This window comes from Fringilla coelebs (assembly GCF_963513975.1).
Source record: "Fringilla coelebs genome assembly, chromosome: 12".
In the NCBI taxonomy this organism is placed as follows: domain Eukaryota; kingdom Metazoa; phylum Chordata; class Aves; order Passeriformes; family Fringillidae; genus Fringilla; species Fringilla coelebs.
The window spans coordinates 13039383-13278928 of NC_140038.1; the positions used below are offsets into that span (position 1 = coordinate 13039383).

Sequence of the window (239546 nt, forward strand, 5' to 3'; positions counted from 1 at the left end):
TCAGAATTAAAGAGCTGCATACACAAAAAAAGGAGGTAGTTGAGTTTTTAAAATTAGAGTATCTACTTATAGTACAGACTGTACAGATATGTGACTTTAAAAAAATACTCTATCTAGATTTTGAACTCACCTGAATCGTTTATATGTCTTTTTAAAAGAAACACATAATTAGAACCATCTTTATTATTTAATGACAGAAGACCTAACAAACTTTTGCTTTGTTATTGACACTTGCAGAACAACAGCCAGAGACTTAGCAAAGTGAGGACAGAAGGTATGTGCAGTATCATGGAGAAGCATGTGGAATACAAACACAGGAAGGAGACAAGAAAAGCAAAGATCTGCATAATGGCAAAGCAACACATATGGAAAGTCAGCTTGAGAAGAACAGTCACATATGCCAAAGATAATTCACTAGCTACATTTAGTTAGAAGATCTGGGGAGCAAACATAAGCATCCTAAACAACTGCAGTAGGTTAGCCAGAGTGTCTGCTGGCCCCAGGGTCACATATTCCTGCTCTAACTGCCAGCAGTGTCCCTTTGGAATGAGGAGCTTTCCAAGTGCTGGCCAGTGCTGGCTGTGGAGGGAAAACTGTCTATTCTTTTCCGTTTCTCATGATTTCTTATGAAATGTATACTGCAATGTAAAGCTCTTTCAGAAATACCTGAGCCAGTTGATCTGTGCAGAATGTGCTGAGCTGCAGAATTGCTTGGTTGTGTTCTAGAAACAAAAATGTAGTGTTGGCCTGCTCCTGCACATGAACACATCCTTGTGTGACCAATTCTTTTTGTTTAATTATAAATAAGTATTTCATTTAATGTATAGAAAGGCTGCTAAAACAGCGACTTGAAATATCCTTACCATCCTGGGCATATATTGCAGAAGGATTTTCTTCTGTTCTTGTTATTTACTATCATTTGCTGTTGGCATTGCTTTCACAGTGTCAGCTCCCAACTTTGTTGTGTGACATCTGTAAAATAATGAAATGGATGACATTTCACCAAGTGTTCTAGTCCTTTGGATTTCACTCTGGAACACTGTGTTTTATATTACTTCATTTGCTTAGGTCAAAACTTAAGAATCAGTGTCAATTGAGTTTAGTAATCCCCTCTTTTTCTAGAATTGTCAAACTAGATGAATCTGAACCTGCTTTACTTTGAAGGCTTTCTACAAGTTTGTTGTAGAGTGGGTTATTGGCCAAGGGTTCTTTCAAATGGCATCATTTTCCTAGGAACCATCTTTTCCAAATGCTTGTTTTCTAAACAATAATTTTCAAGTATGCCCTCTTCCTGTGACCAAAACCACAGCCTATTGCCACAATTTTGATGACTAGCATGAAAACTAACTCGGTAATCTGCACTGTCATTACATACAGATAGCCCTTACAGACCATTAATGGATACCACACCATGTCTGAGAGTCTTGCTCACTGTTGTTTGTAGTTGCTCTTGTCCTGGATCAGGTGAGTACATCCACAGTCTCCTTCTAATGCCTTGTGTTGAAATGTATTGCATCATAAGCTGATGAACAGTAATTTATCTTTTCCTTAAGGCCTAAATATTAAAAAAAAAAAAAAAGCTTCAATAACGTAGTCAGAGTGGCCCAGAATCAAATAAAATAGAATTTCATTGCAAATTCATCTTTCCTCCTTTTCTTGATGTTTTCTTTTATGGCAGTAACCACCAAAGACCCAGACTGTATTTCAATGACAGTTTTCATTATTTTTAAGAGACATTCAAATGAATGTGAATGTAGTTGGCTTCAAATTCCAAGTAAATTTAAATACTAAGATGCCTCTAGATAATTTAAAAAATACTTCTAGTTTTCATTTTGCTGGAAACCTAATACTTTGTGTTGCTGCTACTGCAATTTCAGCTGTTACAAGTAAGATGATTTGTTCATTGAAAACCAAACACCTATAAGATTGTTTATCATATCTTTAGATTGAGTTTCTGATGACAGTGTTTTCCCCATAGTATTAACCACACTGAAATGCAAGTGAATTATAAATTTAACCTTTTATTCAAAACTCTATCTTGTTTGAATTTCTCAGGACCAATTTTCAAGCACGGTTCTCCCATGTGAGCAGGCAGTGCATATTTTCTAGTCACTACCTTGATTTGAGCCCAGTTAGGAGTTCTCAGTTTGTGCAAATTCCATTGTCCATTTTAGCGCACCTGATTCAGTAACGTGCTGGAGCCATTATGAATTCCTCTCATGCACTTTAACGTTTCCTGAGTAGTGGAAGTGTAATTGTTGTTTGAATAGCCAGACATCTAGAACTTTTGCCCTGAAGGCCCCCTCTGTGAAGCATTTTTCACTCTACCCTTGTATTGCTATGCCTTCACCTGTCTTCTACTTCCAACAACTTTAATAGAAGCTTTTTTTTGCAATATCAGCATTTATCTGAACCACTCCCCAATTTTTTGTAGTACTTCTCATTTCTCTAATTTTATAGACTAAATCATGAACTTTGCATAAAACTTAAGGATTATGACCCAGCAAATTACAATCCCTTTTTTTCCATGAGATATAACTATGTGATTATAAAGCCTTCTAGACATTCCTTAGCCACTGTGTCTTGCTGGCTACAAGCTGTAACTTTTACTTGTATCTGAACTGAATACCAGTGTCTTTCAGGGTGCCTCCACCAAGTCATCAGTACCTGGACTACACAAGTTGGCTCATTAATTAGGTTTTCATCTTGTCTGTATCACTGAGCAATTAGGCTATGAAGTGAAATTCCCACAGAGCGTTTCCCACTTGCGAATTCTTGTACCTCTTCAGCAGAGACAACATGGCTGCTATCCTTGGGCTACAAGCAGTATTCTTTTAAAAAAAAGAATTTATAGTATACAGCCTTACTAAAGTTCTTTATCTAATCCAATTTTACAGCTAACACCCACAACAGCTCCGTAATCCATTCATTCCCCTCCACAGTGATTTATTTCAAACTCCCTTCTTTGCTCTGGTCCAGCCGTTCCTAAAGCCGAAGATTAACCAAAGCTGCCTTGTCTCCCTAATTCCATAGTACAGTAGGAGCTTGCTTTAATTCCTTTTATGGAGCTCACATATCCTAGTTTAGGCCTTATTTCCTCACCTGAGGTGTTTACAAACGTGTCACTAATTTAAGCCATAACTAATTTGGCCCTGACAGTTAACATCTTGCTGCCAGTTGCAGTTAGGGAGGAGAAACAACTGCTGAAATCAGGTGTCTGTGGTGGAATCATGTTTACTTGTAAGGAGGCCAAAAATGCTCTTTCCCTAGACACAGGTGGCACCAGATAACATGGGGATGGCAGGCTTCTTTCAAACATTACCAATCCCTTAAGGACTTCACCTAACAGTTTGTCTTCCAGAGCAAATGTTCACTGGTGCTCTCGTCTTTGCTTTCTCTTCTGCCTCTCCTCTACAGAGAGTCCTTTGTCAAGTAACAGCCAGATCCTTAACTCATTAATGTGTTTGTCTTTATACTTAGTTTCTTAGTTATATAATAATTTTTCCTAAGAAGTGAGAACAGTGATTCCATTCTCCCAAATTACGGTGTGACAACCAGTATGAAAGCTCTTGTAATTTTTCTTCTTTGCTGTTCTAAAGAAGTAACTCTAACACACTCTGAATGTTTTTCTCTCCCAACCCAATCCAAATGCAGTGAGCATGACAGTGAGTAACAGAGAGCCCTGCTGCAGCCAGCAAAGCTTATCTCTGAACTGCTCCCCGGGTCCCTGCCTAAGTTCCAGCTGAATCATAACTCCCAAGCATCCTTACAGCCAGGATCAAGCAGCATTATCACTGAGCATATCTTCCCCAGAATCTGAGCATCGCTTGGAATTGCTCTACCATGAAGGCAGAACCACATCTCTAATTTATATCAGCACATTCCTGATACACCGTCATATTTCAGTATATAATCAGTAAATCCCTCATATAACAGCAAACCAAACAACTAAAACATCTTTTCAGCAGAGTTTTTTCTAGTCTATCTGCTCTTCTGAAGGAGAGACTGTGCCCTTTGGAACCCTGAGCAGCATCACTGCAGGTATGGAGCCACACTACCAAGTGGATTTATTTCAGGTGCACAGCACCAGCCAGATGTCTTCAGGGCTGCTGCAAGAGCTTTCATGTTTCGAGAGCTATAATTAAATTACCACCTACAATAATGGACCTGAGGTTAATGAGCTCAGACAGAGATGCTACGTTGAACCACAAGAAATGAGACAGACCCATAATGAGACATTTTCAGCCTTATTAGAAATAAGACAGATGAAACCAGGCAGCTGATCGGCCTTTTGGTGCCAGGGCTGTGCACCCCACCGGCAGGTGCTCTGCGGGTGTCTGGGCGGTGCTCCCCGCGGGAGGGATGCCCTGTGGATGTCCTGTGGGTGCCCGGACGGTGCCCCCCGCGGGAGGGATGCCCTGTGGATGCTCGGGCAGTGCTCCCCACAGGAGGGATGCCCTGTGGATGCCCTGTGGGTGCCCGGGCAGTGCTCCCCACCGGAGGGATGCCCTGTGGATGTCCTGTGGGTGCTCGGGCAGTGCTCCCCGCGGGAGGGATACCCTGTGGGTGCCCGGGCAGTGCTCCCCATGGGAGGGATGCCCTGTGGATGTCCTGTGGGTGCTCGGGCAGTGCTCCCCACGGGAGGGATGCCCTGTGGATGCCCTGTGTGTGCTCGGGCAGTGCTCCCTGCCGCCGCCGTGCCCTCGCCGGGCCAGCGCAGCCCCGCCCGGCTCCCGCCGCTGTCTCCATGCGACAGCGCAGCGTGGGCGTCTCCCAGCGCTTCATTTGCATAGCCCGGCGAGCGGCCAATAGGAGGGCGGTATTGCCACCACATTTGCATGTGGCCGGGCGGCGGCCAATGGGGCGGCGGCGGCCGGGCGCGCGGAGGGCGATGCTCCCGGCGGCGCGCGGGCGGCGCAGCGCGAGGCCGGGCCGGGCGCGGGGACCTGCCGGGCGCGGGCGGCCCTGGGCCCGGGCGGCCGCGGGGCAGCGGCGGCGGGACCATGTCGGTGGCGGGGCTCAAGAAGCAGTTCCACAAAGCCAGCCAGGTAGGGGGGCCGCGGCGGGGCCGGCCGGGCTTTGCTGTTGATGGGCGGCTCGCCCAGCGCCCGCTCCCGCACGGGCGGCGGGTCCCCCCTCCGTCTGTGGCGGCATCACCGCATCACCGTGGCACCCCCGGGGAGTGTTTCCTTCAGCGTTACCTCCGCGCCCTGCGCTTGTGGTTTTGCCTGTCAGCTTCCTGTGCTGTTCTCATAGCAGAAGGTTGCCCCTTCCATTCTTTTGCTTGGGGCTTCAGGTCTTTCCTTTAGTTAATAACATTTGTTATTTAGTGGTGGGTTCGTGGTCGTGTTTTGAGGCCTCAGTTAAAGCTACAGCCTGTTTGGGAGCAGCTTTCCCCTAAAGAGTTCGTTGTTTTGATCTGCCACGAATTGCTGGTTTGTTATCCTACCTGGAACGCCATGTATTTGTCCTGTAGAGGGTATCAGATGTTTCTAGAGTTTTCCCTCCTTTTCTAGGTCTTGTACTCTTTATCTTCTCTAGAGTGAACCTTCGTTTTCTGACCCCTTTATCTCTTTTCTCTTTTATATGTGCTTTGCTTTAATAGTTTAGCTGGTTTCTTTTAAGAGAGAAGCACCTTTCTGCCAAGCAGGAGGAGTGGTTGAATTCCATGGCAGGATGGTGCCAGTGCCAAACCCTGCATTGATGCGGGGGCCTCAGGATGTGGCTGCAGTGGGATTCTTCCACTGAAGGTTTTTGGAAGTCTCAGCTGCTTTGCTTGCTCATTCCAAGTCAAAGAAACCTGTATTTCTGCTGTCTGTCATTAATGATAATGGTAATATCGAAATTAGTGTCTGTGACCTGTCAGTAAAATTTGACAGCTGCTCTTGTCGTGGTGAGAGTGAGGAAAATAAAGGTTCTTTGAGTGCTTGGCTGTTGTCTTTCTAGGTCTTCCTTCAGCTATGTAGCTTGTCAGCAGCCCAAGTGCAGAATCTGCACTTTGTTTGGATACAGAGATGCTAAATATTTGTATCTAATGTTTCAGCAGTGTGCTCTTTTTCATGGAATGTACTGATCCTGAAAAATGTTGTGAATTGGTATCTTTTAGTTAACTTTCACTGTTCCTATGAGAAAATGCTGAATCTGTAGGGTAAACAAATCCAAGGACAATTTATTAAAGATTTTGGCTTGTTTTGCATCTGATATGCTGGTAAGTGATGCAGCCTTTGCTGTAATGAGTTTGTAGATCAGGAAGCAGATGATACTTAACTGAGGAAGTTTGAGAGGTAACCACAGCAAGAGCCCTCTTGTCTAGCAACTGGTAACAGTGCTGGTTACTTAATCCTTCTCAGATGTCAGGTAAACAAACAAACAAAAGGATGGATGTGATCTGATAATGGTAGTAATAATGGCAGAAAGGAGCTGGGAGCTGTAGAATAAATTGAATTTGACTGCATTTATTGGAAAATTGTGGTAAGACTTCCAATATTCCATACAGTAAGGAACTTCAATGCATAACTCATAAGAATATTCTTCTTGTCAGGGTGGGTCAAAGGTAAAATTTCAACTTTTTTTCAAATGCAAGAAATTTTAAATCAGTTGATTGAAAAAGTCTGTCATTACTAGGAAATTAAAGTTCAGGAATAAGATACTGGTTGTTGGTTTCTTGGCTTTTTTTTTGGTATATAAGGTAACAGAAGACACTTCTTAAAAGCTCATTCTGTAAGAATTCAGATAAGATGTTGGGCAAAATAGTAGTGTGAAAATAACAGAAGAAATAGCATATATATGTAGTGGATCAAAACTGCCATGCCTAAACAAACAATGAAACTGCTTATCTCTGGCACACAGAGGCACAGTCATGCCTAGATGTATAAAGTTGTTGAACTACCAAAAATAAGGTGGGGCATGAAAAATGGGAATATTGGGGTTCCATCGTTTAGAAGAATTCTTTTACAAAATGCTAAAGCAAGAAAATGCAGAGTATGACAGGTATTTCTCTACAGAAGATTTGTTAAATTTCCAAGTACTGTGGGATCACTTAAGGAGACAGAGACCTTTGTTTATTGAGTGGATGAAAGATGCCAGTGGTAACTGTTAACAGCAGAGACAGGCATTGCTTGGGGAAAGAATGAAATTAATTCCTTCAGTGTTCCCAAAGGAGAATGGGGGCAGATGACAAAAACTGGCAAATGTCCCAGAGGACATTGAGGAATACTGGAGGGAATGAGACTACTGTCAGGACATGTGATTAAGGAATAAGAATAATATTTGACAGCTAACAGAACCAAAGGACAAAAAATCTGAAGGCTGAAGCAAGTGTATTAAGACAGTCTGTATTTAACAATTCATTCAGAAATGTGAATAAATATAAAAAAATATGACGAGATACACATATACTATTTCCACGCTAAAATAGACTTCTGTTAAAGGGAAATAAATTGCAATTCTAAATGAAATATAGAGTAGTATAGACTCGTAGTTATAAAAAGATTAAGTGAAATAAATGGAATTATTCTAAACTCTGCTTACTCTTACTGAACCACTGAACTTTTTTGCAAAAAACTGCATTTCAGTTTTGTGCTTGTAAAAAGCCTGTGTGTCTTTATGTACATACTTTTGTTGACTAGTGGTGATCACCTTTGTATGTAGGCTTAAATTCTAAGTGCAGGAGTCCAGGAAAACAAAAATTACTTATGATTTGGTACATGCAGTTGAGGTTTCTGGGATGTTTGATGCTTGTCAGCTTGGTTTTCGGAAGTTACACTTAAGTAAATGAGTGTTTGCTTTATGAAAGGTCAGCAGCTAACTTTTTATGGTTACTAATGCCCTTGCCAAAATCAGGCATGACAAACTATTGCAAACTTGGCTGGTGCAGTAAAAATCACCATGGGTCTGTCTGTCTGTAATCCAGTAATTCACAGGAAGTGTTTGGATGGTTTTCCCCTAGAATTTTTTACCCAATTGATTTTATTTTCCACTGAAAATTTCATGTTTGATTTTCACTGAAGTGTCAGGCAGTGAGATCTAGAAGACAGCTCTTGTGTTAAACATCTAGCACAAGATGGGTAGAGTTTGAGCTGTTTTTCTGTATGTTCAATGTATAAAGCTGCAGTGCTACTCCATTATCTGTCCCCTAATGATTGTTACCCCTGGTGTCATGGCAGGATAGACCCGAAGCTGGGATGTATCTCAAAGTTTCTGCGTCTGTTATGAAGTGATAACACCCTTCATGTTATTAGAATTCTCTTTACTATGCTTTCTACTTGGGTTATAAGTTTAAATTGAAGTTCTTTATTGAAAGTGTACTGCAATGTGGATCTCTTCCATTCTCTCCATTAAATATCAGTGATGATTCCTTGAGTTTAACTCATTTAACACATGAAATACCAAGCAGAACCTGTGAAGTGTCTTACCACCTCTCACTGGCTGATAAGCAAGGGCAGGCTGTTTCTCAGGGCTGATTAATTCATGTGCAACTCCCATGAAATTCAACTTTTTTTAATGATATTTTTTTTAAATTAAGTTTTGTGGAGTTGTGTTTGCAGTGAGAGTTTGTGTCCTGTTGCTTTCAGCTCCTGCCAGATCAGATCTGTTTTCCTGTTTTGTTTGAAAGCTTTTGATGTAGGTGTGTGTATCTGCCTGCTGCTTCTGCAGGCCTGGCTCTCGTGCTGCTTGTGCATGTGGGATAACCCAGGTGGTGGGAGGACTGCATCTTCTGGTGTGGGCTGGGAGTATTTTTAGAGCTTAGAAAAGCAGGAAGCACGAAGAGTGAATAAGAAAGCCTTAACAGGTGTCAGATGCATTTCTAATTTCTGCTGTGCTCTGAAACCACAGCCAGGCTAGGATCCCTGTGTAAAGATGTGTGATTTTTCCAAGTGCTTGGAGGCTGGTGAGCTCAGAACCTCCCTCCCTCAGGATGTTTTGAAAGCTCAGTCATGATACTGCCATAGGAAATCTGTTGATTTTGAATTCACGCTTTCTTAAAAATATTTTTTACATTAATTGCAGCTGAAGGCTGTGTATAGAAGCACTTTCACTTTCAACAGCTTATTCATGTTGTATTTCTTAGGCTTAGGTTCTTGGAGGTAGTGGAAAGTAATGCTTTTCTGAGGAAACACATCTGCCAATATTCACAATTATTGTCTTATTTGTAATGTGGTCATTAACAGCTACTGTAGCCTCTGCAGACTGGGTTCTTAAACCTTCTCCCATTGTCAGTGAAGGAAGAGAGGCTCCAAGAGAGGGTGAGGCAGGAGCTGGTTCTGTTGTCTATGGACAGAGCCAAAGGGGAAGCAGGTTTTCTAACCAAAACAACCAAAAACTGTTACTACTTTTTTGTTTTCTAAACATGATTTAACCTAGTGTAATAAATATATAAATAATATACTTTGTGTTTAAATTTCTTATGTGTCCTGAATGGCATTTGTCTTTTCAAGTGCTACAATTTTTTTAGCAATTTTCAAATGGCCTTTTTCTGTTTTTTAACATTTTTTAAGCTTTCAGCTGTCACCAGCAGTTGCAGGGATACTGCTTCATATATCCCAGATTTCTGCTTTTTCTCCATTGATTTTTGTGGCATTTTGATCCCATCTGTTGGAGTGAAAACCAGATCAGAATCAAGACCACCTTGTTCCTCAGACAGAATATGTTGTGTGATTGGATTTTGTTGTTAGATTACTAGAAGTGGTGGTGGTGTTTCTTGGTGATTTTTTTCCTTGTTCTCTTGATATTTTTCTTTTCTGTTGTGCTGTAGATACTAGCCTAGACATAATATTTAAGCCTCCTTTAATGTCCATGTTGACATTGAGTTAATACACAAAAAACTTCAATTACACAAGGGCTTGATAGCAAAGGAAGTACTTTGGTAAACTTTATACAAGGAGAACCTGAACTTGACAGTGAGACATGAAAGGAAGCTTTATTGCCTACATCTAGTTCTATTTATTTCCTAGGACTATAAGCTGTTATCATACAGTGTGTTAGAGATACTGTCCTTTCACAGCCAGTGTGAATTGGGCATGATAAATCCATGACAGTAGCGCAGAGAAAGCTTCTGTCCTGTTTCTAGTTTTTATGAAGAGTAGGATTTACTTCACATCTTACAGAATTGTGGAAGGAGGACAGTGATGAAAAGGCCAATAGAATTTAGTTTCTTGTCTGATACATTTTAAAATGAATAACTGTACTTCTACAGTTGTATTTATCAGCTGCTTAGGTGTCCTGGCAGTAAGGCAGAAGTGTAGCAAAAAGAAGCTGAGTGCTCAGTTAGCATGGTACAATTTAGCAGAAGGTAGAGGTCATGTGCTCTGCAGCCTCTAACAATGCAGCTCCCACAGCCTGCAAGAGGGGATCATAATGCAGTAACTCAGAAACGTAGCAGAGATGCAGCTGCTATTTGGAAGGAGGTTATTTATATTTTACACATAAATTATTTCTATATTAAAGTCTGAATGGCATTGAAAAAGAATAGAGAGTGGCATAATAGAGGGGCAGCTGAACTTTCTCCTTGAGTTCATCTCCTTTTATAGCTTGGCTTTGCTGTAGAGTTTTGCACAGGCATCCTGAAAGTTGGAGTGAGAGCTGGCACTCCATCCCAGGCTCCTGCTGCTGCCTGAGTCACTGCGGCACATGCTGGGTAATACATTGCAGTGCAGGCTCCTGAGAATCCTGCAATGCTGAAAAACAAACAGCCAAGGGAAGGCCAGCAGCAGCCCTGCATTGGGATTTTCTTTAGCAGCACTTGGAGTTACTTGGAGTTGCAGTGCACCTGCAGTTTCTGTAAACACACATGTAAATAAAATATAAAATGCCTCCCATTCTTCCTAGCTTCTGTAAAAAGCATTTAAAACCCAGACTTGCTCTTATAATGATAATGTTAAGGACAAAGTGTTTCTGTTAGTGTTAATGCCACTTTCACCCCAGTTTATTGCCATAGTCTAATTCTATATTGTGCTGAGTTCTCAGTGTTGGTCTCTTTTCTGTTCATGGAGAGGAAGGCCCTACTGGAGTTTTATGACTAGTTGAGAATTGAGCCTGTAGGTTTTAACAATGCTTTTCAGAAGTCCACTTAGAAAAGAGCCATTCAAATATCAGGTTACACCTTCTATTCGATTTTCTAGAGCCCTAGTGTCCTTTCACTGTGCACATGTTTCTGTTATCAAAGTTACTAAGAGTTTTATGCATTGATGGAAGAATATACCAGTTAATTTCCTGCAACATCTCAGATAGCAGCAGCTGTGCACGTGAAACACAAAAATAACTTTGCCTTACATACTTGCTATTCAAAGGACAATGCCAAGCCTCTGAGGAGAATCAATTCTGTTTCCTTACCACCCTAATTAAGGTGCATTTTTGATACTGTACTTGTGTTTAATGAACTGTAATGACTACAGTGAAATTAGTCTGGTTAACAACTGAACATGACTTAAGAAATCCCAGACTCAGGAAATCAAGGGGCTCTAAAATTCTGTTTTCTATGATTGCAGTCAGGTTACAGATCTAAGGTGAAAAAGTAGAGAAGATATTTTAAAATTTTTTTCTTAACCAAGCAAAAACGAAATAAAATATAAAAAACCAGTGGTAATGGTCCTGGGTAGTAACAGCCCCTTTATTCCCTTGTGAGTGTTTTGCAAGTGCCGGTAGATCTTATTGTTCTCATTCTTTTCCTTGCAGTTGCCAGTTAATATGGTACTAGAAAGTGACATGAGTTCAAGGATAAGGAGCTGGTCAGTGGTAGAACCAAAAGTAGGTTTTGTACTTCTAGACTATAGATGCAATGTCCAGTCTCTGTGTTTAAAAAAAATAAAATATTGTTTTTAAAATTAATTTTGCATATATATTGATAAATGCAAAATGTAGATATGGGTTTGGCTTAATGTTTCCATATAAATGTGATGTTATTTCACTGACTGAAAGTTTGGCAAGGCTAAACATGGTATTTTCAATTACTTCTACTATGTTTAATACCCCTCTGGAATGGGCAAGCAATCTTTTATAAACTGGGATTTTTAGGTAATGGTATCTCCTCAGCAGAGAATGAGAGTGTGTGTGTGAAATGTGCTTAGTGCCATAAATAAAATGTTGGATTGGGAGTCACAAAGTCAACGTTTTGATTCAAAATTATGATTCTGCCTTTTGCCATCCTGTTTATAGAGGTAGAAATAGTGAATTTTGGTGCCTGTGCCATCTGTATGGTCTGAGAACACACAAACACGGGAATGCTTTGTCTTTCTTTCCTGCAGAGCATGTAGCACCTGCCAGCTTGGCATCTGGGTCACAAGAGATGTGTGCAGGGGGAGGGGGAAAGGAGACCCATTCAATGAGGAAATTGGTAATCAAAAACCTTTCATCAATTCAGAACTAGCAGTTCCAGTCTGCTCTTCTGGAATTTCTTCCAAAGAAAATAATGTTTTTAAAGATGTTAGGATGAATTCTGTGTTTGGTGTGATCTGCTTGGATGACTGGCTGCCTGAGGCACTGAAACATAGCAACTGTTACTTACTTTTAAGATTAAGTGTTTATCATTTTATGGATTTAGCTTCTGAATAATCCCTACTTGCTCTTATCCCCCTGTATGTTGCAGTAACTTCCTAGGATCCAAAGGGCCATATCTACTGCTTTGTTTTGTCTGGAGAATGCAAGAATCATGGCATTTTCATTGTGAGTTTGGTGATTAAGAGTTTCCCTTCAGTGATCTCTTCAGCTGTGGTTAAAGGTTTCTGTTTCACAGCACTTGGCTTGTTTTGCTATTGATGGATATGCTGCCCTTTCTGTAGGAATTTCTTGCTGCAAAGCCATGTGCCCCCCCAGAGGAGGACAGAGACTTTTGACCTCATTTGCACTGGGGCTTTATGGCTCATTGGGGAATTCTGCTGGGGTCTGTATTCTGTGTGTAAATTATACTTGGAAGTTATTTCAGTTTTCTCTGTAATTTGTTTAATTTGGTAACAGTGGAAGTCAGTTCTGTGTGAGTGCTGAGGGAAACTCTTTAGTGTCCCATGGATGAAGTCAGTGGTGCATTTCTGCAGTGCTGCTCTTACTACTAGAAAGAGCTGTGCCTTGAGGAGATTCAGGACAGCATGTGTCTTTCTTAGAAAACTTTCTTAGAACTGAGGAGCCCTGTTATCCCCAATTACATTCAAGTTTGTGGTGTTGTGTGTACCAATGTCTTGCTGCCTAAAACCACTGGCAGGTTTTGAAATAGAGTTACGAAAATAAGGCAAAAATGTACAGTGACTTCCTTTCCAAACTAGTCATGGTAAACAAACTGATGAAATAATGGTTGTAGGGTTTTTTTCTTCACTTTTCACTGTGATACATGGAGGTTTTCTGTTAAGTGAATGAAAGGAGCATGGGTTATTGCAAACTTTCTGATACAAGAAAGTGTGTGTTCCATTTAGGTTTCCCTACTCATGATGAACACAGGTTGCATTAGCAAAGAGTAAGATAATCTTAAGTTCTTTCTTTTTTCCCATGGGTAGTGTTTCTAAAGGCCTCCATGGATCCTAGCTAAGTCAGCAGTGCTGCTAGGAGCACATTGATGGATTTTTCAAAATATTTGAGGAATGAGACTTTTAAGACCATTAAAAATTCAGTTGCATTTGTAGCAGACTTAGGAACTGGAAGTACATTGCTTCATAGTGCTCTGATACTGGATGTGAACTTAGGCTTGGGAAAACTGTGAACTAAAATGCCTTAAAAAAAAAAAGAATCAAACAAACAAGAAACCTCTCAAGCAGCACAGACAATATGCTTGCTGATTCAAAGGGAAAGTGTGCAATCCTTGTACAGCAGAACCAGGTAGACTGCCTTGAGTATCAAGTAATGGGGGCTGACTGTGTGGCAGAAGAATGTGGGTGTTTCACACTGTACCAAAAGCACAGGAAGCTACAGGACTAGCAGCTCAGATAAGTAGGAATGATGCCATTTAAATCAAAATAATGTGCAGTAAAAAGTAAGGGTATGAGAAGGAGTTCTCAGTCCATTTTATAGTGATTTAAAACCACACATCTTGTCTTAAGTGCTAAAACATGTAAGCAGCAGTTTAATAACATTGAAGGACAAATTTCTTACTTGATTATGTGGAATGGGATTCTGTAAGAATTACAGTCTGGGAAGTAGTTTCTGAAAGAGCAATAAACAGATTATTTGTCACTTTTCATGCATAAAATGTAGACTTGCTGATAAACATGCAGATGTGGTGATGAGAAATAACATGCTAATGTGAGGAGAAATTAATTCTAAAGCAAATCAACTTAAAATTACCATTTTTGACTGTTGGTGTATCTGGCTGTGTACAGCTTCTGTTGACAGTCTTGTTCTGCTTCCTCTGCACAGCTCCCCTGCGGCTCTGTAGGGAATGATCTTGACCACATTTTTGCTGGTAATGGATTCACTAAAACTGTCACTTTAAGCTATGGCACTGCCAAGGAAGTTCTTACTTTAGATAAAAATGTAGTCATATAGTAACTTTTAAAAGTAATACTCCTATCATATCTTTTAGTGCTAGCAGCTCTTGAGCTTTGACAAATTTAAAAATATTTGGCCCAAATACATAAGCTTTGAGCTTAAAGCAGTAAGTCACTATTAAAAATGCCCACATCTTGTTTGTGTTTTTTCTTCTGTAGTTAGTTTGCGCTGGTGCTTAAAACTATTTGTCAAGAAATTACTAAAACTCAAACAAGCTGCTTTGGTGTTGAATGTGAATGAATAGGTGTGACTTCAGCAAAGGTGATGTGAATATATTCTGGCTTTACAGAAACTGAATTAGGTTATCCATGAAACTGAATTAGGTTATTCATGACTTTCCTGCTCTTTGACAGGGCTCTCTGACATCAGTTGTGTCTAGGTGATCTTTCTAATTGTGCATGTGGGCATTGAAGATGTGTAAGTGCTTGGTGTCCTAATAAGGTGCCCCAATGTATTCAGCCTTAAAAAAACCCAACAAACTTTTAGATCAGCTGATTTGTCTTTAAATGGATTTTCAGTAAAGCTGTTGAATAAGCAGAAGTCTCTGGTGGTGGAAATGCAGGAGGGCAATTGGGTAGTCATGAATTATGCAGTGCAGTTACATGTTTTAAGAAGAAAAAATATTTACATGTTTTAAGGATTTTAATTTCTTGTTCCGCATATGCAGGCTATGCTCTTTGTGTTGCTTGATCTCTCCTATTTGACAAACTAGGACTTTTTTTTTTTGTTTCAAATGGTGTGAAAGAAATACCAACAACAACATATTACTCTCACAGAAAAATAGTGCAATTGGCTATTCTATAGCAACTCTGACCTAGTCAGACTTCATGCAGGACCTTGTCACAGGGTGCCACACTGGGTTATGGTTACAGTAAGGTGTGAAGTACTTGTACAGCTTTACATCTGTGGGTAGATCTGTGACTCCTGAAGTGCTGAAAGCTGACTAGACCCTCCTGCGTTCAGGCATGTGCTACAATCAGTGATGTATTTAGTGGGAGCCATCTTCCTGAATGAGCTAGGTAGTTTAACCTGAGAAAAGAGTGAAGGATTCACTTTTGGGTTTGATTCCAGGGCATTGTGCTGGAACTGGTCACATAATGTTCTGGGAACATGAAGTGTACTCAATTCTTCTTAGGAGCTATGAATCAGAGTAGTGCTCTCTTCCAGAACTATGACTGACAATATGCCAACATTCCCTAGAACAAGGCAGAGCATAGATTTTCACTAGACTGGTGGCAATTGCAGCTGTCATAGGAAGTGAGCAGAAATGAAGAGGTATTGAATGGTAATGTAAAGTGTACTGATTTAGGGCAGAGAGGTTATTAAAGAGGTCAGACCCCCCTCACTGTACACACAGCGCAGGAACACAGTTTGTGCAGTCAGCTTTAACTGCTGGATGCTGTCAGATGCAGCACAAAATTCCATTGCAACTTGCATCACCCTAAATCTAGGCTGTGGTTGCTTTGCTCTACCTTCAGGATAAGGTGCTGTCCACCTCCCTGAATCAGCTCTGTGTGCTTGTGTGATCACACACACTAAGCTGTTAGAGGCAGCTTATCCATCTCAAAATCAACCCAGCTCCAGTGTGTGAGCAGCTTTCAGGTGGATTAACCCACTGAAGAGCTCACAGCACACAAGACTTGCTACTACCAGTGCCAGGGAAATAGAGGCAATGTCTCGACAGGGATGAAAAGGATTTAGAGAAGGCTAAGTAGCTGTGGGAAAGTACCTTAATGATTATTAGAATGTTTTGTTCGGAGAGTAGAATAGATTTCTGCTTTGTAAGGTATTTGTATCTCACTGAAGTTCTGAATGATGAGCCCACAAGGAATCTCTGCTACCAGCTCGCCCTGGGTTAATGGTGAACGTTGTGATTATGATAATATATCATGTGAAGGCAAAAAGATCCATCCCTAATCCAGCAAGCCTGGAATCCAAACAGGACAATTGAGTGGTGTAAGTGAAATGGTGATCAGCCTGAATGTAGGTAAAAGCAATGTTCCTAATGGAAGCAGCACCTCAAGCTATGTGAGATCTGAGAGGCTTCAGCCAGACTTCAGTAAAAGACTGAGAATGCTGTTGAAGGAGAGAGGGAAGACATTTCTTAAGTGGAGGAAGGAGTGCCTTTATTTCAACTGAGAAGAGAGTCTGGGGAGGGAAGTTCTGTTCAGTCAAAGTACTACTGGGACAAATGATGTACAACAGAGATACAAATTAGAATGATGTTGTTAAAGGTAGCAAGTAAAAATGTGGTGTAACTTCTCCTGTTCTCTCAGTACTCTGAGCAAAACAGAATGTTTTAAAGGGACGTTTTTCACAATTACTTTTTGTCATCTGTAAAAGCAATTTTTAAATACAGTCGTGAGAGACATCCAGTATAGAAACATCGTAAATCACACAGGAGTGAGGAGGAAGAAGATTACATGAAAGGTTCTCATATTACTTGGAAAGAAAGTGTGTAAAGGGGTTATTTAAATCTCTGTTTTTAAGAATTTTGTTTTATGGTACAATCACCCTTTCTCATCTTTGCAATGGATATATATGAGTAGGTCAAAAGGAAGCCACACCTTCCTTACAAGCACAGGGAACAACTTCAGAAAGGGGGATTGTTTTAAGGCCAAATCAGAATGTTATTGCTGCCAAGTGAAATTTTGCACTTGGAACCTGTAGAGGGAGGAAGAAGTGTTAATGTGGTAACAGCCAGTGGAATGCACGTAGTGTGTAACTTGTCATTCACAGCTCCAACTCCTCTCCATGCAGAGGAAACAGAATGAAATATTGCCCAGTTGTACCTGAAACAAGATGCTGAAAGAGAGGCTGAAAATGGTTCTGACAGGCACTGAGGTGCTGCTTGTCCTGGTCACCCTGAGGAGGATAGGCTGTCTCTAACTAACTCAGTCTAACTTGTCTGCAGTGCTCCTGCATGTTCTGTGTCATTATATTGGCTGGACAAGCAACTGCCAACACAATGAGATGGAAGACCATAGTTTAGAATAAAAAACCCCAACATTTACTTTTCAAAGAAATTCAGAATGTTTTTTTAAGCATGAGTTTGGAACTGAGTGAGAAGTCAGTGAAATTAAAAAGTGAGGAAGGATAGTCATTGTGGGTGACTATCTTTTTATGGCCCTTTGATGGCTTTACAGTTCGCTTTTTGGGGTATGCTCACTTTCACAAACAAGATTTCAAACAGATTAGGGAACAGTATTTTAGATATGTGTAATGAAATATGGAAGTAAAAGTGTGGAGCATGGAGATTTGTGGTTTCCGGTTCGTCATTGTTCTTGGCTATTTAAAGTCTTACATCAATAATTTAAATTACTGTCAGAGACTTCACTGTAATCAGGTTTTCTCATTAAAAGCACCTGCACTTTTTCTTGTGAAAATTGGCAGTCTTGAGTCTGACACTGTTACATTTTTTCAAGTAAGCTTGCAGAGCAAATAATCTGTCTGTGTCCAAAGACTTAGATTGGTTAGTTTATTACATTTGAATTCTTACAAAGATGTTTTCCCTTAGAGATGTGTACAATAATGATGACTTTGAATTTCTAGATGTAGAAATGCATGTGTAAGCATCACTATTGAGTTCTTTAGGAAACAGTGGAGGTTTGTCAGGAAGAGTTCAAGGTTTTGCAGTACAAAGTAGTTTTTGTTGTACAATGCATGTGCTGAAAAATAGCTGTAGCAGACAAGTTGGACTAAAGTGCTCAGTAATAGTGTGACGTGTCACTGCCTGGTGCGAAATGAGTCACTCTCTATAGAAATGCAAAATCACATTATAGAGTCTAGAGTCTTGTACTTTATTCATATATGAACAAGACTGTCCTTTGTCCATGATAATGGTTTTCTTCAATATCTGTGTGCATCTAATTTAAGCACATAGGCAGCATTGCATTGGTGCAATGCATTGGTGCATCTCACACTAATGACCTGTTTGAATGGTGCCTCCATTTTCTCAGGGTTCAGTATCTTACTCTCCTTTTTTGATACTTTTAAAGATTTGATTAAAGGCTAAGTACAGTTGTCCAACTGAAGTGGCTGTTTTGTCATATGTAGAAATACTGGCCTCAGAGCTGTATTCATTTGGGCTTGCTTCAGAGCAACTGTTTATGTTCTGACTGAACAGTTGCAGTAAGTAGGAAAGATCATTTAGTGCTGCTTGGAAGGACACCACGTTTGAAGTCATCAAAGGGCAGTGGGAAATCTTTCTGTGCAGAGAATTGGAACAAGTCTGGAGAAAGCATGAGAGAGAGTTACTGGAGCTCCATGGTTTATGCAATGGCATAAAGATGAAGGCTTTGTTTAGGAATATGATTTTTATTGTTGAAACGTGTCTGGATTTTGCCACAAATTGGATTTATAGGCAATGAGGAGTAGGTGGCATGTAGGTAACTTGAAAAACTGAGTTTGCCGTGAGATGGACGCAGTTTCTGGAAGGTACTTCTCGGTGGTTTTGCTGCCTCCAAAGTTCAGTAGCTACCAAAGGCATCAAGTGTAAAAGCACTGTGGTTTGGAAGTGCCTTTGTGAAGCCTGTGTTTCTTACTTTTTCATCCCACTGCTGTGGTCAAACAGTTAAAGTGAAAATTGTAGGTAGTGGGTGCACTCAGAAAGGCAGTGTAGTTACCTGGGAAGGATGCCAAGTCTGATAGGGATTTCAAGTCTAAAGCATTTAAGACTAGACAATTACTGTCTCAAAATTACAGACCTAGAAGCAGGGGCTGTGCCCAGTTCAGCTGGTTTAAGAGCCTGTAGGACTCAGAGGTAAAAGTCCAATTTCAGGATAATGATATTGCTGCAGCAGATTGTCTGGCTAAGTTAATAACAAGTTCCATTAATCACTGGGTGGTCCAGCTCATTTGTGAAGACACCATGGGGGAGCAGAGGGATTGAATTGTTCTTTACTGGAGCAAGTGCTGGGCCACTGCCATTGAGGTGTTCTAGGTCTCCGTGGCTGGAATCAAGTGTCTGCTTTGTGACAGCTGCTCTTTTTTCCTTTAAATGGACAGCACATTTCCTTTCACACTGTTCAGTGGCTAATGTTTAAACTTTGTGCTAGTGGTTAAAAGGAACAAGGAATGCGTGTAATTAGGAAGTGGAGAAAGCTGCTCTGTTATGGGAAAGAAATAAAAAACATTTTTTACAACTACACTTGAGGGTCCTGCCATAATTATCTGCATGTGGTCACTGATTGCTTAATATTTTTCTGTCAAAAACCTTTGTAAAGAAAATTATCGCAAAACAAATACTATATGCAATATAAGAGAAAGCACTTAGCCTTTAAGGTTTATTAAGTGGTAGAATATATTCCTTCAAACATTTTCTGCTTCAATTACATTAAACATTCTGTAGGCTTCTAGCTCATGTATTTAACATTACCTGGTAGAGCTGTAGGTCTCACCTGAAGCTTAAATCAAAAAGTGTTTTGCTGCTGACAGATGTGAAGGCAGGAGGAGACTCAAGTTCCATTTAAAAAATGAAGGGTTAAAAACATGCTGATGATATTTTGTCTAAGTGACAGATTTCTAATCAAAAGCCTTTACTCTTGCAGGTGATTTAGAACCAAGGTGTATTGCATTTTCTGAGCCTGGCACTCAGTACTTTATAAGCCATTTGGCAAGTGTTCCCAGTCAGTGCAAGTGCTGATGCTTATCTGTTGTGTTCTGAAGTTCAGGTGTCAGGGCATCTGAGGGGAAAGTGCTTTTGCAACTTCAAGGCAGAAGGTCAAATTTAATGAAATGTGGAGTCATAAAGGGTGCTCATCTATGTGATAGGAAGCAAAGCTGATAAAAGGTGGGTTTTCAAGCAAAGGTTTATTGCAACCCTCCTTGAAAGCAAAGGTAGTTTTTATCTCTTTCTGGCTGTTTTCTCCCTGCTCCTTTTGTTATTTTCTGTTTCTCAAAATAACAGCAAGTACATGATCTTCTCTGGGCAGTTCTCTATGGTATTTCTGTCCTAGGACTCTTTATTCTTTTAACCTTGAGTTGAAATTATAAGTTACCAGGATAAACCAGTCTTGTACTTTGATAAAAGAACATGACAGTGTACCAATAAATGACTCCTGAACAGAACACTGAGAACAAAAGTATATGCATCTCTTGATGGGAACAGAAGAGAGACACTAGCAGGAAAAAGGGAAGGAGGAGCTGGCTTGTGTGAGAGAATATTTACGATGGAAAATTGAATGAATTTTTATCATCCATAGATGAACAAAGTAACTGGTCATTCTAAAATGTTTCATTTCCTGCCTAAGTATCATTTCTCTGAACAATTTATCCAGGCATTGCTCCTAGCTGTGGGAACATGTTTTTTGAGACTTATGCAACAAAAATTGGAACAACAGCTGAACAATTCTTTGTACCTCTGAGTTTGGCTGAGCATTGGAATGAACATCATGATTAGACCTTCTGCAAAAAGTGTGTGTATGTGTGAGATTTGCTCAGGTTTTGAGCAGGCCATACATCCAGCAGAGGTGAAGTGTTAGAACAAAATGGAAACTGAAAGAAACCTAAGGCAAAGAGGTAAGTGATAATGAGGGGTGAGGCAACAGAGAAAACAAACTAAATGGAAGCAGGGCTAGTGAAAAGAGACTGAAAGGAAAAGAGAAAGGTGCTAAGGTACCAGTGATGAGTAAATCAGGAGAAAACAACATTTCTCAGGATGCACGGCTAGCTTAAGATCTCTGTGAGAGAGAAAACGTACAGATCTTAGGAGAAAGAAATATTCAAGAGATGTGTGAGAGTGACAGCTCTGTGCTCCTGTGCTGCAAGGTGAGGTGAGCACACCCAGAGCACTGCTAGGAGAACCCAGTGCAGGAGGTGAGTGCCTGAACAGAGCTGGGGCTAGTGCCATCAGTGTCAGTGGCAAAGTGATTTCCTTGCTCTACCCTTCCCTCCTTCTTGCTTCAGTTTTTGAGCGCCCAGCCAAACTCTTTCTCAATCTCAGAGATGATGATACCCTAACAAAGAGCAGGCTTTGTCCTGGTATTTGAACCAGTGGCATTGATTTAACCTTGATAGGACAGAGGAGCATCACTTTTGCTGTCTCTCTCCCAGGGAGGCAAGCAGTGTTTGTACTTCAGCCTTGCACAGGAGCTTCAGCAGTCTCAATTGTCACTGGGACCCTGGGAACTCAGCTGGTAGTAGCTGCTTAGGGAATGCTCTGAATTGCTACATCCCTTCTTGCCAGGGACATGTTCCATTCCTGCAGTTCTTCTCCAGTGTCTGAACTGTGGTGGTTGGAACGGCTTCAGGCCACCTCTCACCGCAGGCTCTGAAACTGGGATCCTCAGGCTAAAAGAAGAAATTGTAGAAAACCTCTTTATAGAAATTTAAAGTGCTAATGTTTTAAATAGGACTTGGAATTAAATTATTATGGAGCATTAAATATGCTACCCTAATAAAAGCAGTAGTATCTGCCATGGTTTTCTTTAAAGCTTCACTTTTGCAAACTGGCAGTGGTCATTCTGGTGAGAGAAGTGCCAGCTTGAGCTAATTTTGCAAGTGTAGAAAACTGGGATTTGAGAAGTAAGAAAAGGAGGCATATAGTGGACTCCTGGAAGAAATCAGTGCATTCATTGCAGAAAAAGAATGCTGTAAAAATGGGACTTGTGTGTAATAATTTAATATTATTACATGTGCCTTTTGGGTAGGTAGGATTGCCATTGCTTTGCAAATAATCATGCAGTGTTTCTTTGCAGAAGTTACCTTTTCATTTGCACCAGCAGAGTGCTGCCAAGCCAGGAGCCATCAATCTGAGCTTTGTTGTGCAAGTCTGCCTTCTTTCTAGAATATTCAACTTCTTGTGTACTTTTTAAGCATCTAGATTATTTCTAGGAAAAAGGTATTTGCTGATTGTCAGAATTCTTAATCCTGTTTGAAATGTCTTAGGCCACAGTGCTGTGGATCTTGCCATACGTACACATTATAGTTTGGGAGGAAGTGATGGGTCCAAACATGTACAGGCAACTCCATAGCCAAGCAATAGTTTAGATATTGGCAATTCCTGTAGTGATAACTGCAGACCATACAGAGGCTGCCCCAAACTGCATGTGCCCTATGGCATACTGATGGCTCTATGATTTGGATGTATAGATTGATTAAGAAAATACCCACAACCTATCCAGCCTATCCTTTTGAATGTAAATAACAGAAGTCTTTGCTCTGCTCTGCCAGATGAAACTCAAGGACAAAATATTTCTTCAAAGAAGATATTAAGTAATCGTAATGCAGTAGTAGTAGTTTAGCTGCTCTCAGCTGTTTGTGACTAGAATCTGAAATGAAACAGAGCTCATATCTTGGCAGTGTTGAGTCCTATGTGCTTCTCTGATGAGTCTCTTGGGTTAGACTCTTAAGAAGTATTTACATGCCTAGAGATTTAGATAAGCACTTGGTGGGGTGTTCAAAAGCATCCAGGTCTCTAATACCTCTTGGCTTACTTAAGGGAATGTGGGAGTGTGTATATGCACATGTGCGTGTGTGTAAAAGCTGTTGATTAATTCTCTTATTTTAAAGAAAAATCATATAAAATTCAATGGAAAATAGCATTCCAGCTACTAAGTTATTTCACAAATAGTGCTATGCTTGTATCTTCTTTTTCTGTAATTTTTTTGTTTTATTCTTGTTTTTCATTACTTGCCTGTATGTTGAAGCAAAAGAAAAAGTTGTTAATTCCTTGGACCTTCTGACCTGCATGGAAAAGAATATCCTTTGACACATCATTTTGCAGAATTTAATGACACATCATTTTGCAGAATTTAAGTGGTACCACTCAAAATCTGAAAACTTGAAATGATTTATCATACCTATTTTGGCATGGAAACTAGATATAAACACTTTTCTACATACTGTGTACGGTAAAATCTCTCTTGCCTAGATTGTACATTACCTCTCTTAATTTTTGCAACAAAATCTGGAATTCCATTCTCACAATAAATAAATAAATAAATAAATGGTATTCCCATATAAATAAATTGTGCAACTCACAATTTGTGTCCCATAAACATAACTTCCCCTTGGTTTGCCTGCTCAGAAATACAGATAGAATATTTTATTTAAGACTGCATTCCTCAGGGCAGATAGGGAAGATCTGGGACTCTGGCATTCTCATTTCGGAGTTAGCAGTTGTTTACTGTGTGGCCAAGGACAAGTCAGTTTAACCCAAATTCAAGCATTTAGTCTTGTAGCTCCTCCCCGACATTAATGTTGTATTAGGAGCTTGGATGTGTGGTTTCAGCCTGCAGGAATTTGTTCCCCATGTTTCCGAAGGGCTAAGGAGTAGCTCTTGCTGAGAGCAGAAAGTCTGGAATCCAGACATATGGAAAAGCAGCACAAGTAGCAGGGGCTTGCTTTTAATGAGACACTTGAGACCTTTGGAGTGTCACAGAAAGGGTAAAGCTGTCCATTACACGGTGAGGATAAAATATTCTGAAATATGCTAAGACCTTTCAAAGGACATGCTTGCTTAGAGCAAGAGACAGCACCCTTCTCAATGTGCAGACTTCTTTGTAAGTCTAGATTACACAGTCTATATTTACACATACTTTGGCTGGATTTGGTTAATAAGGTTAATTTAAAAGGCTGCATGGTTGTGTGCAGACTAGATCAGCTGGGTACAGGATTTTGAGTGTTGACTAAGGAACATCAAGTGCTCAGCATTCCTGACCCTACTTAAAATTCTCTTTCTGGCATAGGCTTACTTGTAGAACAACTTCAAGCGATATCAGAGCTAGAATTCAATGTCTGATGTTTCTGTTTCTAAATTAATTTTTAAAAAAACCTCCTTTTGAAACTTTGGGTCATGCTCAGCTCTTAAAAGTTTGCTCCATGTTAGGAAGTAAATGGAATAATGCTTGGCATAGATCTGCACGGGACCCTTCAACAGTGATGTGCTCAATGCTGAGCTCATGTTCCCCTGGCAGCTCCCAGAAATCTCCCGGTGGGAAAGGGGTGTTTGGGGGCACCCTTGGATCCCCCTTCCCAGGCAAGCTGCTTCACAAACACATTCTCTTCTATTCCTCTCTAGGGGGCATATCCTTTTGTAACTCAGTTCACCTGTCTTCCTAAAAATAATCTTCTTGTTGCTTCTGTTTGCCTGAACAAGAGAAGTTACAAGTAATGAAGTAGTGGGTTCATAAATATTAGTGAGACAGGAATGTTCTTTGTGAATATAAACACTGTGGCAGTACTCTCATGCATTTTTTTAACTTTGTTTGTATGATTCAGAGATCTCTTGGTAGAAAAATTATGTTTTCCTTCTTGGGAAACAGACCCTTGAGATTGATATTTTTGGTATTTTAATTTTGTTGGCTGCAGGGACGAGATTTGCTATTGGGTCTGTCAGAAATCCCTAAGGAGGTTGATAGTATGAGCATAGTCATGAGGTGTCTGAAGTACAAGCATGTCCTACATGTTCTTTATGTTTCTACTTTAAATATCTGAGAATAGACATCTTCAGTGAAACATCAGGATGTGAATTCCTCTGGCCATGGATGTAGTTTTCTGGAGTTCTGGTTCAGCTGCTTGTTGTAGGTAATGAATTCTGGGTGAATCATCCAATTTTATGCAGTACTTCTTTGTTTCCATGAATTTCTATAGAAATCTACTCTGCCATGGGTACTGACAGAATGCTGCTTGAATTTTGTATCCTCTGTGTGATTATAATTTTTAATGTGTTCATGTCTCACATAAATTCCAAAATATTATTATGTTTTATAATTATGTATGAACCATTACCAAAAGAGAAAGCTGAACTTTCTTAAATACCTGTGTACACGCATTGTAAAATTCAGAGATATTTTATAGCACTTGTGCTGCCATGGGAGCAATAACAAGTATTTGACTTCTAGGGCACAGCTTCTTGCACACCATAATTTTGATTAAATAGCAGTAGAACCCAATTCAGCCGCTTGATTAATTTTTCAAAAAAAACCCAGTTCCCGCTGCTTCTGTCAGAAATCTTTTCTACCATTTTACCAAATGCTTTGGGGAAATATGTGCCACTGTTAGCTGAAAGTTTAGTAGAAGAAAAAGTTACAAAATGCTTAATGTGAAGGCGATGACCCTCTGAGCTTGACACTGTGAGGTGCTGAACACTCAGGCTCCATCCAGAAAAGCACTTCAGCACCTACTGAGGATGAACTGAAATTATTTGCTGGAGGTGAGCCAGAGTGCTCTGTATTTGTGTGACAGAAACATCTGCACTTTGTAGTAGACCCTCTTATTTATTTTGGAGGGTAGAATAAATCTTTTTTCTTTAAAGTACATCAGAGCAGGAAAATTTTTGTTTCCTTTGAAGACACCACGTACTGAGGTGACTCCAGAGTTCCTGCCATCGTTGAGTGCTTAACCTCTAAAATGAGGGATTTGTATTTTCTCCAAAGCATTAGGACAGTGAGCTATGTCAGTTTGATTAAGAGGTCCAAGCACCGGTGCACTTTCATAGTTTGGTTTTTTCTTTCTTGTTGTAGAGATATTTTAGGGGACCATATCTATTTAGGTATGTATTGCCATTTTCATTTGCAGATGATTTTGTACCCACGAGACAAGTACTGTGTTTCTTTAGTCTTTTGTTCAGATCTGGATTTGAAAATGTGCATCTTAGTTTTATTCCTCAGCATGGGGCACTGCTTTTTCTTCTGAGCATCCAGACCTTTAGAAAATCTCTAGGAATCAATCACAGCGATGCCTAATAGCTGTCCATTCACCTAGTTAGTAAAGAAGAATTTTTATTATTTTTTATAAGGAATATTTTTCTATCATGGTGGCAAGCTTTGTGCAGCTGGCTCTGCCAGTGTGGATTCCTTTAAATGTTTACTAGGATGCAAGACATTAAGCTGTGTTGTAGGACAAGATCTTGGTGGTCTGCAATGCATGAACTTATGGTAACCTTATCTTTTTTTTTTTTTGAGTGTGGGACTTAGCAATTTATATGAAATGCAATAATCAGGAAAGAAGGAAAACAAGTAATATGCATAACATTGTAGTAGAACTTGGAAGCACAAAACAGGGAATTACAGATATTTGAGGTTAAACTACTTTTGATCTAGAAAAGAGGCTGAAATCTTGGTCTCTAATCTGATGGAGCATTCTGGAAGAGGACAAAGAAGAAAATCTCTCCTTCCCCTCAGGATTTGAATACTGCAAAGAGATTTGACTTTGTCCTGCCAGCCACCTTATTCTTCCCTTTGTTTATTACAGGCTTAAATAAGATCCTTGAGAAAGCTGTTAGTATTGTCACATTGCATTAAACCAAATCAAACACTTACATGGCTGCAGGGAAATTGCTGGAACTTTTAATGATTTATGAAGAGAAGCGTAACTATTGTGTGTTAACCAGACTGGAATGTAGTATTTTGTACTAAGTACTGTATTTAAGATGCATTTAATGCATTTTTGCAGTTTGGCCCAGTTCTGTTTCTATGGGAAATGTAGCCATACAGTTACATTATTTCCTGGCTCTCCCTGTGTTAACTTTGGGATGAATCTATTCATTTTCCCAGTTGATTGCTTGCTTCCTTTTTAGAGAGAGAGGGAAATAAATTTAAAATCTTTTCATAGCCTTGGCTGTTTTGTCAGAATAAAAAAATCTAGGTTTTGCCTCATGGGTTGGACAGCATGCATATTTCTGACAAATGTAGGAATTTTCTATCCCATTAAAGTTTCAACAGATAATTTCAGCAGCTAGTCCTTCAGAACAAAATAAATGCTGTAGCTTTGTAAAGAGTCATTAAAAGCTCTTAGGCCTTTAATAGAATCTGATACCTTTGGTTCAGCCTTTAAATAGCATGGGCTGATTTCCTGGCCAGGTATGTACAGGAGAGTTTTGCTGGCAAGCCACTTCTTTCAGCAGTAGCTGAATAACAGCAAAAGAATGGTTCAATCCTGGTTGGCGTGTTGCAAAAGAAGGGCAAAACAAGTGAAACAGAAGGTCAGAGCATGTGTGCAAGTATTGGCTGGCAAGAATCCCATTGACTTGTATTATAAAATACCCAGTGGATATATTAAAAAAAAAATAGGGTAATTGTTTTGAGAGTTTTATCAGCTCTCTGTTGATCTGGGATATTTTTGGCAGCTTCTTATATTCAGTAACCTTCTATAGTGAAATATGAAAAACTAGTGTAATTCAGTGGATATGATGTATAAAAAAATCATTAAAATATGGCATTTTTCTGAAGCTTGTTTGCTATAATCCATATAACAATGGGAAAATTTACTATTCCTGTGCAATGGAGATAAATCTTAATATTTTTTACATAATTTTTCAGTATTTTTATTTTAAATCTTTTTAGTTTAGAGTTTTGGTGAGCTGTAGATTCTACTTTAAAGTATGGAAAGCTCATGTGCTGTGTTCATGAAATCACATTGTGGTAAGGGGCTGGAATGGACCTTAAAGATCATCTAGTCCCAAAAACCCCTGCCATGGACTGGGATACCTTCCCCTAGAGCAGATTACTCAAGGCCTTCTCCAGGATTTAAACACTGTCAGGGTTGAAGCAATGCTTCATCATAATAAGACACATCAAAGGAAAATTATATTATCTGAAAAAAAAATTGAATAACAAAGAACTATCATGAGAAAAAAATCCAATATTAGATTTATAGAAAAATCTTTTTCTCAGAGAATTTTTTGGAATATAAATGCTTTAGCAGGTAAATATTTAGTCTTTTAAGACTGTAACAAAGTCGCAGGTTGCATTTTGAATTGTAGCTGGATATACAGAACTAAAATAGAAATCATAATGTCTGGAGGGGTTTCTTTCAAAGCCTGTTTGTTTTATTACACTTTTTTTTTTTCATGTTAAATCCTACATAAGCCCAACAGAGACTTTGAGATTGTTTATAATACATCATATTTAATTTTTCAGTTTTGAAAAGAACAGTAGGATCTAGCAAGAGGTAACAAGCAAGGAGCGTTTGTGTACAAACTGCAATGTTTCTTCAGGCAAAAAGGTTTTATATAGAGCATGCAAGTTTTACCATTGAAGGTAGTTTGCTATCATGTGTAACTTCAAATGAGTGGTGATAATACAAATGGCTGATTGAAAATCTTTTCATATTCATAATTAAGCTTTGTTGCTTTTTTCTTTCTCTCACTAACTCTAATATAAGTGTGATGGAGAGAGTTGAACAGACACCTGAGAGAAAGAAATCTTTCCTGTTGCAGAGCTGTTCTCTGAATGTGGCTTTTGATCCAGAGGGAGGCTGGTTATCTTCACCAGAAACAGGACTAATGAAAGGCTTTGGCTTCTGACCTGCAGTGGAACAGTAAAGGGCTACTGGCCCCCTGCTGGGAACTGTTTTTTTCACAGACACAAATTGTGGCCCTGTCTAGTCAAATAGTGCTGAATCCATGTTGGCCAGGTTCTGAATTTGGAGGTGAAGGATTCTTCCTGTAAAAGAAATTCCAAGCTCCCTCAGAGCAGTTGTGTCTTTGGTGAGGTTGCTCATAAAGCTGAGAGATACTGCCACATAACTACACAGCCCCTCAGCTGGCCATCCTCTATGTGCAAAGCATTTTGCAGCTTGATATAAAGCATGTAAATGATGCTCAGCAAATAGTCAGGGAACTAAAGCTCAGCAGCTGTCTCCTTTGTGTATCCATTTTCAATAATTAATTGGATATCCTCTGACTTTTAGTTGTGAGAAGGGTGATGCTGGTTTTACAACTCCTAAATTCTGTATGATCAGAACAAAAGCTTTTTTGTTCCCAAATGCGAGACTAGTACAGCTATTCCAAATTATACCAATATGAAATAAACTGTAGAGATGTAAAATTTAATTATAACCATTAGAAATTTATATCAGTTTTTACTGTTGGTATCTCAGATGGCTTACAGACTTTAAGTAATCTTTTTTTATGGGGCATCATTTTTCAAAGGCTATTAGAGCTCAGGGTAAATAGTATTGAAGTGTGTCCTTGGGCTACAAATTGCAGTATCATTAATGTTGCCATAGAACTGGGAAAACTTTTTAACAAAATTGTTTTTCTTATGATCAGTACTTTTTTCCCCAGGTGTAGGTGTGTGTTAGGTTGTCTTCAGAGAAACAGTGTCTGCAGATCCCTTGGCTGGCTCTGAGGAGTTGTATCCACAAGTCACTGTAAAGTAGATTTAGAATTTTATTATCGATTACACTTTCCCAGTCAAACAATCATGTTACTTTATTAGGTTTATTTTTCACCATCCTATAAATGGATTATCTGTAATGGGACAGCTATGGGCTGCTACTGAATGTGAGTTTTGCAACTTTGCCTGAGAAAGGTAATTTCCCCACTGCACCCAGCCTTTGAAAAGGGTTTTGGGAAACCACAGATCTCTTCCTTGCCTGCTGGAGAAAGAAGACATGTGTGAGGCTGTGGAAAATGGCATTGATTATTTTTGGAATTAACAGTGCACAGACAGGAGACAGAAACTGTTATTGTGGAGGAGCTGTAGAACTCCTGATAGGAATTCCTGCTTTTCATGCAGCCTTGTCATGTACCTTTCTCTGTCTGCTCAAGGACTCCTCAGACATTCCTGCAGAGACCAGAGCAGTGTCCTGCTCCCCGTGTGACCTCAGGTCACTTCTCTGCTGTCATGTCTTACAGCAGCAAGATGATGACCCACAGGAGCTCACTGGTATTTGGGCTTTTCCATCTGTTTTATCTGCTTTTGTGCTTGTTCTGTCAGTGCTCTGGAAGAGAAATGATCCTGACAAGTGTGTGTGCTGCCTGGCATATTAAGCGTGAAGATTGCGAGTGCTGCTGTAAAGGCAATAGAAATAATTAGCTGTACGTCTCTCTTTGAACTCACATTTTCCCTTAAGCAGGACTGGTCTCTGTGTGGTAGCAGTGATATTGATGCAAGGTCAGCCACTGCTGAGCTCCCAGCTCTGCTTCATCAGCTCCTTGCTGGTTTTTGGCAGGGCACTGTCCTCCCCCCACACCTGTGCCGTGCAGGCAGTGGCCGAGAACAGGGAACCATTGCACTGCTGAGAGCCTTGACCCATTTTCAGGTTATGCAAGTCCCCAAGGCCCTTCTAATTCAGTGAGATGAATTCCCTTTTAGAAGGTGCTGAGGACAAGCAAAACACTTTATTGGGGACAGGTTGGGGACAGCAGCAGTCAGTGAGCTAGGCCTGGATTTCACATTACGCTGTTACAGTTTCAGTGATTAAAGCCAGTTAAAACAGAGAACTGTTAGGTATTTTTGAAGGAATTTAATGTTGAGTATGTGTTAAATCACTGTCTAGTGGAGGGATGCTTTCAAAGGCTGTTTCACACTGGGTGAGGATCTGGCTTTCTTTTCATGTTATCACAGTGCAGGTACCATGCGCTGCAAGAAGCAGATGGCTGAGTTCTGCTCAGTGGCTTATTCCTGGCCATGATTTACTCAGTGAGGACCACAGTCAGCCTGGAGCTCTCACACCAAAGGTGGTTAACTTTTAGCCTTTTCAGAAGGTTTACTGAAATCGATCTGAAACTGGTGCTTTGAGTTTTTGAAGAACACCTGGCATTTTTATTTTGGTCATAAAGGTGCTCAGTCTCACAGTGAAGCATTTTCACAAGTCTGTTCCTTCCACAGAATTGCACACAACTCCAGCAGCAGGAATGGGAGTTACATCCCTGAACCTGCTGGCACACAGAAGGCACTCAGAAGTACAAAGCTGCAGAGACACACTTGAAAAGGTTACTGTGGATTTACCTGCAGTCAGACTCTGGTACCTGTGCTGAAATCTGCAGTGTAGGTCATGCCTGTAGAGTACAGGCTCTTCAAGCATGAGAAAGCATTTTTTTTTTTGCTTGTTCTAAATTGGTATGAGGTACAGATTCAGATCAGGTTGTCTCTCTTGAAGGGAGGGCTTCATTTCCAAGACTGTTTACTTTTGTCCTCAAATGGATGCTTGCTATTTTCTAATCTTGAGTCAATTCCTGTAACTCTGAGATGTTTATCCTGTAATTAAATAGCAATATCTTTTTTGTGTCTTAAATTTATCTTTTTACAGCTATTCAGTGAAAAAATAAGTGGAGCAGAAGGAACAAAGTTAGATGAGGAATTTCAAGAGATGGAAAGGGTAAGAAAATTCACATTATGTTTTTCAATATTAAGCTATTGCAGAATCAAAAATATTTAATGTTTCAAGTGATTGAATGGTATTGTAGATTTACCTGGGGGAGGAAATCCTATAATGTGCTTCCAAACAGAAAGATAAAAGGATAAGTGCAAATTTTCCTTGAGCCTTGTCAGCTCAGCCAGGGAGAAGAGGCACCCACAAAGGCTGTTTGAACAGAGGATCAGGTTCCACTGACGCCTCTTGACAGTGAAGAGAAATTCCTCCAAGAAGGGGGAGAACATCAGGGAGGAGCCTTCCCCTGGCTGTGTGGGAGTTTAGAGAAGTCTGGGTGTTAGTGAGGCTTTGTAAATATCACAAAGCCTTTGCATTTGATAAAATTATTGATAAAAATCTGACTACTTGGGCCAGATTTTCTCCTGGTAAAAGATTATATCTTTTAGTTTAAATCCATGTTCAGAAGTTTACATGAAATTGACATGTTTGCTATTCACGCATGAGTTGTGTTGTAAATTAAACAATGTTAGTGCCAGTTTCTGCTTTTACAATTGTTCTGTGTCTTGTTCTTTTTTAATTGCCCTTATCTTTCTATGTATTTTTTAATGTTCATAGTAGACTTACATTTCTTTTTCAGAAAATTGATATTACTAATAAAGCTGTAACAGAGCTTCTGTCCAAATCCACGGAGTACCTTCAGCCAAATCCAGGTAGGGTAGGAATGATAGGTGTTGGATTGTGTTGAACATTGTTTTATTACTTGGAAATTAATAAATAAATAAAAGCTAATTAGGTCATCATTGTGAGGTTTCTCTGTGGAGTTCTGCGAAGTTCTTCTAAGCAAGAGGGAGAGGAAGTTGGCTTTGGCTGGGATTGTATCCTGCATATGCTGTCTGCAGTATTTCTAATCAAGGAGCTCACAACCAGGACTGTTCAAAGGAACGTGAGTGAATATTTGCCTGGAGAAATGGTGCTTTTTTAGTTGGGAATAAAAACTAGTTTCGTATGACCCATATTGTTGAACGGAATCTTTTTTCAACTTTGGACTATGAGGTACTGACAACAAAAAAATCACCAGTCTGAGATGAGCTTCGTGGCTTTGCTTGTGAAATAATTTATTGCTTTAAATAGATTTGTTTTAAAACTAGTTTTATCACTTTTAATTTTTTTTTTCTTTTTCTATGTCCCTCTTAGCATACAGGGCCAAGCTGGGAATGCTGAACACTATGTCAAAGATCAGAGGACAAGTTAAAGCCACAGGCTACCCCCAGACAGAGGGACTCCTGGGAGACTGCATGATACGGTATGGCAGAGAGCTGGGCGATGAGTCAATGTTTGGTGAGTTGTGCATCTCCTCTGCCAAGATTTCAGATAAAGTCCTTTGCAAAGTGTTACTCACTGACATAACCTTGTAGTTGGCCGCTGCAGGTAAGAGGGAAAGTTAAGTGCAGGGGTCAGGGGATGGTTGATACAGCTCAGAAGCAGAATGCTCCTGCACATTTGTCTGCCTGTGTTGCCAGTGGGTTTGATAACACTGTTCCTGGTGCTGGCTGATCATCCCTATTTTTAAGCATTTTAGTTTCTAAGTCACCAAACTTAAATAATTTAGGGTGATTCTTAAATGCAGTTTATTTCTTTTAGCTTTTATATAAAATGGCTCCACTCAATTTGAGAAGTAAACTAAAGGAAAAATTCTTGTAGAAAGAAATAAACAGTAACACTGGATTATTGTTTTTTTTAGTAATGACCTGTGTACAGTAGGGACAAAAGTTTTTTTTTCCTCTGATATCTGTTGGGGAAAAAAACCCCAAAATGTAATTCAGAACAATCTAGTTCCAGTTTTGTATAGAGAACAAGCATGACTTGCATTATTTTCTTTTTTACTCTTCAAGGGACTGCAGCAGATACAAAGATACCTATTTGAAATGGCTGTTTTAAAAGACAAATTTTCTGCTTTTACATATCTTGAGATATAAGAGCCTATTCTTTACCACAGGCCTTGCACTACTGGATGCTGGTGAGAGCATGAAGCAAATGGCAGAAGTGAAGGACTCTCTTGATATTAATGTCAAACAAAATTTTATTGATCCTCTACAGTTATTGCAGGACAAAGATTTAAAAGAGATTGGGGTAAGTTTTCCAGGGCAGAGCTTCACTTAGTAATAATCAGAGTCAGATCAACCCTACTTCCCTGAGATATTTTTCTTGAAAGCAATAAAGTAAATAAATTTTATTGTAATAGATTTTCTGTCTAGCAAATTAGTGACAAAATCTGCTTCAGATGAATGCTGGACTATTTCTCCCTTGTCTAACTTACTCAATTTCTATATTGCTTGTACAGTCAGTACAAGCATAGTGAAGAGAATGATATTCTTTATTTTTCTTCTGTTTTATTTTAATGAACATTTTTATTAATGCTTATGAACATGTGAGTGGGCTGTGATTTACTGCTAGTGATTATCCTATCTTACCATCTCTGTCAGCCTAAAGCTGTTTATAGTGGAGAATAAATGTAACTGTTAAAAGAGGCTTTTCAGGGCAAATACAGAATGATCTGAATAGTGTCATAAAATGTTGAAGTGCCATATGCCACTATAGGAAGAAATACAGGATACTAGGGAACACATTTTTAACCTTTAGAGTTAAGTTTTTCAGTGTTTTTATTTGGAATGTGAGAATTCAAAGAAATCCAGGCAGTCTTTGTCTGAGTCTGTTGATTCCAATGGATTTGGGTAATAAGCAAGTTAAAACCCTGATGAAATGCAGAAATGGAAGTTATTTTATTTGTTTACACATAAATGAATGTGGAAAGCATAGCAAAAAGATAGCAGTAATGTCTGTAGCTGTCTCCTTTGAAGCATAGCTGTTTTCAGTTGTGTTCTTCTGAGCTGATGAAAAGAAATTGTTTGATGTTAGCTTTAATGAGCATTTTGTACTGTCACTTTGAGTCCATTCTGTAAGTCTGTCAGTCCCAGGATTTTTGGCAACAGAAAAGCTTGTGTAGTTTTATCAGATAGAAGTGTCAAGTTGATACATAACAAGGACAGGAAGAATACAAGATTTTTGGGAGCACTGCTTTATGAGGGGAATATAACCCCTTTACTTTTAGTTGTCGTATTGCAAATAATTCAAGATGTAAAACTGAATTACATGTAGAATATGGTGATGCACAAATATTTAAGTTGGATCCTGCATCTCTCCACAGCTCAGAGAATCTGTACTGTGGCACATTTTGTGAAGTCCATGAGGTGGATGTCTAAAATAGGCAAATCAAGGCTGCCAGTACCCCAAGTGCTGCCAAAGGGCTCTTTATTTAAAATTTCTTTCGTTTTTGTGGCCCTACACTTACCTGGTGCTGCCTTGGGTCATAGGGAGGGACTGTACAAGTTTCTGAGCCTTGTATTTTTTTAAGTCTGCATATATTTGCATCCATCACTGATATTTCCTGAGATCACAATGTGTTTGTTTGGGCATGTCCCATTTGGTCCTTCTCATAGATGTTGTGTCTCTTTTAGCATCACTTGAAGAAACTGGAAGGGCGCCGCTTGGATTATGATTATAAAAAGAAGCGTTTTGGAAAGATACCGGATGAAGAAGTTAAACAAGCAGTAGAAAAATTTGAAGAGTCAAAGGAACTGGCTGAAAGAAGCATGTTCAATTTCTTAGAAAATGATGTAAGTCTGTGCTGCATCTTAGTTTGCTGCAGTACGTCCTGGAGGGGCAAATGTGTGGGATTGGTTAAAGCCAGTCCCATCCTTCACAGGAGGTAAGGTCTGAAAGCAGAAACTCTGCCTCTTCCCAATTTTAAATCCCCTCTCAGAGAAGAACATAATGCACAGCAGAGAATGGGAGAACTCAAGAATTTCTTCTGGAGATACAGTGACTCAGACAAGGTGGCCACAGAGTAGCCAAGTGGGACTAGCTGAAAGTAAAATGCAGTTCGGTCAGTGAGAGGGTGAAGGTTGGGAAATTGGTGTAGTCAAGACCTGCTGCTGAAAATCTAAGCAAGGGCATGTACCCTCTGAGGTTTCTGAATTCTAGCTCACTTACAATCAAAACTTCCCTGCTGATGTGGAGTCTCTGAATGATTTTACCTCGGAAAATCATTACTATTACTCTTTGGCTCCGCAAAGTCCATAGAATGAGTCTGTGGCTTGGGCTCAGATATGTGGACTTTGGCTCAGAGTCCAAGTCCATCATGAAATTGTGTCTAAATAAGGAGCAGCTGTGGCCATTCAGGATAATCCTGTCTTCTGTCCACACACAGAGGAATAGTGGGATGTGCTTTCTCCTGCATAAACATGAAATTGTAGGAAAAGAGAGCTGGACCTACTTGGGCCTATTCCACAGTTTTGTCTTCTCCTGTAGATGCAGCATCACAGAAAACACACAAAGTAAAAAGTGTGCTGTCTTCTGTGAACAAACTGCAACAGTGAGGAGCTGTAAAGTGGGAAGATTTAACTGCAAGCAACTTCTCTCTCTATGCATACCCAGTTATAAAGCAGCCTGTAGCTGCTGAGCTGTTTGTAAGTGGGGCACATTTGTTACAGCAGTGTTTAGTGAAAGGCAGTTAAGCCTCTTGCTGTTTTACCAGTGTAAGTTAATGAGGGCAGCAAAAGCTGGAACATGCTCTTATCAACAATTTCAGTACTGTTCCACTGTAGGCTCTACCAGTTGCCTGGTTGCAATGGCTGTGTGTTTAGCAATTCTGTCTTGCATGGGCAGCTGAGAAATGTTTCAGGTACTGTTTATCATTAGTCAGAGCACCAAACTAAGGATAAAAGAGTGCAGGAATTCAACTGGTTTAGCTCAGCCACTAGAAAACAGATGAGTTACACATTCTAGTGTAAGTAATTCTGCCTTTGGGAGGGGGTGAACTGTATATCCCTCTGAAGTTTTTTCTGTACCCATTTCCTATTGTTTCTGTTTAAAGAAAACTCTGTGCTCTTCCATTTTTGTGGTGACCCAGTCTATCTGTCTGTCCGCCCAAAACTTCTCATTATAGCCTTGTTGTCCAACCCCAAATGGTCTCGCTGTGTTTGTGGAGATCTTAACTGCAATCACCTCCTTCTGATCCTTTCCAGTTCCCCAAGTGTCTCCCTCCCTTGGTCTCCTTGCCCTGAAGTCTGTTCTCTGAGCTCTGATTCCCAGCCATCTTGCCAGGTGCCTTTCCCAGGCTCAATCCTGATCCCCACCTTTCTCAGGTTTTTGCACAGCCAGCTCCAGACCTCCCACATTGACACTGTTGCATTCACTTCTTATCAGATCCATCTTCCTGCCATTCCCACACAGCCAGTCCCAGGTTCATCTTCCTAAGTAGTTTTTAGTCCCTCAAGTTTCTCTGACTCTTTCCCAGTCTCTCTTTCTCTCTTCTCCTAATCCACAGCTCCATATTTATCCTAGCTCTTAATTGTCTTGTTTGGACAGTCCTTTATCCATTTTTTCTGACCACACATCCAAACCCCAGGCACTTTGTGTTTTGTCCTCAGCTGTTTATATTGCTCTCTTCTGACTGTGATGGGATTGTCTCAGCTGTTGGTTTCATTCTGTGCATTTCATTTCTTTGTGCTATGTGACAGTGTTTGGCTCTCTTGTAGTGCTGGCAGAATTTTTAATGATCTTTTTAACTGAGTAAAAGCAGACAAAGTATAACACAAAACTGCCATGGGTCCATAAAACATTTGTAGAAAGTTTGCTCAGATATTTTCTTATGATCCAATGTCTGAAGACATCATGATGGAATGGAAAGATGTCAGACTTCTAGGGGTTTGTCTTCTTAATGTTGCCTTGAAGAAGACAAATATCTGTTACTGCTCCATACCCCATACAGCTTGAACTTTTCAGCTTGAGTTAGGGGAATGAGATTATTTGTTACTCCATGAATAATAATATTTTGTTTTTTCTTTCTCCTTCACATTCTCCCTTTCCTCATCATTCATATTTTTGAATGATTAGCTAATATGTTTTAAATCCAAGCAGATAAATCATGTTTCATTTATCAGTTTATAAATGCTGCCATCTAGTGAGGTAAGTCCAGATCATTTCAGAACTGCACTTTGTAAACATTGATAATAAACACTAATGGGTCTGAGTCATAAGAGCTGTCACAGTGTAATTTCTTCCAGCATTGATCAGAAAAGCTCCACTTTCACCTGCTGAGGGGTCATGTCCTCTTTAATGTTTTGGGCTTGGGTGTTGACAGACAGCTGGCTTGGAAGTTGAAAGCAGAAGGGATTTGCACATTGTGAAAGGAAATGACTCAAGGACCCAGCCCTGAGTTAGTGAACTAGAAGTTACACCTCAGTTTTGTTTCGTTTCCAACTGGCAGTTTCTTTGATAGAATCACATGTGCTCTTTTCCAGTAACCTCTACAAGGTACTGTGGTCTTTTGAGATACCAGGTCTGTTTTAAATGATCTGTTTGTTTATCCTTCTGCTGAATGCATTGCAGAGCCCTTACAACTATTTTCCTGTGTCTTTCAGGTAGAGCAAGTCAGCCAGTTGGCTGTGTTTGTAGAAGCAGCACTAGATTACCATAAACAATCCACAGAAATTTTGGAGGACCTGCAGAGCAAGCTGCAAAACCGGTAAGACAGAACCCCTCAGAAAATGCTGAACCTCTTCTGCAGCTGAGGTTCACAACGTTGGAAAGTCACTGAAGCAACAGATCTTGTAGCACCACCTCCCAGATGCACATTTGCTGTGCTTTGTGCCAGACTGAGCTCCATGGCTTTAAACCCCTGCCACCTGGCAGCTCCTAGCTGTGCTGGGAGACTTTAATGGAACACAGGATCTGCCCAGGGAGCTCTGAGTGTGTGCAGAGTCTCTCCCATCTGTGGTGGTTAATGGGGACAGCCTCCCTTTGTTTAGAGGTTTATTTCAACTTACATACTTTGAGTTGTGTTTTGGAAGATTTGCTTCAAAGTTGGCCTGTTTTAATTGAGATTAAGGGGTATAACAAAATTCTACAGCACAGTAAGGAACCAGCCAGCTGGCCAGGAACACAGCTGTGCTTAACACATGTATGAAAGGCCCAGGAAAGGAAAGGGAGAAATGCTGCTGCCACTGGTGTGTCACTCAGGTCACCAGAGACCTGAGTGTCACTGTGGTATGGGCAGGGTCAGGAGAACTGCTTGGGGCTTTCAGCTCAGGGTGGCTGTTGGGGGCTGTGAGTACTGCCATGAGGGCAGCTCTGTCTGCAGACACCCAGTGCCATCCCAGCTGGGGGGGCCAGGGGCACAAGGAGCTCTCAGCTGGGGCACACACAGCAAGAGGTACTAGACAGTTTTGCTGGCTAAATGTTTTTTTCCTGTATTCCCTAATAAAAAGGCCATGTGTGAGATGCAGTCCCCGGGCCTCTGTCCTGGATGTATGTCTCCATATGTCATTTGCATTGAGCTTTCCAGGGAGCTCATTCCTGCAACTTGTGCTGAACTCAGTGGCAGCTGTGGGTGCTCATCACTTCTCACACTCAGGCTGTTAAGCTTTATGCCTTTGTCAGCAGGACCAAAGTATTAAATATATTAGGGACTTGTTGAAATTCAATTATTGCATGAGAATTGAGCAGTTTTTAGTAAAAACACGCACTCCCCCCCAAAACAAACCAACCAACCAAAAACCAAACCCATTGCCATAAAACCAAAACACAAACCAACCAAAAGAAGCCTAAAACCAGAACCAGCAGATTTTCTTACTTCACTTTTCAAACAAGTTCCTTCTTTCTTCCTAAGTAAATCTCTTGCTGCTCTTCTCTGTGTTACAGGATAAATGTAGCATCTAGTCGGCCTAAGCGGGAATTTAAGCCAAAGCCTGTAATAACTACAGCTCTGGAAATTGGTGATAATCAGCAGCACAATGGGATTGCCTATAGTTCTTCCATAAAATCATCAGGTGAGTCTGTCACCACAGAATTAATGTGTCTCCAGATGTTTTGCCAGATTGTTGCTTGAGGTATTTCTTATACCATGAGAACAATGGATCCATCAGGCATCAGTATCTGCATCTGACTCCAGACTGTTTCCCAGATTTCAAAACAGAGCTGTGAATCAGGGTTCCTCTTAACAGACTCTCACCATCTGAAATTTAGGTGTGGCATTCTCCTTGGTCTTTTAGGTCTCTGAATTGCCACTGAGGGTGGGAGGAGAGGGAGGGAGAGGCACTTGCAGAAAACAGTTCATTTCTTGCAAAGACAGATCCCTACAGTGGGTGTGTTTGATCACAGTCTGGAGTATCTCCAGATGCTTATTTTTCTCCACAGTCTCAGAGCATAAACGATCTGTATGGGATCTCAAATATCAGCTATGTAAAATTCAGAGATGACTTGCACCCTTACTGTTTTTAACATCTTATAACTTTACTATCCCCTAAATTATGCACCAAAGTATGAACTGAAGTACTTTTAGTACCTCTTGGTGGGGGCTTAGGACCCTTACCTTTGATAAAGCCCTGATTTCATAAAAAAAGGCAACTTTTGAAAGTTGTGTTAGTAACACATCAAAACAGCTTTTCCTCATCTCATGAATAAAATTATTTTGCTCTTTCTCCTTCATAACTATCATATTATGAGATCAGTCTAGTTAAAAAACAAAACAAGTAAAATCCCCAAACAAACAAAACACCCCAAACAAAACCCCAATGGCAATACGCAGAGGAAAGAGAATGAAAAAGACAAAGTTTTTTCTATAAACATTATTTGAAAGGTAAATAGAGGAGGAGTAGCAAGCCAAAGGTTCCCTTCTGTACTTAGCATGGCATCTAGGATCTTTTCCTGAAGGTTTGTTAGTTTGGGTTTTTTTCCTAACTCTCAGATTTCTTCTTCCCTCCAGTCTTGTCCCTTTTTTAAGGTTGTTGGGAGAGAAATGAGATAACTAAAAGGGAAAGAATAAAGCTTGGAGCTGTAACTTCATGCTCCTTCCAATGTCTCTTGAATTTTCTTGCACTGTGCTACAAGAGGAAACCATTATGCGGTGCATACTGAAGGGGATTTGCAGCAGTTTGGCAGCATAAATCCACCCAGTGAGATCTGATTCCTCAATTTGCTTGAAGCTCCTTGTGCTGCCTGAATGCTGAGTTTTTGTGTTGCTATAAATTGTGGGATGTAAGGAGACAACCCCCTCTGTGCATTATCTCAGGTTCCTAAGACCTCTGACACAAGGACACATTTCATACAAAGCACTGGAGGTGTTTACAGGGATCAGTAACTTCCTTGGTATTTTCACAGCACATCTGGATGAAAGTAGCAAAAACATAGCAACTTCATTAAAAATCACCATAAAATTTTTTGGCCCTATCAACTACTTACCAAGTTATATAGGAATTTTTTTTTGCCTGTCTTGCATGTGTAGGGGAGAAAGGAGATTCAGATTCGGCATTTGTATATAAACTAGTGTGTCAAACTGCATTACAGTGGTTTATCATTGCCATCCAGCAGTTGTTCCAAGATGTCCTTCAAGGATAATCAATCCTGCCTTTGGAGAAAGTCAGATGATGACTTCTCCAGGTTGCTTCCAGCCCGCTTAGTTAAAGAAAAAAATCTTAGTTTTAATGAGCTGAAATTCAGTGAAAACTCGAAAATAAATGACCACTGATCACTAAGGTAGGGAAGGAGTGAGGCACCTCCATTCACTGGCTCCATCCAGGGACTGTTTCACCAACTGTTTGCATCTCACTGAATGAGGGGCTGTCACTGCTTCAGTTGCTTTGTGCTGTCAGAATGGAAACAAAATAAAACCACCATAGAAGAGATGAAAAGGAGAAATAGGATATATGAGGTAATTGTTGCTATACTTAGATGCTAATAGCATTAGGAAAAACCATGTATGCTGGTCTTTTCCTCCTAAAGCTGTGGATGCTGCACTTACCTCCCCAGCAGGTACAAATCATCACTGAAATCTCTGTTCATTCTCTTTTGTTTTCCTCTTCATACTCAAACATTGTCTAAATGGATTTCTGTGAACTGCAGTAGGCTCAATCTGCCCTACTTGTAAATGGGAAAACCTTTTTGTCCCTTTTTAAAATTAGAATCATGAAACAGATAAGATTTTTTTTTTTTATGATCTGTGATTTAGAAATGCAAACCAGGCAGTTCTAAGCAAAACTGCTAAATGTCTTAAAGTCTCCATGAGATGGGGAGATCACATTGTAATCACCTTCTTTTTGTTTAGGAAACTGACCTCCCCATCCTACTCAAACAAGTACTTCCATGATTCATTTTCCCTGCTTCCATATTGACCCTATCAAAATGCAGATTTTTAATTTCTCTGGTACTGTCCCTCAGGGCAAGTAATGTCTTGGTACTCAGCAAAGCCATGGAGATCTGTAGGACTCTTCAAAGCAAGGTGTGACACATTCAGCACAACTGCCATGGTACAGTTCTGAGCATGGAAATTACTTTTCCCATGTTCCACAATATTTTTTCAACTATCAGCTTCTTGGAGCAGAAACACTGTTTTCCTTTGTATAGTCTCTAACGTGTGAGGAATATTTACTACTTATGACTTGCACACATTTTTCAGGGCTAGATTCACATAAACTTAATTTTTATGTTGTTGCGAGTTATTTGGCTGCTTTGAGTAAATGCAGATAAAAAATTCTCTATTTCTAATTCATTGTTATCCTCATTAATGAGCTGCAGCTGTGAGCATCATCTGGCTCGTTTTAGAACTCTTTAATTGCTGTGTTACATCATGCCTTTCACTCAGTTTGTTTGTCAGGTTTAACTATGATATGAAATATATGGATCTGGTTGCCACATGCTGGAATTTAACATAAGCATCTAAGTGTTTATTCACTTCAGCTATGAGGGAGACTGGGATTAATTATTTTAGCAAGCTTCCAGTTTGTGATTATTAAAGTACAGTCTTGCTACCTGATGTATACAGCATGGTATAGAAGATAGAAGGCAGAGTAGATGCAGGTACAGGCAGTAACACCCTCCCTTTAGGGAAAACAAACAAAAAACCCAAACCATCACTGAATGGCATTTTGGTTTCATCCTGTAACACTCCAGGAATCACAGACAGCTTTTTGCTTACCCTGATTTTGTGCTGTCCAGATCTGAGTGGTCTGGAAATTAATGACAGTTCTTTTTTGACTGTGACAGGGACGTAAATTAGAGAAATAAAGGAGGTGCATATGGAGTCACAAATCAACATAAACCCTGTTGGCAGAAATTGCAGAGTGCAATTTATTTAGCTAAAACCTCTGCAACATTTGTGCAAGTAGACAGCAAAAGGCTGGAGTGGTGCCAGCAGTTCTGTGATGGTAAGCAGTGTGTGTTGCAGAGTGTCAGGCAGTGCTGCCCCCTTACCTTTGTCAGGGAAGCTTTGTCTCACTGGATTAGACAGTAGCAGCAGCTGCCTGACTCTAATGAAGACTTTGACTGATCCTACAGCCTAGAGTGAAACTGGTTGTGCTGGCTGTGGCCATTATTTTAAAAACTTTCCAGGCTGCCAGACGTCTCTTTGCAGTCCTTTGGAGCTTAAAATGAAGCAAATGTGATCCATCTCTGATCAGGTAGCTCACTGTCAGAAATTAAGTTGCCTGCAGTAACAAATGAGCCCCATCAGAGCAGCTGGTGAAGGCGAGCAACTCTCAATTACCGCGATCGCCGCCCTCTGCTGCTGACAGCTCTGGAGAGCTGGTACCACTCCTACCTTGGCACAGGCTGAAAATAACTCTGCTATTTTTAAACACAAGCAGTCCATTTTTTGCTGGGCAACTGGCTTATCATCTCTTTTTCTGCATGGAGTCCTTCAGCAAATGGATGACAGCCAAGCTTTCACCTGTACCAGTGTATTGGAGTAGCTCTAATTTAGCTGGTTCTTGTAGCACTTTGTCACTACCCTGAGCCTTCCAGAGGATGAGCCTGGCACTGTGAGAGTGCTGCTCTGGGAAGGTTTACTTAGTCTCTGTTGGCACTTCTCTTCCATTGTTATAAATAAAAGCTCTCTTCTGTTGCTATCAAGGGTAAAATATACCCACAAAAGAGAAAAGCAATTCCTACTTTCCAGTTTCAACACCAGATATTGCCCCCAGCTGTATTATTGTCAATTAAAAAGATGCTTTCACCTGTCTGTTTTCTCTGAGTGATCACCGCTGGTTCTTAGCTGGTTTTCTTTAGAGACTTCTCCTAATTCTTTTATCTAGAAGATGCCCAAGCAGTTACTCTTTAATAGTTTCCTGTGTGTTACCATGAGTAACAGGTTAAAATGCATTTTTGCCATTTTAGCTGTTATATCTGTATTGCATTACCAGTTGCATGCAGGTTTGCTCAGTAAAAAAGGATAGCTGGGAGACTCAAGGACTGGAATATTTGAGTATTACTGCAATGTTCCCAATAAGACAACCTGAATAATTTAAATAAAAGTACTTGTGTTCTAGAGGTGTCATGCTATAAGGTGTGGTACTCTTCTTTACAAGGCAGCAGCATTAAGTCTTTTCTCCTATTCTTCATTTATAAATGTATTTCAAATAACCAGACTTTTACTTGGATACATTACAGATGTTGTTAAAAAATCTGTAATGGCTGAACTACAGTTGAACCATGGACTAGCCCTTGACCACAGAGTTGAGCTTTACAATTTGAAACTAATTATTCTAATAAAAAGTACTCTAATTAGTCATAAATATTAATGTTACATTATATTGGTACCACCAACCCAAGCTAATTAACACTCCTCCATAAGAATATCTTTAAAAAAGGTATTTACTGCATTAACAAGTTAAGAAGGTTAAGTATTTTTTTTTAATGTTTAAGGGTGATTTTTAGGGTAAACATTGCAAATCACGAGAACAGCCAGATCTGTATCAGAAAACTGTTTTCATCCCTAAAGTAATTTGACAGATGAGGTGCCTTTGTCCCTACCACAGCCTTTGCCTTGGTTGAGATGGAGGATGTGTAAAATAAAGCAGTGGAGCACACAAGCTCAGGGAGCAGTAACCCAGAACTGTCGCTGCTCAGGTGAGGGTGGAACCTCACTCCTGCCACAACACATGTGGTGTGAAAATCCAGGGGTCTGCCTCAGGCTGCAGGGCTGTGTTTGTAGGACAGACCAGGAGCCCCTGCCCCTGGTAGGTGTTCCCACAGAACCAATGTGCTGCAGTGCCATTTCTTTAAAGGGTTCCTTGTCATTTCCCCTGTTGACTTTTCTGCTTCCTCGACTCCTGCCCTTCCGATTCCTCTGGCAGCTGCTCCACAGAGAGCACATGGGGTTTGACAACTGATTACTCAAACCCTCAGCTGGAGATAAACATCCTTTTGAGAGGGAAGGCAGCTAGGAATGAAAGAGGAGTAGCATCTGAACTTAAGGATCAATTATGTGTTAAACTTAGTATCACTAATCTTGTATTTTATATGTAGAAGCACCAGATGTTAATGAATAAAAGCAGTGGAAAAGCTGTTGCTGTTGACATGACAGCAGGGCTACATTTGTGACCCCTTGTTTTGTGCTGAGTGACTGGTGGGATGCTGTGAAGCTCAACTAATGTGGTTGTTTTTTCTGTCACTGGGACAGGTTCTTCAGTGCACATGGATCAGCCTTGCTGCCAAGCTCTCTATGACTTTGAGCCAGAAAATGAAGGCGAGCTTGGATTTAAGGAAGGGGACATCATAACTTTGACCAATCAGATTGATGAGAATTGGTATGAGGGGATGCTAAATGGAGAGTCTGGCTTCTTCCCCATTAATTATGTTGAAGTGATAGTTCCCTTGCCTCAGTGATCGTGTCATTCGAGCTGTGAACATGATTTCATGACTGAAATGGATTCACAAATGTTCTGTCAGTGTGGCATTCTGTGAAAGCCTTGCTATTTGACTGACTTACTGACTTTTGTATGCGTCTTTTTAAAATGTATTTATTTTATATTCAAAAAAATTTCACCTTCCCTGATTTGTCAACCTGCAAAAAAACCCATACCCAGTTTTTTTGCTTTGTGCCTTGAAGATCACTGTATGAAGTGTTTACTGGTAGCTCACTGTTGCTCCAAAAATGCATTTCCTTGCTATTATTGTATGTGGGTTTTTTTTATCTTTGGCTGCAATGATTTTACTATTGAAAACCATTTAAAAAAATACTGTTAGTGAAGCTAACTGTAACCAGTTCCTCAGTTACTGATGTCCTTGAACTGTTTTCATCTATCACACCATAATTTATTGTGAACAAGTTAATTCATCTTTGGCATTGTATGTTGACAAAAGGCAAAGTGGTTGTTGTCAATATTAAGATGATGTTGTACTAAGTACAAGTTCTCAGCATTGAAAATTGGTATAGTTTACTGACCAAACTGAATAAATATTTCTGTGGGATAAGAAAAGTGGTTGCTGCTTCTGTACTGATAGTTCTGGCACTTGTTTGAGCAGGAGGCCACTGTTGCTGAATAGATCAACTTTCAGTGACAAAAACAATGCATGAATAAATAAAGCATTAGTTTTATGACACCTCTGCACTGCAGTTTTAATAATCTTGCTGCTTCTCTATTGATTGTTTAGCATTTATGTCTTTTAACATCTTTTTCTAGCAGATGGAAAAGAGAGAAGTTCCTTGGAACTAAGTACAAACTGCTCCTAGTTCCATAGGGTTTGTAGAAAACTCCAGTGAGAGAAAGGGGTGAGTAGCACTGGTGCCTACTGCACACAAATGAGAAGTCAATACATTTCTATTTCTTATATTTAGTTGAAAGGGAGGGAAAGGAGGAGAAAGAAGAATAGGCAGTGATGGAAAGACATGTAATAACTAAAAACATAACAGAAAAGCCTCAGAATTAAGGATGAAGTCTGGCATCAGAAGTACTTATCCAAATGCAGATAGAATCACTTTGTTTTTGTTTACCATCTCCTGCTTTGCTTAGTAATGTAGTAGTGACCAAAGAAAGTGAGCAGCCCTGGAGGAAGATGTAGTCTTTTTCCAGTTGCTCTCCATACAAGACAAATTTATGAAAAGAGAGCTGGATTCTTTACAGGGAAGCTGTCTACTGAAGATTCCTCTTAAGCTCATTAGCAGTTTAGCTCTAGTTGAAATAAGTGATTAACAGGAGAGCAGAGTGTATTGCTGAAGGTTTCTTCTCTCTGCAGTCCTTAAAATCGCCAGGCTTGTTACTTCAGTCTTTTGGACCACTCAACAGAAATCACTGAACAGACAGACCTTTATTATTTAATCTGCAAATATTTAAATCCAAGATTGCTTTTATATACATGAAAAATATCTTTAGTAGTTACAAAAGTTTTAAGAAATAAAGATAAATACAGCAAAGTTAGAGCAGCAACTATTTCTATTGTTTGAGATGGAACAAGAATTTGGATCTGCTAAAATCCAAGTCTTAAACCAGCATCTAACTCTTGATGTCTCAAAATTAGAATTTTTAAATAATATAAGAGTTTAAGCTAGCATAGGAAAACCTCACCTTAGCACCTGCATCCTCACACAAAGCAGTTCTTGAATTTGGAACTGAACACTTTGGCAAGGTCAAAGACAGTCAAAACACTACTCCAACATTGAGAGAAATCTGCAGGCTCAGCTGCTCCCCTCCCCTCCTGCTCTCAGGTGGAAGTGTACTTCATGTGGCTCAAAGCCCTTCCTTTCCCCTGGGGCCAGCAGGGGAGCAGTTTGGAGGACAGACAGAGTGACAGCAGGGCCCCCAGGGCTGACTGTCCCCTCCTGAGGGTTACAGGAGAGCATTCCAGGGAGCACAGAGCTACCAGAGTGACAGGGAGCTGCACAGTGGCCCGTAACCAGTTTTCCCCCAGCTGTCCCATAGACACACACACAGCTGCAGCCTGCATGGAGATTTAGCACATAAGGGCTCCAAGAGCAGTGAGCTTGATGTGTTTGTCACTACAGTTGGGGCTTTCTAGCTTTGATTTTTGACTTGGCATATATTTCTCTCTAGCTCCTTAGAAAGCTGTTGGGACCAATCAAACAGTGACAGCAGCACGGGTCACAGTACTTGCTCTGTCAGAATGAGATGCTTTTTCACATTTTCAGGATACATTTGTCTAAGTTAAGGCTGGCACAGCTCAGCTGTGATACATTGTACCTAGGAATATACAATACTGAAACAGGGACTTCAGGTGCTAGACTATAGAAACAGTACATTTAATAACAGGCAGGAATATTTTTGACAACTTGCTTTTAATTCTAAAATATTTCACTCTAGGAAGTGATCCAGACCAGTTTTATGTATCTCTGCATCAGGATCTGAGCAGGAAACATTTCAGACCACTCATCACTCTTTAGGACAGTGTTTTACTTCAGACTTGCTCAAGGTGCAAGGGTGTGATTGGTCCCATGTTTCCCACTCAGGCTGAAAAGAGAAATTACCTTTGGAGAACTCCATGTCAGAGTATTGAGAAAGCTGAGACAGCCTCATGTTCATTGTCAAGTATTTAACATCCTTCTAGGGCATGTGTTTAGAAGCTTTGTAAACTCTATACCCTTCTCTGTTTCAGCAGGTCACAGAAACCAGATCCTTGTGTAGAAGTAAAAACAACTTCACATGGAGCTTGTACTCTACTGCTCTTTGTATCAGTGAATCCAAGGCCAGGGTCCAGTATCAGAAGGCAGGAGATTCCATCATGTTATGGACAATGCTTCTCACAAAGACATCAGATGGAATATGTGAGTTCCAAATTCCAGATATGACAGAAGATATCAATACACATACAGTCTGTCACCTGGGACTGAGATGTGTTTTCAGATTATTGTCCACATTACATGACAGAACAGCTGGGATCTTCATTTTGCTGCAGAGAGAAAACATTAGGCTAATTAGCATGTGTACAAGCTTAATATTTCTTGCTGGTTACCTACTTGATCCTCATATAGGCAGGTAGGGTTTTAGCACTTTGTAGATTTAGTTACTTATTAATAAAGCAAAGTGTATGTTCAAGAGGCAGTGCATGAACTGTACTACACAAGTCTTTAAGTCCATGCAATACATGAGCCTGTGCCTTCCTAAATGAAAGGCTGTCAAACTGCCCATCACTTCTCTCTTCCCAAGCAGCAGAACCTAAGTGGCATGCAGATATGTGCTGCCCTTGTTAGGATGGTAAAAGCAGAAGCAAAACATGGAAACACTGCCTTCCTTTAAAGCACAGCATGCATTCTTCCCATTATTTTACTGCACACAACAAGTTAACTTTTGTTTACTAAGCAGCCATTTCAGTACTACCAGGCAGAAGCAGCATATAGGTACTAATATCAAACTTCTGACAGGAGTTCAGCAAACAGGAATGACATTAAAATTTGGAAGTATTAGAATTGATTCTTACCATAAATGGCACACAACTGTATTGTAAAGTTGCTGATAAAACAGATTAGAAGTGTAAGGAAAAAAGTTACTTTTGCTTTCTATCACTGATTATTAAACATGTCATATAAGTAAATTCAAAAAATGCCTTTTAAAATAAAAAGAAGCCATCCTTGAGGAAAGGCCCTACTCTGAGTATGAAAAGAAGCTTGTATCACTAAGAGCCCAAAGGGCAGAACAGCCTTTTAGACCTTCTCAATAGCCTATTTAATGGGGTCTCATCATCCTTCAGTGAGACTGTAAGTATTACAAGAATGTGCATGCAAGTCAGGAGACTAACAAACATCCTTTGAGCCACATGGTATTATAGTAAGAAATATTTACCCAGATTCTCTTTTTGAAAGGACAAAAAAAAAAACCAAAATAAAAAACCCGCAGGCAATAACTGCCTGTTAAGGTACATTTTTTGCAGAAAGACAGTACTAAGGTAGTTTTAAGTTAGTTTTCAGAAAGATACATTATGAAAATATCTAGGAAATGGTAGTGGGAGCTTTAAACTAGTGCAGTAAGATGTGACCCTCCTTGTAACTGTGTAGGATCAGTTTTAGGAAGAGCTGCAGTAGCTGAACATTTGTCAGCAGGAAGGAGAGAGTTTTTAGCTAAGCATCCCCTTGCTCTCAGGCTTTGGAGTTTGTACCATAGTACTGTTTCAGATCAAGACACAAACCAACTTGAATCAAGTACAGTCTATAATTGTTTGGTTAGGACCAACTTAAAGCCCTCATATTAGTTGGCTTAGACCATTTCAGCAATTAAAGATAGCTCAAAGTATATCAAAGCACAGTATAAGCATCCAAAATGCATCAGTTCAGACTTGCATTATGGTCAGTCAAAAGGCATTTGAGGGGGCTGGATAGTCTTGCACAGGATATTACACCATGCAACTTTTGGTAGCCAAAAGTTTATAAGTATATTGACATTAAGTTCACACTGAAATTGTCTTAAAAGCAATTTAGGGACACTGGAGTGTCAAATCACTTCATTCCACAGGAGTAGTTAGTGTCTGCATTCTGTTCTTGGGATAACAGCTTTAATTCACAGTCAGATATGTAGATGATATGGACAGTGAATTTTCAGTGTATCAGTAATAAGATAGCAAACAATTAATGCTACTGTTTGATCATACTCAGAGAATAAGCAAAACTTCAGTTGCATTTCTGATGCAAAGCCATGCAAGCTACATCCTATGTGGGACAAGAGACTGCAGCACTACTGATGAAGCAAGTTTTCTATGAGGTGACAAACATGATTCTCACCATCTCACCTGCTTAAGGATGCTCACAGGGACCACTATCATGAAACCAAACAACATTTCTTTTTTCTTCTTCTTTTGGTCTGACATCAAGAAAAACATTAAGAGTTGTGGGATATGAAGAGTACTTGGAGAGGTATTTTCATTTAGTAAGGAAAAGAAATGGCCATTGAATGACTCTGCTGACAGCATGTATTTAACCTTCAGGCAGCTTACCTGAGATGCAAACTCAGCTTCACTTCCAGTTATTTCTTCATAATCATCATCTTGCTCACTTTCTTCTTCTCTTGGTACAAGCAGTATCTTCCTCTCTGCAAGTTCCTAGAATACAATTGAATTGCCACCAAGACCCCACAGGAATTAAGCACAAACAAGTTTAGCATCAGGACAGAAGCATTTTATTATTTCACTTACCTCACCATCATCTGTGATGAGTGTAACACCAATATTATCTCCAGTTCCCCAAGATTTCTGAGACCTCCAGACCAGATCACTAGGACCTGGGCTAACACCAGCAGCTGCACCCCAGACCTGTAACAGATTTACAGTGAGCTTCTGAAGAATCTTCTTCTATAGTTAGATTACAATTCAGTTTAACATATATAATTATTAAGTATTAAAATACCACAGACATCCAGTAGGAGAAACTGAGCCACTGTAATCCCTGGCACGTTAGTTCTTTTCAGGACTACCAAGAATGGCTGGTAAAGTTTTTCTAGCTGAAGATTGTAAAACAGTGCAGAAAAGGCTGTTAACAGCTTCTATCCAATGTAGAGGTAGCCCTGCTTGGCCACTCAGAACATTTGAGTCACAGAGCCAGGCCATAGTCACAGACATGCTCAGGGCAGCAACTTGTGTGTGCAAGAGCCTCTCCCCTAGAGTCACTCGCTGATACGTTGAACAAACTCCTCCACAGTTTGGAGTAGCAAGTGTAGAGTTCAGGTCTTTGATCACCATACACATGTACTTAAGAGTATGATTTTAGAGCTAGTATTTTTCTTAGTACTACAGATCATGACCTCAGCATTGCTGACCTGGAGGAGGCTAAAGATTTTAGCAAGAGTCTGAGTCTCCACACAACTTTTATCAAGTCAAAGGAATATGGGAAAACGTAAAAAACCCCTAGCATACAATTAGAGCACACTCCAGTCTGGGATGATCCAAGTTCAGTCCAAGCTTTAAAGGCAACATAATTAGCATTTCAGATCAAGTTGCTTCAAGGATTTTCCCCCATCTATCAACACATAAAATAAGAGCTTTAGCTCTTCAGGATCTTGGAGTATCTATTTGGTTTTCCATATAACAGGAATCTCTACTGACATCTAACATAACAGAGCTCTGAGGAAGTTTTACAAACCCAATACCTACTGTAACTTCTTGGCCTGCCTGAAGAGTGAACCTTGAAGGAAACTTGTAATTAACATCTGCCACACTTCCAATACGTCGTCTCAACACCCAGCCATGTAGAGATTGATCCTGTGGGACAAGAAATTTCATTACAGACCAACACCAGATAATTGAAACACAAGGTTCTTTCCAGACTCATGTAGCATACAACTATCTAACAATTTTGAGGAAGCAGCCACATTTCCATTAAAGCTTCCCTGTGTTTTCTCCCTATACTTTAGGATAAATCTTCATCAAGTTAAGCCACACCTATTCTTACCTTCCATTAATGGGAGGGCCATGATACTCTTTACCAGGGAGATTCGGATAAATGAAGTTTGCCATGGCCAAATATATATATACACACACACATATATATGCACACACACACATATATATATGTATATGTATATACATATGTATATATATATATACACACATATACATATATATGTGTGTATACATATATATATATACACACACACACATATATATATATACATATATATATACACACACACCAACTACATATACATGAACACCTTAAAACTTCATTTGCCATTCTGTATGTCAGGCTGAAATGGCTCAACTACAAGCCATATGTTTGAAATCCTGATGATGAACTCTAATAGTTCTGGATTTTCAAACTAAACTAGTGGAAGAATTAGCTAATTGGCCATATAAATCCTCTACATAGTTTAGATATCACCAACTCCATTCAACCTTTTAGCTCTTTTAAGTATTTTCAACTAATGTGAAGCCATCTTTATCCAAAGAGGGTGCTTTACTAGAGCACCCTCTTTAGTTCATCAAGAGTGAGTAGTACTCCTGGTAGTGCTAGCCTGAATCTGATGACAAACAGCTGAAGGTGTTCAATTTCTGTATAATAGAAGGCCCTGCACCTCCACCCAAAAGCACCTCCCAGACAGCCCTGGGAACAGAGCACCTGCAGTAGCAAAAGGTCAGTCTCTAGTCTGTCACTAAGCCAAAGCCATCCCTGAGCAGTCATACATTGCAATGCAGGCTTGAAAATAGAAGTACCTCATCAGAGTGGTTTTTAAGCCTGACAAATCTCCCATCTGCATCGATCTCTTCAATAGATATATTTCCAGTAGCTGAAACATGCTGAATAGTCTTAAGTGCAGCACTATGCCCCCTCTTTTTTGTTTCTTTGATTTTCCTTTTCTTCCCATACAGGTATCGTCGCCCCTGACTTGCTGCTTGAGTCGGTGTGCTGCGTGAAGATGGACTGGGCGACAGCTTTAGCCTAGAAGAGAGTCAGATAACATTCACCTGAGTATCTGATGTGCTTTGCTTCTTCTCATGCCTACCCTCCCACTACATCCAAGCCTAACAGCTTCCTATATCCAAGCTTTCCATGGAGTCTTGAATACAAAATTTTACTTTTATTGGCAAGAGTAGCTAAATGGTTTGTTTAGTTTGGAAGACAGCCCCAGAGTCCAAAGCAGGCTTATATTGATAAGAGAAGATTCACAACTGCACTAAATATTTCTTTAAAGTCTCAACAGACACAACCTTTAGTGAAAGTAATTTCAAGTTTTTGACCCTTCCTAGCATGTATTAAGAGTTCATGTTTTCACCATGCATGCAAGATACCATGTCTACATAGACAGGAGTTGATTCAAGTTCCCAGCTTCATTCATGGAACTTGGCTGCTCTTTATGTCTAATATGTAGCACAAAACTTTGAGAGAGTTGAGGAATGTTTAATGGACCTTTGAATTTTATCAGCTGGATTTATGATGTTACTTCATCTTGCTATACCATCTGGTAGATGTGGGATATAAATGCCATTTACAGAAGATGGTGCTTCAGTAACTGAATTGCTATATTAATGACATGATTAAGGCTTGTTTCTTGTCCCCCCCCCACATTCTGGAGGATAAAGAGTTAGTGTAGAGGTCTTGAATAACGCATGTTCTCATAATGAAGATCATGTCATAGCCTACCTCTGTTCCTCTCCTTCCAACATCTTTCTGTATGCATTTATTTCCAAGTCTAGAGCCAGTTTCACATCTAAGAGATTTTGATACTCTTCCAGCTGTTCTTCTGCCTGCCTCTGAGCTTGTGCCATTTCTTCCTCCTTTTCAGCCATACGCCTTCGATGGAGATCACGATCGTAATCCAGCAAATTCTGTAGCTCCTTTACTCTGCTCTCCAAAGCAACATTCTAAAATGAAGGGGAGGAGGAAAAAAATCAAACCGTAAGTGAAGATTAGAGAGAAGAGGCCAGTATTTTGAATTAAAAGTAAATGGAAATAATTATAAGGTTATACAAATAAAGACAGAACCTGGCTTTGATATTGAGTAACTTGAGAAGTCAGAGTATCAGCTCTCTTCTGTGTTTCTATCAGCTCCTCCTGAGCAGCATTAGCAAGCTCACTCTTCCTTGCTGCAGCTACCTGGGCATTCTCCACCTGTGGATAAGTCACTGTTAGTCCTGAGTTGCACATTATCATGTATTATAAACAAGGAAGGAACACCAAATAATTTTCACCTGTTACACCTGGAAATAGTTATCCTTTAGTGAAGTGTGCAGATACCAATAAAGTCCAGGTCAGAAAGTTCTGTATTGCTTTCCATGGAGGTTTACACAAGTTTGACACTTATGTCAGAAAAAGTCAGCAATAATCAGGTAAGGAAAATTTCTGGATTAGGATATTTCAGTTAGTAATGTATGAGGACTTTGTATGGATATTAAGTAAATTGATTCTCCAGAAGACCAATGGAGAATATGTTTAGAAGCTGCTTGTCAAAGCATAGATCTGCAGGATATTGGGTGTACAAATCAAACTATTATCACTCTTCCTCAAAATGTCTATTATTAAAGAGTTCCTGCATCTTTACAAGCAGCATTGAATACCTACAAATACCTCAATCTTGAGATATCCCAAGAAAGGATAAAGTGCTCCTTCAAGAGGCACTTGGGGAATTTTCAGTGGAAACACAAACACAGGCATCCAAAGGAATTCCCCAAGTTGGCATATAAGTTGGTGTGTAGGAAAAATTAGATTTTATTGCAGACTGAAATTGCTTAATACAAACATAACACACCTTGGTCCTGAATCAGTCAGAAGTCTGAAATATGATCAACTTCTAATCCCTCCCTGTATTTATGCCTGAACCAGTTTTGTTTGGGATCAAATGATTGCAAAAGTCCTACTGTCAAATTTGACGGTGCTTTGAAATTCCATAACAACTAAGGCCAAGAAGCTGTGCAGTCAATGCAGGGGCTCCATCTATCAGCTGTCTTTGCCAGTGTGACCTTAATTATGTCAAGGTGCAGAGAATTTTACTGTCATCTTTTCCAAACTCACCTTGGCACTGAATGTTCGCTCCATCTCCTCTTTGTAGCCTTGAATTTGTTCTTCATGCTGTTTTCTGAGCCCCTGCAGAGCATCTGAGAGCTTGCTCTCAAATTCTCTTTGACGACCAGATTCTACTTCTGCTATCCTGATCTCATGGACTCTTTTTGCCTCCTTGAGCTCCTAGAAGAAATTTCTCAGAGAATAAATAAGCCAATACAGTTTGAAACTGGATTTAGTGTACCAGCTTCACAAATCCATTGCTGTTGAAGCAGATTTATCGTTGACTACACAGTAATTCATCTTTATGCATATCTTATTCATCCATTAAGACTGGTACATCCACCTTGCTGTCTCACAATTGTTTTTCCACCTCACTGTCAACATTGCTTAAACTAAAATGTAGTAAATATTTAATTTGCAAGATGAATTCTTTGAACTAGATAGACTCTGGTTGTTTTTTTAACTTAGAACACATGCATATACCATTCAGTTTTTTTAAGCACTGTTACTTCACCTATTCTTGTTTTATTCAAAAAGTAATAGCAGTTACTTCGAAAAATTAGAATTCTCTACCAAACTGTACACTTTGAGATTCCTACCAGTAAGGAGGAAGCTGGTTTACATTCATATATCAATTATTCCTTTAGTTGGATGTACTGACTTCTCTCACAAAGGTTACCAGACACCTCTGAGAAGTGCTAAGAAAGTTGGGAACACAAGTTGTTTAAAGGAAATTTAACTTCTTCTCTTATTTTAGGCTTCAAGTAAACATCTGGAATCATTTAACAGTGACTAATATATGCACTATCACCTACACAAAGTAATACATTGGGATTTCAGTTCTCTTTAGAAGAGCAGCCTAACAAATTTCTCATATCCCAGATACCTATTGGTACTGGCCCAGTTAACACGAGGTTAAGTACTTTCTTGAGCCTTCCTATTTACATGGATGTTATGAGCTGATTGGCAGCCACACGTTGCTAGTTACCTTTTTAGAAAAAAAAAAAGCAATGTTAAGAAGGCTTTAAGTGCATCCAAAGATCATGGACACCTAAAAAGATGTTTTGTTAATAAGCTAACACGTACATCTTCATGAAGGCGCTTCTGGAACGTCATTTCTTCCTGCAAGGTTTTCATATGGTTTTCTAGGTCCACCCTCCTCAACATTTCACTGTGGAGATGCTTTTTAGTATCCTCCAGTGACAGATTCAGCTAGAAAAGGCAGACAACAGGGTTATCAAAATTAAGAGGTATTTTTTCAAATTAGGCAGCCAAGTTTTTTCAGGTCATTCAACTTAATTACTCCAGTAATCAAAACACACTGGTTGAGTGAATTGGGTTACTCTGTACAAGTTCTTATGTCAGTGGGATCCAAATATCAGCAACAGATAGAATCCTATTTAGTTGTTATGTAGACTAGATTTCCCTCAAGGCAAATATAGAACAGCCCTTAATCCCACCAGCTAAATTTGACTCCTCAAAGTAGACTTCTGATGAATCAATTGTACTATCCATATATATTCCTCCCCTTTAAAACGGTAATTATTCCAAACTTCTTCCTACTAATATAATTCGACAATCCTCCAAATACAGCCTATGTTGACAAATTAATATACACTTTCAGTATTATACACTTCTCTGATGTGTTAGAGAATGCTACAGGGATTATAGCAGAACATTTCATCTTGCGTTGTCTTTGGAACAAGAAACATTACATCCTATGGTCATAGAATTAAAGGTACCTACAACAGGTGGAAGTTTTAAGGAAACGACCATCAGTAGCATTTGCTGTCCACCTGTCACTGTCATAGTTACCAGACCTTGTCTACTTGAGGAAATAACTGACTGAGGAAATAACTAACTGAGGAAAATAAAGCAAAAACTGCAGGAGGAAAAGCAGATTCCAACAGCAAGCCTTACACTGAGTACTTGATCCTTTAATTCACGGAGCTCGTTCTCCAAAGTCCGGTTCTCATTCAAGGCTGTTGCTAAATCAGCTTCCTTTGCATTTAGCAAAGCATCGAGGTCTCTCACACGAGCCTGGGCCACGTTTAAATCACTTTCCTTTTTGGAATTCCTACAGGAGAGAGTTTTACACTGTTAAGTGCAGCTAGCGTGGGAGAATTTGTCCTCAATGTGTTTCCCTTCAGAGGGGTCCGTGGTTAAACCCAGGAGAGGTTTGTCAGGCTCATGGCGAGAGCAGAAAACAAACCAGACAGGGCCCTCCGACAAGCATCATTTGTTATACGGGAGAGATTCCTGACCCATTTTCCAGCCCGTTCAGTGCGAAGCCCAAGCGGAAGCCAGCTATTTTCCACGGCATTCCCAACGGGACAGGGAAGGGACGGCACAGGCCCCGGCTGTACGGGGAGGGCTCAGCGGCCGCGGCCGGACAATCCTTCGCGGACACTCCCGCAGCAGAGGCGGCCCCAGCCCCGCAGGGAGCGCCTCAGGGCCCCGCTCGCCCCCGCCGGGCCGGGCCGGGCCGTGAGGGCAGCTCGGGGCCGGCGGCGCTGGTCCCTCACGGGGCGGAGCGCGGCTGCGGCTGCCGGCGGTGCCGCTCCTCCTCCTCGCAGCACACAGAGAGCTTTGTCCCCCGGAGGCCACCGGCCGGCCCCGGGAGCTGCCCCGCCGGGAATCTGCTCCTGCAGCCCCTCAGCCACCGCCGCGAGCGTGTCCCTCCCCTCCCTCACACCGCAGAGCAGGTACAGGGTGAGGGGAGCTTTGCTTTCAGAGCAAATATCCATCATCAAATATCCATATCCTCTCCAGACCAATACCCAGGCAGTGGAAGCGCAGGCACCACCTGGCTGGCCAACACCCTTCAGTGGCCATCGGCACCACAGTGGAGAAGTGAGAGAAGGGCCCACAATGAGCTCCTGTCAGGGAAGAACACTGCCATCATTCCCCAGACTGCTCCAACTTTTAAAATCCTTCCAGTTGCCTGCCCACTATCCAGAGTCAGAGTCCCTGCTCAAAACTCATATTTGAGATTACAAAGAGTAAAGGAAGTGCTCAATTTATTTTGGCAAAACCAGTTCTGCCAAGTGGCAAAGTTGTGTCAACTCATACAATGAGTTTTCCAGCGGATAACTGAGACCACTTGGCAAGAGTCCAAAGTAATTCTGCAGGATTGATCAGCTTTAGAAAGTTTGAACTGCAAAGAAAGATTGGAAAATACTAAAGGTTGTTTAGTCTAGAGAAGGGAATAGTGACAAGAGACAGAACAATTTTTAAATACATGAAGGACCGCTGCATAGAGTTAGGGAATCTGTTTTCCATGTCTATTGCAGAAAAGACAGGAAGCTCCAGGCTTAAATTGCAGGGAGGAATATGTGGGTTAGATGTTAGGGAGAGGAAACTGGCAGTTCACCACTGAAGCACACTGCCGGGGGGGGGTATATTCTGGAATCTCCATTATCTGGAATTTAAAATAAGGGTTACACAGAATCTGCTGGAAGGGATGCAGGTATGGCTGGTTCCAGCACAGGCCTGGGGCATGTGGCTACACCAGATGCTTGCTCAAGGCCTTTTCCAGCCCTGCTCTTCAGAGGCATTTGTTGACTATGTTGTGCTAGAAGTTATTTACTCTTTATTCAGACTCTAGGAGAAACAAAGCTCTACTAACAGTGAAAAACAAGATAACATGCTGTAGTTTAAGGTTTCTTTCTTTTCTTTTCTATTCACCTTCCTTTTGATGTCTCTGCTACCACTACCTCTTAATGTATTACATATGATATTAAGTATGTCAATATCACTATGTAATACTGACTGTTTTGTCCTACAATAATATAAATTTCATTCTGCAATCAAAGCATGTGCAAAACTGAAATTTCATTAGTATCTGTTTTAACAGTTCACTTTCCAATGTAAGCATCTGACAGCCAGGCTCAGGTTTCCTGGATTCTTTCCTGAAAAATATTATTTTCAGAGAACCCTGGAGTAAGAGATTTCATCTTTAAGAACAACAAATTAACAAATCTGACTTGGACAAGCACATTTACTACCATTTTAATCCAAGTTTGGGGTTCAGAACACCACTTTACACCCCTATGCAGCAAGCAGTGACAGTTACAGTACTCTGCCACATTCCATATACCAACCATTCCAAAGCTAAGTGTGGCCTTACAGACTATCAATTACAAACAAAAACTTTAAGGCACTGCCAATCACATTCCTTGTAAATCAGGATGTCACATAGGCTTGATCTGGAAAATTTAAATAATTTTATCAAAAGATTTCAGGTGTGTTTGAAACAGACTTCAGTTTGTCAAGACCAGAGGATGTCAGCAGCAGGTACAGAATTCATTCTTACAACCTCAGCTGCTACACTGTGTTTGTTCAGCAGCAAAATGCACATCCACACTCTCTGGTGCAGAAAGGAACTGGTCTTCTCTTTCTTTGCTGTGTTCCTGCAGTTGCTTTGACCTTCCTGAGGCTCTGAATTCAACCAATATACTTATCTACAACTCCTCCTCCCCAAACATCTTTGGCCTGCTTCCAGTCACCATTGTTTAAGTAGTAAGAACAAAACAAATGCAATCAGTTTATTGTTGTCAAAAACCTTGAGTCTCTTAATCAGTGAATAATAAGGGCCAAGAGTTAACGCTGTTGGGAAATTATCTGGTGACATTTCATTCTATAAGAGTTAAGCAGCCACCAGGTTATTTAAAGGGTGTATATATCTAAGGACACGATACCCTCAAAGTTTGTTCCAAGTCATCCGAGACATTTGCAGTTATGCAGCCCAGATACAACACACATTAATATTAGGACTTCAGTCTAGTCCCTTCAGAAACCAATATGTACTATGTATCATTTCCCATGGGCTGTAAATTTAACCACTTCTAAGACCTGGTTACTGTAAAGGGAAAAAACCCAACCCAACAGTCTAAAAAATTGCATATCTGCCAAGTCTAAAGCTTTACAAACAAAGCCAGAGTTCTACAAACACAAAGAGCAGCAGAAAAGTCTTAGAAAAGGCATTACCCCTCTTCTCACTGTCCACTCAAGTGGCTGGTTAGATTTATGAAACAGATCTGTGAGCCAAAACCCAGCAGGACAGAGACAAGCCCAACAACTATGCAACTGAAAACAGAAGCTTACAGTAAAAACGTGTTTTATTCCCAACCAGAACAGCTACTTGAATCCTATTGAGTCTCTCAGGACGCAATACTTCCTCCAGGCATTAAAAGAAGCTGGTGCCTAAATTTGATATAAGTTTATAACAAGAGGTAAGGGGACTGTGGACATCCAAATTATTACAAGTCTATAACTGATATGGGGGTACAATAGGGTATTACAGTAACTAGCAGTGCTAGCAGGCTGTATATTTCTATAGAGAAAGCTTGTTGGGATTGGACACTTGTTCACACACCTCTTCCTCCTTCTGGAGGATGGGACAGCACTTATATTGCCATTGTTCAGGCTTGGTGAGCTTAGTCAAGATGATTATTCCAGCCTCAGGCCACACAGCTTACAAGAAAGTCAAGCTCAAATAGCAGGCAGCTCATCTCAGACTTAAGAGCAACTAGGAAAACTTCTGAGCAGAATCAACCTGGACCAGGTAAGCCATACTGCTCCCAGAACTATCTTCTATCTGTATTCTCCTTTGGGCAAAGTCTGAGCTAAACAGCCCAAAAAAAGATGCACTCTGACTCCATACAAACACTCCTTCCACTGCTCCATAACTTTCTACATACTTGCCATGATCCTCAGTGTTTGTAAACACAGGTGTGGTGCCAAACCCATGCAGCTATGCATTCATAGCCCAGAAGGGCACCCAGCACCCCAGGTTCTGCAGGAGTCCCATGTCCATCTCAGGCAAGTGCTGATTTGACCCCATAGCATCGGAGGTACTCAGCAGCATCAACCCAGCACACCTTTGGAACAGGCATCCAGACTTCTCCTAACCCCAGAGAGCAACACCTTCGGGATTATCACGCTGCACGACCTGGACCTGAAACATCACCGCGCACTCCTCCCACAACCCCCGGGCTCCTGCCAGAAGCATCCCCTTCCCCTCACCCTGCAGGAGCCCCGAAGAGGCGGCTCCCCGGGGTATCCCCGGCCGGGGAGGCCTGCTCGGGGCCGGAGCACCGACCTGACGTGCAGTTGCCGGTGCTCCTCGACAATCTTGCCCAGCTCCACCTGCAGCGTGGCCCGCTCAATGGCAATCTCGTCCAGCACCCGGCGGGCGTCGGCCAACTCCGCCTCGTAGCGGAGCCGCAGGCAGCCCATCTCCCGGTCGCTGCTCTCCTGGTGCTCGCTCAGCTGCTGCTGCAGCACCGACTTGTCGGCCTCCAGCGCCCGCACCCGCTCGATGTAGACGGCCAGGCGGTCATTGAGCTGCTGCAGCTCCTCCTTCTCCTGCAGCCGGCTCAGCCGCGCCGGGCTCAGCGGGGACTCGGCGGTGCGGCTGACGGAGCGGCTCCCGCTGGCCGGCGTGGGGGGCAGCGCCGTGGCCATGGCAGCCTCCGCTCCGGGCCCCGCCGCCGCCGGGACCGCCCCGCGCAGGACACCCAGCGCCCGCCGCCGCCCCGGTATAAATAGCCTCCAGCTGCCGCCGGCCCGCGCCGACGGTGGGCAGCTTAAAGGGCTCGGGCTGCGCCCTGCGGCCGTCCCAGCCCGGCCGAGCCCTGTAGAAAGCCACTCTTTTTTTTTTTCTCTCCCTCCCACCCCGCTTTATCTTTCACATGTGCCTTGCTGCATCTTATCAGTCCAATGGTGCTGCCCGGAGAAGCCGGGGAAGGAAAAACCTACCGCAGCCCTGCATTCTCCCAGGCCGGTGCAAGGGGTCGGGGCGAAACCAAAATCCGAGCTCTAGGAAGATGCATGACAGCTGCAGTGATGCTCATACTCCAGCATGCTGCTGCGTCAGTGCTCTGTTGTGTCTGGGATTTTTTTTTTTTTTTTGCAAATTGTTCAGCTGATGAACATAACCGTTCTGCTCTTTGTGGGTGTTTTAGCTTTCCTGTCAGCCATCCCACTTATATGATCTTCTTAAAAGCTGATGCGTGAGCAAAAGGAAGAATGGATGTAGAAAGAGAATCTGCGAGAAGACAAATGTGTGAAGCAGTCTGTAAAGCCTTACACTAATTATATTTAATAAAAATCAGTGTTTAGTAAGAATGTTGCTTCAGCAACCTTTAATAGTGATGTGAACAGTGATAATTATAATTTTCTCCACCAGCTACATATTCTACCCTTTTTTACTTCCATTTTTTGAGAGCAGGTGCTGTAGGAAAGTCATTAAGTATGAGCATAAAAATCTCTGAACGTTACTATAACTGTAAATTACAGTGTTTGTTGTAGCAGTTACAAGAAATGTCAATTAAGATCTTAGCTTAAGCTGTTATTTGCTACACAGAAAAATAATCTTAGCATCCTCTTAGAGTTCTTTAAGTGTAAAGATAGATTTTTAAGAAGACTGTAGGCATAAATTCAAGCTCCTCTTTATAGGTCGACAGGCAGGTAAAAATAGGAGAACAACATCATTTGCCACAAAAGTGTAGCTGGGGAGTTTAGAATTAAGTCACTTATACCTCTGGATACAAAATTACAGCATAGATAAGCATAGAAGGTGTGAATCCACAACAAGAATTTTTTTTTTTCTGAACATCTTTACACATTTTTATAAAAACCCAAACCACAGTGTCATGATTCTAAACCTATGTACAGCATGGGAGTCACATAGAGCCAGATTAAGCTCCTCTGGTTCTCGTCCGAGCAACACCACCAGGAAATTCTTTCCTGCAGAGCTGTTCCAGCATTTTATTTTGATATAATGAGTACTTGTTTGTCCTTCATTGCCAATACAAAGCTCAATTCAAGAAAAATAAAAAGCATGGTTTAAATCTGAACATGCACCTCTAAGACCAAAATGTGTACATCTGAGGGTTTATTTCAGCTTTGAAACCTCAGTCCTCTACAAAGAACACTGTGATCATGTGTCATTGCCATGCTTGATCATTGCATGTTACTGACCAGCTGTTCAAATACATTGTTCAGTTTTGGAACAGACGCAGGACGAAGCAAGAAATCTGCTATTCTAGGAATATTTATCCTTCTCTGCCAAGGCTTTGTAATAATGCAAACAAAAACAGCTGAAAGAAATAGTTCAAAAATAGTCCGAACTAGTTTTATCTTTTGTATTCTTTACCTACTCTCCCTGTGTGTGAACAGAAGGAGGCAACTTAAAAAAAGCATAATGAAAATCTGTTGCTGATTCTTTTCTTTGTGACACTTTTTTCTGACTTCTTTGATAGTCTGTATTGCTTATACCACAAATATAGCTGAGAAATTCCTGCAGAGATAAACCTGTGCCATCCTTTCCTACTGTTTCAAGTTTAAAGATATATAGGAATGTTCCAAGATTGAGAGATTGAGAGGGGGGAGGGGAAGGGGAGGAGGAAATGTGGGAAAAGGTACACAACCTGGACTAATTCACAGTAAAAATATTATACAAATAGTCCTCTTACAGTAAAATACAGATACAGGAGATTTAAATGGTATTAGGAGGTGCCATGAAGTTGGAATAAAAAACATAGTGGATTTTTTTCAAGTATCTTAATAAGCCCTTGATCATGAGTTGGTGAAATTAGGTGAAAAAAAACAACAATGAAGTAATACAATAAAAAGCAGGGGGGGAAAGAAATCAAGTAAACTTTTTGTTATCCTTTTCTATAGGTATCTTCTAACTAACTCCAGCCAGGTGTAAGCAATGTGTATGTGCTTTTCCCAAAATGTTGTCAGGGCTCCTGATGCACTAACGGCCATCATTACCTTGACCAGCCTTAGCTGAGGCCTCTGCCCACACTGTGCCCAGGGCTGCTGGAGCTCCATTTAAGCTCTGCCTGGTTTTAAACCCCACCCTTTATTCTCCCTTGTGGTTCTGCTGAGCTGTGGGCTCTGCTGGCCCATGGACCAATTTTCTGGCTTGGTTTGTACCTGCCTGGTTATTGTAACTTTGCCCCTCCTTGGATGATAGTTTGTTAGAGCCATGGCTGCTGCATACTATGGTAAGGAGAAGTTTCTCGATAGTAATATCTTTTTTTAGAATTCATTTTTTTGTGACCCAATACAAAATGCTTGAATTTCTATCTACTTTTCAAGGGTTAAATGCAGTTGTGGCTGTACATAGTAAGCAGTCAGGCTTGACTATTGTGATAATACTGTACTGACAAATGTAGGCATAAATGCAGAATCAACATGAGCAATGGAAAACTATGTAGCATTTTGGTATTTTTCTCTGGATAGTATTCTTCTCTGTAAGTCAGGAGGGTCTTTTCCTAAACACCCCCTGGAAACAAATCAAGGTATCACTGGACAGTATAACACCCTAAGGAGCTACTATGTATAGCAGTACTACTGTTTCAAGTGATATTACTCTGAGGTGTTGGACTGTAGCAATAAATACCTTCCTAAGCAGTCTGTTTACAGGGAGCTGTTAGTGACTCCCATGGGACCCGAGCTAATGAGGACAAATTGAGTTCTGTTGGCCTGATAATGGTTGCTACAGTACCAGAGTAGGTACTTTTCCCTGAGAAAAGTAGAGATCACCCACCAGAAAGGTTAAAGGGCAGTTTCTGTGTCATTGGTGGTAGCACACAGAGATGGGAAAGGACTTTGAAGAACACACCACTGTGTAAGTGATCCTCCTCTGCAGGCTCCAGCCTGAGTCTCTATTTGCCTGGTTAAATTAAGCAGTACCAGCTAGTTGGCTCATAGTGGCTTTTGTCTGCTATGGAACAAGCAGCCTTCTATAAGATGGTAATGGGGAAAAAGTAAATTTTTTTGTGGCCTTACCAGATACAGAAGTAAACAATAGGTTTTGTTTGGTAGAATATGAAATGTAGAAAATACACCAGCAAATAGCCTTTTGTAGGTGATGCTGGGCAAATTCCTTGCTTAGGCCGTCCTGGTTCCTAGCTGCCACTGTCCAAACTGCTCTCAGCTATACACACAGAAGGTGTTGCCATGTGTGGTGTGTATTGGTACTGCTGTGCCCAGTGCCTGACTCTCTGTGTGAAGGTGCACAGTGAAGTGTGTGTTCATCTTCTCTTTTCATAGCCTCACTCTGTGTTGCTAGTATTCATCCCCATGATGCATCATGCATTTCTTCCAACCTTAATTTTTTTATTCCTTCTCCCTGTTTGCTCCTTATATTCTCTTCCATTTCCATGTTGGTGGGCATTGTGGGGGATGCTGATGTAGTGACATGGATAAGTCTCCTGTGGCACTCAGGCCACCTGCTTTGCTCTTGCTCTTCCCCAGTAAGCCATTACAGCAAGGGCAGGTCCTGCTGACCTTTGTCTGTTGCTCATGACTTGTAATAGAATTGATTTCCTCAGAGCCCCTGTTTATTCACCAAATATTCACCGCCTCTTCCGCATAGCTCTCATTAACATCTTGTTTTGCACAATCACAGAAGTGAGGGCTATCACAGAATGAGGAGAACAGATCACTGTTGCATGAAAAAAAGTGGTAGGCAATTTCAGGAATTCAGTATGCCATATCCATAGTCTCACTGGGGATATGTTATTTTGCAAGTTAGAAAGAATACCTGTTAACACATAGCTATGTGTAGATGAACTGAAACTATTTTACCTCTGCAATGAATTTTTCATTTTGCTTTATCTGCATTCAACCTTTAGCAATACAAATTCATATTTTTTTAATTATGCCCAACATAATCACCTAAATCCTTTCTAAAATATATTTTGCAAACCCACAAAATTATCATGTAAGTGTATTATAAGTTTATCTCAGAATGCTTATTCTAATGTTTTAGTTAAGACTGTGAACTGTGAGCTAAGATTAAAAGTAAGCTTGTGGCTTACTTATTTGAAGGTGTGTTTGTTTTGCTCTTACAGTATAGGACCATAAATATGAAAATGAACCACAAGTTGTTTTGCTTAGGCACCAAAAGGACTTCAAAAGACAAGAAAGGACAAATATTTATTCAAATACTTGAAATAGTGACAGTTTGAATATATTGTTTAGGCAATTCTAGAGTCGTTTGAACACAAACTGAGAAGAAGACAGTAGTTTTCTTCTGCAATGTTTAGATCTATACATAAGCAGTTTTTCCCTTCTGAAGGCCTCAATTTTTTTTTCTACTTACTCTTGTAGTGGAGCTGTTTCCAAAGCCCAGGGCAAGGATCTACATGGAAGGCAATGGGTTCTATAACACCATGAAATGAAAGACAAGGTGCTATGGCTGAACTTTGTACCTTTTTACTAATAGAGGCTTTACTCTTGATAGGGTATAACATACCTGTGAAGGGTGACAGTGTGTGACTGTTCTCTGCCCTGGCGGGCTTGTTATTTCAGAGTAAACAAGAACCCTGTGCACATAAAATGCAGGGCCAAAAAACTGATTAGACTGTGTCAGGGTTCTCATTACTCTAGCTACAGGAAATTTAACATTTTGCTTTCATTATTCAATCAGGTGCAGCTCTGTTACTGATAACTTTGAGATGTTGAACCAAAATGCAGTTTTTGCATGGGGCCTCTGCAGGATATTTCCAATTTTGCTATACGTTATTCAGAATGCTGATTTATGAGCCAAGTGTTGTTCTGCACTGTTTCAATGGATTTAAAATTTGTAGTTTAGCCAAACATATTTTCTCTTGAAAAGACTTTTGTTGTGATGAAAGAATGGCCTCCATGATCATCAGATTTGTGTAGTTGAACTTGGTTTGGGGAAAAATTATATATAAGTAGAATCTGTTGAAGAGGTACGTCTACCTGCATTTCAGGACAAAGATAGAGAAGTGTTTAGTTTCTCTTTAAAATATGAATGTTTTCTATTAATGCTCAAAGAGTGAAATTTGGTGGTTTTCATGTGATTTAACAGAGGTTTTCTGTTTGCCAGACTAGAGATTTATTTTTTTTTTCAGTTTGGCCCTTTGGCAGCTATATCTTGCAGAATCTTTTTTCTCTGCCACTTCTCCCTGCACTGTTAAGTGTAAGTTGAAATTTTCTGTTGCAATTGACCGTAAATCAAGAAATTACAAACTATTTCATAGTTATGTTTGATAGTGAAGACACATGGTCTTAAGTCTGTGTAAAATGAAGAATAAGATCATCATATTTCCAACCCTCATCCTCATTAGAGCCCATGCCAGCTGTAGAGATGGATGACATTACTGTTATGTGCTCAACGGAATAATAAGTGCAAACATCCATATTTCACAATTTTATGAACAGTAAAGGCTTTAGAGTTTTCTTTTTCCATGTAATTTAAATTATATATATTTTAGAGACCAGCAAAACCAAAGCACATGTGGAATAAAAAAAAATGCTAAAAGCAAGAGACAAATACATCTGAACTGAGTATTAAAATCATTGCTATGGTTTGTTACTCAAAAATCTTATACTGGCTCTGCTGGGCTAATGTGGCATGAGTGGGAATTAAAAGACTGTGTGGTGAAAACTGCTAGGAAGATAATACCTAAAGCACTTGACACTGGACCAGGGACGTGCAAACATAATGTAATAAGAAAAGAGCAGAAGTTTTCCCTTGAAGAGTTTGTAATCTGTACAAGACAGGGTAAGCAAAAGGGAAGTCAAGCATTTCCTTAGAGAATGATGTTTTATTTTAAACTCAAGTGGTTAATTAGTTTTTGCAGAATTGCTGACAAACTTCTCTAGGTATGAAAATTAGGTGACCAGAGCCTTTAATTTGTGGCCCTTTTAACTTTAGGGTGGGTGTTAAGGAGTTTGCTATGGAGCTGGAGGTGCTGTGAATTTTGAAGTGCTTGTTTTCAACCACATCTTGCCTGGACACCTGCGTTTCATTCAGTTTTTGTTTGGCTCAACAGAAGAGGTTATGAAGGCCTCCAACAGGAGTCAAAGCATCCAGATTCACTGGAAGCTTAGAGAGAAAAGAGTAAAGTGGCAGAAGTGTGTAGTGAGGCTGAGTGAAGACATTAAATTGGATAAATGAGAACACAAATCAGCATTCAATGTGAATGACATTCCCATAGGAAAATGCCCTGTTTTCACATAGGAAAGTGCTTTCGAAACCCCTGTGTAGTTTCTAGTAGTAGGCTAAGGCTATTTTTATGCTCCAAATACTGTGATTTTTCTGGGTGCTCATCTTCCTTGCAAAAAGGATGCTTTCAATGTAATGTAACCAAACCTATGGATTATGGGAGAGAATGGAATTAACAACACTTAAAACACTTGAGTCATTTCAGCAGCTGGGGTAGGACCTTCCTGGTCTTTACTTTCCAAGGCAGGTTGACTGTAATGCTGCTTTCTGAAATCTCCTTGGGGGAGGATGCTTGTAGGTGCTTACCGCCCGGGCGTGCGGCTCTCCTGCCGGTCCCGGGCTCTGCAGGCTGGTTTCAGCAGAGGGCACTCTGTTCCTAACGATAGAGGAGGCGCCTTCCCGTGCTGGTGAGAAACCCAAACAGATTGGAAAAGTTTCCAGTGCAACATATTTGAACAAACTCTTCATCGGTTATGTTTAGTTCACTGGAGCATATTTTTAACTTCAGTGGCAGGGATCAGAGCCCTTTCTCTACGTGCTGCTCTTAGCGGACTCGACGAAAGCTTGGAACATCAGTGGAAGCCGTAGTGCAGAGGTAGAGGATTTGGCGTTCCTGTTTAGCCGCTCGAAGCTCAGAGGGAGAACGAGAGCAAAGCTGTCGTACGAGACATATTCGCCAGATTTACAGTAGGAAACCTAAAATTATTGTAGAGGGCAGCATGATTAAAGACCGACTCGGTGTGCGAGCAGATTTGTAGCTGTACAGTGAGAGTTACTTGCAGATGAGACACAGGATGGTTGCGGTTTTGGAAGCTGCTTTGCATCAGATTCGGGGGCTGACTTCACGGTAGCTTTTGCCCCTCGGGGGAAGACGAACCACTTGGTCCCGGGCTGCCGGGGTCTCGGCCCCCGACATCGGAGCGTCGCCAGTGCCTCCGGGGGGGGAGCGGGGGGGAACGGGCTCGCTTGGCCGCCCGCCCGCTCTCGCTGGCCGGGGAGGCAGAGGCTGCGCGGGGGGTGCCGAGCGAGCCGCGGAGCGGGAACCGGGCCGGGCCGGGCCCCGCGCCGCAGGTGGAGGCGCCCGGGCGCCTCCGGCCGGGGCCGGGCTGCGGCGGGCGGGCGGGGGCGGCCCGCTGCCAGCAGCCTGTAGGACCTTGGCTGAGGCGCGGCGGTGGGCTGGAGCCTGGCGTGAGGGAGGGGCCGCCGCTCGCGGGGCAGGATGCTGCATCCCCGGTGCCGTGACAGGCGAGGCTCTCCCGTGCCCGGCCCGCTCCCCGCCGCCCTCCAGCCCCGCTGCGCGCTCCCCGGAGCGCCTCGCCAGGTGGGTGAGCTCGGCGGCCGCCCGGGGCAGGGCAGGGCAGCCCTGACCCTCTGCCTCGAGCGGGATCCCTCGGCGACGGGAGGGGGGCGGCCGCGGTGCTGGGCGAGGGTCGCTCTGGAGGATCTCCGTGAGGGCACGGCGGAGCGGGCGCTCCGGGAGCGCAGCACCAGCACCTGGGAAACACCGGAGCCTGGCGTGCTCGGCCGCTTGGGGCTCTCGGCAATGCCTGGACAAGGGGGAAAAATAATGTGTCTTCTTCTTTATTGTCATAGTTGATACTTTTGAACGACAAAAGCATCCTGGAGTGGTAGTGATTTTGGGAGGAAGGGGAACTTTACGATGTTTTTTGAGGGAGGGAATAAAACGCTTCTTTCTGTAAGGAATCTTAATTATGTTCGGTTGAACAGGTGCAAGAGCTGTTTGGATTGATGATTTTCCTTTGGGATGCCTGCTTTTTTAGAAAGGAATACTTTATTTGAGGAGAAGCTTGTATTCACTGTGCGACTTGGCAAACTCGTGGGGTGGTGGCTGAGGGGAAGGAGGGCTGTTTGGTGTGTGTGTATTGGGGGTGCATAAAACTTGCACTGTTTTTAGATCACTCTGGTAGTGTATAGTCTGGAGCAATAAGGTGCATTGGCACAACAAATTAACAGAATTATTAATATTACTTGATGGTGGCTTTGGAAATTTTAAATTGACAAGCCCATGCTGGCCTTGTAATTGTGATGATCACTAAATTGATCGATTTTTTTTTTTCTGTAATATTATTAAGCCCTGATTGTTTAGTCTCTGAGTTTTCAAAGGCAATGCAAATGACTGCTGAAATCCCAGGGCTGGGCTTTCATCTTTGAATGGTGAAAGTGCTGGAAAGTACATCAGGAGTTCTATGCTCCTTGGATTTTACATTCAAGAGATCAAGGTGGGAGGGATTCCCAATTTAATCAATTTTCCTACATTCAGAAGATACTCAAACCTGTCCGCTGTTGCCAGCTTCCCCGACCCCTCATTGTGGTCCTTTTCTGTGCCCTATTCGGAGCTGCCTCACCCTGCAGGCTGTGCTCATGGCATGCGCTGCGCCTGCCGCTCTGGCCAGCGCAGCGCTGCGGTGTTTGCATTGCACTGCTTCCAGCGGCCGGCCCAGTTTGCTTTAGTCATTGAAATTCTGGCGGAGCCCACTTGATTTTGTTTGTAACTTGAAACAATTTCTCTCAGCAGAGCCCCAAGGCGTGAGGATGGCCAGCCCTAAAGCCTCTGGGCTGTCCTGGGAGATCACTTGGCTTGCTTTTGCTCTCTATGCTCACCTACAGGTAGGTAATGAACTTGTTGTCATTTCTGGTCCTGTATCAGGTGATCTTGCTGCACACTTTGCATTACTATTTTAAACCAGAAAACTGCTGAAGGAGCTGCTTTGTAATTAAAAGTCTCCCAATGAGAACATTTTCTTTTCACCAAACTTACAAAGACATTCATCTGGGAAATGAATACTCTCTCTTCTGCTTAATACACTGTAGCTGATTTTACCAAAGGGTGAGCAAAGGGACATCTTGCCAGATGTGTAATGCCATGGGTCTTTCTAGGCAGCACAGCTGTTCTTTACCCCCAGGAGTTTAAGCACTTGACAAATGTTAAGGTGCTGTAAGTGACAAGTGTTATAGAAATACCTTGGTATAAACATCTAAAGCATTTGGAAGTAGGAAAGCAGGGAAGGTGGCCCAAAAAGGTCTTTGCTCCAAGTGTTCAATGAGTACAGGAACCATGGAGGAAAAACCATAGCTGCCATCTATCTATTGCCTGACACCAGAGCCTAGTCAGTTCCAAGAGGTGAGTATTTCAAGAAATATGGTGTGCTGGTGTGCTGCAGAGATGTGTTATAGTATGTCATTCTCTATACTAATAGTTCCCACAGCACAACATGTTTCAAGGATTCTTCAGTCTTAAGTATACATAAATCCAATAAATCCTTAGAAAAAGATAAATAAACTGAGAATTATTTTTTTTATAATAAGTAGGAACCTTTTTTTTAAGCATTGTAGTAGTTTTCAACAAAAAAGTGAATTCTTTAAATGAGATCAGTGTTGTTGTGTACTGTTTGTACTATTGCAATGCTGAGAAGTGGAGCCTGATGTGCTGGGCAGGATGTAAACATACATCCTGGAGACTTTTGAATTGAAGAACAATACAGCAGGCAGAAGAGTATGATGAAACTGAGGAGACTGTATTAGACAGCTGAGTAAGCTGTGATCAGTTTATGGTGGATTTTGAGGCTCAAGGCAGTGGGAATGGGGCTCCAATGCATCCTCAGTAGCACTGCTGAGCGCTGTGAGTGATTTGGCAGGTGATGAACACCTCCTCTCTGTGGATATGGTTGCAGCTAACCAGTGGACTGGTTACTTGAGTAAAGAACATGCCATTAAAGTAAAAATTTACATCGGTATTAATTGCACAGTAAAACACGGTGTATTCAACACATGTCTGAGCAGATAGGGCCACAGTGGGATCTGCTTTTTGCCTAAATGTTTCTTATGCAAGGACAAAAATGCTACAGATTTGCTGTGCCTGTTCAGCTTGTATTTTTGTGTGCAAGCAGTTGAGTGATTCTGCAATAACCAGCCCTATAAAATGCTCAGGGAATAGTTCATGGAGTTCAGTTAATAGTTCTGTTCAAGATAAGAATAGAAGCTCAGAGAAATGACATGTTAATTTTGGTTTTGTGCCTTTTGGTTATGAAGGGACCATTTTTTGCTTTTAAAGTATTTTTCTTGTGTTTTTCCTTTCATATTTTTCTTATTGCAGAGCTGGAACCAGTAGTGGCATAGTTTCCTCTTCTCCACAAATGGTTTGGCATAGCTTCACTTGTCTCTTTATAATAAAAACAACCCAAACACATTGTAGTAATCAATTGGCTATTGTGAGTAGCTTTATGAACACTTCAATCCAGGTCAAATTTTATGGTCTTGATTGTCCTTTAAAATACTGTAATCTGTTTGGCATATTTGAGTTATTAGCACTTAACCCCAATCTTGTAGGAGGCCTTTTTGCTCCTAAGTTTTAGGTGTTTTATCACAATTTTAGGCACATTAAAGATATTTTATATTATTTAACATAACATTTTTGGTATCCAATAACCATTAATTCTTTAATTGGTTGCTTGGGGCCATACTAAATGGACCACACACAGTCATTTTACCCTAATATTGTACCATAACTTCCACTTCTGTTGTTTTTGGCTATTAAAGTGCTTATGTCTAGAGCTAATCAATTAGAAACAATTGGATGCTGGGCAAGGTCACAAGTCTATGTCATATCACTTATGTGCAATTGATTAATTTCATCCTGCTTGAGGCAGGTACAGGGTAAAAAAAATGACCATTTAAAAAGAATGTGGTGGAAATGTGGTATGAATGTAATGCAAAGAAAATTTTAACATGAGAAGTTGTGAAAAAGAGGTAGCTGTTCCTGAGTAGCAATGGAACTTTGGTTATTGGAGTCCTTTCTGATTCTTCACAGCATGGTAATAAGCAGTGAGGTGTTTAGCTGGGCTCCAAAATTATCTCTGCTCTTGCAGATGCGCTGTGTCTCAAATTTAACACAATGATTTTGTCAATGGCCAATTAGTTGCTACACTAGTATGTAAATTAGGTTTCCTAGGATAACCCAGGGAATAGTTTACCCCTGAGCATTGAGCTGGCTGATAGTTAAATCTGCTCTGTGACCAGGAGCAGTGACATAAATCACTCAGGAAGAGATCCCTTGTGGGTAAGGCTTGGCCATGTTCTTTTGCAAGTACAGAGCTGACCTTTTCTTGTATGATGTGCCAATATAAATGAAATTAATGGAACTGCATTAGTCTAAAGCCAGTGGTAGTACAAGCAGATTACGTATGTATGTTTTTCTTGAAAACAAACAAGATCCTCGTCTATCAAATGGTAGCAGCAACATGGAATAACTCATTGTTCCTAAAGATTTAAATGATGGTTCTATCCAAAGAAGTTACTCTGTTCTACTGATTATGTGTATTTGGGAATGTTAACATCCCTAGCATTGAATTTATTGCTAAATATTGTTTAAAAGGCTCCTCATTTTCCTCACATTGTAGCAGGAGAGCTATTAATTCTAGAGATTTTAGGAGAAGGTTAAGCTAACAAAGTAGAAGTGTCCAAGCCCAGTTCTGCTGTTTTGAGGTGATCTCTTGAGTACACATTGCTTCATATTTGTAATTGAAAAGGCAGGATGTTCAGCCTGGTAACCAACTCTTTCTTAACCTTGTGATGATATTTTATTACGCCATTCAACTAGATGCTGTTATATTTGTTATGAAATGTATGTAGGACTGTATATCTTTATAGTCTCACTAATGGATTACTGGCAGGAAGAAATGATGGCTATCAGATTTGTATGGGCAAGTATATATCAAGAATTTTACACATGGATTCATTTTAGATTTATTCTCTGGTATGTTGTTTTCAAATCAGGAATAAGCTGATATTTTCTAAGGTTCCTATAGTCCAAATTAAACCGTCTACAAGTCAGTACATTTTGCCTCCAAAGACTGTGGGGTGGGTAATGTGTGCAGAGGGAGTAACAGCAAAGACACCATGTCTGGGTATTTAAGAAGCATTAAGTCTTGGTTTCTATGGAAGGGAAAGTTTCATAGGTCATAAATTCATTCAATAAACTGTTGGTTGCTTCCATGATTTATGTTCCTGCAATCCCTGCCTGCATTATGGTCTTTTCTAACTATCTGTGATATTTTGGAAATGAAGGATATACATACTGAAAACATTATTGTCTTCAAAATGATTCTGCCATAACCAATCTGCCAAAAACTACCAACATAGTAAATGTCTTTAAGGCTGAGCTTTGCAAGGCCAAAAATCTGATGTCCATTATATGACATAGTGGACTTGGAGACCATCTTCATGGAAAACCTTTGGATTGTTTTACAGTCACTGAATATACTGCACACTGATGTCCAGAAAATAGATTATGAGATATATGCCATACTGCATTCTTAAATCTCCAGTAACCCTGATCAGAAATATCAGGGTGAGATTGGCCTGTCCTGAGTTAAACCTGAAGCAGTTTTCTGTTTCTGTAGGCAGGTGGCAATTCTGCACCCATCTGGAATTTTGCCATCAGCCTCAAAAGGCCTGTGGTTTTATTTTTAGTGTGAAGATTGAGTTGCTGCTTCTAAAGACAAATAACATATCTGAGACTCTGTACAAGTATTTTGACTTAAAATATTCATTGCTATTGACAAGGTTGCAACTCAGTGGCTGCATTACCAGAAAACTTATGCTTAAGTTTCTGAACATGCTTTAAATTTATGACTGAGAATGATTGCTCAGCCAGTGCTCATAGAATCTGAACTGCTGTTACCCCTAGTTTACAATCCAATAGTGGAGTTGCCTGAAAAGTTGATGTTTCTTGTGACTTGAGGCACAAACTATGTATGAATATGGGAGAGGACCAAGAGTACAGATGTCATCAATGAAAGCACCCCTTTACTATCTAAGTTATTTGTTATATGATGATAATTTCTCATGATGTTACACTGAAAGTTGGACAGAAATTCTCAGATGAGTTGTGTGTAGAGCTGCATGTTTTTGATTCCAAAACCAGATATCCAAGATTCTGGTATACTTAGAGAAGCCTCAAGGATAGGAATAATTTCTAACAACTGCTAGTGGCTTCTAATTTCTCTTGAAAGAGTAGTCAAGAATGAAGGAATGGCTCAAGGATGATCTTTGGTTTAGAAGACACTTGAATGCTTAGTCACTGATAATTACTCATTCAGGTCTGCTTGGTGCAGCTGCATCCCTCATATTCCTTACCAAATTTGGGCATAAACAGCACTGAAGTGGCAGTTTTGCACGGAGCACCAAATTCCATTCCTGCCTTTGCATCACAGAAAATGTACATGATTGATTGTACTGATATTAAAGCTCTTACTCTTCATCCAGAATTCAAGATTTAGCCATCCAATAGAATGCATTTTGCTTCTCGAGAGCATACATTTTAAAATCGGAGTCCTTTTTATTTGCTGTTACTTCTGTGACCTGTAGGTTCACATATTTGTCCTTATGTTCAGTTTTTGTGCTTGAAGCTTTTCTTTAAACATTTCTCCATGCTCGCCGGAATCCCCAGGAGCTCCAATATGGCTTGCAATCAAGTAGTAAAGTGAATTCAGTGATAGTGGAAGCACATTCATAATCATGCCTCTATAGTTGTTGGCATTGTAAGTCTATGCAAGAAATCTCAGGTATAACTTATATTGTGCAAATGTTGTACTTTAGTCAAATCTATGTGTCAGTATGGTTTTATACTGTAAACAATACTGTACTGATAATTCTGTGGCTGTGCACAGTCCAACAGAATCACACTTGAGCAATTCCACTCTAAATCTTATTAGGTAAAATCTCTGCAAAACAGGGACAGTTTGTTCATGGTGAAAGAATGGGTTTGTTTTTGAAGTACAGTTTGATAGTGAGCATAACATTCCAGAAGGGACATTGGATACAACAATGGCAGCTCCAGAGAGAGTACTGAGACCCACGGAGGAACTGTACAGCGCTGCACTTCTGATGTGCTCCATGCACTCACTTTGTCAGTGATAGACAATAATTCCTTTAGGTTTTGAAGTCATGCACATAACTTCCTTTCTTGTAAGGGGAGAACTTGATATTAGCTGAAGACTATAGACTGTCAAGTGCCCTTGTATTTACGGGTCAGTTTTCAAAATTTCCTCACTTCCCCTTGTAGGAGGAAGGACAGTTCTGTGAACTCCTTTTTGGATGGTGACAGCCATAGAAGTGCTAAATTAATGCAGATAGAGCAGTATTTTCACAAGAGTTTGTGGAATCTTTGTTTTGATGTCTTTCAGTGAGATGTTAAACACAAACACTGTTAAGTACTCAATTGCATTGGTAAATGCTTAGCTGGATTTTTCAAAACAAGGTAAATTTCAATTACCCTAATGGGAGCCAGGCATTAGGTGCCTTAGGCACTTCTGAAAAGTCTGGCTTAGTATTTTTCATCATATTTAGCTGATTAAACCAAAATTTTCACCCTAAAAATTCTTTTGAAATAATAGGTTTCTGGTGTGTGAATTCTAGTACTCAAGTGCATATTTGATAATATTTGAGAAGGGCAAGTACAAGTGTCATGTGTTTATAAAGAAAGGGCAGTTTTTGAGAACTTGGCCTAATAAATCCCTTCCAGAGAGCATATTACATAAAGTGTTTAGAAACAATGTTATTTCTGTTTCTAATTTTGTATTTATTAGATTTAACATCATTATGGAGGGAAAATGAGAACAATATTTTCAGACTGTTTTGAGAAATGTGGTTTCCAAGAATTGTCAGTTTGTCATGCTTCTGGATGCACTGGAAACAGTGAATGCAAGTTAGCTCCACAAAATTGTGAAGCAATGTTAAAACTGCATTTATGATTGCAGTTACTAGATTGTTACTGTATGCTAGTGCTTGTCATTGGTGTCCTGGTGGGAGGTCCCAACTGCTTAATGAGACTGATTTGTAGCATTAAATAAGTGGAATGTTTGTTTATATGTAGAAGCATGTTATTTCTGTGTTTATGTAATGGTGGTTTTTTCTGTCATCAGGTGCTTTGCCAAAAAATTGAAGCTGCTTAAAATTTATAGGACGCAGTCTCCTGTTAGTGCATGCAAGCAAAACAGGGCAATATTGACAGTGCATATTTGTGAAGGACCTGTAGGGGCTCACTGCATGGTAAATCAAGGTGTAGAGGAGAGTTTTAGTTGCCTGATCTCCTGCCTTTCAGAACCAGTGAAGTAAGGTGACATGGACACACCTGCACCGCTGCAGAATGTGAAGAGTGAGGGATTGTGTTTCCTCAGTCTCTGGCAATAAGTGTTTCCTGGCATGCACCTTGCTGAAGCTCTTGCTGAAGATTGCAGGAACTGGCTTTATTCCCAGCTGGCTGATTCAGCAAGAAATTAACTTAACTCCAAACCCGCTGTTTTTGTTGCAATTTCCCTGCTTATATACGTGGCTTTTCCAGGCTATCTACTGGGATGGAGAAATGCGAAGGGATTCTGATAAATTCAGATTTGCCTCTTCAGAGGGACATTTAATTTTCTTTCTGACTACTGCAGCTTCTTGTGGTGTAGCAGTGGTGTGGAAGCAGAAGGCTGAACAAGTTCAGTGCTCTCTGTGGATGTATAACAAAAGAAATATGCTAATATATAATTTGTCTTCCTCTCCTGAGAGTCTTCTCTTATTAGATGTTTTCAAGGTCACATTACTCATTTAGTGTTTTGTTTTCTTGAGTCTTCAAATACTTTAAAACCATTCCCTGGTTGAGTAACATGGATGTTGGCTGAAAAACCCAATAGCACAGTAGTGCCTTGAGTATTGTCTGCTTGCTAGGCAATATCCTAGCTGTAAACTGCCAGGTACATGTGGCATGTTATGGATTCTTTCAGCTGATCTCATCAGCACTTCTGTTGAAAGCAGGACAGAGAATACATCTGTTCCTGGAGAGATGGGCCGTATGTGCTGTATGCTATGTAGGGGATTTTGCTAAAGCCACTAACTGATAAGACTGCTTGAACAGGCTCTGGTTTTGTCCCCTGATTTTATAACTTTATTTATATGAATATAAGGTGCTTTATGGGACTAAAAAATTACATGTTTCCTCTAGACTGGTGATTCTCACATAAGTCTTTTCATAGAACAGCAGTTAATTGGATGTTAGGAAATGATGTGAAAGGGCGGTGTAAGACAAAGAGTATCATCTTTTCACTGTAGGAATTCCTGGTTTGCCTGTGCTGGTGCACTGTATACAGCTCAAATCCCTTTATAAATGAGGTGGCAAGGTTAGGCAGGAATCAGCTGGAAACTTTTTCTTTCAGTGTAAGAACTGAGGGCCTTTAAATAAAAGTACTAGGTGGGAGACTGAAAAAAAATGAAGTGTGGGTTTCTTCCATGTCATGATAATGGTATTTGGAACACCTTGCCATACTTTTTGAGTAGGTTACTTAGATGTCAGGGGAGACAGGATGAGTACTGGGAAGGTCCATTTCACAGTACTATACAGATGAACCCCAGCAGGCTGGGAAGGTGAGTCCAGGGAAGTATTGCAGCATTCTTGCTCTGGACAGTGTTGGAAGCTGATAGACTGGATGGTTCCTTGGTCTGAATCAGTTCAGCTGTTCTTAGGTCATTTTGGTGTTCCTCGGGGCAATACTTGAGCATCATTGAATTAGAACCAGTTCTAATTCTAAATTTATGTCACTTATGGATCATAATTTAAAAATTAAAAAAGAAATAAATCTTCCAAACTCCAGGAATATCTGGAAAATTGTCCTGGACATGAGAACTTGCTCTAAACCTAAATAGTTGCCTACATTCTGAGCTTCTTTGTGTCTGCTGGGAATATTTATTTATTTTTATATTGTTATTAATTTTTTTAATGCAAACATTTTTATGATGTTTCTAATATATTTTCAAATGTTAGAATTTTAGAGTGATTTTTCAATACTTCAAGGAATTTCAGGCTTAATTGCTGGAATAGCTTCTTGTTTTTAAGCAAACACTAGTATTTTCTTGAGGAAGATAAATAGAGAAACAGCTTCTGATGGCTTAGCTTAAGTTCCACTTCTATTATGTGATCAGTCCTTCTGTAAAACACAAATATTCCAGACAGTTTCCCTGCAGGAGAGAGCACTTGCCTTCCCCTCAGTGTGAAACTGCACACCCAAATGCTTTTCCCGTTTCCTTTTCCTCCCTTTTCCAGTTAAATTTGGAATGCAATAGGTTGGTTAAAACTATAAGGAAAACCTCCAGAATGCTGTTTAACATATGGGGTTTTACCATGCAGCTGTTTATCTTCTGCTAGGAGGGAACTATAAATGTATTTTTAATGCCAGGATCTGGGCTTAAAATGCCATTAGTTATCTGGTGGGAATAGATTTGAAAATTAGTAAGCAGTTAGATCAGTGGGCAAATACATTTTACTTAATGTTGTAAGTCTCATGGGCCTTTCCAATATCCTGTTAGCATCACCTGTTCTTAACACCCAACCTTTTAAAGCTTTTCCCTTATGCAGTGTGACAATAAAAGGGAATTTTTTGTTTAACTCATAAATAAAAATTAACAATTTAGTTTTAGTTTAAAAATCCCCAACTTGCATGGTTTCTCCAAGGGAACCAGAGATGTTCTTGGAACACTAAGCTTTTCTTGGAGAAAATTTCTTCCTGTAGATAACCATCTTGAGAAGGACCTTAGTTGGGATAACAAAACATGTGGGTTTTGTTCTGATCTTTTGGACTTGCTTGAATTATGTCCTTAGCAGGCATCAGCGATGCATTTGCTTATAATTGCTTATTTTTATTGCTGAATTTAGACCTCTGTGAGCCATCTGTAATGTGTCACATAGATGCCACTATTTAGAAATGGGGGAAATGTAGGAATTATAAACTTTCTTTTTACTGTTTCAAATGTTAAGGCCAATCTTTGAGGATACTGAGGAAAAGACCTAATCCTCTTGTCCTCTACTGAGTGTCTCATCATTCCTTGTCTGCCAAAAGCTCACTTTAAATCAGTGATAGTATGAAGGCTCTTGTACTCCAAGCTCTACAAGATTTCAGTTCTGAAAAAAACTCTTCATGAGGTTGCTGTGCCACAAGTGAGACCTTATTTTGTAAAATTCAGGCTTTCTACTTCAACAGTACAGCATTCTGCACTTGAGTAACAGGTGAAGTCTTCAGGCACTTCTACTGAGACATCAGTGGGAGTTCTTCTGGAGAAAGACCTGCCCATAGGAAGCAAGCTGAGGCTGAATTTTGGTAGTGATAACTACTTGGCTGTCATGTTTCCTGTTGTGTAATGTGAATCAGTTCATCTCTTCATCATATAAATGCTGAGGACAGATGGCATTTAAAGTGTTGCCTGCAGCTGTTTTCTTGAAAAATGGCTGTATTTGTCTCTCTGGAAAAAAAAGGCAAAAATAATATAGATAATTTTCCTGTTGCTTATAAGCCTTGTAAGAATTGAAATGGTTTCCATTTTTTTACTAGTCACTTTTTTATTTTGTGTCACTGAAGACCATTTTATCAGGTGTTATGGTCCTTCCCTGTTGGCAGGAGCTCCTCTGAGCTGCTGTAGAGGCGAACATCAAAACTGGTCCTTAGAGCATGTGCATTGTTTTTCAGGAGAACTGAAGCTGAATGTGGAAACTCTTTTTTTTTAAAAATTAATGTGACTTTTTGTTTGAATTATTATCTTCAGGAGGTGTCTCTGAACCTTTTAAGGGGTTGCAGTCTCCTCTGCAAGGTGCAGTTCTGAGAGTGAAAGGAGGGAGACACGAGTACACCACCAGTGAGGAAGACAGGGCTGATTTCTACATGTAGCAGCATTTTGTCTGTGCAGATGAAAATTGACATCATGGTGTAGGAATGTTGACAGTGTTTTTGCATTTTGCTAGCTGCACTTACTGTAAAGCATGTGTTTCAAAGGGAGTTTTCAATTTTTATTAGTCTTTGCTTCCATATTAGCCCAGTCTTATTTTGAATATAGACTTGAACTATGAATAAAATTTAACTCATGGAGTAAGATTCCTCTGGCACAAAATGTGGATGAATAATGCAAACATTAACTAGTAATGTGCATGTCTGGGTCAGAATAGTCAAAGCCAACCTTTAGGTTCTGCTGTTACCACTCAACATTGTCTTATTCTGTTCAAGAATGCCTTATTCTGAGAGTAAGGTTGCTGAGTTTGGATGATCTTCTCTCAAGAAAAGCTGCACTAAGTGCAGAGAAAGCTTGCTGGCTGCACAAAACCAACCCTTTAGTTGTGGGAAATTTCCACTGATGTGAGTTCCTAGTTCCAGATGGGTCTGTGAAAGAAGTGAGCCTAGAAGTGAAGAAGAAAGACTAGCAGCAATGAAAAAGTGACACTAGTTCTTCATCTGGAGAGCAATCATTCAGATAAAATTGGCAAAATTCAATTTGATTATCTTTCAATAATGGGCTGGCCTCTCCCTTTGACCTTCATAATCCAATTAATCTTCCCAGAGTTATATACTTGTAGAAAGTTGGCAATCCAAGTTTCCCATGTCATCAACTCTATCCAGTCTCCTGAGAAAAAGTTTAAGTGCAATATCCTTGCACCTGCTAGTTCTTCCTCAGCTCTTCCCAAAATCAGACTGCTTTGAACACCTTCATGAATTTATTTTGTTATCAAAGCAGTTTACTGACTTCAGTAGTGAGATTCCCCAGCTGATAGGAGAGAGGTCCAGTTCCATTATCCGGTCTTGTAGTGAAGGACACAATTCTTTTTGGAAGAGTTAGACATTTGTATTCTGAGAAATTACATCTGCATCTTTAGGTGAAATCAAAAGCGCTGAGTCTGTTCCTTTGCCTGCAGAGAAAAGTTAGCATGTTTTTTCATGAGGAGCATTTAACAGCCCTAGAAAATTGAGGCATTGCCCAGGTGGGCAATGCCTCAATTCACTGCTGAAATTTTAAACTTTGTTCTTATGTGTGTGCTATATGGAAATACACGCATGTGTAGCATATGTGATTGCACTAACAAAGTCTCAGGCAAACTGAGATTGTCTTAAGCTGAATTTTAGTCTGAATTAAGTGTTAGAAAGCTGCAGGCTCCTGATGGACTCTTCCCTACATATAAGTTACAGTGCTGCTGCATAAAGCAAAGATTTACCCCAGCATTATTTTTCGTTGAGAAATTAGACACAGTCAGAACTTTTTGCACAGCTGAATAAGAATATGGGATGAGAAAAATGAGGTGCTTCATGTTGAAGGGTGTTGCATTTTCCTAGGCTGAATACCTGCTCTGGGACTTGCAGTGGCATGATATGTTTTGTAAAATAGAGACCCACTTGCATGATTTTGTGTTGAAATTAACTCTTTTAATAAATTAACTTAGGGAAAAAATCCTGTTCAGAGCTGCATAATTAACACCAGATAGGTCAGAAATAATGCATGAAGCACCTGAGTAGGAATAAAATTTAGATTTCTGGGGACATTCTTGATTCCAGTGGGTCTTGTTTTCAGCAACTCCTTACTCTGTGCAGGTATTTGTGTTGAAATTTGTCCAGTTCTCTTCATTGATGCTTGTTCTGTTCAGCTTTTAAGACGCTGGTGTAGCTCACCTGTGTCTGTTGCTCTTTTTGGAGAGCTGCCTTAGCAGTGCAGTTTCCCTGGGCTGTCAGTACCTGAGGATCTCTGCTGCAGAATGGAATGTCCCCTCTGGGTTTTGTGAGGGTTGGTGAGGTGCTCAGCTGCTCCCCAAGGCTCTGGAGCTGCAGGGGGCTCTCAGTGGGCTCAGTCCTGCCTGGTTTTCAGAGAAATGTAAGCTGAGTCGCAAGGCTCTCACCCAGCTGATGTTTTCCTACATCTGGATAATGTTTACTCTGTTTTTCATTTGTCAACTGCAAGAAATTTAATGATTAGTCTTTATATTTCATCAGAACATTTCCACATAACCAACTGTATTTCAAATTTATCTCAAATGTTCAATTATTAATTGTCATGATACCTACCTATGACTCTTATTGTTTATTTCTAGAATCTGATTTCAAGTACAGCAAGAACTGTACAAGCTTTATTGTTGGGGTGAAATTTAAACTTTATTGGGATTAAGTGTTTAATAATATAATTTGCTGCATATGTTGCAAAGACAAGCTGCTATGAATAGATCCTCTGTAAAAAAAAAAATTGATATGTTATGTATGGACTTAAATCCAATATGTTGTTATCTTTAACTGAGGGAAATTATAAGAAGAGATTTACAGAGGAGGGTTTATTCTATTAACTTTAATTTCTTTAAAACTTTTCTCAGCTGAAGTTGAATTTGATTTCTGTATTTTGACTTTGTTTAAAATGTGCTGTACATAACTTCCTCTGTTCCTTGAATATTCTGAAAATAGTACAAATTGGTTGTTTTTCATCTACATGAGAAGACAAAAATATAATTAGCAGCAATAGGTGGATTATTTATTTTAGCGGGGTGCCCTGATTTTGTATTTGTCCACTCACAGTAGACTTGAGGATTTAAGCACAAGGTTTCCTGTTACATTACTAGATTTTTAAGATGTAATTTCTATACCTTGTAGAGAACTGGGGGGGACACCCTCCCTTTCCTACATATCTTTGGCCCCCAGCCTCCCAGGAAGGGGCAGTACAGAACTACACTGATTTAGAATAGGTATTGGTTTGTATTCTTATGACTTTTAGGTAATTTGGAATGACTCCACGTTTGTAAAAGGCAGAAATGAAGAGTTTTGGACTATTTTGAGATTTAGAGACCATATTAAATCTTCTTGGCCTAGAACTTTTGAACTGGAGATTTAATTATTGTCCCACACTTTTAAAGTGTGTAGCTGCTTCTTTGAGGGTTTTATATAAGTAGGTAATCAGGTGTTTTTTTTTTAATTGGTTGTATTTTTTTATAGAAAAATTTGCAGCCAGTACCTTTGTTATTAAAGCTGGAACAACACAAAGTGTGAGTAAACACTGGACTCATTAGCTTAACTCAAAGAATGAAAAATCATATGGGGAAGGGATACGTCTCATTCAGATGTTTTTGAATGGTTTTCTGCAAGAGGGCAAAAAATTTTAGACCTTCTGCAATGTGTAGGATTTCCTTCAGCCTTTCCACCAGGAACTATAAAAAGGTTGTATAAAGACACAGAATAATTACAGCCTGAGTCAGGCCAGCAAGTTGGCTTTTTTCACTATAATCACGATAAAAGAACATCTATCTTGGCCAAAAAACTGGGCTCTGAAATAGAGATGTTCTGGACTGATAATTCCAAGTGCAGCCAATCTTGCAGAGAAATACACAGGTCAAGATTTATATTTGGATCTTGTTATTTAAAATGGTTGTTGTTTAGGCTTCTTATAATAACATTTTACTCTGTGTAGGGTGCAGAGGAAACCAGGACTGTAAAATGTGCAAATGAAAATACGAATACTGCCACAGATAACTCCAGCATGGCTTAACAGGGAGACTCTTATTGTTTTCAATTTGCACAGCAGTGAAGAAAAGAATGTGAAGAAACGTATAATTATGCAGGATAAGAATAGATCAACTGAATCAGGAAGATCACAGTATTTCACACCACTGCAAGTTCACCAGATTGTGAAGGTTCCAGCTTCAGTAGTTTCTGGTGTTGTGGTTGTCTTTAGTCTGAGAAGTTATGGATGTATAGGGCAAAAGGAGTCTTCTGCAATTAAATGAAAGGGCAGATGAATTTATTTCCCTCCCTTTGCACAGTCCATTGTTCTTGGATTCTGTCTGTATTTTGAAAAGTCTTAGAATGCTAAAGACAAACATATGAGAATCTGGAACCATGCTAAAGCTTTAGATACTGAGCTGTTAGGGTTGGCCTCCGAGCTCACATTAGCTTGTACTGGCAAACTAAGAGCTGACTGTGGATAAGAAAATTCAGGGGAGGTTATTGCCACAGATCCTTCCAAAAGTGCTCAGGAATAGTTGAAAATATTCTGTAGGAATAGTGCCCCTCTGTAAGTCTTTAAAATTAAACTATTCTGTCAAGAATTCTGTCTAACCTTAAGCGCAAATGGTCGTGGTAAAAGAGCAGCTGCTAGGTATACAAGAGTAGATGATCTTGCACCACTGTTTAGACATGAGGCATGACTTGGGGACTCCACATTTCCCCTGACCCTTGCTGCTTTTAAAAGTAGTGAGCAGAGTATCCCATGTCCTACAAGAGGCATGACAGTTTTTCAAAACTGTTCATGGGCAAAATCCAAGATTATGTGTACTCTTTTAGAATTCTGAGCAAAATAGGGGTGTTTTCCTCTTGGAGCAGGAGAGGCCGAATGAGTGGCCTCTAAAGGATGCCCATGGCACTTAGAGCTGACTCCTCATTTTGTGTGCAAGGTAAATGTTTTAAGAGATTTGATTGTACCAGCAGCAACAATAAGAGTTGCTGCTCCACAGCCTTTACTGTTCAGTCAGGAGGGTTTTTCAGTAGCTTAACTACGGTCTGTGCTTTGTATCCAGTTGTGGGTCTCTAAGTTGAGCTGCTGGTAGGTTCAGTGAAATGCTAGTAACTTGGTACCTGCTGAAAAGTTATCACTTCCTCCAGTTACCTTCAAACTGCTGGTAAGAAGGAAATGACCATTTATCCTACTGTCCATCTGCTATGCCATCATAAACTCCAGAGCGATATTCCGGAGTAAAATTATTCTGTTAAATTTCCTGTAGAAAGACAATCATAATTGGAAAGCAGTGCATGACTTATGACCTGTCTCAGTTCATCTGTCCTGGGAACTATCCATTGTGCATCCACATCTGCTCCTGTACACCCACACAGGATGGAAGATATTCCTCCACAGGAAGGTCTTCCGTTCCCTCAGAATGCAGGTGGTATGTATTGGCAAACCCCGTCTCGTGGACGTGGGGGCCAAGTTCCCAGAGCAGTGCACACAGAGAGAAGGAATTCACTCAGCTGCTGGAATGAGAATACAAGATGAGTGAGCAGGAATACAATAACAGGGCCCATCTTTCTGTGCTCCTTCTGTGATAACTCTTTTACTCACTTCTACTTGCTACTTGTTGCACCATTAGAAGACTAAAATTACTATATTATGGGATCAGTCACAAGGAAGACGCTTGGTGCTTAAAATAGTTAAAGAAAACGCAGAGCATTTAATAGGGCATCATACATTTTAAATTCCAAAACTCTACACAATGGCTTGCTTTTGAATTACAGATGTTCCTAAGTGCTGTCCGTTTTTATCCTTTATTTGTTCATTGAATGCCTTTCTGTAATCACCTGGATCATTTTAAAATTGCTTAACGAAATTTCTTTGCTGGACATGGAAGATGGGTGATAAAGTTGTAGTGTTGAAACTATCCTGATTAGAGCAGGCACCCTGTTCTGAATTAGCAGTTTCTATTTTCATTTTATGTCTGACTTGCTCAGCTGTGTCTTTTAACATTTCAGCAATTCTGCTTCATTCAGAGGATTTATTTCATTCTTTCCAGCAGCAGGGCCTGTGTTTATCTTTTCTCACCTCGGTAAGAGCCCTTTCCCCTTCACCGTATCAGTCCTCCAGCATTACTGTACACATTGTAGAGAAGAATAAAAATGAGTCATTAAACTAATGACCATTAGTCTTAACAGTTGTCAGTGAACAGATGCCTGCAGTGCCTGTCATGTGAGCTTTTAATTGCTCTGGGGTTTGCTGCTAAAGCAGAGTAATCTAAGTAGTGGCTTATTAGTGAGCATGCACGTGAAAAGCTGTCAGTTAGTGCTGGTAAATGAGTTGTGACCAGGGAGGGAACAATCTTCAGACTAATGGTTTGTCCTCTTACACAGGACATTATTTGGGTTTTGTTCTGCTATTGAACCTTTTTCTAGTTAAAATTTAATTTTCAATGCTGCATAGTGTGCCTGGCTCAGTACAACACACAGTTAAAACTTTGCTCTGCTTGAGATGCTTTCACTGGCAAGAGAGAAAGATGAAATATACTTGAACAACCACCCTTTCTCCCTTGCAAAAAGTGAGAGGAAGCTGAAAAATGGATGGATCATAAATATCAAGACTGGCATCACTGGACTGAAGGAATAGTTAAGCTGAGATTTAAATGTAGCTAAATTAGAGTGCTTGGAGAAGTGAGTTGCAGTGTTTGAACAGTGGGCCTCAGTCTGGGAAACCATTTCAGCAGTAGCACATCAGGTGGGAATGATGATGCTGGAAGTCACTGTCAATAATATCAAAGTGGCAGACAAATGGTAAGAAAAAAGTAATTTCTTAAGGACAAATGATTTAAATTAGCATGCTTTGCCTCCTGGTTGGTGTATCAGAATTCCTGATACCAGTAAAGCACAAAAAGCTTAAAGCCTTTAGAGGATTTGCAGAAATGTGTTTGAGACTTAGAAACTGCGTGCTATGAACAGTTTCTTTTGGGAATTTCTTTTTAAAATCGTGCCGAAGCAGGTGTGCACACGTGGAGGGCGCTTGGCTGAAAGGCATTCACCTCATGTGCCTTATTAATAGCCTTAAACCAACATTCCTACAGCAGAACCATGACCATTTAACTGCTTCCTTATTGTGAAAATGTGCCTGACCAACTCAATGTGCAAGGCTGCTCAGTCCATAAACCCTGCAAAGGGGCTCATTGCACTGGAGAAAGAAGAGTAGACAAAGAACGGGGTTAATATCTCTGAAATTATCAGAAGTAGTGGAAAACTAGCAGTGGAAAAAATCACATTTTCCTCACCATATGTTAAATGCATTCGTGTGCTGAGCTGTTGGAAATCCTAAGTGAGCCTGGGACTGAACATCTGGCTGGGGCATTTCTCTGCAGTCTGGTTTCTTCCAGGTGAGAGAGGATTCATCAGCTAGAGGTAACAGGCAGGAGAACCACTTTGAATATTTACACTCCTACTCAGGGTGGTCTGTCTTTGTCAGTAGAATTTTGGGATATGCCCCCTCTGCAGCCCCTCTTTAAAGAAATGTTGATAAGATGGTAGCAGGTGCTCCTGGTGCTCTGCTAGAAAGGTGGATGAAGAGCAGTGTTAGCCCAAGCTCTCCTGTGGCACCCACAGGACTATTCAGTCATTGAGAAGCTTTTTGATGGTAGATATTGATTATCAGAAGCTTTCTCTCTTCCTGATCTGTCCAAGTTGATTAGTTGCATGCCCTTTGGCTTCTTCTACTTGATTTTTGGGCTATTTGATTTTAGAGTTGTGCAAAAGATGTATTTTTGTGCTGAGAAATTATTCCAGTTCTTGGTGGCTGAGATTTTGCCAGTTTCCAGGTCAATTTCTATTATGAGAATTTGTAGTCATTTACAGTAGCAGAACAATTCCATCCATTTCATCTACCTGTTTAGTTCATGATAAACATCACACTGTTGCAGATGACAACATTGTATAACCAGCATCCAATGAAGAAAAATTATTAATGCTAGGGCAGCCTTTTCTGGGGGCTGAATATTTGCCAATTTCCCTACCACCTGAATCAGAAGCAGATGTACAGAGACTGAGGGTAGGGAGAAAACTCCTTCATGAGCAGTGAAAGGCATGGCAGTGCCCTGCAATATATGACAGAGTCACTGATCAGGTTTCCTCACATGACAAAAGTCTCTGGTTTAATTGTACCCATGAACAGCTTTAATGCCAAAATATTTAGCATTTAGCTCTGAAGTGTATAGTGGCTTAGGATTATTTTTTTCCCCCTAAGTGCCGTGGTTTTAATACCATTCCATCACCCCACACATTTCCCTTCTTTGTGTTTTCATTATGCAACAGGAATTCTCTTAAAAATCTGGATCTGCCACTAGCTCTAGCAGGTGTTTGGCTTCTGAGTGCCAGAGTTTTTTTCTTCACATGGCTTATGGATGAGAATTTCACTGCCCTCAGGCACAATTTCAACTGAAGTATATGAAAAGTGTGTTACTGTGTCAGTTCAAATTATATCACTATTAAAGAAAAAACTCAAAAGGAAATTAAATATAAATAATCATACTAACATAACATAACATTAATAACATTAAGGTTATAATTTAAATTAAAAAGAATTGGGAAAATCTGAGTCAGAAGTCCCAGACTCTCCTGAGAGTGGCCATTGTAAATGAGGATACTGACAACTTTGAGTCACACAATATGTCTTGATGAATAGTACAATAATACTGGAGTATATAAGAATTAAGTGTATTTTTTAGTTGTGTATAATATGTTGTGTGGGAGCTAAGTATTGTGTGAAGTCTTGCATTCCCTCACCCTTATCCTGTTTATCTGAGGGTGCTAAGACTCTTGCTGTGCCCCACAGTGTCCTAGGTCCCATTTTGCTCACATATAAATACACAAATTGCTACCACCGGTATTGCCTCCCTTGGGAAGTCAGTCATATGTAGTGGAAGGTATTTTTCCTTAAATCCTGAATCCTGCTGTCACACCAGTGTGGGCATGTCACTGTGGCCAGGTGAAAACAAAGAGGCATTTCACAAGTGCTGTGCAGAATTGTTAACAAAATGGTGCCATGAAGTTTCACCCACCCAGAATTTTTGCTTTGCATTAGTTTTTAGGAGGGTTTTTGTTGAACTCCAACTTTTGGTTACCTGGGAACATTCACACCTTTCTGGTAACCTTTCCTCAGTAGTTATCCAGTCTGGATACTGGGAAAGGCAATGAGGAGGGAGGAATTAGGGTGATGTTGTTCTTGCAAGCCAACTGGGTGCTGTTTATCTCACTAGGAAAGGATTAGGCTTCTGCAGCTTCTTGCTCTTCTTATGAGGCCTCTATTCATCAATGTTTTGTGTAATGGAGTAATCCTGAGGTCTGTGTTAGTGCATAGGGTGCCTTGGCCCTTCATGGTGGAGGCTTTTTCAATGCATTAAGGGAATGACCTTCTATCCTTTCTCATTTCTGTTGTTCTTTCCTTTGCTCCTTAAGCAATGTGAATCTTCATTCAGTGCATGTGTTGATTTGTCGAGCTTTATAATCCAGCTGCTTCTGACAGCAATCCTACATAGCCTTAAACTATTCTTCTTCCTTGCCTTTTGTAAAGAAACCTGCAGTTCCTCAAAGATTATGCTCCCAGTCTCCTCCAGTTTGTAACTGGACCTGTAATTGGGATCACAGCAAAGCATGGTTGTCAGTTTCCTGCAAAGGAGTGCAGTTGTCAGCAGCTTGACTGTTTAACAACAAATAAATCCTTCACATGTGGTGTTCATGATAAAGGACACTTACAAAATGTCCTGGGTTTGGCTGCATGGAGTTAATTTTCCACCTGGTAGCTGGTGTGGTGCTGTATTATGGATTTAGGATGAGAATGATGGTTATTTGGTTGCTGCTGAGCAGTGCTTTCACTTAGCTGAGGACTTCCCATCTTACACTGTCCTGCCAGCCAGGAGGATGCACAAGGAATTGGGAGGGGGCACAGCCAGGGCAGGTGAGTCCAAGTGGCCACTGGGATGTCCCATGCTGGCTGGGAACAAACTGAACAATAAAACTGTGGAAAATGGGCCAGGGGCAGGTGGCTGATACTCAGGCACTGGCTGGGCATCAATCAGCAAATACAGAGCAGTTGCACTGGGCATCCCTTGTTTTGTACATTTTTAAAATAATTTTTTTTTTCTTTTTTTCTCCTATTAAACTGTCTTTATCTCAGGCCAGGAGTTTTGCCTTTTTCCTGATTCTTTCCCCCATCCTGCTGTGAGGGGTGAGGGTCTGTGTGGTGTTTAGCTGCCTGTCAGGTTGAACTGCAACACAAAACTTTAAAATAATATTACAGATTATCCCTCCTTCTTTGCTAAAAATGCTCATAGTACTTTTGTAATGTATTTTTTCTGTGAGGTCCATGAGAAGCTTTAGAAACTGTCAGTGAATAAAAGGTAGAGTTTTCCAATATTCTCCAATAATCCTGAAAGGACTTTCTTTATGACAAGAATTTTACCAATTATTAGGTTACTAAATAAGGAATAAAAATGAGGTTTTGTCTGGAATAATGGAGCACATGGTGAAAGAGGTGATAAAAAATATCTTTTTAGACTTCAGTCACTTATGTGTGTCTTGCAAGATTTTTAAAAGGGGTTAAAGTGAAATAGTATTTTCTGTCTCATGTCCAGATAGTCCTTTCTTTCACTGTTCATCACAGAGGAGAATTGATAAAGGAGATTCAATCTTAAACAAAAAAGGCTGAAAACATCCCCCAACCATTTCCATGCACTCCAACCACAAGCTTTGGGGACCATGCAGGCAGAATCTTCACTCACCAGTGCAGATTGTTTTATCTGGATGCTATAAAATTTATTTTCTCTTGGATCTAAACATAGCTGTGCCCCTTCCCCATTCCCGAAGGCTAAGCTAAAGACTTGGGGCAATAACTGGGTATTGCATATTTTGAAAGCAGGATCTGATCCACAGTCACTAACTTTCTGACAGTAATTGGAAGTGAACTGCTCTGGGGTTATCTTGTCTAGATGCTGAATTTCACCCCTTGGCTCTTATTTATACAAAACTAGAGAGACCTGAGCAAGCAGTGCTGCTCACAGACCTACAAATGTTATGTTGCAAGGGATGCTGTCCTGCTGCAGCTGGATTTGGGCCCTGGTTCTGTGAGAGGGTCCCTGGGAACTTTGCCACCGATATCACTGGGAGCAGCATCAGTCTGCTGGTGCTGCTCTTTTTAGAGCAAATTTTAGGCACATGCAATCAGTTCTTTGGAAAGAAGACACAGTCTGCCTAGCACAGAGTTTAGAAGAAGCTTCACTGGAAGTAGAAAAATTTCAGGGTTCATATTTCTTTTAGAAATATGAGGCAAAGTCGATATTTAAGCTGGGTTTTGAAAGTAAATGAAATTTTGGCTAAATACTGCTGCAGCCTTTCAGTGAAATGTTTAATCTTTTAGCCAGACAATAACAAGAGAAAACATAAGTAATTGTTGATAAATATCCAAAAGCTTAATCACTAGTATAAATTTTAGAGGGTGCAAAAAAAGATTTTGAAATGTGTTGATCTCAGTCTGCAGCCCAAGCTATGCCAAAGAAAATGTATTTACATTTAATCAAGAAAAATGGTGGTAGAAATGTCCTTTTGAAAAGACTGAAAGATGGGATCTTAATTAAAAAACTAAATGCTCTCCACTGTTCTTCCTGTTCCAGTGTTGGCTTAAAGTTGTACAAACTGAGAGCCTGAAGAGAAGTTTAGGCTGAGCACTTTTGCTCTGGTGACGTGATCTTAAACACATTCCAGCCCCTGGAACGGCTCCGAGCGCTCCAACGGGCGCAGGATGGCTTGAGCAGCAGAGGTGATGTAGGCAGTTGCTTTCTTGCAGCTGTGAATATGATTATAGCTACAGCTTAGGTTCAGTTTTCAGTGATAAACACTTCAAACAATAGCTGAACTATCAGTTTCTAAGTTGCTTGCTGGCGGTGTTTTACTGTGTTGGAAAAATGGTGGCTTATCCAAAATATTTAAGAATTGTCTCTTGCTTATCTTTGTAGGTATCTTCAACTCAGAGGCACATTTTTCCAAGCTTGTTTTATTTCTTCATGTTCAAGCAGGCCTAGAATGAGAGATGAGAGGAAAAATCATTAGATTTGGGCTTAAATCAGACATGTCTTAAGTCTGCTTTTAGCTAATACAGAGCTTGAAGCATGGAAGAACAGTCCTTGAGTCTCCCACTCTAGTTCAGTCCCCAGCAGAGTTTTTGACTCAGTGTTTCAGATTGTCTCAGTTGTGACTTCCCTGATGAAATCTGACAGCCAAATTGTCTTTCAGGATTCTTCAATGAAGAAGTGCTTGACTTGAGTTCAGCCAAGTCCTCTTTCATTTTTCTAGGAGAAATGACATTTATACTTTAAATGTCATTTAAGTAAAACTATAAACTTGAAAACTATATAATTTAATTCTGATTTGAAATGCTGGTCTCCTAGTTTAATATTAATAATTAAATAATTGGCCTGGTCTGCAGAAATGTTGAGCTGCTGGCAGCTTCTGTGGAAACTCAGTTCCCTTGCAGGGTCTTTAAATGTTTCAGAGTGTCTAGCATTAGGAAGCTGTTTCTGTAGATCTTGGCCATGACAAAAGCTAATCTGACTCTTACTAGATATTTTTTCATCAGGATTGCTTGCTCTGAAGATAGCTGAGGTTCTGAACTGTTAGTGTGACATTGTTTATCTGGAAATACACTTTTTCATGTTGTGATGAAGCTGGAGTGCTGTGCTCTATCTGACATTTTTGTATTGGAGTCCTTGAAAATCCATTAAACTAAACTGCTACTTAGCTGGTATATTACTTCCCTGGGGCGTAAATCAAATGCTGCAGCAGCTCAGGAGACACATATTTAACTTGAATTAAATGGGAATACACACATTTTGGTATATGATTGGACTTGCTGTGCATATTAATCTGACAAACATGTAATTACAAGTCATTAAGAATGCAGATAGTTTTTCTCCTTTTGCTTTTCTCATATTTTTTTTTTCTTCCCCCTAAAACAATGATTTTGGAAATGAATGCTGCCCATTTTCCACTTCCAACAAGAACTAATAAAAGAGCCACAAAACTATGGAAAGCAAACTGTCTTCACTGTATTTCTCTTTTCTTTACAGAGTTTACTTTGGGCAGGGTAGTGCACTTGTGCATAACTGTAAAGCTTTTGTTGATTGGACCTTTTATCTTTTGTCTGTGTTTCTTTCAAAAAGTAAGATATTGAGGCAGTTTCAGGAATAACATGGTATTTGTCATTTTCAGCTTTTGAAATAGATAATTTTGAAGCTTTCCTCTGTATTGCTTCAGTTTGCTCTCATTCAGCTCCCAATTTTAGCAAGGACGCAGGCCCAATTAGGGAATGACTAATTTAAATCTAGGTAATGTTTATATGTATTAAGTGTACATAACAGGAAGAGTTCTTACTTTTCTCTGTATGTGGTACTTGGTGCCAAGAAACTCTAAAATCAAAAATTCTTCTGTATCTGAAATATTAATGTTTTATTTCTAATTATGATCAAGTAATTTCTTTGAGATATTATACCTCTGTTTTCTCATTTTTTGACCTTCACAGCTCAGATTTAATAGAAAGCTCTCTTTCTAAAGCTGCTGCTGTCTACATGTAAATATGGAACAATTACTTTCAAGTCTCCTTGTGGCTGTGCTTAAGTAGAACAGTAGAACCACTGTTATGAGGTTTGGTTGAGCTTTGTCTTGGCCTTAGTATCAAATTATCTCCAAGAACAGTAGACTAAACCAGATTTTTAAATTTATCCGAAGTTCCAATAGCAGGTTAAATCCTTGGATGGAATTGTTACTCTCTAACGTGAAAGGAATGACCAGTGATTAATATTTATAATTTTTAGTAATGGAAAACTCTACAGTTTAGTGATTTGATTACTTTAAGTAAGCTGGATGAAAATAGCTAACATGAATCCTGGGTATTAGGGAAATAAAGAGCAGTTGAAGTCTTTTGCGTTGTGTGGTGGTTTCAGAACGTGCCAGAGGGATTCATTTTGGGTGAAACAAACCAGAAATTGTGCCCCAGCAGCACCTCCTGCTCAGTGACTGGGAGAGGCTCAGTTCTTCCCAGCCTTGCTGGGAAGCACTCAGTGACCATTCCTCTTACTCTCAATAATAAAACCCTCAAATCCTCAGCTCCAGCAGCTTCTAGTCAGTGTTCTACAGAGCAATTAAACTGTGCAGCAGTAGAGACAACATGCAGCTCTTGGTGGTAGGAGATCTAAAAACCAGAGCTTGGATACAGGCAGTTCTTTGTGTCTTGTGCAATTGAAAGTGGAAGAGTAATTTGGTCTTTCAGCACTCAGGTGGGGAGTGGCGAGTGAGGAAGCAATCACAGCCTGACATCAAAGCTATGCTCCAACATAATAAAGGCCTGAATAAACCCAGTGCCTTTCACACTTCCCCCTTCTGCTGATCAGGATAGTTCTCCTTGATCACATAGCTAGAAAGATGTGGAAGCCTTATTTTTTCAGTTTCTGACTAATAAGTTACATGTCCTAATCGACGAGAAAGATTTTCAAACACTGATCTGTTTCCAATTTTTTTTTTTTTTTTTGTCAGTAAGTAATATATACTTCCTTGCTACATGTTATATTAATGTCAGTGAATTTTATGTAGTGATTAGTACTATATCTGCTTTGGCTATGTTATCACCTTCTACTGTCTTCATATGCTTAAGATCATAAAAGCTGGTTTAAAATGCCTGCTTTAAATCTTAAGTGTACTTGTAACTTGACACATTTAATTTAAAGCTATTGAGATTAAACTGGCCATTAAACAGACCTAAAACACTAGCATGAAATGTAATTGTTTTCTGAAACTTGCACTTATAGTCTTTACTTTAAAACATGAATTTATATCAGATTAGCTAAGTCATTCAGAGATGATCTCAAATATACTATAAACCCACAGACTGTTGAAATTTGAATTATGTTTAAGCCAAAGTGCCCATAGAAATATAAAAGCCTCATAAGGAGCATTGGTGGATTCCTCAGTGGGGAATAAAACGGACTAAGTGGAAACATTCTCTTTTGTGTTCAGTACAATGTATGAATGAAAGTGCATTGGGAACTTGCAGCTTATTTGGAGGTGCATGCATCTAGGTGGTAAAAATGTTTTTCTGCTGCTTTGGTGAGTGGATGCAAAATAGTTCTTTGAACATTTGAAGATTTGATTTTTTTAAAAATTATCTTTTCAGTTTGGGTTATCTATCAGATGCAAGTCATTAGTTTCAGCATCAGTTTGCCATGACAACTGATAGTGTACTCTTAGGGTTTGTTTGTTTTTTTTTTTTTTTTTTTTTAATTAATTGCTTGGCTGTATTCTTTCTTACTTGACTTATACCAGACAGGTAGCAGCTGACAATCAGTTTCCATTGTAACCTCCTGTGTAACCTTATAAAATATCTGCGTTTTACACTGAATTTTTTCCACTCTTGGAAGCCAGATTTTGCTTGCCTGAATCTAGCAAGCATTCCTCTGCTCCTCAAGTGCATAGCTGCTCATGAGCTTTTCACAAGAAAATGGAATGTGTTTTAGAAATCCCTAGTTTTTATGTTTTTCAAATTGCTATTTCAGCTTCAAATATTGGCATGTTTTATATTCAAAACATGAAACTGACTAATGTCCAAAGACTTTATATTTTAAATGTTTAAACTACAAAGATGAGAAATGCAAACAAGTTTACTGCTATGTATCCTACTGACAAATTTGTTTATGAGAGATTAAGCAACAGTGTGATATATACAATTAGCTAAGTAGTATGGTGGGGTAATTTTGATTATCTTCTGCCTGTAAATTAGGCAAATCTTCCAAAAATATTGTTATTAATCCACTTAACAGGATTCTTTCCCAAAGTATTCTACAAATATAAACTAAACTTAATGCACCATTAAGAGAGGTCAGTAGGTGTTGTAATTGTTTTACACCTGGCAAAACCGAGGTAGAAATGATAAGAGCTTTAACCCAGGCCCCTTGAGGTTTAGAATGCATATCTCTCATCCATTAGCCCTGTGCTGAAATCACAGGATGACATCACTGCCATATTCCCTCGCAGAGGATCTCTGGATAGCCCAGGGAAAGCAGGGGGGAAGGATGCCAGATTATGTCAGCCCCTCTCGTGTCTGGGCTGTGCCTCACATGTCAGGGCTTGCATCAGCTGCAGCCAGCTCGGGTTCAGCAGGAAGCAGCACTGCAGACCTCTTTTGGTGGCCTGATGGGGAAACTGCTGTTACCAAATGTAGATTTGTTCTCCATATTTTATTTCTTAGTTATGCATAAATAAGGGCAGTTGGCTAAAGTGTAGCAGGGAGATCTCTGCAATAAGCTTTATAGAAATGTAAGGATCATATGGTGTGAATATGAGTTACTCTTATGCTTGATGAAAAAATTCTCTTTACAATCTTGTTCAGTCTTACATGCTGAAATATGACCTTTACCCTAGTCTAGACATGTCCTTTGCAAGCTATTTCTAGTTTATTATGAAGGCTGCTTGATTTAAACCAAGTATGTTAATCTGATGCTGTCATGACTGATGGGGTTTGCAGTCTGAGATGCTGACAGCTCTCAACAGAGTAAGCAAAAGCCCTGTAAGCTTCTCCAGACCATCCTGCAAATGACATGCCATCTGCTTTTTATGAGATAACTTGTGAGCTTCAGAAGGTGAACTTACTGCAAGAGAGAAAGTACAGTAGGTCTTACCTTCCTTTTCCACTACAAACTGCTTTAAATTATGTTGATTGCTTTAGGAATCTCTAGTTAGCTAGCACCTATATTTGGTACAGGTCTAGCCAAGAGTCTAGAAACTCTTGGCTAGAAAGATGGCACCTGCCAGCTTTCATGTGAAATTGCTGTGTAAATGTCAAAATATACAGTTTAATTACACCCCTATTTATTAAGTTTATTCATTGGTAGATGTCCAGCTGTTACCTGCAGTAGCCACTTCTCTAGTGAAGTGTATGAGGAAAAAGAAAGTGTAACATTGCTTTTTGAATGTCTTTGAGCAGTGATGTTTGATAAGCCAGAGATGATCTCCTTTGGTTTAGCAGATTATTCTGCAGTTGAGGCATCGTGGTTTAAACCTCTGTCGGTATTTAGCATGTCTCCATCACAGCAAAATATCCACCCAGAAATACCATGCCTTAAAACACAACACATTTTTTTTCCCCTCCAGCAGTTCATGTCTAGATTTTGTAATTATATGCATACTTTAAAAAAAAAAAAATTACTTGTGTTTGCAGTAGGTGTAACGTGACCTCTCTGATTTCCTTACAGACAAGAGCAGAGCAGCCCCAAGGTGCATACTTCCTGCCTGAGTTTGCACTTTCTCCACAGGGGAGTTTCCTTGAGGATACCACGGGGGAGCAGTTCCTCACCTACCGTTATGATGACCAGGTCAGTGTGCCATGGGTGAGTTACAGAGGCTGAATGGCTCGTGGAACTCTGAGGCAGAGATTGCTGTGGAACGGAGTGAGATGGAGAGCATGTCTTATCTTTTGAGGGTGCATCAAATTTATAGCAAGTTGAATGATAACACACTATACAAAATCCAAATTAAGGCACTTTGTTGCATAAATAATAAGTGAAAGCACTTTTGGAAAATATTAATAGGATGTAATGGAGACAAAAGCAGTGATATTTTAGTGAGGTGTTGATAGATGTTTACATCTGCAGAATGTGTAGAATTAGAAGTGATTGTCCTTTCTGTGAATTGTTGGACTCAATTTATTCTATTTAATGGAAAAAATTTGCGTTTTCCAGCTTGTGAAAATTCAGAATATTGTATTAGTTCATGAAGTTTTTGTGAGGGAAGGTTGGGTGAATTACAAAGAAACAAATGGGAAAAATGGATGGAACAGTGTTTAGAAAGAAACAAATTATTTTTTTTTAAGTGAAAAATTTTTAATGCTTTCTCCAGACCCATACAAACATTATGTTAAACATGGAATATAGATATAAATGTAAAGAAAGCAACATGAAAGAAATGCTGTTAATCTTGGCAAAAGATCTGAAATAAACCTAGGAAATGTGTGGCGTGCTGTGGAAATTTACTCATAACACAATGTGTTCCAGGAGTCAGTTGAATTTCACATCAAAACTGTCTGAATTACATTCATAGACACTTACAGGACGTTTCTTGATGTAAGAGGAGGGAGTTTGTTAGGATACATTCCCTGTAGATGTGAGAGAAGAGCCAGACTTCCCCTGCATCCCAAGGTGTGGTTCTGTCAGTGATGGGCAGATTTATTTTGAAAGATGGGCTCCTTGCAGATGCTACTTGAAGAAAACAGTTTGCTCATCACTATCCTAAAAGAGAGAACCGAGGTGAGTTTGTTTAAGCTTTAAACTGACAATGTTTTTAGATAGACAAAAGGAAGCAGAAAAGCTACCACAGAAAGCATGCTGAGCCACTGTGAAATATTTGAATTTAGTTTAAATGTTTACAATAATTCATACTTTTGCTTCCCTTGAGGGTCCTGATTATCAACAGAAAAGGTTCTTGGATAAGACCTTCCTTGGACTAAACACCTGGGAAAGCAATAACTTACAGGACAGTAAAATGCAGCTGCAACTCAGGCTGCATTTAATGACAGTAGTTGAAAAACACTATAAAGGTTATACACTTTGATCAGAATAGTTTCCATTTAATGGAGCACATTTTCGAGAAGATGATAAATCAAATATAACAGAGGCTTAGTCTGAGTCTTTGACTAGACTGTTTGGACTATGTGAATAATATAGCTGATTAAAAAACAAACAAAATGAATCCCCTTGAAAAAGCCTCAAATACCAGCATAGCTCTATGCAGAAGCCAGTTCAAAGCCCAATTCCATTTGATGGAAAGAATTCCATTTGCTGGAAAGTTTTCCATTTATTCCATTGAGATCTGAATTGGATCTAGGATATGGCCAGCTTCTGTTCTTTCATAAATGTGATTTAGTTTTGAAGCCTGCTCTTCCCAGACACTTAGCAGTATGAAATTTAGTTTGAATTCCTGGAACTGAAAGTGGTGCTGAAACATTAAAAGTAAAAGCAACTGTATTAGCAGTATTTTCTTTTGAAAGAAAATTCAGTCCTCAGCATTAGTTATTGAAAGTTATAAATACACTGAATGCAGATGGGAACTGATCTGTATCTCTAGCTTTACCTTCCTGCAAGTAAACAAGGATTTCTTTGGTGAATAAAAAGATTTTCCTTGATTTTCTAGGAAATTAATCATAGGCTTTTGCTGAAATGTTAATACAAAACTCAATTGTATCATGGTCAAACTGGGTAAGAAAACTAGATCTCTTTGTGTTCTGTGCTTCATTCAACTCTTTCTTATGATATTTACTGGTATGAATGGATGGAAGTCTTAAAACCAGAGGGTGAAAATCCCTCATTGGGTAATCTATTGAATTTTTATAAGCTGGAATGGATATTTTTGATACATGATAAATGTGATAAGAATACACAGGTGAATAAAAAGACAAATATATATATATTGAAAGCCCATTTTAACTTATCCAATACAGAAATGGAATCAGTACTGGAAAGTTACCGCTTAAATAAAGAATATAGCAGCATCTTCACACACCTTAATTCCTTAATTTAGTTTTAACAATTCATTTTCAATCTTGTCCTACTGTGAAGGGCTGCTGGCCTTTGAGAAATACATCCCTTCCTTTTCCCTGATGTCCAGAATTGTCCTCTGGGCATCCCCACAGAGTCCTGGTGTTCCTGTGCTTCCCAAGTTAAACCTGAAAATTAGAAAATTGAAATAACCTTGTGCACTTGATTCCAGTAAAACACAAGACCAATCTAATCTGGTCTGCTGTGGGGGTGATCCCTCCTCCAGTGTCCATGGAAGGGAACAGAATGGATAAAAGGGGGGAGAGAGGATCCTGAGACTGGTATGGAGGTGGAGAAGAGGGTGGCTCACAACCTCTATTCCTTTGGCTAGCCAGTCTTGAGACACTTGCAGGAAAACCATCTATCCCTGTCTTCCCAAGTGTGCCCTTTTCCCCCTTTTGCTGTTCCTTTTTTCCAGGCCAGTTAAATTTCCAGGGAGAGATGGATAATATTTTTACATAGCAGCATCATCATCGTCATGATCCAAGATTAGTTTCCTTACATCCTCCAAACACAGGAATGTTTCAAAGGGGTTTTCTTTGGCTGTTGTGTGTGATATTTTTCAAGAAGGGAGCCAGTTTAATCAGAATCACTCATTCCTTTGTTAGTAAGTAATCTCAGTAAAATAGAACTAGCTGTTACTTAAATATTCAAAAGTATTTGCTATCTGAAATGACAAGCTTACAGTTTGAAATGAAAGATGAGTAAATATTAATAGGAACACACTGTACTCTGCTCTAGCCCAGCAGAATTACACATGGATTCATGTTGTACATGCAAGATAGTACATTTTGTTCTGGTTTAATCTGGCAGGACTGTGCTCTCATTTTTGTACAGGACTGCACTAACCTCTTTGCATATTTTGTTGCTCTATGTGTATTTAAGAATTACATGCAGATGAAATTCTTTGGCTAGATATTTTCAAAATTCAGTGAATATCTTTCTTACCGCTTGTATGACTATAGAGGAAAATACCTTGAAAGATCTGATTAAATACTGACACTCTGATTCACTGGGGTGACATCTGATTAGAGTGGGACATTACAGTTTTGACACATTTATTGCTGTATCTTCAGGGAAAAACAGTGATTCAAAGCAAACACTTGAGGGATCCCAAGGGACAGAAATGTAGAAATGTTTAAATTGAGCATTTTCTAAAGGCTTCTGCATTGTTCACCACGGGCTGTCTTGTATCAGTGCATTGCATCCTTCATTTGTGAGATTCTATTGAGTCAATGCAATTTAAACCTAACTTGCTACTAAGTATCTTTGAAGTCTTTGATGCATAGCCAAAGACTTCAACTGCTGTTAGAAATTTGAGATTAAAAAAAATATGGCCCCCCTTACCATTCATGAAAATAGTTAAATAACTGAATAAACGTCTGAAAATAAATTATGAAATGAATATACAAGTAATAGCCCTTTCTCCAGCTTTGAGATGCATGTTGAACCTTGCCATAAGGAACAGTTTCCTAGTATTCTTTTTGATTTCTTTTGGCTTTTCACCTTTTCATCTACTACAAGGAATTTTTTTCTTTTCCAAAATACTAGTAGTACTGGAAAGCTTTCTTGCAGAAATAAAATGTTCTTGTTTTCTGACACTTAAGGTATTGCTTCCAAGTATTAAAACCATTCCATATGACGGACCACCAAGAAGGACAGCAGTGAAAACTTGGTTGGGCTGAATGTGTTTGAAGTGCATTTCCACTTTGATTAGCTGGCTGGCTGAGAGTTCTCTTGGGGGTGTGGGTTAAAAAAGGGAAGGCAAAAAGAAAATAAGTTTATCTTTAAAGAGAGAAAATGTTTGCTTGACCAGTTAGCTTTCTAGTTGACCTTGCTTCTTCTAAATCGTTTACCAGCTTAAACACACAACAAGGATAGCCTGATTCTGGAATTAGATTTATGGCTCTAAGTACCCCAAATCTTGGCAAAGAAATCTAGTGTTTCTAAACAAATATTAATGAAAATCTGTACTGTCAGGCTTGTGTTTAGCTATACAAGGTAAGGTAGAAACTGGTCAATCTGTTTTCAACTAGATGTGCAAGTTGTAATATCCAGGCTGCAGCTGCTACAGTTCTTTTAATAACTAATCTTTCTTTGGTTTGCTAGAAAAGTGCCTTGTTATAAAGTGAATGCAAAAGTCAGGAAAATATTCTCATTAAAACCTTGTCTTTCACAAATAGAAATAGTCTGTCTTGGCTTCTGCTTTTTCACAGGGAAAAGGAGCATGACATTTGAAGTATTAATTTGAAAAAAATGCAGTGGAAACCAGGATCTGAATTACTTCAAAAATTAATATTGAAGTAAACTGATAGAAACTATTACTCACCTTTTTATTTGTAGTCCAGCAGCAATGCCTGTTTGTGTTTGTTCTGTAAATTTTTCATATTACACCAAGGAAACTCTTGTGTGAGCAGAAGTTGTCTTATGGGTCCCACTGGGCTGACAGCTGTTTTTCCACAATTTCCTTCATCTCTTTCCCTGTTCCACCTGCTGCTGATGCTCACCCTCCCTGCTCTGCCTCTGGAAGGGTACCCGAGTCACAGCCTGGCTTTGAGTGTCAGCTGCTTGCTGGCTTCTGCTTCCATTCTGAGCCTTTTTATTCCCTTCCCGGGTAGTTTGCATCTAAATCACCAGAGAAATGGAGCCACGCGCCTTCAGGCTCGGGGATGAGTCATGTAAGGGACATTACTGCAAATTAACACATCAGCGAAGACAAGCTCTAATCCCGGGAAGGGAGGAAGATTTGTAGTTAGTGGCTCACTTGCTACCCATGCACATAAAGCTTCAGTGCTCTGGATTGGAGAAGGAGAAACTTGTGTGTTTCTCTGGTAAGCTGTTTTTGTTGACACCCTAAAAAAAAAGCATTCAGAACTATTAAAAGATTTAATGTCTTGAATCTCAATGTCTAGCTCTTCATTTAGAGATTTTTTTAAAAAATAAACAAACTGTTTTCAAGTGGCCACAAACTATTTCAGGAATTCTTCTATAATGAAAACATTCCACTATGGAACACTTGGTGGTTTCATTTGTATATTTGGAGAATGAACTGATAAACTTAATTTTATCCGAGCACCAGAATTGCAACCACTAATATGTGGCTGTGGGAGTTTCAGCACTGTGTTAGAAATCCTCATTTTCTGCCATGCAGAGGACAGGCCTTGCAGTCCTCACTCAGGCAGTCTGCTGGTATTAGAATAACATTGATTGCACTGACTAGAGTCCTGCAAGTCTTTCCATTCTCTTAGCTAGGACATCTTGTGTAAGTAATAAATTGCTGGGTCAGGTTTGTGGTATTCCATACTAATCCTACAGATGTCTGTAACGAGTTTATAATCATATTTAAGGAGTTTACAGCTATGTGTCTGTGTGAAGATAAAAAGCATCATTTGGTGTTTCTCTGAAAATTTAACTGAAGGTGATGTTAGGTACTCCCTAATATTTTTAATTCTATTCCTTTTTTTATATATACCTTTTTTTTTTTGTTCACAGGTTTTATTTTGGCCTCTATTTTTAAGGATATGTTTTTTGGTTGTTTTTTTTTTGCGGGGGGGGCGGGTAAGGAAGTTAGCTCTGTAATCAAGTGAAATGTGTTTCTGATTTGGAGTGGAAAGGAGGGAAAGGAGGCAAGGATTAAGAGAAAATGAAAACCACTTACAATTTCAGGCAAAACTACTCTTAGAGAGACTGGTACTGCATAAGTCAGGCATGATCCTATTCAAACAAAACTTTTGTTTAGGCTAATTGCTGGCTGGAAGTGTGTGAGCAGCATATGCACAAGTAATTATATCATTACTTGTGTGTGATAGGTTGCTTAGTGAACTGAAAAGTGTTTTAAAATACTTCTGTTTATTGGCAAACTGAATGGGGAACTGGCACTTCTTAAAAGCCCCAACTACCATTTTTAGTTCAGGGTTTTGTTGTTCAGAGAAAATAGTGGAACTGCTGTTTGCAGTCCATGTTTCTTTGTGCACTAAGAATTACAGACTTCCTTGTTTTCTATTACAGCCTCAGTCCCAGCCCTGCCAAAGGTCTCTGTGTGTAAATCATACTTACAGAAGCCAGTAGGTCTTCACCTTGTGCAGTATAACAGCCTTCACAGGGAATCTGTAATAGTACAGTTTCTGCAGAAAACACATTTTATATCATTTCAATTTGGACCAAATACATTCCAAGAGGCTGTAATCCTATTCCACCAAGTTCTGTGGTGAAACTCACTGGCCTGGGTCTGTGCTCCTCCTGTGGCTGTGATGATCCTGACCTCAGCAGCTGCCAGAGCATTCCCAGGTAGCAGAAGTGGCCACTCATTTGCAAGGTCATCCCCCAGAATGATTTATCAAGGAAGAAAGGAGAATGGACCAAAACTTTTTGTTGTTTCTCTTCTTCTTGCTCCCCTGGATGCTGCACAGATCTTGGGGCTGGTCTGGTGGATGATTAAGGCTATGCAGGGGGTACTGATTTTCTTCCTTTTTTCTTAGACATACTCTTGGGGCCACAAATAGATGTTTATTCAGTTTGAGGTTGAGCTACATAGAAAAACCCACATTAAATGCTAAGTACCTTGCTTTTCTAGCATCTCTACTGTGAACAGCTTTCATAAAAGACTGAAGTGTTAAACTCACATTCAGTGTTTCATGTTGTAATGTTTGCAATTCTAAATTTTTTCAAATATGCTTTTAATTTCTAGCAATAGATTAAAAGTATTTTTTAAAATATTAATATTATTTTTTTTACATTTCATTCCATAAGGAGTGGAAAGAAGGATGTGTACTTGTGCAAATATTCTACTCTGAAGTCTTTAACTGAATTCTGCTACACTGGGCTAGTAACAGGACACCTGATGAATTAACATTTTACAGATAGGTGCTCATCTGACATTCTTTAGAGGAGCCCAATGATTAAATCATGAGAGACTGATACAATGCAATGTGAATTTCCCACTGACCTCCTCATGCCCCTAGTGAACCTCCAGAAGTTGGTACACGTTCTTATCCAAGAATTTTGACATTGATAAAGGCTTAGGTTCAGCCTTCTAAATTAAGACTGAAAGGTCTGGAGGTAACAGAAATAATCCCATGCTTACACAGTAGTGCTGCTATCATCTATCAATAAGAGTTCATTGAGATACAGTGGAGAAGTGCTTCTAAATCAAAAAGAAATATTTCAAGTACTGTGGGAAATGCAGTGCTTGGAACTGGAAAGTTTTTCTTCAGATATACATGGCGAGAGGATGTTTTAGGCTGATAAAGCCTGATGGTGCATTAATCACTTTGCTTGTACAGCACAAACATTTTGAAACTATGTTTTTTCCTCTGGTGTTAAAAAAGGAAAGAGCAGATTGTATTTCATTTTTTGATAATTCAGCTAAATCTATTGAACTTCTTCAGCTGCTTAAGGTCCTGTTAAATTTTGCACAAATGAGAAGATAAAAGTGTTTTCCTGAATTTTCCATGAAGGATGAATGTGATCAATACGGATTTTATATTCTTTCTGTGTCATTTCTGCCAGAGATAACATTTAAAGCCCTGTGAGAGTTTATAGCAGCTTCTTCCTTTTAACATGGAAAGCCTTAGTAAAAAATTGAAAGAAAATTCAGTTTATGCTGTCCCTAGAATAATGATTAGGAAAATTCTTGCTTGATAAAAGGATTCATCCCATGCTAAGGTGTTTCTGATAGAATTACATTGTTTTGCAAGGCAGTGGGTAATTTAAACAGGATTTATATTGTTGAACATGTGGGTAATATCCCTCATAGCATTAACAGTCATCCTTTCAGGCCTGTCCAGCATGGGAAAATTATTTATAGGAGAGACTGAATGTCTCCATGACCCTTTTAGCAGAGATATACCTGAACCTAAATTTCTTCCAGTTTGTATGCCAATAATGTAGAAGATGAAGTGAAAAATCTTTTTTAAATCTGCATCTTTTGGCTTTGTTTCTAGATTGGCTTTGTTTCTAGAAACAGTTAAAATGCTTCTTGATGTCATTAATGCTTGCATAATGAACCAGGCTTGGGACAGCTAAAGAACAATCTCTTTACCAATTCCAACAGTAATTTTGCCCTTTACTGTTTCAAAAATAACTGTCAGTATTGCCAATTAAACCTAATTTATTTCTACTATTAGACTTCAAATGCTGTTTTCTTACACAGAAGAAAATGACTTACATTAATTATCAATTTTGGCAATAACAGGAAATATGGTAAATGTAGGTTCATTGAGAGGATCACTCCTGACAACTGTATTTTTCATTTTCAGAGCTTGGAATGTGTTGCAGGCTGTGGTACTGTAGGATCTGAGGCATTTTAATTCTCCTGATGTGCAACACCCTGGTGCTGCATGTGTGCCAGGTGTAGGTGTAGCTTCCCACCAGCATTTCTGCTGAGCCTTGGCTTGGAGACTTAGGGTACAGAATGTGTCCATGACTTTCAGAAACAGAACTGGGAGAGTTTGAATTTAAAAAAAAAAGTATATGGAATTTGTGACTCATTTTTCCATGTTATGGAAGCTCTGATTTTTTTTCTTCATTCTTCTTCTGTTTTATGTAAAGCAGTTGCTTGCTTATTGCTTGGACCATAAGCTCTTGCTATTTACTAATCCCTTTATACTATTTCCTCCAAGAAAACACTGAAACTTTGGGTGCTACTTCCAGCATGCAGGATGTCCTGTGAATGTCAATGGGATTTCTTTGCATGTCTGAAACTGTTTACAGAAATAAATCCTTGAATGGGATTTGAGGCAGTAGTTGAAGGTGCTCAGTGCTTGGTTGAGTGTTTAGCATGGTCTTTGGTAAAGAGTAATGCTGGATTTGAACATGAGCCTTAAGTGCTGTAATGTATTAGACACAAATTGTGGGTCCCACATTTTGTGTAATGATTGGCAAATCAAACATTGCCTTTTATTCTCTGTGTTTTTCCCCCTACTTTCCCATAGACAGTCAACTATTGTGCTGATTCTTGGTCTGGAAGGAAAGGCAGTCAGACCTCTGAGAACTGGAAACAATCTGGACTTTTTTTAATACTCTGAAGACTGTAAAACCTGACCTCTTTCCAGCAGAGCCTATGTAATCTAGCTTTATAAAATTATCTCATTGGTAGTAATTTTTTTTGTTTGTTTGTGTTGTAATGCTATAAGATATTTTTGTGCTTTGATGGTATAAGTTTTTATTCATTTAACATTTTTATGTTGCATAAGAGAAAAAGGAGTTTTAAAATGGCATCAAACCCTTTAACTGATTTACAGGTTCATGAAGCAGACTAGGGTATTTGCACATGGGTGAGAAAAATTAGTAGTAATAGGCTGCTGTGTGATGTGGGATGTTTTTGTAATTTTTTAAATAGCCCTTGGGAGATGGTTGCAATTGTAAATACAAGATATGTTCTCCTTTACCTGATTATTTAGGCTTTAGTCCAAAAATCATAGTAATTTCAATAGACTTTGGATCAGCCCTTCAATTTTTGCTGCAAAAAGAGATTTGCCATTGATTTTAGGCAGATGGCATTCAGGCACCCCCACAGAAGTACTATAGACTGTTTGATCAGGGAACTACTGGAAAATGGGGTAGATGCTTCAAAGCCCCAGCAGCATTGCAGCCTCAGTTCTCTGCAAACAGTCAATTTCACTGGTGTGTGTTTGTTTGTTTCTGTCAAATCTGGTGTCCAAATGACATGTGAAGATTTGTGCAGAGAACTTTATTTTCTCCAGCTTCTGGATTTGGTGAGGATCACAGAATTTTCTGTGATTTATGCAAGCAAACCTATTTACACACCATGAATGCTGAAGTGAATCCTGTATTCAAAATATTTGATCTGTTTCAGTAATTATGTTGTACTCAAATCACCTGAAAAAATGCTGACAAAATGTAGTTTACTACTCCATTCTTAGGCAAAATCTTTGCTAAAAATACACATATCTGCTGATATATGTAGGGTATAGGTCAGTGACCTTTCTTTGTCTGGTAATATGGTTGTATAAGGTATAAATCTGAAGAAACAAGCTGTGGTTTTTCAGGCAGCTCACATAATGTCTCATAACATCAACACAACATATGGCAAAATACCTTTTTTTTACTGTTTATAAAAAAAAGACTTGGAATGCATCACCTTTACTTAAAAGAAATGTAGTCCATTGGCTTGAATGCTTTTTGATATTATTAATAGATGACATAAAATGTGTTCAAATATCAGACTATAAACCATGAAATTTTACCACCTTAGAGTGCTGGCTCCAGTGGTAACTATTCAGGGCAATATTGCATTCTAATGTATGAATCAGAATTATATCCTAAGTCTACTATTAAAATACTAGGGCTAAATTTTAAACTTGTCCTGCCCTTTTTATTCCATTTGAAAAAGATTTTGTTCCTTTTTTTTTTTTTGCAGGTATTTTTATACTTTACAGTGAACTTGCCAGTTAATGTTCATTCTTCTCCTGCTTCTTCAATACTGAGGCTATAGGATAGTCTGTTTTTCTCATACTTTCAGCTCTGCATTCTAATGAATGCGAGGCAAGGAAAAGGAGGGTGAAAATATTTCTTAAGAGAAGTCCTTTTTCAATACAGTTAAGTGACTTTCAATGGAGACTATTGCCCCAAAACTAATTTTAAAAGGGATATCTTTGGGGACAAAAGAGATGATCATCCTTGTAAGGTGTAATTATAATGGAAATGATCTCCTGTACTTTGCTGTACCAGAGACCAAGGTCTTGCATGCTGAGGGGGGCTCTGTGGGCAGCACCACGGGGGCTTTGAGAATTGGTTCTGCCTGTGTTTGTTAATATTCTGGTGTGTGTGGAGAGAAGATCTGGAGCCCTGTCTGGAGCAGATAAAATAGATTACCTCTTGCACACACTTTGGAGTCTACAGCCCAGACACTTCTGCACGTGCATAACTCAATTCTTGTGAGGACTCCACGTACGTCAGAGCCACCCCGTGAGTGAAGGGGCACACGTTCCAAAGTGTCAGCAGGATCAGGACCTCCTCTCCAGCCCTGATCTTTCAAATTCCATGCTTAAACTCCTGTGAGGACCCCAAAGAGAGACAGCATCTCTTGGGAAGACCTGAACATCTCCTGCTCATATTGCACTGAGTGGAAGCTGAAATAATTTGTTGTAATATGATGGGGCCAACAGGTCTTCCCCTTTCACAGCTCAGATGTGTACTGATTCAATAACTCCCATTATTCCAGCCTTGTCGTGAAGCTGACCATGAATTGCAATCAATCTAGTTTACATTTTAACCATTATTTTCCTTAAATGAGGGACTCAAAACCATTTTTGCAGGTTGACGACGTCAGAAGATTTTCCAACTTAATGAAAAAATGACCACATAATATTTTCAAAGAACAGACTGATGGAGGCTGGCCTGTTGTCAGAAAAATAGTGTAAAAATTAACTCTTCTACATTGTGATTTAATTTAAAATTAACTTATGGCTCTTTGACACCATTCATATTTCATAGAATAGGTGTAGGGCGCAAGTTTCCTGTATTTCCTACCATGAAGAAAAAAAAAAGAAAAAACATTAACTCCGACATCTGTTTTTAGCACTTTCCTTCATATTTTTGGATGAATGCCTGGCAAAAGCTGGAAAGCGACTAAGAGATCAACCAAAGATGGCCTAAGGGCCTGTTCCCAGCTGGTACGACATCTGGAATGTTATATAGAGTGGATAAATTCAGAGTTGTAGTTTAATAAGATTGGTATTCAAGCATTCGGCCTACAGCAAAGGAAAGGACAGTGAAGCTGACAGCATGTATGGTGCATAATATGTTAAGGTGTCTGAAATATAATTTGCTGGGTTTTCACTTTCTTTTTGGCAGATCCCTTATGCTTACATATAAACTTTTATCCAGTATTGTTTCTGACCCTTAAAAAATAAAAGGTGAAGTCATATTGGTATTATATCCAGAGTCTTATCTTTTCACAAAGCTTAGAGTATGTCTGGGTTTCTTTCTTTCTTCTTAGGAAAAAAGTGCTAAAGACAGATTTTTATGAGCTGACTAGAAATAACTTAAGCTGCTACCTTTGCAAATTTCAAGTATATGCAGTCTTTTACAGTGAAGATTTTACAGAATAATAAACTATTCAGGAATCTGGACTTGTGTTCTATGGAACCATATTTGCAAGATTTATGTCTCAGAAAGCCTGGCTTTTTTTCTATTCAGTGTTTAGTTAATCTTTGGCCATCTAATCTCCAAACTGTAATTGAATGTGTTGCTAGACAGGCCCAGCAAAGTTGCAGGCAGGGATCAGGACGGAGGCACCTGCTTAGAGCAGCCCAGAGCATGGTGTAAGGTCTGAAAATGAGCTGGAGGCGAGTTCTGCTCGCAGCCCTGCGGCTGCACCAGTCCCACAGAGTGCTGGCCAGTCCCTCTGCCTTTGTGTGTCCCAAAGCAAGGTCCAACCCTGTGTGTTTTGCAGGGCAGCCCAGCCCAGGAGAGGACAGAGGCTCTGTGCCCTGTCCTGCAGCCCAGGGGGCTGGGACAGCCACGGGGGGAGGCTGCAGCTGGGAGGCAGCTGGCTGAAACCTCTCTGTGCGGGGCTCTGCTGTTCTGCACATGTTCCCTTTCTGCTCTGGGACACTCTGGGCTTCTCTCTCTGATCTGCCTCTGTCTGTGGGGTGCTGGAGCAGGGGGAGGCTGAGAAGCTGCACTTCTCATTGGGACTGACAGCGTGGGCAAGGGAGTGTGCAGGGGAGGAGGATGCAGGGTGTGAATGGGACTGGGCTGTAATTGATGGAGAGGGGTGTAATCAAAGGTCTTATTCCTTCATTTGTGTTTTAGAAAGGACTTGGTAATTCCTCAGCACATTGTGGTCATTTCTATATTATTTATTGCTATGCAAGATCTTGTAGGTGAAGACAAGCAACTTGAATATGAGTTGGCAGGAGGCCAACAGAATCTAGGAGAAGATGGACCTAGAGAGGGAGGAGAAGATGACTTTTGCAGCTGCACTTTGGCAGCAGTTTGGATTTGGAGGTGGGAAGGCGAGATCGGAAATGGCTGTGGCTGACAAGGAGGGAGCTTGTTGGTCTGCAAGGTGGTGTCACTAAGTGGTGTAATTGGTTATAGGATATTAACAGTTAACTCAAAATCATTCAGACTGAATTTCTTGAATGCTGCTTTGCCTATGGAGTTGCTGCCATTGTCGGCTTTGATCTTAGTTCTTCCCTGACTCTTCTGCCCAGCCCGTGCCAGGTGTGTCACAGGCAGGTCCCCAAACACTCCAGTAGCCTGATGGGTCTCCCCAGGCACAGATAGCTGAGTTCCCACTAGAATGATTTTAACTTTTTCCAGACTATAAGTAATGCAACAAAGTGCCCACCTAAAGCAACCATTATATTAAGGTGAAACAAGATGCTAGAACCACATTTTCAGGTGATGCTGCCCCATTGCTGTGAATTTAAAACTGGAATAGGATGGAAACAAGCAAACAAAAATATAATGGTATTTAAAAAGGGAAAGGGGGATCTAACTTGACAGATCTTTAGGTGTCTGCATATTGCTTATTTGGGGTCTGATCCTGTGCTTGTACTGCAGACCAAACTTGCTTTGTCCCTGTTATCTATACAGTTGGAGATTGGGATTTCAGTTAAACCATGTGGAGTATTTACTCTTTCATGTGTACTGTTGTCTTTGGGAGTTGGTTATTTTTAAAAAAAGAGAAATGTGATGCTGTCACAAGTCTGTATTTGGAGTCTCAGGAGCTCCATTATTGAACTTCATTTATTAAAGTATCAGTTGTGAGGAAACACATGCCATGCTGGTCAAGCACACATATTTGAGTTCAACACACTGGCAGTCAGAAATGGTATCACCAATGTTTAATTAGTTTTTGCATGTTAATTTTTGTGCTTTAATAAATTTTTATTAAAGTAATATATGAAATTATAGTGGATTCAGTGACATCCCTAACCTGTATTACTTGCTGAAGTACTTGTGCATTGCTCATTTGCCTTTTATTTTCCTTGCTAAAATAATTTTTCTTAGCCATTCTTACAGTTGTTAACCTATTTGTTTGAAATAAAATTCCTTCCATTAACCCAGCATTTCATGGATGACATGCATAGATGAAGAAAATTTCCAGCCATTTTTTGCCAGTGAGCTGGAATGCAAATGCATCCATATACTGTTCAAGTTGGTTTGGCAATAGCTCTGTAACTTTATAGGTTTATATGCTTACACTAGGATGGTTCCTGCTGTTTTAAGTATTGTCCAGAGGATATAATTTCTTAAATGAAAATTGCTTGAAGCCATTCATTTTTTTTGCATGAAGAGTGAAAGTATCAATTACTTTCTCTTATTCCCTGTACAGAATAGGAAATGTTAATAAAACTCAACTTCTGAACCTCCTGATTGGTAAATTTTTGACAGCCATGTTGAAAGATCATTGTGGATCAAGAAAATGCTTATTTCACTCTTTAAAGGTTACACACAGGACACAAAAATGGGTGAGCAATAAAAAGGAGGAGATACTGAGAATACATACAATTTTTTTTAAAATTTAATTCCAGTTTTCATTAAGCATGGTATTTTGCAGATCTACCCACTCCCTCCTTTTGTCCATATCCATTGTTTTGTTTGGCCTTATGTTTGCTGTCAAACTACTGAAAGCAAAGCATTGGGATGTCACTGTGGAAATTGTTCTGCTGACTTCAATGAGTCTCATTTAAACCATGAAGCAGTTTACTCTTTCTTGGCATAAAGGTGTGGTGTTTTATAGCTCACAATTTGAAGGCTGTTGCACTGCAGCTTCAGATTGTGCAGTGATTACAGGATTGTGCCCTTAGGAAAAGCAGAGGGTTGAGTTGACCCAATTCTGCCTCTCAGACTGGATGCTGAAGAGTGGGGCACTGCTGATTTGCAGTTCAATTAGATTCTGTTTTACACATTAAACTTTTTGGAAGGATCTGCTTGGTGCCATGAAAGGTTTATATCAGGTATAAGCTGCATACATTAAATCTTCTGTCCCCCTGTATGTTTGAATTTCATATTTCCCTATGGGTCTAGGGTTTTTATCCAGAGGATGTCCAGGCTTGTTTTGTCTTTGAGGTGCAGTTAAGCACCAGGTTTCAGGCAGGAGGGTGACAGTTCCTAGCCATGAGACATTAAAGCTTAGCTGTGCGTCAGCTGAATCTGACTTTTTGTGAAGTGTTAAAAGTGTTCAAATATTTTTGCTGAGTTGAACTTGCTGGAGCATGGGCAATAGCTTTTTCTCCTAGAAAAAGCCTTTTTGTTCTTATTTTGGAGACAAATTTTGAACAGATTTTCAGAGGTGGAGGAGGTCCTTGATAACACTGCAGGAAGACAGCATTAGGCATTCATTCAGAATTACCAGACAGGTATGTCCTGTGCCTGAGTTGTTCCCTCTCCTTTACCTGGCAGTATTTTGGCCTAAAGTCATAACTGAGATAAAAGGTAGCATGGAAGCAAAAGAGTTTTGTTTATCTTAGATGTATTGCCAGTGCGTTGCTCTCTTATAATTCTGACTAGTTTTAGGAGTGATTTTGGTATTCTACATTTCTGCCAAGTAGAGAATCATATGACAATAAACAATTTTTTACTATTCTTAATGCTTTAATATAACTTTATAGTTGCTAATACTTGTATTTTTTAAACTGGAAATACTTGTGTTTTTGTATCATTTATTAACTAACTCAAACTTACTGACGTGTGCAACATTCATCTTCAGAAGAAAAAGGGATGATCCACTTGGCACAAGTAGCAGAACTCCTCTGCTTAGAAATCTTCACTTTGTAGATAAGTTCATTTGAGGATACTCTGTGGTTGCTCATGTTTGAGCAGAAATCACTATTAAGACAGAACTGAGATAAGAGTTTGCCAGCCATAAAATGGATGGCTTAAAAACTGGCCAGCAATTATGACTATGTTTTTTTATCTGTGGCCTGGAGAAGGAGTAGGTTTAAGACATCCTCTGTGTGTTTTCACATAAATGCCCAGGACTTTCACAGGTGGTGGCTCTGAATGAGCCAATTAGATGGTGCCCCTTTGCTGTTGGGGTCTGGGTGACTTCTCTGGCTCTCAGTGTCTCACTGCTGAGATCCTTTTGCAGTCTGGACTCTTGCTAAGGTTTAATTTTCCCTCGTGTATTCAGCATGACCCATCTCATGCACTGATGCAGAGCTTTGAGGGTTGGATCCTATGCTATGTGATAAATGCTTTTTAAAGTTCTAAGCTTTCCAAATTTAGACCCAGACAATTGTAAACTGTTCTCTGCATGCTTTAGCCCTGCAGGACTTCAGGGTAGGGGGGATTTGTTAATCCCTATCTCCTCTGTGTAATTAGATAGTGCTTTGTAAAGTGCTGTGGGATCCTGGGCTGGGTGGAGCATCACAAAGTTAATAGATCTCTTTTATCACAGAATATGTAAGCCATTCTCTGAACACTGCCCTTTGAAGACTTCCAGAGGTGTATGCCCCATTAAACAAAAATAAAGACAATGGAACTGGATTCTGTATATTTGTCATTTTGGCATTATTTTAAGATTTTTAGTGGGTTATATCATGAGAGTAAAAACATCAGTGTGTATTGTTTATTATAAATCTGGAAGTGCTGTGGTTTCTGAATGGCAGGGTAATGGTCTTGGGAGGTCTTTAACTTTTCTGAAACTGATATTTTAAAAGCTTCATATGTATTTGTTGGAAATTTTAATGAAATATATCAGATTGGTACTAGATGCCAGTTAGAAACAGATGAGGCATTAAACACACCCTCCTCTGCCAAGGTATGGTCTGATAACCAAAGAGTTCAGGTAAAACTGAAAAGAATTGATGTCAATCTACTTGGGTGCTAAATTAATTTCAGGCTTGTGTTAGGAGTCCTTGATGCAAGCCCAGAGGCAGTGCATATGTGCATGTGTGTTTTTAGGGATTTGCAGCAGTTCCAATGACAAGTGTTTTTGTGCTGCTTTTTGAAATGACCTCTTCTTATGGCACATCTAGAAGTGTAACCCATTGACTGATCTGTAGGTAGCTTTTTATAGCTACCTTCCTTTCTTGCCAGGTTAACAATTCATGGCAAAATTAAATGGGGGTATTTTTTGTTGCTGCTATGTTTCCACAAGTAGCAAGCCTTTGTTGCATACATGGGATTATTGGGTAAGCTTTTGGGCTTTAATGCAGTGTTATGAAGAGGAGAGTATATAATTGTTTATGATTCCTTTTTAAACAACACATTTCTCTTATCTCCGTATTTTATTTTTAAAACTATCACCTGGAGATAGTCTGGCTTCACTGGGAAATAAGAATTGACTTCAAGGCAATAGTTGTTCATATATTTGTTCAGAGCCACTCACTAATGGGCTTCAGTTTGATTTATAAACCAGCTCTCTCTTATCGTACAAACTGTAATAGTTAGCTTTTGTTCATGGAGAACTGAGCGAGTGAAGTCAGTTTTCACTGGGACAACACTACTGAAATAACAAAATGAACAAGCTATGACTGAAAAGAGCCTTAAATATAAATGTTGTGATTGTGACAGGGCTAATGTTTGAATTTATAAAGGAATTTAGATAAGCAATATGATGTAATGCTTTCAGAATTTAAAAGAAAATAATTTTCCTTTTAGTCCAAAGGATTCTGAGTAATTGGTTTGAATATGTGAATAGGAACATACAAAGTTCGTGTGAAAGAGCTGCAGAACCCCAATGTGGCAGTTTTAAGTGATTGGGGAAGTAGTATGTACAGGCTCAGGAATTCCATAGTTAAAGAATTTTGCAGCCTTTGGGTCTTTGATGATCGTTGTGCATTTCTGGTTGTTATTTTCCTGCTTGGTCTTCACTTACCAGTGAGATTGCAGTGGTTTTCAGGTGCACATGTCCCTGTGCATGGCTGTACTGTTTGTTGAGTTCTAAAGTCCATGGTCAAAGGTTTGGAGCTTAGAGATTATCTCCATATTACTGGCTTGAGTAGCTTTCACTGGATGATCCTATCAGCTTGAGTAGATGCATAAAATTTGCATATGTACATGGCATATATGGGAATAAAACTCCCACAAATAACATCTAAGAGAGTTGCTATTTTTCTGCCTTCATAAGGAACAGCTGAACAATGAAGTCCTTGGTAGTAACCTTTAGAAAATTGCCTTTGGTTGGTTGTGAAAGTATTTTAAACTGCAACGTTGACACAATAATAGTAAGTGTTGTCAAATCGGTCCTGGTATTTCCAGAGATAGCAAAGTATTTCTGAAAATTTCTAATTGAGTCCTAATTCCTCTGTATAGCACAAGACGTTACCAAAGACTCTGGAGTGAAAGGAAGGCATGCATCTTGGAGGACTGGGGACTCTGTTTTTGGATTAAAATTGTATGCAGATACCCCCACTTGGTCCAAGAAGAGGTTGGGTCCTTGCCCCTTGCAAATGCAATGCTTTTATCTGCATTTCTGCTTAAGTAGGTGCTGAAATAAAGATTAATACAAGCAGGGTGGAAATGTACTGTATGTGGCACCTCTTCCTGTAGGACAGGAACAGTGCTCCAGCAGAACAACTAGGGACTGATAGCAGGGTTTTCAGCCTAAAGGCTCGGTGCTGCTGCTTCTGAGAGAACAAAAATAGCCATTGAAATTAGTGAGAGCTCATATTAAAGATTGAAGGATACAGATCTATATTTTTTGATTCAGAAGGGTGATAGGTTTCCTGTAATACAAGAAGAAAGACAAAACTGTTTCTCTTCCAAAGTCCATTGACTATGGAGCTTGGAGAACTGTGGCTCTAGTACATATAAAAATATATTGCAGGGAAATGAATCAAGATGTAATCTTTAAAAAATGAGTAGGGTTTGTGGTACCTTTCAAAGGGACGGTGGAACAGACTGACAGGGAAAAATTCCAAACCATGTATTGCACCTAACTGCTGAAAAATTTGGGGTGGGATGACTCATAGTGATAGTGATTGGAGTTTTTTATTCCAGAATTATTGGTACAAAGTGAGTAGAGACACTGTACTTCCCTGAAAGAATTGGAGGAGAATGAGACAGTGATTTCTATCCCCTTAGATGCTAGAAAGAAGAATCAATACTAAATGTTTTATGTCACCTTAGAGTTTGAAGACTTCAAAGTTAAAAGAAATATATTTAAATAAGTATTCTGTTTGAAACTTGAATTTGCCAAGATTCTTTAAGACCCTTTTCTCTTTTTATGTTTTCCTTGTTTATGGTGAAGGATGAGGTAACATAATTGACTTCAGTTTATGGCATCAAAATTTTCTCATCTTGTCTTTCCCTTTGGAGAAGAGTTTACAGTTTGTGTCTTGGACTCACAGACATATAAAAATGTAGTAATGCTTTTGGTTCACAGAGCATATGCACTAATAGGCACACCCTCACTCTGACAGATATCTATATCAGATTCCCACTCTGGCTGCTGGTTGCCGCAAGGCATCAGTGTACCCACAGTGGGTACAGAAAGAAGGCAAAAGAGCTTCTCCCATCAGGTGATTCTGTGCATAGTGTGGAAAATTCTTGAGTATTTTTACTGCATGGAGTAAGGGTCCTTCACTGCTATTCTGTCCTGGCTTACTGGAGTATCTGTTAGGAGGCCTGGCATTAGGCAGGGCTGAATGCCTTCTCTAAATTCAGAGATGAAATGCACTCATGTTTCACTCCTGTTTTATTTTTATGTATGATGTTATGTGGCTTCATAGGAGAAAACAAAGCAGGAACCACCCCTGAAAACTTTTTTTTTTTTTTTTAATAAGCTTCATACACGACATCATAATTTACTTCTTGGGGGGAATTTAAAAATAAGACTACCCTCAAAATTCCTTTCCTCATGTGTGAGCAGTGATGTAACGAGCGCATAGGGTTTTTAAAATAATTTATCATGCTGTAATTGTCATCATTCCCATGCTTCATTTTTCTCTAGAAGATTAGGAAGCAATGGCATTCTTTATGCTTAATGGCACAAACAATTATAGTACTGACTTGGCACTGGTTTGCTGCTTTGGCTGGCCCTGATGCTGCTGGTTTTTAAATTGGCTGCAAAGCAGCCTGTGGGACCGATGTATAATCGGTCGTCTGTTGGCGCGTGGTTCTGGACAGAGTTTTTCCTTTGACTCATCTCTGATTGCAGAGAATCTGCTATTGGCTGCAGCGTGCTGGGGAGCATGGCTGTGTGCAAGTTCCTCATGAGCTATATGCAAAGTCCCTTTTATGGCAAAAGCAAATAGTTTCACATATAACAGGAAAATATGCACCATCCCAATTTACTTTTTCATTGCTCCTTGGGCATTCTTTCTGAATTTAATATTATAAACTCTTTCTAATGTTCCAAGTTCCAAATCTGTGTGACTGGGTTTTGCCAAATAGTGCTTGTACTGTGCTTAGACATTATGCTGCAGAAGTTGAGGCTGAACCAAGCTGAGCATCCTTGCAGTATTCTTCTGTGGCTGAAATGACTTCAACCTCTGTAAGTGTTTCTTGGGGAACATAGTAAGAGCCCAGGCAAGGAAATAGGAGGAGACAGGCCAGATCATTAATATTGTAGTGCCTTCCTTTGAAGTATATTTATGGCTCCCCTAAGGCAGAGGCCTTTGGGAGTTGGAGAGTCCATCAGTTTTGGCAGCCATGTTGACTTGAAAATGGAGATAGTTGCTGAAGGATTTATAGAGAAATTCAGTGTTCCTATTTGACCATCTCAGAACGTCAGTGCTGCTCCCTGAAGTGGGCATGGCTTTGTAAACTTCTGCTATACCAACATTTATACCCTTGAACTGTCTGTGTGTGATTACAAGACACATCTGGCTGCCACATCTGTGCAAAGCATAGTGGAAATAATTACGTGCAATAATTCTTAAAGCACAGTGAAAAATGCTATTTATTTCTGTGCTGGAGGTATGGAGGGCTTACCTGTAAGCTGTAGGGAGGAAATCTGGGAATACTGCACCATGGCTTGAAGAGCAGCATTCCCATAGTGTTTTCTGAGGGAAAACTCACAAATGAAGAGGCTAGTAGAGGCACAAAGCTATCTGTGCAGCCAGCAGTCATATCTTCTCACTTATCATTTTTTTACTGTGTGCTTTGACTCCTGTGCCTTGATATCTCCTGCCTGAACATGTGTGGAACTGTCTGACTTCATCTGAGAGGCGAAACCTGTGCACACCTAATGATGTACCAGGAAAAAAAACACCTCCTCTTCTGTTTCTGTGATCATCAACTTCAGTCCAGTTTTTAGAACCTTTGAAGAGCTGTTAATATGGGAAAGATGGCCTTTTAGTTCTCACTAACTTATCAGCTTCTCCAAATACATACCCACTTTTCCCTTTCTGAATTTTTGTTTGCCCTGATAACAGTGCTCTGCATTGATGCTGGGCTTACCAATGAGGCTGCTTGCATTTTTTCTCTTGCTCTCTGACTTCTGCTGTATTTAAAAATGTCTTTTCACCAGTCTTAGGTGTTAATTTCTGTCAAATTAACTTTAATGAGCTTTGTGTCAATATATTGTGTCATTTTTTGAAACTTGTACAGGTTTTTGTAATGAACGTTTACCACAGATACAATTAATCCCAAGCCAGCAAAAACCTTTCAAATTTGAAGGATTATATACTATTAATTGTTTTCCAAGTTAATAACACTAGATATTGCTTTATGTTTGGAATAGCCTGATTGGTATTACAGAGCAAAAATGGTTGAATTACTGGTATATTGCAGTGTGTTTATGCAACCATACAATGGCTGGGGTGTGCTGCATCCAGAAGTGTTTAGGGTCTTTGCACAGGGATGATTATATTGAGCCATAATAATTCCAAAGCTGCAATTACTGCACAATGAAAACATAGCCCTTTAAAGTTATTTGGGTGGTAGATTAGAAAGTTACTTGTGGTAGATGCTCTGTGAGCTGTTACAACAGCCTGGAAGTTCTAAATGCGCAGTGTTTAAACCATGCTGTGTTTAACCAGCTTATTGTACCCATTTTCTCTCAAGTGCAAGAGAAGCCAAAAAAACTTTCATTAAAGAAATGATCCTGCTAATTTAAGGTGGAATGAAGCAGTGAGAAGTAATAATTTGGCTTTGGTTTGCTTTACACTAGTACCTCCTGGAACGACCTGCTGTCAGGTTGTGCAGGAGCTGGAGCTACCACTGGACATGTGAGAAGCCCTTTTGCATAACTGAGTGGTAATGACAGAAGGATCAGTGTTGTTAATGCACACATATTAGTTTAACTCTCCAAGTGCCTCCCAGCACATGGACTGTTTCTGGTGCAGCCACTCTGCCCATTAGAGCAGCAGTTCTTTAATAGTCTGAGCAGAAATCACTCTGCCTGCTTGGTGCCAGAGGAGATCCTGTTCAGTGCTGTCTTATCACTCTGTGATGTGGTGGAACAATACTTCACCCCAGTCAGGGATGTTTAAGATTTGAATAAGGTCAGGAAATTCTTGAAAGTGAAATGCAGGAAACCTTAATTTTTGCTTTTGAGACCAGAGATCAGATTTCAGGTTTTTCTTCTAAAATGAATGTGCCTGAAGCATGTTGTTGTAGTTGCTTTCATGTTAGTAAACGATGGTATTTTCAGAAGACCACAAAATACTGAGGATACTGGAGGGGGGAGCCCTAGTTCACATAAAATTTATTCCCAGTTAAGTGCCTCTTCCTGCTAGCTTCCCCTAGCTCTGTCCCCAGGCTGGGGCACACAATGTGAGTGAGTGGCATAGCTGTGCACCACATCTTTTCTGCAAACACCTCCTGTAACCCACTGGTAACTGCTGAAACAGCTGGAGTAAAAGCTGCATCACTGCTGTGCTCAGGAAACCCTTGTTCCTTCTAGTGACCCCCATATTGCTCTCATTGTAGAATTGAGCCTATATTTCTGTTTTTCCTTTCATCTGAACTGTTTTCATCCTCTATTGATGAAATGGGCTATAGCTGAAACTGTATTTCTGGCTGGAATGCTGTTTAATTAGAATAAATGATCCAGTGTGTACATAAGGTTATTTTTCTTTAATAAATCTTTTCTCCATGTGTATATTCAATGACAAAACTAATTAGGAATGACAAACATGTAATTCAATAGGTTAGAGGGAAAGATTTGTAATGCCTCTTGTACTGCTTTTCATAGCCAAATTGTGGACACTGTGGGTTCTTTGTTTGCTCTGTCACCTTGAAGTTCAGCTTACCAAATTTAGCTCAGCATTCTTGTGTTTTTCTAATTTGTGCTGTTGGCCATCTCAGGGTTCTTATTTCAATTACATTTTTATCTCACTGGTTCTTTTTTTATGAAGTTACCCTTCTTATAAAAGTTAATTTTAATTAACTCAAGTAATAAAGAAGTTATGGAAACTGTAACTGAGATATGGTAACATAAATTTTCACTAAAAAGTGCATTAAAAGAAGAATGGAAAGTTTATTTCTTTTGCTATTTAATTAAAAGTTAAGAATCAGATGTGCAAGCTGAAGGGAAAAAATATAACATGTTTAATAGCATTGAAATGAAATATTCTGTACTCTCTTCATAGTTTTTTGGTTGATGTGGTTTTTTTGTTGGATTTTTTTTTGTTTTCTTCAAGTTATGTAACTTTCCCCATCAGGTTTTTCTTTCTTTTCTGTCTGAAGTGATGCATCACACCTGCTTCTGATGCCCAGGGACAGCTGTTTCTCATTTTCTTCCATTTAAGAAACAAATGCTGGCATTGGAGTCAGTTGTGAAACTTGTAGGGACCTTCTTGTATAGGTTTAGGCTTTTGGGAGTCTCAGCCTGGCAGTGCTATCATTTTCCTGGGCCCTTCTTTATTCCTGCAAGCTGTAACACTCACTGCCCTGCTGGGACATACTTTGACCCAGACACTTCTCTGTCTCTTCTGTACAGAGTAAAGAGCTGTTCTTGTTTACTGTTCTAAACATCTGTGTTCCTTTCCATCTTCTCACCACTCACAATGGAAGACAGTTCAGCTTTTTATACAATATCCCAATTTCCTTCTCTGTTCCCCCATATCAGACACAGCTAATGATGAGGATGACACTGGTGGTGTCACTTCTGACCCTCATTTTCCAGCAGACAGCTATGGTCTAGTGCTGAATGAGCAGGAGGAGCCTGGTGCTGTACAAGATGCTCTTTCTGCTCTGAAAGCAGCATTGGGCCAGAAGAGTTGCTTTGTCCTGGTGCCAGGGCTGACAGCTTTCCCTACCCTGGAGTTTCTTCAGCCCTTTCTCCCCTGTGCCAAGAGCACCTCAGTACATTCCCCTGCAAGCACAGCTCTCATGATGAGACCAAGATACCTTTCATGTTTGTCTCTAAGTTGGGCCTACCTTAAAATCTCCTGCAGGTAGTAAATCAGTTCAGCTACCCCAGTAAATTTCTCTGGAAAGAAGCCAAGGGAAGGAATCAACATGGTTTATAAACTTTCAAAATACATAGTAAGTATTTTTTCCCTTAACTTGGTGATTTACTTCTATTCATTGTTAATAAGTTAATGTGGAGAAACATTGGGTTTGGTGCCAAAAATCATCAGGAACATAACCCAGAGCAATTTTTAAGGGCACAGCTTTTAAACAAGCTTCTGGAAGAAGCATTATTTGACAGTACAAAAGTGAAATAACCCAGTTTGTTATTTTAATCTCGTATCTCCACTTCTGGTGTTCTGTCTTGTGGATGATTTGCATTCAGCTGAGGCTTTGGCTGATGGGTTACCATAAATGGCTCAAAAACAGATTGTTCCACTTATATACAGCAATTTTTGTGTGTAATTAGAATAAAGCCAGGCAACTTTCTGAAATACCTCTTTTCACCTGATTAAACTTGGAGTCATTGTTCCTGAAATAAAACAGTTGGCTTTTTAGAAGTCCATGGGCTCTTCCCCTTCATGAAACATAGGAGTCACTGTCACTATTCTTTGAAGAAGGCATTTCTTGAATAAGAAGACTTTTTAAAAATTTAGATGAACTCTTATAGGTGGGAATCTGAAATTACCTGGTTTTGTATATATTTAAAAAATATTCAATCCCAAAGAACGCTTTGAAGAGCAGTGATGGTCTTGGTAAAAAAGTAAAAAAAAAGATTAGATTTTGCTCTCGCTTACTTTGATGACTAAGGAGAGACATGGTAGGCAATTGTACTACTGATTTTTCATGGAAAACTGAATACCATTCTTATACAATTTATCCTCTGAATGAAGATTAGTAGCCACCTTGGTAATTGACTCAGAAGTTCAGCTGAAGTTTGGGAATACTAAGCCAATACATTCTGGGTGTATGCAGAGCAAGAAAGCAAACAGCTTTTTGGAGTAGTTTATTTACCCTTGTCAGATGACAAGAATATGCAGTAAATAACTCAACAGTGCAGTCCCTGATGTGTGGCTCACAGCACAAGCTCAGGAAGGATTATTGGAGGCTTTCCTCACTGAGCCTTTCCCAGGCTGAGTGTCACTTGGGTATTACAGCCCCACCTCACACAGGGAGAGAACTCTTGTTGTTTTCACCATCTTGCCAGACAGTCGTGGTGCTTTATTCTTCACCAGTTTGCCCCAAGATGTGCTGCTTGCTGGAGGCCTCCAGGGGGGTTAAGGACCAGGGTCTGAGAGGCTGCAAATCTCTCTCACCTCATTACTATTGCAGGGAAGATGTGGATGATGGAGAGCAGACATAGCTAACCTTTGAGTATGTCGTTGGAGAAATCTCCTTTTTTGGGCTAGGATAGGGTCTTCTCCTGACCCAGCAGCATGAGTTGGTTAAGACTGAAAACCAGAACAGACATGACTTGTAAAAGGGTTTCTGTCTCTTTGTTTTCCTACCATTCTGGCGAGGCCTCACAGCAAAGTTAGTGACAGCTGCTTGTGTGCCAGCCCTCATTTATGGCTAAACTGGTGTTATATCACTGTGTAAACTCCTGGAAGAGTCTTCACAGCCCAACAGCTCTGCTCTGGGGCTGAGTGAGCTTGCTCCTGGTGGCTGCAGGGTAGCAGCCCACGATTAGAGGGCTGAAAAACGAATGTCAGAATAATTAATTTTTCAGTAATTCAGAAAATGCAAATTAATCCAAAGTAAATCAAGTTAATGGAACAGAAGTCTAGGTAGCAGATAACTGAGAGAAATTTCCTGTGGGGTTCCCGTCTCTGTGGGAGGCTGCTGTACATTATAGAAATAGAAATGTTGGGTTTTTTTCAAAAAAGCACATAAAAAAGAAGGTTGAAAACAGTTTCAAGAAAATAAGAAACATCTGTCTTTCTCCTCACCCTTTTTTGTGTAGCTTATTAGCCACTTCCCTGCTAAAACAGGTTGTCATATTTTACTCTTTTGTGTGTGAGTGTGTGGGGGGGTGGTTTAATATGGAAAAGCATTGGCTGGCTGCAAGCTGTTATTGCATTTTGATTTTTCTGTGTGACAGCATTTGGACAGAAAAAAGGAAGACAAGAAGCTTACTCTTTAAAGTTTATAACCAAACTCTGAATCTCCAACTTGGTTACTTATGGCAGCTTTCTTCAGATTTCTTCTCCAGCTACATTCTTACTGACCATTTCAGCTGCAGTTAAATATTTCCCTTTAGCTGATGGTCATCATGGATCAGGCAGAGGATGTTGCTGGGGCAGGTCTGAAGGCAAAAGAGAAGAGCAATGAGGCCATTCTACCCTGGGAAACCCTCCAAAGGAAGTATTACACACTTGGCTTTCATGCCCTGAGATGTGAGACCTTGTGATTTGACTACTTGAAGTGGTAAAACTCCAAGTATGGTTTGAAGTACAGTTGGTTTTGCATTGGGCAGCACTGGACTGTCTGTGTTAGCTGTAAAGGGTATATTGCAGTGGTATTATTAGTGTCTAATTAGCATTTTCTCTCAAAGGTTATTAGCTGGACTATTCCCAGCTGTCTCTTAGGTGAGTGTTACATCCACATCACCTTTTGAAACACAAACCTGCCTTGTGTGGGGTCAGGATTAGTTGCACATAATCTCACTTATTGTTTGGGAAACTGAGTCAGGAAGTGTATCCAGACACTTGTAGCTGCTCCTCATCAGGCATGAGAGTAGGTGCCTGCACCCCAGATCTTCTGTCCTAAAACTTGTCCATGCTGCTCGTGTGCTGTCACCTAAAGGCAGCTTCCCTTCACCGGGATGTTTGAGCTTTACTATGCTTCGATGCCCTCTGCTGCTCTGTTAAAATACTGCTGTCTCCTTGCTGTCAGTGGAACGTGGATCATTTTGTCCTACACTTTTTTTTCCCCCCCCTATAAATTAATTGGCCTGGTAGTTCCCCTGGTGAGAAGTTGCTAGTAACAAGGATTAGACTAAGGGACATAGACTGTACTGAAAATTATTTTCTTTGAAGACATTTTTTCACTTCTGAAATTCTGACATGGTTCAGACTAAGATAATGGGGTTTCCTTGATTTATGGCAAAGGTAGATCATATATATCTACATAAAAGTAATTTTTATTGCTGTTTTCTTAAGTTTCTGCCTATACAACATATAGGATCTGATATTCAAAAGTCGAGAGATTTCAGATTCCTGAAATTAGGATAAATAAATAAATAAATAAATTTTGACTTGGGAGCTTGAAGTCATCTATGAATTGCATTGTAGATGTTTATTCTTGTCCCGTGGTTTTGTTGGTTTTGGTTTTGATTTTTTTGATATTCCCCTCCTTTTCTCTAAAACTTTTTATATATAATTTTATACCAGTTAGTTTGATAGATCCACCCTCTGGTTACTCCTGTTCTCTAGAAAGAAGCCTTAAGGCTGTAATCCATTAACCTGCACATTTTGCTGTGTTGGGGGCCTGTTGTTGCTGTATGGTTCCAGCTGCAGTGATCTTTGTGTTAAAAATTTGTGGGTTAAGATTCCTTCCTGCAGTTCCATTTTCTTCAGTGGTTCTTTCTAGCTGTAAGGAACACCCATAATAAAATGCTACATTAGACTTGGTCTTCCATATTATTAAGGTAGTCACAGAAGTTGAAAGGAAAAGTGCTATTAGGTGGTGTTTGTGACCTTATGTATATTCAATTAATCCCATTTTGCCTCAAGCCAAGCAGTTCTTTGTGCTTTGTGTGAGAATTGTGTGCCCATTCTCATTTGAATTTGCCCAATTTCAGCTTCCAATGGCTGGTTTGTTATACTGTCCTACAATTCATAGATATTAATAAACTTCTAGTACCTGTGATTTGCTATGAGAAGATATTTGCAATACTGTAATTCTGTGTTCTCTCTGTTTGTGAAGGCCCATAGGTAAGACATTGCCTCGGCCCTTAGGCCATTTTTATTATTACTTTTTGGACCTTCAGCTTTTCAAAAACTTATAAAAATATAACAACCAAAATTGTGGAGGGCTTTTAAAAATCAGCTTTTTAAAATCACCATGTGTAAGTGCAGTTGTAATTATTTTCTTATTCTTTCTGACTACTGAGTGCTCACCTTAGCTGTTTTTATTTATTAGTTAATAATTGTACCTAATTCCTAATCCCCTTTGTTGATTCCTCAATGAGAGTTACTTGAAACCTGCCACTCATTTACATTCATATGAACTATTGATTTTGTAAATCCTGGTTTTAAAGCTATGCCTACCAGATCAAATGCTCTCCAAAAGCTAAGCAGATTTATAATTACCACTAAGCCTCCCAGCCACACCTGATATCAGAGTGGGGCATCAGCTTTATTTGACAGGATTGCTTCTGTGTTGATGTGCACAGCAAAGTTTTCTTGGTTCTCTGCTTATGCTCTTCTGTTTGTGAGAAGCTCATGATTTCCCTTATCTGTATGGAGCCATTACCTTGGCACAGAAAGTGAAGGCAATTTATAATTCTGTTTTTAAGATAGGCTGTCAGCAAATCCTGTCCTGACCACTCTTGAGAGTATCTTATACAAAAAAAAATTGTTCCTAGATTGGTGATTGATGTAGCAGAACTGATAAAAGTTACATTGTTTAAAAATGTTTATAAATCACCCTGTCCATATGTTCATTTCCTGTAATCTGTCATTATGGTTTCAAACATAATTGTGAGAGACACAAAACTGGCTTCGTAGCACTCAGGAATGAGCTTTGCTTCCATTTGGTCTACGTTGAAAGGTGGCTCAAAGCAAAAATTATAATCCTGGAATACCATGTATGTTACAACAGGATATCTTTGCTCTGTGGTTTTGAATTACTGAAGGGCGTAGTCCGTCTTCAGAGTTTTTTTCCCTAGCATTGCTGGGATTTATGCAAAGTAACTGGGCCAGTTCAAGGGATTGCTTGGCAGAGAGGACCATGTTTTTTTAAATACAATTCTTTTTCTCACTCGGGAGGTTAACATTATGACAAGCTGGGTTTACAGTCAGTGTTGAGTGGGGATTTTGGCTCTGTCTGACACAGATGGACTACTAGAGCACTGTGTGGTATGATCACAGCACAGAGCTCTCTGCTCTGTTCCTGAAGATGCTTCCCAATTTCTCAGCTAGACCCAGAAGCTGAATGAGGGCGCAGTTATTGCAGCAAGAGTGAAATCTGAAACACTCTCTTCATGCACAGGTTTTTGCACTGTGAGGGATGGAAAAATGGTTTTGGAGAAGCAGTCTTACTTTTACTGTCTTTTAGTTCTTGTCAAACTCAGCCAGGAGCATGATGGAGGCAGAGGTTTACGCTGTTGCAAAGGGCTCCTACTTCAGGGTCTTGCTAAAAGAGGAGAATAGGTAGAGCATAAATGTTTTGTAAACTCTGTTTGTTCTTGGGTACCCAATCATGACTGGCAGTGAGGTTACTGACCTTCAAACTGTGTAGCTTTTCTCACAGTTAAAGATTATTCCTTTAAAGAGGCAAAATAATGCACACAACATTGTCCTCTAAAGCTGCCACACATTCCTCCAGAAGTATTATGAACTGTCTCCACATCCTATCCAATTTTCCTTAATCATGAGTCTTGTTAAGGAATCTGTCCTTTGCCAGACTCCATCAAACTACAGGAGCCTCCTATTCTGCATAGTGGACAAGGATAACATTTGAATTAAGTATGGGAAAATCAGGAAAGTATTTTTTTTCCTTTCTGCCTTTTTTTTCCTTAGTACTTCTCTGTTGTCTGGGTAAATTTTCAGCTCTCTCACTTTGTATAAAGGGTTTGTACTGACAGACTGAGATCTTTTACTGACATCTGTGTCAGTTAAGTAAAAACACTTCCTTATTGCAAACTTGTTTGGAAGGAGCAGATTTGAACGAGTTCATAAATGCAAAAAATGTGTCATATAAGAGACACATGCAAATTGTCTGTACTGGGAGATTTGATTTTATGAGCTTAAGAACTAAGGAATTGCTTGGGCTCTGAATTAGGATTTGGGGATATAACAAAAATTGTTAGCTATGCAATTGAAAAGTATCCCTTAAGTCCAGCTCAGGATGTGCTTCTTTTTCTCCGTTTGAAAAATTGGAAAGAAAGGACATATTTGAGTTGTGTTGCTCAGTAAAGCAGGAAGAGGAAATTCTATTGCTGGTGTTATAAGAGGTCAGAGTATATGATCAGCACATCTTTCTTCTCAAGCAGCAAATCAGGGCTTTATTCCTGTTTTCCAACAGAGAATTTATTAGCTGCTTCAGGTTTTATGTTCATGCATTGTATCAAAATTGATGTGATGGTACACTTCAGTGCTCCTTGATTTGTCAATCCCTTTATGAGCATTTTAAAGTTATAATTTTAGAAGAGATTTCCTTTAAAAACATGATCAGTTTTACTGTTAACTGAGGAACTTTCTCTTACTTGGGAAAATTGTTGGTAGTGTCTAAACAGCTACATGCCAGCAAAATTGGATTTTAGTATCTTCTCTCAATGCATCTCTAACTTAGATTTGTATTCACTTTGTATGTGTGCAGACACACTTGAGATCTGCTTTTAATTACTGGATAGGATTTTCAAATCAGAAATGCAAACACAAGCACACAGCTTTTTAATCATATATAAGTCACCTTTCAAAAACTGTCAAGGAATCGTATTTTTAGAAGCCTATTATTTGTATAGACACAAGTAATGCAATAGCTCAGTCTTTGAGATTATGAACATGGTTATGATGAGAATATTCTTGGCATAAGTCAGGAGTATTATATAATAAGGAAACAATGTCTTTTTATACTTTTCTTCCAAAATATTCCCTAGTGAGAACTAGGCGAAAAAACCCCCATAGGGTTGCCTATGAATAGATCCCCTTGCAACATGATAACTTCAGCCAAATTACACAAAGTAGATTTAAAATCCTTCTCATGTTTTCATAGTTGTGTTTTAAAACCCTCTGTTGGCATCTAATATGAATTCTGATTGTGTAACTGTAAGACCCAGACAAACAATGTATAGATGGTATTTAACTGTCCCTCTAGCAGTATGGATGCCTAAAAGGCAGGAGACCCTGTTGTCAAAAGCAATAAACTTTGAGTGAGGTAAAATAAAAGCAGTAGGTTTAATCTGGATTTACCTGGTGCCCCAGAATGTTCAGAAAAGCAGTGCTGAGGCTGAGGAAAATGTCTTTGGCTCAGTAGTGCTATAGGTTTATGATTGTGTACACCACAAATGTAAAGCCTAACTTAAGGTCAGATGCTCTGTAAGGCAGCCTGCAGACAGGTCAGTGACCTGCTCTAACAGGAGGTGTCAGAAGGACTGGGCAGGGACTGGCCCCTACAACAGCTCGGATTCAGAACACAGATGAGGGGTGGGTGGTTACCCCTCTTCCCTCCCTTTGCATCCCCTGGGACTTGTGCAGCTCTCCAGGATCACACAGAACACAGCCCAGTGTGTTCCACGTGGCCATGTGCAAATGCTGAGAGCTGAGGTGAAGCAGAGTGAAGATGGATGTGGCTAGAGCAGCTGCTGTCTGTGTTTATGATGTTTCCTAGTGTTTCATGAGTAGTTTCTAAAGAAAGCTGTTAATCCATGGTCGCCGAGAGAATGAGAAAATATATTGGTACAATAGGTGGTATTTATAGTGCAAATGAGGATTTGGGAGTTCAGTTAATGATCTAAATTGGGCAGGAACTGTTCATCAGCAAGCTTAAAAGCCCCAAAAGAGAAGTAGCTTTTGGGTGTGCAATATATCTGTTTCCAGACAGACCATCTGGGAATAGGTATGTATAGCCAGCCTCCAGAAGACAGAAGACTTGATTCATCCAGGCTGCTTTTACATTAAATAAGAAACACAAAGCTGATTTGTGATAAAAGAGTAGAGCAAAACAGTAGTTAGATGATTTGAAGGATGGTGCTTAAAGTGGGAAATACATTGTGAGATAACGTGTTTTGGAAGAGGCCTCCCCCTGGCAGGCCTGAACCAGGACACACATCTTGGAAAGAGCAGACAGCTGAGTGATGGACCTTGTCTCTGAGCCAAATATGAGACATTGCAAGGCCTGTGGATTAAAACAGGGAGGCCTTTTGTTACTTTTGTATTCTGAATCCGGATTGCTTCTTTAGAGTAGCTGTACCTTAGCCCTTCTCCCCCACCGCAGTACAGATCAGAGGGAGAATGGCTCTGGAAGACACCCTGCTCAATACCTGGCTTCCAGCCAGGATCAAATCCAAGTGAGCTGTTCCTGTGGATATCAGCCTAGCTTGTTTTTAAATCTATTTGTTGACCAGGATTGCAAAGCCTTCCAAGCCCAGCATTTCCCTATTGTTGTAGCTAGCTTCCCTTACTGTTTGTTGTTCTTATCTAGCTGCTGCTGTGGCTTTGAGCATACAAAGGGGAAAGAAGAATGAGGTCACAAGCCAAATTTATACTTTTACCATTATCTCTACAAAGAGATCTCTTTTGTGGAGATAAAGAGATGTGGAGATAATGAGATCTGTTTGTCATCGCTACAAAGGCTAAGAAGCTTGTTCTTTATTTTTCAGCCCATGAGTTGATACTCAGATAGTTTTTAATAGAGTTGAATGATGTGCATGGAAAAACAATGGAATTTATAGATGGTAGTGCATGAGTGAGGAAAAACATGGGTGCTTATCTGCCTTTGTGCTCAGCAAGATAAATATGATAAGCTAATTATGTTGTGGTCTTTGAGTTGACTGATAAATGGTGAACAAGACCTTTTCTTGAGGAAAAAAAGGCCTCTTTTGAGGATCTATTTTAAGAAGAGCAATAAGTAATGCCATAAAATGTGGAACATTTAAAAGTGTTTGAAATTTGACAGTGGATAAACTCGCATAAAATCTGTTAACTGTGTGTTGTGGACTGCACAGCTCATTGATCTCCTAGCTCTCTGGAAAGCTTCACTTAATTAATTCAGCTTTATATATTTCAGTGGAAAAAATGTGTGCAACCAAGCAGGAAGTTGTTTCAGGCTTTCAAAATCAATTTGTATATGGAATATGGGAAAAGACATAAAAGATATCTCCCTCTTTCATGCCAAAAAAAGGAACTTTGCTATGCTAAAGATGTTGGAAAAAACACCATTTAAATCTATGTGTCTGTGTGTAAAAATGTATTCTTAAGTGGATCTTTCTAAGGGTATTTGAAGAAGCATAATTCTAGAGTCTAAACAAATACTTTATAGCCAGGGGAGACTGGTAAAAGAAATGAAGTTGAGAAAAGTATGTAGGAGATTTTTCCCCTCTTCTTTGATCTTTATCTGCCCATATGTGTAAGAAATCACATCCCCGTCTGTAGTTTGGCTGTATCTCACATGGAATTCAGGGGTTCTTGTAGGTCCTATACAAAACCCAACCAAGTGAGTGAGATACTTTCCATCAGATTCAATGGCTTTTATATCAAGCTTTATTCTCTAAGTGCCCTGACAGTGATAGTTTGGTTATCTTTCATTTACCAGAGTATATAGCAGTATTAAAAACAAAAAGGGAATTTATTGGTTAATTTATTTACACAAATTTTCCTTAAGTCCAAATGCTAATAATAAAACCCAGAAACCACAAAATCCTCCCAAACTCCTCCCTTCTCCAAACCCTTCAAATACAAGCAACCAGGGAATTTTATAAATAGATATTCTTACCTTTACTACAAAAAATTCATGCGGAAGTCCTATCTTGGAATAAGCTATTCATTAGTTGGCTTGGCAGAAGGAACATAATCCAAATGAATGAGCTGCCAAGAGTATTTTTAGTGGTTTTATATGTTGCCCATTCAAATCTTGGAAAATTTCTTCAGAAAATTGGACAAAGTGACCACTCATTTTTATGGGCTTTCACAAGATCTAAAAGTGAAAAACAACTATTGTATTTAGCATCTGTTAATGGAGGTTTCAGGCTACAGAACTTGAGAAGGTACTGCTGGGAAGCTAATACAATAACCATAAAATATTGGACTGATAATAGGAAACACTGGCACTGAACAGATATGGAAAGAGTCATGCTAATATTCCATATCCAGGCCTTCTGCCCTGTGCCGAGTGCTGAAGATACTGTGGTGAAACACACACAGTAGTAGAGATCTGGAACTAAATCAGAGTCAACTCAAGATAGATGAAATTGTCTTTTTCTCCCATGAATGCTATTCATTGGATAATTCTGTCTTTGGAGAATTAAAAGCCAGGAACTTGGACACAGAAGAAAAAGCAAGTTGTGCTAACATTTTTCCAAATGGGGAAATAGATGTCTTTACCCCACATGTGTAATTAAGCCCTCATCTTCCTTTATTTGAAGTCAGTGGCTTTTTCTCTTGCTTCTTTGGGAATTGGATCTAGACCTGTGCTGCCATTGTAACTGTTCCCTAGACACGTTTTTTTTCTCCCCAAGCTGGAAGCTGGACAATCAATAAAAGGAAAACTATTCACCAGATATCAAATGAGTTTCAGTGGATTATATTTTATTTGACTTAAAGTGGAAAGGAATGACAAGAGAATATTACATTTTTAATCCCACATAAAATACATTTCTGGGAAACTGTTCTCTGCACATGGACACTTTTTTTTTTTCTCAGCAACAGTCTTTTTTTAACCTGTACATAAATTATATCCAAAAGTTGCCCTCAGGACTTCTGAATATTGAGGTCTTCTGCAAGATGAGATTTAGGCAGAAGATTTTTATTTTTGGGTGTTTTTTTTTGGTTGGTTGGTTGTTTGGATTTTTTTTTTTTTTTAATTATCTAAAAACCCCACAAACCTTTCCTGACAAATTTAAGTGTTTTGGCGCTTGTGAGGCAACATAGCTGGAGGAAGCTTGAGATGTCAGAATTGGTACAAACTTTTGACTCTGTATAAGCAGAGATCAAATGAAAGTTGCACCTTTGGTAGAGCAGAAATAGCCTAAGGATCTGTTTGACTGGTGCAGGTGCCCACCAAGGAAGGTTCCCAACATCTTCAAGACAGGCTGCCCTGTGTGCAAGCAACCCCTTCCAAACAATGAAGGAAACTGTTCTTCAAGGGCAGGAAACCAGCTGGAGCCAGTGGAGCTGAGCAAACTTTAAAATTAAATTTGTCTCTAAGTTAAGATGAATAATATAAGAAATACTGAAATTTTGATTTTTGGATCATTTATGCCATTGCTTAATATCACCCAAAGATCAGCTCATGGTTAAAGGGGCAAGAACTGCTTTCTCTGAGAAGAAAACTCATCTGGCTAAATTTGATTTATGGCACAGTTGAGAGGCACCATGATCAGGCTGACAAGTTTTAGAGTTACTTTGGGCAGAATTTCAGTCGGACTGCTTTTCAGTTATAGGCTTAGTAAATCTTCTCCTTCAGTATATTAATTTAAAATGGCTCTTCAAAAAGTGATATCTACCTTAAAAATCAGGGGTAAATAATACATTAACATAAAATAATTCCTTTGAAATTCAAAAGTTATGAATTTGTCTCCATTTATAGAAATAGAAATCAGGATTCATATAATTGCTGTCATCTAAGAATATGGATTTAATATTTTTCCTTTTGACATTTGTTCTGTTGCCTGCTGTATCTGCTCATGGTCTGTGATCTGGTTTGCATTAGGTTCATAGAAATATTACCATTCAAAGTGCTACATGTAGTATTGAATAGCAGGGTGAGGCAGGAGACATGAGTAGAATCACTTGTTCACAAATGAGGAGTTTGGATGCCTTGTCTAAGTGATAGGGTATAAATACCTATAATCAAATTATTGGTCTGGCACTATGGATAATCCTGGTATGAAACTGAGGCAGGCAGGAGTGCAATATCCCAATATCCAGGGTTATGAATATTGCAGATTATGGATAGACAAAATGCTCAAGAAAGCCTTTCCTACACTGGCTGCTCTTGCTGCAGTTTATTCTTCTGTCAGTATTTCCCCTATAAACTCCTTTTATTCATAGGCTTGGCATTTAGCCATAAAATTTTGCTCCTAGCAGGAACTTGGCAGACAGTGTCCCAAGTTAGGAAAATTATTTTAAACAAATTTTTAAAATGTATGTATTGGGGCTCTTTAAAAAGCTAGAGGTGCAGTAATTTTTTTCTGAGAAAAAGGAATGGTTTCAGTGGGTTTTTTCATTGTAAATTCTCTAAACATTTTCCTAAAAAACAAATTTTAAAAAATTGCAACCAAATAGTGAAAACATAACTTTTCTTTCAAAAGCATGTGTATGAAGGTACTGTACATAAGTGTCAATGACTTGTGTATTTTTAAGTGATGTTTTTTATGGTATTGCTTGAAGTCAAATACCTCATGTGTCACTGTGATGGAATAAAGCTTGTTTATGATGTTATAAACTGTTAGGGAAATAGCATGCACAATATGTAATTTTAAATGCCTACACTCCCTCTTGATTTACTTTTCCATAACCTGCCTGTAAGCTTTGTGCACAGAGTCTTGGAAAATCAGTTCTTCAACAAGTTCAGCACAGCACAATAATTAATAGGGTTGTGTGGGCAAGTGGTGCCATTATGTCAGTCTGCTGTAGGGTGGGAGTGCACTCGGGTTGTGTGAGCTTCATGGGAGCAGAACAGCCTTTCCCATACCTCAGTTTGCTGTGGTAATCTGGGCAAAGGCCACCTGGACCACCACAAATCATCAGGAGGGGTTTTGAGGTTTTTGTAGCTCTTACAGCTCACCTGTAGGCTGACAAACAAGTCCCCCCCAGGCTCCCCCTGTCACTTTTCTCCTAGTGAGCTGTAAGTTTGCTGCCTGACTGATTTTAGTCTAGAGGTTCAGTCATTGACAGCATTCCTGCCATAGCTCTCCTTAGCCTGGAATGACTTCCTCAAATACTGCCAAGTGGGTCTCCATCAAATGAGCACATCAAGAAGGACATGAGGAGTCCTAAACCAGCACAAGAATTTTATCTAAGGGAGAGGGGTCTATGATAGCTGCCTGACCCTCAGGAGAAATGCACAGGGTTTCTTTTTGTTTGCACTGTTTTTTTACATGGAAAGCTTTATTTAACAGCATTGGAAATATATAACCACAAAAGTAGGATTGCAATTTCATATGACATGAGAATGTGGGGGAAAAAACCCTGAAAAATCTTTCCTCAACAGGAAAGATTTTGCATATTTGACAGTGGCACCAGTGTGCCCCGGTGTGATTTTTGAAAGCTGTTGGTCCTCTCCTTTGGCAGACATAATGTCCACATTTTCATCTGTGTTTCTCTTATTTTTCCACTTCATGCACTGAAGTGAGACCAGTTTTAAAAATTGCATGGTAAAGCATTTAAAAGAACCTTCATTTGGATGTTTGCAAATACATTTAATAAGTTAATTCAAAAAAATAATGCCAGATATACTTCCCAGAAATTGGAATCTCTTTTTCTATTATGCACCTGAGGCATTCTGCATGTTGGACTCTGGCTGACCTGTCACACTGTTTGTGCTGGATGGGGAACATGTGGTGTGCTGTGTGAAGGTGGAAAAACCCACTGTATCCAGGTGCAAATTTTGAATATGCATTCAGTAAATCTTTCGTGCATTATTACTGTTTTATGAACTCCAGGAAATATATGGGCTGGTGGGAATGCAAATTTTTAAGTAGGCCCAGAGATAATTGACATACCCAAATGTCTTGAAGATTGTCTTCCCCCTCACACTTTGTGCCTACTATACATACCCATTTGGAAAGGGCAATGTTTAGAGTTGCAAAACAGGAGGTGGAAGAGCTCTACAAGGTGCGTGAAAATCTGCCTTTGGGCGCTGAGATAAAATTCTCAGCTGTGCTACTCTCACAAAGCACTTCATCCTTCTTCCTGAGGTCAGATTTTCATCTGTAAAATGGACATAATGCATAACCTTTAAAAGCTCTCGTTGTGTCTGTGCCAGGTTTTCTTTGCACAACTACATGCAAGGGCTGAGTATTTAAATACCATTTTGTGGAGAATGTTTTCTAATTGATGATAATGTATAATTTTATTTTTTTTTACATTCTAGGATAGAACTTCTAAGCTCTTCATGGGGAATGTTAATATAATCAATGGTTTTTTAAAAAATAATATAATGTTTGTAACAAACATTATAAAGCATTCCATTCTGTCTTTTTTCCCATTTTAAAATTCTGCCTTTATCTCTCTTCCAAGCTCTGCCAAGTGTTTGCCTCAGGCTGGCTACTGAGAAAGTGGGCAAAGTGTGCTAAAATTTATATTAGTTTATTGGTTATGTGTCCTTTGAGAACCTCTGTGTGCTCTCCAGGGTCTGTGACTTTGGAGCTGTTTGCCAGCTACACATGCAAATCTTCAAGTTGTAATTCTTAGAAAAGGAGGGAATTGGAGTGATGCTGAACATTTCTCAGTGTAGTTTATCTTTCAGATGGGTCAGATTCAGAGGAATTAATCTGTATTGAGAGTTCAGATTTATACATTTCCATCTATGAAGTCACATGTACTTTTTAATCTTGGAAGAAAATTAAATACTGGAAACTCAGGGACAAGTTTTTAATATTTTTCATCCTGGGCAGCTGTCCTGGATAGTTGGACCTAAAAGCTGATTAGAGACTTGGTCTGTCTCCCTGACTATCACCAAGGGTAGTGAATAGCCTTCTTCCCTGTTCTCAGGAGAGTATCTTCTCTATGTTCTAGTGCTGGTGAATGGGGGACAATATTTACCACTGCAGATAAGCAGATCCAGGGCTTATATGGCTCTGGGAGGGCAAGCATGAATGTAAACCTGGGCAACTAAGTCTAGATTTTCAGGTGCATTGCCAGTGATGTAATATACCATTATCTGCAGGATGTGCTTATCAGGGTTTTAAAAAGGGTTTCTCTCTTTTCTAGAGGTTTTTACGTCAAAATAGTAATTTATGGAATACCATCCAAGAAAATAAACCAGTTTGCTGTTGTTCAGAGAGGCCAGAGGCAAGTCTTTCTCTTGTCAAAGTCAGAAATGGAATGAAGGGATACCCTGGGACTCTAATTTAGGTCACTGAATCTGTCAATAAAATAGAGTAAAATAGAATTTGTGTAATTCTATTTGGAGCTTTTGTAAACCCATCTGAACAATGTAATTAACTCAGAAATTGAAAAACAGCAACTTTAATTAAGCTTTAAGTACTTCAATACTGATTCTTTTAGCAGGAACATGTAGATGCTGGCTCAGCAGCTAGATGCAGAAAGAGCTGTAGGTGTCAGGTATTGTAGTGCAGTTGCTTTCTGCTTGGGCTGGTTAGAGAGGGATCCATGATTTCTTCTCTGTGCCCACAAATTCCATGTTCCCTCTGTTACTGCTCACAAAGAAGGAAGGAGGGGATACAGACTCTTTTCAGTGCCAAAAGCCTCAACTAGCTCATAGGTGCCAAACAGCCAAGCAACATTTCATCCCTTCCTGGATGCCAAAAGCCTCAAGTATCCCTGCTCCACCTGCCAAAACCTCCAACTCTGTCCTGACAACTCCTGCAGACCAGGCCTGTGCTGTCAATGTGAAATTTTGCAACACTCTGACAACGGAAAAAATCTGGATGCAGTATAACACTGAAAACCACGCTGAGATTCGCCTTCGGTTCAGTATGAAAATGAATTGTGCTGTAAATATTTCCTGTGTGTGACACTTGTGCATGCTTTATTCTCCGAAATTTGAATTTATTCAAAACTTCTGTAGAATGAAGATAAGTTGCAGAATTCAACACTGAGAGGTCTAAAGTTCATCTGAGCCCCCAGATGATTTTTCATGAAGCTCACTAAGTCCATCATTTGCCTTTTGGCCTCTTCCTTGCATTCACCTTGTGTTTACCAGCTTGTGTTTCTGAAATGCTCTTGTTATTATGGGGCACAGGTTCCATTTCCCAGCGAGTTTGCAGCGCTGAGGCCAAGTGCAAGGAATAGGTAATGTAACAATTTAAATGTTAACAATGTTAACAATTTAAAAACGAAATAATTCTAAACATCTGCTTAAAATAGCTGCATTTACTCCCAGGTGTTTTTTATCAATCTAAAATAATGATGCATTGTTTTTTCTCCAGGATTTAAAAATTCCAGATAGGTTCTTTTTAACATACAGAGTAATATATAATTTACTTTTGTATATTGAAGTAAAAGATTTATTAAACTCAATGACATATACAGTGCACAATTAGGTATTATATAATGCACTCAGCAATAGTAGAATTATACCAGGAAATGTCCTGAAACCTGTTTTAAGGAAACAGGAGGAGTTTTTAGGCTAAAACCAGGTAATGCAAGATCTTTTATTAATAATTCTTATTTGTCTGGAAATATGTTTTGACTGTTCTATTTAGTCGCTGCCACAAGTGAAATAACTTTTCCTAGATCTGTAATCTGCATTCTACACCTCACTTAGAATACAAAATAGAGGTGTAGATCATTTTTGTATGTGACCTCAGCAGTGAAAGAGATTTCTAGTGAAGTTTGTTTCAAAGCTCTAGACATAACAGTCAGAGTTAGAAGTGAAGGATACAGTTCTGAGGCTGAATAGCACATGCAGTGATTATTGCAGGTAAATACTTGTTCTTTCCTGCTCAGGGATACAGTCATCACTGCAATTTGATACCTCTTCCAGCAAGTGTGGTGTCTGGAAACAAGGATCTGGGAAATGCATCACAGAGCTACTCAGGCAGGATGTGTTCCCTTCAGTGCCATAATTCCTTGTGCTACCTCTCTTTGGAGCTGTTGCAGGTATGAGGAGAAGCAAATGGCACAGTGCAGTGCTGCACATGGAGATTAGTGAAGAGCAGAATAACCTTGTGCATTGGAGAACTCTGAAAGTCAGGACAGTGTTAATGGTATTTATGGGTTGTGAGAGTGGGAAGAAGCAATGAAAAGGAAATGCTTCATCTCTTTTCAAAACACCATCAAGGATGAAATTCACTCCTGGGAGAAGGGCCAGCACTGAGCTTTGGGTATTGCTTAATTTAGGCCTTCAGTGGTACAGAACTGGTGTTTATACTCTTCAACAGTTTATGCTCTTCCCTTGGATGAGTTTAATCTGAAGAACCTAAGTTCTGTATTTAATTATAAGAAATACGTTATTAAATAGTAATATGCTATAACTGTGCCAGTGTAACTCCTTTTGGTGATTTTCTTCTAGAATTTGGCAAGCCTTAGTGAATTAATACAAACCAGTTTAGTAAGCAGCTGTGAGAAAAACAAAAGCACAGCCACCCAGAGAGCTGCAGTGACATTGACATAATAGCAGGTGTATTGGTAAATATTCCTCCATATCCAAGCCCTTACTTGAAATGACCAACACTTATTTTCTGGGCCACATCACTTAAAGCTGTTTGAATTTCTGTGTATCCATCCAGCCCCAGGGGTGTTCTGTGTACCACTGCTGCATCTGCTGCCCAGAGCTTGCTCTGAATCTCTTCTAGAACCTGACAGAGCTGGCACCTTGCCCTGGGGAGGCACTTAGGGGCTGTCACAGGGCAGGATTTGTTGATGGCACAGGGACTGTCACCTGGGGACTCTGATGGGAGGAATCTGTGTGCCAGGTCTGTGCATTTCTTTCACTGCACATACTGCTGCTGTAGCTCTTATGTCAAATGCTATGGACTTGCCTTGTGTTTGTGTTTAAAGAAAAATTGTATGCTAAAAACTCTGAAAAAACAAACATTTGAGGTATCAGGGCATTTCTGTTGAAAAGCTGAATCTTTGTTATACTGAATGCTAAACATTTACATATCCAAGCCTTATGTAATAGTTGTCTGAATAATAATAAAACTGCATAAACTGACCTTGGTTCTCTGGCACCGCTCCTCCTTTGAAGTCTGCATGACCAAATACAAGACAATTATGTCATCCTTCATAACAGCCAAACAAAGGTTTGGCCAAATAATCTTTTTTTCTTCATCTGAAAGCGCTGTGTTTGATTTTTGTAATGTGTGTCAATGTAGCTGTTGTTATTTACTGGGTGCTAGAAGTGACAGTAAAAATCCCCTTCTTCTGGAGCAGTGATTAGCCCTGTTAACATCTGGATTTCATTTATTTTACCTCAGTGCCCACTTCTGTTGTACTGGGTTACTTTGGGTAGTAGGTTGCAAGGGGAACATGGCCTGAGAAGTCATGCACTCCAATAATTTGCAGAACATGGTGGTAGAGTATGTGTTCATATGTGACAGTTTATTTGCCCTTTCCCCCTGATTCAAATAATCATTGTCTAGGTCCATGTTCAGTGTTGTGACTTTTTGCTTTCAAAATGAGTTAGATGGGGATGAAATATTTTGAGTCTACCTTTATCATATACACTGGATTTCTGCAGAAACTCTGTATAGGTTCTGAGCTGTTGCTCTGACTGCAGTGTTTGCATCTAACCCTGTGTTCACATGTGGTACAACTCTTCCAGTGACACGTTTTCCCATGCAGCTCTAGGTAAAGAGCAGCAAACAATCTAGGTTGTGTTTATAGCTGGTTTAAGTTATTTTATCTGGATTCACTACAGCAGTTGTGGCTTCGTGTAACAACATGGGTGCACATGTGCATGTCCATGCACACGTTTACATTTGTGCTGGTACATAAGTATTTCCACAATAAATATGCAAAATATATGTGTTGCACTTCATCTGTTGCAAAATTAAGGCAAAACTGTTCTAATATGGTTCAATTTTTCACTGCTGAACCATGTTAGAATTATGACTAAAGACAATAGAGACATGAAAAACTGAAGTCAAGCAAGCTGGGAATGCAGTCCTGACGTACAATAATATCCTTCTGTGTCCAATTGCAATTAGCTTTCAATTTAATTCCTAAATGAGTTTCCAAGGCTTTGTTGGTGTAAATCATGATGTTGGTGATCTTTTCTTTATTTTACTTCAATGTAGTACCATGGTGAAGACAAATGTAATGTGTAGAGTTTATGAAACCAGACAGCTAGTAAATCAATATTATTTTGGTAGTAAATTACTAAGTCAGTGCAAGCTGCTTTTAACTCTTTCCCATGAGACTAATAGCTTGAACTAGCTGGAGCTTAAATCAACACTGTGGGCACTGAATTAGTCAATGATTCTAAAGAAGGCTTTGTTGGCATAAAATTCTGCTTTGATCGCCATAGTATTTACAGCTTTTTAATTAGATACAGTTCAGAACAATGGCTTTTATCAAAGCAGTTTGGGAAGTGAACAACTGGACTTTGTTTAGAGCTTTGGATGACATTCTGTCTGTTAATATCATGTGGCTGGTTTTAATACAATGATGAAGTTAGGATTATTTTAGGCATTGTCACTGCTTTGTCAAAAGAAACTAGCTATTCTAAAAAAGAGTGGCATGTGTTGCTTTTTTAATATCACAAGTTTAGTCATTCCTCAACATGCTAAAACCCAATCTCATTTGCTTTGGACTTGCGGAGAAGAAACTAATTTTGCACCTATAAATTTCAAAGTGACTCTCTTGTTCATCTTGATTTGTTTTCATGTGTCGAGTGACTTGTTGGGAAGTGCTGAGCTTTTTTTGTCAAGACTGAAGGCAGTTGGTTCCATTTTCAGTGTCAGACATTTCAGACTTGGCTTCTGATATAAAGTAAACCTAACATCAGTGTGAAAATTCCTCAGGGATCTTGGCAGAGCTGGGCTCTATCGTTTTTTGGAATGGTAGATTGGCCTAAGAGTGCTTTTAAAGCTTTACTGTAAGCAATTGTAAAATTTGTAAATTTATAAGAGCAAGCAAGTTAAAAAGCCACTGATGTTTGTAGGCCAACTTCTGCAATTCAGTGTTCAAATAGAGATGCTTATCCTCTAATAAGCAATTTGTTGTTGCTTTTTTTTTTTTTTTGGACAAGCTGAGCACTGAAGTCAATGAGAATAAAAATTTGGCTGGAAATAGTTGTTTTCTTAAAGCTTGAATTAAATTGTCATGTTCTCTCAGTAGTGAATCTTTTGGGGCAGAGTAAATATTGGTCAATATTCTCTGCCACCTGAGAAAAATTACGCACTGCCTCACTCTTATGCACAATCTGACTTTCTTAATGATGCCAAAAGCTCTTACTTTATGCTAGTGGTATTTTTATGTGCAAACTATCACCGTGGTGGTTTGAGAAATTGGTGTTTTAATCTTAAGCTGGGTGTAATACAGGATTCTAAAAATCTTAGTTCTATTGTAACAGGGCCATCATATGTTTGAACACGATGCCTTGTCTGTGTGCTTTAGACTTTTTGGTTCCTACACAGCAAATTGGACATAGAGGAGTTGGGAACAGCAGCATGTTTGGGCACAGCAGTGCTTTGGCAGGAGGTAACACATCATCTACACTGGATCTTCAAAGGCTCTGCTTTTCCACCATATAATTATTATGCATTAAAATAGTAAATTTGAAATATGGTAAATAAGCAGCAAAGTAACATAATTGTACTATTAATGCCAAGCAGTAAAACATACTCAAAACAATTTTTTTTCTCTCTTTTCTGTCTTTTCTTTTCCTTCAGAACTCCAGAACCACCCGCTCAGATGAAGACAAGGATGATTCCTGGGATGCCTGGGGGGCCTGGAGTGATTGCTCACGGACCTGTGGAGGGGGAGCCTCCTACTCTCTGAGGAGATGCTTAAATGGCAGGTGAGCCACATGCTGGTGTTGGGGGGTTTTTCTACAGCTCTGGCACATTTCCAGTCCTCTCCTGGGTGCTTCTGTTTGTGAGACTGAGGGCTGTGTAAGGTAGATCAAGTGTTGTAAAATACTGCTTTTAATGCATGTTTGTAATAGACAAATAACTTAGGCTTTAACTCTGACCCTTAATGTCTTATGAAATACAATTGTGGAATAGCACAATTATTTATTTGGTGTGGTCAGAAAGAGAGGGGAGTCCCTTTCACTGTAATACAGATCAAAGGGTGAGTCACCTGTGTACAAATGAGCCTGCACCTGGACATGACTTGACATCATGTGCTGCTCATATGGGTCTGTCAAATGCTGCTTTCTGTTAGGGAAGGAAGGACAAGAAGCCATAGTCTCAAATTGCACCAAGGGAGATTCAGGTCAGATGTTAGGAGGAATTTCTTCACAGAAAGGTGATAAGGCACTGGCATGGGCCCTCCAGGAAGGCAGTGCAGTCACTGTCCCTGGGAGTGTTCAAGGAAGGACTGAAGCTGGCACTCAGTGCCATGGCCTAAAGGGACACAGTGGTGTTGGGTCACAGGCTGGGATCAATGATCCCAGAGATCTTTTCCAACCAAATTGATTCTCTGATTCTTCCCTGCCAGTTCTTCCCATGCAGTGCTCCTGGTAGCTGTATGTTTTCATGTGTAAGCCTTAGTGTGACTTTAAGAGAATAGCACAGGCAGGGAAAGCCCTTTACCTCGGTGGTAAAACTGGACTGATGTAGGACCTGGTGCAATCCTTAAAGTAGGAGTAATGCACTAGGCCTGTAGTCAGGCAAGAAAAGATCCCAGCCAGCTTTGAGGCATCTGTGCTGGCATCCATAACTGCCTGTTTCACTTGAATTATTCCTAAGCATTTTTAAAACTGATGATTGTGTTTACATTTTTATTTAGTTGAATGCAGTATCAGCCAGGAAGTCACTTTTTCTTAAAGAAGGCTTGGAGTGTGATGTGATACTTAAGGGCAAGCTGTATGAAATACAGAGCTAAAGATGACTGATATAAGCACTGACTGCTTCTTTTAGTGAAAAATTGCACAAAGATCTTGGAGAAAAGTAATAGTTCCAGCAAAAAGCCTTGATATTCTACCAATGTGTTAGGGACTGTGAAACAAGCTCAATAAATTGCAGCAGTATAAATTCCACTGTGGTTTTATTAATATTTTTAATGTGCTCCCCTGTGAAAAACATGTGTTTTCCATACCTTGACAAATGCATAGTTTAAAAGGTTTTTTCTAGGTTTGATTTTTGTAGTAATGTCCGGGAAACGCACAACTGTGAAACAAAGTTTTCACTTTTGTGTGTATCATAAACATTTTTTATTTGCATGTTGTGATGCAGTAGGTCTTGCAAAAGATTGGAAGTTTGAGACTTGAAATACCTTGAGCTTTAGCAGTTCTACCTTCAGCTGAGTTGAGCTCTTTCTTCAGGCATTCATTTTTTTTTTCCTTTTCAAATGCTATTTTTCAGTCTCTCTCAGACATTAAAAAAAATTGTTATTTTCATGCAAGAAGAAGAAAAATTTAATCAAAGAGATGTAAATTATCAGTTATATGTTCACACACTCTTTAGTGTAAGGTACATCTTTTTGATATGAAGGAATTATTCCAAAACACTGTTCCTGATTTTAGAGAAAAAAAAATCACTAAATATAATTTCTTATCCAGTCATTTGAAATATGTTTTAAGTTCTTTAAAAGCCTTGATATTGCCATATTTAACATAGATGAATATCTTACACTGTGCAGAAGTGCTGGTTTGTTAGTGAGAATTTTGGCAGAGTGTATCTTTAAAAAAAGTGTGAAACCCAACCTCCCCAGGTTTATGAGACCACAATAAATAACCATGACTCTATTACATGCCTTTTATTTCAGCTACTAACAACAGACTGAGGATCTGAATTGCCTGGATGTCAGGATTGTGCACATGCATTGGGCACATTTGCATGCAGCCCATGAGAATTCTGTTTAATTTAAAATTATGAATCAGATATTCTGATCTTCTCCTCTAGGTCACATCATGTTTATTAGAAATAACTTGGTTGCAATCAGCATAGAGCAGGCTTAGAAATGTCTTTTTCACAAAATAAATGTGGTTTTCATAAGGTTTGCAGTAAATTGGGCTTACAGGGAAAGTCACACTTTCTTTGCTGAGGAGAGACAGCAGTGTAAAGCTGAATACCCAGATCCCCTTTGTATTTAAACCTTGTATTTTGAGTCCAGATTATGGTAGGGCAGTAGCAATAAAAGTCTAATATTTGAGAAAATAGCCAGCTGTAAAATAGGCAAGGTTGTGTTTTGGTATTACACAGTGTAACCATTTTTACTCTTTTTTTTAGGAACTGTGAAGGTCGGAATATTCGATACAAAACCTGCAGTAGTAATGTGAGTCTGGCCTTTAATCCTGTTTTACTCATTCAAAAAACGTGTTAAAGTTTAAGAAATGCTGCTTCTTATTTAAAACCTTATGGTGCATAATTTTCTTTCCATCATTATTACCATTTTTAAACGTTTCAGTCTGCATGACACCATGAGGTCTCAAATTTAGACTTCCCAAATGGACATTTTCTTTTGAAATTATAGTGCCAATTGTGATTCAGAATGTTTTATATCGCTTATTAGGAGAGTTACACATTTTGGAGGATTAACAGATCAATTCTCATCTTAAACTAGCAAGTGGTTTTCCTGGGGGTGCTGTCTTGTAGATGAAGCATTAAACTGAGCTCTGGATCATTTGTGATTGTTGGTGATATGGTAACTCCTTGTGTGAACAAAGAGTGCCTGGTCTCTTTCAGATCTTTAATAGGATAATTACTCCTTGTATTCCCTCTGTTTGCCTAAACCCAGATCTTTATATGTCTGTGTGCAAGAACATGCACGTTCAGGTGCACTGGCACAGACAATGCCCATGAGTGAGTGTGAAGCTGGAGGTTTGACCATGCTGTTGCTGTGATGCAATCACATTTTATTTTTATAGGCATCTTTTATGAAAGCCATTCACGTACAGCCAACCTCATGACTCCTGTTCCACTGACAGTTGTGCTATGTGCAGTTTAAACAACTGCTGCCCTTCAGCCTGGGTCCAGGCTGCCCAAGGTGAGCAGCTCAGCAGGACTTTGTGGTACCACAGGTCTGCATCTGTGTGTGCAAGCGCAGTCATGCAGGGTGGGTTATGGTCTGCACTCTGCCCATGCTTGGCTGACCTCACAGTGCAGTGTCACAGCCACATGTCCTGTTCCAGGAAAGACAGCAGTCAGATGAACAATTAATAATAATACCAAAAGGTGAGGCCTGAAGTTTCTATGGGTTGAGTTGTGCCCAAAGGAGTGTAAGCTCAAGCGATACTCAGCCACTACCAATCCCATAATTTTTGCCAGCAGCAGGCAGCTGTGGAGTGGGACATGTTCTCCTTAAGAGGCTTGACCCTGGAAGTTGCCCAGTAAATATTGAATCAGTGCATCTCCTAGGAGAGCTGCCCATTCCTGCTTTTCAGCTGGCCACACCTACAGAGCCTGCTGTGCCAGTTGGCTCCTGCTGCCCTTGAGAGCAAGGCTTGCTCACACCTTGAGCTGCTCCACACTCCCCTGCTCGGTGCTGGACGGATTTCCCACCACAGCAGCCGAAGTTCCTGCTGGCAGAAGCAAGTGGAAGTGATAAATGAATTAGTCCCAGTGCAAGCAGAAATCAGATTCTGGAGACAAACCCTGCCCCTTGCCCCTTCAGAAGAAAAGGCCCAGCAGCTTGGTGCATGAGCTCATAAATAAAAATGCTACCTGCAAAAATACCCTGATGTTTAAAGCCTGTGTGATAAATTAGTAACTTGCAGCCATTCAGGGTGTAAGCAATGAACAAAATTATCTACTTATCCACTGCCTATCTAAATCCCTGTTTGTATGCACTGTACACAGTAACACACCTCCTGTGCACTGCAGCTTCCTGCAGGAATACAGGGAGGTCACCCCAGTGCACCTTGTTCCTCCAGCACCAGGCCTGGGGAGCTGCCCAGGGCATGGAGAAGGGAGCACAGTGAGGTCAATCTGGGCATGTTTCCTGCTGCCATGCACAGGTCTCTATGCTTTTAGGATATCTGTTGTATTTTATAATAGCTGTGGATGCTGTTCATTTTCAGATTTATGCAGGAGAAATCTAATGGAAATGACGGCGCTTTGTGCTTCATCATAGAGAAAATTAAGATGATTCTCATATCCTCTCTGAACTCCCAGAGAATTTATCTGAAGTCACTGGAGCCTGTTTTTTAACTTGAGGACTTATTTTAAAGTGATAAGTGGCAGGCGCCTTGTATGTGAATCTGTTTGAATTTATGACGATTCAAATGTTAATTTCCAGACAGGAAACTGCCTTTACAGTTCTGCTTTTGGGGCATGTCTGAAAGGGATCAGGTTCCCATTTCAGTTTAGATACAGTCAGAATTTCTCAGGAATGGTTTTTCCTAGATTATGGGTTAGATAATGAAGAACTCCTGAGAAAAATATATATAATGAGATTTCCACTGTTAATACAGTTGATTTCTGAAATTGGCATCCCTGAATTCAAACCCCATGTTAGATCTGAGTTAACCTTGAAACAGGACCTTACACCTAATGTAAATCTGAGACTACTAGCCAGTTTAGTTTCAAATGATATAATTTTCCCAAAAGCATTATTTCTAATCAAGGCTTCTCACTTTAGGAGCGAAATTGTAGTTTGAAAATTAAGAGTTTATACTAGCTTCTTTCCATATTAATAGGTATTACTGGTAACCACATGAGACATTTGGTATAAATACACAGTGTAAAGCTGTCTGCAAATGTAATTTTGCTACATGATACATTACACCACTAACATCTATATTGGGGAGTACAAATGAAGCACAACTTAATATGTGTGTCATTCTAATGAAAAGAACAAGAATCATTTTACCAGAAAATTGGTTTCATGTGGATTTGTAATGGAATAGTAGTAAGTTCATTGAACTCAAGCATGGTTCCACAATAATATTAGTGATATTTCAATCAAAAAATTAATTCAAGGTCTTAACAACAAAATAATTGCTAAGATTAAGGTGTATGTATAACCTGCTTATCTTTCTATCATAACTGAGATGCCAGGTGCATGATTTCCTAAAACTGCCTGTGTGCTTTCAGCCTTCCATATAGAGACTTTAGAGAAATAAACTATCCATTGTATGTTGTTCAATGAGATTTTCAGTCTTTCTTGCACCCCTTTTTTAAGTTTCAGTTTTTGTATATAGTGTTACATTCTAATGCTATGATGTGCACTATGTGGAAGTGTTTAAGTTAATCCTTTAGGGTCCTATTCAGAGAACAAGTTATTTGGGCCATTTCCCCATAAATTTCACATTCTTGTGTGCCAAAAAGTCACTTATATTTTTGCCAGAGTGATTCTTCTACAGTCAGAAAAACACTATTTTTAAAAGGTAGCCCCATGTTTAATTCCACTGTAAAATTTTATTATATGCAAATAATGCTCACACTTGTTCAACACATTTATCTATAACTGTCCCAGCATCCACTTAACCAGCTAATTTACCCCATTCAGAAAATCTTGGCTGTACTGTTTCTACTTTAGACTATAACATTTCACCTTGAGTTACATAGTTTCTCTCTAATCTGTTCATTTATTTAGTTTATATTTACAATGCTGATGCACCATAAGGCTCCCTTGGTTGGGGTGGTTTCTAGCTCAGGTATCTTGATTCTGCTTAGAAGTGGCCTGAAAATTGTGTAGGAAAAACATGGAACCTGAAGCTAATTTCAAAGAGAAAACAAAACAATGACTTCATCAGTTTTGGCTGGGTTTCAACAAAATGAGATTCAAAGAATAAAACTAGACAAAGGGCTAGACTTTGTTTGGTGTCATCATTTTTACTGGGAATTTTCTTGCCTTGTCTTTTGTGCTTTTTTCAGTAGAGTAATTGTTGGCAAGAGTCACAGGGTCTGATGCAACCTTCATATTTTGTACATGAACATTGCCTACAAAGATACAGATTTCCCAGGTCAGCTTTGTTTTCAAAGGCTGAGGGTGCTCATTGCCAAAGCTCAAAGATACATTTCATAAGAAGCCAGCCCTTGGATGCAGTAGTTTTTAATTGTGTGTCACAAAAAAAAAAAAAAAAAAGGAATATGTGTGTGTATGTGTTTTTAATCTTCATGGTAGTCATGTCTAAAGCATCTTTTTCAGATCTTACATGTTCATAAGTCATGTCATAAATACATTTCATTCCACAGCAAGGTCTGGGTGTGATTGTTTTTGCCAAAATTTTCATGTATCAGACCTCATAGATGTGTCTTCAGATCCTAATGCAGTGTATGAACCTACCAATGGCCTGGCCATGGTTCAGTGGATTGAGTGTGATAGAGAAGCTATTGCTGAAATTAGGCAATCCCAGAAATCCTGAAATTAGTAGCAAAAAAATTTAACAAGTAAGAAAAATGAAATATTGAGAGGGAAGAGAGAATGGTGGAATGAAGTGATGTCTGAAATAGATTAAAACCAGAGACACACAAACAGGATGAGGGCTGGGTCCCCTATATCATTGTCTGATATTATGACCCTGCCCACTTCCTGAACATGGCTCACCCTTGCCTACCATTCACATCTTTGCCCTGCCTTTCCATTTGTTAAATCCCCTTTCACTTTTCCAAACCACTCTAATGGAATTAATCTGATGTTTACAAGTCCTCTTGTTTTCCTGATTGCATTCATTCTCTGCTTAGTTGTGTTTCTCTTTAAGCTCCTTTCTTTACACAAATATTTATTGTTCCCTGGAAGACTGGGATCTGGACTTGGTTGCCATCCAAACTCTGATATAGTGCAAATGATAATTTCAGCTCTTTGATACCCCTCTGTGATGCTCCTTTTATTCTCCTGCTTTTGCACAGAGCTCAAACATAAAGCAGGTGGAGCTGGCATGTGAATCGAGCTGCCAGAATCACTTTGGGTTCTTTGAAGATGCCAAAAGAGAATAGGGAGATGAGGATTCCCTTGCTCTGAAGCAGCCAGGAGGGAGTGGAAGGAAGGAGCTGCATTGTGTTGAATCAATGAGAAACATGCAGTCACCATGAGCTTGACATCCTGACTTTGTGGTGTTTGTGTCTTGGCATCGCCTCAACACCCAGGGATAATGGACTGTAGCAGCAGCCTGTCAGAGCCCAGCTGAAGGCCATCACTCTGCCTGCTGCACAGATTACTCTTGCATTCTTTGTGATGAAAATGTAGCTGTGCATGGCTGAGTGACACTGCTCCCAAATACTGCTTCTAACTTTACCTGAATTTAACACCCACTTTTTATTTTTTGATCCTTAGTTGCTCCTCTGTTCGCATTGGTGGGAGGGAACCATATGGGATCCATATGAACTCTGAAGTCCTCTCTGCTTTTTAGACTTGCTATTGTGGAAAATGAGAGGTGACAGATAAGTCAGAGCCAAAATTCTGCTCTCATTTACACCAGTGCAAACTTGGGGAATTTCTGGGGAGTGACACTGCAGTAAATATGTGTGGCCTTTCACAGTATTAACTTGATGTTCCTAGAAGCTCTCACTGGAGGGATTTTGTAGAGGTAAAATACTCCCTGTGTCTTATTCCATCATTGTACAGTTTCATAAAATATGGCTCAAACTAGCATTATCCCAGATTAAAAATAATACAAAATGTGTTAGTATCATTTTAATTTTTCTCTTTATAAGGTGCAGCATTGGACAGAGCTGAAAAGTTTTGCTGAGAAAGTTCAGTAACTTGCTCAATGCTCAGCTGCAAAAACTCCATGTGTTGATCATTAGATTGAATACTGATTTTTAGAAGGTATTTTATGTAGATTACAACCAATTCAGAGACAGTTCTAGGCTACTGTTTGCCACGGTGAAATAAAACCCAGACTGAGAGCAATATTGTTGGGGGCATTGGACTGAAATTCAGAACTTTTTCCTGTATGCTTTACTCTCCAGTGCTGTATCATGCACTCACTATTTTCTCAGCTTTATTCAGGGAAGGTTCAGCTCACTGATAAGGTTGAAGCTGTGCTTGGGATCAGTATTTTTAACTAATACTTACTAATAAGTTCCATGAGTTCGCCTGACACATCACAATCTTTCAGTCTTCCATCCAATGAAAACAAAACTTTACTAAAATCAGCCCCACATCTGGCTTATATGTACAATTGGAATTCTTGGAAGAATATCCTTTCAGTCTGGCATATGGACTCTTTGACACTGGACATACTTTTAAATGAAGTCTGCAGTGAGGAATTGTTTGACACAGTAACTCCTTTGCCAGTACTTTACCAAAGTTATTTTCAAATCAATCAGTATTCATCTCCATTCCTGTCGCTATAGTTTAATACTAACATCATTGTTTGGGTGCATTGCTTTATGTAGAAAAAAATATTTTAGAATGTTTTATTTCAAGCAGTTCTCATATTTGGTCTTTCTGCTGTGTATGCTGAGGCACTGTGTTGGAGAGGGTAGGGAACTGTCTCGTTAAAACTGGAAATACAGGATCAATTGTTACCAATTTGAAGTTTATTCCAACAAAATAAGCCTTACTGCTTCCATGAGGTGAAGGTGCTTTGGAATTAGACTAAAGGACTGAGCACTGAAAGTTCTGGTGTTTCCTCCTAAATCTTGTGCTTTTTTCAAGCAGTATAAAACAATTAATTAGACAATTAGAGCCATAATACCTCTTTCATTACTCTGACATATGACTTGATGAATGAGCATAGAGGCCTCAGAAATCCTTTAGTGGGAAAAGCTACTGAAAAGAGAAATATTAGACATCACCTTGTAGTTACTTGAAATATATAGATTCCTTTAGAAGCCAATTCTTACTATAGAACCAGACTTTAACTGTACTACCTGGTGTTATAAAAATTAGCATTTTTAATTATCCTCTCCTATCAGTTATGTTGTTATTGCTGCAATATACATGATATTCTGTACTTGTACTCCAAGCAATGGATTAAGCAACATAAATTATTTTAATACACACAGTGAAACTTTGTAGTGTGGTGTATTTGTCAAAGCAGATCAGCTCTTGAACCAAGCCTGCCTGAGGAGCTTCTGTGTTATTCATCAGATAACTTTACTGCAAATGCAAAGTATTCCCTAGTTTTAAAAAGAATTTTTTTTTTTTTGTGTTTGTTTTCAGGACTGCCCTTCAGATGTTGGTGACTTTAGAGCCCAGCAGTGTTCTGCCTACAACGATGTCAAATACCAGGGACACTTTTACGAGTGGATCCCTGTGTATAATGACCCTGCTGCACCTTGTGCCCTGAAATGCCAGGCTCTGGGGAAGAACTTGGTTGTGGAGCTTGCCCCAAAAGTGCTAGATGGCACTCGTTGCAACACTGAATCCTTGGATATGTGCATCAGTGGAATTTGCCAGGTATGTTCATGGTGTGAATCTAAATGGGGTCATTGTTGAGAGGCACTTTGCCCTTTGGTTGGTGTTTTGGGATTGTTTTTCATTCTATTTATCAGTTAGATGTATCTGCAAGTGCTGTTGAATGGATTGTGGGTAACTTAACTTTTCAGGAAGACACAGAACGTTCTGACTGTCTTAGCCATGGATATTTATCTATATAGATAAAAGGTCAATAAAATTCATTCACTCTTCTATTTATGCATGTAAACATTAATGAATCTAGTTATTGTAGCTATAGCATTCCAAAATTTAGTATATCTGTGAGGACGTGATGAAATTGCAGAGCCTTCCATTTCATTTTATTCCTTTTCTGAGTCTCATATAATCTCTGTTAAGGAGAAAATGGGACATTTTATGGGATCCAGCCCATAATGGCAGGTGTGAGTATGTAGGTCTGTCTTGTATGGATGAGTGACTGTATGTTGTGGTTGCATGAACTGATTGTTTGAGTCTTTAAATGGCAATATAAATTTCTAGATATATTTATTATTTATTAGTTATGCTATTGACTTTAGTGTAGGAGCAGAGAGTTACACTATTTGAGGCTTGCTAGCCTTGCCCATGTCTCACTCACAAAGCAATATTGCAAACCTGTTTTATGAACAGAGCAGTTTATAGAGAATGGACATGTTATTGCAATTAGTTTTCTTTCTCTGCAAGTGGTTGTTGCTCTGTTAAATGTCTAAAATGTGTGTGACTCAAAAATGCAGGATATGGCCCAGTGAGAAAAATAGCTCTATTATAGAGGAAAATTTGACACATTTGGCAGAAGACTGGTGCATGGATTATAGCAGCATTAATATATGATCTGGACCTTGCTGTGGGTTTTATGTGACTTCTGTGTACGCTGCAGTTCCGATGCCAGTCCTGTCAACACAGGGTGCATCTGCTGCCTCTGGAGCGCAAGAATTTCTCACAGGGAGACTCCATTTGTCAATGGTGCTTGGCTCTGGGCTCCAGCAGTGTTTGTTACCCTCTATTGGAAATAGGATATACCTCCAGAAACTCTGGAGGTATAATAATGTATTTACTGGAGGCCGAATAATGTATTTCTTGTGCCGTGTTCTTCGTGATGCTTCCTACCCCAATAAAAGGCTTTAACCCAGGAGGGTTGCCCAGCCTTTTCTAGGAGGTGAATTTACAGCAGCCTGTGCTGTCTGTGCCCTCTGCAGCCTGGGGTCAGGCTGGACCTAAGGCAGCTCTGGGCTCTTCAGGGGCTGTGGGGGTGTCAGTGTCTCCCACAGCAATGTCAAACACCTTCTTCCATCCTTCATGCATGGCATAAAATTCTCTTTGCTCAGAGTGGATCCAATTTTCTGAAGAAGAGTTGGGAGGTATATTTAAAAGGGCTGCTTTCAATGTTCCTTCTTAGCATTTTGTAGTATTTGTGTGTATATATGATTTTAAATGCTTGGAAAGGTAAATAATCAGTTTTTAGAATAAATGAAGTGGTGGAGAAGAAATTAATCATTCCAGAAGCAGGAACTGGAACTTTTACACTGTTGAGGAAAATAAATTTCTTTTCTCTGACTCCTATTTTTTTTTCATTATTTCTTCCAGTTTCACAAGAATATTTTTCAGTTTGAGGTAACATCTTCAGGAAAAAAAGCCTGGAACAAACATGTTTAGAATGTGTCCTGTGCTGTAACTTATTCAAGTTTTGAAATTTATTGCTGATACTCATAAACAATTAAGTGTTTTAACTTTGTTTTCTTGAAGTCATTGGCTATTCCTGAGACATTTTTGCACAAATTGAAAATTTTTGCTTTTTAAAGTACATATTTGATAATTTAGCATTGGATAATTTTATTGAGGCAAAAACCAAGTAGAATTCAATTCAATTAAATGAAGATTCATTTAAATAACCTTTTCCTCTTTTGAGGGAAGAGTGAAAGGTTTCTCACTTGTGAAAGGGGCTGTGGGAGGTGGGGTCTTCCTCAGAAAACAACACAAAGCTTTGTGCTACTCCTGTTTGAGCAGGAAAAGAAAACAAATTGATGCCTAATCTTTCCCAGAAAAACATGGTTATTTAGTTAACTGCTCTTGAGAGAGACAGCACAGCCGTGATTCTCCACAATTGTTGCTGCAAGATCTGTCTGGTGGGCTCTGACATGGAATTGGCACAACCAGCAAATTGCTTGGCAAGTGTTTTTACAGCTAACTCATCCAAATGAGCACATCACTCTGCTGATGTGGGGATCTTCACTTCTGTGCCTGGGAGCACCAAAGACTTTCTGTAAAGGAGACTGGTGCTGGTTTTGATCATTTATTGTCTCAACTTCCCCTGCTCCCCAGCGTGATTTCACTTTAGTCTGGGTTCTGGCTCCTGCTAAGGTGGGCTGCATCACTAATTCTGCCTCTTGTTCAAGCTCTCACCCTGGCAGCATATGAATTTAAAAAGAAGGTGAATTCTTGTTCTCCAGCTTCAGTTCTGATCCTTTGTACTTCCCTAATCAAGTTAATTAAGCTCTATCAAAGAAAATCGTGAGATGACCAAGCTGCACTCTGAAAATGGGACATGTGAGGCTTTACAGGAGGTGAAATCTAAAGATGGTGGAGCAGGGAAAGTTTTATTGGGAAAATTAGTAAGATATTTTGGGGTTGCCTGAAGCTTATCTCAGTCAAACCATTTGATCATGTTTTAGTTTGCTACTGCCCTGCTTCTGTTATCAACCTGTTGTGTTAAATGGGGACAGGTCAAAACTTCACTGCCAGGATTTTCACACTTCTGATATTTTTTCTAGTCTCTGCATAACTCCCAAAACATTTTTTTCATATAATGTGTTCCTGCTGTGCCCATCTGGCTGTGGGTGGAGACATTTAAAAACATCTGCATGTCAGACACATATGTGGGCAACATTTACCCAGTTACTCCTCCTGCTTTGGGGCCCTGCCTCTACTTGGGTTTTGTTTTTAATTTGTGCAGACCTGCTTTTTTTCTACCAGAATGCAGAATGGGGTGTTACTTGTGCCAGCACCTGAAATGGTTACAGTGATCATTTTCCTAATATGGAGTAATATGTTTGGACAACAAATACACGCATCACCCAAAAAATCTGGAGTCCTGAGGAGCAGCCTGAGTAGTTCTGTCCTAGGCTGTCACAATTAGGTCAAGGATGATGTAAATCCTGCAGTGAACTTTCCATTTAGTGTCAGCAAGTTGTTTGTGTTCCAAAAAAGGCAGACACTACACTGTGCCTCGTAGCATATGGCATAAATTTAGCTGACATCAGAACACATCCCACATGTCAAGGGGAGCACCATCCCCTTCTGCCATGCTAGCTCTCTTCTGTCACATGTGTAGGTATCACTCACCACCAAAGCACTTCTATGCTGGATGTAAATATCTGTCAGAGTTTTCATTGAAAACAGTTTCTGTAAGCTCTTGGAAGGCTCTTGCACTTCTTTTTTTTGTATAAGCTTTGTTTGTGTTTTAAACTTAAAATTATAGCAGGTTATTAATTTCTTTGAATCTTGGCTCCTTTTCTCCTGAGAGTTGCTTTCTCAAACTGTTTGTTTTGTGTACTTTCTCTTGGTTCCTGCAGATTCATTTTTTTGCCTGTAAATATGTTTAAGAACTGCCCAGGATGCATGGGAGGTTTGGTGTGCAGAGACTCAGAAAGGAAGGTTTCCTTTCCATCCTGTGTTACTGCAGACATCTTTCTAACACATGTTAGTCTGAGTAGTTAATTCCTGAATAGCTGTTAAAAAAGCACCTTTTTCCCCCAAATTAATACTTATTCTTAATCTTTTTTTAATATTTAAAAGTTAGCAAAAAAAAAATGTCTGTGTTGCCTTTTTCTTCTTTTTAGCCTTGGAGTGATTCATAGGAAGAATGGATTTTGAGGTAGCTCTGTGTCAGGCCAGCTGTTATACTAAACCTGGAATTCTTTCCTGGGTACCACTAATTAGCAAATGCACAGACTAAAGTGCATTTTGGAGCATGAAGGAACCCTGTCTGCCTGCACTCTGTGTGTTACTGCACCAGAGCTGGCAGGCTGGACCCTGCCCAGAAAGACTGGCAGGAACTCAGGGAGATCCAACAAAACTTTCTGGCTCTCAGAGCTGCATATGAAAAACTTCATGTGACTGCAGACGTGTGACAGGGTCATAAAAATGGGCGTGGGGAGCTCCAGCTGCAGCTCAGCTGGGAGATGTTGGTGGCTCTCCTGAAGTCCCACGGGAGGATGGGGCTGAGCTAAGCAGGGGCTGCCACATCCTAGTGACCTGTCAGTGTCACCCTCCCTAGCCTCAGGGGTTGGTTTCTCATCTGTGGAAGCTCTTGGCACTGCCAAGGCCAGCAGATCATGGAGCCACCCTTCAAGGGCTGCTCTTGCCCCTTTGAATGTCACTGCCCACCTTGGTGTAGTGGTTCCCTTGAGATGACACTGTTGGCAACTCAGTGGGCTTTTGTAAATAAATAATAATGCCAAAATGCTCTCAGACACTGCAGGTAATAATGGGATACTCTCAGACACTGAAGAGGTTTTTGGGATCGCTTGTTTTTCTTTTGCAATTTCCCACTTCTGCTAGAAACTGGTGTTTCTTTTCAGGTCTTATCTTATTCTCTCTCCTACTGTTTCTTATGGAGAATGCTCTCCATAGGGATTTCTTTCTGTGGAAGTTTATCTTCTCTTGTCAGATGAGTAGTGGATTTTTTCTGATCTCCAGTGTCTTATCTATACCACTTTGGTCATAAGTGATTCACTGCCAAGTTTTGTTTTGTTTTAGTGCAAATGTGACTTTACTTCCCAGCCTAGCAAGGACCTAAATCATGTGAGCAGCGATAGCAGAAAAACTCATGATTTGGGTGTCATCTTGAAGTAGAGCCTTAGTAACCTTCAAATCCCCCAGTGCTAACTTCACCAAGCAAGGCAGATTTGGCTGAACCCAGCCTGAAAAGGAGCAAAGTAATTTGATTTCATATACTGATTTCTTTTTTGAAAGCGTTCTCACAAACAAGAAGCTCACTGGGAGTTTGTGTCCTATCCTCTGGCTGTGTGTATGTGTGTTTTTTTATATGGAGACCATGTGGGAAAGGGTACTTGCTCCTGCTGGGTGGTCCTATAATCTCTCAGCTCCTCTAGCATGTGACAGATCCTGTAGTAAGAGTTAAAGGTTTTGGAAGCACTTTGTTTTATTTGATGGAAGTGGATTTACAGAGTTGTGGAACACTCTTTAGCCTCTTGCCTTCAGATATAAAATGTCAGCAGAAATATGTGGAAAGTCTTTTTAGGAGCCCTTTAGTATGCAGTGAATTTTATGCACTGTATTTTTTTATTTTCTGGGGGGTTTTTTATTGCTTTACATTCTTTTCCTGGATGGATGGTTCAGGAATTTGAACATCATGGAGCGTCTCCTTGTGCCCATCATTCTGACTTATTTCGCACCTCCATTCTGAGGTTTGCATTTTGACACACTCTGCCTTTGCTGCCTGATTTCTTACCTGTGAGGAACTGAAAATCCTCAATCAGAGGAAGTTTTTCCCCTCCCAGCACGGCTGCTGCCCATTCACCTTGGCAGCTGGGACTGCAGCTTGGTGGGCTGGGGAGTTCCCTGTTGTCCTGAGCCTGGAGGGGCTTTATTCTGGTAATTAGCACATGCTGAAGCCTGTGTCAGCTTGTCTGGGCTGCTACTGTCCTGGGCTGGTTTGGTTCCAGAGATGTGAGAGCCCGTGCCACAATCAGGCCTTTGTTAGCTCAGACATAACTGAAGAGTTGTGAGACAGGACCATGTGAGACGAAAATCATGACTCAGATAAAGTCATCAGACTTTAGCCCATGATAAATCCTCAGTGAGGATAAACTAGGGTTTGGAAGTGCTGTTTGAAAGCTAAGATTCCACAATACTGCTAAAGTAAATTAAAAAAAAAAAAAAAAGTAAGTTGCTTAATTGGAGGGATGTACTGGTATCTCCCCCTCTGCTTGTCAGAATCAATTACTTGTGGGTGATGAGCATGGGAAAGAGACAGTGGGAGCTTTTTTCTTTATGTTCTCTCTGGGGACACATTTTATCTTTGTAGGAATAAAGTGCAAGCTGAAGCTATCACAAAGTGAAGGATGTGAGCAGAGATTGCAAAGTCCATGAATAGATGGGCTTTGAATGACAGCAAGGTTTTACAGCAGGGCAAAGAGACATGGAAAATATTGACCAAGGCAGAGCAGGATTTTCACATGACAGTTTTTTCATTAATTTTTATTGCAATGAATTCCCATAGCCATATTTAGTTATTTGTTGTGTGGATACAGTCAGTCCCGACATCTGCTGGATTCTGTGCTCAGACAAGTAGAGCAGGGGAAAATGCAGCAAACAGCTGACATTGATGCAGTGAGATCTCTGTACTGTCACAGCACATGCAACTGTGCCATGAAACACAGCCTTAATTTCTCTGAGTGTTGGATTTTGTGAGTGTTTTTAGAAATAGAAATCCCTTTTCTCTGAGCAAGACCCAAAGGACTTTAATTTTCCCTATTGAGTGACATAAGGGTCTTTCACTGTTTTCTTCCTTTACTAGTAAATGCTGAAATAAAATATGTCCTTTCTTAGTCCAGTCAAAAACTTGGAAAAGGCATCTTTTGCAGAAGTAATTTAGAGGTTATCTTGTATTTTGGGCAATGCTGTTAACCTTTAGAAGTATGTAGATGTTCTTATTCCATTTTTATCTTAGTTCTAATCTCTTGTAAGCCTCAAATAAATAATTTGGTTTCTAGAAGTCCAAATACTGCTATCCTGATGGCTGGGCAGTCAGATCACTAAGTTGGATATGCTTGGTTTAATAGTTTATTTTCACAGTATATTTTGCAAATCCAGCAAATTTGAAAGGCAGTGGAAGGCACTCACACCTGGGACACAAAGCCTTTGCCACCCTTCAGATCTGCTGCTGGCCAGTTTTAAAATAAGAACCACTGGACAACATGTACTGAGATAATCACAGACTGTTCAGCCCTTGAAGGGAAGGGTCTCCTGTGCAGTAACTCTATCACATTCTTGTGAGAAGTACAATTATCATCTCCACTTGTGCATTCTGCAGTGCAGTTCCTTGCTCAGCAGAAGTACAGCACCTCTTTGACATTTTAAGCACATTGGGCACTTCCCCATAAATTATTTGCTGGGATTTCTGCTTCAGCTGAATTTCAGTTAATGCCATCTGTATGTTTAAGTGGCAATTCCACTTGTAGGGTGTTCCTGGAGTAGCCTTTGAAAGAGCCAGGCCAGTGGAAGCAATGAATAGAAATGCACCCAGAGTAGCCTTCAGCTGGGCTTTACTGACAGCTGGGAGGTTTGCTCAGTACCTGTAGAGGGATGGTAATTATGTCATATTGAGATATAGTTGAATTGATCTTCTGTTTTCATTTTGTTAAACCAAATCACATTAATAAAGGGCATTACTCCCTGACACCGAGCTGCCAGTCCCTCAAGGAAACATAGAACACTGCAAAACAGAACCTTGCCTAATAATTTTAATGGGATCACTGATAAATGAGAGTCTGTATCAATAATAAATTTCTTAGTTGAAGTAGGAAATTATTTAGTATTTAACAAATAGATTGCTGAATATTTAAATGGCATGTCTGCTAAAGAGCTTAGTCTAAGTCATGGTAGATAGAAAAATAATGGCACTAGTGCAGCTTCAGTTTTAATGTTTCGTAGAATTTATGTACCTGTCACAAATAAAAATTGCAGTGATTTATTCTTTTGTGGCTGCTTCTATTAGGAGAACTCAGAATATTTGTTTTTTCTGGCTATACCTGGATCTTTGGCTCCAGAGGACCCTAGAAGAGGGAAAGCTCACTTTGAAAGAGAAATATTATTTATAATTATCTATACTGCTGGATATGATTTCATGCTTTTGACAGTAATATTGACACTTAACACTTACATGATGCTCGTTATACAGAGATGTCTGGTTTTACTCACCTCTGAAATAAATATTTTTATCTTAAAAAGTGTAGGTCTATCTTCAACTTATTTGTTTGAAGTTTGTAATTTTGAGTCATTGGCATTCCAGAAACCTTTCTGAATAATTGAAATGCAATATTTTTTATAACTGACAACTCACTGCTGTAGAATGAGTTCTACAAAGAAGTGGTGCTGTGCCTGTTTTGGGGGTGCCTGCAGCTGGAGGGGACTCCAGCTGAGGCAATGCCACAGTTCAGGGGGGCTAAAGCAATGGTCTCACAAGCAAATGTAGAAACTTTAAAACTTATTCTGTATCCGACTCTGCACTATCAATTCTAGTCCATGTTTATATTTATTAAGAGAAGTCTTTGAAAGGAGGGAGGGAGGGTGTGGGTGGGGTTTGCCTTGTTTTTCACTGTGGTGCTTTTTTACCATAATGGAATTTGTTAAAATTCTGTCACCTTGCAGTCCTGTCAATTTTCTTATCATACTTAATTTTAAAGATCTTAACAAAGGAAGCCTTTTGAGCGTAACAGATTATTCTTGGACCTTCACAAATCAAAATTAACATGCTACATTAATTTCTTTGTTTAAGTCCACTTCCTCAGCTGAAACACTACTAATTGAATATGACCTAAAGAAACAGCTTTACATGAGCTTCTGAGTGATTTTTGGATTCATATTTGCAAAAATATTTTTAATGTTCCATAGCCACGTTTAACATATCAGCAGTGATTTCATTCTTCTCTTTCATCTATATTGCTGTATTTTATACCCTGACCTTTTGCTCTTCCTTTGCCTTTCTGAACCTACATGAACTATTCTAAGCATGCTCCAAAATATTTAACACCCTTCAGGATTGTCTTTCACAACAGCACTGCCATGCTAAGGTTTGTTGAAGCAGATGAGGTTTTGTTCACTGCTTAACCAGATGCTTTCTATCTGAGCTGCTTGTGAGAAAAGTATATATCATTCTTTTTCATATTTCTTTTTTTCCCCCCCTTTGTGAGAACAGGCAAGTAACTTAATCAGGTTCTGTCCAAAAATATTAATGGATTGGAGACCCGTTTCTGAAAATAATCCTGCCATATCCAAATTCATTTGTACTCCACGATGAACAATTTTATAAATTCAGAAACTGCTTATTTCCTCACTACTCTTCTTATATTAAATTTTTACTTGCTGTTTGTTTTGTTACATATTGGTGAATACTCTCCCTGCTGTCTGAGGAGCTCAATTACAACCTGGTCATTAAAATACCTGTATCGTTTTTTGGGATGATGATATTTATGATTACAAATTTCTTAAATTCACTGGGTCCCAACCCTTCCATTACAGTTTGTGTTATCACTTGTTTCATTTATTCAGCCTATGTTAAAATCACCTAATATTATTTCTGACTATGCCCTAAAAGCCTGCAGATGTTTTCCCAGTCTGCCTGTAATATTTACAGCTGATCCCTTTGCTCTGTAAACAGCAAGCAATGTGGGGTAAATTAATCCCACAAAATGCCTTAATTGTGGAAATCATCAGCCCTTTGGCTGGCTGAGGTGGAGGAAGGCTGCTGCCATTTATCATTTTCTTGTCCTTGTTGCAGCTTTATTTGCAAATAACCAAATTTACTGTCTTCAAAATGTTTCATCAAACACTTTTTTTTCTGTCCAGTAGTTATTGGCTAAAATATTAATATCTTAAATTCATAATATTTGTGTCACAATGCCACAAGCTTTTGAGACCCTGTTTTTGAGGCTATACCTTACAGCTTCCTCTTCTGGTGAGATCTGTGGCTGTTCAGCCCACCTGAGACACACCTGATCAAGGGTTTACAAACAGATAAAAAAGGCTACCTGTAGACTCTGAGGTTTGAAATATGTCCCATCCCAGTGTTCACTTATTGAGATTCCTTCTTGAATTAGCTCTAAATTTGTGGCTTGTCACTTAAAAGCCTGTGAAATTTTTGGGTCCTTCATGTTAAACAAAATCTGGGATTCTATGCTCACTTCAAGTCAAAACTGTGATTATAATTTGAGTTTTCGAAATTGTGTTCCCAGATATCATTGCTTGATATTCATATTTGTAACAGCTGATGCAAACATAATCTGGGAAGGAAATCTGCAGAGGGTGAATGCATCTAGCTGAACACACCACCTTTGCTGTCAGGGGAGCTGTAAACCTTTTCCCACATCCAAGTCCCTTGCAGCTAGCACTCCTGTTTTATTTCTGTGGCATTTCTGTATTATTAAAAAATAAGCAATAATGCTGTATGAAACAGTCCTCTAAAGCATTCTGCTGTGCTGATTACCTTTTTGTACAAAATATCTGTGTAGGACACAGTAATGCCTTGTGTTTGCACAGTTGTGTGATTTGTGTTACACCCAGTGGGAGTTTGTTTTCACAGGGGCTGTGTGCAAGAGCCCAGTCTGGATGTTTGTTATTGTCATGTTGGGCCCTGATGGGCTGGTCCTGCTCTGCTTGCTCAGTGCCCTCCTCCCACTGAAGACCTGCAGCATCTGTAGCCTGCAAATATGCAAGGGCTTGAACTAAGGAAAAGGGCATTTTTCCACACAGGGTATCACAGTGTGCAGCTTATTTTTAACTTTGAAATGAATTGATGAGTGATTAAACAGTTTTTTAATATATAGAAAAGGAGATTTCAGTATGAAACAGAGATGTATTAGAGATATTTGTGGAGGTATTACACTTGCAGTGATACAATTTAGCTCCATGTTCTAGTAGTGTCTTTATGTGAATAAGGGCAAGAAAATCAGTGGAGAGCAGTAACAATTTAAAAAGTCTTCCAAGGAGAAATATAGACTCTTTCAACCACTGGTATGGTCTCCATCACTGCACCATCTGCATGCTTCACAGACTTCAGGAGATTAATCCATGCAACAGCTCTGCCAGCTGGGGGTCTGCAGTTAGACCCCTTCCATGGATTGGAATGGAAAAGCACGGGAACTTTCAAGGGTCAGAAAAAAAATTCTGATGTGGAGCTGGGAGCTCAAAGAGTTGTTAATGCTGAGGCAAATGTGTCTGTCGAGCACATTATTATTATATCCCATGAAATTTCATCTGCTTTCTGACTCACAGAGTGGCCCAGTCAGTTTCTCTTTCTTAAATGGTGTTTTCATTCATTTCTCAATGTTGATTGTTTATAAAGTGGGAAGGTAGACTTGTTTATAGTCATTTGTTCGAAGCCTTTTTCTTTTTATGTTTTTCTGGCTGTCAATAATGAGCCCAGACCTAATGCTAAAGACAACTTCAAGTGCAAATACTTTAATCTATAATCCATGCCTAAATTACAGTGCAGTGTTCCCACATGCCTCCTGTGTGGTAAATAAGCACCTGTTCTGAGATGGTCTGAGTTCACACGTGTGCACATTTGCTTTTTTTTTTACAACTAAGTTTTTGTTAAAACCCAAATGATTTACTGTTAGTGTTAAGTGGCTTATTTATTTTTAAAATTAATTCCTTGCTGGGCTAGAATTAAGGTCTCCTTCAATTGCAGGAATAAAATAATTTCCTGCCGCTAATGTAGGTTTCTCTGGAAAATCTGAAGCCCTTAGGGAGGAGATGCCTTCCCTGCAGGTCTCTCAAGTGAAGGACTGTAAACTGTCCCCATTAATGCCCTCCTCTAAAGGGAGTTCAGGCCGTAAGGAATCGGGAAAATAAGGGAAAGGGGCTGAAGGGGGAGGTGGGGCTGCTTTGTTTTCTTTTCCACAGACATCTGAAACTTTGAGATTGCATTTCTCCGTGTTTGGCAGTGGATGTGTGTGATTTGTGTGTCTGTGTGTGTGTGTTGACTCAGACTGGAAGACCCAGCCCTGCCTCTTACGTGTGGACTGGATCCTCACCTCTCCAAGGGGATCGTGTGTCAGTTCTGGCACAGCACAGATGCAGGATCTTGGCAGCTGAGACTGCCCCTTCCAAGCATTTTTATATAGGAAGAGGCGTGTGCTGGCCAGTTTCACAATTCTAGCACTGCTTTTAACTCTGAGTTTCCAGAGGGTTTTCTATCCATGTGTCAGTTTGGAGTTTTGTTAAATATATACACCCATGACAAATTAGCTGCCCTTCTCAGGCATATGTGAATGTAAGAGCCAGGTAGGCTGACTTGAGACAACTTGAAGCTGGAGATCAGCTTTTCACCACATTGTTCAGGGCTTGGTACTCCCTGAAAGATTCTTCTATGAAATGGTAAAGAGTAAGATAGGTGAGGCCCAATATTTATCTTCCATCCATCAGAAAGCTGCTTTTAGTCAATTTTTGTCTATTCTTTGTCTTTCCATTCTCACTCCCATCTTTCTTGTGGAGTTGACTGATATGCAGAAAAAGAAAAGCCTGGAAAAATGTTTTCATTATAATTTGGAGGGTTTTCAGTTGACAGGGTTTTTTTAAAATTGCTTTTTGAATTTTTGGCAGTGTTTAAGTTTGGGTGTTTTTATAATAATCTTTGGAAAGTTTTATAGAATGGGTCTTATATTCATAAACCAGAAAAATCCAAAGGTGAGAAGTGACTCGTCCAAGTTTTTAAAAGCTGGTTAGCAAATGTGTATGTAATTGACATTGATGTAAATGGCAATTAGTTGTACACAAGTGCCAGTTAAATTCTGAATGGCCAAGACTGTTAGCACTGCCCTCAACTGCCTGTCTGTGAAGCTGAGGGCTGAGTGCCCTTTAAATTTTTAACTCAGGACAAATGCAATTAAATAATCTTTCTCAGACATAATTAAACAGGTGATGAAAACCAAATTGTAAATAACATAGTTCTGCCTTGTCTTGGAAAGAATAATGCTCAATGGTATTCATTCAAATAAGTAGTGGGAAATGGATTCATGTATTTCCTATGCTTGAATAGCTTCATATATCAGTTGTTGTGGTTCATCATTAAAATCATGGAAATGACAGCATGCTTTTAAAATCCTAAATGGCAAGATATGCTTTGATAGAATGAGGCCAACTCATAAAATCAAAAGGATAACATAATAAATAAAATTCCAGAAACCTGAGCATGTCTACTACAGCTTTGCCCTCCTTCTGACTGTGGTGTTGATGTTGGCAGGCAGTAGGCTGTGATCGACAACTTGGGAGCAATGCCAAGGAAGACAACTGTGGAATCTGTGCAGGAGATGGCTCAACGTGCAGGCTTGTGAGGGGACAAGCTAAGGCACATGTCTCACCAGAAAAAAGTAGGTTGCAAATTGATCCTGTGGTGATTTATCCAAGACTGTGTTTTCTGCTTGTATATCAGCATGCATATTGCAGTGACCTTTTAGCCAGATACTTGTTTGCACTTTTACAAAGCTACTTATTCTAAAGTCTGTGCTAGATTAGTCTGCTGAAATTCCATGAGGGATACCACACATTAGGGTATAGCTAGGAAAGAATTTGAGATATGCTTTTTTTTTAATAGAGCTACTCAATTCATTCTATCAGGAATAACCATCAAGATGTACATCTTATTTTAGAGGGTATCCTCATGTTGCAGTATATGTGATGCTGAAGCAATGCTATTAATCCATGGAAACATCTTATAGATGGTTTTATGGAAATAGTGGCCTGTGCTTGTAACTACCTGGTTTTCAAATTAACTTTAATTTTTTTTTTTTCATTGTGGCTTTTTTTTTGTTTTGTTTTTTGTTTTTTCTGTGGTGTCCAATGACAGTTGAACTTCAGGGGCAAGTACCTACTTGTATAGTACAAAAAGCACAAAGTGAAAGGGACTAATACTTCCATCTCTTTTTCATGTGTTTGGCTCAAATTCCACCATTCTTTCTCAAAATAATTAACACCTTACTGGGAGTAAGTCTGCAGGTCTCAGTAATATCAAAAATATAAAATATAGAAGGGGAGGGGCATTGGCATTAGACCCTTTATGGAGTCTGAAGAGTCTGGCTATTTGGATATGCAGGCAAAGTTTTCCAAACAGAGACTCCCCTCTGACACTGGTGTTCTCCACCCTCACAGATGATGCTCCCTGGAATCTCACAGCACATGTCCCATGTGTTTATCATATGAATAGTTGCCTCACATCATTTTTTCTTTTTCTGAACTCACATTGTGTATTTGTCACATGGAGATGGGGCCTTTGGGGTTAAACACCTTCCTGCAATGTTACTAGATAAAAGAGTGCTCTTAAAGTCAGTGCTCAAAGTTCAAATGCAACCAGCTTTTCTTTTTAATGGATGAAGCCCCTGCCTCTGACAGCTGCCTATATTTTAATATTGTATTTCAGCCTGCAAAGATTTCACTCGTGCGCTGATTTTGAAAGAGCTTTGTATATTGAATCATGCTAAAATCTTATTGCAGCACATATAACTATTCCCATGGGGTTTTTGATGCCCCTGTTTGCAGTATGCTTCAGTTTGGATGTAACTTGGAGTAGTTTATTTGTTATCTCAATGCTCATTGCTTTGCAGTGTGGTGGCTTGTACTGCCCTGCAAGGGTGTTTGGTACCACTGTGCAGGAGCATAATTTCTGTAATTCAATGCATGTGTATAGCAAAGACAATCTAAATTAAAAAGTGGCTGGTTGTGTGGCAGTGACTTTTAAAGTCATGGGATAATTTTCCACAAGCCAAAGAGCCTTTTTTACATATTAGACAGTCTATCAGTGTTAGCCTTTGCCTTGCTTTGACTAAAGGTGTTTCTTATTGATGGGAGAGTGTAGTTCAGTAATTTATAAAATTTTTCATCATGAAAGAGTGAGAAAATGTCTTGAATGCTTACAATGAGCTGAAAAAGAATTTTCATGGGGGGCCACTTTTTATTCATTTGCCATATCAAAGACTCAGAACTTCTGAGCAGCATAGATCAAGCACTTGTACAGCAAATATTTTTGTAGTGTCTCCAAGTTGTATTTGTTTTGTGTCTATAGATAGACACAGATATATAGGGATGTGCAAAAAATAGCTCTTTCCCTTTCTGATGTGAAGGTCAGCTGGAATTGAAGGGATTTTTGTTGTCTATTCCAGCTTTACAGCACCAGGGATTCTCCTGGAGAAGGATGATTCCTGGGGATACCGTAGCTGGCTCTAAGGCAGCCCAAATAAACTTTTTGGATTGGTGGCTCTGATTGGATAGTTCATGATAAGTGAAATAGAAAGTTTCACATTTAATTGCTACTTAGGATGTAACTACTACAGTAAAGACAAAGTGGTAGACAGGATCTGGTTTTGAAACTGTCATTTTATGACAAAAAAATATTAATTTTATTGTGGTGTTCTGGCTCAGGTAAGAGCTGACATCACTTGGTGGAAGGTCTCCCATTGCTTTGAAGAATGCCCATGGTTCAGTTTCCTCTGTCATAACTCAGTGTCTCCTTAAGAGTCCTTTAAAATTAAAGACCAAGAAAGACTATTCTGAGGAAAGATGTCAGTTTTGCCAAGTTTTGGGTTTATCTTGCACTGCAGTAGGCTGGATGATATGAATGAATTACCACTGGCATAAGCAAAACAATCCACATGATACTAAATTCAGAACTTGATGTTTTTCTTGGTTATTGTGATGGTGCCAAGATATATTTTGGTTCAAGTTGTTCAGCACTATGCAATGAGTTCCATATAATCATCCTGTGTGTGAATGAAATGTGGAAATAAAGCCATCCTTTCTTTGTGGTAAAATGTCAGTGAGGGGAGGCACATTATCTTCCAAAGAGTCATTTGGAAGCTTTCAGAACTAGTGTTGAGAAAATATCGACACATGACAGAAATGTATTTAAGAGGGAGCTTAAGGCTGTGGCAGGATGTAAATTTTACTGTTCAATGAAGCAAATTAAAAAACTGGAAGGAAAGCAAAAGCCAAAGATTTTAACATAAAAAAGAGGCATAAGTGAAAATAAAGCGCTTGGTTATCTTAGCCCTTATTTTAAAAGAAAGAAATGTAGGCATTGATAGCAAATGATTTCTCATGAAGGAGTAATTTTGTTTTATTATCTTTTTTATATGTTTTTACATTAAATTAATGTCTTTGATCAGAAAGTTAAACAGCAGTGAAAGGGAGCTTACTGTTTTGAAAAAATGAAAGGAACAATTATTTCAAAAGTTTATTTTTTCCACTAACACTTAATTGCCTTTGAAAGACAAAGTAAGTTAAACTTCTGTCAGCAAGCCAGATTCTAACATTCTGGTAAAATGATTAAAGGTTTGACTAACGATATTCAAACAAAAAGTGTAATAGGTTGTAAAATGTACCATCCCACTGGGAAATGAGATATCATGGGCCTGAAGTTTCTAGTACTAAATGCATGGAACTCCCATTAACTCAACTGCACTTTGTACACATGGAAAAATTGTTGGATTGGGCCCTCATATCTCCTTTCTGCTCCACTGTTGGCCAGAAATGTTCTGGTTCTGACACCAAGACAGACAACAAGATGCTGGTTCAGTGGGGGGTGAAGTCGAGGGCATGGACTGATCCCAGTCTGGTTTTATTTGATTCCCAAACTGCAAGATACTTGCAAGTTTTGCCTTTCTTGATGTTTTGCTGAAGATCTTCTCATAAAAGCTTTCACTGGTGATAGCTTTGTAACTGTTTGAATTTCCTTTTGCCATGTGCTTTATTTCCTGTGGCACTTGTGTAATATACCATTGGTCGCTTCTTCTCACGTGATGCCATCATCCCCAAGCATAACCAAAAACCTAATTTCACTTTGGTCATTTATCTAAACAGAGGCCTTTGGCACAGCTCCCTCTTCTGTGTCATCAGCCAGCTCAACTTTGTGACAACTTCCTACCTCACATTTTTTTCCTTCTTTGAAATAAATATACATGGAGCTAGCAACCCCAATTGTCAAAGACGCCTGATACTTCATTTTATATGAAGGATTATTTTCCAAAATTAGACAGTTGTGTCAGTAACTTCTCATGCCAGGTGCTATGTGTTTTGGAGAAAATTCAGCCAAAACAACTCAGCATATTCCAAGGACAGAGAGGAGAAAAACATGTTGTTTCCCACTGTCAAAACATTCTTGAAACCTTTTATTTAATATGCCTTAAAATCCCCCCATTGTTGGACTTGATCACAGATCAGGGATTTGAAATTTGGCAGGCAATGATCTTCTGGTCATGGATAAGTCTTTTGCAATGTCTGTGAACATCAACACATATTTTACTACAACCTTTACAAAAATCCCAACCTTTTCCTTCAGTTTCAGTGGAATCTTCTTGGATGTTAACGGCTAAAATTTCTGAAAACTTATCCTTTTAAGTGTTTTCTAGCTTGTTACAAGTCCTGACTGCAAACAGATTGCATGTGTGTAGCCTCCTTAGAACACATTGTGTTGCTCTTGCTTTCTGCTTTACTGCAGCGTGGACCAGGTGCCACGGGATGAACTCTGTGATGCCTCCTACCCCACATTCAGGCATTCAGAAGAGATTTTGGGGAGAGCTTCCAGTGTCCTGAGCTTCAGACTTATGACAGGGAGTGATGAGATCACATGAGGAGAGGGAAAGATGAGATGAGCTGAACAGGAAAATTTGCCATTAGTTGATGCAGTGAAGGAAAGACAGATGTGGGAAGGTGGGTGGAGGTTGTGGGACTGCCTGTACAGACACGCTGAGTCAAGGAAAGAGGAAGAGAAGACTGAGATTAGATAAGGAATCTGGGTGGGAGATGGAGTCAAAAACACTTGGAGAGGAAGGGGAAAATCAACTATCTGTAGAGCCAGAAGAGGGAATTGGGACTGGTTTGGCAGGGAAACTGTGTGTGGGGAGGGATAGAATGCCAATGCATTCGTGTTCCAGTATGGATAAGGAGCATGTTTTTGAGGCAAATTTCACCATGGCCCTAACATACTGTTCATCAGTTCACATCTCAGAGTGGTCTTGCAGAGCATAAATTGGAATTTTTTGGATGAAGCTAAACCAGAAGATGTGTCCCAGAAAAGCAGCCAATGTTCTCCAGCAGCTCTAGGACATCCAGTCCATGGAATCAGACTAGAATTAGTCCCAACGAGGCACCTGCAGTTCTGTAGTGTGGATGCTGGGTCTCCAGCACCAGCTGTTTCAGTCTAGACATCCCTTTACTTTGGTGGGTTTACTTGAGGCTGGTACAGATAGTATAAAGCCTCCTTCTGTACTTTCATGGATCCTTTTGTCTTGAAGAGATTTCTTAGTAAGAATGTTGGCTATTTCATGACTTGTTTTGTACTGCATTTCCTTAAGATCCATTCTCTTGGTGGGCTGTTTACTGCATGTCTTTTATGTTTTCTCCAGTGCATGCATTTGGGTTTGCTTTCATTAGGCAGGTCAGCACAAAGCCCAGCAGCAGTGCCTTCTGGAATTATGCCTGATGCCAGAGTGGATGAGGGAAGCCACTGCAATAAGGTTCCAAATATTTTGAGATTTTTAGTTCCTGTGTGCTGTAGTTGTCCCTGGATTACTCTTTGTTTTTTGAGAGCACAAAGGTCTTCCATCAGAACCAGGGAGCCAGCAAATAAGTTCTGAGCAAATACATAGAAAGAAACACATTTTATAGACCTGAAATAAACCTCTGGCCTGCTATAAGAGGAGAGAGGGAAAAATCCCAACTGGCCCATATGTGAAACAGTAAATGGGTCCACCATGGCCCACATGGAAAAATAAATAAAACCTGCTGAATTGGATTGAGTTTAGGAATGTGGCTCCTTTATTTTGATCCTGGGGATTAGCTCCCAGTCTTACCATAGCAGGGAGTCTGATCTTGCTCTCATTGAGATCCAAAATCTAAATCCACATTAACACCATAGAAACAGGATCAAACCTTGACATCTAAAGTAAAAGTAATCCAGGAGCTTAATCAGCAAGTGCTGTGTTGTGTGCACACTTTTGCTGAGAGTCTCTGGGTGAGAGTGGAGGGAGATGACTCCACAGGCTGCTGGGAATCCCTGTCCTGAAAGCAGTGTTAGAAAAGAGAGACAATATCTCACCTCCTTCTCAGTTTTTAAGGTGAACCTTAATCTGACCTCATATGTTAGAGTCTGGTGTTTCTGCATGATCCAGATGATTTTGGGGTAATTTGTTTTCATCTTTAGACAAAGGTCAGCAATTAACTTTCAATGAAATACTGTAGGGGGAAAAAAATTTAATCAAAAATTCTCGGTATGGATTTCAGGGTAGCAATTTCCCCTTATGTTTTTGTAGGAGTTCACTGCTTTTAGCAGTGTGGACCCTACTGATTTAATGGGAAATGTACAGCATAACCATTTTAAATGGCTTTACAGAGCCTTGTGTTTCTTTAAGAATATGAATTACATTCAACTGAGAACCAGAGACCTTTGGAATATATAATTTTTTAGGAGCCAGACCTGGACAACCTTAACTATTGTTTCAAAACCATCCCTAGGAAAAGGAGGAGTCCCTTGAGTCAGTTCTGTCCCATTTCTTCCAAACCCTCATCTCTGTTCAGAAGTCCAAAAATCTCACACTTATTTTTTCCTGTAATTTACTTCATCTCAAGGAAAGACTGCCCTAGGTCATAATTATCTCAGTCAGGTTACAAAATCTGCTGTCAGACTTCTTGACAGGTCTGTGGGCTGCAGAGGTTGCCTGCTGCTGCGGCGGTGAGCTCAGTCATCCCTAATGCAAATAAAACGCTTGCCGGTAATATTGTCTCTGCCGCAGAGAAACACCAAATTTAGCACCCCCATGAGACTTTTGGACCATATCAGAGAGTGCTTGGGTGAGGGTGGAATGTCTGTAGTACTGCTAAAGGAATGTGAGGCATCCTGGAAAGGGATCTGCAGGGTCTGCTGGGGCCAGCCGAGCTGCCTGTGGGGAGGTGCAGGAAGCTCAGCAGATGGACGCTGTTGTTCTGCAGAGGAGCAGTGCTGCACATGTGTGCACATCTGCAAACCCAGGCCGTGTCCCTGCAGCACGGGCTGCCCTCGGCTCCCCTTCAGAGCAGCAGGTCATGTATTCTGAGCTGGCCATCATCTGACTTTATTGGGGGTTTTGTGCTGTGACTGACCCTTGGTTGTTATCAGGATGGGATGCAATTCCCCACCAAGTAAGCACAGATGGGCCCCTCAAACCTGCTTTCTCTCAAATACTGTTGAGCACATGTGAATTCAGTAGTTATTTCCTTACTTTAAAGATATACACACCCACTACCTCCTGGCTATCTTTAGCAATTCCTCTGATGAAAAACCAAGATGCAAAAAGATATTAAGTGGTTCAGTAGTTAATGTTTTTTCCAGGAGTCCTTAGTTGTATTATTGTTTTACTGTAGTATTTTTCACTCTGGTGGAGTACACAAGAATGAAATTAATAAAGCTCATATTTTATTACATCCAAAATAAATTGTTATATTTCAATGTCCTTCCTAGAAATTGACGATATAAAAACTGTAACATAAGAAGGTGTTTATTTCAGAAAAAATAATTGCAGTATTTGCTTGAAGTATTCTGAACATTTGGCAGGAAATCATACTTATGCTAAGGAGATGTAAACCAGAAGCTGATAATTTAGCATCTACTATAAAGGGGTCCAGTTTAAAGTGGAAAGAAACCTTTTTAAACTATTTTTTTAGTTAAAACTAAACTCAACTGTTCTTCCTCTAAATATTTTATGAGTAATTCTGGAGCCAGTGTATCACTGACTTTCAACACACATTGCATTTTGAATCTGCAAAAAGGAACTTCCTCTGCACCAGCCACTGAATGTGCATTAGTTTCATCACCAAACAGAGCATCTCGTGTTGCAGCTGCAGAGGGCACGTGTGGCAGCGCCTGCCTTGCAGAAGAGATGCACTTGGGCCATGATGGAAATGGGTGACAGCTCCTTGGATGCTTCTCTCTTCCTTTTGTGGCTATCCCTGTGGATACCCTTTTCTGAGAGCACTGCTTTTGTTGGCATGAGGGTCTCTAGCCTGTTGGTTTGACTGGTGAATCAGTTTGCTCAGGCAAATCACAGATTTCCTACATTTGAAATGAGAAGTAATAACTTTCTGCCTTTGTAAAATGCACTGAAGTAAGTGTGTTGCACATTTATATATGAAGAGGCCTTTCAGGCAGCCAAGAGCTGTTTTGTATTGATATGTCCTGTTGGGGGCTGGTTTGGTTTATAGTTCATTTTAAATTGTGCCTCTTACTGGAAGAAATGATCTTATATGGTAAGTTAGATGCAGACACCGTTATAACATGTACCTTATAGCTATTATATATTTGCTCTTAACTGGTCTGTAATTGGTTAAGGGTTAGTGTTAAGTAGATGATTTATTTCCTGTAAGTCCTGCCACTTATTAAAGTTGTGACCTGCAGCAGGAAATGAGGTGTGGGCAAAATGAGACTGAACAGCTGCAGATTTTTGTAAGGGGGAAGGACTACTTAGCAGATTCCTTATGTCAATTCAGTGATTAGAAAATAAAACTGGGACAACAGAGTGTAAATATGTTCCTAATACACTACTGACATTTCAGTTGTTATTGTTATAAGCAAATTATTTTTCAAGAGAAAGCAAGATTTACAAGTCCATTTGTAGGTCTTAATAGTTGCATGACATATTGAACAGACTCAGTACACTGTACTTAATAAAATAGCAACTTATTTTTAATAGAAAAATTGTGAAAGCTGTGAAATATTTTCTTAGACACATTTGAGGGTTTTCAGTCTAATTATGTGATGTACAAATTCCCCGATGAAAGATAATTTCTAAACCAGTTCTTTAATATTTGTAGGGGAAGAAACTGTGATTGCTGTACCACATGGGAGTCGCAGTGTGAGAATTACCCTGAAAGGACCAGCACACCTCGGTATGACTGAGCTGTTTTATGTATTTATACATAGGCAGAGGATGAAAACAGAACCTTGTATCTGAACTCATCCAAACTTTGGAAAATATGGGTAAGACCATGACCTCAATACCTTGATTCCTCTTCCCATCTTTAAAATCCAGCCTGGAGATAATCCGTTTACTTGGTAAAAGGAAATAGAGTACATGGAGGTGGTTTCTATTCCTTCCATTTAAACCAATATGAGGCATCTCAAATACAGTACACTCTTAAACAACACAAAAGAAAAACACTTCCAGAGGATTATGTGAGGAACCAACAACCCTTGAGTAACTCAGCACCAGATTTCTGCTGAAGCCTCTGACAAGTGATCTAGTTCCAAATGAAGTAGGGAGAACGACTACAGAAGTCCTGTTTCCATGTAATTCTTTTAGTCATTACATACCACCTAAGATAAACAGTTTATTATTTTGTAAGACAGTTGTTTTCCAATATTTTCTTATAAGAATGATGGCAATATTTATGGCAGTTTCCTTATCCATAGGCCTAGTTTGCCTAGAGAATTGATGCTTTCAATGGTAAGAGGTACTGCTATACCAAGCAATGAGATAAGCTATTCATTTAACTTTGAACAATTTTTTTAAACAGATGTAGTCTGGATCATAGAAATAAAAAGAACTTAAGCTCTGAGTTATGTAAACAGAAGTAAAAAATGCATTTTATTTGAAAATTGCTCATCAGTTTGTTTGCTTTCAAAAATATATTGTCACATCCTTTCAAAGAAAAAAACTGAAATAAAACTCCCTCTTCAGAACAGCTCCAGAGTGACAATAACTTCTGGATATACTACTTATATAAAAAAAATTACAAAGCTGAATTTATATAGAAATAAATAATATTCTTTTAAAACTGTTGAGGGGATGTATGAAGGAGTGATTCTGACCAGTTCAGGTCAGGACTCTTGGACTTTCTTAAGTAGTTCTGCAGAAGGAAGTTGTTGTTTCAGCTTTGTATGAGGAAAAAGTACTAGATTGAGTGGCTCTTGGGGGATTTCTGGAAAGCTCCTGAGGAATGCAGCAGCAACTCAGTAACTGAGTACAGAGTGCTCCTGGCTTCCTACCCAGGGTGGTTCTGTGGCTTGGCATCACCTTTGTTAGTTCACTCTCTAGCTGGACAGGAATTGTGAAATGTTCCTTTAACCACTTCCACCAGCACATCTGTTTGCAAATCTGCAAGGATTTAGACATTTTTTACCTAAAATTAAAATTGCAGAGGTAAAAAACAACTGAGAGCTGTTGTGGGGAGGGAGGTGAGAATTGCTTCTGGTTTCCTAGCCAGGTCTCCAAGAGCTGATGCTCCAGAGGTGCTTCTCCACCTTCCCACTGTCCGTGTTCCTGGGTGTTTGTCACTTAACAGAAGATGCCAAATGATCCTTTGCTGCAACTTCATCAACATTTGTGTGGGTGTGCTGCTTTAATTAAAGCCAGAATTAAAAAAAAAAAAAATCACCTATTATTACAGGTTCCATTTGTCAGAGATGTTTTTCCTGGCTTGCAAGGAGTTGAATTTAACAGGTGAAGCAGGGACTACTTACTGTTAAAATTTTATACTGCCTCCTGTTGCCAGTATATATTTGTCCTTCAAGTAGAGTCAGCAGCAATAGCAAAAGCTTGAAAAGAACTATGGAGTGTCTGGCACTATTCCCTTTATCTTGTGTTCAGTGGGGCTTCATCCTGGGTTTATGATCTGGTCTTGTTCCAGGAAAGCACAGCTGCTGGACTAATCAAAAATGGAAATGTGGTTGGAGATGTAGCACATAACAGATTTGGAACAAATGCTCTGAGCATTGTTTTGCAACCTGTAGTTAGTGTTTGAGCAAGGACTGCATTTCTTTGTAGCTGGTTAGAATATGTACTTTGTTTGTGCCTCTGGGCACTTAAAGACAGGCAGCAGATTCATCAGGATGTTACTTTGGGGTTTTAACAAATATGCCCCCCCTGTACTTCTGCCTGCTAGGGTTTGGTGAAAGGTTTGGTGGAAAATAAGCAAGTAATTAGCACAAAAACGGGTCTGAATAAAATGTTTCATTGTGTTGGCTTTGTTTTTGATTTGGACTGTATCATGGCTTTTCTAGTAGTTGTTTTAAGAGCATTAGAATCAAAAGTAAGACTAAAGTTCCCTGAAATTAATCCTCCAGCAGAAGAAACAGGAAAACCAGAAGCTAATATTTTTACAAGTGGCTAATGCTAGATAACTGAGTTCGTGAACTTAGGGAGGTTAAACGTTACTGAAAGGAACTGAAATGTTTTTCTTTTTGTCAAATTTTTCTCTGCTCACAGAGATTTGCATCATGTGACAGCCTTTAGCAGTGGGTTTGTGCACTGCTCTTTGACAGATGCTCAGAGGAGCAGGGTGCTGCTTTTGCTTGCATTTTGAGAAGAATGCTTTGTTTTTGTGCTACCTACATATGAATCACAAAGAAGCAGCTTTTGGGCAGCACCATACTTGCTGTTCATTGCACTGATAGCAGGAGCTGTTTCCCTGGGAACTCCTTCATGCACAGGGAGGTTCCTGCAGTGGGTTTCCTGTGCCTCACTGCCCTGCTCCTTCCTGCCACCAAGAGAATGGGGGCTTCAGCCTTGGAGCTTCTGCCCACAGCTGGGCAAGGCATTTGCCATTTTTGTCAAGGGAGGGAAAGTAACTAAACACAGATGGTTATAGGTCTTTGGCACTGGTGACTGTCCTAGGCACAGAAACAGGTGAGCACTCAAGAGAATTCCCTGTCCATGTGACTCTTCACATCTGGAGTCTCAGGGAATTGGTTTAGGATGGGGAAGCTTACTCCCTCCTGATGTCAAACTTTCCAGGTATTTAGTGTAACAGGACTCTGCAGAACAAAGAAACATTTGGTGAATTCTTTTCTTGTCATGAAACCAGCTGATCAAACCTGTGTTATCAGTTATTCTCTGAAATCAAGAAATGAACAGTTCTTGAAGATGGAATTGCTCCCAATAAGCATCATTATGTTATGTCACTATATAAACATTTTCATCATCTTTTTGCACCAGCTGGCTTGTAATGCCTTAAATGCTAGTTTCAAAAGGGTCCTGTACTCCTGAGGATCTTACTGAATTTATTTTGAGTTGGAAGTACTTAGGATTTGATTTTACACTTATTTTAAAAAATGAGAAAATAACACGCACCATGCATTATTATTTACTTTTAAGCAGTGTTTGTGATCTAGCAGTAAGTTTGTAATTTAAGCATGAAGTTTGGGATCAATGCTTGCAGAAGCTTAATCCAAGAATGCTGAGTTTCATATATTTTAAAGGAATTTTGTAATGATAATCAGGAAAGGACACTTCCATAAAACTGACAAACAGAAATATGTAGTAATCATCTAAATACTTGTTTTTTTCTAGGATTGGTTTATATCTGTTAGCTCCTAATGGGAATGTGTTGGACAGTGGGACACACTGATTCCCAGAGATTTATGTTTTCTCTTTGACAAAGTTTTATTCACCACTAGATTCATACCCTGTGATTAACATAGAGTCATTTCCTAGAAAAAAATCCTTCCTGAGACTTCCTTCCAGCCATGTGTGTGATCTTTGTTATACCTATGAGCACAGTGGAACCTAATGCTTAGAAACTTGGGATAATGGTGGTATGTTTTCAAGAAATATAATTCATTCTATAATTTCTTTATTCTCTTTGTTGGGGTGCTCCAGAATGCATATTTGTTTAAAAATATGGAGGAAGAAAACAGTTAATGATGGATTGCAGCATTCAGAGTATGTTTTCAGTGCAGGTAAAACCACATGCTTTTAACCTAAATGGTCTAGCCTGACTTAGGTAACTTTGTTTAAAGTACCAAAAAAGGCAAGGTAGTAGGAGAAATAGGGTATTTATAGCTCATCAAAAGATTCCTTTTAGCTTGCCCTGAGCTCATCTGAGATTCATGCTTTTCTCATAGAGTGCTCTGGTAGATTGTAACCAGACCAGGGTATTTCAAGTCATGCATCTTGCTGTGCCTCTATGCTGTACTACACAGAGCCCAAAATTCTACCTTCGTTATGAATATCTTCCTTTAGCTTTGTCCACTTACAGTTCAGTCAGTTTTCTGGAAGTGATTTAATCTTAAAATGCTTCATCTGTCTTCTGGAGGCTGTGGGCTGTTAGTTCAATCTGTTTCCAAGGAGCAGAGAACAATTCAGAAAGGGTTTTCATCACCAGCTGTTCTGGGAAAGGGCCGTACCCTGCAGCTGCCCACCTCCTGGCCCTGCTTTTTCCTCACATGGGGAATACTCAAAGCTGACTTAAGGATCTTGGTGCAGTGATTCAGGTATTGAGGTGAGTGTCAGGTGGGTTTGGCACTGTTCAGGCTTCTCTGGAGACTGATTGCTCAGATTGCTTGGCTTTTGAGTTGCATGAAAGTATGAGGTATTTTTCTCTGTATTGATTCTATCAATTTTGAGTTTCTCTCAGCTTTTCCTGCTCAAGCTATTGCTTATATCAAGTGTTACAGAGCACTTGGTGTAGGAAAAACTGTCTTAGAAGTGCTTCTGGTATGAAAGAATAGTGTGTTCAGACAGATATTCCTGTGTTGACTTGTCTTGCAATTATCTATCAGCCTATAATCTGAAGCAGTTAATATTCTCACAGATTCTCTGGGTGTGTTTTTACTGTGTGTATGCAGCTGGTACTTGCAAGGCAAAGTTGTAAACATTACTTTCTGACTTTCTTGAAAACAAAAACCTGTGTAAGTTTACTAATTGCCTGTTTCTTCTTTAGTTATAGAGTCAAAAACACTACAAGGAGAAAAGGGAGAGCACAGTTTCAATGCTCCTGGAACATTTGTCATTGAAAATACAACTGTTGAATTTCAGAAGAGTACAGACAGGGAAATCATAAAGATCCAGGGGCCTCTTGGAGCAGATTTCATTATCAAGGTGGGGTGTGTGAATGTACAAAATCTACAAAGTTATTGCAAGTATGTGCAACACAGTGATGGCTGTCCATCAGCTTGTAGCAATACAACAAAATCTTCTAGCTAGCAAGTAAGAAATCCTAATTACAGTCCAGAGATCATTTATGCCAAGAAAATCCAAGCAAATTAAAATGTTATGTGATTCATGTCTTTCCTTTGGTGGAAAGTACCACAGGATCTTTAATGGTAAAAATGGCAGGATTTTTGTTTTCAATACTGCTGGAAGTGTAACAGTGTGACCTTGTGCAGTGCTAATCCAATTGCAGACTGCCACCTACTGAACCTGAGCACTGCTTCCAGCAGCACCCTACAATCCCCCTCAGACATTGCTAATCCAGCCACTGACAATTTCCAATCCTTTTAAATTGCTTTTCTGTCCAGAACACAAACCAGTGGCTTGCATCACACATAGGGGTATTTATAAGTAGGAGCATATCGGTATTTGACTGCCAAAGGAAGGCACTCATACAGTTTGCCATTGGAAGTGGCAGAAGTTTCAGTATTATCAGACTGCCTGTCTTTACCTGTCACATTTTAGAAATAGAATTCCAGTTGTTTTCCTTTTGCATCTCCAGTATCATGTGCAGCTAGACTTGTCTGACAGTGTGCTTGGATCACTTTTAGCCTTCTTTCTGCAGTGGATTTTAAAATTGTTGCTAACAAAGAGATAAACTAAAATAATTCAGTTAAGAACTTTGCTATTTGAGGATAGATAATCAAATGGTCACATTAATGCCTCAAATAATTTGAAAAACAAAGCACATTCAAATGTTTGACTATTGGGAGCCTAAATTTAATGGCTGCTCTAGACTTTCTAGAAGTTTTATGTCTGTCATCATCTTACTTTGCACTGCTATTATGCATGAACTCTGTTTTGAAATGGCATGAGCAGTGTACATGTGTGTTGTAATGGAAATTTCTTCAGACCAGGTACTCTGGATCAAAAGAGAGTGTGGTTCAGTTCTTCTTCTATCAACCCATCAGCCATCAGTGGAGACAGACAGAGTTCTTCCCCTGCACAGTGACGTGTGGAGGAGGTAAGTAATGTCAATTCTTCAGCAGTGATAACAGCTCAAGATTAAAAGGAGATGATTTCCAACCTTTGTTCTGCATTTTTAGTGATTGGATGTTTGTGTTTCTCTGCACACTGGTGATTCCTCAGCAAAATAAACGACAGAGCAGCAGCTAAGCTGGTTGGTTAAGCTGGTATCAGCACAGGGGTTTTTACACGTTGTCACTGGAAATCATGTTTTTCCATAGCTGATGTTCACTTGAGTAAGAAATAAAAATACAACATTCAAAATGGAAAATTGCAACTCATAGTAGATATTTGGGGAAAGTGAGAGACATGATGAGATTTTAAAATAAGAACAATCAAGAGGTGAAGTAGTATTTCTGGCCTCAGTAGTATACATGAGGATGAGTTTTAGAACCTTAAGTTGAGGAGTTAGTTATACAGAAAGCAGAATAAATAAATAGAATTTAAAGAGCATCTGCTATCAGTACCTTTGGCTGTCTGATTTTAGACAATTAGTCACAATGGTGGCTAGAGCAGCACATGTGGTATTGTAGCATCTACTCCTGGTTTAAGCACTGCAGCTTAGATGAAGTGTAGCTTCCCTCTGCACCTCCAGCCCGGTCCACAGCCTGTCATGTCTGGTTCTGCAAAAAAAGTGTGAGCTCATGGTAGGAGGGGTGTTTGACACTGCAGATAGCAGTTTCCCTTCAGCTAGCATTTCCCAGGTCACCTGGAAAACAGAGCAGGATGCTGGTGATACCGATACAGGGATTTTCTGGAGAGTGCAAATGTGGTTTAAATAGTTACTTGGGGCATGAATAAAGAGAGTGAGAGATGTTTAAAGTACAAGCAGAGTCTGGGATCTTTTGAAGGACCATCCATTTTGGTATTTGCACCTCCCTGTGATCTGAAATGCAGACAATATATGTGTCTGATATGCAGTCCCACAGGAAACTACTGTATCTTATGAGATACTTGGCCTCATGAAGTGTGATCCTTGCTGGAGCTCTGAGTGGCAATGCATATCCTCCCATGATTCCATCACACTGTGTTTATAATTTTTTTTCCTTAACTTGTCTGACAAGGGAAGAAGTATAAAGCATCACAGTTACTTTTGAGGACTGCATGTAAACACTGGATAGCTCAAGGGACATATTTACCTTCAAAGGTATTGGCTCAAATCCAGCCTTATTCAGACTGCTGTTATGGCTTGAAAATTATAGCTACATGTCAATCTCTTTGAAACCATCCAGGGTGTTCAAAGCCCTGCTTTGTGGCTGCTTGCCTCTAATATAAAACTGGTACCTTTATCAGAGGGGCTTGACAATCCTCAGGGAGGACAGGAACTGAAGGAGCACAAAAACTGAGCTGCTCAGTCATGACAGTAGTAGTATTAAGAATGGCATGCAGGGAAGTTTGTATTGCAGCTGCCTGGCTTTAACCTATTATCTTAGATTTATCTGGATTTAGTGTCCAGATTGTCAGTTTGGCATCTGGTACTGGCAGTAAAAGAAAAGGTTCCTCACAACACAGATTTGGATTGAGTGCATTGCCATTCCTCACTTGGATGCTGTTTCTATCTTTAATTCTACGTGTTGGACGGGGCATCTCAGAAAGCACAGTCAAGCTTGAATGACCAAGAGTGTTTAAAAATTGTTTCTCTTGTTTGCAAATGACATTTCTTCTGGGTCCTTTCAGTACTTACAAGAACTGAAGCATAGATGCTGTGAGCACTGGAATGGCTTAGTTCTTTATGGTTATCACTCTCATGCATGATGACACTTTGGATCAGCCAAGAGACACACAAATGAAGCCACTGATACATGATACTTGGCATTGTCAGTAGGCGCAGGGACTTGTGCTGTTAGTTTGTTGACTTGGTTTGATTTTAATTCTTGTGGTCTAAAACTTTTTTTTCTTTGCACATACCAGAACATCCTCCACTCCTCAGTTTAAGTCCAAGTGAGCTTTTTTGAATGAGTCTTTTTTTCTTAGCCAAAAATTAACCTAGTGGTTTATAAAACTCAGATCCCTTCTTGCAACCAGTCTCCACACATATTTTATTATTTGTTTTTTACCGAGTAGTTAGTTCAAGTCTTCTTTTGTTGGCTCTTCAACTCGGAATGTTCTTGAATCTATTTCTTGGTTTTCTACAGTTCCTTAGCAATGTTTTTGGATCCCATCTTCAATTCCTCTGGCTTTCTGTCTCAAGTATTTATTTCTTTTAGCATGAATGACTGTTTATTATAGCTCTCCAACATACTGGTCACTCCTCCTTGGAGGAGGGCAGTTATACATTGTGGAACATGTACTAGAGCCACATGGCTTCATAGGTTTGCTTTCTGACAGGTGAGTTGGTACAGTACAAGTATTCCTGCATCAGAAGGAAGTGTGTGCACCTCTACTCTTAGAATATTAGTAGAATAAAGAGCTGGAAGCTTATTTAGTGTTAAGACAGGTTAATATAACTGCTGTGCTGAATTGCCTTAAATGAAGGTCTGGTTGTGCATTTCCTATTTCCTTGTTTAAAAGCAAACCAAAAAAGAGTAAGACAGAAAGTTGATTCCATGGGGAGAAAAGGCTGTTTTACTTTATCTCCATTAACAACATTTAACTTTGCTTCTGCCCTAGGTTATCAGCTCAATTCAGCTGAGTGCGTGGACATTCGTCTGAAGCGTGTTGTTCCTGACCACTACTGCCATTATCATCCAGAAAACAAGAAACCAAAGCCCAAGCTGAAAGAGTGCAACATGGATCCCTGCCCTTCCAGGTCTGTATAGCAAATAAATTTGTGCGTGACACAGGCAGTTACTAAGGAAGCAGGAATTATATTTATTTAATTTCAATTCTTTTTATCTTTAAGACTACTTAATCTTGGTTGGTAATTGCGTGTGTTATAGGCTGCTACCTCTGCCAGGAGATGAGTGGCACTTCTTCAGTGTTGGAGAATAGATGATTTTGCTTACACAGAGATATTGTAAATATCAGTTTGCTAAAGGGCTAATTCTGCTTTGTCTGTTGCTGAGTAGTGCAGGACTAGTGTGAAGATCTTGTGAGGCTGTGTGAGGAGGACAGAGGGTTTGCCTACTTTTGGATTTATTGATGCTGCCATTCAGGACATCTCAACAGCCAGACAGAAGCTTCAGTCAGTGCAAGTTTTGCATATGGTTTAACTTGGTTTATTCATTTGCCTACCATAAAAGTTTGGTTCTTCATGGGTACTGTGGTGTGACAATTTAATAATCGAAGCTTTGTTTGGGTTTTTTAAAACTAGGCATTAAAAAAAATCATTCCAAGTAAATATCCTTTGGTACAAACGCCACAGGATATTAGTGCCAAATTTTAAAGGCTACAGTACACATAAATTGTATTGAATTGCACTACAGTATTTCAAACTAACTTTTGGATTGTCTGGTGAGGTTTCCTGGCTGTGCTAAAGAATCTTAAAATAACATCACAGTATCAAGTCACAGAACCTCACATTAATATGCCAGCTGGCTGAGCTAGAGTTATATGCAAGAAAAGGAAACACTCTCAATGGATTTCATTTCCTATAGCTAAACTGTCCATTTCCTTTCATTCCTGTTGAACATAATCATTGATAGTGACCTCTAACAGTTAGAGATGTGCAGACTTTCAAGAGTTTTTCCTGGAGAGTTGATCACTGTATGAAGCAGAAAGACTTCGATAATGCTTGATGGCAATGGGTGCCAAATGTTCCAAAGCTGGAATGGGAAAATTAGGGGAAAGAAATGGTGTAATTATATTTTACCTTGCAAATTTAGCTTATACAGTCAGGAAAAGGAAAGTACTACTGGTTATAATACCATATTTCCTAGCATGGGAAGTAAGGCTTTATGCTGCTCTATGCTATGCAGTTCAAATAAGCAGCTCTAGAAGCAGCATTCAGAACCTATCTAGGAGTAATCTTGTGATGTATTTATTTCACTGACACTCATGTCCCTCAGTAGTCGTTGTTACAGATAGAAGTGTGTGAATATTTTTTTGTTAATGAAGTAACACAGACCTAAAGGGTCACTGATGATAAATTTCTTTGCTGGAGGCTTGCTCGTTTAATATTTTATGGTGGTATGAAATAGAGAAGCTGTATGGTGAATTGTTCTTTATCCATGCAGAAAAGGTAAGATTATACAAGTCATAAGGTTCACTATAAGGCTCATGTGTAATGAAGTAAGATTCCTGCATTTCACATTGGGAATTGCTTACTTCAAGCATGATCACATAAAAGTATGTACTTGATATACAGTCTTGGGTATGAGAAATAATGATGCAATATTTATTTTTTTTTGACAGTGATGGATTTAAAGAAATCATGCCGTATGATCACTTCCAGCCACTTCCCCGGTACGTATAACCAGGATAGCATATGTGTCAGCTTTAGCACAATTCCACTGCAAATATACTACTTTAGTACTTAGATAATAGGACATATTTTGATTTTTTTTTTTTTATACAGGAGGGTAAGTTTATTAGAGTCCTGTAAACATCTCTGAATCTTGTGATTTATTTTAGTGTGCTCTGGATGATTAGCTGAACAGTCAGAGGTTAATATGCTCTTCTTGAAAATACCAATGTGAAGTCTTTAAAATAAACAGTTGTCCCCCTCAGCCTTCTCTGGCTGTAGTGCTGAGAACATCATCATCATTAAACTAAATGTATGAATTCTTGTCTTGAAAGGTTTTTCTTTTGACAGTGCATGAGATTTTATAAAACAGACCTTGCTATGTACAGGGTTCTGGAAATTCTTTTTCTCTTGAGAGGACTGATCCTTCTCCTCTTTAGATCTACAGACTATTGACATCAAAGATGACACATCACTTTCAAGACACAAAATTGTTGAAATATCTGTTTCCTTAAATTAGGGCATCAGAGAACAGTTTGTTACTTCTTTTTCTTTTTAACACCTGAATCAATTACAAGGATTTAAAACTTCTCAGGAACCCTTAGATGTTTTATAAAGAATGTTAGGATTAAACAGTATTGAGTCACATTTGCTTTTAATGTAAAGAATTATAGTCGATGAGTTAGTTGCATATTTATGTGAGTTGAACCTCTGCTTTATTATGTCATGTAATGAATAATGTGTATTTTTCTAAAGAAGTAAAGATATGAAGTAATAAGAATGAAATCATAGACTTGCACAGCTTAGTGGAGCTACTGATTACAGCCGATATAAATGTCATAGTTTATTTGTGTAGCAATTTGTCCTTGTGGATCTGCTGTCCTGTGATGTACTTTGGCTTTCATGCATAGATGGGGATTTTTTTCCTCTATAGCTTTATCCTGTAGAGTCCTCTAATTATATTCTGTGTCTCTCCCTTTCCATTTCTTCTGCCTATGCCTTTGTACTTCAGATCTCTCCTGGAATTCCGCTTAATGTATTTACAGGAGTATTTCATCTTTTGAACCACTTAGGGCTAGGAGACCGCTTGGAAGAGAAATTTAATCTCCCTTTCTGTGCTTTACTGTGCTCAGCACGTTTGCATGACACTGTGGTGAGGTAGATTATGTCTGTGATAAAGCTGTGGGCAGGATCTCTTATTTCAAACACTAAGAACTACAGGCAGAGTCCCACCTCATTTCAGCACCTCGGTGTGCTCTGTCAGAAAGCATCATGGTCTTCCTGGGTGATGCTTCAGAGGAAGGACTGTAAAACAGCTGGCAGCCAAGCAGGGCTCAGAGCTGGTGCCAGCAGGAAGGAGAGAGGAAATGGGCTGTATTTTACTGGGAGGGCTCATAAGGGAACACCACAAAGATGTAGAAACACCTATTCTTGCAGGAATTGCTGAAAGAAAACAGCAGCTGGAAGTTTGTTTACCTGCATGAGGAGATGACTCTGGTCCAGTGTGGATGCAAGTCTTGCTTCAGTGCAGCAGGATTTGTCCGTGCTGTTGCCTGGCAAGGAGCTGGAATGCATTACCCTGTGCTGGCTCTGCTTTCTTCTCTTCTCTTACCTGTTCCTTGCATGCTGCCCCAGGATTGTTCTTGCAAAGCAGGCAGAAAACCAAATTCCTGGATGCAGACTGGAGCAAAGCTGTGCAGACTGCTTCACCTCCAGCAGCAGTCCTTCATCTCACCTCCTCCAAAACACCAGGGCCATGTGGAGGCTGCCTGGCAGTCCTGTGGAGAGCACCACTGCTTTCCCATTCACACGAGGAAGTTGTGGGAAAGTCGTGGTGCGCACCACAAGATCTTGAAAGGGTTCTCCTGTGGCTAGAGTTGTAAATGCCCCACTGAAATATTTTTACAGATGGAGAATTCTTTTGAAATAAATAGAAAAATTTCCCAGGATGAAAATTTTCTTTTAAAGCTTTTGGAATGCCTCCATTTATTTCAGACTTGTTGGACTATTGAGGATCCCTTGACAGCTGTGGGTTCTGGAAAGTATCTCCTTGACTGCTTGCCCAAGACCCCCCCTTTTTCCCAGTAGCCATGGACCTCACTCCATCTTGAAAATTCTTGTGGGAGTATGGGATCTGGAGTGTGTTTGAAACTGATGAGATAAAGAAAAACAACTATAAAACTTCACACTATAAACACTTGCAAGCCTTATATTACATACAGCACAGTGAGCCTTACATATATAAATCCATGAGCTGCTAATTCATTAAATAGTTAATTTCTCTTTAGTTCCTGATTTTTAAAAAGAAAATTAGTTAACACTGGCCATTCCTTTAAGTCAAAGAAGAGTGTAACTCTTGCTCTTCAAATGCATTTTGTTATTGTGATTTGACATCAGTATCTTAGCACATAGCTTTTTTCAGAATGCTTTTGAGTGTATACTCCATGGTTGGTGTCCCATGGCTTGCTCTGTGTTTCATATTCATTCTTCTGTTGAGCTTAAGCATGATTAATATGTTTTTGTAGGCAGCTTAACGAATTGCCTAAAACAGGAAGTGTCCTTGATTTGCCTGCTGCATCATAAAAAGTAGATTGCCTAAATTTACCTTTGATTTATCAGCCTTTGCTTCATTGAGTCTGATATTATAACTTCCTTTATGATAGCCAAGTTGATTACTTTTGATTAATTGATTTTGGGATATCATAGTCCTTGCTGAGTCCATTGTTCAGAACAGATATAATTATTTTAATGATCCTTTCTAAGCCTCTGCAGTAATAGAGATAAGGTTTAACTAATGACATTGATGAACCTTAAGATGTGCTGCAGGACTCATCATTTCCAAGGGCTTGGCTTTGATTCAGGAGGGTGATGGAAAGAAAGGAAGAGATAGAAGGTAAAGGGTGAGAAGATACTGTGTGGAGGTCATTGGAACCTACAGACAAATACTTCAATAGAAGCTATGTCTAAATTTGAGAGGAGCGGGATATCATTGAAGTTAGGCTTTTTTGAGAGGTAATTGCTTAAATGTGCATTCATGCTAAGAGGTGAATGAAGCTGAGTTTGTAGCCTAAAAACTTCTCACTTCAGATGGTGCAACATTTTCCATCTTTATTGTAGTTAGGTCTAAGATTGTGTCTAGATGTTCATTTTGAAGATTTTTCTTCCCAGCAGATTGTTTATCATCTCTCTGTTGGAGGCTAGTGCCCCAGAGCTCTGCTGATTCACAGGCTTTTCTAAACCTAAATTTTCCTTAATTTGTGCATTGCCCTGCTGCAGGAGCCATCAGCTGAGTTAGCCAAAGCAGCTGAGATGGATGAGCAGCTGCCTTTTGCTTGAAGCAAGCTGGAAAGTGTGAATATAAGGTCATTCAATGGAATTTTAATGAGGGTGGGAAACTCTTGCAGAATTGCAGTCATGACCAGCCAAATGGTACCTGCCACAATTTAATTTCATCACAGTCCTTATGGATGAAGGCAGCTTGGTATGAAATGGTTGGCTTGACCCAAAATATTAGAAATCCCATAAAAATTACTTCAGGAACAGATTTTTAAGGGTAGTCTGAATGATGTGAGCAGCAATGAGCCTGTAAGTAATAACACCCTCATTCAGGGCATCCAGATTTGTCTTTGTCTTCAGACTTCATAGAATCTTAAATACAGGGGCTTCTTGGTCTCTGACAATGGTAATAAGTGTCTGTGTGATCATGCAAATTAATTGTCAAAAAATTATTCAATTTTGATGATTTAGACTATTTGAAAGTAAATTCATTCCAGTAATCAAACTCAGTATATTCACAGTTTCTAACTTATGTATGAGAGTAAAAGTTTCAGTTATGTTTTGAATATACTTACATTTGCAGTTCTACTTCTGATTTTGCATATGAATTTAAGCCTTGAATAATACAAGGTAGGTCTGAGAGTCAATGTGTTTGTGTGTGGTAAGAATCCAGCAACCAAACTACCAATAAGCTTTAATTGACAGTAAGGTTGGACTCAATATTTTTCATTTTTAATAGAGGTTAGTGAAATAAAGAAAGAGCCTTATGAGGTTTTTTTTCCAGGTGGGAACATAACCCGTGGACTGCATGTTCAGTTTCCTGTGGAGGTGGTATTCAGAGGAGAAGTTTTGTGTGTGTAGAGGAGACCATCCATGGAGAGATACTGCAAGTGGAGGAATGGAAATGCATGTATGCCCCAAAGCCCAAAGTCATTCAGACCTGCAATCTGTTTGATTGTCCAAAATGGGTGGCAATGGAGTGGTCTCAAGTAAGTAGAGAAGTAATTTGGACCTTCAGTCTTGTTTTCTAAAGAAAGCCTCTGGTCTTGTGTTACCATGTGTTTATTAGCACAGGACTATTAGAAAAGTACAGCCCTGAAAGATAATCAATAGTACTGGGAAAAGTTTGCTCTAAGCAGTTCTGCCTGATAATCAAAACAATTGTGTCTGTGTGGAGCAAAATGCAAGTGTAGAATTCCTTGTGCCTGTAGAATTCCTGCTTTGCATGCAGGAGAAGTTGGAGACAGAGGTCAGGCCCCTTTGCAGTCAGGTCATTTATGTCTCAGTTCTTGAAAAATGTAGTATTTCACTGGCTGTAATAGTTAAAGGCATGTCTGTCTCAGGGGCTGGCAAGTCTTCAAGGGTGATTTTCCAGCATTCTTACCTTTCATTACAGTAACAATAGCCTAAGCCAGCTTGTCCTGGCCGTGGATATCTGATACAGTCAGATAGGCCAGCACTCCTGTAATTCCTTAGTTCATCCAGATGACATCAGTGACACCAGAGTGTAGAAAATGCAGCTCCCCTGACCCAGCCTTGACTGAAAACCACCACTGTGAGAGAGTGCATTCTCAGTGCACAGCCACTTCTATTTCAGCCCGCTGCCAACCAGACAAGCCTCCCAGAACCCCAAAAACCACTCGCATCCCCAAAACTCCGACCTTTTTTCCCCAGCATCAACTTTTTCCTTATTCACCCAGCAACGCGGGGACAAATTCTTACGTCTCTGTGGGAAACCTTTCCCAAACGCCTCCCTGCTGCCTGTGCCATGCCCCTGAGCAGTGCTGGCAGTGGGAGCAGAGGCTGAGCCGCTCTGCTGTCTCCCCAGTGCACGGTGACCTGCGGCCGGGGGCTGCGCTACCGCGTGGTGCTGTGCATCGACCACCGCGGGCAGCACGTCGGGGGCTGCAACCCGCAGCTCAAGCTGCACATCAAGGAGGAGTGCATCGTGCCAGTGCCCTGCTACAAGCCAAAAGGTAACTGCAATTTCGTCTGGGTCTGTTATTGTTTCACATTTTTGTCCAGAGAATTAAAAGCCCCTGGTAACCTTTTTCAGAAATGCCAGAAGCTGGAATTTACTAGGATTTTTTTTTTTTCCCCTAGTTTTGGCAGAAACAAGCACTTTAATTATTGGTGCTAGTAAAAGTGCCCTGCTGATATTTTTTGCTGATAATGTGGCCAGACTGTCATGAAGTTAACGTGCCAGCTAAATCTATACAGTCTGGTCAAACTGGGAAAACCAGAATTAATGAGCTTAACACAGGGAGGAGGAGTTGTTCAATAATACTTGAAATGGGAATGAAACTCCATATGTATCACCTGGGATGTTCTTGTTTGTTTTAAATTAAATGTGCTGTCCTGGTGTCAACATTCTCAGCGTGACTCAGCAGCTCATTAAGTTATACTCGAACTATTTTCCTTTTTTCTTCTCCATTTCTGCAAATTTAAAACAAAGAATGGAACTCAAACAGCAAGATGAAATTTTCTAGCAAATGTTGTGTTATTATCCTGTATATCTACAAAAGTCTATCTACAAAAACATTAGATCAATAAGCAATTTCAGCTGTGAAATTCTGAGGCGATTAATGCTGACATCTACATATTGCTTTGATTTTGGAGAAATTACTGAATGTTTTGAGTTTTTGTTCTCTACCAGAAAAAAGTCCTGTGGAAGCAAAATTGCCATGGTTTAAACAGGCCCATGAAATGGAAGAGACCATCACAGTCTCAGAAGAGCCAACGTAAGTACATCGCCTTTTACAGTGAAAAAACATTTCCAGTGTGTTTTGCAGATCTCTGCAATGATTGTTGCTATGCAGTTTGCTTTGACAGTTGGCCCTCCATGGGAGATGAGTCCTGTGGTGAGCTGTTCCTCATTTTACATCTCAGTAACTTTGCTTCTGGAACTCCTGTTCTGGATGATACGCAGCTGCATTGTTACAGTGCCCCTATATCATTCGGGAATTCAAAGGGATCTTGATTTAGCCTAATTAAGCCCTAATTAATGCATGTAGAGATGCTTCAGCAGAAATAAATTAAATAACTTTAGTTTTATCCCGGTCATGGCTGTTACCTCAAGAATGTAGTGGTGGTATTAAAACTTGAGAGGTACTTTGTAGGGTTGCCAGGATTTCCTTGGGGGGTGAGACCAATGCATAAAGTGAGAAAAACCTGCTGATCTCTGTGCTTAGCTGCATCTATGGGGGTAAGTTGTGCTATTTTACATGTGTATATGTGTGAAATAACATCTGGAATTTGTGAGTCCTCTTAAAAACTGATGAGGTTAAGCCTTGCAAGTCCTGGGGATGAAAGCACAATTTAAATCCAGCTACACTTGTTCCTGACCCTTGTATGTTAGGGCATCCACACAATTCCTTGTATCCCCTGTGTACATTTCATACACACACACACACATTTATTTATATGTATAATATATTCAATATATAGGCATTAAAGTATTTAAATTTCTAAAAAGTATTAGCTTTGTATATAGTGAGATTTTGAACAGTATTTTATTGTGCTGTGTTGAATTCTGCACTTTTTTCTAGTAATGTCAGTTTGAAATAATTTAGATGAGCTTAATGAGGTTGCTGTGGATTTATATTGCTCTGATAGCAGAGTGTACCTTATGCTTATTTTTCTTCTTCCATCAAGCTATTCCTGATTTTTGGCATACATGCAGCAACAGGTGTGACCATGAGTAATAAAATCTTTACACCTGCAATGACTCACAGAAGAAACCTCTTGCCAAACAGGTGTTTATATAGTTATGGTGACTGTAGTTTAAACTTTTCACTGCTCTAGCCTCTCAAGTCAAGTGTCAACCTACTGTGAGTGGTTATTTCACTCTCCAAATCAGTGGCCCTGAATTCAGGCAGGGTAGTAGCAAAGATATAAAAATAAAGTGTGATTGTCAGAGGGGGATGATGCAATCAAATGTGCCTTTAAGTGTCAGGATAGCAGAATGAAGGTATATGAGGTCACTGCTAGAGAGGATTCAGCATGAAGCTATAAAGAAAATTATCTCTAGCATTACCAAGTCCTGCTGTGGCAACCATGAGCTAATGCACTTTCTGGGTTTTTAGGATCCTTCAGCATCAGTCTGACAGATCAGGGAGGACTGGCAGGGACACAGCACTGCTGGTTCAGAGGAGATGTCGAATGTAACAGAGCTGAGCTGGAAACTTTGGGCTGCCTTGTGCCTTGCTCTGACAATGACAGCAGTAATTCTTCCTTCCTAGCTGTGACCCATATATTCCACTGTGGCCTTTTTCTTCTCCACTCACTCTGGAGACTTAGATGTTTTCCATCTTTCATTCATGAGCCTCATCCTGTCCTTAGACTGTCCTTCACAATTTCCAGAAGCATCTTCACCCAAGTGGTTTCTCCAGGCACCTCTTGCTGGCTGCTCTCCCCACCCTCTCTGTGCTGAGGTGCTCCGAGGTGCTGTGCACCCCACTCTGGGCACTCTGGGCCCTCCTGGCACCCAGCTCTAGAGCCAGATTCCCCATGAGTTTCATTTTACTGTCTTCTGCAGCCTGCTGCTTCCTCTTTAGTCCTCTAAGGAAGCTGGCAGGTAAGGAGAGATGAGAAGCAGCTGATGCCTGACTTCATTCCTTTTTGCAGATTGTCTGTGGGTCATGTGGACAATAATGGTTTGCAACCAGAGAATTTCTCCATCAGTGCTTTAAACATCATGCCCAAACTGCTCTGGTCCTTTCTAGACAGAGTCAGATTTTTGGGGCAGGGATTAAGATTTAAAGAGAAACTGTGACAATAAATTGCTCCTTCTCCCAGGATAAATTATAACAAGATTTCCCTCTGGTTCAGATCTGTTTAACTTTGTTTTCTGTAATTTAGACGTGGCACAGTGATAACTCACAGCCCACCTCTGCCTAGCAGGAGACTCATGATTTCCTTGGTAAAATGCAATCACTTTTAATTTTAGTTGTTCTCTTGTCATCCAAATTTAAACCACAATATGAAGTCTCAACTTCTAGTCCATCCTTTTATGACAACTTTCTCTCTATGCTTTTGTGTGATGTTTTAGTTGATAATGAATAAGAGAATAAATGCAGCTGTGTTTTAGAACCCACAAGTGATGGATATGCCAAAAGTAGCTTGTGGAAGATAAATACTTCTGCCGCTGTGGTCTACCACGGCTGGTGTCCTGAATTTACATAGAGGGGGAATGTTCAAAAGCTTCTTTTTTTTATTATTAGCAAAATAAAAAATGACTGTCCTTAAAGTGAGGCCAAGAAAAATGTAGGTCTGACCTTTTTAGTTTTCAGTTGTGGAATGTGATGACAGTTGATACCAATCATTATTTTAAATGTTCTTCCCTTGAGCCTTCTTAGTTACAGTGGGATTCGCAGAGAAGCTCCAGCAAGTTCTTGCATCCTTTTTATAGCTTGTAAGTTAAAGAAATAGACACCTCAGCTGCCTTTCTCTGTCATTGCTTAGGGAAAAACTAAAATGCTTTCAAAAGCTGATAAATTTTTTCAGCAATATGAGCTAAAAAGTGATGTGAAACGCAGTGTTTCTCATAAATGTTCCCACTTACTGCATTGGAGTCATTTTCACAGACATGTCCCCACTGTGCCTTTGGTGATGGAGAATTACCCATTTCTCTCAGCTCCTTCTCTGAACATGGGCTGGTGATTTTGTCCAAGTGTTACCCTTGAGGCTGATATAACCAGCAGTGTGACTCTGTTCAGAGCAGGCAAGGGTGGTGCTGCAGGGAGGGGTAGGTGCCAGCACCATGGAAGTTCTGCTCAGTAAGAGCCCACGTTGTAGATGCTTCTTTAGACTTTTATCCGGGACTCTTGGTGCATTAGGGCTGGACTGGACTGGAAATAATGCTAGAGCTGTCTTTTTTTTCTCATTATTTAGACATTTCCTGTCTTAACTGAAAGCAAGAACTATGGTCATGAGGAAAATTAAAAATTAAGAGACACCATGTTTTCCAACTCTTCAGTAAGCTGCAGAGGACTGCACTGAGTTCAGTTTTCAGCTCAGATTTGATTTGGTTGAGTTGGACTGCTCTGTCCCAGTTTAATAATCATTAGTTTAGGTCACTGCTTCATCTCTCAGGTCATCCTACACTTGCTTTTACAGCATGTGCCAGGTGAATGCACATTTCCATTAGTGCTAGACTGATAACACTGCAGCGTGGATGTGTCTTCATTATTTATACCTGCTCAGATGGGTATAGGAGAAATTTAGTTCAATGTAGCATTGGGAAGAATGACTGGGTAAAAAAGCTGATTATAAAAAGCTGTACCTGCTCAAATTTGCATTTTTCTATTTTCTTTTTTTTTTTTTTTTTTTTTAATAAAAAGAGGAGTCTCATCTACAAACCTAAAGGTCTCAGAAAATTCCCAGTTACCACTATCCATTATAAATTGCTGATGATCTACAAAGCCTTGTAGTACAAGTACTTTGATGCTCCTTAATGCTGACCTGAGGTGACTCTGAGTGTGTGCCCATTGAAGGCAGACTGAGTTTACTTCAGGGAAGTATTGTGTCCAAAGCATTACCATGTGTATGCTGTGAATGCCAGAATACCTCACATCTGAGCCTGGTGGAGTTTGCTTTAATGACCTGTCACAGGCTTTGCTTTTTTATGTTCAAGATAAAGGAAAAATTAAAAAAGCCCCATCTGCCTGAACTCAAAATTCAGATAAAAATCAGCTCTCTCAGTCTTCAGTCAGTTCCCTGCTCTGCTTTTGTACTAGCAGTCTCCACTAGCATCTGTTGAAGGTACTTAGTGTGACTTGAACATGATCATCCATGGAGAAGTTTTATGGTTTAGGATTTCAATAGGTAAATAGTCACGTGACTAGTTTAACAAATGCCAAGGTACAATAAAAAGTATTTTGTGTGTTCATTTTTTATCTTGCACTTCACTAAAAAAATACCAGACAGTAATATTCAACAGGAAAAGCTCAATTCTAATATAGGCTTGCTAGACGTCAAGGAAAAAAATGCTTAGAATTTTCTGAGTTTCTTTATAAATCAGTTTGTTGCTGATTGAAATGGTTGCTGTGGTTCAAAATTTCCTTTAATTTATACAGGATTTCAAAAGAAAGTTTTTGAAATACATTATTTTTGGAATGTTTAAATGTACTCAACTAACAGTACACAAAGCTAACACTAATTTCTGGCATGCTGCTGTCATGCTTTTACCAAAAGAAGTTATTACTTTCAGACTATAAACTTAGGTATGGTTAGAAGACCAACTATTTTCAACTATAAAAGTCCATCAATTTTATTTTTCCAATTAGGTACATAAGTATAAATTGACCTAATTTTTTTTTTTTTTACACAGAAGGAGAAAGTAATCATTCTGTTAAGCCTCTGCACACTGGCCTCGATCCAATAAAGCACTTAAGCACAAGTTTCCCTCTGAACATACTGTCATCCTGTTGTCTTCAAAGCACAGCTAATATGCTCAAGTTAGGCTCATGCTTAAGCATTTCATTGGATGAGGGTGATTTTGCCACCCTAGGTGGTTTGCATGGCTGTCTGTGAAAAGACTCTGAGATCTGTTGTTCCAGGATTAAGCTGATTTTGTCTGTTGGGGGAGGAGAAGCCTTCCTTTGCAGCTTTTCCCACAGAATAGTCATTGGAGTTTATATCACCTGGTCACTGAGCCCACCAGCTGTGCCATGGGCTCCCTGGGCTTTGGGCTGCTCCTAACCTGGCATTTGCTCAGGTTTGATCTCACAGGACACAGCCATGCACTGTTTTGATAGCATCCTTCCAATAAACATCAATCTGGCCAGCTTGGAAGGTGCTCAGACTTGTGAAGGGATGAGCACTGGGAGTTCTTGGTGTCAAGAGGAACTGGGGTTAATGTGGTGCCTTTTCCTGGAGTCTGGTGAGGACCTGTGAGCTCTAACAAAAATTCTGAGACAGCTCAAGGAAATTTTGATGGGCTTAGATATATTTATCTTTGTAGCAGAGCTGTAAAGTTGTTTCATTAACATCTCCTTAAAGAATAACCAGTTAATCTTTTAACCTCTGTTGGAAATGGGAATAGTCTTTTCCACAGGAAAGGTCACTTTTGGGGTCTGTCCCAATCACAGCCTTGGTGACTATCCCAAGGACTGACTTAGAGTATCCTTGCAGGTTATCCAGCCATCTGCTCTCCTTTCTTCTATGTGATTCTTCCTCTGTGTATACTGGCAAGAAATTATTGGCAAGATGATAAACTGTGCACAGAATCAGACCACACTGTTGACATTTTTCTGTGCTTACTGTGTATGCAGAGTGTAAATACTGATTTTGTCTTACACAACTGTTCTATGTTTGTAAGGGCAGTTTTCCTGCAGTAAGGAAAGATAAGGGCCAAATCTTTGAATCCTAATTTGGATCATTCTTTCCAAATACATTTTTAACACTGGTCAAATTATCCTCCTATATCTCCCACTGGTGTTTTGATCATCAGCTACATTTGGACCCAGAATAAAGACCAACTGCAGTATTTTCATGGGGAAAAAACTTCTAGGAAATTCTGTATTTGATTTCTTATAAAGTATACCCCAGAGCCATCCAGGATAACTTTATTAGTGAAATCCAACCCCTTGTCTCTAGTGCCATTTAAAAAATTACTGTCAGATATTAATGTGACCCTCAAAGTCAGAGAATATTATAACAAATTCATGACCTTTAAAACAAGATTTTATTGTAGTTCATCAGGAGCATAAATGCTTTCTAATAAAAATGATGGACTGTAGACTGGTTAGACCTCTATTGAAGATGAGAGGCTGCTTGCAAGATTGAATCTGAACAGCCTGCAGTGGGGTGCACTGGATATGGCTCCATTTGAAAGGTGCTTCTCTTCTCTGGTTGCTGATTATTAGTATGGCATAAGGTGAGGACCTCTCAGATTTAAGCAGATTGCAAATCTACTTTTGGCATATGCCCAAGTCTGTATATCTGGGGAGCTATTTTATATTGTACAGATGCATCTTCCTGGAGTTTCTCCCTTTTTCCCTGCTGAAGAAGACTGAGAAAAGATTTAAGTGTTTTTCTTTTCCTCAGCAGAGGATGCAGCTTTCCCTGTTCCTCATGATTCTTTCTCCTCTTTTCCTACATCTTCTTGTGTGAATTTTGGTAAATGGTCTGGGGTGTGAGAGTAAAGAGTGAGACTTAAGACACCTGATTGTGCATTCTGTTTAAGCGTCACTATGATATATTTCCTACTCTGTGTGTAGCACTCATTTCTGTGTGTTGGCTGTGTTTTAGCTGTGCACACACAGGCACAGTTGCAGGGAATAACTGACAGTGCTGTGATCATCTGCAGGTTTATTCCTGAGCCCTGGTCTCCGTGCAGTGCCACGTGCGGCAGCGGCATCCAGGTGCGAGAGGTGAAGTGCCGGATCCTTCTGGCCTTCACCCAGACCGAGGTGGAGCTGCCTGAGGAGGAATGTGAGGATGAGAGGCCACCCACAGAGCGAGTCTGTCACCAGGCCTCCTGTGACAGTGATCCTGTGCCCGACATGCCGGAATTTCCTCATGCTGAAGATGGCACTGTGACTTATGACTGGGAATATATTGGGTTCACTCCATGTTCAGCCACGTGTCTTGGAGGTACCTTTTATTTTTTCTTAATTTATCCTGGGTTGTAAGAATTTGGCATTGTTTGGTGTTGTTGCATCTCCTGTTAGTGTTACCTTAAAGTAACTATATTGATCTGTAGGAAAACCTGCAGTTACAAGCTTTAACATATTTTTGGTTATCAATAAAGTATTTCAAACTACTTTCTTTCCTTCAGCAAAGGAGGAAAACTTTGCTTTTTGGGTAAAGTAAGGTGCAGGAAGTCGATACAGCAACTTGCTTTAGTCTTGCTGCTGCAGGAGTGTCAGCTGCCAGGCCCTCTGTTGCACCAGTATGTCTGATGCATCAGTGGCGGAAATGTTTAGATGATCTACCTTTTCCTAGGAACCAAAAGTGTATGGTTTCAGAGTAAAAATCCCCATGTTTATTCCTTTTCTTCCAAAAAGCTGCCATTTTCTGCAGAACAGTAGGAATACAGAGCTGTAATTAGGGAGCCTTGGCCGGTGTGGAGATCAAACAGGAGCTGGTTTGGGTCTGGGTGCTCTGTATCACTGCCTGGAGCCCTGTGCCATACATCTGTCTGCAAGTAGTTAGGCACATTCCTGCCTGGATGTAATCGAATCTCCCTGTCGTCCTAAGTACATGTTACCAGACAAGGCTGCTGGTGTTGCTACTACTTACTGTACTTTGGGACTGAACACAGTGAGTTATGAAGTGTTAAGTGGAGGCAGTGGAATTGTGAACACACCTATATATGACAGGACTGCTGACATCAGTGGGAAGTGAAGACAGTTGTACCCACAGAAGAAATAAAAAATGTAGAAAAAGGGGAAACAGAAACAATTGGAGTGGGGAGAGAGATAGAGCTCACAGGCAGCAGCCTCCTTGGTGCTGGAGCACCAGCTCAAAGCTGGAAGGCAGGAGCTGGCAGGGATGCCCCAGAATGGGATCAGCAGCGTGGTAAGTGACTGATAGTGCCTCCTTTGTCATTTAACACTGCTGCTTACTGAGGGGATTGAGCAAAAGGAACAACAGCACCTGGGATCACAAAAGCTGGAGCATCCCATTCCCTGCACTACCTGCAGTGGCATCATGGCTAGGGAAGAGAGACTGCAGTCCAAGTGTGTTTGTAGCAGTGTGAGATGGTAGTGACAGCTATTGTGGCTGAGTGACTCTGTTTCATATTTTAATAAGAGAAATGTTTTTAGGAATAAAGAAATTGTGCTGTAAAGCAGAAGCAAACCATTCATTAATTCCAAATTTGTAGTTCTGGTATCTCAACTGATTTTTCTAACGTACAACCATTTTCTTGCCATCTTAAATCCACTTTACTGCTTTTTAGCCAATGTAAATGCCAGAGGCATTCTAAGACTCCAAGGTTTTTGATTTTTGAGGATATAATCAGATATGTAGGCTGAAATAATGTCTAGTCTTTGCCTGCTATTGCACGTGTTGCAATTGCATTCTGCGTCTTCAAGGGTGAGTTTGTCCTTGCAAAAGCATCCCCATAAAAACTTGCACTTGGTGTGCAGACTGATGGTAATTTAAGGAGCTTGTACTGAACACAGCAGTTTCATTGGAAGGAACTTCAAAATGACTGATGAGCAGAATCTTGTGTTCAGCTTAAATTTTGCTCCTGAGGGAGCCAAGCATGAACTCTATTGTTGACTTCTGACCCTTTCATGAATTTGTGAGGTTCTCTGACCCAGAATTGTCCTGTAGGTGTTCATAGTAATTTAACAATTTGTTTGCTATTCAGTAGAAATGACTCACTTGAAGAAGTTTGAAAGACAATATCTGTTTGTGTTTTTAAGACTTCTGTGGTATCACTGGTACTGTGTCTAGACATTTTCCTTATGTGATGCTCCTGGGAAATGTGGGAAGTTGTCAGGGTGTTTTATCAATGAGCAGCTTCAGAAGCCCCCATGTTGCTGTGCTGGTTAGGTGATTTTTCCTTTCTATCAGCTCTGGTCTTCTGGCTGCCTTGGCAAAGGCTTTCAAACAGACCAAAAATTACCTGCCGATAAATAGTTTTAAGGGAACCAGACATCTCTTCTGTTTCCAGCTCACTGCAATGTGCTAGCTAATGATCTCACTGTCTACTATTTTTCCATTGTGTAGTTCAAAGGAGCTGATCCATTTCTGCTAAGTTTTATGTTCAAATCTCATTTCAATTAGATGAACTCTTTCGTTATAAGAAATAAATGTTGTCTGAGTTTGGAATAACCCAATGTAATGTAAATTATATTAGGTACTTTTTCTCCAGTATGTATGCATCTAGCTGTGGCTATTAAAACAAATTCCTGTGGATTTCTGTATCCTCGGAACTCCCTGCCCCCGTTTCTTGGTGCTTAACTCTTTCTGAATGAGGGAAAATTCTGCTGGCTCTGGAAGCTTTTATAGCCAATATTTGAGCAAAGTCCGAATCTCTCTTTCAGAGCTTGTCACTTGCACCTTTTTTTTAATCCTCACGCAGACTAGACTTGTAATTCAGTCTCCTCTGGTCCCTGTGCAAAGCAGATGAAAAAATGCAAATGGAAACATTGGGGTTTTTGGGTATTAGACTTACAGAGAGTGATTTTCAAGGCGTTATCAAACATCATCTTTCCAGTTCTAGAGCAACAGTCACCCCAGCCTTGGGTCACTTGTGTGCCTTCTGCCCCAAACCTCTGTGGCTTCTCACACAGCATGTGAAGAGCCAAACAAGTTGAGGTTTTGAGTGCAGCCAAGTTGTTTTATGCCTCTTAGCATAATTAATGCTTCCTTCATCAGTCTTTCCATGAGTGTAAATAAAAGTTGTCGAGGCCGGTTAGTCATAGGCAGACATCACCTTTAATACCCGTAGGAAGCTCTGTAACCAGTCTGAAATCTAAAGATCTGGTTTTTTATTCAGTGCCTGAAGAAATCCCAAACTGAAAATAAGCCAGCTGCGTGCTTGGGGATCTCAAAATTTGCCTTCATTTTCCCTGAATGTTTTTTGGGTTTCTTTGTTTTTGTTTTGTGTTCTTTTCAATCTGAAGAACTTTGGCTCTGGTGTGAGAGCCCCTGATGGAAGTTTAATTTACATAATATCATCAGTAGGGAATTAATAATCATTATGAGAACAAAGAATATGCCTGAAGATAAATGTTTTTGTTGTAATCTATAGCATTTCTTTAGTGTTGTCAATCATTTACTACTCAACAGTATTTTAAAGTGATGTTTTTCACTTTAAAAATCTCTGAAGATTTTCTTGTTTAAATATACCATTAGCTGCAAGAGGCAGATTTTGGTGGTTAAATGTAATTATTATTATTATTATTATTTACACTCCATATGCTTCAAAAATGGCTATTTGGCCACCTAAAGTCATTACATTGGCCTAAAAATAACAAGATTAAGCAATAAATAACATATGCATATCCTGTTATTTCCCCTATAGCCTCTGTGGCTTTGGTAACTTCAGAGTGCAGTCAAGTTGTGTTTTCAGGCTTTTGTCTGGACCATAAGGGCTAAAAGTTTACCATTTTATTTATGAGAAACCTGAGATTCTTAGAATATTAATGGATTCTAGCCAAATGTAAGGGTTCTAAGAAAAACAATGACTGTTCAGAGACTCACCTATAAAGATGAGAGAATTTGCTCTCAGCTTGTTTTGGAGTCACCTTGATACCTGGTCACTCGTGTATTTGTTTCATTAGCTGCAGATGTTGTTTACTCTCTTACAGAAGTATAAAATAGATGCAGAGAGAGGCTCAAGGATATGTAGAATTTGGCATTTCTTCTGAGTTATCTTCAGTTTACAGTAAATATTTTTAAGAAGCCACAAAACTGAGACTATCTGATGTAAATAAATGTCCTTCCTCTTCCAGGTATAGAGAATAGATCCACCTTTTTAACATTTGCACAGCAGCTTTCCACCCCCATTTTCTTTGTACTTTAAAAATGCAGGAAGAGAAATTCTGGGCTTAATTCAAGCATTTTGCTCTTTTAAAACAGCTTCAAGCACTGTATATTTCATCGCACAGAAAAGATTGTAGAAGAATGTAAATGTATGTGGTTTCAATGCTGGGTTAAAATAGAAAATATTCTATTTCACTGAATAGTAGGGTAATTACTACAATAGTGCATCAGATTACTGTAAAAATACTTAATGCTCCCTGCTGCATACATAATGTTTTAGTTAAATTATCTACTATGTTTATATTATAAGCCAAGAAAGTCATACATATAAAACTCTGCTTGTTTGAATAATAGATTTTTCCATTTTCCAATCGACATAGAATAAGTTTATCAGCCATTGAAGTTCCCAGCTAATGGAAAATTATACTTTGGGGTGAGAAATCTGATTAATTGTGAAGACATTTTGACAGCTAAGTTCAAGCAAATTTAACATCAATTAGGTGGAGTTATTTATTGAATAGAGTTCTTGAATTGAGAATGAAGGAACAGGAAGGGACTTCGTGGTGGGTTTTTAACAACTCTTTAGTATCCATTTTTTACTTAGGGCATCAAAACAGGCTGCAAGTTTTCTTTCACTGAGGCTCCTGTGGGGAAGAATTGCTAATGCAGTTTGTGCTCTGTACTCCAGTCAAATGAAAAACACACCGCATATCAACATTTTCTTCTCTTAATGTGATTAAAGCTCCACAGGTCCTGCTGCAAGGCAGGAACCCCTTAATGAGCTCCAGGTGCCAATTTGTAGACAGACCCCATCACCTGGTATGACATGCCTTTTGTTCATTTGCCTGGCCAGTTTAGCTTATATAACACCAAGATAAAGAGTTCCCGTGACATTATTGCCAATTTAGATGGTCTGAGGGGAATTTCATTTCATTCCCCTCCTTTGTGTGAGACGTTAAGACAATTCTGTGTGGTGCAACCTGTTCCAGAGCAGAAGCATCACCTTGGACTAGGGTTTTCTCACAGCAACACAGGGAGGTCAGCAAAGCTAAAGCTTGGTAGCATAGAGTAGATTATGACCTAAAATTAAGATTATATCATGCTTGGCATGGACTTGATTATTTGCCTGGTAAGGCAAATCTGTTTCTCTCAGAACCCAACTCTAAATGCTTTCTTTTCTGCTGTAGACATTCAAATGTGCATTTCTATGTAAGGGAAGCTCCTGTTAAACAAGCACTTGAGGACTGACTGCAAAGAAAGCTTTTGATTCCCCTACTTCCATAAGAAAAATTATGTTTATTGCTTTGTCATCTTTGGGCATTTCCATGCCTGCATTGCACTCATGGTATTTGTTGTTAAATATTTATTCTCAGCCTGACTAGTAAACTAGTTTTCCCACAATGCATGTGTTCTATGTTAATAGAATTATCAATACTTTGAAACAAGAGAACTGAATAGGTTGTCAATCATATTTCAGGTCAGGTCTTTTTTTCTGTAAAAATTTATCACTGTGTAGATGTAGTCAAAACATTTATATAACAAGGGCTTTCTGAACTGCAAATGAGTCCCAGAGGGGATCTTGAGGTGTACCAGAGAGCCTGAAAGAAATTGGAATTTTTGTTATTCTGAAAATTGCTGCTTGTTTACCCCTGCTGAGGTGTCTGAAGCAGTTGGGCTGGCTAATACGCTGGACTGAATCAAAATTGTTTCTAGATGGAGGGAAGATCTTTGGTTTATGAAAAAATGACAGTGCTTGTGTACAGGAGAGAAGTAGTGGCTGGGGAGTGGAACTTTCTGTATCAGGTATTCCAGCCCTCTGGAATCAGAATGGCTGGTGGTCAGCAGTGTCCTTACAAAATCACTGAAGATAAGTTAAAAATAAGAAGGAAAGGAATTTAAATTCTGTGAAAGTGGTTCCTCAAGAGCCATTTTTACCTGGAAAAAATAAAGATGTTTTATGATTTCAGCTCTTTTGTTCTATAGGATTTGGATCATTAGCATTGCTTGTATAGAACAACCCAGATACACAGAATCCCCCAGGCACATCACAACCATCTTGTAATTTATGTGCATGTGAGTGAGCTTTGAAACTGGGCAAGGCTTTCCTACTGAAAAATATGATATATAAAATTGGATAATTGCACAAGTTTAAAATAGAAGTAGTTCACTGAATGTGTATTCACTAAGCTGTCTTGTTCTAAAGGAAACTTATATTACGTTTCATTTTGCTCATAGAAACTTGAGCATTAGTAATCTTCCATGCTTTAGTAATAAGATCCAGGTAGCAAGAGCTGCAGATCAGAAGGTGCCAAGAATGGTAACTAGTCAGGAAAGCTCTAGGCTGGGTCAGATTTGCTGCCTTCAGCAAAACCATTGCATCTCTTGGCCACTGAGAATGGCTGACTAAACACAGAACATTTCTCCTGACTATAGCTTTGCAAGTTTTCTGCATTTTTATAACAATTTTTGCAGATCTTTAGCTTTTTATTAAAGGCAAGGTAAGTGAGAAGGAATCACTTTCACCTCAATTTTGGCAATGGAGGTAGCAGCTGGTTTAGGATCATTACAGGACCAGTGGATGCAGCCTCTGGAAGTAGCTTGACAGAAAAACCTGGGTTTTTATTGGTTTTCAGAGCAGTAGAATGTCAAATGATGACTTTTAAATATCACAGAAGTAAAGTTAAGATATAATTTCCAAATATCTTCTGAGTATTAAATATATAAACTGTCTCTGCATTCCTTTTTGTTTGAGATGTTACTTTTAAGCCTGCTATCTAATCCGGTGTTTTTTTACTGATTATTATTCAAGAGCAAGCTTGACAGAAATCTCCTTCATCTTCAGCGTTTCATGGGTGTTTTCCTTTCAAATGCAGGCACACAGGAAGCCATTGCCATGTGTCTGCACGTGGACACAAAACAAGGTGTCAGTGAAACCCTGTGTGACAAATCCAAGAGGCCACCCCCGATGACTCGGACCTGCAACACGAAGCTCTGCCCCCCGAGGTACCCTGGAATAATGGAATTATGTGGTGGCAAAGGAAGGGTTAATGGGACTTAAATAAACATTGGCTTTCTCAGAAAGGGTTCAGATTGCAGGACTGTGGTCATGCTTTTGGGATGGAATTTCACTACTTCCGTTTTCAACAAGGTTTTGGGATTGGGGTGTTTTTTTGGTCTTGTTCGCTCCTTTTCCACTCTTCATATCTCACTGATGAAATAGGGGACATTTTCTGAAATAAATCTCTTCCATGTTGAATATGTGCCAGAGTTGGAAAAAGAGGCTTAACTCTCCTAGTAGTAGAAGGAAAATTTCAAGGATATTTCACAAAAGAAAAGCTGAGGATATTCACTTTTTATCTTTACTGAATTAAAAAAAAATATGAAATGATGATTTAAATGCACCTCAATTTAATGCTTCTTTAGTAGCCCCATGTAGTTCTTACATTTATTTGGAGATTCTGGGGAAAGAACAAACCCAATCTAAATCCCAGAAAACCTCTAGGTCATTTGATCACTTGAAAGGGCCGTATATAAAATTTTGATGTGTGCTGACTTGTTTACCCATTTCTGATCTCTGACATCCCAGATCCTTTAAAACTTGTTTCTATGCGTTTGCAGAAACCTGCTCTTGCTAAATGTAGGGAACAAGTTAACAGGAACAGGATGTTTTATAGAAAACATATATGCATTTAAAGGAAGTTTTCTAAATATAAGAAAGGTCTGTTTACATATTTACATCTATCAACGTAAACATCAACAGGTTGCCAACAGGCTATTTTTAAGAGGAGCACTCTAAAGCTAAACACTGGAGTAAAATTTGTCTGAAAATGACCATTTATTACTTTATTGTTAATGAATTCTGCATTTGCTTGTTACCGGCAAGGTTTATAAATCCAATTCCCACTTGTGCTCCAGCCAAACCAAAGGCATGTTTTAGCCATCGATCAATAACTGCGCCTGCAGCCGTGCTTTTTGCTGGGCTCTGTCTGGATGGGACTGTTCCCCCCAGTGCCAGGTGGGTTGCTGAAGGAGAGCTGTTGGTGTGTTTTGGGGCAGGTGGCAGAGCGGCCCCTGGAGCCGCTGCTCGGCGAGCTGCGGGGTGGGGATCCAGAGCCGCGCCGTGTCCTGCCAGCAGCCCGGGGCGCCCGCTCCTGCTGCCCACCACTGCCAGGACCCAAAGCCTCCTTCTCTGCAGGCCTGTAACCAGATTGACTGTCCCCCTGCTTGGCACGCTGAGGAATGGCAACAGGTATGGCTGGGTCACAGGAAGAGTCTAGATGGGTTCCTCTGGCCAGGGACTCGTCTCTCCAGCACGGAAGGCAGCTCCTGACCCCCTGCGTGTGTTTTAACTTCCATCATAGAACAAACTAACCCAAAAGCACTGCTTTAAACTCCTGTACTGATGAGTAGTCACAGGATGAGGTGGAACTCCTTGTTAGGATTTCAGAAGACTGGATACCTGTTATTCCATACATTATCTCTCTCCCTATGCTCTCTGAACACAATAGCCTTCCCTTCCCTTCCCTTCCCTTCCCTTCCCTTCCCTTCCCTTCCCTTCCCTTCCCTTCCCTTCCCTTCCCTTCCCTTCCCTTCCCTTCCCTTCCCTTCCCTTCCCTTCCCTTCCCTTCCCTTCCCTTCCCTTCCCTTCCCACTGGTGAATGACATAGATTTTGCATAAGATGCATGTTTTTCTCTAAGATTTCTACTACTTCCATGCCTTCAGACAGTATGTTTGACATTTGAACTCCAGTTCTCATCTCCAATGTATTAAATATTTTAAAATTGAATTTTCCATGCTGCTTGATCTCTCATTGAAAGTAGGTGTCATTTTTCAGGGGCACAGATGTCCATGCAGGTGTAAATGCTGTATTTGATTCTTCTCCTCCTTAGTGCTCACGTACCTGCGGAGGAGGGATTCAGACCCGCAGGGTGTCCTGTAAGCAGCTCCTGACAGATGGAAGTTTCCTGAAACACCCTGATGACACCTGCCAGGAACCCAAACTGCCAACTAGTAAAGCATGTGCAAAAGTTGATTGTCCTCCTCAGCTGGTCGTTGGAGAATGGTCCAAGGTGAGCAAACCTCAATAATGGTGAACCAAACCCTCCACTGTGACAAAAGCTCTGAAGGTTTCTGCCTGGCTAAGTGAGCTGCTTGGAGCTGCCAGGGCAGCTGAAGCTGTCCCAAAGCCTGTCCTGAACTAAACTGTGCATGCCTGCCTGCAGCCAGGCTGATCACAATGCTTCAGTCACTGGAGGAGGACATTGCATGCTTTCTACCAGACAGGTTTGCTAGCAATAATCTCATGGTACAGCTTCCAAAAAGCAAATCTCTGCATTATTCTGGAATACATCCTCCTCTTTTCCTGATTAATGCAAGCCTGCTACTACTCCCCATTCAAATGATTTAGAAAATTGAATTTAGAAGCTGCAATTACAGTTTCATGCAACACAACCTCAGAGAGAAGGTTGAGAGACTTGCCAGAGACTGTTTAGAACCTGCTGAGTTGTTTCTCTCAGGTACCAGATCTCATTGCTCTGTTTTCCCCATGGCTGGGCATAAGTACTGTCATGTTACTTTAATTCATGACTTGCTTGCTGGAAAAACTGTCTGTCTTATGTTCTTATTGCCTGGAAAAGTGGAGAGAGTTTAATAACTAATATTAGAGTCTAATAACTAGATAACACAAGGATTCCTATGAAGTAGAGTGTGTGTACTCTTTCAGAACTAAAAAATTGAAAAAATATATTAAAAGAAAACCACCACCAAACAAACTAGTTTAAAATTAGCATGTGTGGTGTGGAGCACCAAGTTTAGCTTGACTGCATCCTTCTTTTCACAGTGCTCAGTAAGCTGTGGTGTTGGAATCCAGAGGAGGAAACTTGCCTGCCAAAACCTCACAGCAAAGGGCCAATATGTCACATTAAATGGATCGATGTGCAGTGCTCTGTCTCCTTCACTGCTTGTAAGGTCTTGTCAGATGAATGCCTGCAACAGTAAGTATGTGAATTTATCTGGTTCCTTGCTGATTTGGAATGATCTGTTCATAAAGAGAAATCTGTATGCACATTAATTCACTCATCTCTCTGTACTATCACAACGTAACTTGGCACAAACTGAGTGTCATAATTACTATACTAGTAATAACAGGATTGCTTTTCTTGTTATTTCTACTATTCAAAAGCAATGGTTGTGATCTCAAGAAGTAGTTTTTAAGTATATATTACGGTACATACCTCTCACCCTCTTATGCACAATTTGATCTGATTTTTCCTTTATCATTTACACTATTACAACTGGAAAAAAAGAGAAAAATTAATAAATTTAATACAAATTACAAAGGACATTAGGAAAGATAAGAATCCAGTTCTGCCTTGTCTTTTCTCTGTATGTTTGTATTACAATGGACATTTTGCTTACCATGGTGGAATTCAAAACCAGAAACTCTGTGCCAGTGATAATTTTAGGTATAATTTCTATCTTTCCTTGTAAAAATTACAATCCTGACCTCATTAGCTGCACAGGGAGTGGTGTCAATACAGACATTATTTGAAAAATCTGATGTTTTATTACTGTCTATATAAGAATATTTTCAGAAGGACTGTCTAAGGAAATTGTACAATTTGGGCACTATTGGGTTATGATACTGATGGAAGTTGCACTAATTGTTTCACAGCAATGGGGAAACCTCTGTGATACAGTGTGTGTTCAATTACATCCACTAATTTAGAACAGGCTGATCTAAATGCAGGCTCCTTATGTCTGAACCTGAGCTCCCCTTCCTTTATAATAGAGAGTATTGCTTTGCAGATTTGGGGAGCAGGGTGCTGAGAGGACAGGGGAAAAAAAGAGCTTTTAGTTTTGAGCTGCAGGAAAACAAAAAGCCTTTATCAATAGCCTGGTTCTGATCACAGGTCAGACACAGCCATGTTTTGACTCAACCTGCAGTGTTGTGAAGAAATAGCTACTTTATACATTTTGAAGCTTTGCTTTAAAAATTATTCACAAAACAACATAAGAAATAGAATAATTACTGATTCATACATAATATGAAACTCCTTTTCCTGGCCTGCATTTCAGATTAACATGCCAAAATCCTGAGGTTCAAAACTCCACTAAATAAAGCCCCGTGGACTTTCAGGAATGTCCTTGGCATAAGGTTTAATAAAATATTTTGAGTTGCATATCTATCTGAATTTAATTAATTGTGGATAGTTGAATGGCAGTGGAGCTGGTTTGCAAATTGCTTGGTTCAGACTGATATTACTGTTACCCTGTCAGCTGCCAGCACAGTGCCTAGAGAGCAGCACACGGGCTGCAGGGGGAGCAGCATCAGCCAGAATGGGAGCAGATCAAAGCCATAAAGAGAATCACTGTCCTCTCCCTGCATTTCCACCACCCTGTGGAGTAAGGAAACCTTTGCAGCTCAGATCTGCCTGGAGATCCTCTCACAGTGCAGCAGGAGGGCAGGGGAAGGTGTGAGGCTGCTCCACACCTGCAGTTTCTGATGGGTCTTGCAGAAGGAGCCAGGGCTGAGATTCCCAGCAGGCTTTGGATTCCCAGGAACATGCAGCAGGCATCTCCTCTGTAGGACAAGGAATGATGTGGATGGGTGAGGAGCAGTGTGGTGTGAGTGCTGTTGGGGGCTCTTGCCTTGGAGAGCAGTTCCTAAATCTCCCTCCTCAAGGTGATGCTTCTGTGGCTCACATGAGTGCCTTTTTTACTGTCTCATGACAATGCTGAGTCATTTTAGACTTAATCTTTTACCCTGAGACTGGTAATTGTGGCTGTTTTCTGACTTAGGAGTGCTTATTAAGTAGAAACATTCCTGACTCCGGGCTCTGAGAAATAGGAAATAACACCAGTCTAGCCCTGAGGTCACCAGGATCTGAAACCCAGCTGAAGCTGTTCAGGACCATTACAGGTCACAGATGCAGAAGGATTTGTATCAGGTGATAATGAGGTCCAAAGGCTCCAGCACATATTCCTTAAGATTTACCTTTACCCTCCCAAACAGTCCATTACCTCAGCAGCTGCAAGATTGAATGACAGTAAGGACCTAGAGAATGCAAAGTTATGTGGCCTCATACATTCATATGACCTTATATATTTATATGGCCTGCCATCCACAGCTCTGAACTTTGTTTCACTCTCAGCCTTGCTCACCAGTCACCAGTAAAAATACACACACCCTTTAGTGCTGAGCTGCTAATGAGAGTTAGTGGTCTGTCTTTTTTAAAGAAATGAAATGGATGAGACTTGTTAACATATTTATAAGTATGCACTGGGTTTAATTCTAAGCTGGAATAACTAGTGTAAACAGACCACAGGCTGAAGTATTTTAATTTGTGTGTTTAAAGTTACACTTACTGTGTCTGTAAGTTGGATTTTGGAAATAGAATATTTAATACTGGAACGCTTCCCCGAAAAGAAATATTTGGGGCCCAATAGCTTATTAAAAACAGGACGCTACTTTAATAATTTTAGTAAACTGAGTGCCTAAAACAATTTAATTGTTGTACCATGTGAAATGGTTGAGGGAACCTTGTGTCTGGATAACAAATGCCGATTTAAAAGCTGTGTAATTATGAAACCATGATATCCCCACAGGTCTGAACTCATTACCCAAAACATTGAAAATAACCATTTTGTTTTATAAGCATAAGAACGCACTCCAGGGTGTAGTTCCTATAGTGTACACACTTATTGAATGCTTGAAGCATTTAGCTTTTCACCTATTTCTTCGCAGCATATTTGGAGCACATGTACACACAGCTTTTCGGGTATCATTTCTGTGCCATCAGCGGAGTTGTCTTTTTATTTAAGTACCTCCCAAGTGGAAAAGCAGCACCGATTTCAGATTCAGACGAGCTGAGAGGTGTTTTGATCCCTGTGTCCATTTCCTGGCCATCAGCTCCTTCCGCGGGCTCTGAGCTTTCTCTCCGTCACATACCAAAGCGCTGGGTCACCGAACACAGCGGGGCTGTTTTCCAGCACCGGCAGCATTGTTTCCCGACCCTTCCCATCCCGATCGGACCCGGCCGGGCAGGGCTCGGGGTGCGCGTCCCGCTCCTGCCGTGCTCCGTCCCTCCCTGCCCGGCGCTCCCGGCGCGCTGCGCTGTCAGAGCGGGCACCGCTGCCAGCAGTGAGTCAGCACAGCGGCATCCAAAACACCCCTGTGCCTCCCGGCTCTGCCGGGAAAGCCTCCGTGGTGCTCTTCATCCAGGCAGATCCCTAGAAACCTTCCAGCATCTTCATCCAGGCAGATCCCTAGGAACCTTCCAGCACCCAGGTGCCTGCAGTTCAGTGCAGGAGGAGCTTCACAATACCCAGTGTCTCTACACCCAGCCTGCACATAGCTTTATGCTGTTTTTGCTTGCTTTTGTAATTTATCTGATCACTGCCTTGTTTCTCTCTTTCCTCCTTTCCCTCCCTACCTTCTTGGCACAACACTGTCAGCAGCTCATCTTTCAACCCTAATGAATTACCCTCAGCCTGTGATTACAGGGTGGCTTTGCCTGTTGCATGTGCTGTGTCTTTACTGACTGTTTCTTTCACCTCCTGCGCTGCTATCAGTTTGGCTTGACTCAGGCAACCAGCACAGCCAGCCAACATTTTAAATAAGAGTCAAGGGGAGCCTTACATTTTGGATAGATTTTGTTTTATTTAGGTCATTCTGCACTCAACAGTGCTCAAATGTGGGGAAAGTGATAATGTGTTCACATTTTTTAAATTCAGTTTTTTCATTTCCATCATGCCTAGCCTTTCTGAGGCAGCAGTAGGAAATATAACTGGAATATGAACATATAGATGGAGTAATATATAGTATGTGTACATATCCTTTCATATATGTGTGCACTATCTACCTCCTTCACATAGGTATATGTTGCCTGGATCCTTTTATTGTTAGGAGACTTGGGGAAGAATCAATAGAATTCTTGGCCAAAGCAAGGGAATGTTATGGTTTCATGTTGTTCATATTTTTGCATTTTTGTGACTCAGATAAAAGCTCTGTGTGTTGCAGTCTGACTTGAACAAAGTCAGGAAAAGTTCTTTCAAGCATTCTCCGAAAAGCAGATTTTGTAAGCGTGACTGCCAATGACTAGATGCTTTTCAACATGTTGTTTTCTTGCAGAGATCAAGCCCAAGCTTCCAGCAAAGTTTTCTGCCCATGGACCTCAGATTGTCAGCATTCACCGAGTTTATATTCAGACACGGCCAGAGAAGCGCATTAATTTTACCATAGGAAGCCGAGCCTACCTACTCCCAAAAACATCTGTGGTGATTAAATGCCCCGTGAGAAGGTTCCAGAAGTCCCTTATCCGCTGGGAGAAGGATGGGCAGCGCTTAGAAAACTCCAAAAGGCTTGGCATCACAAAGTCAGGCTCGCTGAAAATCCACTGCCTGGAAGCTGCGGATATCGGTGTGTACCGGTGCATCGCGGGCTCTGTGCACGAGGCCTTTGTGCTCAAGCTCATCGGCACTGACAACAGGCTCATCGAGCCCCCTTCCCCTCGAAAGCAGCCCAGCCAGCCCAGCCACCCAGATCACAATGAGGCCAACAGCCTCGGGGCCAAATGGCACAAGATGAGCAAAATGTGGCAAATGTGGAGCAAGAAGAGCGAGCTCTACCTGGGTGACAGGCAAGTCAGCGATCAGCCGTTCCTGCGGAACCTTGGGAGCTTTGGGAGCAATTCAGCAGAGGAGTTCAGCTCTCGAGAGTTCAGGAACAAGCGCCTGGAGGCTGCAGTTCTCCAGGGTGCCTACAGCATGGACACTGCTCACTTCGAGGAGCTCATGAGGAACATGAGCCAGCTCATTGAAACGGGAGAAGTCAGCGATGACCTGGCGTCCCAGCTCATCTTCCAGCTGATTGCTGAATTGTCCAGGCATCCACCACCAACTGCTGACAAATGGAAGGGGGCCCAGGATGAGAAAGTTTCCTCGAAACTCCCGAGCAAATCGCCAAACAAATCCGAAGGTTTCAGCACAAAAACGGTCGATAAGTTAATGTTTGACCAGAAGGTTCCAGTTATTATGAGGCAAAAGGAAATTCCTCAAGTTTCCTTCAACAAAACAGTAACTGTACGAATTGGAAATACAGTTTTTCTGACCAAGAATACTCATGCTGTCAATCTACTGTGTGAAACAGCTGGTATGAGTGAAGTGAAATATACTTGGACAAAAGATGGCGAGACATTAAAAGCCTCTGCGAAGTAAGTAAAGAGCTTCTCTTTTACTTTTGAATGACTTACTGTGCCGCTGTCGATGGAAAAAATCCACCCTGCTGTGCAATATTAGAGCATACGGTTGTGAAAATGAGATAAGCATGGCCACTGGGCCTGCCATCTTTCTAGTTAAGTAATTTATTTTTATTCTTTCAAGTGTCTGTCACGTTGTTTGGCTTTACTGACATCCAAGCGTTTGGCCATTTCCAGGATACTGCATGGGATGATTTACTATTTTTATAAGGTGAAGTGTTTTGGATGTCCTGGCTGTATTTTTTGATCTGCTTTAATCATTTCAGCTGTGTCAGAAAAAGAGCAGATTTACCCTCAAATTAGAGAGGCTATTGGATTCATTCAGATACTAAATACAGTGGGAACACATTAAAAACATCTGCCATGGTATAGATGAAAAGAAGTCTTAGCCCTTACTCATTTTAAGAAGGGAAAATATAAATGGTACCCACACCATTCTTCAACACACTATTTAGGTATTACTGGAGCTGCATCACTTCAATTGAAAAAGAAAAATATGAGCTTTTATGGATGTTTTTCAATACTTTAAAATATTTCTGTTGAGGACAGTGAAATTCAGAATAATAAAGAACCTGTATTACAATGACATTTGAGAGTGACAAATGAGTACAGCAAGCTGTTACAATCAGATATTTGCTCAAGACTGAGCAAATACTTCTACTTCAGTGCTGATAAATTAGAAGCTCACCTGGTAATATTAACATTAACTTTGTTTGTGAGCCTCTTGGAATTATAGCTAGCCCTTGAGTAATGAAAAAACTGGTTCTGAAATGATAAAGACTCTTTTGGATATTTCTCAACATATTTAACTGATTAAATGCACTGCCAAGAAAAATATACTTCTGCAGGGCTATCAATTAAAGCAAAAACATTGAAACTAAGCCATTTTAAAAAGTGAAAATGTTTTTGAAATCATGTAGCTCCTACCAATTATGTCTATTTTGTCAAATGTGCATAATTTTCCATTAATTTGTAGCAAGTGATGCTTCAGTTTTTGGGGACATGATGGTGTTTTGTTTATTCACCAGTGTGTTTGCTTCCTAATTTTAGCCCAGACTGATATTCTTGCATTTAAGGCATATATTAGCAAAGCAGGTTTATTTCCTAATTTTTTTTTCCCAGTAAGGTTTCTTATACACAAATCTACATATTTGTGTGCAGACCCAAAAGTGATGCTAATACCATTGCTTCTGAAAGAGTGTGAGGAGGTAAATTGTCCTTATCTGTCAGGTTTGTAAAAAAGGATGTACTTGAGCCATGCATGAGGTGGCTTGTTTTTTTGAGATACAAGTATTTTTAATATTATTTTTGTTAATCTATTATGTAAATGTACTCAGTGTGGGAAAACACCAGCTGCAGGTTTTTGGGATGTGCTGAGTGTATGGCAAGTCACATAACTTAGTGCTGAGAAATGTAACAGAGGAGAAAAGTTGTAATTTTCAGCCTCTTCCCCAAGCTGTGATCCTCCTCAGAGGACAGACAAGGTACTCAAGACATTTGTGAGGTTTTGGTAGAAGACTTTAACTTCAATGATGACATTTTAAAAAGCCCCAACAACCCCATCCCCATAGCAATTTCAAAGTCAGATCAGGCCATAGATTTGTGAATTCCCCAATCCTGCTGAAAACCAAGCTTGCTCCAGAGAGATCAATTTCTTGCCAAGCCTAATACTTTTAATTGCGGTATTCTGATTTATTCACACTTTTGTGCCCCGGGGATCCTGGTTTGTGGTAGCAAACTCACTGCCCTTCCAAGGGCTGCAAGTAGGACACAGCCCTGTAGGAGAAGGAGATCTGAACAATCCTCCCTGTGTGTGTCCCTGAGTGCTCCCCTCCTGCCACCAGAGAGGAGGCAGAGCTGGGATGCCTGTGCTGCTCTGGGTCTGCAAACTCCTAAAAAGGAGCTTTGCTGCTCCACCTGTAACTCTTGCAAGGGGATTCACCTGGCTTTGTCCCAGGGTAGTAACCCCTGTATTTCCTTGTTTATTGGCAGGGTGATCCTGGACACCACTGGAAGAGTGCAGATTCGGAATCCTGCTCAAAAGGAACTTGGTACCTATGGATGCCTGGTTGTTAATGACTTTGGTTTGGACATGGAAACATCACTGCTGTTGCGTGCAGGTAAAACAGTGGCCTTCCACAAAACCAAGCTTTTAGACACACACCCACTTATATACACCTATATACACATACACATAGACTATATATGTGTGTATAAATATATGCATATAAACACCCATGCCCACTGCAATGTGGAATAGTTTCTTTTACTGAAACTCTGCCTGATTTCATAGGCAGCAGTAAGATGATCTTGCTGCTCTAAAACCACAGCAGGTGTGAACTCAGTCCGCCTGTATCTGTCCCACCTGTCTTTTCTGGCTGCTGCTTTGCAGACTGAATTCTGTTTCAAACATGATGAATTTAAATACAATATCTATGTTTAGAAGTTAAATAAAGCTTTACTATCCCTTTCATTTCAAAGAGGTGCCTGTCATCCTGTCCTCTGTGTTAAATATGACAAATCTGGAAGCCAGCAGTTTCTCAACAGTTGTTGGAGGTACAATCGTGGCAAGAATTGGAGCAAATATTTTGATTGAATGTCCAGTGAAAGGTAAGTAAGAACTGCAGTGATGTTGCTTGTAATGTTGGAATCAGAAATTTACCTTATATCTTGAAATAAGGAAATTACCAGTGAAGGCTGAAAATCATTGATCATTAGTGGTTTTTTATTAGGCATGTCACCCACACAAGTCCTATTTATTTTCTGCCTGTCATTTCAATTTACATACACATTTGTAGGTTTGGGGTTTCCCTAAAATGGACTTTCTCTCCAAGAAGTGGTCCAGGGCTCCACTACAGAGCTTAAAGCCCACCAGGGTGAGGGGCTGTCTTGCTGCCTTGGTGAGCACGGCCAGCTGACTTGCTCATCAAAGCACTTTCCTTATCCCTGTTGGAGATGCACATCTGTCTAGACTATTGTTAAAACCGAAAATGAAATCTCCAGCCACAGCCTAATAGAACTTTAAACCTGCTGGTGAAGTAAACTCACCTTTTAGATCCATCAGTCTGCAGCTGTGGTGAGGAAACAAAGGAAAGTGCCGGGCTATGAGAGAACACAGATATTTTCTAGTTCAACTCCTGTGGAGGAAGAGTAATATCAATCAGAATTAACATGCATTAAGCAGTTCACTGCTGCATTGTATTTTCCAACCCTTTGCTGGAAAGGTACCTATTTTCTTTTTAATCTTACCATTGCTATCTGTGAGGTTTCAAGTGTAATATTTCAGTCACAGCAGCAATATTCTGTCAAACATTTAATAAGCTGAGCTCAGCCCTTTGTGAAGATGATGTGTGAAAGTGCAAATAACCACGAACCTTGCAAGTGAGTGCAAAGGACGAGCTCAGAGCAGCCAGTGTGTGCTCACATTTATGTGCTGGGAAATGCATATCAGAGGGTGTTGATACTGAACCAGGGTAGTGATAGAAATATATTTATGCAAATAGCTCTGCATACAATAGTGGCGCCAGGCTGACATACATTAGGACATGTGGCTCTGCTATTCACCGTTGTACCAAGGCTAATTCTTTGATGAAGTAATATTTTCCAACTATAGTTTGGCAACTCCTTGTATAACTGACCTACATCTCAAATTCAGCAGAGAGTTCATGTCACACTGTTAATATTAATATTGTTAGGATGGGTAAGCAGTTAGCAATTTAAATATAAATTAATATTTTCACATGGGACTGTAGATTTCCAAATGCTTTAGAATTGTATATGTTGGTGAGCCAAACTTTAGTTATGCTGAGACACCAGTGTTGACTTAGAAAATGATTTATCTAATTGCTTTATTTCCTGTCACCGCCAAGGAAGTAAGTATTACTGTTGTGAATAAAATAGAGCTTGCATGTCTTAAAATGTCACTAAGTCTGGAAGCAGAAAAACCTTTGCAATGATGTAAGCAGAGTTTTCCTGTTCTTCTTTCCTTAATGGAAAATAATAAACCACTAACTTCAGAAGATTGAATTTAATAGCACCTTATGCTGATACGTTTGTCTGATGGGTGGGACCCAAAAATGTGTCCATTTGCAGTGTAGGAGGAGGAGAACTTCATTGTGAATGCTGATAAAAGATGATGTGAATGATCAGACCTGCGAAAGTAATGATAAGAGAGCCCTTCTTGTTGAGTCAGGGAGACCTGGGCTGGATCTGCAACCCCTCTTCCTCACTGCCCTTCCTCCTGACTGCTCTGCAGAGGATGGGTTTGCCCTGGGAGTTTCACTGAGTGAAACATCCCTGGATGAGCCTTTGTGTTCTCCATGTTCTGCCAGGAGTTTATTCAGGATCCTTCCACACAGACATTACTCATGCAGATTTCTCACTGGTGTCACATCTGGTCTTTGGGACTCCTGCTAGCCCCCAGAATAGTTCTCCACAAGAAGAGCCATGTAAAGAATAAAGTGTCTGTGTGCATGAAGAGCATTAGTGCCGTGTCAGTAGTAGAAATTATTACTTTTAAATTTCTTGGCTGCAATGACCTCTGAGGGTTTTTTCTGTAGAATGAATAACCTAAAGGACCTTTTTAGAGTTGTTCAATCCATAGTTTCTTCTGCAAAGAAATTGACCTATTGAAGATGTAAACTTTAATATTTTGTGCAGTGTTGGCCTTTTGGGTACAAGTCTGTTTTCTTTTTCATTGTTGCTAATTTGGTTCTTTTATCCTGTTGAAAACCTTTCTCTCTCACTCCAAAAATCATATTGAGATTGTAAAAAGCTCTTTGAATTGCTGAAGACCAGTGTGTCTTATTGAACAGAAGAACATCAAAAGAGCAGAATAAGAAAATTTAGCTGAACTGTACAAACTGATGGTTTCTCTTTTCTCTTCTTATTTTATAACAAGACTATTTTTCCACTAATTATAATAAGCTCCCTTTTATAGCTCCCACACGAGCATACGTTAGAAGATATTCATACATTCTGGGTAGATTCATATTCCATTCTTACAGCCAAGAGCTTTTCAATCAACACACATGGTATAAATATCAATACTGATTGCTCCAAATTGCTCTTGGATAACATTTATTGTATTTGCAGAAAAAAAACCGTCTTGTGATTATTGCTAAAATAAACTAAAACTGTCAGACTCCATTTATTGTAAAAACTTTGAAAGTTCTAAGTTGAAGTAGAATAGAGGGAGAAGTGGAAATGTGAATAAAATGTGCATTGTCTGCCGCTTGCTGGTGGGAGCAGGGAAGTGACAGGCACGGAGCTGAGGTTGTTTACACTTCTCTTTGCAGCTCTGAAATATCTTGGCACACAGGCCTTGAAAAGTAGAATCTGCACCTTCATCCAAATTCTGCATTCCTATGAATACATTTTGGCTCTCTTATAATAACATACTGATAAAAAATTGTGGAAATACACAAAGCCTGTTGTATCTTTTTGCACAGGGTTTTCACAAAGGTGGACCAAGTATTTGCTGTCAGTGTTGGAACTTGAAAAAGGTCCAGAAAAATCAAGATTTTGATTTTTCCATCTGTTGCTTCATTTACCCACACTATTCCAAATGTAACTGTGATGCTGTTCTTTGTCTTCTATGCTTAACCCCTTTAGAAGATGTCAGTGAAGAAATATAGAAGTTTAATGCATAAGATTTTGGCTCCTTATTTATTTTAGGTTTTATTATATGTTTTAAAGGATATTAATGGTAGATTTCAAAAGTTTAAAGGAGTGTGTACAGATTTATTTTATGAGGAAGGAATGACAGTATTTATAATTAGTATAATAGAAGGAAAATCTTTTGCTCTTAGGCTTTTTTAGAGTAAGTGCTTCTTCATTAGAGTTTTTGTTGGGATCAGGCTTAAGCAGGATGGACTGAAAGATGTTCAAAAGCTTTTTTGTGCTTTGCTTTGTGTCTGGTAACACTCTGGGAACCTGAAAACTGGATCCCTGTGGATATGACTGAACTGAAGGGTGTGCCTGGGGACTACACCTGACACCTTGCCAATATTACAGCAGTATGGCTGAGTCCAAAGCAACCCTCATCCAAACACACACTGGGTGTCTCTGGGGACATTGGTACCCACCAGCCTCGACAAGAACTCATTCCTGAGGCCTTCCACTACTTTGAGGCAGACAGAGCCTCAGGGAGGTGGAGGACATCCATAAATTGAAATTGTTTGCAGCACTGTTTGTGTTTTTTTTTCCTCTCATGGCTTTGCTAATTTGTAAAGAATTTTCCGTTAAATTTCTAGTTCAGGAAGGGTTAAGATGGATTAGGGTTAGAGGAAGGCGAAATTTCAAATGCTTCCTACCTCAGTTTGCAAAAAGCTCTTGAGAAGTTGCCTAGGCCAAGTTTAACAAATTCTAATTATACAAAGAAAGAGGTTGCCTCAGTGGTTAGCACCTGCTTAAATGACTGAGAGGAACAAGTGGTTAAATTTACAGTGAAGAGAGAGTGGGGTTCCCCAAAGGCTGTTTTGGGATCTTTGATACTCTACATTTTTATAAAAGTTCTCAAAAGGAATGTGAGCAGTTAGTTGACTAAAACTGTGAAGAAGAAAGATTTATAAAGGCTAATGTATCTAAAACTCCCTGCAAAGACTTGCAGCAGGATGATCACACAAGTAACATTTAAAAGCTGGATGATCTCAAAGGATGTTCAAAGCTGATATTTGCAGAATGATTGCACATATAGAACAAATAACCTTGAAGGCAGACAAGTGCACGTGGCTGCCCCTGAAGGACTGGCAGTCAGAGAAAGGTCTGTGCAGTGATGGTTCTCAGCTCCATGGAGCACCAGCACACTTGCTGGGTGCTGTCCAAACCAAAACTAATGGCAGAGGAATGGATGAAATAATAGAAAATGTAAATGGGCTATTCTTTGAAGCTGTGGTGAATCCTGTTTGCAACTTGCTGACCTCATCTCAAAAATCATATAGTAGAGCTGGAAGAGGTAGAGAGAAGAGGCATGAGCCAAAGGCTACTTCTGGAGGGTATTCTGAGGAAGGGTTATTCAATAAATGACATGATTTTTGTACTCTGCCCACACATCCCCAAGTGCACACTGTTGGACAGAAAATGCAGAACTAAGTGGACTTCAGGTCTAACTAAGGATAGCAATTCTTGTATAGTGCTTTGATTTCTGATAAAATAATATTTTTGAAGTCCATGTGTATGTATCTACTTTATGATGATAAACATCTGATGGTAAAGTGTGATTTCTGATGCAGTACTGTTATTCAGTGAAGTGAAAGCATAATTATATAATTACACCAGCTGGGTAAACCAGTCTCTGCTAACAGTGCTGAATTTTGGAAGTGCCCTAATGCACACCAACTGGGTCTTTGTTGGGCATTCACTGCAGAATTCACTCTAGCAGCCATTAGTCGCTAAATATAGTTGCCTTATTTTAAATGCCTGATTTTGAAAAATATTAGCCTTAAACTTCTACAGCTGGAAAAAAGATTAAGCTCTCTTTGACAGCCAGAGAGCTAAACAGAGCCTGACAGAGCCGTGGCAAGAGTGGGGTGGGAAGGGGTCTTGCTTTGGGGACCTGTCTAAGGAGGTCACCAGATGTTGGTAAGAGTACCTAAATCCTGCCAGATGCTGCTACCACCTAGAAGAGGGGCTGCTGCAAGGCTGGTAGGAAGCAGGAAAGGTAAAGCTTTGAAAGCTTGCCAGAGAAGGGGCAGCGTCAGAGGGCAGGCTGGGGATAACACCGAGTGCCAAAACGTCCCACGCTGGTTTATTCCTGGTGAAACTGGCAAGATTGATACAGGTAATTTCAGTAGCAGCAGGTTTAGGCTTTTTAGGGTTCACTGGAAGTTGATTGCCCAAGCATAACTCAGATGAATAGAAAGGCAGCTTGAGAATTCTGCTGGAGAAAATGCGAAGGCGCAGCAGTGGAAGCAATTGCTGTGTAGGTTATGCTCAGTGCACTGGAGGTGTTAGGGGGTGCAGGGTAAATAAAAATCAGGTGACATTCATTGTGTGGATGTAGCTGACCCAGAATTGGTTCCTCTGAAAGGCAGACATGCAAATTTAGCCTCTGAAATAAGGTAAAGTTCTAGTGAAGTGCAGCAAAATGTGATTTGTGCCAGCACCGTCCTGCCTTGCTCTTGAATGGGAAACTCAGAATACTTTATGAGATCCTACGTAGCTGGGGGAGAAACTTCTGAAGACGTATCCAGTGTTTTAGAGCAGGTAGTTAGTAGGCCAAGGTTTTTATGGTGTGTAATATTTCACAGGGCTTTCAAGGTTGGAGGAAATTTGTTTTTGAACACTGAATATTTTAAGGGCACCCTATAGTGCAGATTCCTTTTTTTTCTCTTTTTTTAAACATGTGTTTTGCAGTCCCATCCGGAGCTAGAGTTTTTTTCCATAACATTTGCTGTCCCAGGGCCACTCATGGTGGAAAATGACTTTTTTCATGGAACATTGAGTATTGTAGAGCTGCTCCAGTGCTAGTGGAAAATAACCTGTGTTTGAGGTCAGAAAAATAGATTAAACTAATTTTAAAGTTTTATAGCCACTTAGGTCTATAGAAGAACTTTTTAAGAGGATTTAGATCCGTTGTAAGAGTAAGATTTGCATTTTCAAGGTTTTTCTAAAAAAAGAAGGGCTGAGTTCAGGAATGCATCTTGCTCTATGAAGGACAATTACAGCCATCCTGAATTTTAAGTATGTGTTTAATTGTATTCCCTGATAGGGATGGATTTAGTCTCATGCCTAAGTGATTTCCTGACTTGGAGCTGTAGGATATAATTGTTGGATTCTGCTACTCTCTGGACCCAGTGATGGATCTCCCATTTGAATCCCTGGGATCTTTACTGCACTCAGGGATTCTGAGCCTTTGGCAGTTTGGGGAGGTTGAGTCTTTCTTTGGTCTCATCCTCAGCTGCATCTGCATGGAGATGGGGTAGGAAGGAAACAAAGGTGGCTACAGGCCATCTCTTCCCTCTTCCTCCTTCCCCTTCTCGTACTCTCTGGGGATCAAACCAGGGATTATTCAGCTTGTAACTGTTCTTGCTGCAATTCTGTAATGAACAAATGCTCCTGAAGACAGTGTGAAAGCTATTTTGTTCATTTAAAGTCCCTGTGTAAATCAATCTTTAAGCAAACAAGAGTCAAGCATCTGTAGTAAAATTCAACCTTGCGCACAGGACAAAATCCTCCATGAATTTCTACAAATATGTCCCAAAGCTTAAGAGTAATTTCAGCCCCTTTAAGGCAAGGGAAAAAATAAAAAGCAACAACTTGGTTTTGGCTTATTTTTGCTTAGTTTCATTTCTCCTTGAATAAGAAAACTGCTTAAAACTCTTAGGTTTTAATTTACCTGAGTTCTAAAGGAAGTTTTACCCAGAGGTTTTAGGCCTTAACTACTTGCCTAGGAAAAAAAATTGAACTTTTTCTTGGTTTTATGGTATGCTTGAACTCTATCCTGCAGTTTCTATAGAAGAAAATTGGTTCTTTTCACAGTGCAACTGGAAGAGCCTTGTCACAAGAGGAATGTGGGAATTGTGTACTTTGCCTGCTCTTTCCCAAGAGCTCCTAGCTGAGACTCAGCTCAGTGTGCAGAGCTGCATACCAGTAGGGAAGGGAAATCTTATCTCAGGAGCAGTAAATATGGAGTCTAATTTCTAAAGAAGAAGCACTGAAAATCTGCACATTGGGAGGTTTTGCACCTGAAATGTGCTAAAGCTGACTGCATGCTGGGGTTGTGATGGGTCATGAGATGGAGTTTTATGCAAGGTACTCCTAAGCAAAAAACTAAATGCACACCTAAAACTAGTTTTCTTCCTCTAACAGTAGGAGTTTCTCCTGATAGGAATTCCAGAAATGAAAATATAAACAAGAACTCTGTCTCTCATGAGACATAGAGCAGAAAAGGATTTTTCACTGGCCAAAGGAACATGCAGATAGAGTGAAGCTGTCCAGAAGGGCTTGAAATGCTTGTACTGCTTTGCCCAAGAATGTGAAGGAGCTGGACTATAGGGATGTCTTTTTCTTTATTTCTTTAATCTGTTTCTAGGGTGTCTGTTAGGAGATATCAGCCTTTTTTCTGAGTGCCTTCTCTACTGTGTCTCTCTGGATGCCCAACTCTGAAAGCTTTTTATTACGGTTTTGGCTTCCCCTGAAAGGCAGGGTTAGAGGCCCTGGTTAGATTTCTGGCACAGAGCTGTGTCCTGGCTGCAGAGTCCTCCTCTCTTCTCCTCTCTTCATGCTCTACTCCAGTCTGTAATAGGTCCCTGAATTCTCTAAAGAAATCTTTCTTTTTTTTCCTTTAACTTAGGACTCAGTCTGAGCGTTTGCCTCAATACTGTTAATGGCAACTTAACCAAAAGCAGTGAAGAGGTCAGAGAAAGGAGCTTGATTACCAATACCAGTTGCTCTTAAGCACATAGTCCAATATTTCCCAGTCTCACTCTCAGACAGTGAATTGATTTCCATGTAATGCAGAGGTGGGGAAAGAAATGGAACCCTGAAGTGCAAAATCTTGAAGGGTCCTCAAAAAGGTTGTGAAGAGGCCAACTCAGAGGGGCTCAGCACACAGTTCACATAACAATAATTAACTCCTAGATAAAAATCTTACTCCTTGATAGTTTGGGGTAAAATACAGTGCAGGGAGGGGTGTTGTGATTGCTCCCACTGCTGTTTTGGGCTCAACCATCTCCCCGAGGGTGTCCCTGTACCATCAGCTGCTGGCAGCGTGCACAGTGCTGGTGCTGCTTTCAGTGTCACCTATTTAACTGCTTGTTTGCCACGGTTCCCCCTCACACACCCTTTATCTCTCACTGCCAGCACCCCCAGGATGGCCTGGGTGGATTCCTGGTGCATGACAGCTGGGCTGGCTGCTGGCCTGTGGTGCAGGGCTCTGTCTGCACTTCTCCTCAGACCTACAATTTATGTTTGTGTGCTCACATTATTCACTTGAGTAATGGCCTGATTTACTTGTGTGTGTGGTATTACTCACTTGTTTTCCCTAAAGAGAAACAAATACAGCTCTTTGGAGAAAGAAAGAGGAATCATTTGCTATAACTTGACTTTAAGGTGTGTGACAGATACCCAGTTTTGAACTTAAAATGAGTGGCAAAGCTATTCTGCAGATGTCTTCTGCAAACTGAACTCCAGTTCACATTTTTAAAGGCTCTACATGTCTCTGAATGAGGCACATGTAGAAGAATGGAGACATGGCAATTTTTCTGGGACGGCTCTAGGATATAAAGCGTTTGGAAGAAAAATATTTGACTTTAGTTAAATCCTGGGAATGAGCAACACGTCTGAATGCTGTCATGAGAGCAGAGGGAGGACTATCATGAGGTGATATTGCACTGATGTTTGATAGAGGCTCAGGTTAAAAGTTTAAATTTGAACCATTCCAAACGTTTTTGTGTTTTGTGGAATTTGACTTGAAACCTTTTTACTCCAGTCCCATCTCAGCTGTGCTGCTTCTGGCTTCTTTTTGGCTCTGATTGGCCTGCTGGGTTTTGGTGCCAGTGAGGGTATTCTGGCTGCAGACCTCTTGGTCTTAGAGTAAGACAGCTCAGATCCTCACACCACCTCCTCAGCCCATCTGCAGAGTAAGTACATATGCCTGAACGGCTGTGGAAAGTACACTGTAAAGGAAAAATGTCTGAGCATTAGACACTTTAGCCAGAAATCTGGGTAAAATGGAAAAAAGACCCTCAAATGAAGACCTCATCCTAATTCCAGATGGATTTTTCAAAGTGGCATAAAGCTTCCTCTTGAAACTTGAAAAACAACCTGGTTTTCGGACCACGGTACACGATGCTGATCTGTTTTAATCAGCTTTATTCAGTAAAACACAGTTCTTCATGAGTTTAAAAGCATGGAACAGCTGCTAAATTGTCCAGAATAAAATCTGTGATTACCCAGAGAGTGTTTCTCTCCACTGTCCTTCTAGACAAAATGGCAGGGGGAGCTTTTTCCTTCAGTGAAATAGCAGGTTCCAAAAAATATGTCTGTTTCCTATTACAGCAAAGGAAAAACTTGAGGTGTGCATTGGAAGTGCTAAGCCAGTGATTGAAATGTTAAAGTTGTTCCTAAAGGCCATTCCACATCATGAAGACATCATCTGTAAAGTAATACTGCACAATGATCTGTGAGGAGAGGAGGCTGAATTAGCGTTCAGGATGGCTGGAGCTTCCAAATGTCCCACGCTGGGGTCAGCTCCTGCAGCAGAACCTAGCTGAGGAGCCTTCAGTGAGCACTGACCAATTTATTTAGTCAAAAAAAGGGTTCAGGGGAGAGAATTTTTTCCATCCCCACACTTTTGTGTGTGCCACATGTGCCAACTTACCCAGCGGCTTCCCCAGGATTTTGGAAGTTGGAAAGAGCATTTCTGCTGCAGCAGCTCAACCAGAGAGCATCAATGAGGTGTCTGATTTGCCAGCTTGCAGAATCTCTTTTTAAAGGCAAGTGTTTGAGGAAAATAAAGCAGTAAAAGTCTTCCCACTGGTAGTATGCCAGTGGAAAAATAATTGCATTAAAAATAAGCATTCAAAGTAATTTATTGATTAAAATTGGAAATGACAAGTTATCTGCAACCACTAAGGCTCTCAGAATTCAAGCACTATAGCAGCAATGATGGTAGACCTTCAGCTTCTGTATCACAGAAACTGAGATTGCTTAACAAGAGAACCCGTCTTTTCATTTTTAATAGCTCTTTCTGTTCCCTTCACCCTCTGCCATTGCAAGCTGTTCAGATCACATCTGCAACTTGGAGAACTTCTCACAACTATTTTGGCATAAATTGGCCATATGTATTTTCTAATCTAGTTTTTTCTTCAAGGCAAATAAAATTACCCCATTTTTTTTCCTAATTTTTGATTAAAATGTTAATCTCTCTTCCTCCCTTCTGTCCTTTCTTCCTTGTGGGAGGCAGGCTGAATGAGAAGGTGCTGTGCAGATCTTTCCATCAGCTGGTCCTGGCTGGGTTTAGTGTGTCACATCTTTCAGTGGGATATGTGAGCACATTGCTTTTGTAGGACTGGCAGCAGTCTGTAAAGCTGTCTTTGAGCTGGGCTTGCAGAATTTAACCTTTGAGCTTTATTTTCAGTGGGATGCTGAATTATTGATAGGGCTCACAACTGAGAGGTTTTTTTTGTGAGTGTGAAAACTGCTTGTTTTACTGCAATGTTGTTACTTAGGTTTTCACACTCTGTGAAATGACAAAGTAGCTCAGGACTCTTGAATGCTGTGGTAGCAGTTAGCAACACAAACTTTATGGCTTATCTCTCACAGTAAATGTTTTAATTATTTTTGTTTTAAAGGCATTCCCAAACCAAATGTAACATGGCTGAAGAAGAAGGATGGTGGTTTACAAATCAATTCCTCCTTGGTTCTGAATGGCTCTTTATTTCTGAGGAATGTTTCCTACCAAGATGCAGGAACATACACGTGCAGAGCAACCAATGCTCTTGGAAAAGCTGAGGCTGCATCTGTTCTCCACATAACTGGTAAGTGCTAAATGAGAATTCCTTACTGATAACAAAAGTCAGCCAATTTACAATCAAAGTTTAACCATAAAATAGTTGGGGGCATATTTAACACTTTATTGGAGACTTGAACTTTTTGACTGCATCTGATTCCCTTGGATGTGTTCTGTATTTTGTGTTCCCTGTAATGTGGATCTAGGTACAGATGGTTTGACTTGTGACTTCAAGGTTGCTCCATCTTCTTGCTTCCAGGTGACAAATAATCAGCCTTTAAACCACCTGACACATCAGGAACTAAATCCATTGCCACATTACAGTGAGCCCAGTGCTTCTAACTAGAGATACAGGGCTGGCTTGAGTATTCAGAAAATCACAGGGAAATGAAAGCAAAGGCTGGTTTGGGGGTTTGGTGTCCATTTTTTTTAATTAGAGAGGCTAATAACATGTAGGGGAGTAGAAAAGAAAAATATCTTATTATGAGCCCCAAACTCTAGGTTAATGATATAATTCTGTATAATGCAATCAGTGGATTGCAGTCATTGGATCATTTGGCTCTAGAGATGAGCTGTCCCACCCCTTTGCTGTGCAGCACAGCTCCCTGTGACCCGTCCTGCTACAAAGATCCCCTTCTTGGGCACACACCTGGGGCAGGTTGTGGATGTTTGGGGGTGTTGGCTGTGGAGGATGTTCTAGAGACAGAGGAGGAGCCTCTGTGAGAGAATGAGAGCAGGCTGAAGCTGCCTTCCTGCTTTCAGTTTTCCTGGAGTACATCAAAACTTTGGATGTTCCAGAGAGGAATATTATTATAATGACGTGACTGGAGTATTGCTCACAAAAGTCTAAATTTTGTTTCAATTCCTGGTCATGTGACATTTGTTTAAATAAATCAGGGGTGGATAGAAGAAGGCCAAATTCTGCAAGTTTTTTGGCTGTGCAAGGCTGCAGTGAAATGGGAGGACTTCTGCTGTCAGGACTTAGAGATTGCAGTGGCTCAGTGCTGTCTGAAACATGCCATCAGATTTTTGGCTTGGCTGCAGGACTTGCTTGCCTGATCAGGGGCAGTCCAGCAGTAGCACAAAGTCTGTGCAGCCTTTCCAATAAAACTCCCTGAGGGCTGACAAGGCAATCAGTCCTTTGCCTGTGGAACTGGCCTCGCTGTGGTTTTGTGGAGCCTTTTTTTTGTCCTGGTGTTTACAGACAGGCAGGAGGCTTTGCACAGAAATCACACACTGTGGAAAAATGTTGAGCCAATGTAAAATGACCCAGCAGAGTTAGAATATAGCAAAAGGCTTAAACCCTTCTGGAAGGAGAGACATAGATGTTATGTACATTCATTAAAACAGAAATGTTGACTAAGTGGCAAGAACTGTGTGTTACTGACAGATTGCCCACATTTTTGGCAGTTATTCTGCCAGCATATGAGAAAAAGGAGGAGTTGCTATAGTGATGGGCATTTGACTCTGCATTCATTATGCTATCTCTATGCATAATGAGATTTTAAAAGATGTTCTTTTTTCTATTACAACATTTTGTCATAATTCTACCTAATGGAACAGAGGAATTGGCCAGATTCCACTGAGAGAATTATTTTTCTTACAATTTATGCGTGCAATGAAATAATAAATAATGTTGTCATGAAAAACAGGAAATACATCTTGTTTTTACACTGTTACAGGCTTGTTTTTCTAACAAATTCAATAAATGTATTGATTTATTGAATTATTCAGAAACTTGCATAAACATAAATGATTTCTGTTTCCCTGTACACAGGTAGTTTATTTCTTAGACTGATAATTAACTGCATAAATGAAGTTGATCCTAAAGAATTCCAAACTGCTTTTCTTCATCATAACTAGCATGCTGGATATTTTGATATGAAATGTTTTTTGGCATCATGATTTAATTCTTGCTCAGAAGAGATCTTATGTGCTGTGTTACAGAACAAAGACTTACAGAGAATAACACTCAGTTATTGAAGGGAAGCAGAAGGAAACGTGTCCTGATGGCATCTGGGATTGGTACAAATGTCAGTGTGGCACCTGGTGATCCACTAAGGATAGGTGTGTTGTCTTTTCTGCTTTTTCATTAATATTGTTTATTTATTTTACTAAAATAGAGGGGGCTCCATGGAAAAAAGTGAGTGCAATTGTGAGGTGAATCACCCTGATGCTAAAGCCACGCAACTGCTCTTTGGGCTTCACTTGAAAAATGGAAGGGATTCAGCTGGGCTCTGTTTGTGTTTTTTTTCCTGTCTAAATGAATGCCTTTGTTTCTATCCCTGCTTGTGCCCTGTGGAGTGAAAAAGCAGCAATTTAATTTATTAATGCATTTATGACTCCTTTCCCAAACAGATAGAAGGTCTTTAATTGCAGACCTATTTGCATATTGTAGAGTCTGGGATGAAATTTTTGTTCCATTTAAATCATTGCTCCCTCCTTCCACTTTGTTCCTATAGAAGTTTATAAGAACTTACTGAAAGGGAAATGAGGGAGAAGTGTGGTAAGTACACATCAGCTTACAGAGCTCATACCCCTCAAGGGCCAGTCAGGATTTGGGCCCTAGCTTGGACTTGAGTGGATTTTTGCATATTCTTGTTTTTACTTAGAATGGCAATGTCCTTGATGTAGAATCACACACTTGTGCTCACTTGTTCACAAACGTTTCAACGTGCTGAGAAAAACCTGCTAAAATGCTGTTGATTTTTAGGTTGCCCAGTGCTGCCCAGTCACAGGAACACAGTCCAGTGGCTCTTTGGAGACAGCCCAGTTGAGGAAGTTCAGACCCTGGAATACAGAACCCTGGTTGGGGGTCGTATCCTAGAGGTGAACACCAACTCTGGTCAATTTGCTGGACAGTTCCAATGTCGGACTTCAACTAGTGCAAAACTAATGTCAGTTTGGGTAAATGTCAAGAAGGAAGGTTTGTTGACAATTATATGACAAATTCTTGAATTTTAAAAATATCTTCTTTTGCTCTGTAAAGACTTTCCTGATAACTAACCTTCTTTTCTCTGTTGAAAGTAATTCAGCAATACATTGCTTCATGTATGGTCTTATTTAAGCCAGTAGACAATGCCATACTCAGAGCTGGGTATGGTAATTAATGTGCATCCAAATACCCTGTGGGGGTTCTTTCTGCTTGCCTGTGTATCTGAGAAGCTGAGAGAATGTGTCTTTCTGCTTAAACAGTTTTAAATCAGACAGGTTTTATCAACTTCCCCTTCAACAAACTTCTCCATGCTAGCCCACCAAACTGAAACAAAACTGACTTTGAGGTCATCTTTGGAAATATCTTCCTTATAATAAAAATAATTTTAATGTAATTGTCATATTCCAGGACCATCACAATTAATATGGTAGTGATCTTATTGCAGACACCCATAATCACATCTGTATGCTAGAGCAGCCTGCACACTGACAGATTTCCCTGTGAAATTCTCAAGAATGTCTTGTAAGATTCCCCAGCAGAATCTACTGTGAGCTTTCCTATATGTTTTATCTCTTCACATGTCAGTTTGATTTGGCTTTGATCTGCAAGGGACTCAAGCATCAGGCTCAGATCCCCTGGGCTCTGTATAAGGATGTTCTTGGTGACTGTTCGTGGGTGAGGAGGGCTCTGGAGTGCCTGAGGTTATGAAGGAAGTTGCATTTGCAAAGGAATCTTACAGAGATGCATCTACAATCAAAACGTATAGTTTTAAAAATCAAATGTAAATCAGACAACACCCTCATAGAATTTTTCAGAAACTAGGTCCAGCCCTAGATCCTAATCTAGATCTCATTGCAGTTAGAATTTTTGTCAGTTATTGACCTGTCCACCTGCAGTCTTCAGCTGGACTGCCTTTTGGTTGCCCAATCTCCTCTCCAGTCAGGTTGGGCAGTATTTTGGGGTGATTCCATTTTCTAGTTCTGAGCTTTGAATGTGATTGACACTTCAGTAAATGTTTCATCACTGCCATACCCATGCATTTGTGAGGCTGTAAAACCCCCTTGGTGGTTTTTGCACAGTAGGCATTTTGAGGGCACTTCTGAGCAGTGTCATCCTAGTTAAACAAACAATACAGTCTCTCCATCATAGCTGCAGTCAGTAAATTTAACTATTTCTACTTTGAAAAAGGCCCTTTTGTATTATTTTAAGAAATCCAGAAGTAATAAGGAAACATTGAAAAACAATAAGTTAAAGAATTCATTATGTGCTGCAAGAGTGAGTCTGTGGACACAGCTGGTAGCTATCAATTATTCTTGGTTATTATAGAAAAACCTGACTCCTCCTGTGATCACATAAAAATCTGTCAACATTGCATAGTACTTCATCTTTTACCAAGTGTCAAAAAAAATTGTGGAGGAAGGGGTAAGTGTGGAATTTTGACTAAATATAAAGGTAGTAATTGTTAGAGGTGATCGGTTTTTAATATAAAACGCTCTTTAGAGCAAATTCCTTTTTCATCTTGCCAGATGCCTCAGTGGCAAATTATTTTTACATTAAATACTTCTCTGTAGTTTAGTACAGGATTTTCTTAAATCCTAAAATTATGTGAGGTGTCTGGAGTAAGATGAGTTTTGTTCAGGACAAACGTGCTGTAGAACAGCAGGAAACCTAGAGAGCCTGATTTACAATTTCCTCTTTTTAATGCTCATTGTATAAAAAAGTTATGAAAGTTTTAAAGGAACTCATCAGTTCCTACTGTGAACCAGGTTCTGCCCTTCATGTGCTGATCTCATTTGCCTTCTAGAGGGCTTCATGCTCGTAGGCAAGGGCTGAACTTGAGAGGAAGCTGAGCAAAACTAAATTCTGCTTTAGCCCATGGTCCCTTTTCACAGTGCTGAAATATTTTTGCTTTTCTACAGAGGATGTGGTGTCTATCCAGCCTACAGAATGTGCAGCCAAATCAATCAAAGTGTGACACAGTTCCAGTGTACAGTGCCTCTCTCACACTGCTTCCAATTGTATTTCTTAGGTTACACATGGGAATATGCTGAGTGGGGTCCTTGCTCTGCCACCTGTGGGCATTCAGGAACCAGCTCCAGGAGCCTGCAGTGCATGAGCCCAGAGAAACAGAAAGTGAATGAGTCCCAATGCAGAGAGCTGCAAAAACCAGGGATTGTTCACCAACCCTGCAACAGAGAGGACTGCCCTCCCAGGTAAACTCCCTCCTGCTCTATTCCCATGAGCTCTTTGTGTATGAAAATGCACTCACCACCTCCTGAAATTGTTTCTGTGTTTATGCTCTGAGTGGGGAACGTGGGGTTTATTTCATCATGAGCCTTAAAGCAGGAGAGATCACAAGCAAGTAGGGAAATGCTTGGTTCAGCTGAATAAATAAGAGCTGAGTGTGTTTCCATGCTGCTGCAGCAAGTCTTGCTGCTGCCACGCCACACCTCAAAAGCTAAGCTGGAGAGCTCTCTGAGACACTGGGATGTGCAGTTTTGTGGAGTCTTGCTCTCAGCAAGGTGTTTTCTGAGGAATGCCTCATTTCTCTCTATTGCCCCTCACCACAGTGCTCCTTGAATGTCCTTCCCTGCCAGTTTTCTCACTGGATCAGCTGGGGATCACGGGGCTGAAAATCCCTGTATCACAGACAGGTGTATCCCAACATCTGATTCCAAAAGCCAAAACCATACCTCTAGACTATCTGAGCTGCATTGAGCATTCCAGCTCAACAGGGTGTTTCTCCAGGTTTTCAACAGGAAACCCTCAAAATAATTGCTTTTTGTTGCTTTAAAGAATTGGCCAACACTATCAGCAGAACTCTGTGGGGGATACACACGCTTTGGAGTTGTCCCTCACTGGAAAATGTTGGCAGGGAAGTGTTGAGACCTTAGCTGACATTGTGAGAGTGCATCTTGCCAGTATGTTCTAAATTCTGTTCTAAATGCAGAAAACCTAGCCACAGATATGTATCAGGAGAAGTTGTTTGTATTTCATTATTAGCAGCCAAAAAACCAGATTATCTTAAATTGTGATACTGAACTCCAGCCAGCCCAGAGAAAGCGAACATTTTGCCAGTAGAAAAATACTGAAATCAAATTAATGGTTTGAAACACAGCTTCAGTTGCAGGTTTGCCTCTGAAGCTCCAGCATTTGGAGCAGATGACAGGAGGGTGCAAGAGGTCCTGGGGCTCCTCTGAGCAAGGTCATGCCTTTCAGTGGATTGCAGAGCATGACTAAATAATCTGATTATCACTGGCTTTGGAGTATTCACAATATAAACAAACTGGTTCTTCCATATAGCTAAAGAGAATGGGAACTGAATTGTATTTTTAGATGCTTAGATCTGTTCTGCTTTTAATTTGCCTTTATGTAATCACCAGTGGGAAGCAATTGTGTGTATACTAACAAAATTAACTCTGCCTCCAGCCATACTTGTATGCTAAATTATTAATTGGTTTTCTTTTATGGAATATTCCATGCTTTCTATACAGGAAGAGCATCCCAGATGCCTGGAAAATAGCCCTGTGTATATTTCTTGGTGCCTTTAGCCTCTCTCCTTCCCTGTGATTACTGACCTGGGAGGGAAGTGCAAAATGTCCCCTCCATTTTCCCACTTACTGATTTCTGCACAATCTCCTCATCTCAAGGCAGCTGTTTAGAAAGCATCCATAGAATTATGAAGGCTTTAGTTGTATGGCCTTAATTATTCAGAGAGTTTTGCAAGTGTTTAGTCACTTCTCTCTGTCACAGTGGACAGCCAGAGTTAAGCAAATATAAGGCCTTGAGTATCTACTTAACTTGTGCTTTGCTGTGCAGGCACTGCACCAAATGTTTGCAAAAGCACTTCAGCTTTAAAAGGGAGAAAAAGACAAGGATGCAGACTGTAAAAGATTAATCTTCCTTGAATGGATATAAGCTATTTGAGTGTAAGAAAAATGAAATAATTGCTGAAGAAAATAGAATTTTTTTTGCTGTTATCACTGTTGTGGTACACATAAAGTCCATTTTATATTTCTAGCCTGGATTTATGCAAAGAGCAAGTCAACTTGATTGTATTACCACCTGCTGCCTCCCTAGTATTGTTCCTAGCTGCCAAGACTAAATATTTTAAACTTCTAATCAATAAATAACATGTTCCTGCTTGAATCGTTGTCTGGTGAGATCTCAATGCGATAAATTTGTATGAGTTATGGCAGCTGTCACTTTAGTACCAACCAAATTGTTACCATCCATTTTATAGGTAAGGGAAAAGTACACACTCCTTCCTCCTGGAATGAAACATCCAGCAGGGTCTGTGGGGCTCACCTGGTAACAGATTCTGGTAGCAAACCTTGTTTGTTGCAAACACTGTTAGCAAACATGCTGTCATGAGTTAACCACGTTAAGAAGACCTTGCTCAAGTGAAGAAGAAGGGGATTCTAACCATTCTCACACCTAAAACTTGCAAGGACAGGTTCTTTTGCATTTTCTTGGCAAACAGTTGCTGCCAGCCAGCACAGGACTGCAGTAATTGCTGTAAATGTGTATTCTGTGCACCCTGTAGGTGGGTGGCTGGGCCCTGGTCCGAGTGCTCTGCGTCCTGTGGCAGTGGATTTCGGCACCGACAGCTCTCCTGTCACCAGGCCATGGCCAATGGCAGCGTCCTGGCCCTGCTGCCAGGGGCCTGCACAGCCAGGGACCAGCCTGCAGCAAGGACACCCTGCCCGGGGCACCCCTGTCCCCCAGGGCCACCACAGGCCACCACACAGGTGAGTGACAGCGTCTGTCTGCAGCCTCCTTGTTTTATGGAAGGGGGACAGTGCCATCCTCTGACAAACTGGCTGAACATCTGCCCTCTAATGCCTCAGCATCTGCCCTCGAGTGCCTCAACATCTGCCCTCGAGTGCCTCAACATCTGCCCTCTTGTGCCTCAACATCTGCCCTCTTGTGCCTCAACATCTGCCCTCTTGTGCCTCAACATCTGCCCTCTTGTGCCTCAGCATCTGCCCTCGAGTGCCTCAACATCTGCCCTCGAGTGCCTCAACATCTGCCCTCTTGTGCCTCAACATCTGCCCTCTTGTGCCTCAACATCTGCCCTCTTGTGCCTCAACATCTGCCCTCTTGTGCCTCAGCATCTGCCCGCTTGTGCCTCAGCATCTGCCCGCTTGTGCCTCAGCATCTGCCCTCTTTGTGCCTCAACATCTGCCCTCTTTGTGCCTCAACATCTGCCCTCTTCTGCCTCAACATCTGCCCTCTTTGTGCCTCAACATCTGCCCTCTTTGTGCCTCAACATCTGCCCTCTTTGTGCCTCAGCATCTGTCCTCTTGTGCCTCAGCATCTGTCCTCTTGTGCCTCAACATCTGCCCTCTTTGTGCCTCAACATCTGTCCTCTTGTGCCTCAGCATCTGCCCTCGAGTGCCTCAGCATCTGCCCTCTAGTGCCTCAACATCTGCCCTCTAGTGCCTCAACATCTGCCCTCTAGTGCCTCAACATCTGCCCTCTTTGTGCCTCAGCATCTGCCCTCGAGTGCCTCAACATCTGCCCGCTTGCACAAGGCCCAAACTCTGTGGCTGGAATTATCTTTCAGACCAGACAATTAGAAATCTTGTTTTTCCATTTTATGCTCTCTGAGCAGCTTTTTTTTTGTTGAAGACATGACCTAACACCCGAGTATTAGCTGCAGTGTATTTTATAAGCTAAGCCATTAAGATGTATTCCATTTTCCAAGCTAGTTTATTGCTTTTATTGCAGCCATATTAGTACAGAGTGTCTAGCTGTACTTGTGAAAAAAAAAAAAAATCATGGCTGGGCTGTGTAGCTGGGTAACTCCAGGAGGATAATTCTGTTGTTACTAACTTGGCTGTTTGTTTTTCTCTGCCCTCACCCTTTTCTCTCTCTCCATTGGCAGTGCTCTGGTCGCTGTGCTGGCCGGCCTGCAGGCTCACAGCACCATGAGTTCAAATGTCAGCTCCAGAACGGATCCTCAGCGCCAAACTCTTCTTGTGATGGAAGAAAGAGGTAAACAGTGGGAAGAAGTTACAAGCTAGATTCTTTAGATGATCAAATTGAAGGTACAGGATTGTCACTGCAGTACAAGTAGGCAATTTCTTCTGTGTCAAACAAAGGAAAGGGGGTAGAGGCAGTCATCCCTTTGTGGACACTGGATGAATTCAGGAACCCAGGAGAGGTTATGCCTGAAGAACACACAGCATCCTGTACAGAGTGTTTCAGGGTCAGTTAAGTTTCCTTAAAGAGAAAATACCTTTTCTATTCCAGGGTTAAGAAACTGGTTTAAAGAAACATGTTTTCTCATGAGTGAGAAGGCATGATGAGTGAGCACAAAATAAAATAAAGGGAATACAACTTAAATATAAGGAAAAAATGGAACAGGTTACCCAGAAAGTTGTGGTATCTCCATCTTTAGAGATATTCAAAACAGAGAAAATCTTGAGATCCCAGTCTAGTTGGCTGTGCTATGGGCAGGGGTGTGGGGGCTGATCAGTTCTGTTGTTGTGTGAATGAGGGTTTGGCACAAAAGCAAACATTTCACTGCAGTTTATTTCCCTGCACAGCCCTCCTGCCAGAAGGAACTGTTCTTCAGAGGGGTGTGATGTGTACTGGCGGCCCGGCCCCTGGAGGCCCTGCAGCGTGGGCTGTGGGACTGGGTTCCAGTCCAGACCAGTGTCCTGCGTGCACAGGCAGAGCAACAAACCCGTGGCTGAGCAGTTCTGCAGGGGGAGGAAGAGACCAGTGACCTGGCAACACTGCAGTGTCACATCCTGTGGCAGTATGTAAATGTTTATTTAAATATGAGCATAGTAATAGTTTGTAGCAGTTATATTAGAAAATGACTCACAGTTGTACACTATTGATTCTACAAGCATTTGATTGTACATCAAAGGTAAAACTATCCTCTCCAAGGAGCACTTCGTAATCCTGGGGTTTCTTTTCTCTAAGTAGGCCAGTTTGATATTAAATCCTCAAAAGCACTTTTAGAAACAGGATATTTAGGAAGTTTTTTGCAAACTTCCCTACCTGACTGTGCCAGTTGTGACTCAAAAGTCTCAGAGCGAGCTGTTAATGCCTCCAAGATGGGGCTGTGTTCTGAAACAGACAATGAGTAAATGAATGCAGTGAGATCATTCTTGTGACCTTGTTTAGCTTTGGATCCACTGATGCCAGAAATGCAAGCTAAAATAATCACAAAGCTCACAGGAACCCATCAGTTGTTTACAATTACAATGGCAAGTTCTGCTGTTTCTCTTTTGCTCATTCTAAAGCCTTGTGATGTTTAAATATATTTTTCAGAAGGCGAATGCAAGGATACAACTCACTACTGTACATTTGTAAAGCAACTAAAGTTATGCTTGATAGACACCTACAAAAAAAGATGTTGTCAATCATGCCAAGACATGTAAGTCCTCTATGGCAAGTTCATGATGCTGCAATGAAGAGATGAGAAGAGTGGTTCATTAAACTAACCTGCCTGAGGTATACTCTTGTAAATGAGACATGAGTTGTAACAGTTAAATGGCAACGTGGGGCTAATGAAAACACAGTGTTGTGGATTGATGTGCTGGATGAGGTTTTGTTTCTGGGAGCTTTCATTTTTCATTCTTTGCAATGGAACTTCTAATGTTTTAAACACGTATGGATTAGCAAGATAATATTATGGCATGTCATCTGTAAAATTTTGCAGGCCATCATTTATAATTTTATCTGTGAGAAAACCATGACCTAAAAGCAACAAATACTGGTTACTGTCCTTAACTTATGAGGAAGAGTCACAAAAATACTTCCAAAACTTTTGGAAATGCAGCAACTATCAATTCCCAAGATTTTGGTTTAGGGTTTTTTTTCATCATATTTAACACCATTTTTAAATTTACAGAAGCTGTGGCTTGTAGCTGTAAAATTTTGGCAGCAGCTTCATTTTTCATAAACAGCTTGAGCTTTAGGGTTGATCTCACAGGATGTGCTTTATGGATACTTGCTCTCAGATGGATACACAGAATTACATTGAATTTTTCCTGCTTGTATTTCTGTGTATGCAGTAAGAAACTATAGATCCTTGTACAATTTTCAAAGCAGCAATAGATCTCTTTTGAATAAATGAGGTGTCATTTTTTATTGATTCTATTCTAATTCCAGTCTCTGAAGTACAAATTTCTGGCATGGTTATACTTTTGTACTGATATTAAATGGGACAGAAGCTTCCTTGTCAGAGCCGTGAACAAACACTTGTGAGCACTGTTCTCTTGCACATCAAGTCAAATGAAGAGCCAGTAACTGGCCAAAATAGCTGTCAGATTTCTTGTCTTGAGTAATCATTCTGTTTTTCTCCATTAATGAGGAAAAATGTCCAAGGAAGAGTTATTAATTGTGAAGATAGACAAGTGCAAGAAATCTATTTTGAGCATTTTTCCATCAAGATGGTTTTCCATCAAGATGGTTTTTCCATCATGACCATTAACCATCTGAGTCGTTTGCAAGTTGATAAATTCTTACCGCAATATTTCTGGGTAAATTATCTTCCATATTGCAGATTGTCTGACTAGGGCTTTAAGCAGAGAGGACCCCACAGGAGGCAGAAAATAGATGGTTTTTGCTTTTGTAGTTTCCAAACTACTGCTCATATTGGAGGCCTGAATGCTCACTTTGACTTGGCTCTTGTGTTCCATCTCTGACCTGTGTGACAGGCAGAGAGCTGGGAGTGCTGTGGGGGCAGCTCAGACACAGCATCCTGCACAGAGGGTTTGCATCACTGAGAATTAGGGTAGCACTACTGTATAGAAAATGTTTAGGGTGGACTATTGTGTCCAAGGCTGACTGCAAGGAGAGGATATTCCTGATCGTTACCTTTTTCATCAGCAATGGGTCTTGATTGTTTAAGCAGTTTTTTAAATTAAACATTTGTAAGATACTTTTGTAGATATTTATTGTCTGATTTTAAAGTGCAATATTTTTTTTTTGTACAGTGTTTAATAAAGATTTTTGGACATATATTTTTTCTTATTACCAAAATTTCTTATTCATGTTTTCCCTTTATATTTAAAGTTTTGAAATGTTAACACATAGCATTTTTTGTTGCGTTAACTTTGGTTAAGTATGCATGCTATACCAAAGCAGTGCTGTAAATGTTTGTGATTGCAATTGGCATGACATTCCTCTGTAGATTATTTTATTGCTTCTCCAGTACCTGAAGATTTTAGCTTCTTGAACTTAGTTTTGATTTTTCTGCAATAAAAGTATAGTTTGATTATTCACCAGAGCGATTACCCTGAGATTGTTTATTACCTTGATTTGCACGGTAACCATGCTTTCATTCTTTGTTATATTCTCAAATTACTTTGTCCATAATTCTGAAATTCTTTCAAAGTCTCAGTTCTTATTTTTAACAGTCTATCAGACATATTGTCAATTTTCACTGCAGTCTGCCTTGCACTGCTATTAAGAGACAACATAGATGTAACCTGACTGAAAAAGTGGGAAGATAATTTGCCAGGATCCAAATGTCAGCTCTGATTCACTGAAATCTAGAATCAGGATTCTTTAAAAGGTGGAATAAAAATGCATTTCTTTTCTGGGTCTTCACCAAGCAGAGTTCATTTAGATCTGACAGAATAGCTCCATGTTTTGTATTTAGTGAGTGATGGGAATACCTCCATGAAAAAGAAATTGTTTCAGAATATCCAATATGTGTAAATAGTCTTTAGAAAGAATAGTCTAAGAAACAGTACGAACAATAAAACCTTCAAAGAAAATTTTATTAAATAGAAAATAAATGTATAACAATTTAATAGTGGTGTTTCAGAGTTATCCAAGATAATAATATTGGCAAAGGCTTAATTTTCCTTTTGAATTCCATTTGTACAGTCTTTAAAAAAAGCAGAGGCTCTGTACAGCAGTGCTGTGGAGCCTGCTGCTGGATGGCAGAGTGCACAGAAAGCACTCTCAGAACAGCAGCTGAACCCATGAATAACTTTGCTGCTTTTACATCTTGGTTTAGCATGACATCATAAAATGCTCTTTTAACAGCTGTTATTTTGGAAAAATATTGGTTTTCCAGCCGTCTCTTCACTTGGTCTGCATTTCAGTAATTTGTTGCTTATGAAAAGGCTGACGTCAGGTATTGAATAGTGCCTGAAGGTTTATAATATCATTTGATGCTTTCCCTGGAAGCACAATCAGTGTGTTGGGGCTTTTTCAATTGTAAAGTAATAAAGGCTTCTCTCTTTCACTATTAAACTTAGGGGAAAACATTATGGACAAAATGAAAGGGAATATGCCCCTCCACCCTAAAAAAGCCTTCAAACACATCTGCAGAGGAACTGTTAAATGTATCTGAATATGCCCTCCACTTCCCTTCCTCTTAAAATGTTTGTACCGTGCTGGTAGGTGGCAGCAAATGACTTTCCATAACTTAAGGTAGGGAAGTGACTTCAGAACTGAAAAAACAGCTGTGAAATTTTAAAAAAGCATCTGGGCTCCCTCACAGGCCCAGCAGAAGAGCCATTTTGAGCAGAATATGCAGGCACATGTAACTTCATGGATTCAGACTGCGTTTCTCCCTCCCTAGAGTGGAGAGCTGGAGGGCACTGGGACCTCTGTAAATGGCTCCAGAGGTACCAGGACTGTGTAAAGCATGTGGACCTGGGTGGGTGTGACTGTGCAAAGTTTTGGCTTTGTTTCCTCAGTTGTGGCATGACAGAGAATGACTCAATAGAGTGTATTTTTTCTTTTGTGGTACAGAAAGATGACAATCAATTGCACTTTTTCCTGTCCTGCTTTCAGGATTTCACAGATTTACATCATCCTTGTTCATTCACAGTCTGAGGGAGGTGAATAATTTTCAAGCAGAAAAGTAAAACTGATTTGCCATGTCATTAAGAGAGTAAGTGATACTAAAAAATCACAGTACAAAGACAAAAGTTCTGTAAAAGTGACTGGTGCTATAATAATGTCTGGATCCTGCTCGTGCAATGCTTTTGTGCACAGCTGATTTGCTCAGTTCAGCTTTCTTGCTTTCATATGACCAAGTTCCTGCTTTAAAAATGTTTCCATCATTGATCTTAGCCCTTTAATAAGCGACTTTGTTTGTGAAGTACAGTCACACGATTCTGCAGAACCCAAACACTGATCTATACCACAAGATATGCAATACTGAGGAAAAAAAAATCATACTGGAGTAGTGTGCTAGAGCATGACAATACAGTTAATTACAGAACTATTAATTGGGACTTGCTTAAATCATGAATGTAATAAAACTAAA

The 239546-nt window shown here is 39.9% G+C and overlaps 3 protein-coding genes across 4 annotated transcripts; 2 read left to right on the plus strand and 1 right to left on the minus strand.

Moving 5' to 3' along the window:
* Nucleotides 1–4921: 4921 nt before the first annotated feature.
* On the plus strand, nt 4922–45760 carry SH3GL3 (SH3 domain containing GRB2 like 3, endophilin A3). The gene is made up of 9 exons (XM_084213774.1): nt 4922–5048; nt 31450–31518; nt 32150–32222; nt 32707–32850; nt 33509–33642; nt 35028–35186; nt 37995–38098; nt 39274–39401; nt 45026–45760. Exons 1-9 carry the CDS (start codon nt 5004–5006, stop codon nt 45229–45231), a joined length of 1062 nt encoding a protein of 353 aa, XP_084069900.1. The 5' UTR covers nt 4922–5003; the 3' UTR covers nt 45232–45760.
* Nucleotides 45761–46671: 911 nt separating this feature from the next.
* Nucleotides 46672–61249, minus strand: LOC311158453 (lamin-B3-like; the record flags this gene model as incomplete). 2 transcript variants are annotated; one of them, XR_014616458.1, is made up of 13 exons in its annotated part: nt 48180–48249; nt 48778–48809; nt 50080–50150; nt 50284–50388; nt 50482–50598; nt 51436–51543; nt 52495–52720; nt 53423–53643; nt 53765–53890; nt 54791–54961; nt 55868–55993; nt 56702–56858; nt 60885–61249. XR_014616458.1 is itself a non-coding variant. In XM_084213852.1 (12 exons), 11 exons carry the CDS (start codon nt 61247–61249, stop codon nt 50109–50111), a joined length of 1764 nt encoding a protein of 587 aa, XP_084069978.1. In that variant the 3' UTR covers nt 46672–48249; nt 50080–50108. The 2 variants fall into 2 exon arrangements, 1 of the variants encoding a protein (XP_084069978.1); XM_084213852.1 differs by lacking the exon at nt 48778–48809 and having other exon boundaries at nt 46672–48249.
* Nucleotides 61250–70334: 9085 nt separating this feature from the next.
* ADAMTSL3 (ADAMTS like 3) lies at nt 70335–235692 on the plus strand (the record flags this gene model as incomplete). The annotated part of the gene is made up of 30 exons (XM_084213870.1): nt 70335–70409; nt 97375–97494; nt 142343–142470; nt 144848–144893; nt 151671–151907; nt 164908–165034; nt 173499–173573; nt 178347–178504; nt 179468–179579; nt 182192–182330; nt 183875–183925; nt 187984–188188; nt 189028–189175; nt 189856–189940; nt 196510–196796; nt 203519–203648; nt 204702–204894; nt 205536–205715; nt 206486–206639; nt 210779–211859; nt 213897–214024; nt 214386–214514; nt 225200–225385; nt 227305–227424; nt 228071–228283; nt 230322–230505; nt 232839–233043; nt 234183–234292; nt 234847–235061; nt 235583–235692. The coding sequence occupies 30 exons, from the start codon at nt 70335–70337 to the stop codon at nt 235690–235692; spliced, it is 5331 nt and encodes a 1776-aa protein (XP_084069996.1).
* Between the last annotated feature and the right edge of the window lie 3854 nt (nt 235693–239546).

Excerpts from the sequence above, each read along its gene's own strand:
- SH3GL3 (XM_084213774.1), top strand. The coding sequence starts at position 5,004 with ATGTCGGTGGCGGGGCTCAAGAAGCAGTTCCACAAAGCCAGCCAG. Across the intron at positions 32,223-32,706 it reads GTACCTTCAGCCAAATCCAG|CATACAGGGCCAAGCTGGGA; the intron begins GTAGGGTAGGAA and ends TGTCCCTCTTAG. Across the intron at positions 33,643-35,027 it reads AAGATTTAAAAGAGATTGGG|CATCACTTGAAGAAACTGGA; the intron begins GTAAGTTTTCCA and ends TGTCTCTTTTAG.